This window comes from Carcharhinus amblyrhynchos, chromosome 15, assembly GCF_965287045.1.
Source record: "Carcharhinus amblyrhynchos chromosome 15, sCarAmb.v2.hapA, whole genome shotgun sequence".
Taxonomy (NCBI): Eukaryota; Metazoa; Chordata; class Chondrichthyes; order Carcharhiniformes; family Carcharhinidae; genus Carcharhinus; species Carcharhinus amblyrhynchos.
Window position 1 is genome coordinate 29,275,324 of NC_137338.1, and position 203,099 is coordinate 29,478,422.

Consider the following 203,099-nt stretch of genomic DNA (forward strand, 5'->3'; position numbering starts at 1 on the left):
GTAAGAGGAGTCACTGAAGTTTTCTATTCAATGTGAAGTCATTACATTCTCTCTTGCAAGAGAGAAGCAAGCAATTGAGTACATGGCTTCACGTGATTCCAGGCTTCCCCAAGGTTGAAGGATGTCATAAACTGCACCCGCTTCATTTCCTTAGGTACTGCAAGACAACTCTTCCCTATTCCAGAACTGAAAGTGATTCCACGCCCTCACTATCCAACTAGTCCAATAAAACCATAGAATTCTTACAATGTAGAAGGAAGCCATTCAGCCCATCAAGGCTGCACTAACTCTCTGGAAGATCATCCTACCCAGGCCTTACCCAGGTCCAGATTGGTGGTGGTCTCCATCAAGGACATCATCTGAGCTCTTTGCAGCAGAATTCACATGCAACATGGTCCTCCAGCAAGATGGTCATTCCACCATCTTTATCCCCACTTTGACTTCAGGATATTTGTGCACCGTATCTCAGTCCATGCAATTCTGATCAATTCTCTAAAACAAAATTTCTCAGTGGAGGTCACGAGAATGTAGAAATGTATTCACCAGAAATACCCACCAGTTTTTGTTTGCAAACCTGGGCCCAAGCTTTAGTTCAACCTGAACAGTGCCGCATTGAAATAGGTCTTCTGGAATTATCCTTTAAAGTTTATTTAGTCATGTCACAAGTAAGGCTTACATTAACATTCCAATGAAGTTACTGTGATAATCCCCTAGTTGCCACACTCTGGTGCCTATTCGGGGATACTGAGGGAGAATTTAGCATGGCCAATGCACCTAATCAGCACGTCTTTCAGACTGTAGGAGGAAACCGGAGCACTTGAAGGAAACCCATGCAGACATGGGGAAAATGTGCAGACTCCGCACAGACAGTGACCCAAGAATCAAACCTGGGTCCCTGGTGCTGTGAGGCAGCAGTGCTAACCATTGTGTCACCACCCTTATCACTGAGGAGCTAATCTTTCTTGGCTGACATTCCTTCTTTCCTTGACATTGACTGAGTGCCCTCAGATATCACTGACATCTGTGAGTATCTGAAAATTTAAGACTTGTGTGAGCTTCCTGGGTACCTGGATAGAGCGTGGATTAGCGTGGATAGAGGATTGGTTGTCTAATAGGAGGCAGAGAGTTGGTATCAATGGGTGCTATTCTGATTGGCGGTTGGTGACTAGTGGAGTGCTGCAGGGATCGGTGCTGGGGTCTCAGCTATTTACCATTTATATAGATGATCTGGAGGAGGGGGCTCTGTAGGGTAACGAAATTTGCTGGTGACACAAAGATGAGTGGAAAAGCAAATTGTGCGGAGGGTGTGGAAAGTCTGCAGAGGGATCTGGATAGGCTAAGCGAGTGGGCGAGGGCCTGGCAGATGGAGTACAATGTTAGCAAGTGTGAGGTTATCCACTTTGGCAGAAATAATAGTAGGAGGGATTACTATTTAAAGGGCGAAAAGCTGCAGCATGCTACGGTGCAGAGGGACCTGGGGGTCCTTGTGCATGAGTCGCAAAAACACACTCTGCAGGTGCAGCAGGTGATTAAGAAGGCGAATGGGATGTTGGCCTTTATAGCGAGGGGGATAGAATATAAAAACAGGGAGGTCTTGCTGCAACTGTACAGGGCATTGGTGAGGCTGCAGCTGGAGTACTGTGTGCAGTTTTGGTCGCCGCACTTGCGCAAGGATATTTTGGCCTTGGAGGGAGTGCAGAGGAGGTTCACTAGGCTGATACCGGAGATGAGGGGGTTGGACTATGAAGAGAGACTAAATAGACTGGGTCTGTACTCGTTGGAGTTTAGAAGGATGAGGGGGGATCTTATAGAGACGTATAAGATAATGAAAGGGATGGATAGGATAGAGGTAGAGAGGTTCTTCCGGCTCAGAAAGGATAGCAGGACTAGAGGGCACAGCCTCAAGATAAGGGGGGTGCGGTTTAGAACGGAGTTGAGGAGGAACTTCTTCACTCAAAAGGTGGTGAATCTCTGGAATTCTCTGCCCGTTGAAGTGGTGGAGGCTGCCTCACTAAACATATTTAAGTCACGGGTAGATAGGTTTTTGGTAGACAAGGGAATTAAGGGTTATGGGGAGAAAGTGGGAAAGTGGAACTGAGCCACTTCAGATCAGCCATGATCTTACTGAATGGCGGGGCAGGCTCGAAGGGCTAGGTGGCCTACCCCTGCTCCTATTTCTTATGTTCTTATGGTACAAACACACTGGATCTGCTGTCAGTGTTCATAGATTAACTGAGAATGAAATCCTTTTCTATTACTGAATCTCACAGGCTGCTGCCAAGGAGTTCTCAAGGCCACATGTGTCCAGTTGATGGTGCCCTGGACTTGCATAAGATCTGAAATCACAGCGAATCCCACAGCTCTGGCAGCCTGGCTTGCCTCATCCATACGGAACTGTGCATAATGACGGGTGTTACTGAAAAGGGCCTCCCTTATGCATTTCTGTATCACCAAATGTGAGATTCTGCAGAGGTCCCCGGTGGAAGCCTGGAAGTTCTAAGTGCTGAATTTGCTGGAAAACGGAAACAGCGGAGTAAGCCATCCACTCTGACGAGTGCTTGTAAATACACTGTTTGAAAAAGTAGACTGCATTGGGATATATTTGAACTTTAAAATGTTTGAAATGATACTTGAAACTTGTACATCTGATGTGCTAAATGCAATTATACAAGATGTAAATTTTAAATTTAAACATGTTTTTTTCAGTGGGAGTTCACACTCAACTCCCCCACATTCTGTGCAATGTACAGGTCACAATCGTGAATATCATTAAAAGCTTGGGGGGGGGCAGGGCCTATTTGCACCAGAATCTGACAATTCTGGAACTCTGCGCATGTGTAGTGTCCTGGACTGTCAGCCTCCCCGTCTGCCGGCCAGATTGATTGCTGGCCAGTCTGGGACCTTCGCAGTGCTGCTCCTCCCTAGACCCCCACCCCCCATGGCCTGATCACAGCCCCCCATCCATTCATGGGCCAGCCATGAACCCCACCCCCCCATCGCAGAGCACCCTGATCTCCAGCTCCCCTTACAGCAGTGATGATCCCCACCCGCAGAACCACCCAGCAGAGCCCCGCCCCCACACCCCCCAGAAGGCAGACTCCTCCCCTCATAGACAACCTCCACAGCCTGCCCTGATTGCTAGCCTCCCTCCACTCCACTCCACTGCAGAGTGGCAGTGGGATCCCCAAAAAATTAGCACGGGGGGATGGGAGAATTGCTCCCATTAAGTGCAATGGTAACCACCAGAGTGACTGACATTGGATGCAAGGTAACTAAATTTGTGGACGAAGGTAGAGCAGTTGATGTTGTATACATGGATTTTAGTAAGGTGTTTGATAAGGTTCCCCATGGTAGGCTCATGAAGAGGATAAGGAGGTGTGGGACAGAAGGAAATTTGGCCAATTGGATAAGTGACTGGCTGCATCATTGAAGACAGAGGGTGGTGGTGGAGGGAAAATTTTCAGACTGGAGGCCAGTTACCAGCAGTGTACCACAGGGGTCAGTGCTGGGTCCTCTGCTTTTTGTGATTTTTATCAATGACTTGGAAGAAGGGGCTGAAGGGTGGATTAGTAAATTTGCTGACGACACCAAGATTGGTGGAGTAGTGGATGAGGTAGAGGGCTCTTGCAGGCTGCAAAGAGACATTGATAGGATGCAGGGCTGGGCCAAAAAGTGGCAGATGGAGTTTAACCCTGATAAGTGTGAGGACAAACGAATGCAGATTACAGGGTCAATGGCAGGCTTCTAAGGAATGTGGAGGAACAGAGAGATCTTGGGGTTCATATCCATAGATCTCTGAAGGTTGCCACTCAAGTGGATAGAGCCATGAAGAAGGCTTATAGTGTGTTAGTGTTTATTAACAGGGGGTTTGAGTTTAAGAGCCATGGAGTTATGTTGCAACTATACCGGATGTTGGTGAGACCACATTTGGAATATTGTGTTCAGTTCTAGTCACGTCATTATAAGAAGGATGTGCAAGTATTGGAGAGAGTGCAGAGGAGATTTACCAGGATGCTGCCTGGTTTGGAGTGTAGGTCTTATGAGGAAAGGTTGACGGAGCTGGAGCTTTTCTCTTTGGAGCGGAGGAGGATGAGAGGTGACTTAATAGAGGTTTATAAGATGATGAGAGGGATAGATAGAGTGGATGTGCAGAGACTATTTCCTGGGGTGGATATAGCTGTTTCTAGAGGGCATAACTATAAGGTTCATGGTGGGAGATATAGGAGGGATGTCCAAGTGGTTGGGGTGTGAAATAGACTGCCTGCTGTGATAGTGGAGTCGGACACTTTAGGAAGTTTCAAGCAGTTATTGAATAGGCGCATGGAGCACTCCAGAATTACAGGGAGGGGATAGCTTGATCTTGGGATTGGACATAGCTCAGCACAACACTGAGGGCCGAAGGACCTGAACTGTGCTGTAATTTTTATGTTTCTATGCATTCCCAGTGCAAATCTGATATATCGAATGGCTTCCGTCTACACTGTAGGGATTCTATGGTCTTCCTCCATATACAATGCTGGAATCCGGTATCTAGCCCTGGACTTGCCCTCAGTCTGAACATTGTATGCTAAGGCCCTTTGATATCATCCTGGAGGGTGACAGGTGGATGGGCTTTCCCTCAGGCATGACTGCGCACTCACAACAAGAGTCTGAATTGGGTTCAAAATTCCCACATCCCATTATCACAGTCTGGCTTTGGTCGTAACCTTCCAGTGACCTTGGCAATAAATAGCAGAGCCAATCCTTGCACTGATGTGGGTCCATGCTGCCTCTGCACAACCGCCACAGTCCTTGACTGCTTGAAGCTACACCCATTCTGGAATGCCTCTGTGAAGCTCAGATGTCAGTTAAGACTATATGCACCGCAGCATCTGGACATACTGGCATCTCTCCTAAATGCACACCATTAGTGAAGGAGCCAAGCTCACTCATTGCACATGTGACCCTGGAGTCCAGCACTCAGCTGAGCCCTGCTCTCTGTGGTTTGAAAAATTGTAGGGTATTCCTTCAATCAGCCACACCCCTTCCATATGAGATCCATCCCCACTGGTGTTTGATACCCACCCCCCATCCTCACTCTAACACCTCTTCCTTTTTGTGTTACCCCCTCCACTAGTCCTGCCTCTGTTTCACCCCTCCTATGCCCCGTTTTGGTGTAGGTTGTGTTGTCGGAACCCCATATTTCGCAGTTGTGCACTTAAAGGAGGGTGAAAGCTTCAGTTACTGATCCCCAATTCCTGGATGAAGTGCAGTTCGCCAGGTACGTGCCACGTATATATACAACTGTGAAACAGACCATTCTAATTAGCTTTAGTTCAGGGAAATGTAATTCCAGAGAGCTGGCCTTTTAATGAGCATTCATGAGATGCGAAAGAATGCAGGTGTCGTTCCCAAAATAGATCGGCAGGAAATTCAACCCACATTTTAACTGCCGGCAAAGTCGGAGAATAAAGTTCTAAACTAATGTTCCGTCAACAGGAAATAGACTTTTCCAATCACGTCAAATTCCACCCAAATCCCAGTTCTTTCTTGGATAATCAGCGTATTAACAGACATGTTCCTTTGCCTTTGGTTCCAATTCTTGACTCATTCAATAATAGTTCCATATTTTTAAACGCCACATCTACTACAAAAAACCCGCTTAGAGGAGCTGCACTTCGGTCACTAATCGTTATCTTATCTTTGTTTGTCCTGATGGTTTGCAGAGTGATTAGTCGAAGCCCAAGTGAACTTACCAGGGATGCTGCCTTCTCACAGGTGTCTATAAATCACAGCACTTCCAATTCATCTTCCAAAGTGGCAGCTTTCCTCTTCATTTTGGAAGTAGAGGCCCCCTTTACCGGTTAATAGACATTCACTTGCCATCCTGCAAACTTTACTCATATTACGGGACTGAATAATGAAGTAAAGCAGCACCAGCTAAAGTCTCTTGGACACATTGACTCGTCAATCCAATGCCTTCACCAGCCATGTTGAATTTTATTAGTTGCATATGTGCAGAATGCTGTGTGTGCATTGAATAATGCCTTCCCAAAAGTTTTCAATAACATGTGCAGATACCGTACCTACCAGTTGTATCCCTTCTTGAGCTTTCCTGGAACAAGTGCAGCTAGTTGCTAGCTGCACAGATCGCCATGTGGCCCTGCACATACACACAGCTTCCCTGTTGTAGTTGGATCATTGCACAGATCATTTTTAGCGTGCTTGCAGACCTCCTGAAGCACTGGCCATTTGCTGAATGTTACATCTGTCTGGAGATATTTTTGGTAAGGTACATTACAACGGGATACGCAGTATGTAAAACTATTAAATGGGTATTAATTTTCAATACATTATAACATAACATTATTTGGGATTATTTAAAGTGGGAGACAGACAAACATAGATATAGATAGATCATAATAGAGAAATGTGACATTCAACAAATATGAAAATATCTTTTAAGCGGTTAAAATGCCAGTTCGACCTCATTCAGCTTGGTGTAGCTTTTTCAAGAGGGTGACTAAGGGGTGAACTTCATTTCCATCAGGAATGATTTTCTTTCCACTGAAGTTCACAGAACGATTGTTCGAGCTCTTTCTGGAGACGCATTTTCTCGACTCGCCCTCCCTTTGGCTTGGCTTGAAACTAAATCTTGGCAATATTTGGCAAGTCAACAGAAAGTGAAAACCGGCGCCGTGAAAAGTGTTGATTCGCTACGATCCCAATCGATACTGCTGCTGAAGACTAGCACCAGCCCTGAACAGCACGATGGTGGGAGCTTTCATCAGTTCAATTTATGTTCCGTGATTGCATCCCGTGGAGGAGTCAATCATTGACTACAACCTCCGACTTTCCAAGTGTAACTGTGCAGACTCCAGAAGTTGCTGTCAGTTTCAGTGGCATACTGAGAGTGAACACTGACAAAATCGGGGCATTGCCTGCTAACTGGGTTGAAAAGTTGCCCTAACTCTTTCTTTTGAAGCTTGTATAACATTCATGCGTATTTTGTTCTCCGTGAACCTGTCAAACGCCACATAATAAAAGAAATTAAATGACTGTTATTTAGTTGGCTCACAGCCCTCAAAATCCAAGTCTTTTTTTAAAAAAAATGTAACAGTGGCATGCAAGAAAAACGCCCTGAGATGAACGATCAGCTATCTTTCCTTTTGAAGGTACTGGATGATGATGACCAGGACACAAGGAGAATATTCCATTATTCCTAACGGACTGCATGGGATCCCTAACATCTGCCGCAACCCCCAAAACATGTTTACTTCATCAAAAAGATGCCATCTTCCTCAGTACTGCACTGGAATGTCCGGCTGGATTATAACCTCAAGTTGTGGACCCATCCCTACCTGATGTTATTTTATTCCCTTTCAGGCCCAACATCTGAAAGAACCCTGTCCTGTCAATACAGAAGTTGTTTTCAGAATTTTTAATAATATTACTTAATAAGTATTTGAGACATTATTGGATTGTGGGGGATTTGATTAATGAAGTTCAAATTTAAAAAACTTATTGCCAAATGTTTGTTTCACCGTTGGGTGGAATTTAATGCCCTCTCCAGAGGTGGGTTTGGTAATGGGTAGTAGGGGGCATTTCATTGAGCAGGAGAGTGGCTGTCTCCCCAACTCTGCTCCAACCAAGTCAGAGAAGGAATGCTCTTGAATGGGCAATTAATGCAGAGTTAAGGGCCTGATCCAACCTCCGCTGGTATTCACCCAGTAGCGGGCAGGATCTCATCATGTGAAAAGCCAAAAGACAAATTTGTTTGGGGGTTGCTTGCGGTCTCTTAAGGCACCATTGATTCCACTGAGCAATGCGGAGCTGCAAAATGGCCACTGGCAGGCTGAGAATGTGTGCCAGGCAGCATTTCCATCCCTCAGGTCCTTGGTGCCAGGCAGCCTTGCCATTGCCCAGTTAATAATGTGATTGGCACAATTCAACAGTCTTCCTGAAAAGAGACCCAGGGCTGTCACTGGCTTTCCAGTCAAAGGATGAGTCCCCCGACACATCCATTAAAAATCACCTGATGAATGGACTCAGCCCACTCAAATGCTAATCCATCATCAACATTCTTATTGAACAGAGGAGGATTCGGAAATAATTTGCTCTCTCTTTCTCTGCATAGCCGATGCTTAAAATTTTATAAACATGGCAAAATGAACTTTGTGGCTATGGGGCAGAGATTTGTGAATGAGTACAGATTTATGTCATATGTTGTTTAGGCTTCAGTTGAATGATTGTCTCATCAATTTGTTTACTCAAGAATCTGAGGTTTGAATTCCTTAATAGTAAAAAAAGGACCTTGTTGAGCAATCTCCTGGTGTTAGGAGCTCATAATTTAATCCATTAAGCTACATTATCACTGTACCTGGTGGCATTTGACACAGTGGTTAGCACTGCTTCCTCACAGTGCCAAAGACCTAGGTTCAATTCCCGGCGCAGGTCACTGTCTGTGTGGTGTCTTTACATTCTCCCTGTGTCTACATGGGTTTCCTCCAGGTGCTCCGTTTTCCTCCTACAGTTTGAAAGATGTGCAAGTTAGGTGAATTGGCCATGCTAAATTCTCCTTCAGTGTACCCAATCAGGCACCGGAGTGTGGTGACTAGGGGATTTTCACAGTAACTTCATTGCAGTGTTAATGTAAGCCTACTGGTGACAATAATACATAAGCTTTAAGTATAGATTTATGTTATAGTCTTTTTAGGTTTAAGTTGAATAATTGACTGATCAGTTTGTAAAATAAGGAATCTAAGGTTTGAATTCCTTAAAGGCCAAAAAAAGGTCTTTAGGAGAAATCTCCTTGCTTAAGGAACATATAATTTAATCATTAAGCTATTTTGACACTGTATCTCTGTAATGGATAACATATTCTTCTTGGGATGCAGGGCCCTTACCAAATACAGTGCTACATAAGGGGACTGATACAATGCTTTGTACAACTGAAGCAAAATTTCAGAGGAAAGGTGAAGAAGGGATAGAAAACATGGTTACAGGCCAAGAAGTAATGGAACAGAAGAGGCAATGAGGTACCATAAGAGGGTGCAGAGGAATTAAGAGTTCTGCTGGGAAGGTCGCCTGTCAGAAGTTGAGGAGTGAAGCTGGAGCCCATTGGAAGCATCAACACTCCTGAAAGCAATGGCTCCAATGGAGTAAACCCTGTTCATATCAGGAGAGAAAGGAAGAATGGAAACTCAAAGGTGATAGAGAGACACTGGGGTTGGAGGGGGGTGGTGGCAGGTGTAAGGATAAGAGGGTGAGGGGAAGAGTGCAAGGGAAAGGGGAGACCGAGGTGAATGGGAGAGAGATAGGAGGGTAAGAGAAAGATAGGGGCTGAGAGAAAAAGTGAGGATGTTAAATTTCATAAATAATTGCAAAAACTGTTTACCAGATTGACAGAAAATTAATATTGTAGACTTCTAAAAGCACCATGGTACTGTTATAGAATATACTTACCCTATTTGAGAAGCACTTGATTGGAAACATAAAATCAATATATAGGCAATTATGTATGTGCTGAACTTTGAAAGGAATACAAAAGGAGTTAGCTCATAGTCATATATCTAATGAACTCATGCGAGTTTACAGCAACCAATACCTTACGAAGGTTGCAGTTTTACACGAAGGAAATATAAATTTCTTATGAAAATTTAAATAAAATCACTTGGGCTGAGCTTTCCAAAGTTCTGAAGTATTGTTACAGTGAATGCCAGGTTACACTGAAATCCAAGGGTGGAATTTTATAGCCTCGCTTGTCCCAAAACCATAAAATCCCTTATCCCATTCGAGGTCAATGGACATTTCCTTGGTCTGCGGTCCTCCCTTGGTGACCCCCCAACCATCTCCCCGCCTCTGTCTGCTCTGAATTTTGTGGTGGGCAAGCCGGTAAAATTCCAGCCCATATCTAGAAGCAGTCACTGTCTACAGTCCAATCAAGTGAAAAAACCCAAACACCTACAACTATTTCAGTCAGTGAAATATAGACGCCAAAGCACAATCTTCTTTCCTACTGGAAAGTCATAAAGCTGCAGAATTGGGCTTCCATCCACAATGTTGGGATTCAAGAACTTGTATTTGCAGTAATAGTAAAGACAGGGAAGAGCAGACAGACTCTGTGGTCCTTATTTAAATCAAAGAATCTCTACAGTGCAGCAGGAGGCCATTTGACTCACTGTCTCTCGGACAACAATCCCACCCAGCCTTGTCCCTGCAACCCTTCATATTTATCCTGTTAATCCCCCTAACCTACACATGTTGGGACACTAAGGGGCATGGCCAATCCATCTAACTTGCACAGCTTTGGACTGTGGGAGGAAACCGGAGTACCTGGAACAAACCCACACAGACATGGGGAGAATGTGCAAACGCCACACAGACAGTTACTCAAGCCAGGAATTAAATCTGGGTCTCTGGTACTGTGAGGCAGCAGCACTAACCACTGTGTCACCTTTAATAATAAAAAAAAATTGCGGGAAAATTGAACTTGCAGATCAGCTGTGATTTTGATTACAGGTAGCACAGCGGCAGAGTGGTTGGCACTGCTCACAGAGCCAGGGACCCAGGTTCAATTCCGGCCTTGGGTCACTGTCTGTATGGAGTTTGCACATTCTCCATGTCTGCATAGATTTCTTCCAGGTGTTCCAGTTTCCTCCCACAGTCCAAAGATGTGCACGTTAGGTTGATTGACCATGCTCAATTGACCTATAGTGTCAAGAGGATAAGTAGGGTAAATATGAGGGTTTACAGGGATAAGGCCTGGGTAGGATTGTTGTAGACTCTATGGGCCTAATGGCCTCTTTCTGCACCATAGGGATTTTATGAGATTCGAATTAAATGGTGGAATAGACCCCAGAGTTTAGTGGCCTACTCCTATCCTGAGCATTAAGTCTACCTTCAGCCTTAGTTACTTTATCACCATTCCTGAAGCATTTATTTTGTCTTTTTTTCTTTACTACTGGCTCAGAGTAACTCACTGAGTCAGCATTTCTAATCTGAAGGCTGTTTCATATAGGGGCTTCAATGTACTCGCATTTCCAACTGAGAAACACATTGTGGTTTCCAGATCTCAACCAAAAGCTCTCTCTTCTCCCTCAAGTTTCCCAATCCAGTGATTATAGATAACTGACTAACAGACTAATATGAGGTGATAAATGACTGACAGTTATGCCAGATATTTTTCTTACAACGTGCAGCTGAGTACTTACATCTATCAATCTTTCATACAAGGTTTGAATTTTTGACTTATTTCCTCAATAAAGCTAACAATTCTTTTGTTTAACCCTAAGATGAGCTGGCAGTTTGAAACTTTTGCAAGTTACCTTAACTGCAAACAGCTGGGCTGGGTGATTCCAAGGTATTTTTCTTTAACGAAAGCAGATTTTAGATTTTCCCTCCCTCCGTATCAGCTAAAGCCACAGAAAAGCTGTTAATTGTGAAGTGTTGTTGTGAAGTGAAAGTTATTGTTCAGGATATTTCAAGTTTCCTGTTATGTTCTGCTCCATTCACACTGGTTTGCCCTGACATTAGGGTAAACAGAAACTTCTTATTGGTGACACAGTAGTTGAGTGAATTTGCTGGCTGTTAACCGCTCCAGAAACAACAGCCTCCATATATCACCCTGCGTCCCTACATAAGGTTGCAGCTAAACCCTTGGATAACTTGCTAACTATCTGAGGATATTTGGCAAATAGTAGAATAAATCAATTCTTCAGCTAATTCTTAAAGTCAGATCTGCAGATAGCGACTCTGGGGCAGCAAGGTGGCACAGTGGTTAGCGCTGCTGACTCACAGTGCCAGAAACCTGGGTTCGATTGCTGGCTTGGGCCACTGTCTGTGTGGAGTTTGCACATTCTCCCTGTATCTACGTGGTTTTCCTCCGGATGCTCCGGTTTCCACCTACAGTCCAAAGATGTGTGGGTTAGGTGGATTGACCATGCTAAATTGCCCCTTAGTGTCAGGGGGACTAGCTAGGGTGGATGCATGGGGTTATGGGAATAGGGACTGGGTGGGATTGTGGTCAGTGCAGACTTGATGGCTGAATGGCCTCCTTTTGCACTGTAGAGTTCTATGAGATTCTTTGACTGAAAACAGGCAAATTCTGTTCTATTACTAATACAAAGTTAAACAACTGCTTAAAAAGTTTTAATCACGATTAATGTTAGTGAGATTTAAACTGTTTTATGCTAAAATGTAGAAGCATTGACTCTGTCCACACTTCCCACTGCCTCAGAAAAGCAGCCAGCATATTCAAGTACCCCCATGTACCCAGGACATACTCACTTCCACATTGGGAAAAAGACACAAAAGTCTGAAGTCACATACCAACCGACCCAAGAACAACTTTTTCCCTGCGGCCATTAAACTTTTGAATGGATCTACCTTATATTAAGTTGACCTTTCTCTACACCCTAGCTATGACTGCAACAATATATTCTGAACCCTCTCCTTTACTTCTCTACATGTACTATATGAACGGTATCTTTTGTCTCCATAGCGAACAAGAAACGCTACTTTTCACAGTGTAACAATACATGTGATAATCAAATCAAATAAATCAAAATAGTAAGAGGTACTAATCTCTTACAGAGGAGACCAATGGAGGAATCTGAGCCATGTGTCGAGAATTAATGGCTAATAAAATACCCATTTAGAAATACATAGCAGTGACAGATGCCTGGCCTAAATGGAGTTAATTTTCAATGTCTCGTAATACAGATACATCTGTTTAATGCACGTTCTGATCATGCATTTTCATTTCAATGCAGATCGGAAAGGAGGGAACTTATTCTTATCGTGATGTTGGCATTTTATGTAGCGTGGACACTGCACATGGGAACATCATTATTGAATCTTCACCACAAATGCACCAGAATCACATTAGCATGCACAACATGTCAAGAAACACATCAACACTACCTGAACTGTATTTAACAATGATAATTCTGTTGAAAATCGTATAAGAGTGCATCAATAGTGTATTCAGTGAAGACACTGCTAGTTAGATATATCAGGGGCGATTCTCCCATTCTGACCTGCTAATTTTTTGGTGGGTGGCGTGTGCCAATTCATAGGATTTGCTCATGTGCTCCTGACGCATGTGCGTCTCCCACTGCTCGAAAGCAGGTGCGGTCGGGGCCACACTGGAAACTGGAAGGAAGACCGGGTAAGTCATTTTAATCTATTTTCAATGTTATTTAAATGTGATTATCGGACCCGGGACTGAATTCTCCAAGCCTGATTGCATCTCCCACTCTGCCAGTACAATTTCATTCTGGCAGGGTTCAAAGTAGATCCTCACTTGTGGGGAACTAGCAGGAGATCCCATTAGAGTGAGAAGGGGGCAATTGGAATCCCTCAGGGAGTTGGGCACTGGGAAGGTGATCCCTCGGCATGGGCACCCTGGAAGTGTCAGCTTGTGCCCCTTGGCACTGCCCATCAGGCATCAGGCAGTGCCAAAGAGGCAGGGCTTAAGATCGATTGGGTGGGGTGGAGTTCCTGCTGCCACTCTGCTTGGGGATTGGTCAAGGCTGGAGGGAGGCCAGCAATCAAGGCGGGCTGAGGAGTTGGTCTGCTGGGGGATCTGCCTCCTGGGGGGAGGGGTCTATCTTTGGAGGTGGGTCTGCCAAGGTGGGGGTGGGAATACTGGAGCTCCAGGACAGGTTGGGGGAGTCAGGGCTGGCCCTGGAATGGTCTTGGGGGCGTGATCAGACCATGGGGGGCTAGGGGGGCAGCACTTATGAGGGTCCTGGGCTGGCCAGCGATCGAGTTGGCCAGAAAACAGGAGGTTCAGGGCCACTACGCCTGTGCAGAGTTCCAGAACTGTCAGACTCCAGTGTGAATAGGCTTCCACCCCCGAGCTTTTAATGGTATTCACAACTGAGACCCCTGCAGTGCACAGAGTGTGGGGGAGTCAAATCTGACCTTCCAGTGAAAAAACATTCACGAATTACACCATTTTCCCTATCAATTCAGCCTTAGAAACTTTTTGAGAGAATCACTTTCATTGTTTTGTGGAGAATTGTGTCGCACTGCTGTGCAATTTTCATTGACTTCATACTTTATTTTTCATTGAAAATTGTTTAAGTTTATTTATTAGTATAAGTAGGCTTATACTGACAATGCAATGAAGTTACTGTGAAAATGCCCAAGTCCAGCACCTGTTTGGGTACACTGAGGGAAAATGTAGCATGGCTAATGCACTTAACCAGCACATCTTTCAGAATGTGGGAGAAAACCAGAACACCTGAAGGAAACTCACGCAGACACAGAAGGGAACATGCAAACTCCACACAGGGACCCAAACCGGAAATCGAGCCCAGGTCACCGGCACTGTGAGGCTAACCACTGTACCAGCGTGCCACTCCAATGACAGTAAATTTGGGGACCAGGAAGAGAATCACAGAGTGGAACAGTACAGGCCAGCGGAAGAATAGAATGACAGGTGAGAGGCTGCTGCTATAGCACTTATACTCTCAGAATGCATTCACTTCTTGCTGCTTGACAGGTGATTGTACTCCCTTGGAAGGCACTTCACCCATGAGTTTTTTTTCTTTCAAAAATATACTTTATTCATAAAAATCTCAAATTAAACCATTACAAACCTACATGTCTAAAAATTGCAAACAGTGCAGAATGAAAACATTTTTATAGTCCTATACAAATTACAGCCATTACATTTCAAAACTTAAAACTATATACATGCCTCAAAATTTACTGTGTGCTGTTATTTCTCAGATTGGCACACAGTTACGCAGGCCAAGGGTATTCTGCAGTTCACGGGCCCTCGGTCTGCCTCCATTAAAAGGCCTTATAGTGTGGCCTTTCCCCATTGTGCCTTTGCGGCGGCTACCCCAAGCTTCAGCGCGTCCCTCAGCACGTAGTCCTGCACTTCACCAATGAGTACTTCACTCACCTTCAGCTGCATTTCCCTGCTGCCAGCCTTTACTGTGGCATGGGAAGATTAAATTGCAACTCCACTTTATACTTCTGGTGAGAAGCAGCTCCACCAGAAATAGCTTCAGGGGCCATGCTAGCAGCAGTATCAGCAGCTGCCTTTTCCAGAGCAGAGGGGACAAAGCAAGATTCAGCTGGAAGGAGGTGAGATTCCCTGTCAGGGTTTAGAGACAGAAGGTGAATATTCATCAAAAAAAAAAGGCTAGTTTTAGATCTTAGGACACTCTGCCAAAAAAGGTCAAGGGGCGTGTACCACACCATCGTCCAAAGGGGTGGGGCCGCAACACCAACAAAACCCAGCGATCAGGACACCGTCTTTAAAGGGTGTCCGATTATAACAGGAATAACCCTCCTCCAACCCACCGCAGAGGCTCCCCTCAATTCCCCCACCCCTCCCAACCTGATTGGAGTCTGCACTCGATTCCCCCCTCCCACCTCCTGATCAAGCCTGTTGCAATATGACGTGGGCATGGTTTGAATATCCGTGGGGGTCTCAAAATCTGTTGAGGGGGTATTTAGCTTAAATCCACGTAAAACAAGTTCACGCCCATTATGGGCCCGAACCTGATGACATTGCAGCAAGGAGCAGTGAAGGTCCAAAATCATGATCTCCCCAGTAATATCTACAACATCCAGATCTTGAGCTCCCGCCCACACTCCATTTTTGAAAACCAGTAGTGATTCCCACCAACATGACACCATGCCAGTGGGTGGAGGGTAGGGGAGTAGGGGGCAGTGGTAAGTCATTTACAAATACTTCAAACAATTTAAGTTCATGGTCATTGAGTTCATACCCCCACTGGGCATGTACCTGATTATGTTGCCAACGGAGTGGGGAAGATCTCGGACTGAAATCTCGTCACTGCAAATGCCATTATGGTCCTCTCGCAAAAGAACAGGGCAGCATGGTGGCCAGTGGTTAGCACTGTTGCCTCACAGCACCAGGGACACAGGTTCGATTCCCAGCTTGGGTTACTGTTTGTGTGGAGTTTGTACATTCTCCATGTCTGCATGGCTTTCCTCTGGATGCTTCAGTTTCCCCCCTCAGTCCAAGAGACATGCAGGTTAGGTGCATCGGCTATGCTAAATTCTCCCTCGGTGTACTCGAACAGGTGCGGGAGTGGAGCGACTAGGGGATTTTCATAATTTAATTGCAGTGTTAATGTAAACCTTACTTGCGACTATTAACTAAACTTTAAAAAAAAGGATTTGCACCCATGGCAAATGGGCCCAGAGAATTGCAGCCAATATTTATTTTCTTTGTTGTCATGGCACTACAAATCTTTTGTTTCTCTATTCCTGTCTAATGTATTAATGCAAAGGCAGCAACTTGTTTCAAGTAACTGCAAATAAACTAACCCTTTGAGTTCATCCCATCTTGAGTTTGCTGTGGAGCTATTAATAAAAAATTGGATTGCACTAAAACCAAGGGATTGGGAAATACACTACCACTTATTAAGGGTGAAGCAAATAAAAAACCTGTGTGACAAGTGGCAAGAGGAAAAATTAGAGCTGTCTAAATTAACACCCACTCATACCTGTGAAAAAAAACCTATGAAGGGGTGAGAAAATGAAGAGGCTTTACTAGGCCAGTCAGCCACAGTTTGACAGCTAGCTAACAACAAAGTTGACAGAGGCGTGGTGCTGGACCACCTGTCCATTTAAATAAGGGCAGAAATAAGAAACTCATTGCAAAAAAGAAAGCACATTGTCGAAGGACAAATAATTATGATACCAGCAATGTCACCCAATTTCAAGCCAGTCATAAATATGATGATGATGATGATGACTGCAGTGGTTTGGGAGTTCTGGTTCTGAAATAAGCCTGTAATTTAGAGAACTCAATACTGTAATTAATATATTTATATACCTACACACAATATATAATCTTTATATCATTTTCTTTGATTCAGATCATTGGCATGAACAGGAAATTATGCATTGCTGTGGCTTGTGATGTAAAACGATATCTTTGTACACACAGGTTTGGCCACGCAGCAAGTAACTTCACATTTGACTGGGAATTCCAAAAGGAATTAAGTTCCAGCATAATATGGGAAAAGTAAGGCTGTACAATGTCATGGTTGTGTTCCAGTTACTCTCCCAAATTAGATTATTTGCTTCATCCCGCAGTGTTGAAAGCTCACCAATAAATACAAACAAGGAGAGTGGAGATTTTGTTTTGTGATGAGAATAACTGGAGCATGGAATGTAAAACTAGACCATGTGTTCCAAAGAGGAATGTTATTAAAAGACATGAATTATAATCTTTAAAGTTTTTTTAAAAACCCTTACTCATTTGGCATCTTGTCAGCAGTAAATAATTATTTCATCTTTGACAAAGAAGCAATTTCAGAAGTATATAAAAATGACTTTCTTGGAAACAAAACATTCATTTTATTTAATATTCAATCCAAGTAATTTACATTAAAATATAAAACAGATTTGCCAGCAAATTTCAAACCTTAAATGGAACTTAAAGATTGAACAATAAACAGTTACACCGTAATGACAGAATACTTGAAGTTTGATTATGATCACTTTTGCTTTGTTTTAAATTCTGCATGAAGCTTTCTCCTGCAGTGTCAGTTTAACAAAGCCATGCTCAGGAATCAAACAAGCTATTATAATCTTTAACACATTTCCGTATTTTTATTTTTTCAGTACTTTTTGTTGTTGGAACTTTTTATATCACTGAGGAGTGATATTAACGCCATAGAGAAAACTTTCAAAAAGAACTATCGAGATGACAAATTGCTGAAGCAGTAGGGTGGTTAATAGCAGTTTCTGCCTATATTGTTTCAACTCCTGTGCACTATTTGGAGTCAGTGACTCAAGAAAGGATATTTTAATGTTAATAGAGATAACCCCAAAATGGTGAGAAAACTAATTATAATTTTGTGTAAACTTTGCATTTTAAAAAACGATCAATTCAAAAAGTAAACTAATGATGGAACTCAATTTTGCATACAAGACTATATCTATACCACAGTCTTTAAAAAATTACATAAGCTGAAAAGCAAGTTATTCGTAATATCCCATTGTCCACTATTTGTAGTGACTGTGCAAGTCAAATCTGCTTATTACATTTTCATGTTCTGTGGGTCATAGAATCCCTACAGTGCAGGAGGCCATTTGGCCCAACGAGCCTGCATCAACAACAATCCTACCCAGACCTTTTCTCTGCAAACCCAGATATTTACCCTGCTAATCCCACTAACCTACATATGTTGGACACCAACGGGAAATTTGACATGGCCAATCAACCTAACCTTTGGATTGTGGGAAGAAACCAGAGCATCTGAAGGAAACCCACGCAGATATGGGGAGAATCTGCAGACTCCATACAGACAGTGACCTGGACCTGACATTGAACTCGGATCCCTGGCACTGTGAGGCAGCAGTCTTAATCATTGTGTCACAGTGCCGCCCAGATCATATTCCTCACTTCCATCCAGTTTCAAAGAAAATCAAAAACCAACAACCTTGCCAGTAAAATATAATGGTTCTGCTGTCTCATATAATTAATGTCATTATTTTGTTTCTTATTATGTGGAATTTTGAAGAAAATATTGCACATTTCTGTCCATAGATTTCAATGAAAACCAGTGGCCTTATCTGTATATTTTTTCAGCTTGAGGGTTATTAATAAGTTCTATGGTTTATCATATGGAATCAAAGTCAAATTATTTTCGTAGTGCATGACAGCCTTCAAAGCACTGTTTATACCTCGTGAAGCAACACCACATGTATTCACGTATTGACAAGGACAAGGATTTTGGTCTAATTTTCAGTCTTTGAAAAATTAGTATTTTAGAAGCATATCATAACGAAATGTGTTCTCTATGTTCTATACAGTGGGCTGTAAACATTTTGAACTGTAAACTATTCAATCAGAAAGAGGTTTAGAAGAGTATTTGTCCAGTGCAATGTAACAGTGGTGTAACACATTGAAACTTTTAAATCTTAAAAACATTGAAGGTGTATAGAATTTCAGATGAAAAACATGCCTCGTGGGTGAAGCTAGAAAAAACACAACCCTGGCATACATTCTTAGTTATTACCCCATCCTACAAAAAGCACATTCACTCCACCCTCAATATCTCCTCTCTATACTAACTAAACAGTGAACTATTTCAGGTCTGTTAAATAACACAACAGTAGCTTTTCTATGCTGGGTGGAAGGATTTGGTTGGATAGTGGGTAATGGAGCAAATACAGGTCAGTGACAAATGATGTGTTTCAATGTAAAACTCCTCGCTGTCAAGACAATGAGAGGTCATGCACACAGAAAAGAAGGAACCCATACAAAGAGGAAACAAAGTTATTCCCACAAGTTCCACCTGTGCACTGACTTGTCCACACTTCATTAGTTTCCATCTGTTAGAGATTCAGACAGGAAATGAAATAATAATGTATTTTCCATTGAAGAAAGCTGATATTAAATTACAACCTTATCAGCATTTGTTTTTCATCAAGAAATTGTCAAAATAAAGATCATAAGAGGCACATTTGCCTTTCCTAATTAGCTCATCTATTAGTACTACATTGCTTAAAATATTTCCAGTGTTACATGTGGCCAGAATAATTTGGGGTTGAAATAGCCAATCAGATGTTTCTGAGCCAAAGCCTGATATTTATCAGCAGTTTTTCAACAATTATCTGCAGCAGGGTGGCACAGTGGTTGGCACTGCTGCTCTCAACACCAGGAATCTGGGTTTGATACCCAGCATGGGTCACCGTCTGTGCGGAGTCTGCATGTTCTCCCTATGTCCATGTGGGTTTCCTCTGGTTTCCTCCCACAGTCCAAAAGACGTGCTGGTTAGGTGCACTGGCTATGCTAAATTTTCCTTCAGTGTACCCACACAGGCGCTGGAGTGTGGCAACTAGGGGATTTTAACAGTAACTTCATTGCAGTGTTAGTGTAAGCCTACTTATTACAATAATAGATAAACTTTTTAAACTTTAATGATTTACCTGCAGCTGTTAACTTAATTATTATATTGTGGCCTGAACAGCACACATCATATGAATTTGACAAAGCAGTGTGTGTTACAAGGTGCAACATTCTTGTCCTTGTAAAATGTTATCCTTTGACTTTGAACAGTGCCAGGGAGATCTGCATTTCATACTTAGAGACTTTTTTTTCTGGACAATTGTGCGTCATACTTACTATCCAAAGTATGCATCACACTTGCATATGATTATCTCAAATTTAACTACAACAAATCATGTTCAAACAGGAAAGAATCTATCAATCGATGAGTAAACAAGAATAAAATCCAACAACCATTTAGTTTGAAAAATTACAAACCAAAAATGGGCAGTCAACATTATGTACTAATTTAACAAAATAACTAACCAAACAGTTCAATGTTTTAAAATTATTTTACAGGGCATAGGCATCACTGGCAAGGCCCATCCCTAATTGTTCTCGTAGCAGGCAGTCTTTTAAAACTGCTGTAATTCATGTGACGTGGGAACACCCACACTGCTGTTAGAAAGGGAGTTCCAGGATTTTGATCCAGCAACAATGAAGGAACAGCGATGTAATTCAAAGTCAAGAAGACAGGATGGTGTGTGGCTTTGAAGGGAGCTTGCAGTGGTATTCCCATACATCTGCTGCCCTTGTCCTTCTAGATGGTAGAGGTCACGGGTTTGGAAGGTGCAGTCAAAGGAGCTGGTGAGTTGTTGCAGTGCATTTTGTATATGGTGCAAACTGCTGCCTGTGTGTGTTAGTGGTCGAGGAAGATTGGCGTGCTGAACAAGCAGACTGCTTTGTCTTGGATGGTGTTGAGCTCCTTGAATGTTATTGCCTGAACCAGGTGAAGAACATTACACCACACCCTTCATATATGCTTTGTAGATAACAGACAGGCTTTGGCATTCAGATGGCAAGCTATTTGCCACTGTCAAGAAATGGAGGGAGCTTTAAGTAATCTATTTTTGTATTGGGGGCATTAGCAATAAGGTACAAGTTTAAGCTTAATTTGTGTTTCTGTAGCTGTGTGCTGGGAAAGGGATAAAACTTCAGACAGTTCATATGAAACAAAAGCAGCGTGCCTATGGGTTTTGGTTTAATTTCAAACTGCGTCTGCATTGTAATTAAAGAGTTTACAATGTAAAAGTAAACAGGGTTAAAGAAAAACTAGGCTGTTGTTTAATAGCCAGGATCCAAGTTAGGTTAGAAAGAAACACCACAAACCACAAATTTAGGACAAAAAGAATGTCCCATGAAGACTGCTAAGGTAAAGGAACAAAGGACAAGTAGTTGAACTAGGTCCTGTCGGGTGAAATTAAATAAAAAGCAGAGGGTTCCCTGAGTTAAAAAGACAGCTGCATTGACTGGACTTAAAGGGGAATTTGGACAGAGGTAAATCAGAGATTTGTGACATCTTAATACAGCCTATGAAGCAGCAGTGTATCTTTTGGCATGGTTAGGTACCTGAGAGTTTGTGTGGAAATTTGAATGCATGTGGCAATCCAAGGCAGAGGAATACTGAAAGGTTAGATTTAAATCCTGGAAGTGGATCCTCGGTGAAAGCATCCAGGTAAAAATGCTGTTTGGAAAATGATTCTCCAACATGTCTTTTGAGGGTGGTGTTCAGGAACACTTGGGGGAGGCAGAGTTCCAGTGACACCAGTTGATAAATGTGACAAATATCTAGCAGGGATTTGATGAGATATTTACTTAAGTTACATCGGGTAGCATCTTCCACTTGGTTTCAGAATGTGATGTGTCTGAGCACAGTTGGCCTTTTACTTTATATGGACTGTGTGCTTACCTAAAACATTATAGTGCAAGATACATTTTGTAACTTGTGTTATCCTTTACATCTATGAAGATAATGCTGGGTGAAGGAGTGTTATATTATAGTCAATTTTTTCATGCCTAATAGATGTTTTATTCTTTTGTTAAAAGGCAGTCCTATAACTCTGTTCATCTATGTCTCGAAACAAAGAATTAAAAGTTACCATTTATTAAGCCAGCATTCCATTCTGGGACCTGACTGTCCAGTAGTAACATCAGCTGGGATCATAACACTATAGAATTCCCAGCCACTAACTGTCCTTGTAGTTATGTTATTATATAAAGGGCTAATCCATTTCATTTTATGGTCAATTGTAACCCCAGAATGTTGATAGTAGTGGATTTCGAGATGGTAATGTCATCCAATATTGATAGACGGTTCAATTCTCTCTTGTTGGAGATGGTCATTGCCTCACACTGAAATGGACACATATGGACAAACCTGAATGTTTTGCAATATATGGACATCAACTGCTTCGGCATCGGAGGAGTCAGGAATTGTTGGTCATTACAATACACCGAGAATCTATTATTAGAAATCAAATTTGTAACATAACAAAGACTTATAAAAACTAAAAGAGAATGTGCAGAAAAATTAGGCTTGCCTACTCAATGAATATTTTCTGCGCTGGAATCAACATTTTCTTTTGGAAGCCTATGCTTACATGAGAAGCTTGGCCTTAGGTAAGGAAATCCAATCTGACAAGCTGCTGTTTCCCAACATGAATCATAACGTGAAACTTTTAGAGATGTTTCGGACTGATAGCAAAACCAGCCATTTATCGAGTATGCTGAATTTTGCAGTTTGTTACATCCCCACCATGCAATTTACTGAAAATGGAAACCCGAGAGAAATGATTTTTCGTACAACTAAAGTCATTATATTTATTTTTGCATAAACATCAGAGACAAAGTAAACCATTAAGTTAACTCCTCCAGAGATATTTTTCCTAATAAAATCAAGCTTTATTCAAAGATTGCTTACAGCATGTTACATTAACAAATGAACCTCGATACAAAATGGAACCGTCTTGTAATATATTTGATTTTTTTCCTAGTAGCTGCCTTTTTTTTAATTAGTTTATACAAGCTCTAAAATAGTGTGCCTTTACAGACGTACAGGAGTATTTCTAGATCAGAAAACTCCAAATTAAAGCCCTAAACAGAGTTTTAATAAAGGTTTTTATGAAACCATGTATAGTTGTAAGTCATATGTAATAAATAAGGAAAGGTATCAATAAGACTGATGTTTTATTTATTTCTCGGCCTTTACTATAAAAAGTCAGTACTATAAACACATGGGCAGAAAATAGCTCCTTCCCTATAGAACAAGCAGAGATTTATTTATGAATGCACGGTATTCATCTACCTGCAGTAAGGCAAACACAACAGAGAAGAAATTGTGCAACACCTGACTACAGATGTTAAATGAGCAGTAGCCTGCAGAGGTTGGCTTGAGGAGTCTCAGAAATTTGTATTTGGGCCTCATTATGTTGAATTAACAAACTGTGGTTGATAGTTAGTATTCCAATCTGGCTCACTGGTCATGCCCAAGATGTACCAGCTTGCACACTGCAGCCTTCAGGAAGGTTTGGGGAGGTGAGTTAACTGGGAGGAGCACTAGCTCCATATCAAAGTTAAACAGGGAAAAATTCTTCACCTACACCGCTGGCAATTCCTTTGCTGAGTAGAAGTTAGATCACTGCACAGCCAGCGAAACTAGTCAGTTTATTGAGCACAACTTGCATTGAGATTTTGACCTATTTCAAAATTGAGGGCTCTGAAACCAGTATTAAGCCACCATTAGCACATGCAGGCATTTTAATGCCTGTTTAAAGTGGTCACCAACAATGCCTGAATAGCACCTGAATCAATGGGATTAGTATTGTCCTCATGTCTTTGGGACACTGCACATAGCCTGTGAAATTGAAATTCACCTCCAAGAAACAGGTGAAATGAGGCCAAATTTTGCCTCTGTTTATTTTTAACAACCAATCAGGAAAACATGTCTCTGGGAGGATTGCCTACAAATATCTTCATAAATTCTTTCCCTGAAGATGTGCATCATACACAAACATCAGCAATTCCATACCTTTCTTACAACAGAATAGCTGCTCACTTACCATGAATAATGCCATACAAGTCTGCTAATTACTTGACATTTTATCATTGTAGGGAGGGAATAATAAAGCTTTGCAGAACAACAGAAACAAAGAAAAGGGCAAAAGGAAATCTATTCATATATTTATACCTTGTGCTGGGAAAACAAAACTTCCCCAAAACTTCAGCATGTTTCTAATGTTGCTTAGTGACAATGAGGTTACGAAGCATGTCGAATGAATTTCCATCAGGTTGCACTGTAACAATGTCATCATCACCCTCCAGATGAACTTGAAGGAAGCCAGAATTATCCAAACCAACAACCCATGCTGCAGGACCGTCCTCTTTCCATAGTCGCACCTGTGTGCCACTATCACAACAAAAAGCAATACAGTCACAAAAAGATGCTTTATATAAATACAGAGTACAAGAGAGTTTATGGCTATTCATTAACCATTAACATTAGTTTAGCGCATTAGTTTTAACCATATTTTAAAGAATTGAATAGGCTGCAATAGAAGTCAGATTTCTTTCAACGTATGTAACCATTGGTATAAAAAAAAACAGCAATGGTACATTTATGATACAGGTTTAGTATTAGTGTAAGCTAGCTTCCATTTAAATGTAATGATAGCATAAATCCAGAATTTGATCCTTACCTGACTCAAGTGAACAGGAGTATCCCAAGTCATGCTACTTAGACTGCACACTCTAATTCTCTCTCTAAATATCTCTACCTCTACACCTTATCCCCTTCTTTAAAACCCACATCTTCAACAAGCTTGTCTTCATCCCTTCTACTCACTTTATTCTTTGGCTAGATGCTGGTTTTTGTCATGCTCTATGAAGCACCTTAAGATATTTCTCAAATGTTAGAAGGTCTTATATAGACACAATCAGCTTTGTTCATTTAATAAAAGTAAGGTTATATGATGTAATTGGATTTAGCCTTTCCTAAACTGCTCGATTTTAATTTGGAAACTTGGTAATAGACCAGTTAAAAACATATAGCTCCTGTAATTAAGAAAACACACTCACTGATCAATCACACTTAGACACCAGCAAGTTCAAATTGCAAAATGCCTTGAAGTGCCATCAGTAACAGCAATCAAAGCCCCCATTTTCAATTCAGGTAACTCCAATGAGTCCAGATCAGCAACATATGTTATGTTGCCCCTACTGTTATTAAGGGACACTCATAAACTATGTTCTGGAAGTATTGGTGAAATCCTAGAGGGCTTTTTTCTAAAACATAGAAAACTCTATTCTAATTTATTACTCACTAAGCTAGGTAACCATGACTGAAACAGAAAATGTTATTAAATGTTTTCTTTAGTGGCTAGCAATCAGGATATAAAATAAATGAATGTTATCCAAAATAATTTTGAACCTGGAATTGGATGCCATTTTATCCTTCACAGAAACATTCAAGATAGTTTTGCAATTAACTTTTTCTTGATTTGTAGAGATTAAATCCCTGATGTTTAACATTTCTGTGATGTTGATTTCATTGCCAATTGAAAGAGGATTGTAAATGCTGGTGTTTGACAGGCAGATAATAAACTATACGCATGCACAAGTTGATAAAAGAAATGTTCCCACGTGGCTCTGTTGGTACAGTTATTGCTTAATTTGGAACCAACCATAAGAATAGGGAGGTTCAGCTACCATCTATGTCAAATGAACTAATCCAAGTCGTGATAAAGATGAGATGCTAACATTTTCCTTAGCAGTAGGAGGAAGGGAGAAAAATAAACAGCCAATGTTCCTGCTCCTAATCTTTAAGCAATGATTTCAGCTTGAAGTTGTGCCATTATGAACACAGGGTGAGAACAAATTCAAACACAAGATTTGATATCTGCAGAGGTTAAAGTAAGCTAACAATAATATTCAATGCCCAGAGTTCAGAAACAAAGATTGAACAGGTGGATCAGGAGCCACAGAGCAGTAGCAGTTTCACTGTAACAGAGATGGGGAATATCTGGATGTTTTAAACAGACACAAAAGAAAGGGCAGGAAGTGAAAATAAAAAATGTGCAACATTCTTGGCTAGTATCTCCAATCTAACTTGCAGCAGTACAGCAGAGATTTAACAGGTCAGTCTTGATGTATATTGTTGGTTTATAAATACTAACTACAATTTCATTGACTGGATTAATTCAGTTTCAAAATAAGAAAGTTCAGAGAGCACAATAGAAAAAAGAATAAATCATTTGATGCTCATAGGTTCATTTATTCAGGCAGCTCATGACCCAAGCGATCATAAGAATTCATTTGGATGTAAATTTTTCAGCCTGTCTGCTAAATAGGCCAATCCACTAAACTGGTAACTCTGCTATACCAAATGCAAATCAGAAGAATGTTCAAATATGCGTGCATCATGTCTTCAAAAAATTCTAAATGACACAGTTGCTACATATTACATTCACAGAAGTCCCATTGTGCTCTGCACAGTACTTTGAAGACGGCATTGATTAAATCCTCCAGTTGAAGGAAAGCCCAACCAGCATACTGTGTTGCTTGGCCCGCAGATTTTCTGACAAGTCAGCTTATGCCATAAGATTGCATCTGAATTTACTTGAAACATTATAGATATTGGTAAATTTTCTTAAAATATGCAGTACATTTTTTAAAAAATGCACAAATTGAAACCAATGCTTTTTCTAAAACAAAACTTAAGAAACAAAAATGTTGCAAAGCTTTCTAAAATGCTAAGATAAGTAACCACCTCTCAATCTCTTCCTGGCATCTCGTGCCACTCAGTCTCAACCACTGGACTGAAATTCAATACAAGAAAAAAAACAGTATTTTCTTTTCAGCTCTAACATCTGAATCATTCTCTGTTAATCCAAGTATTTACTTTGTGTGTGTGCACAGCCCAATGCTGTGTCTCCAGCACTCCCTGCCCTTGGTTCCGAGTAAAACGCGCTGCCAAATCTTTCTTTGTTCAGGCAGCTTTTCAAAGTGGTCTTTGCAAATATTCTACTTGAACTGCAAAATCAGCCACCTTTTGTAGAGGACAAGAATTTACTTTTAATGATTTTGGAAGCACCTGCCTGCAGCGTGGTAGCACAATGCAAAGTCTCAATACACAGTTCCAAGAAGTTGAGGGTTTGTCCTCATCCAGTGTTCATAATGGCACAACTTCAGGCACATTGAGGGTTTGTGCTCGAGTCTCCCTCTGAATCTCTGCTGCTAGTCCCAAGTCATGCACAGAACTGACAAACAGAGAGTCAGACCAATGGGAGGAGGGGAAAATGAGAAGAGCTCAAGCCAGGAAGCTAATATTGCAACTTTACTGCAATTGGTTTTAGCGCAACATCGGTGAGAATAAAGGAAGCTGTACGGAAAAGGAAGAAAATCATTTCCCTGGAGTTTCCTCACTCAGATACATGCCTGCAGCATCAGTACACTCCGATTCCACTTGCCAGAAACTTGAGTTATGAACAAAGGTTAAAAAAGTTGACTTTGTTTTGGAAGAGACATCGAAACAACTGAAATCTTAAAGACTGTTTATGAAAATAATTCATACTGAAGATCCAAGCAAATTACTTATGGCAAAAGTTTTGAGTATGAGGGGAAACAAACTTCAAAAAACTAAAGAGCAATAAGCAGAAAGAATAAATAAGCTTGAGAGAGAATAATGGTGCAAGAATGTTGCCACTTTAAAGTTGAACCAGTGTGGTTGTGCTGGCACAGAAGTATAATGTGACAATCGGGATCCCAATCTGATTTTCTAATGCATTAAAGTCAAGCAGTTCTAAGACCAGCTGTAAGTACCAAGTTTTACAAACCAAATTTTTGAAAGCAGACTGTCTCTAGAACTGAGCCTATCATACATTTCCTGCAAAGGCATCAAGGCCTTCCTGATGGATTTTACAGTCAAAATAGATGTAATCTTCCTTTGATTCATGATAGTCAGCTGCTAAAGGTATATTCACTATTAATAATTTAATCTTCATGTTCTTCCAACTCAACAGATAGCAGCAAGTCTCAGCATAAATAAAGCTTTAAGGAAGAAGATTACCTCTAATTGTTCCAATTATATTATTTACGTTGCAAGATATATTGTAACTGGATCCATTCTATATTTTTTTTCTCCTGTGACTTCCATTTACTAACCTGTGCAGCCATCGTTTATAGTAGAGTGGCAAAACTCCATTTGGCCCTTTGTTCTGGAAAATGCTAATCAGATTTTCAAGAATGGTGACTGTCCTAGCCGTCAGTAGGTCTATCTGAAGTGGCTGCAGATCTGTTCCATGCTCTTTGTTATGTTGCTGGATGATATCGTTGATGCAGATAGTTGGGTTGCTGTTACTTACATTGAACCCACAGCCTTTTAAAGAAAAGTTAACAAGGGTCACAGCTTGTATGAGTGAGAGTGACAAACATACGCAACATACTTGATTCTTAAAAAGGATGAACATCATTCAGCAACAGTTTTGGCTGGTCCAGTACCTTAAGATGCATATACCCGTAATGTGTATGGGGAGGTGATGGCCTAGTGGTATTATCATTAGGCTATCAATCCCGAAACTCAGCTAATGTTCTGGGGACCTGGTTTCGAATCCTGCCACAACAAATAGTGGAATTTGAACTCAATAAAAAAAATCTGGAATTAAGATTCTACTGATAACCATGCAACCATTGTTAAACCCATCCGGTTCACTAATATCCTTTAGAGAACAAAATCTGCCATCCTTAGCCTGGTGTCCAGAGTCACATCAATGTGGTTGACTCTCAACTAGCATCAGGCAACTACGGATGGGCAATAAATGCTGGCAAGCCAGCAGCGCTCATGTCCCACGAATGAATTGAAAGAAATTTCAGTCAATGTTATTGTTTTAAAGATAAAAGAATTGTAAGGTTGTCCAAAGTAAATATCAATAATTTGTATCAATCTGAACAGTATATTTCAGGTCAATGAACATTGATGAAAGGTGCGCTGTACAGTCAAAACATACCATTCATAGAGAAGAAAACAAGAGTGTGCAGAATGTAGTGTTACAGTCATAGTTAGGGTGTAGAGAAAGATTAACATTGGAAAGGACTTTTTGGTCACATGCACCCCAAGACCAGAAATTCCTGCTCGAGGTCAATGAACTTCAAACAGTTCACCAAATTTTCTGTCCTGCCCACTATGATTCCCGCGGCAGGCAGGATGACAAAACTCCGCCCATTAACTCTGTTTCTCTTGTCACAGAAGCTGCCAGGCCTGCTAAGCATTCCCAGAATTGTCTGTTTTTATTTCAAATTTCCAGCATCTGCAGTACTTTGTATCAGTTTCCAGATCATCCAGTGACAATTTAAAAGCTTGATAAAAAATGCTCATCCAGTTTGGTCACTGGTTTTCTTGTTTCTATTACAAATACCCAGAGCATAAAATCCTTTCATCAATGTGTTACAGTGGTTGATGGTTTCAATAACAATTCTGTAACACATTTCTTTCATGCATTTATGGTCACAAAATCACATTTACACCATCAACTTTCTCTGCTTTCTCAGCAGAGTAAAGAATTTTGGCATGTCAGCCATGACTCTCACCAACTTTTATAAATGTACAATAGAAAGCATTCTTTCTGATTGAATCACAGCCTGATATGGCTCCTACTCTGCCCAAGACTGAAGAAACTACAAAGGATCATGAATGTAGCCCAATCCATCATGCAAACCAGCCTCCCATCCACTGACTGTCTACACTTCCTGCTGCCTTGGCAAAGCAACCAGCATAATTAAAGACACCACGCACTCTGGACATTCTCTGTTCCACTTCTGCCTTCGGGAAAAAAATTCAGAAGTCTGAGGTCACGTGCCAACCAACTCAAGAACAGCTTCTTCCCTGCTGCTGTCACACTTTTGAATGGATTTATCTTGCATTGAGTTGCTCTTTCTCTACACCCTAGCTATGAATGTAACATTACATTTTGCTCACTCTCCTTTTCTTCTCTATGAATGGTATGTTTTGCCTGTATAGCAGGCAAGAAACAAAACTTTTTATTGTAATTTAGTACATGTGACACTAATAAATCAAATCAAATTGTGCATTTATTGCATAAAACTGGCCAACCAGATTTACATTCACTATTATTTTATAGTAAAATAGCTTCAGTATTACTGTCATATTCATTTGTTTTGAAGAAAATAGGCAACAAGGTTGGAGCTGGCTAGCAAGTGCTAGTGATCTATGTCTAACCAGACACTGGCAACATGTGGTGTTCTCCCCTGATGATTCTTTTCAATTGTAAAAATTGGAAACTACATTAGTAACTCTCTTTTAATGAGCCCAGCATTTGAGAGATTCATTTAGGATCTTCTCTTTTTTATATTCTGTAGTGACAGCTACAAATCTTTGGCACATGTGCAAGGAGCAAAAGGTTGCACAGCCATCTCTCTGATCCCAATGCCATTCAACAATTCAGCAAACAAGAAGCTGATACAATCATAAAAAGGGCTGCTCTTTTGTTTGAAACCAGCATGGTCGAGATCTAACAGAAAATTTGTTACATGCCAAATATGTGTTTTTAATATTTGAATTCACTTATAAAACAAGCAGGTACCATCAAATTTCTTGTGCAATAAAATGAATGAATCAGTTTTAAATTATTCTAATCTAATTGTCCAAATTTCAGTGAGCTATGGTGAGTGAAGCCAAAATCAAATTGAAACAAACCAATACTACATGCACATCAACAGAAACAAATGTACACTTTAGAATTTGTCCCACTATTTAGAAAAAAGCAAAAATAACAATACAAACACGAGATAAATTTTTGCACTAAACAATTTTGGACAAGGAATATCATAAAATCATAGAACCCTACAGTGCAGAAAGAGGCCCTTTGGCCCATTGAGTCTGCACCGAACACAATCCCACTCAGCCCTACCCCCATATCCCTATATATTGTACCCACTAATCCTTCGAACCTACACATCCCTGGAGACACTAAGGGGCAATTTCTTAGCATGGCCAATCAACCTAACCCACACATCTTTGGACTATGGGAGGAAACCGGAGTACCCGGAGGAAACCCACGCAGACACGAGGAGAATGTGCAAGCTCCATACGAACAGTGACCCAAGCCAGGAATCAAACCCAGGACCCTGGAGCTGTGAAGCAGCAGTGCCAACCACTATGCTACCATGCCACCCCAAAATATTTTGCTGGTTGTTGAGTATAAAAGCAGTAGACACTTTTGAGGCTGAGTTAGTGGGTGTGGAATTTGGTGATGGGGTGGAAATGTAATTAGACAGCACAACAAAAAACCTGACAGGTTGAAGGTGCTAACTTGTTTCCATTTGAATGTAGGATTACTGGGCCTGATAACTCCAAGTTAACGGGCCCATCTCTTTTGAATTGCAAACTCTCAACTGACTTTGGTGGGATTCAATTTTTAAGTGGAGGAGTTCTTTTTTTCTCTTATGAGCTTCTTTTAGAATAAGTAAAGGGAAATACGACTGTTTGAAGAAAAGTCAAAAATATAATCAATCACTTGATCAGTAGAGAGTTATCAGTATGGCCCCTCTCCTTTGTGCATGGTCTTGCTCAAGATTAGATGATTCAGAGATTTGCAGAACTTTCCAAATTTGGGCGGGTTGGGGGGGGGCAGTAGTATTTATGGAATTGGTTCATAAATTCCAGGATATAATTGAGAAAATAAAGTGTTTTCTGCTATCTACATATACATTGCAACATGATCCAAAATAAAAATTGCTTGTCACATTTCCTCTACGAATCAAATGATGCACTGATTTTAATTTTCCAAAATTCCCTAGATTGTGGAAGGTTACATTAGATTGGAAGATAGTAAATGTAACTTCTTTATTCAAAAAGGAAGGGCGACCGAAAGCAGGAAACTACAGGTCAGTTTGCCCAACACCTATCATAGGAAAAATGTTAGAAGCCACTATGAAAATGTTATAATAGGGCACTTGGAAAAAATTGAGGCAATTAGACAGAGTCAACACGGTTTTGCAAAAGTGAAATCGTACTTGACCTATGGGAGTTCTTTGAAAGAATCACGTGTGCTGTAGATAAGGAGGAACCAATGGATGTTTAGGTTTCCAGAAAACACATTTGTTAAGTGCCACATCAGAAGTTATTGTGAAAAATAAAAGCTCATGGTGTAGGGGGTAATATACTGGCATAGATTGAAAAATGGCTAGCTAACAGGAAACAGAGTGGGCACAAATGGGTCATTTTCTGATTGACAGGAAGAGCAAGTGGTGTGCTATAGGCACAATGCGGGAACCTCAACTTTTTGGAACTTGTTTAAGCTGCCTTGGATGAAAGGACTGAGGTATGGTTGCTAAATTTTCTGATGACACAAAGATAGGTAGGAATGCAAGATAGGATGTAAGGAGGCTATAAAGGGTCTTAGGTCAAGTGAATGGACAGAACACTGGTAAATGGAGTACAGTGTGGGCAAATGTGAAAGTGTCTATTTTGGCAGGAAGAATAAAAAAAGCTTATTATCTAAATGATGAGAGATTTCAGAATTCTGAGGTGTAGTTAGTGAATCACGAAAGGCTAGTGTACAGGTAAAACAAATAATTAGGAAAGCGAATAGAATGTTATTGTTTAATGTGAGCGGAATTGAAAAGTAGGGAGGTTACGCTTCAGTTGTAGAGGGTATTGATAACACCACAAATGGAGTTTTGTGTGGAGTACAAGTCTCCTTATTTAAGGAAAAACATTATGAGAAATTTTACTCGACTAATACCAGAAAAGGGTAGGTTGTCTGATGATGAAAGATTGGGTAGGTTGGGTTTGTATCCACTGGAATTTAGCAAAGAGGCAGCTTTATTGAAACCTTTAAGAACCTGACATGGTGGATGTGGAGTGGATGTTTCCCCTAGTTGGAAAATCTAGAACTAGGGGTCACTGTTTAAACCTAAAGGGTTACTCATTTAATATGGAGATGAGGAGAAATTTCTCTCTCTCAGAGGATCGAGAGTCTCTGGAACTCTTCTTCAAGTATCAGTGGAAGCAGAACCTTTGAATAGTTTTAAGGCAGAGTTAGTTAGATTCTTGATTAACAAGAGAGTGAAAGGTTATCGGAGAGGGGCAGGAATGCGGGGTTGAAGTTACAATCAGATCAGCCATGATCTAATTGAATGGCAGAGTAGGCTTGAGGGGCCGAATGCATTTGTTCATATGTATATGCAGCACTCGGTGTTTTAGTTAGGGGAACAGATCTATGACACAAGCTACTGTGCTAGGTCACATTACAACACTCCTTCAGATGGAACAAACTCATTGTGATTCTGCAGCGTAATCTCATAATGAAGTGGATCAGGAATTAAACATTATAGCTCCTTAAAAAACCAGGAAAAATACTCCATTAACTCAAAACTATTAACCACATCCCCCTAAAAAAAGCAACCAAAAAATTACAAAATTTAACGCATTAAACTAACACATGGACTTGCACAACATAGAATTCACTTGAAATCACTTGACTTAAAAATAAAGAGAGATTGAAAATCAAACTAACAGTTGCTGATTATGTTATTTACTGGGGAGAGATGGTAGAGATCATGCATGAAGAATTCACAAATGATATACAATAACATTAATTTTTGGTTGCCATCAATGCACAATTATTTGTGTAAGAACAATCTGATTTCATGATGAGCAAGGATGGGAGGGAAACGATTTCCAGTTGTAACTAGCTAATTGTACAACTTGTGTTTCAATTGTTTTGCATGAATCCGAAAAAACATATATCATGTGTCCACATTTGTCCTGTACGAATATCCCACATTTGAATCATTTGTTCAATGATACAAATTCATTAAGAACCAAAAACATTTGAAACACCGTTAAAAGTTATAAAATACTTAATATTTTTAAGATAAAAGATTAACAATGAAAGTTCTTGGAAGCATGCACTTTTTACTTTCTATCCCCTTTTAGCTTTATTGGACATGAATTTCTGAAACATTTAATATCTAGGCATTTAATGCATACCAATAAGTATGTGAAAAGTTGCTCCCATCAAAGTAGAATTAACCAGGACACCACCCAGCTTCATGAGATCACTGTAGTAAATATCATTTGGCCACTTAAGCCTCAGATCAATGCCCTGAAGAGAAAAGCAAGTACATATTACATTACATTATTATTCTTTCATTACATAAATAAAGAAACTACTCAGAAAGAAAATGCAAAAAGAATTCAAGAAATTCCTAATCGCTTGCCCTTAGTGAATCATAAAGAATAATTTAATCTCAAGTTGCTGATGGAATCTTCAATCACAGGGTTCAGTTAGGCATCCAAATTCAGACGTCACTTGTCCATTTCACTCTAAATGAAATGACTAAGTTTTAGTTTGTAGCATTTCTTTAGTTTCATTGCAGTCACAGATTTTTCCAAGTACTTCACCCGATGTGAAGCACTCAGACCTTTCTGAAGGTTGCGATATGGTGCAACAGTTATAAATTCCTGTTGTTATGGAGGGCCACAGTATCCGAGGGATTATTAGTTTTGTAATGCAGGATCTAGGGCATTGACAGTGAAATAACAGGAGAAGTAAAAGGCAAAATAATATTTTTTAGAAAGGAACTAGGGCTTTCATTTCAGAGTAAAAAGAACATAGAACATAGAACATAACAGCACAAACAGGCCCTTTGGCCCACGAGTTGCGCTGATCACATCAACACCTACCAATCTATAGACCTATCTATAACCCCCAATCCCATTAAACCCCATATACTCATCCAGAAGTCTCTTAAAAGACCCCAGCGAGTTCGCCTCCACCACCACTGACGGCAGCCGATTCCATTCACTCACCACCCTCTGAGTGAAAAACTTATTCCTAACATCACTTCTGTACTTACCTCCCCACACCTTAAATCTGTGTCCTCTCGTAGCGACCATTTCAACCCGGGGAAATAGCCTCTGAGAATCCACCCTATCTATTCCTCTCAACATTTTATAAACTTCTATCAGGTCGCCTCTCAACCTTCGTCTCTCCAGGGAGAAGAGTCCCAGCTCCCTCAACCTAACTTCATAAGGCATGCCTCCCAGTCCAGGCAACATCCTTGCAAATCTCCTCTGTACCCTTTCAATAGCTTCTACGTCTTTCCTATAGTGAGGCGACCAGAACTGCGCATAGTACTCCAAATGAGGCCTGACAAGGGTCTTATAAAGTTGCAGCATTACCTCCCGATTCCTAAACTCAATCCCTCGATTAATGAAGGCCAGTACACCATACGCCTTCTTGACCACATCCTCCACCTGCAAGGCCGATTTAAGAGTCCTGTGGACCCGGACCCCAAGATCCTTCTGCTCTTCAACACAGCGAAGACTCCTGCCCTTGATAGTGTACTCGTTCATCCCGTTGGTTCTGCCAAAATGGACGACTACACATTTATCCGCGTTGAAGTCCATCTGCCACTTCTCCGCTCAGTCCTGCATCCTATTTATGTCCTGCTGCAACTTTTGACATCCTTCCAGACCATCCACAACACCACCGACCTTCGTGTCATCAGCGAACTTACTTACCCATCCCTCCACTTCCTCATCCAGGTCATTTATGAAAATGACAAACAGCAAGGGTCCTAGAACAGATCCCTGGGGCACTGCACTGGTGACTGACCTCCATGCCGAAAAAGACCCATCCACAACCACTCTCTGCCTTCTGCAGGCAAGCCAGTTCTGGATCCACAAGGCCAAAGGCCCTTGGATCCCATGCCCTCTCACCTTCTCAAGAAGTCTTGCATGGGGGACCTTATCAAACGCCTTGCTGAAGTCCATGTACACCACGTCCACTGCACTTCCTTCGTCAATGTGTTCAGTCACATTATCGAAGAACTCAACTAGGCTCGTAAGGCACGACCTGCCCTTGACAAATCCATGCTGACTATTTCTGATCATGTCAAACCTCTCCAAATGCTCGTAAATCTTGTCCCTCAGAAGCCTCTCCATCAGCTTACCAACCACTGGAGGTCAGACTCACCGGTCGGTAATTTCCCGGGCTATCTCTGTTCCCTTTCTTGAAAATAGGAACTACATCCGCAATCCTCCAATCTTCCAGAACCTCTCCCATCTCCATTGACGACGCAAAGATCATCGCCAGGGGCTCTGCAATCACTTCCCTCGCCTCCCACAGTATCCTGGGGTACACCCCATCTGGTCCCGGCACTTATCTATCTTGATAGAATTCAAAAGTTCTAACACATCCTCCTCCTTAATATCCACATAAGAGTTGAGTGGTGTTGAATTTTTCAGCACCACAATACATATTTAACTCAACTATTCCACCTCATGACATAACTTTACTTCTTTCCCCATCTTCCTCTATCCAGAGAACAGCTGCAGGAAATATAGGACTATGATAGATATCTGATCACCTTAAGCAGCATTATACTGTACTGTACCTTGCAGCGGCGAAGTGCTTCATGTACAGTTTTTTGTTAATCTTTTTCCACAGGGAGGAGGGAGAGACGTTTGGGGGAAAATTTTGTCTCTTTACTGACGGGCGAAGGTTCTGCCCGCAAAAGGTAAAAATGCTGTTGTTACAACTTGAGTGACTAATTTTCATCTATAGGCAAGCAGCAATTAGTTTCTAAATAGCAAAATATTTGCTACAACCTTCAATGTCTTTTTTTTTCTAGTTGTCTGTCACTTTTCTCTTTGGTAGGGTTCTTTTCTCATAGATTATTTGAATATTAGAACTGGAACATAGCATTAGCCATGAGTTTCATGGTGCCATGGTATGAACAGCAACTGTTGTTAAATCTAAATATGTTGGCACATTACCATTCTGATATAAATCAAAGTTTGCTTATGTACATTAAAACACAAAGAATGAAAAAAGGTCATCCAAGTCATCTATAAATGGCAAAATATCAAATTCCAACAATATTCTGGGCCAAAATATACCTGGACCAAAATATTCAAAACCTTTATAAAGGAAGTATGACCTTCTCTTTAAAAAAAAGGACTTCTGTAGAATTCAAAGAAATATGTTCATGGCTGATTAGATCCATCTCCTGCCAGTTTAATGGAATGAAGTTGCATTCACCTGCTGCATGATATAAGTAAATTATGTTTTGAAAGAAATGACTTGTCTAGAGAAATGTCAAGAAATTGGGTTTGAGTTGATTGCCATGGGTTTCTAACATTGTTCAGTGCCAATCAAAATCGTTAACTAAAACTGACAATGGAAACTGCTGTAGTCGATATGAGTTTAGCTATTTATCATTTATGCATTTGAGTCAAGTTATTGCCTACCAGCCTCTGCTATGCAAGAATTTGCAATGCAAGCTCTGTTAACCTCTTCAAGCATTATTGTAAAATAGCAATGCAGTTGATCAGAGAAGGCTGTCTGCATTCTTCAGTATAAACACCCTCACCTCAGAGCACCAACTTCCTGACATGTTCTCAAAAGGTAGATTCATGGAAATGCTAGAGAAATTGATCTTCTTTCAGTGGCGTTAATACAAGCAGCCAATTCTTCTAAATTTCTAGAAAGTGCAACTGGGGCTCCATGTTGCACTGTGGAAAAGTATCAACATACACCCATTTCAAAAGCACAGGTAGAGAAGTAACAGCAGAGAAACAAACATGAAAAATGCACCTGTTGGTGGGCAAAGTCACGTAGTGGAGGTTAAAAGGGTGGTTAAAATATATAAACCAGTTTTCAGTCTGAAAATGCATACAAGTTACACTAAAAAAAATTATTCTTCATTAAATCTCAAAATCAATGGACCAGGTCACAACATTTTAATGATACTGCAACCGTAGTTGGATTGTAAACATGAGTTACCAGATCCATTCTGTCAATTGGGAGCTCTCCTTAGCATCATGTGACATGCTGGTGTACTCTTCTAACCGCTTCAGGAGTCCAGAAATACCAGTCACCTCTTCACTTACAAGAAACTGTCTCCAAATTACCTCAGGTGGTGGTGGCACAGTGGTTAGCACTGCTGCCTCACAGCACCAGGGACCTGGTTTTGATTCCAGCCTTGTAAATTGTGTGGAGTCTGCATATTCTCCTTGAATGGCTTTCCTCTGGACGCTCCGGTTTCCTCCCAAAGTCAAAGATGTGCAGGTTAGGTGGGTAGCCATAGTAAATGGACAGGGTTAAGGGAGGGGGCTGGATAGATGCCCTTTCAGAAAGTGGGTGCAGAATCAATGGACCGAAAAGCCTCCTTCTTCATAGTAAGGATTGTAAGCTCTAGTATAAACATCAACTCCATCAAACTAGCAAGAATTGAATCTATGTTGTTCCCATGTTTTTGTTTCGAATCAGAAAAGGCAAGCATGAAGAGCTGTTCAAAAAATCAAATGGCTATTCTGCTGTGTGAATGGAAGCAGAAGTGGAGCATTGATTGAGTTCATGAATTTCAGTGTAAAAATCTCTTCAGCAATGGAACAGGTTCTGACACAAGTAATCTTTCCATACTAACTGGCACATTCGACATATTTCAGTTTCTTGCCTGACACTTTTTATGTGAACAGGTGACTTATAATCACCTAGCAATAGGACCAGCTGGTACAAGAAGGAATTGTCACTCTCATCATTGCAGCATTCAGAGGCTGGAATCCAATCTCCCACTCACCAGGCCGTAGGAGAGAGGATGGGGGGAGGTTGATTTACTTCTTCAGTTGCTCCTCTCCCATGCATTCTAGATTTCCATTTCCTCTCTCTTCCAATCTCCTCTTACTTTTCTCTATTTCCTACTCCTCACCTAATTCTTTTCCTCATCCCCATATCCTCTCCTCCCTCACCTGCCATTTCTCACACTCTCCCTTCCAACTTCCCCACCTCCCTGATGATCTTCTTTTGTTACATTCCTTACCTGCTTTCACACCCCCAATATTCTGCCTTTTCTCCTCCAGTTCCCATCCCCAAATCACTCCTTTCACCTTTCTCTCCCTTCTTCACTACCTCCTTCCTCTCTTCTCCTCCCCACCCAACAGCTACTCCTCCCACCCTATTCCCTTTTATCATCTCTCCTATGTCCTTCCTCATTCATCAGCCTCTTTACCTCCCTCCTTTTTCCCCAATTCTATCAGCCCCTTCCCTCTAGCCCTACTTGACCTCACCATTGCACCTGGTTTTGACACACAAGTAAAACAGCATTAGAGATCACCAAGTAAAATAACTAAACATGAAATCTCTATATTATGAAAAAGTACAATCAACGAACCTCATATCCTGGCATGGAAGCCACAGACTCCACTGCAGCCAAAGCCACTAGGTGCTGTACGAATGAAATGTTCTGTCCAAGCTGAGAGTGGATTGAAATCCTGATGTGTAAAGTGAACATAGCACAGCCTACAGGACTAAGCCATGTATTTCCCCCACGACCTGAAATTAAATAAAAATGGATTATCAAAAATAGTTAAAAGACAGACCTTGTTAATGGAAGCACAATAATAAAAATAGTACATTCACAATTGTCCTTTCGTTTCTGTGACCTGAGTTTACATCCATTCCAAAAACGACAGAATTAAACTCTTTTTTCTAGCTATAAGCATCCTGTACATCAGCATTGGCCTTTTTGGTAACACTCTTTACCACACAACCATACGAGAAGGTTGTATGTTCAAACCCAACTCCAAAGACTGAGCACAAAATCTGGGCTGATACTTCAGTGTGATACTAAGACAGTGCTGCACAGTTGAAGGAGCAGTTTTTCAGAAGATTTCTTGAACCAATTTAAACTTAAATCTGTCTGGTCTCCTCAACTGGGCGTAAAAATGCAAGCAGAAACTTTATGGACTTCATAGAAGCATACGCATTGAATCTGAAAATTATATCACATAGGTTAAAGTGTGTTATAGTTTATAGAACATAGAACATAGAACATAGAACACTACAGCACAAACAGGCCCTTCGGCCCACAAGTTGCGCCGACCACATCACCTACCAACCTACAGACCTATCTATAACCCTCAATCTCATTAAACCCCATATACTCATCCAGAAGTCTTTTAAAAGACCCCAGCGAGTTCGCCTCCACCACCACTGACGGCAGCCGATTCCATTCACTCACCACCCTCTGAGTGAAAAACTTACCCCTAACATCACTTCTGAACCTCCCTCCCCGCACCTTAAATCTGTGTCCTCTCGTAGCGACCATTTCAAACCGGGGAAATAGCCTCTGAGAGTCCACCCTATCTATTCCTCTCAACATTTTGTAAACTTCTATCAGGTCGCCTCTCAACCTTCGTCTCTCCAGGGAAAAGAGTCCCAGCTCCCTCAACCTAACTTCATAAGGCATGCCTCCCAGTCCAGGCAACATCCTTGTAAATCTCCTCTGCACCCTTTCAATAGCTTCTACATCTTTCCTATAGTGAGGCGACCAGAACTGCGCACAATACTCCAAATGAGGCCTGACAAGGGTCTTATAAAGTTCCAGCATTACCTCCCGACTCCTAAACTCAATCCCTCGATTAATGAAGGCCAGTACACCATACGCCTTCTTGACCACCTCCTCCACCTGCGAGACCGATTTAAGAGTCCTGTGGACCCGGACCCCAAGATCCTTGTCCAATTTAATTTCCATAATCATGTATGCATTTGTGATTGAAGTGTCACATACAGAACCCAAATGCTGCAACTGTGCCGCAAATAAATTAAGACCACGCAAAGATTTTACTATTACTAATCATACAGAAGTATTAGTCCCACTTCTCCACTCCTCTATTGCCCTCTGACTATATATCCAACTCCCTTTCGAAAGTTATCAATGAATCAGCATCACCACCATTTCACGAAGTGCACTCCGGATCAAAGCACTCACTTCATTTAAAAAAATCATTACTTTTAGGGTCCATTTACCAATTCCTTAAAATTGTGCCTTCTGGTTATTGGCTATCATCACAGTAGAAACAGCTTGTATTTACTTTCTCTATCAAAACACTGCTATTAACTCTTCGTTTAACTTTCTCTGCTCTAAGGAGAAATATCCTGGTTAAACTATACTGTGACTTCAGCTTGTGCATGACTTCAGGAAGAAGGATTATCCTGAAGGTGCGGAAAAAGGAGAAATGGAAAATTACTGACCTTTGCCTTGTGTTTGTCGAATTGCAATGGCAATTAGCCCTACTTCCTCTGGCAACTGAAGCATCAACCTGTGAATTATTGGAAAGGTGGTCAACTGAAACAGAGAACAGATAATTGGAAACTCACTGTAACTAGAAAAGTATCTAACAATTTTAACCTACAGTGGGTGAAAATTTTGGGGGATTATGGTTAACTTCTGCAAAGTCAACCCTCAACAAAATGACAATTAAATTTTAAGGGTCTCTTCAATTTCAAAACATTTACCAACTCAATTCTGATCAAAAACATTGCTTCATTTGTTAGTAGCATAGTACAGAATAATAAATATGGAATCACATCATAACAATAAACCTTTGTATTTAAAAGCTCATCACCTATCACAGGCATAGGGACTCATTGTTGGCAAAATACATCTATTAAAACAAAAAATTTTGCCACAATGTATCTACTGAAAAAACAGGGAAAAAATGCTGAATTTCAAGTCTCCAGTCAAATTTTACAGCTGGAGAGTCTAGTGAGCAAAGGAATGCTGTGTTGTCCAAAACGTCGCCTGTCTTCACCTCCAACCATAAATAGAAGGAGCCATAGATTTTTTTTGCCACTAAGATCTTGACCATTCAATCAGCTGCCTCTGCTACTTCCTTCCCTCCCACTAGCCCACTAGACTAAAACCTTTCTCTAACACTTCCCTCGCCCTACCCCTTAACTTGCATCTTTCTCTGATTTCTCTCCCCCCTTCAACCCTCTGATCTTATCTTGTCCATGAGACCCACCATCTACTCCCACTTCTCTATTCCCACTAACTGACCACTCAACCACCAATATTGTCACTGGTTCTCTCTCTTCAGGGCTTATCCCTTTCTCCTTTATATTTGATGTTAGCACTCTTCTTCCCAAAAGAACCAACTATTGACCCACTGTCCAAGATCCCTTTCCTCTGAGGTCCTAGAATGTGTTGTCATCTCCCATATGCACGCTCACCTTTCTCAGAACTCCATGTCTGAAGTACTCCAATCAGCTTCCGATCCTACCACAGTACTGAAGCAACTCAAGTCTAAGTCACTATGACATCCTGCGTAACTGACATGGGCAACCTTTCTCTCCTAGTCCTTTCGTACCTGTCTGCACTCTTTGACATGGTTGACAACACTATCCTCGTCCAGTACCTCTTAAATGTTGCCAGATAGGTGGGACTGTTCTCAGCTGGTTCCATTCTTGTCTATTTAATCATATCCAGAGAATAGATTAGATAGACAAGAATGGAACCAGTCTCACCTATCTCTCTGTTTCAGCAACAGAACCTCTGTTGTCCCCAGGGACCCGTTCTTACTCCGCACCTATTTTCTATCTACATGTTGTCCCTTGTTGACATCATCCAAAAATATAACGTTATATCTCATATATACACTGATAACACCAGCAAAACTTCATCACCATTTCTCTCCACTCCTCCACTATTGCTAAATCACAGACTAGTTTGCCAGTATCCATTACTGGCAAACCAGTATTTCTGCAGAAATTTCCTCCAATTAAACATTAGGAAGACTGACGCCATTGTTTGCAATCCCTGCTGCAAAACCTGTTCCCTAGCTATTGATTCCATCTCTTTTCCTAGCAACAAGGGCATCACGGTGGCACTGAGGTTAGCACGGCTGCCTCACAGCACCCAGGGACCTGGGTTCAACTCCAGTCTTAGGTCACTGTCTAAGTTTGCACTTTCCTCCCGTGTCTGCATGGGTTTCCTCCAGGTGCTTCAGTTTCCTCCCACAGTCCAAAGATGTGCAGTTTAGATAGAATGGTCATGCTAAATTGTCCCTCAGTGTCCAAAAGATATGCAAGTTAGATGGATTAGCCATGGTAAATGTGTGGGCTCATGGGAATAGGGTGGGGGAGAGATACTTTGTCAGAGTCGGTTCTGATTTGATGGGCCAAATGGCCTCCTTCTGCACTGCAGGGATTCTACGAACAGAACATTGTATAAATCAGAATGTGTGTGTCATATGAGCCACGACAGATCAACCATGATCTTATTGAATGGCGGGGCAGGCTCGAGGGGCTAGATGGCCTACTCCTGCTCCTATCTCATACGTTCTTATGTTCTTATATCTGACCCTGACATAAAATTCCTACCATGGGTTTCCTCCATCACTAAAACCACCTACTTGTACCTGCATATTGGCATCAGACTGCAACCTGTCTCAATTCTTGTTTATGCCTCTATTATCTCTATACATGATCATTCAAACAAAGCCCTAGTTGGTCTATCTTCTATAAATCTGAGGCCAGCCAAAACTCTGCTGCATGTGTCTTAACTCAGACCAAGTTGCATTCGGCTATCATCACTGTGCTCACTAACCTACAATGGCGAGTAAAACAACATCTTGGTTTTAAAATTCTGATCCCTCCTTTCATTTGGGTCTCTTGCACATCCTCAATTTTAATAGCTCCACTACTGCCAAATAATCACCTTACGCGGCTTGTGTCAAATTTTGTTTTTATAATCTACCTAATAAAGCTGCTATACAAGCTGTTGGCTGATGAGATATTAAATTCTGATATTGATATAGCACCTCATCACATTTAAAGATGCAAAAAAGCTTCACATGAATTAATTGGATCCTCTTGGAGAGAGTGATCATTGCATGGTGGAGTTTCTGTTGCAGATGGAGGAGGAGAAAGTGGGTTCCCGGACACGCGTCCTTTGTTTGAATAGAGGGGAGTATGGTAGGATGAGAGAAGAATTGGCGAATGTGGACTGGGGGAGCGCGTTGGAAGGTAGGTCTGCTGGGGAGCAGTGGAGGATCTTTAAGGAGATCTTTCTTGGTGCTCAGCAGAAATTTATTCCGATGGTCAAAAAGGACAGTAGGAGGAGAGGTAATAAGCCGTGGATAACAAAGGAGGTGAAGGAAAGTGTTAAATTAAAAGCGGAGGAATTTAGAGTAGCTAAGAGCAGTGGGCGAGAAGAGGATTGGGAAAGGTTTAAATGTCAACAAAGATTGACAAAGAAGTTGATAAAGGAGGGTAGGAGAAGCTATGAAGCTGGGCTAGCGCTTAATATAAAAAAGGATAGCAAGAGTTTTTATAAATATATAAAAAGGAAGAGGCTGGCTAGGGTGAACGTTGGTCCTTTAGAGGATGAGAAAGGGGAGCTAGTGGTAGGGGATGGGGATATGGCTAAGGTATTGAATAACTTTTTTGTTTCTGTCTTCACGGAGGAGGACGTGAATAATTTGCCGGGTGTTAGCGATGGAAAGGTGGTAGGACTGGAGGGTCTTAATGACATTACTGTTACTAGAGAGGTGGTGCTCGACAGACTGGAGGGGCTGATTGTGGACAAGTCCCCAGGACCGGATGGAATGCATCCGAGGGTTCTGAAAGAAATGGCGGAGGTGATAGTGGATGCCTTGGTGGTTATTTTCCAGACGTCGCTGGATTCCGGGGAAGTGCCGGAAGATTGGAAAACGGCTAATGTTACGCCGTTGTTTAAGAAGGGTGCCAGGCAAAAGGCAGGGAATTATAGGCCGGTTAGTTTAACGTCTGTGGTAGGTAAAATGTTGGAATCCGTCATTAAGGAGGAAATTGCGAGGCATCTTGAAGGGAATTGCTTGATAGGGCAGACGCAACACGGTTTCATTAAAGGGAAGTCGTGTCTGACAAATTTACTGGAGTTCTATGAGGATGTGTCTAGGGCAGTGGATAGAGGAGAGCCGGTGGATGTGGTCTTTCTGGATTTTCAGAAGGCGTTTGACAAGGTACCTCACAAGAGGTTATTGCAGAAGGTCAGGGGACATGGAGTTGGGGGTAGGGTGTTAGCGTGGATAGAGGATTGGTTGTCAAATAGGAGGCAGAGAGTGGGGGTCAATGGGTGCTATTCGGATTGGCGGTTGGTGACTAGTGGGGTGCCCCAGGGGTCGGTGCTGGGGCCTCAGCTATTTACCATTTATATAGATGATCTGGAGGAGGGAACCGAGTGCAGGGTGTCGAAATTTGCTGATGACACCAAGATTGGGGGAAAGGCAAATTGTGCGGAGGGTGTGGAGAGTCTGCAGAAGGATCTAGATAGGCTGGGCGAATGGGCCAGGAAATGGCAAATGGAATTTAATGTTGGCAAGTGTGAGGTGGTCCACTTTGGTAGGAAGAATGGTAGGAAGGACTATTACTTACGTGGCGAAAAACTGCAGCAGGCGACGGTGCAGAGGGACCTCGGGGTCCTTGTGCATGAGTCGCAAAAACCCAGCTTGCAGGTGCAGCAGGTGGTCAGGAAGGCGAATGGGATGCTGGCCTTCATAGCGAGGGGGATTGAATATAAAAGTAGGGAGGTCTTGCTGCAGCTGTATAGGGCATTGGTGAGGCCGCAGCTGGAGTACTGTGTGCAGTTTTGGGCGCCGCACCTGCGCAAGGATATTTTGGCCCTGGAGGGAGTGCAGAGGAGGTTTACTAGGCTGATACCGGAGTTGAGGGGATTGAGCTATGAGGAGAGGCTGAATAAACTAGGCTTGTACTCGTTAGAGTTTAGAAGAATGAGGGGAGATCTCATTGAGACGTATAAGATGATGAATGGGATGGATAGGATAGAGGTGGAGAGACTCTTCCCGCTCAAAAAAGACAGTAGGACTAGGGGGCACAGCCTCAAGATAAAGGGGAGGCGGTTTAGAACGGAGTTGAGGAGGAACTTCTTCACTCAAAGGGTGGTGAATCTCTGGAATTCTCTGCCCGTTGAAGTGGTGGAGGCTGCCTCGCTAAATATTTTTAAGAAGCAGGTTGATGGGTTCTTGATAAGAGAGGGGATTAAGGGTTATGGGGAGAGGGCGGGAAAGTGGAACTGAGCCACGACAGATCAGCCATGATCTTATTGAATGGCGGGGCAGGCTCGAAGGGCTAGATGGCCTACTCCTGCTCCTATTTCTTATGTTCTTATGTTCTTATGTAATTTGAATGCAGTGACTGTTGTTATGCATGCAAACGTAGGATTCTGTCCACCACATGCAAAGAAATGAATGACCACTCGATCATAATCCTAACAATTTTATTAGTTCGAGTTAAGTATTTGCTGTAACACTTAACATTAATCTTGATAGTGCTAAGAAGTTGTAATGATACAAAGCAGACACTCATGCCAATACTGCTGCACCATGCTTTTGCCATAAACGTGGGGAGTGATTTTTCAGGACCCATTATTATGACATCCTTTCTCCTCCACCCCCCTCCTATGGTTTAGGGCTGTATGTTCACTGTACTTCAATGTTCAAGGTTGTCAGTGATCAAAATAATTCCCTTTCCACACTTGTCAAGGTGCCAGACCAGAAACCCCAAGCAATCTTTAAAAGCCAGACAAAATGAACCATTAACTTCTAATTTATTACTACTAAATTCCAATTAAGCAATTTTCTCTTACAGATTTAAATGTCACTTTCAAAATAGTTGGCCAACATCTGGAGAGCGCGCGCGCGGGGGCGAAGAGGGGAGAGAGCACGCGGGCGGGGGAAGGGGGGGAGAGAGAGCGCGCGCGGGGGAAGGGGGGGAGAGCACGCGGGGGGGAAGGGGGGGAGAGAGCGCGCGGGGGGGAAGGGGGGAGAGAGCGCGCGGGGGGGAAGGGGGGGAGAGAGCGCGCGGGGGGGGGAAGGGGGGAGAGAGCGCGCAGGGGGGGGAAGGGGGGTAGAGAACGCGCGGGGGGGGGAAGAGGGGGAGAGACAGTGGGTGGAGAGGGGGGAGAGAATGGGGAGCAGAGGGTGGGGGGGGGAGAGAGTGGGTGAGAGGGTGTTTTTGTTTTAAAAGTCAGCTCCAGGCAGCAACTACTTTTCAAAAATGAAAAAGCAACTGCTTTTTTGCTACAAACCTAACTCCTCCATTTCTAGTATTATCCTTTGTCCCCGACTACCTAACTCACCTTATTACTTTTATTTAAAAAACACCCCATTAAGCCTTCAAATAAACATATGTACAGATAAAATGGGTAATCATTTGCTTTCTCAGTATCTGCTGCATTCACCCAATCTTACTGCTTGTAACAAAACACTGCCTCTTAAAGCCCCTTACACATAAAATACATTAAAAGCATAGTACCATTACACACTGCTTTTCTGGACATGGCATCACCATAAGGACTGGGAGCTGAATGTCCAGGGGTATCAAGTGTTTAGGAAGGATAGGTGGGAGGAAAAAGGGGGGGGCGTAGCTCTGCTGATTAAGGATAGCATCAAAGTGGTAGCAAGGGATGATATAGGAGCCAAAGAGCAGAACGTGGAATCGTTGTGGGGAGAGATAAGGAACAGCAAAGGGAGGAAGACGTTGGTGGGTGTCGTCTATAGGCCCCCGAATAATGATCTGGAGGTGGGGCGGGCTGTTAACGCGCAAATAAGTGCGGCGTGCAGGAATGGAACGGCCATAATTATGGGGGATTTCAATCTGCATATTGATTGGTAGACCCATGTTGGATGCGGTGGGCTCGAGGAGGAGTTCTTGGAATGCTGCCGGGATAGTTTCCTTGAACAGTGAGTGTTGGAGCCGACGAGGGAGCGAGCTATCTTGGATCTGGTGTTATGTAATGAGGCGGGTAGAATAGGGGACCTTGCGGTGAAGGATCCTCTTGGGGAGAGTGATCATTGTAGGGTGGAGTTTCTGGTGCAGATGGAGGAGGAGAAAGTGGGTTCCCGGACACGCGTCCTTTGTTTGAATAGAGGGGAGTATGGTAGGATGAGAGAAGAATTGGCGAATGTGGACTGGGGGAGCGCGTTGGAAGGTAGGTCTGCTGAGGAGCAGTGGAGGATCTTTAAGGAGATCTTTCTTGGTGCTCAGCAGAAATTTATTCCGCTGGTCAAAAAGGACCGTAGGAGGAGAGGTAATAAGCCATGGATAACGAAGGAGGTGAAGGAAAGTGTTAAATTAAAAGCGGAGGCATTTAGAGTAGCTAAGAGTAGTGGGTGAGAAGAGGATTGGGAGAGGTTTAAATGTCAACAAAGATTGACAAAGAAGTTGATAAAGAAGGATAGGATAAACTATGAAGCTGGGCTAGCGCTTAATATAAAAAAGGATAGCAAGAGTTTTTATAAATATATAAAAAGGAAGAGGCTGGCTAGGGTGAACGTTGGACCCTTAGAGGATGAGAAGGGGGACTTAGTGGTAGGGGATGGGGATATGGCTGAGGTCTTGAATAACTTTTTTGTTTCGGTCTTCGCGGAGGAGGACGTGAATAATTTGCTGGGTGTTAGAGATGGAAAGGTGGTAGGACTGGAGGGTCTCAATGACATTATTGTTACTAGAGAGGCGGTGCTCGACAGACTGGAGGGGGCTGATTGTGGACAAGTCCCCAGGACCGGATGGAATGCATCCAAGGGTTCTGAAAGAAATGGCGGAGGTGATAGTGGATGCCTTGGTGGTTATTTTCCAGATGTCGCTGGATTCCGGGGAAGTGCCGGAAGATTGGAAAACGGCTAATGTTACGCCGTTGTTTAAGAAGGGTGGCAGACAAAAGGCAAGGAATTATAGGCCGGTTAGTTTAACGTCTGTTGTAGGTAAAATGTTAGAATCCGTCATCAAGGAGGAAATAGCGAGGCATCTTGAGGGGAATTGCTTGATAGAGCAGACGCAGCACGGTTTCATTAAAGGGAAGTCGGATCTGACAAATTTATTGGAGTTCAATGAGGATGTGTCTAGGGCGGTGGATAGAGGAGAGCCGGTGGATGTGGTCTTTCTTGATTTTCAGAAGGCGTTTGACAAGGTACCTCACAAGAGGTTATTGCAGAAGGTCAGGGGACATGGAGGTCGGGGTAGGCTTTTAGCGTGGATAGAGGATTGGTTGTTAAATAGGAGGCAGAGAGTGGGGGTCACTGGGTGCTATTCGGATTGGCGGTTGGTGACTAGTGGAGTGCCCCAGGGGTCGGTGCTGGGGCCTCAGCTATTTACCATTTATATAGATGATCTGGAGGAGGGAACCAAGTGTACGGTGTCGAAATTTGCTGATGACACCAAGATTGGTGGAACGGCAAATTGCGCGGAGGGTGTGGAGAGTCTGCAGAAGGATCTAGATAGGCTGGGCGAATGGGCCAGGAAATGGCAAATGGAATTTAATGTTGGCAAGTGTGAGGTGGTCCACTTTGGTAGGAATTATGGTAGGAAGGATCATTACTTACGTGGCGAAAAACTGCAGCAGGCGACGGTGCAGAGGGACCTCGGGGTCCTTGTGCATGAGTCGCAAAAACCCAGCTTGCAGGTGCAGCAGGTGGTCAGGAAGGCAAATGGGATGCTGGCCTTCATAGCGAGGGGGACTGAATATAAAAGTAGGGAGGTCTTGCTGCGGCTGTATAGGGCATTGGTGAGGCTGCAGCTGGAGTACTGGGTGCAGTTTTGGGCGCCGTACTTACGCAAGGATATTTTGGCCTTGGAGGGAGTGCAGAGGAGGTTTACTAGGCTGATGCCGGAGTTGGGGGGGTTGAGCTATGAGGAGAGGCTGAATAAACTAGGCTTGTACTCGTTAGAGTTTAGAAGAATGAGGGGAGATCTCATTGAGACGTATAAGATGATGAATGGGATGGATAGGATAGAGGTGGAGAGACTCTTCCCGCTCAGAAAGGACAGTAGGACTAGGGGGCACAGCCTCAAGATAAAGGGGGAGCGCGGTTTAGAATGGAGTTGAGGAAGAATTTCTTTACTCAAAGGGTGGTGAATCTCTGGAATTCTCTGCCCGTTGAAGTGGTGGAGGCTACCTCGCTAAATATTTTTAAGAAGTGGGTTGATGGGTTTTTGATAAGAGAGGGGATTAAGGGTTATGGGGAGAGGGCGGGAATGTGCAACTGAGCCACGACAGATCAGCCATGATCTTATTGAATGGTGGGGCAGGCTCAAAGGGCTAGATGGCCTACTCTTGCTCCTATTTCTTATGTTCTTATTACCTCAAGATTTCGTTTATAAAGTCTATGCCACGTAACCTCTATATGATCACTCTGTTTCAAATTGGAGATTGTTCTTATAGTTTTCATTTATTACTACCCCTTTCAACGTTTCTCCCACCTTCTTGGATTTTCATCAAAGATTGAGAGCTATTTAGTTGTGCCTTTTATCTGGACTACAAAAAAACAAGCTCTTCTTTTGTGAATATGAAATGAGTTATTGCATCTTTTCACTGCCTGAAATATCAATGTTCTTGCAGAGCACAAAATGTCACGTAGTTCCTCATTTGTAATTGGCTTAACTCAGTAATCTTATAATTATTGATATTCTTTAATTGTCAATTAAAGCAAATCTCATTCACAGTCCATTTCATAAATCAGGCATGATAAGTTCAGATTAGACTGTTACAATTGTTCTCAAATAGACGTCAGTGAGTATAGCTTTTTTATACGGCTACAAAGTCAAATATTAATTCAGAGAATTCTGCTTCACTATAATTGCTTTGTTTCTATTTACTTAATTCCCTTGATAAATTTTTAAGGAATCACTAAGTTAGAAACTTAAGACAGCGAGGGTAACTTTCAACTGGTTGTGGGTAGAAAACTAGTAGCAGCAGATCAGCTACCTCTCATACACCATTTACAATATTTAATCCCATTTCCTTACTCCATGTGGAAACTTATCTTCAAAGTTCAAAGGTGCTTTTATTTATTAGCATTTTTATTTATTAGCATTTTTATTTATTACAGTGGGCTAATTTAGAAGTCCCAGTAAGAAATCTCACAACACCAGGTTAAAGTCCAACAGGTGAATGCATTCGTCTGATGAAGCAGCAGTGCTCCGAAAGCTCATGCTACCAAATAAACCTGTTGATCTTTCACCTAGTGTTGTGAGACTTCTTACTGTGTCTACCCCAGTCCAACACCGGCATCTCCACATCATAACTTAGAAATGAATGAGTCCTTTCAAACAATCATTTATCGTACTGTTATCTATGCAATTAAACTATAAAGCACCCCATTTGCTAAACTTTAATAAACCCAAGAGTCCCAACAATTAAGCATTTTGTACATCGAATAACACAAGTGTTAAAAAGCTACCCAAATAAAATTAGCTTATCTCCCATACTTTAGCACACAAATTCGCCAGCTGTATCTGCTAACCTAGCCCATGCCTTTAAACAAGGGAGCTCAAGTGCTCCCTGAGGCAATGTAAGCAAATTCAGGTAATTGCAGCATTTACAAATGTCTGGGGTCACTGTGAGGAATTTGTAACTATTGTAAATTTCAGGCTGCAGGTTGATTGGCTTTGCCCTTTATGAGAAAAACGTTTAAGATATAACACTGAATGCGACATCTGAATTGTGATGCATATGAGGTGCTCATTTTTATTAGCTCTAAACAAAGTTTTTAAGAGCAGAGGCAATGCCTATTTACATGTTCCCATTAATTTTGTAATCTTTTGTCCAACAGTTCATCTTCATGTGTGTTTGTTTTAGATGTTTGCGGGGTGGGGGAGGGGAGCTTACAGTTCAGCTTCTCCAACCATTCATAATAAGAACATAAGAAGTAGAAGAAGTAGGCCATCTAGCCCCTCAAGCCTGCCCCACCATTCAATAAGATCATGGCTGATCTGAAGTGGGTCAATTCCACTTACCCGCTTACTCCCCATAACCCTTAATTCCCTTACCTATCAGAAATCTATCTACCCGTGACTTAAACATATTCAACGAGGTAGCCTCCACCACTTCAATAGGCAGAGAATTCCAGAGATTCACTACTCTCTGAGAGAACAGTTCCTCCTCAACTCTGTTCTAAACTGACCCCCACTTATTTTGAGGCTGTGCCCTCTAGTTCTGGTTTCCTTTCTAAGTGGAAAGAATCTCTCTACCTCTATCCTATCTAGCCCCTTCATTATCTTATATGTCTCTATAAGATCACCCTCAGCCTTCTAAACTCCAACGAGTACAGGCCCAATCTACTCAATCTCTCCTCATAAGCTAACTCCCTCATCTCCAGTATCAACCTGGTGAACCTTCTCTGTACTCTCTCCACGGCCAATATATCATTTCACAAATAAGGGGACCAAAATTGCACACAGTACTCCAGTTGCAGTCTCACCAGTGCCTTGTCCAGTTGCAGCAAGATCTCCCTGCTTTTATATTCTACCCCTCTCGCGATAAAGGCCAACATTCCATTCGCCTTCTTGATCATCTGCTGCACCTGCAGACTGAGTTTTTGCGATTCATGCACAAGGGCCCCCAGATCCCTCTGCACAGTAGCATGTTGTAATTTTTCACCATTTAAATAATATTCCATTTTACTATTATTTCTTCCAAAGCGGATAACCTCACATTTGCCAACGTAATACTCCATCTACCAGATCCTCACCCACTCACTCAGCCTATCCAAATCTCTCTGCAGACTTTCTGCGTCCTCCACGCAATTCGTTTTCCCACTCATCTTCGTGTCATCAGCAAACTTTGTTACCCTACACTTAGTCCCCTCCTCCAGACTGTCTATATATGGTAAACAGTTAAGGCCCCAGCAGCACGGCACTGGTCACCAACTGCCAACCAGAAAAGCACCCATTTATTCCAACTCTCTGCTTCCCGTTGGATAGCCAATCCTCAATCCACACTAACATTATACCCTCAACTCCGTGTACCCTAATCTTCTGCAGCAACCTTTTATGAGGCACCTTATCGAACGCCTTTTGGAAATCTAAAAACACCACATCCACCGGTTCCCCTCTGTCAACTGCACTAGTCACATCTTCATAAAAATCCAGTAAATTCGTCAAACACGACTTCCCCTTCGTGAATCCATGCTGCGTCTGCTTGATCAAACCATTCCTTTCCAGGTGTCCTGCTATTTCTTTTTTAATGATGGATTCCAACATTTTCCCAACTACGGACGTTAAGCTAACTGGCCTGTAGTTACCCACCTTTTATCTACTTCCTTTTTTAAACAGCGGTGTAACAATAGCTGTTTTCCAATCAGCTGGCACGTCCCCAGAGTCCAGCAAATTTTGATAAATAACTACTAACGCATCTGCTGTTACTTCTGCCATTGCCTTCAGTACCCTGGGATGCATTCCATCCAGGTCCGGGGACTTGTCTACCTTCAGTCCCATTAGTCTACCAAGCACTACCTTTTTAGTAACAGTAATTGTATTAAGGACCTCAACTCCTACCAACCCTCGATTGTTAATATTCGGTAAGCTACTTGTGTCCTCCACCGTGAAGACCGACACAAAAAACTTATTTAAAGTCTCAGCCATTTCCTCATTTCCCAATATTAAATCCCCCCTCTCATCCTCCAGTGGTCCAACATTCACTCTAGCCACTCTCTTTTTTATATATTTGTAAAAGCTTTTACTATCATTTTTTATATTTTGAGCTACTTTAGTTTCATAATCTATCTTTCTTTTCTTTATCGCTTTCTTAGTCGTTCTTTGTTGTTTTTTAAAGCTTTCCCAGTCTTCTAATTCCCCACTATTTTTGGCCACTCTTGTACACATCGGTTTCTAATTTAATACTCTCTTTATTTCTTTTACTCTCCTTTATTCTTTTAGGTGAACCCTTAATCTTCATCTCCTAAAGAGTGGATTCACTTTGTAATATACTCCAGTCTCCCTGTTGTGTTGTGGTTTACTATGGCCTGGAGCTTTCACTCACTGGCTATTCAGCATAATTCACCTGAAATCTTAATTGGAGCAAAAGATCATGGAACTTTAAACGCAAATTACATATCAACAATTTGGCTTCATGATCCTTTGCACTGGTTTATAAAACATTGCTCTAGAAGAGGGCCTCACCATCCCCCAGGATGAATTAAACACTGCTGGGAATTTCCAACAACAGAACTCTTTTGTCAGCCTTCTTGATGGCTCTAAGCATCTAGTTTCTTCATGTGGGTATAAGGATGTTAATAGGAACATCTTGAATATAATTTTTGTCTTTGCGTATAAAGAAACTGATCATCATACGCTGATAAAAATAGTAAAAGGTCACGAATAGCTTTTAGAAGTCACTGTCAGTGATTTAACATCAAGCTGTTCACAGGTGCTACACTAGGAGTCTGTTAAAAATATATTTTTGTTGTTCAACCCATTTTCAGCTGTATTAATCAAACTGCATATATGTCAGTAAAATATTTAAAGTGAAAATACATTGTAAAATTAAATTTTAAACAATTGGTTACACTGGTCCATAGTAGATTTTGCACACAAAAATATGCAAATGAGTTTGAGCAGCAGCTCAGGAAGGAAAAAGACTGCTCAAGATGACTACCAGTAGATTTTGCACTCAGAAATATGCAAATGAGTTTGAGCAAAAACCCGAGAAGAGAAAAGGATCTCTCAAAATGAGTGCAAATTGTCAATTTTACCCTCTGTGGAAACTCCATCCCGCTGTAGTTAATATGTCCTCTCACATCATCACTCTTCTCATCCTGACAAGTAACTTTATTAAGCAATAAAAGTGAATAGCAGCACTGATAGGTTAAATATTTTTGTGACAATAATTAGACTTAACTGTCGTGTATAAGCAGAAAATAATAAATAGTCATGACTCCTGCAGTGAATTATAAAATATTCCTACATATCAATTTTCTCTTCACTGGCCAGCTATCTGATCTGACCATCTTCCAACATCTCAGACAGACTCTCCAATTTGAATCGGCCAGGTTGAGAAGTAATTTTTCAAGAAACTATCACAACAAACATGTTTGAATAATCATCCATTAAAATCACATACTTGAACAATTATGATTGTACTTATATTAATGGCTTCACCCCCTCCCTGTAATACTTGGCAACAATAAATCAAATAAAATCTCCAACCATTAAATCAAAATAAATTATTTTCAGTGCATGGGGGTACACGATTTTGCATACAATGAAGGGAAAAATTGTTACATGTCAAAATTGACTGACAAAGCACACTATGAAGTTGCATTATTAATTTAAAATTTTTGTTGTGAATGCACTGGCATCTCAGCAATACACTAATTGATTCCTTGCCTCAGCCAATATTTCAACTTTGTTCAGCTAGTAGAGATAACATACCATGCAATTTCCCAACGTTCCTGTCAAGTAGAAATACATGAACCAATATTGAGGAAATCTCTCCTGATTCTTCTAGTGCACTTCCTTTACCTTATGTGAAGGAAAGACCATACTGATTCTTGATCAGAAAGCAGTATTGTTGCATGAAAGCCAGAAATACATAAATAAAAATAAGCAAGAAATAAAGTGACAATTTAGCATCATTAAAAAGATATATGGGCACAGGCCTGTTATTTGTCATAAAACCTAAAAACCCAACACATTTTTGTGAAGTTGCAGAAAGATAATGGGGCTATTCTCCACTATTGGTATTCCATTCACACCTACAGAGAGAACCCATTGGCTGTGATGGATCAGATGTTTAACGTGCGTCACACAGAAAATCATTTAAAGAAGCATCTCCTCTTGACATACTTGGGTTGTTTCTCCAAAGCATCACAATACTTGCTGCTACAAAGGTACTTAAGCTCAGTAGCTTTATGACAAAAACAATTGTATAATAGGAATGCAAAATATAACTAACACAAAAGCCATTATTTTTATAAGCACGTATTAGCACAAATGATTAGTCAATGTCACCAGGTTATGCCAGCATCTTAATTCAAATTGACTTCAAATTAACAATGTACCAGATTTTTATATACTAATATAAAATGGCCTTTTATTTCTAGGTTAAATTCTAGCTCAGACTGATTGGATGCAAGTCTTTCTGGTTAATGAATTAAGTTACCTTTGTATCCTGACTGTAAGGGTCATATGTAAAATGAGCTTAAGTCCTCTCTATCTAGTGACCACAACACACAAGTATTCTTAATTCAGCGTTCATTAGCAATCTTACTCAAATTTAAAATTGGTGAGAGAAATGGGAAAAGAAAGTTAAATTGGAACACAACTTCACCTTGAGCCACATCTGTCATGGCAAGCGTTCTACTCCCAATACAAAATTAATTTAGAAAAATTAATTTAGTTGTGTTTTTAAGAAAATTAATTAATTTAAAAATGAACTGGATAAATATTCTGCTGCGAATGGGATATGTGGTTACTGGGATAGAAATGGATTGAGGTCATCAAGAGTTCCATGTAACTCTTAGTTTCTTTGCCAAAAGAAGTGTTATCTGGTGGACAGCATCGCAGTGCTGGATAAAAATAAAAAATGCTAGGTATACTCAGCAAGTCTGATAGCATCTGTGGAGAAAGAAGCAGAATTAATATTTTGAGTTGAATACGATTCCTTTGGAACATGAAGTCAAATTAATATTCTGTAGTTTTAGAGACTAGGGAGAGTTTATTTGATTTCTGTCTCGAGATTAAATGCATGCTTAAACGGTCTGTGAATGGACCAGATTTCACAGAATGAATAATCATCTTTTTCTTTCTCAAAAATGGCAACAAGTACAACAATGAATGCAGACTTAAGTGGTCAACAAATAAATAGTCGTAAAACAAAAGCCTCCAAACACATGGAGATTATCCAACATCTATTGGTCAGGTTAGTAGCCCTGATTGAGCTGTCTTGCATGTCTTCGATACACAGTCCACGTTTCACAGGCATACAGGAGGGTAGTGAGTACCACGGTGCTGTAGACCTTCAGTTTTGTTGCTGGGCTGATTCTTTGACATTTCCATACAGTGGATCGAAGACGTGTAAGGTAGCTCAATCATTTCCACGTGACTTGTCTTCGCAGAATATTATGCATCAGATGGCAAGACAAAGCATAGGACAGTGAAGTTCTTTCCAGAGCAAATCTACCATCAGCCCACACATCGCTGATGACAGCGCAGACCCAGTGGGCAGGTCATGTCATCCGTATGTCAGACAAGTGCATACCAAGCAGCTCCTTTATTGGGAACTCTCTGCTGGAAGATGCTCACACGGAGGGCAGAAGAAACGTTTCAAAGACACACTCAAGATCTCCCTGAACTCGCTTGACGTAGTCGCGACCACCTGGGAAACGCTGGCACAACACTGCCCTACCTGGCGCTGCCTCATCCACAAAGGCTGTCAAACTTACGAAGCAAGGTGTATTGCTGAAGCACAACTTAAGCGCAAGCTGCCTAAATCCAAAGCCACCAGCAACAACAACTACAGTGTCTACACAAGTCTGTCCAATATGTGCCAGGACAATCCATGCCCGAATTGGCCTGATCAGTCATCTTCGAACACACTGCAACTAGCCTCAAAATGACTAATGGTGTCGAGGTCCTTATCGATGACGACAGGCGAATAACAATATTAGCCCTAAGCTGTGATTAGCTGTAGCTAATGCAACTCGCTCTAGATCTTCCTCTTTCTTCTTACAAAGTCCATCAGAGTCAGCGATGATTTGATTTCATGCTGGAGTTCTCAGGTAATTGTGGAGTCCAAAGCCTGACCTGCAGTCTCTGTCATGGGTGGGGCAGCCTACGGTTGGAGGTGCCCAGGTTGCCACGTGCTCCTTTCATGATCAACACTTGGCTTCAGAAAGCTCTCACTGACAAAAATCAAATGTTCAGCTCCTTCCAGATGCTTCTTCTCCACTTAGAGATTCCCAGTTGTCAGTGGGAATGTTGTATTTCTCAATGGGGTTTTGAGGGTGTCTTTGAAGCATTCCCTTGCCCTACTGGGGCTCACTTGCCACGATGAAGCTTTGAGTAGAATGCTTATTTCGTGAGTCTCATATTAGGCATGCGGACAATGAGGCAACCCGGCAAAGCTGACTGAGCGTGGTCAATGCTTCGATCTTCCTTGTGCATTAATGAAATGGACAGATATGAGTGACACTTAAAAACTAATTACGTGCCATTTGCTGGCATTGTGAAGGATTGTATTACTTTTCAGTGCCACAGTTATTGCAGTGTGGGCACTTCTTGCTGGAGCTGCCTTAGACATGGGATTAACTTCTAGAGGAATGCATTAGTCATGCTAAGCAGAAGCAAGCTTTCACTGGCCTGATAGATTGCACCACACTTCAAATCAGAAAACCCTTTTATTGACAGCTTCTCATTGAACGCCTAAGAGCATTAGTGTATTTAGGAGGTGGATGTTTTGTATGGTCTAAAGCTGATCTCATATTCACATTCTAAAATTAATTCAATACTGCTTTACATGTTAATCCTTATAGGATTGATTTTGGGGTCACAACAGTGCAGCAGTGGAAGATGAGAAAAAGCACTTAAAGTGACTCATTTCAGATCCCATTCCACACACTGACTGAAATGCTGCTGTCCTTTCTTTCAGGTGTTTAGCTGTACAAGACAATCTCACTACCCTGTAGAGATCTGCTCAATAGCACAACAGTAAGTAAATGTAATCAGAACTTGCATCACAGACAAAAAAAAAACTGGGGTGGCACAATGGCAAGCACTACTGCCTCACAGTGCCAAGGACCCAGCTTCGATTCCCAGATTGGGTCACTGTGTGTGGAATCTGCACATTCTCCTCGTGTCTGCATGTGTTTCCTCCAGGTGCGCCGGTTTCCCCACACAGTCAGAAAGACGTGCTGGTTAGATGAATTGATTATGCTAAATTCTACTTCAGCATACCCAAGTAGGCACCAGAGTGTGGCGACTCAAGGATTTTCACAGTAACTTGATTGCAGTGTTAATGTTAACCTGCTTGTGACACTAATAAATAAACTTTAGAACTTTAAATTGCTTTTTTTTTGCATGTATTATAAAGGACAATACTCTGCAACCATTTCCAGCTCTACAAACTTTGGAAAATTCTACATTCCTGGGGCTTTGGCCTCTTGCGCATCTTCCACTTCATTCAGCACTTCACCAACGGGCATGTCTTCAGCTGTCCAGGCCCAGGAATTCCCTCCAAAACCTCTTTTAAGACATCGTTTAAAATCTAGCCAAGTTTTTGGTTACCTATTCTAATGCCTCCTTCTTCGGCTCCAAGTGAATATTTACCTGATTACTAACCCCTTTCCTCCTATGAAGTCCCTTAAATACTTTATGTTAAAGGTGCTATATAAATGCAAGTTACTTAATGTGATGGAGTGTTATGCATTACAGCTTGGTTGAATCTCCAATATGGAATTGCTGCAGCAGTGATAAGCCCAAACTTTAGACTAGTCCAGCACTTTCAGTCCAGTCTTTTACATTTCCCTTAAACACCAACGAGAATTAAATGGAACTAAACTTTAATAATTAATTTACTTTTTTTTGCATGTATTATAAGGACAATACTCTAACCTCCTCCAGCCCTACAAACTTTGGAAAACTCTGCATTCCTGTGACGTTGGCCTCTTGCACTTCCCTCATTTAATTCAGCACTTCACCGATGGGCATGTTTATTCTACCACTTTGCTGTGAGCATTGACAAGCATGCAAGAAAATATAAATCAAGCCCTAATTGTTGCTCAATGTTAATCAGATTTTTGCCTAAAATGCCCTAATGCTTTGCATTATTTTTCTCTGCTTTCCTCATGCAAGGAAGCCTCTCTCACTTTCAGACCTACAAGATTGCATTCCCTAGACCCCAAGTGTAACAGTGAGAAGTCTGACAACACCAGATTAAAGTCCAACAGGTTCATTTGGTAGCAAAAGCTACTAGTTTTCGAAGTGCTGCTTCTTCATCAGCTATTAGCATCAGTAGGCTGATCCACAGCAAGCAGTTGCAAAAATCAAGCAACAAGTATGTGGGAAATACGGAAAGACAGAAATGGTGGCCCTCAGTTTTGAATAACTTCACACAGCAAGTGCTCCCAACACTGCAAGAATTCCTGCATTTTAAGTGGGGATGGGGTGGAGATGCCGGCTTTGGACTGGGGTAAACATAGTAAGAAGTCTCACAACACCAGGTTAAAGTCCAACAGGTTTAACCTGATAAAGAAGCAGCGCTTTGAAAGCGAGTGGCTTTTGTTACCAAATAAACCTGTTGGACTTTAACCTGGTGTTGTGAGACTTCTTACTGTGTTTACTCCAGTCCAACACATACATCTCCACATTATCCCCACTTAAAATACAGGAATTCTTGCAGCATTGGGAGCACTTGCCATGTGAAGTGTGCTCAAAACTGAGGGCCACCATTTCTGTCTTTCCCTATTTCCCCACATACTTGTGATTTGATTTTTGCACCTGCTTGCTGTGGATCAGCCTGCTGATGCTAATTTGAGATGTTTGCCTACACATATATAAATATCAGTTATTGTATGCATGCACATGCAAGTAACCTAGCAGCAAGAATGGATGTTTGGAGAACAGTCAACAAGTAAGGAACTGTACCCCCATATGAATTAGCTTCACAGAGGGAGGACAGGAGAGAATTAGTCAGGAAAACCCAGTCAGCAATCATCCTCATGACATCAGCATAACTAGAGTCAATAATTCCTACAAATTATCAACAGTTTGAAGGCAGTTTTGTCATTCTCACCACTTAATTGCTTTTTCACTTCAGCCACTTAATGTTAGGGGCTCTTCTTTTGTTCATCCTGGACAGATCCCATTGACATTGTATTGCTGCCTGGTGTATTAATTTTATTCTTGTGCAGGAGACCTTTTCGTTTGTGCGGACGAGGTGGGCGATGGTGCTAGGAACTGGTTTTCTTATTAAACCTCATCTTTGTGGTAAGAGGAATCACAGAACCAGCTGGGCCTCCTGCCTGCATGCATCAAGAGTTAATTTTAAAGGACACGCAGTCATCATGAACAAGTGCAGAAGGTTTTCTGGTGGTCCTGCCAAACAGCAAGAGCTCTTAATTAGCAGCAGTGCTCAATCAGACTGCTTAACCTGGTGGAGCTCTGGGAGGTCATGCTCCTGCCTGCTGCACAGGCACAGCAGCAAGCTACAAGGAACTGACAGCAGGTTTTTTTTAATGCATCATTAAATGTGCCTTTTTCTACTTGTAACTCAATTTATCATCAGCTTTGAAAAGACCATTTCTATGCCATCCAGAAAAACAGTGAAATAATTTTTGAAACCAGTACTGGCAAAAAAAACTCTGCAGCTTGTGAATTTGTTTAGGTGGTCAGTGAATATTTGAGGATCAATTCAATATTCCATGCCTTTTCAACTACTTCAGAGCCCTGAATTTTCAAGTGGCATTTGTTGCACTGGTCACATTTACTCCAGAGTACAGGCAGTTGAAAAGTCTCTGTAAACTATCGGTCTTACATTTTAGGATCAATTGAGTGGACACTTATTTCACATTTTAAGGAGCTACTTGTTCAGTGTCATTCAAAGCACTCATCCTGAATGACAATGAAGCAACGTAATCATTAATGTACACTCAGAGATGTGTCTAGTACGGTTAAAAAAGTAAAATGATTTCCTGTATCTATGTACATATGAATTTTTTTTTCAAAGAACCTTTTTCAAAGCTGTAGGAGGTGAAAATAAATGATCCCCACTAAGCTGAGATGAGTCAGGCTATTTTGGGAGACGGAGCAGAAGAGAGCAATGTGTCCAAGATGGCACTGATACTTTTGTTTTTATATGTTATTACCGATATATAACTGATCTTACTACTAACAGGTTAACTTGAAAAGGACGTCCTCTTTAAAACATAAATGAGAGGAACAAGAGCAGAACATGAAATTATTTGGTGAAGACTTGCACACTTCCTAGTGGCAATACTAGATTTGTAAACTACAGGCTTCCTGAAGGATATTATATTAGGACGTTATTAGTGGAACCACACTAAACTTGCAGTAAAATCTTAAGTCAATCCTGACTGAAACAAAGCACTTTGAACCAATCTAGAATTAAAACGTTTAAATAGTATATACAATCCCTACCTATGGAGAAAGGAGCTCTTTTCTGGGTAGCAGAATTGCAGTTAAGCTATGTAATAACAGATGGTTTTCTACGTAAGGAATATTTCTTAAGAATCTCTTTTCAGATCACCAAGAACCCACAGAGCAAAGAAGTTTTGGAGGAAACTGTTGAAGAATATGCTTTTTTAGGCCTGTAGAGTGATAGTACATAAATGGAACTTTCAGCCACACTATTGTAAGACACTCTTCCTAGTCTGAATAATAAAAATCAAACAATGGATTGAATTTAAAAATGATCGAGAATCATAGTCAGTTCAGTGCCCTTGAGTAAAGCAGCTTGTGTAAGAACAGTACTTCTGTAAAGTCATACAAAGAACAACCCAGCACGGGAAACAGGCCCTTCGGCCCAACGAGCCGAAGATTCAGCTTGTTTAGCCATATTTAGGGCCAGACAACATTTTGATTAAAACCATTGCTAGGAATGGCTGGTTGGTGATTTGTTCAACAGCTGATTGCCACTTAAATTCCTGAGAACTTGGTGGCTAGTGCTTCAACCAATATGTCTCCTGAGAGCAACTGGTTGCTTGGGGATAAACACAGCAATGGTGACAATTTTAAGTGGTACTTCAAGGGACACTCCCTATTTCATAGTTAATGCTGCTACTGCCATGAATAGGACCTCAGAAACATACTGGGAAACTTTCTATATCACATTTTTCAAGACTGCAATATTCAAGCAACATGTATTCCAGAAATTATCTGAGTACTTCATTTGAAAACAGCGAGTGTTGTGTTACTCCACCTTACTGGACACCTTCTTGGACTGATCAGTAGAATGGAAATGCTTGTGGGCACCTTGATTGGGGACCACCTTGATAATGAGATCAGACAGAGAAGCACCAGTTGCTGCGGGTGAGAGTGACAGAAGGGTGAGGTAGCCTCCTTTCTTCCTGCAGGTACAAGGCATCCCTCCTTTCCTGGACCTCCTCCACCAGGATCTCCAGTGCTGCATCTGAGAACCAGTGTTATTAGTTCCTTCCGCTCTTGAGCATTTCTGCAAATCCACTGTGTACCAGCCTGAGCAGTCTACACCCTCAGAATAAATGAGTGAGAGGCGCCCACAATATACTTCTTCACAAGTTACGACTAAGTAGCATTCAAGTGCAAAACCTGCAAGTGTCTAGATTAAAACTTCAACGAAATCTTAAATTATGGCAATCAGCAACTGAGACTGAAATTGTGCACAAAATCCAGAATTTCAAGCTGGTCAGAATGGTATCACATTTAGTGCCTATTTTCACAAAATAATTCCCAAGTACCATAGCTGCACCCAACAAATGCTAATTTTTTAACAAGTATAAGGACTTAAAAGTTCAAGTATGGAAAAATATCTGTCTCCTGCATCAACTTATATTCAATGTATCAAGATGCAGCACGGGACTTATCATTTATGTACTGTATCATGTCATCATTTTATCAATTAACACAAACTAAACTGGTATGACTCTCAAGGACAGAATGAATCTTTGGGTAAATTTTATGGCCCCCCTACTGGTTAGTCTGCAAAATTACCTGGTGGCCTTCTTGCTGCCTTCCCACCTGCACAGATTTGTCCATGATGGATGAGGGCTGGCCCTCACCTCAACGAAGGCCCCTGGAGTAGCCAGTTATCAGCCGCATCCGGTGCATAAGGGCACTCACCTCCCACCCGCCGTGTTCGGCACGGTAGCACAGTGGTTAGCACTGCTGCTTCACATCTCCAGGGTCCTGGGTCCAATTCCCGGCTCGGATCACTGTCTGTGTGGAGTTTGCACATTCTCCTCATGTCTGCGTGGGTTTCCTCCGGGTGCTCTGGTTTCCTCCCACAGTCCAAAGATGTGCAGGTTAGGTTGATTGGCCATGCTAAGAAATTGCCCCTTAGTGTCCAGGAATGTGTAGGTTAGAGGGATTAGTGGGTATAATGTGTAGGGATATGGGGGTAGGGCTGGGTGGGATTGTGTTCGGTGCAGACTTGATGGGCCGAAGGGCCTCTTTCTGCACTGTAGGGTTCTATGATTCTAATTCCCCCACCCATCCACCAAACCTAGGTCTGCACGCTATGGGTGCTCCCTCCTACTCAGCCTCTTCATTGTGATTTCCACGCCCCTCTCCCCACAACCCGGATCTCGCATGCCCTTCTTGTCATGAGGCTTTCAGTACACACCTAGTCCAGGATTCTAAGTCTTCTAATCTGGGGCCTATTTGTAACCCTAGCCCTGGGCAGAAATCTTGTCTCCGGTCAATTAAGATTCCTTAAAGAGTGAAGTGGCTGTGGGGTTGCTGTGATCAGTGGGAATGTCTTCCCCGCCAACTCTGAGTGGTGGGGCAGGAAATACCACCAACTGAAAAATTCTGCCCTTCATTGCCTTGTCCTGTTAAAGAGTTAGGGCTGGTTATTTAATATCCCTTCTCTTTCAGGTAATAAGAAACCTGCCGTAATTTCCAGCATTTTCTACTTTTTTATTTCAAACTAGCAAATCTCCCTTGTAATTATTCATTCTGTTTCACAGTAATATCAGCATTATTGCCACATATTGCAAATTGTACTGTTACAGTACAAGTATGTTTAACAGGATTGTGCAAGCAGTTAATGAAGAAATGTGGCAGATTAACAGGTGTTTGGACATTTTAGACTCCATCTCAGAGAAAACCACAATGACATTAATGTCTTTTTTTTGTTCTTTAATACTTCTGACATGCAAGTGTGCAACATCTTAATTATGATACTTTTGTTTAATTTTGTTTTCTGAGCTTTTATAAACAATGCAATGAAAGTTACAGCTTTTCAAATACTGAAAGCGTTGTAGCACACTGATTTAAGACAGATTCACCGCAGAAGCTCCCAGATTGTAGTATTGCCATCAAGTGGAGGTTCAACCTAAAAGCTTTGCCACAGGGAAGGAAAAGATGATAGCAAATCCAAAAGAAAATGAATTCCTCGCCACCTCTCAATGATCTATGGATTAACTGGGCAATGTTTTGTGAATTATCTTTACAGTCTTCATTGCATATGGTTCTAAAAGCATAGCACTTTCACATAGATGTGTTAGTATACGTTACTGATGGAACAAATCCAAAAGATTTTCTATAATTTCTGTGTAAATTTTCAGAGATGTCAGCAATTTGCTTTTCAAATTTCATCTTTCAGTCAGTCTATAATTCAGTTGTATATATATGTTAGCGAACATATAATTCATCAAACAGAGTTGGCTTTGTTGGCTCAGGCATGTCCACAGGATGAAAGATGGTCACATAGCCAAGGATTTTGTGCTGCAACGTAGCCAGGGCCAGATGACCAGTGAGACATCCCAAACTCTGCTTCAGGAATGCTTTCAGTGGTGACATAAAGGCCCTAGACATCAACTATTGCACTTGGGAGTCACTAGCTGATAACAGAGAAAAATGGCGACACCGCATGTGGGCTCACTACTAGTATGACCAGTGGCTACAGCAGTTTGACAACAGAAGCCAATGCAAAATAAACCCACTACAACATTTGGCAGCTTCATTTGAGACACTTTTGTAAAAACGTACCCATCAGCTTTATCAATCAGCAAAGATTCACCATATTAAGGCACTAATATGAAATGGATTTCTTTGCTATGTATCGATCATCTTTCATAGATGGAAGGATGCTGGGACAATATAATAGATAGCCTATGGCACTAAAACACTGACATCAAATCAGAGGCAGAGAGTACAACAGCAAGGAGATTATGTTGAACTTATACAAAACACTAGTCAGACCTCAGCTAGAGTGTTGCATATAGCTCTGGGTATCACACTATAGAAAGGATGTGGACGCATTGGAGAGAGTGCAGAAGAGGTTTACAAGAATGGGTCCAGGCATGAGAAATTTCAGTTCAGTTATGAGGATAGATTGGAGAAATTGGGACTGTTCTCCTTGGACAGAAGGTAGCTAAGAGGAGATTTGATAGACATGTTCAAAATCGTGAGTGGGCTGGACAACACAGATAGAGAGAAACTCTTCCCACTCGTAAAAGGATGAAAAATGAGGGGGAATAGACATGAAGTGATTTGCAAAAGAAGCAAATGTGATGTGAGAACTTTTTTTTCCACACAGCGAGTGCTGAGGATCTGGAATGTTCTACTTGGAAGTCTTGTGGAGGCAGGTTAGTGGAAGTATTCAAGAGGGCATTAGATGATTACTTAAATAAAAACAACGTACGGAGATATGGGGAAAAGGCAGGAGAATAGCATCGTCCTGATATTCGTTTTGGAGAGCCGGTGCAGACACAATAGATTCCTCCCACGCCCTTAATAATTCTGTTATTCCCCTACTATCACAAATAATACAAAACTTTTTTTTAATGTATCACTCATATCGTAACCTCCACTGTAATAAGAATTTATGGTTTCCTCATTGACAGAGATGACATATAAAAAGTTCTCTTTTGAACACATTACATAGTAAAATATGTTACTGTTGGAAGAACAAAACATACAGGATATTTGCTAAATTAAATTTGGACAACATTGCACTGAATTTTAGATCTTATAAACTGATCACCTGAGCTATAAATCACAAGAACCTCACTATTTAAAATGAAGGTAGGTCTGTACGGTGTATTTTTAACAGTTTACAAAAATATCCTTGCACTCCTACTAAGCTGGGTATTTTGTTAAGAATGCAGTTTACTATCTTAATTTGATTATTTTAAAATCAATACAATATATGTCCAATAGCTTAACAACTGGAATTGTTAACAAGGACTTTCAGCTTGTTGCTTTAATTGTGACATTTTGCACTTTTATAAAACTCTTGCCTCCTCAGTTTTTCTACATAAGCAATAAAATCATAAAATATTTCTGGTTACCACATGCCAGTACACTATTAAAATACTTTCATCAAGAAGAATTTTTTTTAAAAAAACAAAAATCATCTTGATTGAGTTGTCAGCCTAGGGAGATTTTTGAACATCAAGGGAGACGGCTGCGTTCTCTTAACTCTCCATCCTGAGGACTAATGCAATAATGTTTAGTCTGTGCTATTGACACAGCCTTTTGCATTATAAAAGGTTTCATCAGCTTTTCTTAAGAGAGAAATAAATTGGAATTCTTTGTAAACTGTTAACTAAATTCAGAAATGTTAAACTAATCCCATGGGTACACATATATCGGCCTGAGAATACCACAGATTCCTGATGTTTTTCTGCACTTTAAGCAGATTTGAACATTGGTTTAAAATAGCCGAACAAACAAATTTCCCACCAGCTTATTAAGCTGCAGGTCCCAACTTTACTTCTAAAATCAGTAGCAAGACACGTTATGTAGATGCAGCTGCAAATGTAATTTATTCCACTATCCAGAATCAAAACGTGCCACACGAGGCTGTACTAATTTACAAACTTTAAAGTGAAATCATCCACTTTCTTGGTTTTCAGATTAAAATTGCTGTTAGAGAAAATTTAAATAAAACGAGTTAATAAATACCATGTGATTCTTGTTCTGCTCCAAAATATTAAAAAGATCTGAAGCATCAAAAACACTCAACGAGAAATAAGAGGAGAAAATGAAACAACTAAAGGAAATAAATTAGTGTTCATTATCAAATGCAAATTTCAGGATAAACTCTCAAAAGGTCTGTGACACGAGTAGCCTCTTGACTAATACAGTTAAAACTCTGTTCATTTGACGGAAATCATTATGTCTTTACACTGCAGTCCTTGAGCACTCTCCTTAAATTTCTGCTATGGTACTTCAACTTAAAATGATTATGAAGCATCACAGAGTTGTAACATAGACTCGCATTCTGCCCTGGGTAAAACAGAAGAAAAATTATGCAGGCTGTAGATACAAGGCTCATTGCTAACAATATTTTACAGGGTTGAGACAACTGAATTTCACAACAGACCATCAACACTGAGTATTTAATTGCTCTCACAAATTGGAGAATACACTGCAAAGTCAATGTACTCGTACCATCAGTTCAACCCTGTTGAACACTATGGAAATTGGCAGTGGCAAATCAACACGTTGGAAAATCAGTGCACTTTTTTAAAATCAGACCTCTAATAGCTACCGGATTCCAGTTATGCTGTAGCCCTCAGTACAATCACTGTCAATAAAACTTGAGGCGACAGCAAACAGGAGAAAACATCATAAAAAACATATAAAGATTGAGGGGAAAAAGGTAACCACAAGTTGCTCCCAACTTTGAAGTCAGTGACTCATCATAAGTACAGTTCCACAGGTGCTACCAATTCTGCAGCAAAATGGTCATTCCTCATGTGCGAGACTAGTTAATGAGTGTGCCATGCTATTTCGACTAAGGCGCATTAAAACAAGGCCCATTAAGTCCTTACTCTTCATAAACATATTTCCCTTGAAGCTTCACTGGCTGCGATCAGAAATGAGTACCTTGGCTGATATCTTGCTTCCTAGCCTGGAAACACTGAGGTCAATTACATTGCTTGAAAGCTACTCAGTCTGTGATGAATGAATCCTGCTGGAAAGTGCACATTTATAAACATCTGTTAAAAACAGAAGCAGACCGAGTTTTAACACCTTGGTCTCACAAATAAAGAATAACGACTTGGGTGAGGTACAGTGGGACTATAAGCGATCTTGGAAACACACTCCCGAGAGTCAGCACTTTTGGGAGATGAAAACAGAAAAGGAATTTGAACATTAAACAACTAACTAGAGGAAATCTAGGTTTATGGACATTAAACTAGAAATGCAAAATGAATTAAGCACTGAACAATTTCTTTACAAAGGTGTTATAAGAACGTATTGTATTATTTTCTCTTAACTATAACAGATCTCTGTTCTGCATTCTGAAACAAATATTCTATTTGTTGGTTCTTGTGGAATAACTACAATATGCTAATGTGTTAATGGTGGCAAGACTTACTTGCAAATGCTGCAGAGAATTCTGAGTTTTGAATGCTGCAGAATTATTTCCTACAGTATTCTGATTGACAATTTACAAAATTGAATGTTTGACAACCCACTCTTAAATACACATCAAAGGGTGGGCTTTACCAAGCAATTCCATGATTCTAACCCGCCATATGTTTTCTGGTGGTCGGGGGTGGCCTACCTTTGGCCAGCAGCGGGATCTTCGGGTCCCGCCATTTCCAACAGAGTTTCCTATTGAATGCCTCCCTTGTCACCGGGAAATCCACCACCGGCAGAACTGGAAAATCTCAACAGCGTGAACGGCTGGAAAGTTCTGGCCCAAATGTTACAAAAGAGCTTCAAAACACCAGTAGACAAAGCAAGATTTCTGTCAAAATTGACATTGAGGCCGCATTCTTTGAATGTGTTTTTATTCCAATTCAATCAAATCAAGTCCAATTCAGAATCGCAACAAGTTGAGACATTCCCGATCCAAGCTGACAAGACAGGGCTCTCACCTCCTGTCTTGGGCTTGATCTACATGATCCAAGCTGATTGGAGTAAGCATAGCTCCTCCTCCATAGCTTGATCTCATTTGCATCTTAGCCAAAATGCCAAGATGCCACTTTTAAAAATTGCTTCAAATGAAACTAAAATGTAACCTAATGACTTCAACCAAGTGCAGCATGTAAATACTACACTTGATCTTAGCCAAAAGGCCGAGAAGTGTGCGCATGACTATAGGTCATGTTGCTCCTGACCTACAGGTATAAAGTACATAATGTAAAATACTGAAAATAAAATTCATCCCAAAGCAGTGAATCAAACCACTCTCTTTGGACACATAAGAGTAACTAATTGTTATTAGTGAATTTTTAAAATATCATTTTGGATGAAACAAACATTGCATAGGAAAGGGGAAAAGAATTACAAGCAAACAAAAGTAGAAGTCCATCCCAGGGACAGGCGAATCACTCCCAAAAGTCAAACTGTATTTGGGTAGTAGAGCTATTCTTTGACACCTGATGGATCACAAAATTATCAGTTTACCCCCAGGTCAATGAGTGCAACTGTCCATGTGCAACTGTCCATCTCTAAAGATAAATGGAAAAAATGAAAATAGAAACAAGTAAACACTGACTGTTAACCCCCAAAGCACCAATTATAATGATTAAGCCTCCATTTGTTATGAAGCTCAGCTATCAATTTTAAAAACTGGATTAACAATTAAAATACATTAGTATAGATTAGGATCCAAGAAGTTAATATAAATACACCAATAAATCTAAAGTTAATTCATTGAAATGTTTTAACATTGTGCTTTAGAATTATTTTATATTTAGAGAATAAAAACCTCATGTATAATAAGCTTCAAGATTTGTAAAATTTAATAAGTCAGATAAATTCTACTGCAAAATTTGATATTCAGATATATGGCACTGGAGGCAGTAACAAATTTGTTCAAGTTGTTATCATCTGCAGTAGAAATTCCTTGCTAGGCTCTCCCCAAAATAGGTACAATGATTACATTTTAGTACCTGTTCTTTGAGGGGAAACAGCTATTCAACCATTCACTCTTTTTAAGAAAACAGCAATCATTTTGCCCTGAAGACTAAACATACAATTCAGGTAGTGAGAGTTACTAATTCTGATGAAACACATGCTCAATATCCTTTGAGAACAATTTTTGAATGGTTTAATAGGAAAAAAGTAATAACCGTGCAAGCTGGTCTCTGTTAGCTGTCAACATTCATTAAGTGCAGTGCTCATTCCCAATTCCAAACAAGCAACACTGTCAAAGTATATAGTGCAGCAGTGACACACACTGTATGCAGTCTACTATTTTCTTGTTCTAGGATTATGGCAATCATATCCATCTCAAAAGGTTGAAAGGCTAAATGAACTCTGCTAAGGCTTGAATGATTCCAAGGCTTTTGCCTCCCATGACCTACCTGGTATTGATTATTCCTTGAGAGAAGTGATTCCTTGAAACTCTTCTGACCTTGCCTTTACAATTTAAATCTTGCCTTGTAGTTGGCATTTCACTTGCAGTGCTCCAGATTTGTCTTATCCATTTAACTTCTGGATCTCAAGCCTAGTGCACAAAATAATTTATAGTGGAAAATCTGCCAAGCTCCAACAGCAATGCAAGCAGGGACCACTGAGACTAATCCCAATAAAGGACTGAATTATTATGATAAACAACAAAAACTTAGGGCCCTTCAGCCTTAAAAGCAGTTGGAGAGAATAGACTTTATGCAAACATGTAAGAGATATACAATAAAAGTGAAAGCAAAGTACTGTGAAAACTAGAAATCTGAATCAAAAACAGAAAATGCTGGAAAAACTCAGCAGGTCTGGCAGCATCTTTGGAGAGAGAAACAGAGTTAATTAACACTTTTGAGTCCACTATGACTCTTCTTCAGAACAGAAGTGAACCTGCTGTACTGTTATAGATTGTATGCCAATTGCAAGACATGGATCAAACTGGCAAAAGGCAAGTTCAGGGGAGTTCATATCAATTAGATTCTAGGAGACTAGTTAGATGGAGTGCAATACCCCATTCCTAGCAGGACCATTCCTGTGTTCACGTGGCCTCCTTCAACAGTACGCATCTTTGCAAAATTACCTTTCATTCAAAGTCATGGAAAAAATAATAAAGCAGATATGATTTTACAAGTGAATTATTTCTGTATAGAAGTACAAAGATTCTACATCTTTTGAATGAAAGTAATTTTTAAAATAAAGCCTCAATTACCAAGCTAATAGATGTCAAAATGGAGAATTCCAAAATAAGCAAGAAGCCTCTTAATGCCAAGTGAATTGTCCTTTGGAAAATATTCCATATGGCAATTTTAAAAAATCAATTTTTTGGAAACTTAGCAATATAAAACCATCCCTATCACCTATCTCCTCATAATTTGTTAGCATAAGAAACTAATTATTTGACACTCAATGCAAATATTATACAGTTTGCCACGTTTTTACAGGATTTTTGCATAAATTCATTACTATGATACTAATTTAGTGGAAGTGTAGTTATTTGCATGTACTGTTGTAGGAATGCTATTTATTTTTGAAAATCCTGAAAAAGTCATCACGTTTTAAAGGTTTTTTTGCTAACACATCATTTTCAAGTTAATCTTGCAATTATGTTTGAATGGAACAAGTGCTATAAAGCAGATATGTAACATCTGTTTACAATTTAATATAATTGCAATTACACTGCACAAGGTCAATTCGGTCAATTGAGTTTTACATCAAGATCTGTTGCAGTTGGGGGGGTTTTCAGAGCTTATTCCTTTCATAGTAACTACAATTCAAGCAGAAGTTGTTAAATGTCAGTTTTAATTGAGGCTGGCAAGTACAGTTAGGCTCATCCACGAAGATTTATGTAAAATATTGTTAATCTTCAAACAGAAGTTCAGAAAACTTTTCAAACATTTTTGGGAAGCAAGACATCAATTCATACACGATAAGACAGGAGTCCTATGATATCCACCTCAATGTGTGCATTAGCAAGAAATCCAAATAAGTCCATAAAGAACAAAAGTATAAACCACAATTCCCACTTCTTTTTATATACAATACTGAATTATTCCATTAGTTGTAGTTTGCCAAAAGTGACCCATTTAATCCAATTCTTTTTATTGTTCTTTAGCCAATCCTTTATTCGTGTGAATATATCATGACAGCATCAGTTCTTACCTCATGCAGTAACCTTTTATGTGGTACCTTATCATATGCTTTTAAGAAATCCAAATACACCACTGGTTCCTCTTTATCTACCTTGCTCATTGCGGATTTGTCAAACATGATTTCGCTTTCACACACCCATGTGAACACTGACTGATTGTATTAATATTTTCCAAATGTTCTGCTACCACTTCCTTAATAATGGATTCTAGCATTTTCTCCAATATTGGATGTTGTATTAACTGGCCAATAGTCCCCTGTTTTCTATCTCCCTCCTTTCTTGAATAATGGACGTTACATTTACAGTTTTCCAATAAGAACATAATGCATGAACATTCTAGGGATAGTTTGTGCCTGCTACTGTGAAGAAAGATGCCAACATGTTCAACGCTCTGCCATTTCCTTATTAACCCATCTTTATTCCCAAGTCTCACCCTCTCAAGGGCAAGTGCTTATTTCAGCTACTGTTCGTTTTTAGATGCTTTTACTTGGGTTTTTATACTTCTTGCTAGTTCTCATACTCCAATTTCTCCCACTATTTTTCTTAGTGATCCTTTCCTTGTTTCTGAAATGTTTCCAATCTTCTGGGCTACCACTAATCTTTGCAGAATTTCACACATTTTCTTTCAATTTGATACCATTCTCAACTTCCTTTGCTAGCCACAGAGGCTGCATTCTTCTTAGTCCTATTTTCTCAAGGATAGATATTTATTTATGAGGAGTTAAGAAGCATCTCCTTAAATGTCTATTGTTGCTTTTCTAGTATCATATTCAAATCTGTTTTTCCCATTACACATTAGCCAACTCAATCTTCATATCCAGAATCAAGAGAATAGTTTCAGACCTATGTATTTCACCTCAAAACTAAATGTGAAATTCTATCTTTTGTGATCACTCTTACCTACAGGATCTTTATTATAAGGTCATTATACCAGACCTAAAATAGCTTGTCCCTGGTTGGATTCAGACTTATTGTTCTAAAAAACTATTCTGACTACATTCTATGAACTTATCCTCCAGCATACATTTACTAATTTGCTTCATCCAATCTATAAGATTAAAATCCAGCACGATACTGCAACATTTTTCTTACAAGCCCCCCTTAGTTCTTCATTTATACTTTGTCCTACAGGTGTCAGAGGGCCAATAAACAACTTTTTCTCTGTTATTCCTTGTCTCCACTGACATAGACCACATTTTGATCCTTCACACCAAGATCATTTTCTCCATTGTACTGATCTCATCCTTTATCAAAAGATTTATCCCACCTCCTTTTTCATTTCACCCTGTTCACTGAAATGTCAAATAGCCATGAATATTCAGGCATTTTCAAAGTGGGGGCTGTGACCTGTGGCTGAATCATGGAATGTTGAAAATACAGTCATCAAAAACGATCCCCAAAGATCACCTGAACTTTTTTCCTCCCATTTTCTCTCTGGATAAATTTGCACTGCAGTACAGTGTGCGACCACATGAGGCAAGAATAAACAGGTCAGCAAGCTCTGTACATGTACTTGGCACCAAGCATCCTGTATTTATGTGCAGTGGACACCAAACAATCTGTTTGTACATGCACCTGCTGCCAAGCACCCTGTACAAACATGCGCCTGTCACCAATTTTCTTTGCCTTTCTAGTAAGCCAAATGTGGACGTGGATCATTTTGTTATGTGAAAGAGAGGGCCAAGGACATGAATAACTGGTAAAGCTATTATCCAGGATCTCACATCTGAATATGCTGGAGAGAGCACTACTTGTTCCACCAAGTCCACAAGATAGAGCAGTACTAATGTTAGCTATGAATAGACCGTCAGAGCCTTCGGCGTCAGCCAAAGAAAAAAACTAAAATCAGCAACAAAGCAGTATATTTTTTGAAGAATGGTTCTGTTAATTGTGCCAATGCAAATTAGGATGTAAAGCCCATGTGTTATGTGCAGGGAAATACTGATGAATGAGAGTTTAAAACTTTTGAAACTGCAAAGACATCTGAAGAAATCTGGAGAACAAATCTTTGGATTTTTATTCAAAAGGATGCAGCAAGAACTGAAATCATCAGCTCAAGCGTTTAACAGAAATTTAACATTAAATGACAAAGCATAATTAGCCTCTTGCACGGTACCTTATCACATAACTAAAGAGACAATGACCCAGCTGCAGAGAACTGAATTCTCCCTGCAACATTAGACATGGTTTGCACAGCTGAAAAACTGAAATGCATCAGGGTTAATGATAACAGTGTCTCATTGAATTTATGATATTGTTGAGAATTTAGAAGTACAATTTATTTTTCTTGATTAAAGTTGGCAGGGGATGGCAATATAGCCTTTCGGACTCATGTTCTCAGTAGTAGAGAATAGGATCTATCCCCCTACTGGTATCTATTGCCTACTAGATTTCTTTTTACTCCTACACATGAATGGCTCCCTGCACCACACTGTCACGGTCAGTTTGCTCATGCACCCTGCTGTCTAAGAATCTTAAATTGTTGGACAATTGCAAGGGTTGAGTGATCATCCAGTGCTACTTTCTGGATTCCCATGCGTGTCTCAGATAAAGTTACTCCCCCCTTGTCCCTGACTACAGACCAAATCTGAATTACCTACTCAAGGAGTGTGATTGCCTTGTGGAAAGAAAGTGTGCAAATAATTTCCCCCCACTTGATCCATCAGTGTCCAAAGCCCAGAGTCAAGCTCATTAACTGAAAGCTGATGTTTCTTACTGAAAGTGGAGTTGCAGCACTCACACATGCTTAAACCAAGTAGCTAACTAGTTATGCTATAAATTTAATGCAATATATTTATCTTCCCAGTACCAGTTCAAATTACTGTCTACATCTGGAGAAATAAAATCTTAAAAACTCAACAAATAATCACCGACCTGCTCACCTAAGTAAAGCTTTGAACAGTCATCAGCTTCAGAAGGCAGAGAGATTCCCACCTGTGCTAAATTCTCAAGTTAATGTTCATATCTCATTGCACTCTGGGCTTGTCACACACTGTGCTGCCATAATCTAACTAACCCCCAGTCCAGCAACACCTCAGTTTTAAAATACTTACCCTTGCCCCTCCCTATCTCTCTAACTTCCTTCAGCCCTGTAATCCTCTGGAATCCCGATGCTCCTCCAATTCTGGCCTCTTGCATGTGGCTAATTTTATTGCTCTAACACGGGCATTTGTGCTTTCAGCTTTTTAAGACTGATACGCTGGAATTTCCTTCCTAAACTTATTGGTCCCTTTCCATTAAGAAGATCCTTAAGATTCACCTCTTTCAACTGTCCTAATGCCACATGAGGCTCATTTCCAATTTTGTTTGATCATACTCCTTGTCCTTTAGGGAAGGATATCCGCCATTGCCCAGTCAAGCCTACGTGTGACTCCAGATCCACCACAATGGGCGGCATCGTAGCACAGTGATTAGCACTGCTGCTTCACAGCTCCAGGAGCCTGGGTTTGATTCCCAGCTTGGGTCACTGTCTGTGTGGAATTCTCCTTGTGTCTGCGTGGATTTCCTCTGGGTCCTCCGGTTTCCTCCCACAGTCCAAAGGTGTGCGGGTTAGATTGATTGGCCATGCTAAAATTGTCCCTTAGTGTTCTGAGATGCATAGATTAGAGGGATTAGCAGGTAAAATGTGTCAGGATATGGGGGTGGGGCCTGGGTGGGATTGTGGTCAGTGCAGACTCAATGGGCCAAATGGCCTCTTTCTGCGCTGAAGGGGTTCTATAATTCTATGAATGTGGTTACTCTTTATAAATAAATGCCCTCTGATATGGAAAGCAGTTAGGGATGGGCAATAAATGCTGGTCCAGCCACTTCCCATGAACGAATAAAAGGCTCCTGCAAAGCACCTTGTGTCATTTTACAATGTTAAAGGAGCTATATAAATTCAAGTCATCATTGATGATCTATGCACTAGGAAAAGAGCAGAGGAGGAAAAATAGAAAAAGATTTGAGTATTAATATGATTGGTGCAAAACACATTTTTATTGTTGGGACTGAAAAACATTAAAACACGTAATCTTTCAAAAAATTAAAAATTCCATCTAGGGTATACTTTAATGTTTAACTCTAAATTAATATTTATAAAAGTGAATAAAGATTGGTTACAGTTCTATCTTTCACCAACTGTTTTTTTGGAGTACACCGCCAATTCTGGAGTAATTAAAATCAGGAGGCTGGAGTTAGGAGAGCACAGATATCTCAAAAGATTGTTGGAGGAGATACAAAGCCAAAAGGTGGAAAGGACAAGAAGGGATTGAAAACAAAGATAATCAGGAAAACTCCTCTGGACTCTTTCAAAAGCCTTTATGTCTTTCCTAAGTGTGGTACTCAGGACTGTCCACAATACTCTAGCTCTGGTTTAACCAGTGCTTTACAAAGTTCAAGCATGATTTCTTTGCATTTTTATTTCATTCCACTGTTTATTAACCTAGATAAGCTATATTCTTTTATAAGGACCTTAATCAGCTTGCTATGCCACATTTAAAGATCGGTGCATAGACTGGATAGAGTGGACGTGGGGAAGATGTTTCCATCAGTAGGAGAAACTAGGATCTTGAGGGCACAGCCTCAGAGTAAAGGGACGACCCTTTGGAACTGAGATGAGGAAGAATTTCTTCAGCCAGAAGGTGGTGAATCAATGGAATTTATTGCCACGGATGGCAGTGGAGGCCAAGTCATTAAGTGTATTTAAGACAGAGACAGACAGGTTCTTTATTGGTATGAGGATAAAAGTTCGGGGGAAAAGGCAAGAGATGGGATTGAGAAATTTATCAGCCATGATTGAATGATGAAGCAGACTCAATGGGCCAAATGGCCTAATTCTGCTCCTATATCTTACAAGATATAGATAAGATATAAGAATCTGGATACCAAGATTCCTCTGCACATCTATGCTTTTCAAAATTAGTTATTATAATACACTGTATATTACTCCTTCTAAAGTGCGTAATTTCATAATCCCTATATCTGTCATGCTTCTTTCCAATTCATCATCCTGTCTATGTTATTCTGAAGTCTCTAAGTAACCTCTTTAGTATCAAGTTTTGTATCATTTACAAACTTTATACTGCTGCTCCCTTATACGAATCTAGGCAGTTAATAAAACACCATTGTAAGTCACTAAATAGTCTGAAAAAAAATCATTACCATTCTCCGAATTCTGTCAGTCAATTTTGTATTTACAGCACCAGTATCTCTTTAATTCCACGGGCTTCTATCTTTTTAATATGCTTCCTGGTTGGCAATTTGACAAAGTTCTTCTAAACATATGACGTCTACTATGTTACCTTCATCAACCATTTCTGTTATTTGCTCAAGGAATTTCATCAAGTTAGTCATTTAACAAATCCACGCTGGCTCTCCTCCATTAGACCACACCCAGCCAAATAAATAACATTTTGTCTCTTACAATGGTTTCTGATGACTTCCCCAAAATTGATGTTAAGCTAATTAACGTAGTGTTTCCAGATTTATTCCCCTCCCTTTCTCGAATAGGTTAAAAATAAATCAGACTTCTTAGGCAACAAATAACTTTGCTTTGTAAAATATCTGGAAATGTTAAGTTTGTCTAATGTAAGAGTAGTTTAAAATGAATGATAAGTATTGGGATTATTTTCAATGGCAAGTAGTGCTGCAATCAATAAAAAACAGGTAAAATTGTAATAGTTACACTGCAAAGTCTGTTTCATTTTATTCATGAATGTTGTAAATTTCTTCAAATCTATAGCTAAAAATGAGACAAGAGGAATGGAAACCTCTAGTTCACTGGAAAGATTCCATTTAATTTTCTCTATATTTGATTTTTTTCAGCAGTGATTTAATAAACATCACAAGCTGAGCATAAATATCACATTTTGCGTGTTTATTTATACCACATAAATCACCAAAATACATTGATACAGAATCTTTGGGAAAACATCAGCAAGTTTAATGCACGCAACATTTTTAATGGGGATATAACCCAGCAATTTGTAGTGGGAGATGCAAATTGCCATAAATTGCTGGACAATTTGTGCTGGTCACAGATGGCCTCGTAAAAATGAGAACTTGTCTTCAACTTACTGCTGAGTTTCATGATGTTTCTGTATTTCACTGTTAAAATGAATTGAATTTGACGCAGAAAATGTAGGCTAGCATTTAGCAACATAAGGATCCTTTTAACGATAAGCTTTATGTTCATGAAATGCTGAACAACATTCTCCAGTCTAAAAAGAAAACAACTGAAACACGCACCTGCGGGTAGTAAATTATTCTCAGAAGTTTTTAAGATTAAAAACTAAGATTAAAAGTTAATTTCTTTCCTATTTTTCCTTTCTATCTCATTATTCTTTCTTAATCTAATCCTTCTTTCTGTGCGTAACTTGACATTGATTTTTATCAATGACTTGGAAGAGGGGGCTGAAGGGTGGGTTAGTAAATTTGCTGATGACACCAAGATTGGTGGAGTAGTGGATGAGGTGGAGGGCTCTTGAAGGCTGCAAAGAGACATTGATAGGATGCAGAGTTGGGCAGAAAAGTGGCAGATGGAATTTAATCCTGTTAAGTGCGAAGTGATTCATTTTGGTATAACAAACTTGAATGCGGATTACAAGGTCAACGGCAGGGTTCTGGGGAATGTGGAGGAACAGAGAGATCTTGGGTTTCATATCCACAGATCTCTGAAGGTTGCCACTCAAGTGAATAGAGCCGTGAAGAAGGCTTATAGTTTATTAACAGGGGGTTTGAGTTTGAGAGCCGTGGGGTTATGCTGCAACTATACCAGACCTTGGTGAGACCACATTTGGAATAGTGCGTGTAGTCCTGGTCACCGCACTATAAGAAGGATGTGGAAGCATTGGAGAGAGTGCAGAGGAGATTTACCAGGATGCTGCCTGGTTTCAAGGGTAGGTCTTATGAGTAAAGGTTGAGGAAGCTGAGGCTTTTTTCTTTAGAGCGGAGGAGGATGAGAGGCAACTTAATACAGGTTTATAAGATGATGAGGGGGATAGATAGAGTGGATGTGCAGAGACTATTTCCTCGCGTGGATGTAGTTGTTACTAGGGGGCATAACTATAAGGTTCATGGTGGGAGGTATAGGAGGGATGTCCGAGGTAGATTTTTTGCTCAGAGTGGTTGGGGTGTGGAATGGACTGCCTGCTGTGATAGTGGAGTCGGACACTTTAGGAACTTTCAAGCAGTTATTGGATAGGCACATGGAACACACCATAATGACAGGGAGTGGGATAGCTTGATCTTGGGTTTGGACATAGCTCGGCACAACATTGAGGGCCGAAGGACCTGTACTGTGCTGTACTAGTCTATGTTCTATGACTATTTCCCTCTTTATTGTTCCTCTGTTTCTATTTCTTTTTGTATATCTCATTCACCCAACTCGTATTGACCTCATCAAAGCCTTATCAATTCGCACTTTACAGAGTGTGAGCAATTTACAGAGAAAAACTCTGTGAGCAGAACAGAACAAAATCTAACAAAGGAGGTATGCCACCAAGTGTGATGATCCAGCAAATTCTGGATCATAATGCTTTTCAATTTCTATTCTACAAAACATTTTTGTAGGCTTGGGAAAAATTGCTCACCCAAACTTCAACTTGGTCACTAAATCAGAAACTCTCCTGCTATTACAAAATGGCTGAGTTTTGCATCACTTACTTAAAAACACAAAGTTACAATGAGGAAACATGCCATTCAACCTGATTATCCCTCATGTGAGCAATCATATTGCCAGCCCTGCTTCAATATTCCTTTATTCCCAATTCTTCATCCATCTAATCAGAACTTCACAATTTACCTTGCACTTCTTTTATTCTTTTAAGCATTACCACTTCATTTTTGTTTTCAATTAAAAAAGAAAGGCCTTTGATACAAATTATATAGTGCTAACGTTTCTTGCCTATCCTATTAAAAAGTTACCATTGTCTAACTGTCAAAATAGGTTGCTCCCATATTCATAACCAATCCCCTACTTAATGCAAGAAATGGGCATTATGTAAGTACCTTAAAACTTCACTATTGGTATCACTGAGCTAATGCAAACAATTTAAATCTGAAATGATTACATCAAGTCTGAAATCCCACAGGAAGGAACTTGCTGTTCCTACCACTCAAGAGCGGGGAGTTTCATGCACCTCATTGTTTCTTAAAGCAATGAATTCAAAATTTCTTGAATTGACAGGGAATAAATATGAGCACTCAGTGATGTTGTTAAGTACAATGTGCGTATTGAGTGAATATACCTGCACAGCACACAAATAACCAGAGTTTTGGTCAGTAATTCAATCAACACACTTGTAAAATATTGCTGGTATTAAAATTATATAGAATAACTTTTAAATTAACGATACTGCATTTTTTAAATCAAATGTTAAAATGGTTAGCAGCTTTTCATTATAAGGGTCCCACTGTTTTACATCTTTTTTTATACTTGAAGCAATGACCATATTCTCATCACAGATTACAATTGCAGATTCTAAGCATTCCACCAGCAATGATCCTTAGTAACTGGTTCTGGTCTGGTAACTGAAAATTATTCACCATTACACCAACCATCTAGACAGACATTTCAGGTTCACACAGCAGATGGAGATGCTTGATCCTGTTTGGCCAACAATTTTTATATCTGCGCTGTACATATGGTAGTTCACACACGGAAGCCAGCTGTAGACCTCACAGTTCAATTAAACTCCGTGGAGAAAACAACCATTTTCTTGCATGCATATCTTTCTTCAACATTAAAGAGCCCTCCATGCACAAAGGTCGGCCAATAAAGCAGAAGTCCTGAAAATTCTTTCATCAAATTAATGTTGCATATTACAGATGTGTATGTTTTTAAACAACACACTGGATTGGTTAATTCAAGGCTTTTTCCTTCAATTTTGAATTCATTCTCATTATAGAATGAATGACGCATATCATCTTGCCTGACAATGCAGTTTAGGAGGAGTACTGGAAGGCGCAGTCTATCATTCCAAAACAAAGACCCGTCTCCCAGGTCAAGACTTAAAAGACCTAATGGCAAACTATTAGAAAAAGATCTGGGAGTTCCAAATTGTGCATTATATAAGTAACTTCCTTCAAACATTCAATGTGACATTAAAGCTTTGTGTAGCTAAGATGATTTAACCCAGCCTGCAGGTGCAGCAGGTGGTCAGGAAGGCTAATGGGATGCTGGCCTTCATAGCAAGGGGGATTGAATATAAAAGTAGGGAGGTCTTGCTGCAGCTGCATAGGGCACTGGTGAGGCCGCAGCTGAAGTACTGTGTGCAATTTTGGTCGCCGCACTTACGCAAGGATATTTTGGCCTTGGAGGGAGTGCAGAGGAGGTTTACTAGGCCGATGCCGGAGTTGAGGGGGTTGAGCTACGAGGAGAGGCTGAATAAACTAGGCTTGTACTTGTTAGAGTTTAGAAGAATGAGGGGAGATCTCATTGACACATATAAGATGATGAATGGGATGGATAGGATAGAGGCGGAGAGACTCTTCCCACTCAGAAAGGACAGTAGGACTAGGGGGCACAGCCTCAAGATAAAGGGGGGGGGGGGGCGGTTTAGAACGGAGTTGAGGAGGAACTTCTTCACTCAAAGGGTGGTGAATCTCTGGAATTCTCTGCCCGTTGAAGTGGTGGAGGCTGCCTCGCTAAATATTTTTAAGACGCGGGTTGATGGGTTTTTGATAAGCGAGGGGATTAAGGGTTATGGGGAGGGGGCGGGAAAGTGGAACTGAGCCATGACAGATCAGCCATGATCTTACTGAATGGCGGGGCAGGCTCGAAGGGCTAGATGGCCTACTCCTGCTCCTATTTCTTATGTTCTTATGTTTATGTTCTTAAAAAGGATCGAATTAACATTAATGATTTCAAGCACACGTGCAGCTGGAAATGAGAGAAAATGATATGGCATTTCCTTTATTGATTCAGTGATCTTAATACGAAGGATAGGATGCAATTTACCTGCCAAATGTTTCTCTCTATACAGTTACTTGAAAAATTTACTTTTCCAAGTGTGGAATTTAACTCCTACAGATTTTAGCAATTCTCAGAGATTTTAAATGAAGTAAAATTTTGAGTCTTTTATATCTCTCTCTTAAGCCCGTCTTTCTTTCCCTCCCTTTTTTCAATTCCATATAATATCATGTACAGAAAGTAAGCTTTCTAATTTATAGCTTCTGTGTTAAACTGTCTCAGTGAGGGGCTCTCCTATTTGATTGGCTGAAGTGTCAGGCTAAAATTGATAAATGGCTTCTGAAGGTTTCAGATGTTATAACTTGTCCATTCATCACTTCTGTAATTTTGGGCGGAGACTAAGGATATGGTCTTTCTTGCCTGCTGCATTAGTCATACCACCAAACACCATACCCTCAGCTCTGTTTTACCTGCGGAGCTAATTTAAAATATTAATGTCATGATTAACTTAACATTAACGGGGCTGTCATGGCCCTTTCCAGCCTCCCGGAATCCTACCCACAATCTTTTGGGGGGGATGGGGGGGAACAACCATAGACTACTGCAACCCCCAGGTAGTTGGGGATACTGCTGGGCAGTGCCCATTGAGCATTGCCAACCTGCCAGTGCCCACTGGGCACTATACCAGTTCCTGGAACATGGCCTCTTCTCGAAGCTGTGCTAGAGCAGCGGTATTGCAGGTAGACTCTGAATATTGCACTCATTTCGAAGTCACAAGTAAAGTGAGGTTGGTCAGCTTCATGCCACTTGTATCTGGTAATGATTTAGAACAGTTTAATTTTCCAGTAGCGTGGCACGTAAGTGGGAGGGCGAACTTGATTCTGGCAAGTTGTGTTTTTAAAAGGTATTCATCGCATGGCAATACCATTCTTGACATGAATCAGCAGGAAAGCCAATTTGCCATCTTGCCAATTTGAAAACAGTGAGGGAAAAATTCAGACTCATTTTCTGCCAACAGGAGTCTGAGTTTTAACTTCACTCCAAATGTTCTGCTCCTGCCTGCCACAAAACCTGCTGCGGGCCAGACCAGAAAATCCTTTGAGGAGATTGGTTTTGCTCAAAACCCTCAACTGTAATTAGTATGCACAGTATCGTGAAACACAAGAGGGATAGGAAGAAACAATTAAACAGAGAATATTAGCAAAAACTAAAAGAAGAAGTGCAAACTTTAAAAACAAGCATAAGAACTGGGTACATAAGGAACATATTGGTAAAGTAGGAAACTAAACAAGACAGAAGTCAGGAAAGAATCTAACTGCAACAAAAATGCAGATACCCTGTGAAGAACTATATTTTTAAAACATCAAATAACAAGGGAATATCTGCTGAATAAACCAAAATAATTCAATCACCAATCTGAGTTTCAACAGATAAAATTACCATTTTGGAATGAAATATAATTCTAAAGATTGCAACATAGCAATTGAAAAAAACTCCATTTTTCACACCAAGGACATCTGATCACAAGCAAATCTGTACAATCAAAATTTATTTTAACAGAAGCACTTTAATCTTCCTTTAATCTTGTTTATTTGATGTTTATATTTTTAAAATATGTTCATTAAATCACATTGAAATCCGAGCACCAACTGAAATTCAAAAAGTTTTCAAAATAGTTCACTATCAGCATGAACATATTCAAGTAGGACATCCTTACAATTGCAGCCTCAGGAAAATATACTGCTGTCTTAGAATGCAGTTTATTTTGATATTTAATAAATAGAAAATGGCAATCTCAAATGGTATAAATGGAAATTTTAACAGCTTTGTTACGAGTCTCCCAAATTCCAAAAGCCAAGAATAACTGTTCAAACTCCTGGTACTGGCAGTTTGTTGCTAAAGACATCTTTAGTGAGCATTCCTGGATGTGGAAACTTATTTATCTTGCAGCAGCATTTCCTTTTTTGAACGTGGAGTGGTGCCCCTCAAGATATATACACCAAATTATATCTCAAATGGACAGAGATGCCTATGGTTAGCCCTGGCACAAATCAATTCTGGTCTCCCAGATTGCCTTGATCCATCCAGTTTGCCTATCGCTGTGACAAGTCCACAGCAGACACCATCTCCTTGGCCCTACAGTCAACCCTAAAACACCTGGATGACAAAGGCTCTTATGTATTACTCCTATTTATTGACTACAACTCAGCCTTCAACACCATTATTCCTACAAAACTCATCTTCAAACTCCATGGCCTAGGGTTCAGCTCCTCCCTCTGCAACTGTATCTTAGACTTCCTAACCCACAGACCGCAATCAGTAAGGCTAGGCAACAACACCTCCTCCACGATCATCCTAAACACTGGTGTCCCAGAAGGCTGTTTCCTCAGCCCCTTATTATACTCCTTGTACACCTATAAACGTGTGGCCAGATTCCCCTCCAACTCAATTTTCAAGTTTGCTGATGATACCACCGTAATGGATCAGATCTCAGACAATGATGAGATGGCGTACAGGAAAAAAATAGAGAATCTGGTGAACTGGTGCGAAGACAATAATCTCTCCCCAAGGTCAGTAAAATGAAGATGGTCATGGACTTCAGGAATCGTAGTGCAGGACATGCCTCATCGATATCAACAGGAATGAAGTGGAAATAGTTCAGAGCTTCAAGTTTCAAAGTGTCCAGATCACCAACAATCTATCCTGGTCTCTCTACACTGACATTACAATTAAGAAAGTTCACAACGCCTCTATTTTCTCAGGAAGCTAAGGAAATTTGGCATGTTCACTACAACTCTCAGCAACCTTTACAGATGTACCATTGAAAGCGTTCTTGCTGATTGTGTGACAGCCTGGTATGGCTCCTGCTCTGTCCAAGACTACAAGAAAGTACAAAGGGTCGTGAACCAAGCCAAGTCCATCATACAAACCAGCCTCCCACCCCTTGGCTTGGTCGACACTTTTCGTTGCCTGGAAAAAGCAGCCAGCATAATCACAGCCCTCACCCACCCTGGACATACTTTCTTCCATCTTTTTCCTTCAGGGAAAAGATACAAAAGTCTGAGGTCATGTACCAATCGACTCAAGAACAGCTTCTTCCCTGCTGCCATCAAACTTTTGAATGGACATATCTCATATTAAGTTGATCTTTCTCTGCACCCTCGCCTTTCCTTTTTTAGGTACGATATGCTTTGTCTGTACAGCGTGCAAGAAATAACATTTTTCACTGTATACTAATGCATGTCACAATAATAAATCAAATCAAATGGTCTTTTATGGATTATAGCTAATTACTTACAAAATCCAGTTTTAAAACCTTACTGCAAAAGCCAGTCTTTATTTAGGGTACAGATTATTTTGTTGCATAATCTTCACTTTAGTACTAATAATGTGTCTCTAAAATGCAGTAATTTCAGTCATCCATAGAAGTATTTTGCACCTATTCAAACATTACGACAATATTCAGGTCAACTTGTACAGTGTACATTTATCAGGATGTATAAATTAGATGGTACTGTGGCAGTCAGTTTAAGTTACCATTGCTTATTGAGAAGTCTTATGGACCCAGGACAGGTTGTTTGGACGTATGAGTGCATTTTTTTTTTAAAAAAATGAGCCCTCTGAGGACTGCAGTTGTATCAGCTATTTGGGCAGGATATTGGAAGACTGTCAACATCCCAGGGAACCATACCCAACAAATGTAAGAAAGAAGGAAAAAAATATAGGGCAACTAACAAGACAAAACATGATTTGACCTTTAGAAATGGTTATAAATGCTTTATGTGCACTCATTTTCTAACCAATTTAGGCAAGCAAAACATTCTGATGTTGACGATTTCAAAGTTTCTAAAACAAAACTTAATATTTCTTAACCCTAGTAAAAATACTGGGTTAATTGTAGGCACTCTTTCAAGTTCAGTGCCTCAGACTTACTCGATCTTTAAGCAGCATTTCAGTTTTAGTGTCTCCTAACACCGGAGGACATAGCTTCAAGTGGCAGCAGGCATAAAGGAGGCATGAGGAAGAACCTTTTTAAGCAGAGAAAGAGTCTGGAATTCACTGCCCGAGTTGGTGGTGGAGACAAAGACCTTAAACTCTCTCAAAAAGTACGTGGATCTGCACATTAAGTGCTGCAAGCTACAAGGTCATAGGCTGTGTGCAGGAAGGTGGGATTAGAAAGGGCATCTGGATGTCCTCATGCTGGCATGGGCAAGATGGGATAATGGCCTCCTTCTGTGCTGTAACTTCTCTATGGTCCTATGGAAAGCTGCCAACATTCAAATTATTCAACACCTTGGAAGTTCTGCGCTATTCTGTAACTGCAGCAATGGTTTTCAACATGGTTATTATTGTCTTTATTTTCATTGTATACGGCATTCTATCACATCAAGACATTGCCAGGTCCATAATAAGTTGAAAAAACTTTGCATATAGCATGCATTCCCTGTTAAGTTTACTTCCTGCTGCACATTTCTTCTGATTTGCCATGAGCAATGCCATGGAGGTTTAGCAGTAGGAATATATTAAGAGTCTTGCAATTCATGCATCACATTTTCACCCAGAAACTTTGCTGACTGGAAAGGTTGTACAAATCAGAAGAGGAACGCAGCCCTGAAGAAGAAACAGTCATGAAAATAACTGAGTCTGAATGATATAGTTCAGATCATTTTTGAAAATAGCCAAAAAAATGGATCATTTTAAAAGCTTCCTGATGAAACAACGGCTATCATTTTTGTCCTTCAGAAACTACAATCTTATTGACAAAAATGAGGTTTTAAATGAAAAAAAACACACATTTCACAATCAAATGACTATGTTTATCTCTGAATTGTATTTTTACATTCATTAACATACTTATCAAAGTTGCACTATCGCAGATACTGCAGCACGTACAGTTACCCCAATATTTACCTTCAACTTTCCACAATACTTACTTGTTCATTTTTCAAAATTATTTGAATTTCTACGGTACAAGTCTCAAAAGCCCATTTCTGTTTCACTATAATGAAACGGTGAAAATAACAGGTAGGAACTTCAACTGCGGCAAACCGTACTGATTATACTTTTATTTATGTCTGAATCATAAGCAGTTCATTTATTTTCAACGGAGAAGTCAAACTGTGTGTGTGTAACAACTTCAGTTTGTGTATTTTTAAAAATTATTTGCATCCAAACTGCATGATGAATTTGAGTAGGAATTCAATCAAGTTTTAAATAAACACTATTATCTTTTTCTTCAGCAATCACTTCAAACAGTGCAAAAGAGACAGTCACGAAATGAGAGAAACAATGAGTTTTTAAACTTATGCAAACAAATCAAAAGATTCCACATTGACTATTACTTATTGGCAGTAATAAAATATAAAGATTGTAATTAGTAAGAATCTCTCACTTTCACATTCAATTCAGGAATCAGCACACAAAGTATTCAATGCCTGGAATTTCCACTCGATTGCGCAATTCCAACGTATTTTTCCCAAAATTAGCCAAATTAGTGTAGAAGATCAAGGGGCATTTCAAGTGCAAATAACATGATCTTTTGTTAGTTTAAACGGTTCTGTATATATTTTCAAAGTCACCTTCAGTTACTTTAGATTGGGTGACTCACAAGTGGTGGACTAGTTATTCCGATTCAAAGTGATAAATCTATTCTGAACCACATTAATGAAAGTGCACCAGGTTACTACTCTTAAATGTATCAAAGAATGTTTCTCAATACGTTTTTTTTTAAATTACCTTCTAAAACACAGCCAGTTTTCATGGAAAGATTTTACATATGGGCATATAGAATTGAAGCTGGGGTTTTCCGCTACTGATGGAGGTGGACATCATGGCGGACTCAAGGGCAAAAGGCCTAAAAGGGGATTTCAATAACTCAAAATGAATAAGCAATTGTGTTCCTCGTCAGTCAATGGAAGGCCACAATCATGCCGCCAAACATCGTGAATCCACTAGCATACTTTTGCATCTCATTAGGGTACGTACTCGCCAGAATAATCCCTCCAAGTTGCATTTAAATCCCACATCGGCATGCAATTAGAATGGTGTGTTTCACATATGATTTAAACGACATGAAGCTGGCAACCTGTGCTTCGCTTGGACTGAGGTTAGTTTGCACATCATTAGCACAGCACTTGTGAGGATCAGCGCAAGGTTTTGCTAGATGCGCCATCTTGGATTCAGAGGGGTTTCTTTCTCAGGCAATTCTCTCAGTGACCAGACTAGGATTAAGGTGGGACTCGCTTTTATTGTGCAGCAGGGCAAGTGATCCACTGGTGCAAGATAAGCCAGGTCTAAGTGAAGGAAAAGGGTTGCAGGACAACGGCTCACCGGAAAGAGACAAGTCAGGACTGAGTGAAGGGAAGAGACTGCAGGGCAAGGGACCAATGAGGATGGAAAGTTGCACTGAAACACATGATTTGAGGGTGGGGCACTAAACTTACACCCAACTGAAATAGGACTTCCAAAATGAGGACTGTTACGATCCCAGCTGGTGTTACTACTGGGCAGTCAGGTCCCAGAGCAGAACCCCAACTTGATAAATCATAACATTTTAAAACAAAAGATGTGAATGAGCAGTCACAAGGTTGCCAATTAACTTTTAACAACTGATGAAAACAGTTATTAAACAAGAAAATATTAACTATAATACACCAGTCATTCATCCCACCTATAATTTTATGTACATAGATTTCATTGAATCTTAGAATCATGAAAACCATACAACGCAGAAGGAGGCCATTCAGCCGATTGAGTTTGCATCAACAATAAGTTGTGTTCAAAGCCCACCACAGTATGGTCAAATTTGAATTCCATAAAAATCTGGGTCATCAAATGATGATTTATTGATTATTGTAAAAACCCTAGGAAGGAAAACTGCCATCCTCACCTAGCTGCTTTGGTCATGCTGGAACCTCTTTGACAAATCTCCCATTCATAAAAGTGCAAGTGCTCATACACATTGTTGGATGCTTTTGCAACTGGGATGGTAGGTGAAGTGTAGCACATTCTGACGCTTAATGTCAGGATAGCCTTCTTCTCATCTCAGGACTGGCACTTGCCTCGAGGCCTCATTCTTCAAACTATTAGGGTAATGTGAGTGAGCTGTGCAACAATGCTGTATGACTTGGAAACTCTTGGCTGAAATCAGAGGAGTAATAATAATCGTGTTCATGCTGGCCCATGATGGAGGAGATTTGATCATGAGGATCTTCAGTGCATCCTCCTCTTCCTGGAATCTGCTGGCATGCAGAGCCTCACACTGTGTGTGCATTATGTTGCCAGTGCAACGGCCTCTTCACCTCGGCATCCAGGACCTCATCACCATCATATCCTTTATTCTTTCTTCCTCACTGGCCAGGTCCTCTACTCTTTGCAGCACCAGGCTGTGTAGCCATGATGATCTGACACCCTCTGGAGGGTGTGCTGGAGTGCTTCACCTGATCTGTACAGGCATTGGAACCTCATTTTTAGAATCCCTACTGGGCCCAAAGTCTAGCTTGCACTATAAGCCTTGTCATGCCTTCTCTCAGCATGAGTCTGAGGCCATCATCCATGTCCCTATCCTTGCTGAGCCAACCCTGCATTCTGTATGGTCCTTGGAAGATGTCACACATGTGAGATCTACTGAGGATGTACAAAGGCAACATGATAGCTCAGTGGTTAGTATTGCTATCTCACAGCACCAGAGATTCAGGTTCAATTCCAGCTTGCACATTCTCCCCTTGTCTGCATGGATTTCCTCTAGGTGCTTCAGTTTCCTCCCACAGTCCAAAGATCTGCAGATTCGGTGGATTGGCCATGCTAAATTGCCCCTTTCTGACCCAAAAATGTGTAGGTTAGGGGATTAGCAGGAATGTGGTGAGCCTGGGAGGGAAGCTCTTTTGGAGAGTTGGTGCAGACTCAATGAGCCAAATGCCCTTTCTGCACCGTAGGCATAATAAGAACATAAGAACTAGGAGCAGGAGTAGGTCATCTAGCCCTTCGAGCCTGCCCCACCATTCAATAAAATCATGGCTGATCTGTCGTGGCTCAGTTCCACTTTCCCGCCCTCTCCCCATAACCTTTAATCCCCTTGCCTATCAAAAACCTATCAACCCGCACCTTAAATATATTTAGCGAGGCAGCCTCCACCACTTCAACGGGCAGAGAATTCCAGAGACTCACCACCCTTTGAGTGAAGAAGTTCCTCCTCAACTCCATTCTAAACTGCCCCCCCCTTTATCTTGAGGCTGTGCCCTCTAGTCCTACTGTCCTTTCTGAGCGGGAAGAGCCTCTCCACCTCTATCCTATCCATCCCATTCATCATCTTATATGTCTCAATGAGATCTCCCCTCATTCTTCTAAACTGTAACGAGTACAAGCCTAGTTTATTCAGCCTCTCCTCATAGTTCAACCCCCTCAACTCTGGTATCAGCCTAGTAAACCTCCTCTGCACTCCCTCCAAGGCCAAAATATCCTTGCGTAAGTACGGCGACCAAAACTGCACACAGTACTCCAACTGCAGCCTCACCAATGCCCTGTACAGTTGCAGCAAGACCTCCCTACTTTTATATTCAATCCCCCTCGCTATGAAGGCCAGCATCCCATTCGCCTTCCTGACAACCTGCTGCACCTGCAGGCTGGGTTTTTGCAACTCATGCACAAGGACCCTGAGGTCCCTCTGCACCGTCGCATGCTGCAGTTTTTCGCCATGTAAGTAATAGTCCTTCCTACCATTATTCCTACCAAAGTGGACAACTTCACACTTGCTAACATTAAATTCCATTTGCCAGTTCCTGGCCCATTCGCCCAGCCTATCTAGATCCTTCTGCAGACTTTCCACACCCTCCGCACAATTTGCCGTTCCACCAATCCTGGTGTCATCAGCAAATTTCGACACCATACACTTGGTTCCCTCCTCCAGATCATCTATATAAATGCTAAATAGCTGAGGCCCCAGCACCGATCCCTGAGGCACTCCACTAGTCACCAACCGCCACTCCAAACAGCACCCATTGACCCCCACTCTCTGCCTCCTATTTGACAGCCAATCCCCTATCCACGCTAACACCCTATCCCCAACTCCATGCCCCCTAACCTTCTGTAATAACCTCTTGTGTGGCACCTTATCAAACGCCTTCTGAAAATCAAGAAACACCACATCCGCCGGCTCTCCTCTATCCACCGCCCTAGACGCATCCTCACAGAACTCCAATAAATTCGTTAGACACGACTTCCCCTTAACGAAACTGTGCTGCGTCTGCTCTATCAAACAATTCTCCTCAAGATGCCTCGCTATTTTCTCCTTGATCACTTGATTCTATGAGTTATGGACACTTCCAAGGTATCTAGCGCAAATCCGCAATATACATTTGTTGTGGTCACACATCAGCTGAACACCAATTGAGTGCCTTTGTAGTTGACGTACTGGGCTGCTTGTCACCAGGAAGCTTTTAGAGCTATGTGACTGTAGTCAATAGCATCCTGTATCTGTGGCTTGCCTGATCTCTAACAGCATTGACAAAATTGAGTGTCTTGGCAAAAATGAATCTGTGACCACCTGGTTCCTGCAGAGATCCTCAGTGAAGCTCTGAAAGGAGATTTAAGCAGCAGTGACATTCGCTACCACTGGCAGTGAATGGCCTCCCAGTCTCTGTGGCATTAACACATGGAAAATGTAGTAGATGTGACCCACCAAATCCCTGGACATGTGAAGATGTTGACACTGATTTTCGCTGATCTAGAGGAATGAGATGTGTCTTCCCTGTCTCTCCTCCTGATTGCATGCAATGATGAAATGTACCATTCTTCTTCCTCATGTGCTCTTCTCTACAAGAACAATTAACAAAAAGTAATTGTCAGCCTCCAAAGCTCCTCTTTCCATTGGTGACCAGTGAGTGACTGCAATTTCAAGGGATTTGTTTCAATCAAGGCACTTCATCACCACAACATTTCTTGACAGGGCAATGACAATTTTCAGGAGCACAGTATGCATCTCAGCAATCCCTCTCCTCTCTATTAAAAGGCCAAATACTATAAGGGTACTTTAGACAGGCCTTTATCCTAGGCCTCATCCAGTGCATCCACTACTAAATCCTTTGGAATGCATGAGGGCAAATGTTCAGTGAGGGAATGAGATTAGTTGAGGCAGGGCTTGGGTGCCACATCACTGAATCTACCAGCTGCAAGATTCAGAGGTGCTTTTCCAATGGCTTCCTGCAGTTTATACTGTTGGAAGAGTCATATAGGCTCAAAGTGTTAACTCTGTTTCTCTCCACAGATGCTGTCAGACCTGAGTTTATCTAGCATTTTCTGTTTTTTTAGTGCAGTAGTTCACTTGGCTTTTGATTTATTTTTTCACTGGGGAACCCCTATACCTGGGACATGGTTTTATTGCAAGGAGGTCAATTATAGGCACAAATCAGAATTAATATCACATGGATGTGCTTTATGATTCAAGGTTCCTGGTTGCATCCATCATTATTAAAATATTCCCAACATGTTTCAGCTGTGAATTCTTCCTCATTCGGGAATTAAGATGTCAGTGGGTGCCCCTGATACCTCACCAGTGCAGTGATCCATTCCTCCTCAATGTATGACAGTGGAAATCTGGAGGAGCTGGATAAGTTTTCCTCCCTCCAGTAACTCTCAGTCCTCCCACTGTAATCTGACTGAGAGTGGTGGATACCCCTGTCTTACCTCAAATGATTTTAGGTGGACGTGCTTATAACTCATGTAGATCTTACCCATCCCCATCTTGAGGCCTATTGCATTTTGACATGTAAAGACATCCCCTGCCCTTCCATGAGATTATCAAGTGCCCACTACTGGGCCATCTGCGATCCAGTATTAGATCTGAATCCCATCCCAACCGACATGCGTGGGGTTGTGACGAGTCCCTGTGCATCTTGCTTGGCAGTGATAATGGACTGACATGCCCTCTCCTTCCTTGTCCTCAGGCAAAGACAGTTTTTTTTCAAATTCAACACTCTTAAACAGAAGTACTTCTTTACTTGACTCTGAGCCCACTTTGACCCCAACTTGTTTTTGGACTTTAGCCCTGGACTCACTTCCCACTGGCCCTAAGATTATTCCCACCTCCTCCAACGAATCATGGGTCTGAGTGCATCCTTCCACAGAATTTCCCTGCCCTCAAGTCAGGCGTTTTCCTTCCAACCCCCTCCCTTGCCTCTATCCTGTCTTCAACCCCCACCCGCAGTCAGCCCTTGGCCTCCAGTTCATTTCAACTTCCTTTACCTACTATTGCTCTAGTACATAGAGTCTTGGCTCTAAAACCAATGTGGAAATGTTATGCTGTTGCTTTCACACCCTGGCATATAGTCAGAGGAGCCACTAGCAATGATGTAACAGGGGCCAACATACCTCAAAACCATGAATGAAGTTTGCTGGGTGCACACCCCTTATATCAGTTGCGAATTATAGCGGTCTAATTAGACACCAATGCGGCCTGTTGATCCAGCGTGGGTGTGTGATTCCAATCATGTTTATGCCAACATTAACCTGACCTTTTTGCTCCTGGGGTATTGTCCCTTCCTGCCTGCCATTATACCAGCCGCTGATAGGAGTGGAAAATTCTGCCCTGAGTTTAGATTTCCCAATTTAAACAATCAGGTAGTACAAGGAGAGGTAGAAGTTAAAAAGTTGCCAAGTAAATTGAAAAATAGGACACAGGAACATGCTTGACTACAGTCAATAATGCTGCAATCGGCTGCAAAACCACAGAATGGCAATAGAGAGCTCCTGCCACAGAGCTGGCTCATTTCTCAGTGACAAGCAACCTAAAGTAAAGTTAATGTTTATTTATTAGTCACAAGTAGGCTTACATAAACACTGCAATGAAGTTACTGTGAAAATCCCCTATTGCTACATTCCGGTGCCTGTTCAGGTACCTCGAAGGAGAATTTAGCATGGCCAATCCACCTAACCAGCACGTCTTTCAAACTGTAGTAGGAAACCAGAGCACCCCACACAGACACTGGATGAACGTGCAGATTCCACACATTCAGTGACCCAAGCCAGAAATCGAACCCAGGTCTCTGGCACTATGAGGCAGCAGAGTTAATTACTATGCCACTGTGTCACCTTGCTTTGCCACGGAGCTCAAATTCAGCCCATTAGCTGTTTTTCTCTCTCTGTCTATCCAGATGCTGTCTTGTCTGTTGAATGTTTCCAGCATTTTCTGTTTATAATTCAGATTTTCAGCATCTGCAGTATTTTGTCCTTGTAACAGATTTGGAGTCAGCAAGTTGACTAGTTGGATCATAAATTGAAAGAAGCATCATACAGCTCCCCCCTTCCCCCCAGTGATCCAACAAATAATTAAATTATATCATAATGTATCATTGAATAATGACATTTTAATCATGCTATCAGTATAAAATGAGACTTTTTCACCCGTTTTGTTTCATGATTACCATGTTTTCTTATAATTAGATTGGGGACTAGATTCTATAAATCAACAATATACTGGCATGAGCGGGGTAGTCGGATTGTAATGTCCCACTGAACAATGGCTTGAAGTGAAAATAATGCGAAAAGTGTAAATAATTAACAGCTATGGTTAGTAATATAATGTTAAAGAAGAAAGCCATTTCAGTAATATTCCTTCCATGCTCAGCAAACAGTAACTTTTGGCATGAGTTTCTTTTTCAATGTATTTAGTTACAACAAATCAAGGAAATTAACTAAATACTACTAGGACTGTAAGGTGCTTTTCATTTTAAGACAGAGCTGAAGGCTGACATTAGGCTACATATCAACAAGTAAAATCTAATGAACTGAAACAACAGTTTCTAGAAAAGTCAGTAGTACAAAATACTAAATTATTGTAACCAGCTAATATTTGTCTACGGGTATATGCTCCAATTACAAAACAGATGCACTCCAAAGTAAAATGATTTTCACACAAAGTTACCGTTTTACCAGCACTGGCTTCACATCAAGTGTGCTCACAATTAAGCCAGTTTCCTATTAACTGAACATGCAGGAAGAGGCCATCAAGAAGTCTTACTTTAAACGACTGAATGGATATTCGAAGCACAAACTGCTTTCATTTTGGCTACTTAAAATTACTGAATGATGTTATAGAGTCATAGAGGTTTACAGCATGGAAATAGGCCCTTTGGCCCAACTTGCCCATGCCATCCCTTTTTCTTAAAAACCCCTAAGCTAACCCCAATTGCCCACATTTGGTCCATATCCTTCTATACCCATCTTCCCCATGTAACTATCTAAATGCTTTTTAAAAGACAAAATTGTACCCGCCTCTACTACTATCTCTGGCAGTTTATTCCAGACAATCACCACCCTCAGTGTAAAAAAATTGCCTCTCTGGACACTTTTGTATCTCTCCATTGTGTCAATGCTAAGGAGACAACGCTTTCATGGAAAATATGTTTGCCAAAATGTATTTGTGCATGCTGGAAGAAGATATAAATCATTCAATCATTAGTAACATTTTCCTACACATTTGTAATAAATGAAGGGATTAAAATTTAGGTTTTAAATGCAACCTTCTCATCTTGGAATCCTTACACTGAAGCTAGTAGGCTGTTTGAAGCATCACATCATAGCAAATCACAAGAATAGCCAGGGTTCTGTGTTATATGTATTCCAGTGGTCGTGGAAAAAACATTGACTTGAATAATATGAAAATCAGTCACCAACACTTGCTGTTCTGGGTTGGATCAAATCTTCAAGCTCCAAAAGATGCTCCCAATTTTGTGCTCCTCCCTTCCTCATAACTATTCCTCAGGCAAGCCTCCACAATTCTATAGACTTATCTTTTGCTGTCACTTGATACTTTGAGTTTCAGTGTTCAAGTGTTATGCATTTATAACAACAAAGTCAATGACCACCCCCCACCTCCGCCCCCACAACAACAATGTTTGTGACCTGTTTGTAAACTTATCAGGGGTGAAGTTTCTTTGTGACAAGGAGTCACACTATAGTGGAAAGCAGCACTGCCTAATGCGAAAATTATAGCACACTTCAGTAAATGTTTTAGGCCACTTGAATTGGGTAGAATTGCAAAAGTACTGTAAGATGAACAGTTACTAACACCTCACAAAAGATCCTTGTTTCAGCCACTGCCATTGGCTATGAGACAGGACAAACTACATGTTTGCTGAGACTGGCCAGAGTTATGATTGAAGGAGCAGTAGAGCAGGATAAGAGAGAGATAGAGAGTGAGAGCATGGGAGCAGCACAGCACACTGGCACATAGTCAAGTTTGATAACATGAGAAAAACAATCAAATTATGAACAGAGAATGAGTGTTGAATAAGTGAGTTGATTTGCCAGTGAGTATTGAAACTTTGATCCCCTTTATAGTATAGTATAACTAGTTAAACTCCATGACATAACTATGGATAATCGCTGACTAATATTTCTAAATTTGAAATTAGGTTTTCTAGTACATGAGGCACAAAATCCTAGTAAGCAGATAATTAAGCCCAATGGAATACTATCCTTTATTATGAGAGGATCTAAACATAGAAGAATGAACGTTATGTTTCAGCTATACAGGGCACTGGTGAGACCACATCCCGAATACAGTGTGCAGTTTTGGTCTCCTTATTTAAGGAAGGATGCAAATGTATTGAAGGTGGTTCAGAGGTGGTTTATTAGATCGTTACCTGGAATGAGCGGAATGTCTAATGAGGAAAGGCTGGGCCTGTTGCTATTGGAGTTTGGAAGAGTGAGGGTTGACTTGATTGTTTTATATAAGATCCTGAACAGTCTTGATATGATGTGCACGAGTCCAGAACTAAAGCTGAAACATAACATCCATACTTCTATGTTTAGTTCCTCTCATAATAAAGGATAGTATTCCATTGGGCTTAATTATCTGCTTATGACAGAAGGCACTAAAAGCATTTCAAATTTAATAGAAAATCAAGAAGCAAGAGGAAATTAAAACAATCATGATCACTAGATAAGTACTGGGAAAACTCATAGGAATAAAGGCTGATAAGATCCTGGGACCTGATGGCTTGCCTCCTATGGTTTTTAAAAGAACTGGCTGCAGGGATAATCGATGTATTTTTCTGTAATTCCCTGGATTTTGAAAAGGTCCCAGTGAATTAGAAACCAAAAGCATAACACGTCTGTTCAAGAAAGGAGGGAGACAGAAAGCAAGAAACTATTGGTTAGTTAGTCTAACATCTGTCATTGGAAAACCATTGCCATGAAGATTGTAGTGATATTCTGAATGCCCTGCAACAATCAAGTAGGTTGGTTTTATGAAAAGAAAATCAAATTTCACAAATTTATTAGAGTTCTTTGAGGATGTAATAAGCAAGATGGAGAAAGGGATACCAATAGTTATTGCGGATTTGGATTTCCAAAAAGCACTCAATGAAGCGTCGCATAAAAGATGATAGAACAAGCTGAGAACTCACTGTATCGGGTAGTATATTGCAGAGGATGTGCTAACTAACAAAGCACAGTTGAGAACGGATCATTTGCAGATTGGCAGACTAATGAATGGAATACCACAGGGTTCAATGCTGGTCTCTCAACCATTTGTGATCTATATTAATGATCTGGATGAAGGTACTGTTGGCAAATTTATAGACGATACAAAGACAGGTTGGAAAGCAAGTTCTGAGGAACTGCCATACATCAATTTTAACTGTCATTAAATGAGTAAAGAACTTACCAGGACAATTTGGCCAAGTGCTGCATTGGCATAGAGACATGCCATACTAGTTATCAGCTTTGCATGCCAGTCTTTTCCTGCACTTCGAGAGATCCAAGTGACCCCCTTGAACCCAGCTGACCCAAACCTGTGAGTCAATCTCACTTACTTTATTAATTTTTAATTTAAATTATATAATTTTTATTTTTTATTTAATTTTTTCAATGCTATTTCTTTGCTTTTATGTATTTTTTCCAAACTTTAATAAAAATGAACATATCCATTTGACTTCACTTGTCTCTTATTAATTGAATTAATGTTCTAATTTTTTTTCTCCAAAAACCAGCAAGCTCAGAAAACCAGCAAGGACAGTAACTTCATTGTGGCGTATTGTTGCTAGTCTAGTTGTTCAGAAACCAGTGATACTCTGGGGACCCGGGTTTAAATCCCACTATGGCAGATGGTGAAATCTGAATTGAATTGAAGTCTGGAATTAAAAGCCAAATGACGACCATTGTCGATTGTTGTAAAAATCCATCTGATTCACAAATGCCCTTTAGCAAATCTGCCATCCTTACCTGGTCTAGCCTACATAATATACACAACAATATGGTTAACAACCACACAATTCATGGGCAGTCAGGGATGGAGAATAAATGCTGGTGACACCCATATCTAATGAATTTTAAGAACTTTGAGACACTGCAACTGTATTTGAGACAATTTTGATCTCCTTTTCAAAGATGGCTATACTTGCATTGAAAGCAGTTCAGAGAAGGCTGATTTCTAAGATAACAGGATTGTCTTATGAAGAAAGGTTAAGCAGTTTGGGCCTATACAGCTATTGAAGTTTTTAAAAAATTAAAGGTAATCTTATTGAAATATGTAGGCCACAATTTTCCCATCCTGCTGTATTAATTTTTTAGCGCAGCGAGTTGGAAGAATCACACATGGGGCGGTGCGTAAGATTCGTTTAAAAATAAGGGATCTTCTACTTAAGATGGAGGCTTTTCTCCAGATGGTCATCAGTCTTCAGAATTCTCTTCCATAGACAGCAGTGGAGGTTAAGTTATTGAATATATTTAAGACTGAGTAACCCAAGTTTTTGATCAACAAAGTTTAGGGGGCGGATAGTCAGGAGAGTGGAGTTAAAGCCACAATCAGGTCAGCCATGATTTTATTGAATGGCAGAACAAACACGGTGGGCTGAACACCTACTCCTTCCTATTTCTCATCTTATTATGTTTTTATTCCAATTCAATCAAATCAAGTCCAATTCAGAGTCTCAACAAGTTGAGACATTGCCAATCCAAGCTGACAAGACAGGGCTCTCACCACCTGTCTTGGGCTTGATCTATACGATCCAAGCTGATTGGAGTAAGCATAGCTCTTCCTCCAAGGCTTGATCTCATTTGCTTCTTAGCCAAAAAGCCGAGATACCGCTTTTAAAAAATTGCTTCAAATGAAGCTATAATGTAACCTAATGACTTCAACCAAGCACAGCATGTTGATACTATGCTTGATCTTAGCCAAAAGGCCGGGTGGAGAAAATCAGCAGCACAAATGTAATGAATCAAAAGGTAATTTTCAACTTCATAAATATTCAACAATTGTCTATTTGAATACTAAGGGATGGAAATGATTTGGTTCAAAGCAGCGCTAACTGTTCAAGTGTCGAAGCGCCAGTTGAACAGCCACTAAAGGGGAGGGAGGCCAGGGAAACCCACGAGAACACAAGAAGCACCGGGGGAGAGCCACAAGTGACTTGTATTAAAATACTTGCCCAAAGGTGTTTCCATAAACGTGGAGAGTGTAAGGATGAAATCCACTTGAGTGAAAAAGAATTAAACAAGTAATAAGAGTAAAATTGGCCTTTGATCTGCAAATACCTGTTAAACAAGAACCATATAACAGTATAAGAGTTTTGCATTGCCCAAACTAGAGCCTGTCTCTGGTAAAACCATTGGAAATGTAACCTCTAGATGAGAACCATACTAGTTAAACACTGGGTCTGTATCCACGACCTCAGTTACTCAATATGTGCAACTCCGACAGCTAATGAGAGTTCAAACATTGCATTTAACATTTTAAATCAAACTGGCTAACGCAAGCAAAACCGTCATCTAATATTATTTCATAACTACTCATAAACTTCAGTTTTCACATTTTTGTCACAGGTTACTATCATTCAATTAGTCTGAATACAAGTTAAAGAAAGTCTACATCAAGAATAATAAAACATAACATGAAGCAAACTGTGGCAATAATTCATCTAATTTCATTGAGAATCAGGAAATTCTAATCAGCATTTTTTTTTAAATTTTGCCTACAAAAGCCTTGCAACCGAGCTATCACTTTCAATCCATTTTTAAACCATGGAGCAAAACTTCAGAAACAATTTTTCAAACCATTATGACAGATATAATAGCTCCCACCTGTTTTTGAACCCAAGTGCTGACTGGCATCTTACCAGTATAAGTGGAAGCGTAGACAAAGACCTCTATAGGCTAAGGCTGCTCCACTGCTGTGAGGCCACTGAGGCATTAAATTAGTTCCACCCCACTAACTACCCTCCCGTGCCTTGGCTCTTTCAGGCCAAAGGTTTGTCACTGTTGTTATTACAGCAGGGTTAAGAACACACACTTAAATCAGCCTGGCATTTCGGAATTTCAAGCTGCCCTCCCCAACTCTATCCTTCATCTACACTTTTTGTCTATTCAGAAACTTTTGATGTCACTCTCTCAAACTGCCTACTTTGAATTTAAACAATAAAATTGTATTCAAGACCAGCACTTAAGCCTTGGCTTATTTATACAAATAAATCCTCTTAATAAACTTAAAATACCACCATAGAATAAACAGATTTTTTTAAACAGAGGAACAGTGTAAGTAAATTAGCTGAAAAATGAAGTTTAACAAAGGTTTCATTTGTATTTTACTTTAACATATATAAACATTTCATATTATTCACATATGGAGCCAGGTAACTTGCTATTTGAACTGTTAACCTGGCCTTTCCAGGTCCTCGAAGCAGGTGCTACTCTAACAATCTTCTCCAAGGCCTTGGCTAGAATTCCTGACTTCTGCATTCACCTTTTGCACCAAATATGACGAGGTTGTGCTGAAACTTTATCCCCATGTGTGCGCTCAAGAAAGTCAGCCATAAGATGCCAACAAAAGAAGAATGGGTTGAATGTATTTTTCTGTTCTGTTTGACTTGGGGAGGGGCAGGGTTTGCCTATCTCAAAAATAATACATGTATTAATTTGTAAGGTACAAGATACATGCATATTCTACATCTGAGAATTTCTGAAATGAGTTCTACAGATGAAATATGCCATGGTTATTTTGCCGTTCTAGTATATAGATTTTTTTTAAACTGCCGTTACAAAAATAGCCCAGATTTGTTTTAGACAGTGTAGCTAATATAACTTCATTGAAAAATGCTTTCCTTCTCAAACAGATTTAACCCTCAGCTGCTGATTTCCCAGAGGATTTAAATGGCTATATATTTAACCCTTACGTTTCTGAGCAAATAAGCTCAGTTGCAATTAGTTTCTTTTAAGCAATTTAAGGCTCAACATTGCAGCATACAGACCCGACAGAATTTGTATCTCTGAGCCAGTTTTATTATTTTTCAATCATAGAGTGATACTGTAAATCCCACTGATACTCTTCTCAACAAAATACTGGAATATCTTCACGAAAATTCATGAAAACTCTTATATGGCCAGTGACAACGCAAGGCTTGAAAGCTGGACAATCAAGAGGATCGATGAGGCTCAAATAAGAGTTTTAGAAATGAAAGGACCATGCTAAATTCTCCCTCAGTGTACCTGAACAGGTGCCGGAGTGAGGTGACTCGGGGATTTTCATACTAACTTCATTGCAGTGTGAATGTAAGCCTACTTGTGACTAATAAATAAATTTTAACGTTTTTAATATTACATGTCAGCCAAGCAGACAAATGAGTGGGTGTGCAAGAAGGTTGGCATTGAGGAGAATTTGTCGGAGGCAGTACTGCTGAACTACAACAGTATAAATCTTTGATTTAGCGCCGGCTAGCTACACAGGCAACCTGCTAACCTAGAAGAATACTTGATAAGAATCCTCGATGAGTAAATGTATCAGCAAAATCCTAATAGCTAAACGTTATATTTATTTCTTCATCCTAAACTTATTTAAAAAACTGATAGAAAGTTTGCCCCATCCACTCTCATTTTTCCATTGTCCTGAAGGTTCCTGGCTTTTGTTGACAGAAGGTTCCAGAACTGAAAGCTGTCTGGTACCTCACTTGCAGCAAGTCGACAGGCATCCACCCAGAAATCTAATCATCTGAGGAATACATCACATCCAAACCTGTTCCTATCAAAAAATTGTCAGCAGCAGCTGCCTCTTGATTTGAGAATGACATCTCATCGGAGTTGCAAGCTTCTGCCTTTAAAAATATTATCAAATGTTTATACGATACTACAAAATAATTCTGCATAGAATCATTTCAGCGTAACATGAACGGGTAATAGATATTCCATATTTTACAAAGAAGCACAAGCTCAATCTATAACGGTGAATGTCTGCGACACTTCAGGCCCTACCTTTCCCTGGCCCAAACAGATAAACTTCCTCCAAAGTCCTCCTGTGCTCAAGCACCAAAATCAAATCTTTTTCTGCTCTCCTATCCCTACTCTTGTCCTCTGTGACCTCATCTTGTCCATGAATATGCATCTCCAACTCCCTTGACCCTTTTCCCACTAAACTGCTGGGCATCCAACTTCGCTTTCTGTTCATTTTAGTTCCCTCTCTTTGGATAACATCATCCTCTCCTTCAAATCTACAGTCATCACTCCTCTCCTTAAGAAACTAACTCTTTCCCAGCATTATATTTAGAATGTTGTCATTGTGCATGGCCAGTTTTTTCAGTACTTGGTCCCTTTTTTAAAATGCAGCCCCGGATTTGTATCAGCTTTCAAGGCTACACAGGAAAACTTAACTGAAGCACAGCTCTTAACCCCTCCGTCCTTATAAAGCACTGCCCCATCTCAATATCTGCTTTTTCTCTCCAGCTTTTCATTGCATTGCTTCTTCCAAATCCGTGTCCATATCTCTCAATTGAATTTGAATTTTTCTAAACAGGTTTCTGCTCCTGCCACAGCATTGAACTGGATCCTATCAGACTCACAATTTACATTCGATGTGATGGTGACAAAGATAAGCTGTCCTTCCTTGTCTTTTTTGACATGGTTGATCACACTATCCTCTTCCAACACCTGTCTGTTATCATCCAGCTAGGTGGCACTGCACTTGCCAGGTTCCGCTATTATTTATCTAGTTACAGCCAAAAATCAACTGCAATGGCTTCTCTGAGTGCTCCTGAAATGTTCAAAGGGCGTCCCCAAGAATCTATTCTTGGCATTCTATTTGTTGTCTAAATACTGTCCCTATACAACATTATTCAAAAACAGTGCTAGTTTCTACACGAGCTAGCTACACCCACTCTCTTTAAATTATCTGACTGCTTGCCCACCATCCAGCATTGAATGAGCAGAAATTTCTTCCAACTAAATAATGAGAAGCCTGAAACCATTGTCTTCAGTCCCTCCCAAAATCTCCATTCCCTAGCCACCAACTCCATCTCTTTCCTTAGCAATTGCCTGAAGCTAAACTAACTGCAATCTTGGGGACATATCTAACCCCGAAAAGAGTTTCGTTAAGACTACTTACTTCCATTTCTATAACATCAGCAAATTCCTCTTCTGCCTCAGTTGATCTGCTGCTGAAAGCCTCATCCATTCCTTAATTACCTCAAAATTTGGCTATTCTAATGCACTCCTGGCTGGTCTCCCATCTTCTATCCTCCATAAATGCAAGTTCATCTAAAATTCAGCTGCTCATGTCCTAATTCTCGCAATCTCATTTACTCTTCACCCTGTGCTTACTGACCTCTATTGGCTCTCCCGCTTGAGGGACACCTCTAATTTAAAATTCACATCCTTGTTTTCAAATTCCTCACTTCTTCCTGTCTCTGCAGCCTTTCCCCTCCAATCTTCCAAGAAAACTGTATTCCTCCAATTCTGGTGTCTTGCACATCTCTAATTTTAATCACTCTAACATTGGCAGTTGTATCTTTAGCTGCTGGAGCCCCAAGATCAGAGACTACCTTCTTAGCTTATATTTTCTCCTTTAAGGTGCACCCTACAGCCTCAATTTTCAATCAATATTTCATCTGCCTTAGTATCTCCTTCTTATTAGATTTTGTTTGATAATGCTGCTGTGAAGCGCCTTGGGATGCTTCCTACATTAAAGGTCCAAGATAAATACAAGGCATTGTTCAGGGGGGTTGTTCTTTTTTGTTTTAAACTCAAGAGTTTTAATTGTCAAAAGACAACTTCCAGCGTCCGCACATTAAATATACAAATCTAGAAGACTGACGTCCAACTAGCCCGGCCATTTAACACACATAAACGACATGAAGTTGCCATACTTGACACATAGACCAATGCAGCAACTTACCAAGCATCCTTCGACAGCACCTTTCAAACTTCTGATCTCTACCATCTAGATAGACAAAAGCAGCAGATCAAGGTGAACACCACCACCTGTAAAGCATGCACTATCCTGACTTGGAAATATACTGTCATTTTTTTGATGCTGCTGGGTCAAATTCAAGGAACTCACTTTCTAACATCACTGTGGGTGTAACTACACCACGTGAACTGCAGCGGTTCAGAAAGTGGCTATCACCTTCCCAACCAAAGGCAATTAGGGATGGGCAATAAATACTAGCCCACCCAGTGAAGCCCACATCCCGTGAATGAGTAAGTAACAAAAAAAAGTACCCCACTGACATATCAGAAAGAGTTACAGTTTTCCCATTCAAAGACAAGTGATTTTTAATGGTGTGAAGTTTTTTTTAGCATATCTTCACACTTTCTTTCCTTTTGAGGAATAAGTGGTGGAAAGATTCCCGAGCCGATTGTCAGCCTGTTGAACCACATAATGAATGTTCCTTCCAGGGCCAACAAGAGCAGTGTGGCAAGACTCAATTATTACCAAACAACAATTCTGGCATTCCACAAGTGTGGAGTCTCATTGCTTCAAATTTTATTGTTGGGCATTTTAGGAAAGAAAAAAATAATTTTAACTTTATCTCTTTCATCTCCCTTGATCTCACCACATCTTTCTTTCCCTCTTTATTTTGCTTACTGGATATGATTTTACACAATTAAATTTTCTAATTTACACCATCTCATTCAGATACTGCTTGTCTCAGTATGGGTTATTCAATCTGACAGGCTGTAGAGACACCTGCTGTTTGCCCTGTTCCCAAATTTTCTGTAGTGGCAGTCCTGGTGACACAGTAAAAAGTCTGACAACACCTGGTTTAAGTCCAACCGATTTATTTGATAGTAAACTCACAAGCTTTCGGGGTTTGTCCCTTCGTCAGGTGAATGGAGAGTTCTGGCCTCAGACAGAGCATATAAAGCACAGACAGTTTACAGATTACCGATTAGAATGCGAATCTTTACACCTAACCTGCTGTTCAAGTCCTAAAGTGGCCGACAATGTGAGTGGAAGGAGCACTGATCACAGGTTAAAGAGATGTGTATTGTCTCCAGACAGTACAGTAAGTGAGGTTTTGCAAACCCAGGCAAGTCACGGAGGTTACAGATAGTGTGACATGAACCCAAGATCCCTGCTGAGACCGTCCTCATGTGTGCAGAACTTGGCTATCAGTCTCTGCTCAGCGACTCTGTGCTGTCGTGTGTCATGTGTCATGAAGGCCGCCTTGAAGAATGCTTACCCGAAGGTCAGAGGCTGAATGCCCGTGACCACTGAAGTGTTCGCCAACAGGAAGGGAACAGTCTTGCCTGGAGATTGTCGAGCGATGTTCGTTCATCCGTTGTCGTAGCGTCTGCATGGTCTCCCCAATGTACCATGCTTCGGGACATCCTTTCTTGCGACGTATCAGGTAGACAACGTTAGCCGAGTTGCAAGAGTATTTACCGTGTACCTGGTGGATGGTATTCTCACATGTGATGATGGTACTCATGTCGATGATCCGGCATGTCTTGCAGAGGTTGCTGTGGCAAGGTTGTGTGGTATTGTGGTCACTGTTCTCCTGAAGGCTGGGTAGTTTGCTGCGAACAATGGTCTGTTTGAGGTTGCGTGGTTGTCTGAAGACAAGAAGTGGAGGTGTGGGGATGGCCCTGGCGAGATGTTTGTCTTCATCAATGATATACAAAGAACAAAGAACAACCCAGCACGGGAAAGAGGCCCTTCGGCCCAACGAGCCCACGCCGCCGCATCCTCCTACACCTACCCTGCCCTGCGTGTCTGCGAGTGGAACCCCTAACTTAGCCAGATTCAGGGGAGAATAGTGTCAATTTGGTATACCAATCAGCCTAAGAGCACATCTTTGGGGTGTGGGAGGAAACCGGAGCGCCCGGAGGAAACCCATGCAACCACAGGGAGAATGCGCAAACTCCCACAGACACAGGCCCAAATCCATGTATCTGCACAGCTAGCAGTGCTAGTCACTGAGCTGTTGCGGGCCCGTCTACCGGTCCAGGATCAAGCACACACACTGACACGAAGTACTAGGCCACTCCCGAAACCTCCAAGAGCAGCCCATGCACGACCCACCGTGTGCATGCCCCTTGTTTGACAACAAGGTGGACCGCCACCTGCGGCATAAAAAGACAAAACGTTAACATGTAAGTCTGCATTTCCGGTGTCTCCCGAGGCTCTGACCCTATTTAATACCCCCTGCTATAACCCTCCATCCTTGTTTCGCTCATGTGTCTATCTAAGTAAACATTAAACAAGTCCAACGTGCCTGCCTCCACCACCCTACTCGGTAGCGCGTTCCATACCCCCACGACCCTCTGCGTGAAGAACCTTCCTCTCATATCCAAATTATACCTCTCCCCCCTCACCCTTAAATCATGACCTCTCGTAATTGTACCCAATCTAGGGAGCAGCCTATCACTATTGACTCTATCTATTCCCTTCAGTATCTTATATACCTCTATCATGTCTCCCCTTAATCTCCGTCTTTTCCAAGGAGAAAAGTCCCAGTTTCTCCAACCTTTCCTCGTAACTCAGTCCTTCCATGCCAGGCAACATCCTGGTAAACCTCCTCTGCACCCTCTCCAGAGTCTCCACGTCCTTCCGGTAGTAAGGTGACCAGAACTGGACGCAGTACTCCAAATGCGGTCTAACCAACGTTCTGCACAACTGAAGCATTAAACGGCAGCTCCTATACCCCTTCCTATAAAGGCTAGCGTTCCATAAGCTTTCCTCACAACCTTCTCTACTTGTGTCGCAACCTTCATAGACTTGTGAACCTGCACTCCCAGGTTCCTCTGTATTTCTATACTCCTAATCGGTCTACCTTTTATCACGTAGCTCCTCTCTGCATTATTCCTTCCAAAATGCATCACCTCGCATTTGTCAGGATTAAATTCCATCTGCCACCTATCTGCCCAATGCACCAACCTATCTATATCCTGTTGTATCACCTGACATTCCACTTCAGTATCCGCCAATCCTGCCATCTTGGTGTCATCCGCAAACTTGCTGATCACACCACGTATGCTCTCTTCCAAGTCGTTTATGTATACTACAAAGAGGAGAGGTCCCAGTACTGAGCCCTGCGGCACACCACTGGTCACTGGCCTCCAGCCCGAAAAGGTCCCCTCAACAACTACCCTCTGTCTCCTATTGCCCAGCCAGTTCTCAATCCACCTAGCTACCTGCCCTTGTATCCCATGTGCCTTAACCTTTTCTACCAGCCTACCATGAGGGACTTTGTCAAATGCCTTACTGAAATCCATATAGATGACATCAACGGCTCGCCCATCGTCAACCGTTTTTGTCACCTCCTCAAAGAATTCTACCAGATTCGTAAGACAAGACCTCCCCCTAACAAAGCCATGTTGCGTATCCCTAATCAGATCACAATGCTCCAAATGCTCATACATCCTACCCCTAAGTATTTTTTCCCATTAATTTTCCTACCACCGATGTCAAACTCACTGGTCTATAATTTCCAGGGTTGTCCTTACTACCTTTTTTAAACAGCGGTACAACATTAGCTACCCTCTAGTCTTCTGGGACCTCACCTGTGTCCAAAGAAGAGACAAAGATTTGCGCCAGAGGCCCAGCAATTTCATCTTTCACCTCCCTAAGCAGCCTGGGATAAATACCATCAGGCCCCGGAGCTTTATCCGTCTTTACGCTACCTAAAAGCCTTAGCACTTCCTCCCTCGTAATGGATATTTCCTGCCACTGATCTACAGCTCCCTCCAAGACACTGCACGACACCGAACCCCCTCTCCTTCGTGAATACCGATGCAAAGTATTCATTCAGGATCTCCCCCATTCCCTCCGACTCAATACATAACTCCCCTCCTTTGTCCCTAAGAGGACCAATTTTCCCTCTAACCACTCTCTTGCTCCTAATATAGGAGTAAAATGCCTTTGGATTTTCCTTAATCCTATCAGCCAAAGCCATTTCATGCTCTCTCTTCGCCCTTCTAACTCCCCTTTTTAGCTCCCTCCTACTCTCTCTATATTCCTCCAGCGCACTCTCCATACCCAGTTGTTTTGACCTAACATACGCCTTCCTCTTCTTCCTGACCAAGTCTTCGATACCCCCTGTAATCCACAGCTCTCTAATCCTACCTTTCCCATCCTTCCGCTTAACCGGAACATGCCTTTCCTGCAACATTTTCAGTTTGCCCTTAAAAGCCTCCCACTTGCCAGCTAACAGTCCCTCCCAATCAGTGTCCTTCAGCTCCCTCCTAATCCGGCTATAGCGCGCCTTCCCCCAGTTCAGCACCCTCCCCTTCGGATGGCACTCATCCCTTTCCATTTTTATCCTAAAGTAGACGCACTTGTGGTCACTGTTAGCCACATGTTCGCCTACCTCAACCTCAACCACCTGCCCCGGCTCAATACCCAACACTAAATCCAGTATAGCCCCTTCCCTAGTCGGGCTAGTTACGTACTACTCTAGAGACCCTTCCAAAACACATTTTACAAACTCCTCTCCCTCCGTACCCCCAGCTCTAGGCCCCCTCCAATCCACTCCAGGAAGATTAAAGTCACCCACTACAACCACCTTATTCTTTCTGTACCTATCCAAAATGCCCCTGCAAATGCCTTCCTCCACTGACCTCGGGCTGTTGGGTGGCCTATAGTATACCCCTAGCATCGTAATCTCTCCCTTCTTATTCCTCAACTCCACCCACAGTGACCCAATCCCTAACTCCTCCATATTGTCCTCCCTCTGCACTGCTGTGATGTTTTCCTTTACTAACAGTGCCACCCCTCCACCTCTCTTTAACCCTCCTCTGTCACACCTAAAACACTTATACCCAGGAACATTCAGCTGCCAGTCCTGCCCTTCACGTAACCACGTCCCTGTTACTGCCACAACATCTAACTTCCTCACAAACATCAAGGCCCTAAGCTCATCCGTTTTTCCTGTCACACTCCTTGCATTGAAACAGACACAGTCCAACCCACCAGTGTCCCTCGGAACCTCCTTCTCCCTGATAATTTTCCTTTCACCCAACTCTCTCCCGGCCCCAGTGTCTAATGAGCTATCAGCCACATCCCCACCCCCCCTCCCTATTAGTTTAAACCATTCCTAAACACACCAGCTAACCGCCCTGCTAAGACACTAGTGCCCCTCCCATTCAAATTCTCCCCACCCCTCCTATACAGTTGCCCTTCTCTCATAAATACCTCCCAGTGGTCTACAAAAGTAAAACCCTCTACCCTACACCAATCCCTCAACTATGCATTCAGCTGCATGATCTTGTTATTCCTAGCCCTGCTGGTACTAGGCAGCAACCCAGAGAATGCCACCCTGGAGGTCCTGCTCCTCAGTTTGGACCCCAACTCCCTAAATTGCCTACGTACATCTACCCTATTCCTCCTTCCTACGTCCCTCTCCCCTACGTGTATTATTACCTCTGCCTGGGTCCCCTCCCCTTTCAAAATTCCCCCTACCCTTTCCGTTACGTCCTGTACCCCTGCTCCAGGGAGGCAGACCACCATCCTGGAGTCACGCCTCTGCCCACAGAACCTCCTGTCAATGCCTTGGACCGTCCCATCCCCTACCACTATCACCTTGCCAGCCCCCTTCTGTCCCTCTAAGTCATTCTGTCCCTCCTGCCTATCCTTTTGTGCCCCCAACGATGAATCTTGGGGGGCCACTGGGGAGGCCGGGGGACCATGACTATTCTTCTTCTTCCTCTTTTTCCGCCTAACAGTCGTCCACCCATTCTGCTCTTCAGCCCTTGGGACCTCTTCCTGCTCATGGTTCCTAGACATTATCTCTTCGTTTTCCCTGACCAGAAACGCATCATCTAAACGCCCCTCAAGTTGCCTGACCCGGGCCCTCAAGCACTGCAACTCTAAACATTTAACACAGATGTGGACCTTCGGGAGACGTGACACCACCAAGAACTCCCACATGTGGCACCTAACACAGCTTATGTTCCTCCCCATAGCCCCTGCCATGTCCCAACCTCCTGTATGTGTCAAAAGTTAGAAAACTTCAACTCACTTTCTCTAAGCCTGCACTCGCCTAAGCCCAGCGAGCCAAAGCCCTTCTCACTCAGCTACCACTCACTCCGCTGCCCGCTCTCAACGCTGCCCGCTGTATGCCGCTACCTCCTTTTTATACCCCCCGCTCCCCCTTCCCGACAATCCCCTCGCCTAACTTCCGGTACGGAAGCAAACTACACTCTCACAAACCCCGCGAACCGGAAGTGCAGTCAGAAAGCGATTCCAAGTAAACCCAGTACTCACCAAAGCCACAGCCACCAAGTACACTGCTCCGGAGAACAATGAGGTGGATCCACGGGTGAGTATCAGATTTATACCCCCCCGCTCCCCCTTCCCGACTATCCCCTCACCTAACTTCCGGTACGGAAGTAAACTACACTCTCACAAACCCCGCGAACCAGAAGTGATATGTTGAAGACTCCAGAGAAGATGTCGTAGCTTCTCCGCTCCGGGGAAGTACTGGACGACGAAGGGTACTCTGTCCACCATGTTCCGTGTTTGTCTTCTGAGGAGATCGGTGCAGTTTTTTGCTGTGGCGCATAGGAATTGTCGATCTATGAGTCGAGCGCCATATCCTGTTCTTATGAGGGCATCTTTCAGCGTCTGGAGGTGTCTGTCACGATCCTCCTCATCTGAGCAAATCCTGTGTATACGGAGGGCTTGTCCATAGGGGATGGCTTCTTTAACATGTTTAGGGTGGAAGCTGGAGAAGTGGAGCATTGTGAGATTGTCTGTGGGCTTGCAGTACAATGAGGTGCTGAGGTGACCGTCCTTGATGGAGATGCGTGTATCCAAGAATGCAACTGATTCTGGGGAATAGTCCATGGTGAGTCTGATGGTGGGGTGGAATTTGTTGATACCATCATATAGTTGTTTCAGTGATTGTTCACCATGAGGCCAAAGGAAGAAAATGTCATCGATGTACCTCGTGTATAGCATTGGCTGAAGATCCTGTGCAGTGAAGAAGTCTTGTTCAAACCTGTTGGCCGAGTTGCAAGAGTATTTACCGTGTATCTGGTGGATGGTATTCTCACGTGTGATGATGGTATCAGTCCTGGTGACCTCAGATGGCCATGCAAGGGCCCAGCAAAATAAATAAACGTAAGTGAACTCCATGTGCCATTCACATGTCACTGATCACAAAGTCTAGGCCGACGCCGAGTTCCATAATTTTTAAGTACCCAAGTTTGAAGTGATAGGATTCCTGGTAACTTCAACAACCTCAAAATAAAAGATTTAAATCTGAAAATATATCGCTGATCATTTTTATGTTAAAATAAGTCTTACTTACACAACATTTTGCTGATGCTTAAATATAGAAAGTTGAATCTGATTTTTCTTTCCTGATTAGTATTTTCAGGATAGCATTACAGTCACCAAGAATTAAAAGTAAGGTATGTTTCGTCATAGAACATAGAACATAGAACATTACAGCGCAGAACAGGCCCTTCGGCCCACGATGTTGCGCCGACCAGTTAAAAAAAAACAATGACCCTCTAACCTAAACCAATCCCTTTTCGTCCATGCCTTGTCATTTAGCTCTATTTAATTTCATTGCTTCTCTCTGCTATGTTATCAAGCACATCTTTCATGTTAGATCATGCTTTTGCTCTTTTAAATTCTTCAATCAAGCCAATGTACATAAGATCATAGAAATAGGAATAGACCATTTTGCTCCTCAAACCTGACCCACCGCTATTCAATAAGATCTCAGCTGATTTGCGAACAAACTCCGTATACCTACCTCAGTCCCATAGCTCGAATATCTTTACGAAACAAAAATCTATCAGCCTCTGTCAGTTTCCAACTGACTGAACATCAACTGCTATTTGCAGAACACACCACCCTATGTTAAAGTGTTTCCTAATTTCACTCTTGAAAGATCTGACACTAATTTTCAGGCTCTTTCCCACATCCTAGATTTCCAACCAATGGAAATAGTTTTTCCCTACCTATTCTATCTGTTCCCCTTAACATCTTGAAAATGTCATTCAGATTACCACTTAGAAACATAGAGTCATAAAGATTTACAGTATGGAAACAGGCCCTTCAGCTCAACTTGTCCATGCCACCACTTAACCGAAATTCTAAGGAATACAGCTTCAGTTTGCTTAATTCCTCCTTATAACTTAACCATGGGATTTGTTTTAAAAACAGACGCTGCACTCCTTCCGAGGCTAATATATCCCCCCAAGGTGTGGTGCCCAGAACTGCTCACAGAATTAGGTCTATTACGTAAACTCTCAGTATTGTGTAAGCATGCTTCTCCTTATGCTGTAGTATCCCCAAGCTTTTCATATGTTGTTGGCGCTGCAGAAAATAATCTTTTCCATATCACCATAGCACAATTTGAAGAAGATACTTTTTCGCCACCCCTCTGTCAGGCATTATTTTCCCCAACACGAATTTTATCTCCTTTCATCCTTTTTTGGTCAAAACCCAGAAATTTTCAATGCCCTTTCTTGGGAAGGTATCTCTGTGGATATTTGTTAATCTTAGTGACCAAACATGAAGAGTAATTTGTAGACTTGTCACTGTTTGGAAACACCTTGACTTCCCTGAAATTTCAAGGAGTCCACTCATGTGAATCCCATGTCAACTTAATTTGACAGGCTTGTATACATATTTAACTCCAATTTTAATCTAACCTGTCAAACGGACAGGAATTCACAGCTACACCCTGACCAGTTAGCACAATAAAAAGTCTGACAACACCAGGTTTTAGTCCAACCTATTTATTTGATAATATACTCGCTTTTTTTTAGTCCAACCTAAATCAGGTAGCATCTGCGCTAAGCTAGTAAAAGTGCTACTCCTCTTCTAATTAAACATTTTGTAATTAAGGATAAATATATTTAATACATGGTTTCAATATTTTTAAAAAATCTCTGGTATGGTGTTAAAAGGAAACAGCTATTTAGTATTAAAACTTCCACTATTTAATTGCATTTCCCTAAACTTCTCAATGTTAAGCATCCCTCTTGTGCACCCTACATAATTTTAGGGGTCTACAGTTAAGTTAAAAAATTAACCGCAAACTCTAACAAAATGTAGCTTCTTCAGTCATGACTCACGCAGTAAAGGAGAAATTTTGTAGCTGAACACAACACAAACCAACTGCAACACAATAACCTAATGTATGTTTTGTTAATTGAATCCACCTAGTTAATGCTTGGACTAAATATTAATCTCTAAGTGAAAAATCAGATTTCTGGGTAACATTACTGAGCATTGTATTATGCCTTCACTCGTCACTCCACGACCTAAAGTCAATACCACTGAGAAAATATTGCAGGAAAATGTCATCCCAAAACAACAATAAAAGTAGAGTCCAATGTAATAAAAAGGAATTTGGCTTCTTCAGTCACCATGGAGCAATAATTTGATATTAGGGATTAGCAGCCCACTGTATACTATAGGCACAGGTCACTGATTTTCCTTTTACATGGAAAACCAGATTCCTGGAATGTAATCCCCAAAATACCAACAAATATCTTGGAATATCATGTAAAAATGGAATTTGGCTCATTCCAACACCATGTACCAGTAGTTCTGCCTATAGTAAAACCAAATGCATGTTTCAAGATATCCATTACAGTGACTAGTGACATTTTAGTGCACAGAGGCATTACCTATACTATTCATATGTGAGTACTATGCCTTGGGATTGAAGTGAAGCAAAACGAAGAGACGATGGAATCCACTGCATCTTCACAACAAGTACTGACTTTCACTAAAGCAACATCTTAATTTTAAGACTCATACCTGTGGCAACCTTACCCATCAAAAAGATCCATTGTGGTTGGGATCACTTCACTGAAGAAGATTAGTTGACCTAACACCCGTGTTTGCAGATTTTCGCAGTAGGTTTTCAGGTTAAAATATTCTGATGAAAACATTTGCGTTTCTATGATGACAGGCAAGGAGCTAGATGTGATCTCCACTCCAGATTGCTGCATTCTTACAACTTTTAAAGATACTTTCTGTGCCCTGAATACACCTTCTACGTCCAGTCTGGGCCATAGCCATCTAAGGAAAGAGCGTCGAATTTTCTGAAAAAGTACAAATTGGAAGTTTCAATAAAAATGATGATTTAATGAACTGTTCAGATCATTTGATGGGATCAAGTAATTCCCAAAGCAACTAAACACAATCAGAAATTAAGAACACGGTATACAGCTTTGCAGATGGAGAAGAAAGTAAACCACAATCTGCTAGACATGCGAAATCTCTCCACTGAGGGCAGATTCTCATCTTGTGGATTGTGGATAATCTTTCCTGGATACCTACTACATGATGGACATACTTTTAGCCCTGGATTACAATTCTGGAAATTACTAGCAGAATATTTACTTCTGTCGTTCTGACTGTACTAAGTAAAGAACAGTTTCATCTAAACCAAACTAAGATTTTGAATTTTGTATTCAAGGTATGCAAGTGCTAAAAAAAAAGTCTATTTCAGGATCCTGCTGTCAGCATCAAGTACTCCCAGATCAGCTACAGCAAAGCTAGATGCACAGTTTAAAAAAAAGCTCTACTTGCATCCAAAAAAATACAGAAGAGTACTCCCCAATCTATGAGTGTGAAATTTTCAAATCTCCCACGTTATCCTGCGGCATCTTTATGATTACAGACGACACTAAGATTGGTGGCATAGTGAACAGTGAAGAAAGTTATCTCCAACTGCAACAGGATCTTGATCAATTGGGCTAGTGGGCTGACAAATGGCAGATGGAGTTTAATTTAGACAAATGCGAGGTCATGCATTTTGGTAGTTAATGGTAGGGCGTTGTAGAGAGTTGCTCAGTTAATGGTAGGCTGTTGTGGAAAGTTACAGAACAAAGAGATCTAGGGGTACATGTTCATAGCTCCTCGAAATTGGAGTCACAGGTGGACAGAGTGGTGAAGAAGGTATTTGGCAGGCTTGGTTTCATTGGACAGAACACTGAATACAGGAGTTGGAATGTCTTGTTGAAGTTGTACAAGACATTGGTAAGGCCACACTTGGAATACTGTGTGCAATTCTAGTCACCCTATTATAGAAAGGATATTATTAAACTAGAAAGAGTGCAGAAAAGATTTACTAGGATTCTACCGGGATTGATGGTTTGAGTTATAAGGAGAGGCTGGATAGGCTGGGACTTTTTTCTCTGGAGCGTAGGAGATTGAGGGGTGATCTTATAAAGGTCTATGAAATAATGAGGAGTACAGATCAGCTAGATAGTCAATATTTTTTCTCAAAGGTAGAGGAGTCTAAAGCTAAAGGACATAGGTTTAAGGTGAGAGGGGAGAGATACAAAAGCGTCCAGAAGGGCAATTTTTTCCACATAGAGGGTGGTGAGTGTCTGGAACAAGCTGCCAGAGGTAGCAGTAGAGGCGGGTACAACTATGTCTTTTAAAAAGCATTTAGACAGTTACATGGGTACGATGGGTATGGAGGGATATGGGCCAAGTACAGGCAATTGGGATCAGCTTGCGGGTTTTTAAAAAAACAGCGGCATGGACATATTGGGCCAAAGGGCCTGTTTCTATGCTGTAAACCTCTATGACTATGACTCTATTAAGTGATAAGTTATCACTTTAGAAGCAACTTTCTTGTGTCAATCTCATACCCTGTGGGCACAGGTCTGAAACTATGCCAAATAGTTTTGTCAGCAGACAAAATAGTTTGAAAGTCGGCAAACAGATGAGATTTTAATCACATTTTAGTTAAATTGGGATCCAGTCCAATCCGTGTGTACATATGCGCATGTGTGTGCACGAGTGCTCATGTGAGCCAATATCTAATCCATTGTGGTGTTCTGTCTTCTCCTCCTCGCGCACTTTATCAAACGTGTTGTGCAATCGCCAGTTCAGATACTGCCATGTAAAAAAATTCTCAGTGCTAAGCTACATGTAAATTGTATCCAAACTTTAGGAATAATGGCCAAGAGAAATGACAGAGCGAATCCTCTACAATACTAGGGGGAAAATAAACGCATGTCTCTCTGGTACATGGTACCATGACTTAAGAGGGGATTTTAAAAAAACATGTAACAGCAATTTAACTTGTCTGTAATTTATTGTAAGGAAAACCTGCACTATATGTTAGAGTACGTCTGGTTCCAAAACAAGTTCACACTACAGATATACCAAATTTCCGAAGCAAGAAGAACATTAAGCAGACTATTTTTACAGCTACTGCAGTTACAATGAATGATCTGGAAGCAATCTTACAAGCAGCCTGCACTCATCAGCAAAGTGTTTATTGTGACAAAGTGGCCAAGGTCGAAGGTTAAATGTCACCTTCAAACTCCTGACATACCTAAAAAGGAATGAATACAAGTTTTTACATTTGAGAACAGTACGTTTTTGTGTTGTGGAGATCCATATAAAATGTTATAAATACTATCACATTTGATTAAAATATCCATTGATTGTGTGTATTTAATTTTTCAATTTCTTCCAAAAAAATTCCAATTTAACAGAACATTCAACTGAACTATCGAAATAGCATATGAACCAAAGATTTTCAACAATACTTTCTCTCCTCGAATTGTTACAATTCTGGCACTACCCAAACTTGAACAGAATCCATTCTTATATAAATAATTTCTGTTATGAATAGCTTAAAATGAGACTAGCTGTAAAAGAAAACTTTCTTCCTCTTTACCAATTACTGCAATTATTAACATAATTAAACACACTTACAGAACAAAGTAAGGTTCCAATTCAAGTGTCCCACAAACATTACAAATATCTTATACAAATGTTAAAATGTTTGCTTTGACCAGACCCCTTTCAAGCATATACACAAACTAAAAGAAAGGAATTGTCAAAATTGTTCCAGGTAATTTACTCACTATAATGATGTATTTGAATACTAAGAGGCATAAGCTACCAATTAGGAAAACAGGAGGGGAAAAAAAAACTCAGGCAAAAGACTTTCACTCGAAAGATGACAGAGTTTTGCAATAAATTATCAGGTTAGGCCAGAGTGAAATAATAGCACAAATATCCTAAGTGATTGGATGGAGGGGCATAGTAAGAAGGCAGGTGAGTGGAGCTGACCAAACAAGAATGTTGAAGCCAATGGCTGTTCCCTGTCCAATCTGCATATATCTGACAATGTCATATGGTAAAATGCTAAACAACTGACTGCTTAAGGTACCTGTTAAAATTCTAAAAATGAGGTTACCCAAACAAATAACTGATAATCCCACAAAGCATCAGGTTAAAAACTCTGGCAAGATAACGGTGGTGGACAACTTTGGCAAAAATCTCACAAACTCTATATCCGCACCCTATTATGCTTCTCCTGAACAGCTATAAATTCATTAGTTATATGTACAAATTGCAATTTTAAAATCAGCGGGAATCTACTTTTCCCTTATTTCATACCCATAATTACACTGTACTTTTTGATCAGTAAATTGGGGCTGCCCAGCATAGAGATCATAGAACATAGAAATCTACAGCACAAACAGGCCCTTCAGCCCACAAGTTGCACTGATCATATCCCTACCTACTAGGCCTCTATAACCCTCAATCCCATTAAATCCCATGTTCTCATCCAGAAGTCTCTTAAAAGACCCCAACGAGTCTGCCTCCACCACACCAACGGCAGCCAATTTCACTCACCCTCAGTGAAAAACTTACCCCTGACATCTCCTCTGTACCTACTCCCCAGCACCTTAAACCTGTGTCCTCTCGTAGCGACAATTTCAGCCCTGGGAAATAGCCTCTGAGAATCCACCCAATCTATACCTCTTTATCAGGTCACCTCTCATCCTTTGTCTCTCCAGGGAGAAAAGACCCAGCTCCCTCAACCTATCCTCATAAGTCATGCCACCCAAAACAGGCAACATCCTTGTAAATCTCCTCTGCACCCTTTCAATAGTTTCCACATCTTTCTTGTAATGAGGCGACCAAAACTGCGCACAGGACTCCGAGTGGCATCTGACTAAGGTCTTATAAAGCTGCGGCATTATCTCCCGACTCCTAAACTCAATCCCTCAATTGTTGAAGGCCAATACACCATACTCCTTCTTAACCACATCCTCCACCTGCGAGGCCGATTTAAAAGAGTCCTATGGACCCGGTCCTTCTGACCTTCTACACTGCTCAAGGTCTTACCCTTGATATTATTATACTCCTTCATCCCATTTGACCTGCCAAAATAGACCACTACACATTTATCTGGGTTGAAGTCCATCTGCCACTTCTCCGCCCAGTCTTGCATCCTATCTATGTCACACTGCAACTTCTGACATCTCTCCAGACTATTCACAACACCACCAACCTTCGTGTCGTCGGCAAACTTACCAACCCATCCCTCCACTTCCTCATCCAGGTCATTTATGGAAATTACAAACAGCATTAAGAATTCTGTTAAATGGGTGCACTAGGAATACAGCAGAACACAAAGTAGGTGCTCCTGGCCTGCCAACACATCAGTCGCTCGGGTCTAGCGGCACCTGCGGAAAAGATATTTGGTTTCAGCAGTTGAGAAACGTAATCTTTTTTCCCTCCACAGATGCCTCCAAACATGCTGAATGTTTCCACATTTTCTATTTTTGTTGCAGATTTCCAGTCACAGAGGTTTATAGCATGGAAAAAGGCCCTTCGGCCTGACTTGTCCATGCTGCCTTTTTTTTTAAACGCCTCAGATAATCCCAATTGCCCACATTTGGCCCACATCCCTCAATACCCATCTTATCCATGTTATCTAAATGCTTTTTAAAAGACAAAATTGTACCCGCCTCTACTATTACCTCTGGCAGCTTGTTCCAGACACTCACCACCTTCTGTGTGAAAAAACTGCCCTTCTGGACACTTTTGTATCTCTCCCCTCTCATCTGAAATCTATGCCCTCTAGCTTTAGACTCCCTTACCTTTGGGAAAAGATATTAACTATCTACCTGTTCTATGCCCCTCATTATTTTAGAGACTTCAATAAGGTCACCCTTCAGCCTCCTACGCTCCAGAGAAAAACATCCCAGTCTATCCAGCCTCTCCTTATAACTCAAACAATCAAGTCCCGGTAGCATCCCAGTAAATCACTTCTGCACTCTTTCTACTTTAATAGTATCTTTTCTATAATAGGGTGACCAGAACGGCACACAGTATTCCAAGTGTGGCCTTACCAATATCTTGTACAACTTCAACAAGACATCCCAATTTCTGTATTTAATATTCTGACCGATGAAACCAAGCATGCCGAATGCCTTCTTCACCACTCTGTCCACCTGTGACTCCACTTTCAAGGATCTACGAACATGCATCCCTAGATCTCTTTGTTCTATAACTCTCTCCAACACCCTACCATTAACTGAGTAAGTCCTGCCCTGGTTCAATCTACCAAAATGCATCACCTTGCATTTAAACTCCATCTGCTATTCATCAGCCCACTGGCCCAATTGATCAAGATCCCATTGCAATTGGAGATAACTTTCCTCACTGTCCACTATGCCACCAATCTTGGTGTCATCTGCAAACCTACTAACCATGCCTCCTATATTCTCATCCAAATCATTGATATAAATGACAAATAACAGTAGACCCAGCACTGATCCCTGAGGCACACTGCTGGTCACAGGCTTCCAGTTTGAAAAACAACCCTCTACAACCACCCTCTGGCTTCTTCACGAAGCCAATTCTGTATCCATTTAGATACCTCACCCTGGATCCCATGAGATTTAACCTTATGCAATAACCTACCATGCAGTTACCTTGTCAAAGTATCTGAAGTGTTTTGTTTTATTACTTGAATGGGTGTAAACTGAGGAAAGTGGATACTCAACGAGATCTTGGAGTTCCCATGAAGCAGTTGCTAAAAGCGACCAGATACAGCAAGTGGTAAAGAAGGCAAATGGTATGTTGGCCATCATAGTGAGAAGATTTGAGTATAGGGATAGGAATGTTTTGTTGCAATTGTGTAGGGCATTGGTGAAGCCACACGTAGAGTATTGTGTGCAGTTTTGGTGTCCTTATGTAAGGAATGATGTCCTTGCGACACAGGGAGTACAGCAAAGGCTTTACCAGGTTGATTCCTGGGATGGCAAGTCTGTCATATGAGGAGAGATTAAGTCAGTTAGGATTATATTCACTGGAGTTTAGAAGATTGAGAGAGGATCTCATAGAAACTTACTAAATTCTAACAGGGTTAGACAGGGTGGGTTCAGAAAGAGTGCTCTCAATGAGCATCTCAATGGTGGGGGAATACAGGCCTGGAGGTCAATAGTTTGAGGACTGAGGTGAGGAGAAATTTCTTCACCCAGAAGGTGGCGAGCGTGTGGAATTCACTACCAGAGAAAGTAATTGAGGACAGAATGTAGTCTAATTTCAAGAACAGATTAGATGTAGTTCTTGGGGCTAAAGAGATCATAGCACCACAGAATCAAAGAATCCCTCCAATGCGGAAGGAGGTCATTTGGCCCATTGCTTCTGCACTGATCACAATCCCACCCAGCCCTATTCCCGTAACCTCACATATTTACCCTAACCCCCTGACAGTAGGGTTAATTTCGCATGGCCAATCAACCTAACTCTCACATTTTTGGACTGAAAGGAAACCAGAGCACCCAGAGGAAACCCACACAGGCTGTGACCCGAGGCCAGAACTGAGCCCAGGTCCCTGGAAGCAGCAGTGCTAAAAACTTGCCACCGTGCCGCCCCACCTGATATGGTAGGGAATCAGGACATTGAATTCAATGATCAACCATGGACAAAATGAATGGCAGAGCAGGCTCTAAGGGCTGAATGACTTACTCCTGCTTCTAATTTCTATGTTTCATTCTTTCGAAATTGGCCCTTTTTAATCAAAGTCCAAAGTTCTAGTCACTCTATTGTAAGTGCCTCACGGTGGAGCAATGGTTCAAAATAGTTGTTGGAAGGGTTGCAAAAAATCAACAAATAAGAAACTATATTAGGGACTTAGACAGGAAAAACAATGCCCAAACAGCACCTTCTAGATCCTAACACTGGACGTACCCACGCCACATGAACAGCAAAAGTTCAAACAGGAAGCTCACCACCACTTGCTCAAGGGCAGTTAGAGATGGGCAACAAGTGCTGACCTTGCTGATGACGCTCACATCTCAAGTACAAATATTTTTAAAAAAATTAACACCTACACCATTTCAATCATATTTGCACATACGTGGGTCTTTCAAACCAGGTTGATACAGAAGATGAAGTCATATGGGATCCAAGGTGGGCTGGTAAGATGGATACAAAAGTGGTTTGGGCATAGAAAGCATAGAGTAGCAGTGGAAGGGTATTTTTCTAACTGGAAGTCTGTGACAAGGAGTGAACCACAAACGTAGATGACCTGATTCATAAATTTGCAGATGATAGAAAAATTGGGGGAGTAGCAGATGGTGAGGAAGATTGTCAGAGGATACTGCAGGATATAAATTGGCTGGAAACCTGGGACAAAAGATGGCAAATGAAATTTAACCTGGGCAAATGTGAGGTGATGCAATTTAGAAGGTCTACTGCAGAACGAAAGTATACAGTAAATGATAGAACCCTTAGAAATATTAGCATACAAGGGATCTGGATGTGCAGATCCAAAGTTCCCTGAAGGTAGCAACTCAGGTGGACGTGCTGGCCTTCATCGGACAGGGCATTGAGTGTAGCAATTAGAAAATCATGTTGCAGCTGTATAAGATTTTGGTTATGCCCCATTTTGAATATGGTGTACAATTTTGGTTGCCACACTACCAAAAGGATGTTGATGCACTGGAAAGGGTGAAGAAGAGATTTACCAGGATGTTGCCTGGTTTGGAGGACATGAACAAGAAGAAAGGTCGGACAAAATTGGATTGTTTTCATTGGAGCATTGGAGGATGAGAGGGACCTGACAGAAGTTTACAGGATTATGACAGAGAATGGATAATCAGAGTCTTTTTCCTAGGGTCGATGGGCCAATTATTCAGTGGCATTGGTGGAGAGTGGGCAAGTTTAAAAGAGATATAAAGGGCAAGTTTTTCACACAGAGGTGGTAAATGCCTAGAATGTGCTGCCAGAGGAGGTGGTGGAAGCAGATTCTATAACAACGATGAAGAGGCATCCTGAATAGGCAGGGAATAGAGGGATATGGACCGTGTAGAGACAAGAAAATTAGAATAGCGAAGTATCGGCACAGAATTCTCCAGGCCCGCTAGCATCTCCCACCCCACCAGGAGTATTTCACTCCAGCAGAGTTCAAACTAGCTCCCCACTTTTGGGGAGCTAGTGGGATGACTCCGCTGGAATGAAGGGGGGGCAAGCGGGAAACCCCCAGGGGGCCAGGCAGCATGGTGGTGCCTCTGGCATAGGCACCCTGGTAGTGCCAGTCTGTGCCCCAGCACTGCTGAAAGAGCAAAGCTCTCACACCCAAGGGGCACCTTGGTGCTGTTCATTAGGCATGGGGAAGTGCCAAGTGCTGGGGTCATTGGTGGGGGTAGGGACGTGGGGTCCTGCTGCCACTCTGCCTTGGGATCCAATCGGGGCAGGACAGGGTCCACGATTCAGCCTTGGGAGGGTTGGGGGATACAGCATTGCAGGGCTTCCAGGCTGGCCAGCAAATGGGAAGGCTGACAGGTCGGAACCACTGCGCATGCACAAGAGGTTCTGAACTGTCAGTCTCCCAGGTGGGAATAGGCCCCGCCCCCTGAAATGTAATGATGTTCATGCTGCTGGTCTTTGCATTGCACAAAAACGTGGGAGATTCTAGTGTGAAAAAACCAGCATGATTTACACCAGTTTTCCTGTGAATTCAGCGCTTTAAACTTTTTTGGGAGAATCCTGGTCCATCTTTCAACTACTGTTGGTTCAGTGGTAACTTTCTCATCGGAGTATAATGTGGATAAATGTGAGATTATCCATTTTGGTTGCAAAAATTGGAAGGCAGATTATTATTTGAATGGTGTAAACTGAGAGAGGTGGATGCTCAGTGAGACCTTGGTGTCCTCGTGCATCAATCATTGAAAGTAAGCACGCAGGTATAGTAGGCAATAGAAAAGGAAAATGTTGGCCTTCGTAGCAAGAGGATTTCAGTATAAGAATAGGGATGCTTTATTACAATTACATAGGGTGTTGGTGAGGTCACACCTGGAGTTTTGGTGTCTTTATCTGAGGAAGATGTCCTTGTTATAGAGCGAGGATAAAGAAGGTTTACTGGGCTGACTCCCGGGATGGCAGGTCTGTCATATGAGGAGAGACCAAGTTGATTAGGATTGTATTCATTGGAGTTTAGAAGAGGGAATGGGTATCTCATAGCAAAATTAGACAAGGTGGATTCAGAAAGAATATTTTCAATGGTGGGGGAGTCCAGAACTTGGGATCATAGTTTGAGGATAAGGGGTAAACCTTTTAGGGCTGAGGTGAGGAGAAATTTCTTCACTCAGAGTGGTGAATGTTTGAAATTCATTACCATGAAAAGTAGTTGAGGCCAAAACGTTGTATCTAATTTGTTCTTGAAATCACACAACTCTTGGGATGAATGGGATCAAGGGAAATGAGAGGAAAAGGGGATCAGAATACGTCGCTGTTAGGGAGGAGTTGTTAAACCAAAGCCCTGACTGACATCTTGGGTGACTATAAAAGAGGATCAAGGGAGCTCTTCCCATTGACTAAATGTTCTGATGAAAGGTTACGACCTGAAAGATTAACTTTGTTTCCCTCTCCACAGAAGCCGCTAGATGTATTTCCAGCATTTTCTGTTTTTATTTCAGATTTGCAGAATTTGCAGTGTTTTGCATTTAGAGTTCTTCCCGGTGTTTATTTCTCAACCATCGTCATTAAAACAGATTCTCAGGTCATTACATCGTTGCTGTTTGTGGATCTTGTTGTGCATAAATTGGCTGCCACATTTCCCATATTACAACTGTGACTTCAAAATTGCTCACTGGATAGGAAGCTTTGGATCCTTGATGTTACAAAGAGCACCATAGAAATAAAACTTGTAATATGGGGCACAATATTTCCCCTCCAAAAAATTAAGTTACATGACCAGCGAAGCAGGACAGGAAAATCATTCTCCTCCCCCTCCCAGTCATCTCCATTTCTATTCACCACTTGCACAATACACTTCTACCAACCTTCATGCTATCCTTTCTTTAATGAAATACATAATAATGCCTCATCAGATCAATCTTATTAGTTGCCCTAAATAGCAAAAGGTAATGGTTTAAAAGCATCAAGATGGTGTTGCAAAAGAAAGTGTCAGCACTTTCTCAATCAGGTAGGTCTTTAGATCAAGAAAAATGACACCACTCTGGTGCTTGATGCCCAAGCAGGAACTTGTGTTACTGTGTCTATCTTGTCAGTATGGAGATATACAATACAGCACTGGTCAATTGATATCTTGTTGTATGTAAGCAGTGGTGCAGTTGATCACACTCTTGCCCTTGAATCAGAAGAATTAGGACTTGAGCATAAAAATTTAGGTTGATGCTCAGTGCAGTACCGAGTGCTGCACTGCTAGAGATGAGAGAGTGAACTTCAGACTCCCTCCTTGGTCAAAACATTAGTCACCTGCAAGTGAGTGGAACACCTAGCACGGTCTGTTTATGTGTACAGATTAGGTCTCAATAATGTAATCAGTACCATACAGGCAACTTCAACGATTTGATTTGGGGAGCAGTATCAGGATTTGGATTGTTGGCCAACAGGTCTTTTTAGGTTTCCTTGTTGGTCCTATAGGTTTCCTTTCCTGAGGAGCAGGAATTCTGCTCCAATTGGGCCTCACATTAGGGCCAGTATCACCCCAGCCTCAGAGGCAATTGATAAGGTGCCACATCAAAGACTACCACACCGATATGCCAATCTATTACCCCTTACTCATCATGTAGGGATAACATGGATAGAAAGTTGATTAGCCAACAGAAAACAGAGTTGGGATAAATGGGTCTTTTTTAGTTTGGAAGCTGTAACAACTGGTGTACCAGAGGAATCAGTACTGGGCTTCAACTTTTTACAATTTATATCAACAACTTGAATGAAAGGACCAAATGTATGGTTACTCAGGTTCGAATCCTGGGTTGGGTCCCCTGTCTGCGCGGAGTCTGCATGTTCTCCCCGTGTCTGTGTGGTTGTCTCCAGTTTCCTCCAGTCTGAAGGATGTGCTGGTTAGGTGTATTGGCCATGTTAAATTCTCCCTCAGTGTACCCGAACAGGCACCAGGGTGCAGGGACTAGGGGATTTTCACAGCAACTTCATTGCAGTGTTAATGTGACACTGATAAATAAATATAAATTTAATCTTAATGAGATAGGTAGGAAAGTTGGTTGTGAAGAGGACATAACTCATCTATGTCACTTTGTAGACTCTTTTAATTGAGTGGGCAAAAATTTGACAGATGGAATACAAGGTGGAAAAATGTGAACTTTCCACTTTGGCAGAACAGAAAGGTGGAAAGCTACTTAAATAGAGAGAAATTGTGAACTTTTGAGGTATAGAAGGAGCTGGGTGTCATGGTACAAGAATCAAGAAAAGTTAGTACACAGACTGCAAGTAATCAGGAAAGGAAATGGAATGTTGTTGTTTATTGCAAGGGAAATTGAATTTAAAAGTATGGATGTTTTGCTACAATTGTACAAGGCATTGTTGAAACCACTTCTGGAGTTTTGTGTACTGTTTCGCTCTCCTTATTTAATTTTAAAAAGACCTGAAAAACCCAGCTTGCAGGTGCAGCAGGTGGTCAGGAAGGCGAATGGGATGCTGGCCTTCATAGCGAGGGGGATTGAATATAAAAGTAGGGAGGTCTTGCTGCAGCTGTATAGGGCATTGGTGAGGCCGCAGCTGGAGTACTGTGTGCAGTTTTGGGCGCCGCACCTGCGCAAGGATATTTTGGCCCTGGAGGGAGTGCAGAGGAGGTTTACTAGGCTGATACCGGAGTTGAGGGGATTGAGCTATGAGGAGAGGCTGAATAAACTAGGTTTGTACTCGTTAGAGTTTAGAAGAATGAGGGGAGATCTCATTGAGACGTATAAGATGATGAATGGGTTGGATAGGATAGAGGTGGAGAGACTCTTCCCGCTCAAAAAAGACAGTAGGACTAGGGGGCACAGCCTCAAGATAAAGGGGAGGCGGTTTAGAACGGAGTTGAGGAGGAACTTCTTCACTCAAAGGGTGGTGAATCTCTGGAATTCTCTGCCCGTTGAAGTGGTGGAGGCTGCCTCGCTAAATATTTTTAAGAAGCGGGTTGATGGGTTCTTGATAAGAGAGGGGATTAAGGGTTATGGGGAGAGGGCGGGAAAGTGGAACTGAGCCACAACAGATCAGCCATAATCTTATTGAATGGCGGGGCAGGCTCGAAGGGCTAGATGGCCTACTCCTGCTCCTATTTCTTATGTTCTTATGTTCTTATGAATGCTTTAGAAGCAGTTCAGAGAAGGTTTCTTTAACTAATACCTGGGATGGTAGGGGTTGTCTTACAAGCAAAGATTGAACAGGATGGGCCCTCATCTGTTGGAGTCTAAAAGATTGAGAGGTGATCTTACTGAAATATATAAGATCCTGAGGGATCTTATATATTAGGTAGATATTGAAAGGGTGGTTCCCCTTTTGTGAGACTAGAATGAGGAGATAGAGATTAAAAATAAAGGGTTTCCTATTTAAGACAGAGATGAAAAGAATTTTTTTTCTCTCAGGGGATCATGAATAAATTTCAACTCTCTTCCCAGGGAGCAGTGGCAGCAGGGTCAATTAATATTTTTAAGGCAAAGATAGATAGATTCTTGACTAACAAGGGAGTCAAAGATTATTGGGGGCAGGTGGAATGTGGAGTTGAGACAACAATCCCATCAGCCATGATATTATTGAATGACAGAGCAGGTTTGAGGGGGCCAAGTGGCCTACTTCTGCTCTGAATTAGCGTATTTGAGCTCCCATCACATCCACCACCCTGAAAATAGTTGTCTGCCAAAAAAGGACAATAAAACCATTCAACATCAATGTCTAATCTTAACATTTAATCTCATCTTCATTGTGCTTTTATCCAACAGGATTTTGTTGGTAACCTGCAAATTACATTTGGAATATCTGTATAAATAAGCTCCTAGATGAAAGAATAGATTAAACTGATTTGCTGGAACAATGCGTTAACCTCAAAAGATTGACAGGTTTTGTTCAGATAATGATCCTACACACTGCCTACAGGATGAGAAAATTCCAGTTTTTAGCAGTCGCAAATTTTCAGGTCACTGACATGATATTTCTAGCCAAGCAGTGCCTCCTTGTGGAGTAGAAAATATTAAGTACTCTGAATGGATAAATGGTAAAACCAGGTGGAAGTGTTTTCTTTTAAATAAACAGACTAATGTATATTAGACATCTAATAGTGAAGTTAAAAATGAACTTCTATCTGTTATCTCCACAGCTATGTTATGTATATTTGTTTTAATCTTATTGGCTTATTGTGTTCATGTCAGAAATGACGTCACAAGTCACAGGAAACAGGCAGAGAAGAAGCAGCTTATAAAAAAAACACATCTGTAAATAAAATTGTCTTGTTTTAAACCCTACATGTTTCCTAGCATGAATATAAAAGTTGACGATAAGGATGAGGAATGGCACTTGCCAGTCACCCAGGAAGATGAATTTACCAAGGAAAATCATGCCATCGAGTGAAGAAAGGCCAATGCTTTTGCGTCCAGAACCTGGTAACTATGCAGATTGAAAGGAAAGCATTAGGGATCATCTTAGGAGTAAAGAAGTTCTATCAGTTCCTGCACAAGAGAGAATTTATATTGTTAACAGACCATCATCCACTCACTGTCATTTTTGAACCACATACAGGAATTCCACCACTAACAGCAAGTAAAAAGCAAAGATGGGCATTGCTTTTGTCTGCACGTACTTATACAGCCGAGTATCGGACGGGTAGGTGAACGTGAATAATGGAACTTTGCAACAGTTATAGAGCTGGTGTGTTAAGTAAGAGGCTGAAGCTTGGGTTGTTGTCTTATATATATATAAAAAAAAATCAAGGTAGCTGCTGGAAACACATTGCAGTGTGTATACCAGAAACCTCCATTAGTAGAAAAATGACACAAGTTTTCAGCATCATGGCACCCTTTGATGAAAATGTGAAGCAATGGAGCCTGAACATGGAAGTGGTCAGATCAATGCAATATCATCATGCAAGCCAAAGAAGGATAACCAAAGTCTGAAACTCTTACACACTTTAATCCTACTTTACACAGCTGGTTAGCTTGTGATGCGTCCCATTATGGTGTCAAAGCAATGGTCTCCCACATCATGTTATCGAGTGAAGAAAGACCAATTGCTTTTGTTTCTAGAATCTTGAGTAAGGCTGAAAGTAACTATGCACAGATTGAAAGGAAAGAGTTAGGGATCATCTGAGGAGTAAAGAAATTCTATCAGTTCCTGCGCAAGAGAGAATTTGCATTGTTAATGGACCATCATCCACTCACTGTCATTTTTGGACCACACACCATCACTAGCAGCAAGCAGAATGCAAAGATGGGCATTGCTTTTGTCTGCATGTACTTATACAGCCGAGTATCGACACCAAGCCAATATGGCCTCTGCCTCTACACGCAGGAATAGTAAGGGGAGGAAGACGCTGGTGGGTGTGGTCTATAGGCCCCCAAATAATAACTTAGAGGTGGGCGGGCTATAAACAAGCAAATAAATGATGCGTGCAGATATGGAACGGTGATAATTATGGGGGATTTTAATCTGCATATTGATTGGTTGATCCAAGTCGGATGTGGTAGGCTTGGGGAAGGGTTCTTGGAATGCTGTCGGGATAGTTTCCTTGAACAGTGTGTGACGGAACCTACGAAGGAGCGAGCTATCTTAGATCTGGTGTTGTGTAACGAGGCAGGAAGAATTAGGGATCCTCTTGGGACGAGCAATCATTGTATGGTTGAGTTTTTGATGCAGATGGACGATGAGAAAGTAGGGTCCCGAACCCGTGTCCTCTGTTTGAACAGAGGGGAGTACGATAGGATGAGAGAGGAATTGGCAAATGTAGATTGGGGGCGCAGATTAGTTGGTAGGACGGCTGAGGAACAGTGGAGGATTTTTAAGGAGATCTTTTTCGGTGCTCAGCAGAAACATATTCCGACGGTAAAGAAGGAATGTAGGAGAAGGGATAACCAGCCGTGGTTATCTAAGTAAATAAAGGAGAGTATTAAATTAAAAGCTGATGCGTTCAGAGTGGCTAAAAGTAGTGGGCGATTAGAAGATTGGGAAAGGTTTAAAAATCAACAAAGAATGACTCAGAAGTTGATAAAGAAAGGAAGGATAGACCATGAAGCTAAACTAGCACTAAATATAAAAAAGGACAGTAAGAGTTTTTACAAATATATAAAGAGGAGGCTGGCTAGAGTGAATGTTGGACCCTTAGAGGATGAGAGGGGGGGATATAGTGGGGGGAGATGAGGAAATGGCTGAGGACTTAAATAAGTTTTTTGCCTCGGTCTTCATGGAGGAGGACACGAATAGTTTGCCGGATATTAAAGATAGAAGGATGGTAGGAGTTGAGGGCCTGAATGCGATTACTGTCACTAGAGAGGTAGTGCTTGATAGACTAATGGGACTGAAGGTGGACAAGTCCCCAGGACCGGATGAAATGCATCCCAGGATTCTGAAGGAAATGGCAGAGGTGATAGTGGATGCCTTAGTGATTATTTACCAAAATTCACTGGATTCCGCGGTAGTGCCGGAAGATTGGAAAACGGCTAATGTTACGCTGCCATTTAAAAAAGGTAGCAGACAAAAGGCAGGGAATTATAGGCCGGTTAGTTTAACATCTGTAGTTGGAAAAATGCTTGAATCTGTCATCAAAGAAGAAATAGCGAAACACCTAGAAAAGAATGGTTTGCTCGATCAGACACAGCACAGATTCGTTAAGGGGAAGTTGTGTTTGACAAATTTATTGGATTTCTATGAGGATGTGACTAGTGTGGTAGACAGAGAGGAACCGGTGGATGTGGTGTTTCTAGATTTTCAAAAGGCGTTTGATAAGGTGCCTCATAAAAGGTTGCTACAGAAGGTTAGGGTGCACGGAGTTGGGGATAAGGTGTTAGCATGGATAGAGGATTCGTTGTCTAATAGGAAGCACAGAGTTGGTATCAATGGGTGCTATTCTGATTGGCAGTTAGTGACTAGTGAAGTGCCCCAGGGATCGGTGCTGGGGTCTCAACTATTTACCATTTATATAGATGATCTGGAGGAGGGGGCTGAGTGTAGGGTGACAAAATTTGCTGATGACACAAAGATGAGTGGAAAAGCAAATTGCATGGAGGGTGTGGAAAGTCTGCAGAGCGATCTAAATAGGCGAGTGGGCGAGGACCTGGCAGATGGAGTACAATGTTAGCAAGTGTGAGGTTATTCACTTTGGCAGAAATAATAGTAGGAGGGATTACTATTTAAAGGGTGAAAAGCTGCAGCATGCTACGGTGCAGAGGGACCTGGGGCTCCTTGTGCATGAGTCGCAAAAACCCAGTCTGCAGGTGCAGCAGGTGATCAAGAAGGCGAATGGAATGCTGGCCTTTATAGCGAGGGGGATAGAATATAAAAGCAGGGGGGGGTCTTGCTGCAACTGTACAGGGCACTGGTGAGGCTGCAGCTGGAGTACTGTGTGCAGTTTTGGTTGCCACACTTGCAGAAGGATATCTTGGCCTTGGAGGGAGTGCAGAGGAGGTTCACTAGGCTGATATCGGAGATGAGGGGGTTGGACTATGAAGAGAGACTAAATAGACTGGGTCTGTACTCATTGGAGTTTAGAAGGATGAGGGGGGGATCTTATTGAGATGTATAAGATAATGAAAGGGATGGATAGGGTAGAGGTAGAGAGATTCTTCCCGCTTAGAAAGGATAGCAGGACTAGAGGGCACAGCCTCAAGATAAAAGGGTGGGGGGGGGGGGGGGGGGGGGGGGGGGCAGTTTAGATCAGAGTTGAGGAGGAACTTCTTCACTCAAAGGGTGGTGAATCTCTGGAATTCTCTGCCAGTTGAAGTGGTGGAGGCTACCTTGCTAAATATATTGAAGTCACGGGTAGATAGGTTTTTGACAGACAAGGGAATTAAAGGTTATGGGGAGAAAGCAGGAAAGTGGAACTGATCCACTTCAGATCAGCCGTGATCTTATTGAATGGCGGGGCAGGCTCGAAAGGCTAGATGGCCTACTCCTGCTCCTATTTCTTACGTTCGTATGTTCTTATGGCGAGACTTTCAAGATTGCCAGATAGTTAATCAGACTACTAAGCAGGAATATCTTCTACTTTGAACAAGTAGACAACACACCTGTCACTTCTAGGCAAGTGGGAAAACACACTTAGAGCAATTATGTATTCTCAGGAGTGATTAATCTGGTTTTTACAAGGAAAGACTTTGGAACCAACAACTAACCTGAAATCCTATTACTCCAGGAGAATGGAGCTGTCGGTACAGTCAAGAGGTCTTCTCAGAGTGATCATTCTGTCATTGCTGAGAAAGCAGGTGTTAGAGAAGCTACATGAGAGCCATTGCGGAAATGTACGTGTGGCGGAAATAGAGAGAAATTATTTCTGGTGGCCTGGATTGGATGCAGAAATTGAAGGGAAAGTTAAAATATGTTCTTTCTGTACCAAAGTAAGAAACCTGCCACACTAACACCGCTGCATCTATGGGAATGGCCTGAAGAGGCTTGGCATGAAATGCATGTGGATCTTCCAGGACTTTGAGAAGGATATATGTTCTTGGTAACAGTTGACGCTCACACTAAGTGGACAGGGGTTCACTATGATGTAATTTACTTCATCGGAGAAGACTATCGAGAAACTAGAAGTATTTAGTCATTGTAAGCAGCAACAGACCTTAATTTGTTTCATAAGAATTCGAAAGTTTCATATGAGAAAATTGTATTCAACACATTAGGTCCGCACCATATCATCCTGCTACTAATGGACTAGAAGAACACTTTTTCCGAGCCATGAAACATACCTTGAGAGCATCCGGGGAACAGAATTTGCTGATCAAACATCTTAATAAATTCCTAACAGTGCATAGGATCATTGCACATCCCACGGCCGAGACCTCTCCTACAGTACTAATGAAGAAGCGACAACTATGATCAGCATTCGATTTGATGAAACCTCTGAAAACTGAAGAGATCGTACAACAGCAACAACAGGAACAACTGGAAGAGCAGGCAAGCAATGCATGGAGTTTTCTAACAAAGACAAGGACTTTTGGCTAGAAATTATTCCACAGAAGAGGAATGAGTTTCTACCACAATCTTTGCACAGACTGGACCTGCCTCTTTTACTGTCCAGACCAGAATCAACATCACTTGACAGAGACATGCAGACTAGCTATTGGCTTGGAGGACAGATCTGCTGAAATTGGAACCTGCTGAAAATCCAGATTCAACTATACAACGTCCTGACCTGAACCTTCCTACAACTTCGACACCAACACACTATGAGGAAAGGAACACCTCATCTAATGATCAGACACAAGGACAACCTATAGTTTTCACATAAACACCACTTAAATCTACCACCGATGATGTTCATGCAAAGACAAAACACCAGCAGTTATCACCACTGTAACGAAGAACACACCAGAGTTTCGCCATCAACTGTTTCAAGACTGATGACCTCCAGACCATCTGACTTGTTGATTATTTTTCACCTCGAACTTGTTGGAGATGTTCAATTTAACGGGGAAGAAATTATAAAATCATTGAAAGAAGCCATTTGACCTATCAAGTCTGCACTGATAACAATCCCCATCTCCATGGCCCCACATACTTACCCTTCTAACCCCCTGACACCAAGGGGAAATTCAGCATGGCCAATCAATCTGACCCGCACATCTTTGGAGTGTGGGAGGAAACCGACGCAGGCACGAGGAGAATGTGCAAACTCCACACAGTCACCCAAGCCAGGAATCGAACCCAGGTCCCTGGCACTATGAGGCAGCAGGGCTAACCACTGTGCCATCATGCTGCGCATAAATACATAAACATATTTGTATTCATTCTTATTGGCTTACTGAACTCTGCTGCATTAATGCATTCACCAGGGGTGATATCGTAAGTTTCTGCAGCAGGAAACAGGCACAGAAGAAGCGGAAGTGTAACAGAATGTACACCTGTAAATATATAGCCCTCTGTGCTCCCTAGCATCATTCTTCAACATTATAACACCTTACATTTTTCTCCCTCATTGGAATATGCATTGGATTCAGGTGTCAAATGTATTTTGATGACATTTTAATTCACATTAATCTTCAACATTAATAAACACAATTCCACTGGGAGTGAAGCGTGAATTGAATAAAATTTGCCAGTACTTTAATATTAAATACATTTAAAAATCCATTATAATTAGGAGGAAACTTAAATTTACCAGGAAAAACAAAATTTGCCTATCCTACAATTGTCTCAAACTTCCCCAAAAAGAAATGTCATTGTAGTGTGAATTCTGGAGTGTGTGATTAAACTAGGTGGTTCAGTGGAGAGAAAACTCACAAAATGGCCAGTTTTTGTGCCAATTTATAATTCTATAATTCTACCTGAATAATAATGTAGAAAGCATTGTAATCTGCTATCACAGGTCACTTCCTTAACTCGAAGTTGCTTATTTCAAATTATCTAATAATTCCATTTTAACTACTAAATTTGCCAATGTGGATCATTTAAATTTTAGTGTATAATTGGCCTGCAAACATGATTGTTACAATATATCACCACTAGGTGGTGACCTTTCATAATCCCCAGTGCTGACTGAAGTTGTACAAGACAAATAATAATGCAAAAGTATTTAATAATACAATCACACCATTTCCATAATGCTACAGGGAAGCATCTTGGAGCATCAAAGACAAGTAATACCTTAGTGCTACTTTAGCAAGCAGACAGGGGGCATTAAAGAGGTCAATACCCTCCAACAATCTTTTGATTTCATTATTATTGTCACATGTCAGATAGATACAGGTGTTAGAAACTTACAACAGAAAAAATAAGAACATAAGAAATAGGAGCAGGAGTAGGCCATCTAGCCCCTCAAGCCTGCCCTGCCATTCAATAAGATCATGGCTGATCTGAAGTGGATCAGTTCCACTTTCCCGCTTTCTCCCCATAACCCTTAATTCCCTTGCCTACCAAAAACCTATCTACCCGTGACTTAAATATATTTAGCAAGGTAGCCTCCACCACATCAACAGGCAGAGAATTCCAGAGATTCACCACCCTTTGAGTGAAGAAGTTCCTCCTCAACTCCATTCTAAACTGCACCCCCCCCCCCAACTTATCTTGAGGCTGTGCCCTCTAGTCCTGCTATCCTTTCTGAGCAGGAAGAATCTCTCTACCTCTACCCTATCCATCCCCTTCATTATCTTATACGTCTCTATAAGATCCCCCCTCATCCTTCTAAACTCCAATGAGTACAAACCCAGTCTATTCAGCCTCTCTTCATAGTTCAACCCCCTCATCTCCAGTATCAGCCTAGTGAACCTCCTCTGCACTCCCTCCAAGGCCAAAATATCCTTGCGCAAGTGCGGCGACCAAAACTGCACACAGTACTCCAGCTGCGGCCTCACCAGTGCCCTGTACAGTTGCAGCAAGACCTCCCTACTTTTATATTCAATCCCTCTCGCTATAAAGGCCAGCATCCCATTTGCCTTCCTGATCACCTGCTGCACCTGCAGGCTGGGTTTTTGCGACTCATGCACAAGGAGCCCCAGGTCCCTCTGCACCGTAGCATGCTGCAGCTTTTCGCCCTTTAAATAGTAATCCCTCCTACTATTATTCCTGCCAAAGTGGATAACCTCACACTTGCTAACATTGTACTCCATCTGCCAGGTCCTCGCCCACTCGCTTAGCCTATCTAGATCCCTCTGCAGACTTTCCACACCCTCCGCACAATTTGCTTTTCCACTTATCTTCGTGTCATCAGCAAATTTCGACACCCTACACTCAGCCCCCTCCTCCAGATCATCTATATAAATGGTAAATAGTTGAGGACCCAGCACTGATCCCTGGGGCACTCCACTACTCACCAACCGCCAATCAGAATAGCACCCATTGATACCAACTCTCTGCTTCCTATTAGACAACCAATCCTTTATCCACGCTAACACCTTACCGCCAACTCCATGACCCCTAACCTTCTGAAGCAACCTTTTGTGCGGCACCTTATCAAACGCCTTCTGAAAATTGAGAAACACCACATCCATCTGTTCCCCTCTGCCTACCGCACTAGTCACATCCTCATAGAACTCCAATAAATTCGTCAAAATAAAGGAAAACAAGCAGGTAATGCAATGTATTCCTGTTCTTCAGCTTGACAGAGATAATTATCTGTAAAATGAAAGGCTGTTTTTAGATACAAAACACAAAATAAGTAAATTATTTCAATATTTTTCCTAATTAGAAAAAAATGGTTTGATTGTGAAAGGTTCTATTAAACTTCTGAAATTATGCTTTGCTTTTAAAACATATTACAGTGCATTAACTAATTTGCCTTACAGTATGGCTGGGCTCAAGACTGATTCAAGGACTCGTTCTAGTGAGGACAATGTTGAGAAAGAATTTGCGATAAGCTAGTGAGCTCAGTTTTTCACCGTGGTCCAAACTGAAAAATTATCTGTCTCTAGTAAACTGGTTACTTTAATATCCTAGGACTAACATCTCTAAAGAACTAAATTCGTAACTCTCAATAGAAGATGCCCACAACTTGTTCTTACACAAATGTGTAATCCAATCAAAACATCTCAAAACAATGACTGAAAATGCTAGAAATTCTCAGCAGATCTGACAGCATCTGTGGAGAGAGGATAGTGCCAACATTTCGAGATCGGGTGACCCTTCATCAAAGCTCCCATTCAAAAAAAAGCCTATCTTGCCCTAATGAAACAAAAATCCTTACCTCTTCCGTGGTCAACAGGTAGACTGGTGTCAGAGGTGGCATTTCGTTAAATTCACAGCCGAGTTGTAAACAGGTCAGAATTTCTGTCAGTACTTCATATCGCAAAGCATTGCTCAATTTAAGTGTTCTGAAATCCTGCTGCGCAGAAGCCTCTTTTGAATTGGGAGGAATTTCAAGGTGAACCTGTATATACATGTACAACCAAAAAAATTATGTAAGTTGGTCAATCAATAAGAACAAAACTTCTGAAATAATACCTAGAAGAATATGCAGGGCCACAGGAAGAAAGTGGGAGAAAAGCACGAGTTGAAATGCTCAGAGACCTGGCACAGACATGATGGGCCAAATAGCCTCCTTCTGTGCTATAACCATTCTGTTATTCTGTCTTATTCACAACTTCCGTGGTTTTGTTCAGAGAGGGCATTTCTCCTCCCCCCAACTCCATTTTTTTCTTTTACCCACACCAATTCTAATTTTCTTTTATTCTAAACCCCTTAGCCAAAATATGACTAGGAATTACAGGAAAAATAAAAGCAATTTAGGATGAATCATCTCTCCAACTTTTCTAATCATCGACTACTTTTCTGATCAGATTAAATAGGAAAAGAAATGAGTTTGGGGTGAACTAAGTGAAAGGAACTAAGAAAAAGAACTCAGACAACTGGAGGGGCAAAACGGAAAATTAGAAGCCTAGGAGTAAGCGAAGTCACAGAATTTTTTTGAAATACAAACAGTTGCAGAATAAATTAAGAGTGAAGACTGACAAATTGAGCAGAAAAAGATGTCAATTACAAAAGATTTTTTGCTAAGTGGCTACATTCTATACCTTCTCCTTTCCTTCTCCCCTACGCACTCTATGAATGGTATGTTTTGTCTGTTTAGCGCGCAAGAAACAATACATTTCACTGTATTCCAATACGTGACAATAATTAACCAAATAAAATCATTGCAGGAACAAGGAGAGGGAAGATAATATAACGTTAATCTAAGCAAAAAGGAGAATGCAATTTCTTACAGATAAAATCTAAATTTTAATCACTGTACCTGGCAGAGAACAGCTTCTCCTCCATTTTCTCCATGTGGTAAACGTACAATTACTATGTCCTTTCCAGGATTAGCCAACCTCCCCCACAGCTCAAGATCTTCTGCGGCTTCCTCTGTGCTATTAATCTCTCTTAAAAAAGTTTTGCCACTGGTTAAAGCATGGAGGGATATGTCCTTGCCATCAGATTTAGTAAAGCAGAATTTGTGAATTTTTTCCTTTAGTTCTTTTTTGAGAGATATTTTGACCTCACCAAAAGAAAACGACGTGCAGAGTCCCAAGATCTTCCCACCTCTGGATAGGTAAAGCATAAATTTTGCATGAATCTGCTCAGGCACTGGACCATCACATGCCACAACCAGCAACAAAGTATTATCAACCCAAGGAACTTTCAGAACCTGCTCTTCTAGAAGAGGATAGACCACATAGCTGTCATTGTCAAGACAATCCAACAGGACAGACTTTATCTGTTGAAACTTTATCAAGTACTGACTGTAATCAGATCCAACATATATCAACACATTGGGAGGTTTCCCACTTTTGTTGCTTTGCCTTGTGTTTGCTGGTAAATTGTCCTCCTCAACCACTGTTTCATCGGAGCTATCACAATAATCATCAGGGAGGTCCTGTAGGTTTTCTGCCGAGGCATATTTGACTGATTCAATGGTGCTGTTTTCCAACTCCAAACACTCAGAGCAACTGGCAAGATGAAGGCAATAGCCTTCGTGTTTCTCAAGTTCCTTTTCTTCCTGGGCTGCGTGAAACTCTCCATTGTGAACTCCTATAATTTCATCCATTGCGGGTTGTTGAAGTTTTTTAGCAGAACCAACTGTACAAATGACATCACCACATGAACCTACGTTTGGTTCAGACACTAATTTGATTAAAGTGCCTTTAGGACAGGTCTCCTTTGCAAAGTCCAGATCCTGGAAACCCCCTACCTCCTTCCTCTCTTCTTCAAAGACTGCACCTGATTTGAGTAATTCCATTTGAACTGATTCATTGAACTGTAGAGCTGAAAGAAATACTTGAAATCAATAAAACTGAGCAGGTACAGTATTAAGCATTCCTAAATATAAACAATGACAGGTTAAAAAAAACAAGATAGGAATCCTCCCAAACATTCCCCAAGTGGCGTAGTGGTTCATACGGCTGTCTCACACCGTCAGGGACCTGGGTTTGATTCCCAGCTTGAGTGACTGTCTGTGCGGAGTCTGCACATTCCCCCTCGTGTCTGCGTGGGTTTCCTCCGGGTGCTCCAGTTTCCTCCCAGATGCATTGGCCATGTTAAATTCTCCCTCAAATGTTCCCAAATAGGCACCCGAGTTTGGCAACTAGAGGATTTTCACAGTAACTTAATTGCGGTGTTAATGTAAGCCTACTTGTGACAATAAGAAATAAACTTTTAAACTTTAAAAAGTTTAACTTAAAAAGTGTAGTGCCAAAGAATAAATATAAATTAAGAGATTTGAACCAAATTGACATAATTATCTCTTGAAGAGAAAAGCATCCCCAGTTTTGGTTTACCCTAACTCTTAAGAACCAAGGTAAGAGCAGCAGGTGCCAATATCTCAATAATAGACAGGACCAGACAATGTGGATGCTGGAAGAATGTTCCCAATGGTGGGGGAGTCCAGAATCAGGGGTCACAGTCTGAAGATGTGGTGTAGGTTATTTAGGACTGAAATGACAAAAAAGATTTTTTGTTCAGAGTGATGAGCCTGAGGAATTCTCCACCATAGAAAACAGTTGAGGCCAAAACATTATGTTGTCAAGGAGGAGTTAGGTATAACTGTTGGGGTTAAAGGAATCAAAGGATATGAGGGGAAAGCAGGGACAGATTACTGAGTTGGATAATCATAATGTATGATGGGGCAGCCTCTAAGCGCCGAATGGCTTACTCCTGCTCCTATTTTTGTTTCCATAGATAAATTGGTGAGGTCAAAATGGGTTTGCCCTTATGATAGTTCCAGTGTTTGTAAGGAAACGAGTTTCCCAATCACACAAATTGACCATTATGTCAAAGTGCAATGCAAGATATATTTCATGCTTTATACCTTCCTCAAGCGACTTCACATGAAAATCATCTTACTTGTTACTTATTCCATGGACAGAATTTGTACCCTTCAAAAATAACACATTAATACCATCAGTAGCTCGAAGAAAACAAAACTATTGTCTGCATTCCAGTGAGGGGACCTCAGCCACGATGAAATTGGAGAAACTGGTCACGATGCCTCCCTCAGGGAAAAATTCTGAGTGTGTGCTCATACATTTTCCAGTGTCATTCATCATTTCAGGAAAGCACTGGCATAAAACTGGGTAAAGTCACCTCAAAGTTTTAACCCAGAAGGACTAGAGGGTGGGGTTGGCAAGAGAAAGAGTGAGGGTAATGTGGAACGCATGAGAGTGGGTGCTCTCATTCAAAATAACAAAATGGTAAGACTTAGAAATATCATTGAATAACAAAACCTTTTCATTATAATAAATGTATACATATAAGACATGGAAAATTTAAGTTTGTTTTGTATGTTTGTGCCTATTGCATAATAATCATTATTTGTGGTTCAATTCTTCAGCAAGAACTTTTTTTTAGGGGTATCTTCAGTACCCTTGGGTGGTCAAAGGGGCTCTAAGGCTGGAAAAATTTGGGAAACCCTCGACTATATTGTGGCAAACTCACTTCAGGCTCTTGACTAAATTAGATAGAGGTATAAATTTTTCCAACTGCCATGTAACATTGCAAAGATGTTATGTGTCAAATTCGGGGACAAGGGTGGGGGGCATGCTTACAAATTTATTAGAAAAACTAAACAGAGGAAGTTTTCACACGGATGTTGATAATATCTCTACAAATGGTGGTCACAGATATAAATGTATTTAATGCAACCAAAACATTGAAAGTTGAAGCTAAGCAAAATGAAGGCAAAAAGGTACTCACAAACTATTTTTTGAAGCACCATTCCATTATCCATTTGTAGTCTGTTCTCCATGAAGGCTATTCCAAGCCTACTAAAATCATCCACATTCGCTTCAGCAATTAATTTGTAGGGATTGCCAAGTAAATAAGCCAACGGTATACATAGATCAGAATATTTTAAAACCTACAGAAAAAAACTTGTCCTATGATATAATGCAACTTTAAACAAAACTCAATTAATGTAACCAATTACTAATGCAAATTATAGCAAAGATCTATCCAAATCTCACAGATATTCAGTGTTGTCTCAATGATTTCAATTCAATGCAATAGTGGGCATTTGAAAGTGTCGTACCGTGGCCAGGAATTTTAGGATGGCTGTGTTCCCTGTCCATCAATTGGGATGGCAGGGAAGATATCCTACCAACACTGCCTGCCCTGTTGCTATTTCACACTGTGATGAGCATTAGTTGTCTGCAGATGGGACTTCCACTTCCCAACCTGACTCGCCAGCAGCTCTCTCGTCCCTGCAGCACCAGAGGTTGCAGTGGATAGGACTGGAATTGCATGCTTGTCCTAGTCCTGAGACTCCAGGAAAAAATAAGTTTTGGCATGGGGAAGTAAAGACGGTGGAAAATTGGGGTGTTGGGGAAAAGCAGAGGGGGCAGAGCAGTGCAGCAGTTTCCACAGGTTAAAAGCACAGAATTAAAAGAGCCTCCTTACCTCCTTCCCACCGAAGGCCCTAACCCAGTTATTTTCAAACTTCCCTCATACTTGGAACTCCTCCCGTTAGCCTAAAAATTAAGGCTGGGTGGGAAATGACCCTTAAGCTGTCAGTAATTGGCCATTTGAAGTCCTCAATTGTGATAAGGGTGGGTGGACCATCCAAGGCTTCACCCACCATATCATAAAATTGCTGAGAGGTCAGAGCGGGCAAGAACCAGCAGGAAGCCTAACCGTGCTGTTGTAAGTTCACTATACCAGCATATGCCCATTTGAACTGTGAACAGTTTCAGCAATACAGGCCATGGTAGTAAGTGACAAGAGGAATTTGGGAAGATAAACTAACGGCATTGTACAAGAAATGTACTAGCAAAACATTACACACTGTGCTCCAAGTCTTTTTTTTAAATACAAGGCCCCAAACATCTAACATGCATTCCCTGCAAGAATCACCCCGAGTTGGGAGGAAAGCAATAGGGTAAGTTAATCTGGTAACAGCACTGAATGTACAAGAAAAGGTGCATTAACAATCTGAGGGGGTGGGGGACAATGGAATATATATATATATATATCGGTGCCTGTAAAGAATCATTTTCCAGAAGCTTGACTGTCACTTATTCAAGTATGTCATTCACAAAATGCACGTGCAAAACAATAGGGTGACCATGGAGATATCCCAAGGCAACAGCAACTTGCATTTATATAACACCTTTAACATAGTAAAGCATTTCAGGACACCTCACAGGACAGTAATAAAAACAATACTTGACATCAAGCCACATAAGGAGATATTACAATAGCTGACCATAAAACTAGTCAGGGATGGATTTCAGGATTTAAAGGAGGGAAGAGAGAGATACACAGGTGTAGAGGTTTAAGTAAGGAATTTCAGAGCTCAGGGCCTAGGCAATTGAAGGTCTATTTGCCAACAGTGGAGCACTGAAAATCAAGGACATGCAAGATGGCAGATTTAATAAAACAAGGAAACCTTGCTATTTATAGGGCTGGAGTAGGTTCATCTATAGGCTGAGATGTTACCAAACCAGGAGCTAATTAGGAACAGAAACACTGGGGTAATGGGTAAGTGGGACTTGATGCACATTAGGATGATAGCAGCAGAGGTTTGGATGAACTCAAGTTTGTTCTTTAAAAAGGGATGATGTTTGAACTACTCTACCAAGCAAAATAATGGTGTCATAAACACTAAAGCTATTCAAAATGTAATTTCTTGCTATGATGAAATGGCTAATGTACTAAAGGGATGGATTTGACATTGAGAAGGGTTATACATTCCAGGCTCACTAGACTTGATCAGAATCTCAGCTTGAATTTCAGTGCCATACGAGGGAGTATTGCACTATTAGAAATAACATCTTTCAGATGAGGTGGTTAAACCGATGTTCTGTCTTTCAACTTCAGGCAGACATGCATGGCACGAAATGTAGAGAAATTCTCCAGGCCAATATTTATCCCTCAACCAATGCTTAAAACAAATGATTTAGTCACTTACTTCATTGCTGTTTGGGGTCCTTCCTATACAAATTGGTTGCTGTACTTTTCAACAAGAGCTTCAAAAGTTCTCAAAGTGAGATGCAAAGACATATAATGCATCACAAATACTTTGAAAGACTCTCAGCCACTGATCCACTGAGTCATTTGTCTGCCAAATGTAATTCTCACTTACATGTTGCTATTTTTAAAACACAAGAGACCTTCCAGGTTTCGAAGCTGCAAAATAGCTTGACAGCTATCAGTTACAGCAAATCAACAACACTTAACTCCAACTGGTTAACCTTGAAAGCTTTAACGCTGTTTTAATGATATACTGCACAACAAAACTAACAAAGTACTGTGAACGCCTTTTAAAGCATCTTGGGAAAATTTACATTAACAAACCATATTTTTTAAAGAAAGCCATTTCCCTGTAATAATTTACATTTATTTAGCACCTTCAGTGTAGTAAATGCCCCAAGGTACTGAATAGTGGTATGAAAAGTATTTCACATTAGCATCTGGTTGCAGCCTTGTCACAATTTTATTGTGGATGGTATAATTTATGAAAGCACAAATCCACTGATCTATGTCCAATATAGCAACTGATTCTGGAAGAAAATGAAATAAACCCACCCAACGAACTCCAATTTGTTAAAGTTTACTTAGAAAAAGATAATTGATTGTCATATTAAAACTAAGTCCATCAGGGAGTTCAAAACACCACTATGCACTGAAGATTCTCCATGAGGCACTTGACAGTCAACTTTTGAATGGACCTACCTTATATCAAGTTGATCTTTTTCCTCACCTTAGCTATGACTGCAACACTACATTCTGAACCTTCTTTCCTATGTAGTCTACGAATGGCATGCTTTGTCTATACAGCGCGCAAGATGGTGTTGGTGGGAGTGGGGATAAGTAAAGGGAGATAGATGCACATACAGAAAGAGAGGAACAAGTGCTGGACAAACCAGGCAGTCAAATGTTGGAACGAAGAGACAAAAATGGAGAGAGAAATAGAAATGGATGGGGAGAGACAGAAGAAAGAGAAGCAGAAGTAGTGAAACAGAGTGAGAAGGCAAGAGTAGGAATGAAGATAAAAATAAAACTAGGGAAAGGAAAAGAGACTCAGTCCGATTTGATATAACAAACAAGGATTGGGAGGAAAAAGAGAGAAACAGAAGTGGAAACATAAGAAATACGATTAGGCCTCCCCCCTAGTCATATTCAGTGGTCACACATATCGATAACAACGACCCCTTAACCACACCTTCTCCAAAGAGAGACAAAACAACAAATGGGCACTTCAGAAATTCTGCCGAATTGCTCCAATACCAACAAATAGGCAAGGCTCCAGTTGAGCAGTTTTCCACAGAACTAACTTATCTACTACAACAGGGAGCATTCTCTTCAGAAAGGAGCTTGTCAATTTACTTTATGCATCATATTTTGATAGTTCCACAGGGCAACAACATCTAAAAGTGAATGTTTCCTGACATTTAATCCAACACTCTGCCTTAGGATTTCGCCACATGGCTTTCAGAAGGGAGAGTGAAGCCCAGTGGTACTTAGGATGGTTCAGACTGATGGATAGCTAAACCAGCTGAAGGCCAGAAAACTGCACTTCTTGGGCTTGCAAATAAGCAGCTGCACAAGCATTGTGGGAAGTGGAATGACAAAAGGCTTTAGGATCCTGTTCTAACTGATGAACTTCAGTGAAAGCTGTTTCAAGAAATAGATGAGAAATACTGGCACTGGAGGTGATGCACAGGAGATTCACTAGGTTGATTTCGGAGTTGAGAGGGTTGGCTTATGAGGGGAGACTGAGTAGACGAGGTCTATACTTATTTAAGTTTAGAAGAATTGTTGGGCGAGGGGGAGAATCTTATAGAAAAATATAAAATTATGAAGGGAATAGATAAGATAGAAGCAGGGAGGTTGTTTCCACTAGCAAGTGAAACTTCAACTTAGTTGAAGTTTATTTAGGCTTACATTAAAAGTGCAATTAAGTCACTGTGATAATCCTCTAGTCACCACACTGCGGCGCCTGTTTAGGTACACAGAGGGAGAAATTAGCATGTCCAATGCACCTAATCAACACATCTTTTGGAGTAGGGGGCAAAGCCTCAAAATAAGGGGAGCAGATTTAGGACTGAGTTGAGGAGAAATTCTTCGTCCAAAGGGTTGTGAATCTGTGGAATTCCCTGCCCAGTGAAGCAGCTGAGGCTACCTCTTTGAATATTTTTAAGACAATGATAGCTAGATTTTTGAACAGTAAAGGAATTAAGGGTTATGGTGAGCGGCAGGTAAGTGGAGCTGAGTCCACAAAAAGATCAGCCATGATATTATTGAATGGCAGAGCAGGCTCAAGGGGCTAGATGGCCTATTCCTGTTCCTAGTTCTTATGAGAAAGAAATGGTGATGGAAAGAGAGAGGGGGAGATGAGAGTCGTGGGATACAAAGAATTGGATGGATTGATGATGTGAGAACCACATTTTCCAAGGCAATGTTTTATTTAATAATATGGATGGAAACTTTTAAAAAAAGGGTCATAAACTCACCTTTGGAATGGGTGCAAGCATGCCTTTTCCAAGGAATCAACTGACTGATGGTATACGAGGTGAAGAACTGTTTGCTTATTTGCACTGCAATTATTTTAATTGAAAAAACTGGTTTAAAGGCAAAAGGTTAATTATATACTGAAAATTGCCTGTCAGAGATGCGCTTTAGGTTTTGAACTTGTGTTTGAATTTAGCTGTGATTGAACTCAGAAGGGGAAGAACTGCACATCTCATGTTCGTTGCCTTGCCTTAAATAATGTGGCTGCCAGTATCTAGCTAAGAATTCACTTCTCAGAGGAAAACTTGTCTACCTTTGGAAATCCAAGAGACAGAGATTAGCTGGATTGATGGGGGGGGGGGGTCACATTATGTAATCTCTGGATTGGCTACATTGTTGCAATATCAGTCCCTACTCATCTTTGAATCTGCTTTTTATCCTGATGCACAACCCATAATTATCTAGTCATGATTTGCATAATCTGTGCTATGATCCTGGAAAGTCCTGGATAAATTCAGACAATGGAGAGTCAAATTAAGTCAAGAAAATCCTTGCTTGATGAAGGCAGTCAGAGACTGCCAGGATGGGGCTCAGTTCACTGTGGTAGTTTCACTGGTGAGCAGGCCTATGCTTCGATAATGCTACTGGCATCAAGATGATTATCACCATTGAGTGAAGTTGTGAACAACAGTTTCAGTTCCCCAGCACAGATTTTTGGTGCTCATGTTGGTGAGCTGCGAGATACCCTAAAGAGAATGAATGAAACAGAGGGGGAATCCTGTCAATGGAAAGGGCAGTTTCCTCTATAGGGGCTCATCTTCAGTTCTTGGAAATCCTGTTGCATAACATCGTACAGGCTGCCTGGCTTGCAGAGATAGGGCTGGAGAAGGAGTATCCATGCACCCAGTCTCCCAAAGGATGCTGGGAATGAACTCCCAGCCAAATTTGTATTTGACTGCCAAGCTTTCACAATCTCTATTTGCGTGCTGGACACCTCTAGTTTGATGAAGCATCTGTCTTCAAAGTTTGGGGTCAAAGACTTTGACCACTGGTCTTATGTTATCTTGTCCTCGTTGAGAAGAATTGGAAGTGGCTGGACATGTTGGGCCTTGTGATAAAATCAACTCCATATACTCCCCAATGGGAAGGAGGAGACTCGCAAATGATTAAACTATGGCCTCCCTTGTTCTACCGTCAGAGCATACAGGTGGACTAATACCATCAAGAAAAATAAAACCACCCGCAATGGCCTAAGCTTTTCTTTTCCATGGCTTCGGGATGACAACATGGAAGAGCTGCAAAGGCTTCATTGAAGCTCTGGCTGTTGCTTGATGATCCTATCATGGCTTTGGCCTCTTCCAGTCCATGGATGTTGCCTTTTATTCTGACAAGGGTGTATGATGTATGAGCACATAGACATTTGTTGCTCGTTATCCTGTTACATTGCGAAAATCTGGACTGTCTATTTTATTTTTCTTGATGGTATTGGTCCACCTGTATGCTCTGACGGTAGAAAGAGGGAGGCCATAGTTTAATCATTTGCAAGTCTCCTCCTTTCCATTGGGGAGCATATGGAGTTGGTTTTTATCACATGAGGGTTGTGCAATATTTACCTGGTTTGTTTTTTTTCTTTTATATGCTGCAGTTCTTGCATTTAGACTGAGGGAATACAACTTTCAGTATCCTTCACTTTATTTTTTTAGATGAATAGCTCCACAGCAGGGTGGCGGATGAGTGGTTTGGTATTGGTACGGCCTTATAAGTCCTCATTGTGGGTGAAGAAAATCCCCTGTTAGAACTATTAGGGTTACTTTTACTTCTGCATTTTCATTATCTTGGTATTAGGAAATCCTTGCTTGTTTCCTGAGAAATCACAGACAGATCCTGTTTCCTGGAAAAGACTGTTTTTTTTTGGCATGGCGTCTTTGGTACTGTTGAAGTGGGAGAATGTACTGGTACAGCCCTAGTTGACTTATCCTTGGATATCAGACCTTGTTGGATTGATCCTTTATTTTGATTTGGTGCACAGGTAATGGTTATTTCATTATTGAGCTCATGGAATGGATGATGGGCATCTTGTCCAATTGTTAACGTTTCTCTGAAGATAGGAAATGGGGAGAATCTTATTGAAAGCAGGCCTAAATAGCACTTTTGGGGTACCTACAGAAAGGGCTAGTTTGCTTTATTCAATGTATAGGAGCGTTGAGAGTATCCTTGGTTTGGACGGCCTTATTTTAGAGCGTCATTGAACAAGCTATGTAGTAGTGCCTATGTATATTTGAGTCAGGCGAAGGATATGTTGGATGGAGGAGTAGGTTTCCCTACCCCAAGATGTCCCCTAAGGGGTCTGGATTGCTCTCACTTCTGTGATTTGGTTTCCTTGGCGATGTAGTGACCTGTTAGTTGCAGGCCTGAGCACAAGTCTGGGGGCTTTGGTTCAGTGTTGTCGGAGCCTTTTTTCAATTGGAGATTGGGTTTATTGGAGAAGTAGATTGTTTCGTCCAAGTGGTCTTATATGCAGAATCCTAATCTGTCAACTTCTAGGTCTGTGCTCCGTTGGAAGTGTCCTGTTCCTTGTGAGGATATGTTATTCTGTTCCAGGTATCCTTCCTGTGAACATGATCATGTACGTAGAAAAACTACATCTGGCATGCATTGGACAATCCTAACATTCCTTGCTATCAGGGGCTTCCTTTCTTTATCCAGGTAGCTGGGGTGTTGATGTAGGCTTTGATCTATTATAGTTAATCCTAGAGGATTCCCTTATCTCGTTGGGAGGAAGTGTGTTATATCTCTCCTCAAGATACCTTGTTGATTGTGACTTAACAACTGTTCTTCTCCTTGTTAATAGAGTTTCCTTGGTGGAAAATGGTTTAAATTTTCTGTTGATGGAGAACTCAATCAGTGCCTCTGATATCGCTGGAGAGGAGGGAAGTTTGTAGCATCACGAGCCAAGGCGAGGTGTACAAGTCCTTGACTCACTGGTGCATGAAAGCACACACTGACATGCTACATCCTGTACCGATGGTGGTATGTTGAGGTTCCTTTTTTCAAGGTTAACCTTTTGCTTGTTGGAAGTACTGGGATGCTGAGTTAAGGTCCATTTGGTTGTATATTACCCCACAAGGGATTCCATATGTTGTGTAATTCTGTCTCTGTTATCCTTTGGAGGAGGATGTGCACAACGGCTGTGTCCTGTTATCCTGAGACTCACCCCACCCACCCACCCCCCCAACTCTTCTTTGTATCCTTTCTTTATTCATACAATACCACATGCTGACTACAACAACTATAATGATTAATAATTGGACTCATTTGTATGAATTTTCTGTATGTTTGTGAGGAATAATGGTCTCTGTACTGTACTAGATTTTGGGAATTAGTGTTTTGTGACAAAATGTGAAATTAAAACTTCTAATACAAAGAATCTTTAAAAAAAGATTAAACTGACTCTATTCTCTTCCACGGCAAAACTCCGTTAGTGAAAATCTCTAGATATCTGGTAGCGTGCTAAGGCACTGGATTTAGGCTTCAGTGTCTATGGAGGCATGGGTTCAAATCCCACTGCTGCCAAAATTTCTAGGGGTGGCATAGTGGCACAGTGGTTAGCACTGCAGTCTCACAGGTCCAGGGATCTGGGTTCGATTCCCAGCTATGGTCACTGTCTTTGTGGAGTTTGCACATTCTCCCCGTATCTGCGTGGGTTGCCTCCAGGTGCTCCAGTTTCCTCGCACAGTCCAAAGATGTGCGGGTTAGGTGCATTGGCCATGTTAAATTGCCCCTTAATGTCAGGGGGAATAGCAGGGTAAATGAGGGGTTACAGTGATAAAGTCTAGGTGGGATTGTTGTTGATGAAGACCTGATGGGCCAAATGGCCTCCTTCTGCACTGAATGGTTTCTATGATAGACTGGGACTAATATGTCTTCACATGAGATCAACAGTGTTGAAAATCTGAACGTTATCCTATTTCAATAACACGTACTCTTCAATTGCCTATCTCTGCAGAGGCCCTATCTGTTTGGAGTATGTGTGAACGCTGAGGAATTTTTAAAAGGGATAGATAGTTTTACTTCCATATGTTACAATTGTGTGTTAACTAGTTGTTGCAACTTTTGTTTTACAATAAATTAATCATTCTGTGTTTGTTGAAAGAAGCCAGGTTAAAGTCCTTTTAACTGCCTTTAGAGCCAGAATAAATGTAAATAATTTTGACTGAGTGAATGAAACTCTTAAACTCAGGAGTAGTAGGACTAGATCATATCTGCAACAGACTGTTTTTCCCACAACTGATCTTGGTTGAGCTGCATTTCGTCCAGCTGAACACTGATATGACCAAATTTACCAACTGCAGCCACTGCCACAAAATCCATACCCTGGTCAATTATTCCATTGCTAATCCTAGCTATTATTCCAAGTTATTCGAGACTCTTCACATTCTACTCAAACCAGAGTTGAGCCGTTGATACTCACACCCACATCAGAAAGACCACTTACCTCCACAACACAGTTAATATCTACCCCTACATATTCCCAACACTTCACAGTTAAAATTCTCAACATCGTATTTAAATCTCACCATTATCTCATCCCTCCCTACTCCTGCAACCTCCTCCAGCAAGACAAGGCATCCTCCCTTCCCTCCCCCATTCTTCACTGCTTGTCTCCAGCCACTTGTGCATTTCCCAATAGAGATGAGGTAACATTCCAACAAGAGGGAAACGCAGAGCAGAAAGTAGGGGAACCAAAGCCAGGATTCCTTCGTTGATAAGGCAAATAAAGAATATGATGAAATAAAAGAAAATGTTTGATACATTTGAGGCGAGTTCATCAAACAAGAATCAGCCCAAATACAATGGCCGCAATGTTACTCTTTTTCACGCTGGTGGGATTTTCCCATGCTGCTGCAGTGAACAGAGCTGGCCACCAAATTCTCTGACTTCCCTGTAGTGGGAGAGCGGTGTGAACGGCAGGTAAGACTGCACCCAATAGGTTTGGAAGGGAGGTGAAGAGAAAAATAAAAACTGCCAGAGAATATGAGAATAGGATAACATAATAAGAACATAAGAAATAGGAGCAGGAGTAGGCCATCTAACCCTTCGAGCCTGCCCCGCCATTCAATAAGATCATGGCTGATCTGTCGTGGCTCAGTTCCACATTCCCGCCCTCTCCCCATAACCCTTAATCCCCTCGCTTATCAAAAACCCATCAACCCGCGTCTTAAAAATATTTAGCGAGGCAGCCTCCACCACTTCAACGGGCAGAGAATTCCAGAGATTCACCACCCTTTCAGTGAAGAAGTTTCTCCTCAACTCCGTTCTAAACCGCCCCCCCTTTATCTTGAGGCTGTGCCTCCTAGTCCTACTGTCCTTTCTGAGCGGGAAGAGTCTCTCCACCTCTATCCTATCCATCCCATTCATCATCTTATATGTCTCAATGAGATCTCCCCTCATTCTTCTAAACTCTAACGAGTACAAGCCTAGTTTATTCAGCCTCTCTTCATAGCTCAACCCCCTCAACTCCGGTATCAGCCTAGTAAACCTCCTCTGCGCTCCCTCCAAGGCCAAAATATCCTTGCGTAAGTGCGGCGACCAAAACTGCACACAGTACTCCAGCTGCGGCCTCACCAATGCCCTATACAGCTGCAGCAAGACCTCCCTACTTTTATATTCAATCCCCCTCGCTATGAAGGCCAGCATCCCATTCGCCTTCCTGACCACCTGCTGCACCTGCAGGCTGGGTTTTTGCAACTCATGCACAAGGACCCCAAGGTCCCTCTGCACCGTCGCCTGCTGCAGTTTTTCGCCATGTAAGTAATAGTCCTTCCTACCATTACTCCTACCAAAGTGGACCACCTCGCACTTGCCAACATTAAATTCCATTTGCCAGTTCCTGGCCCATTCGCCCAGCCTATCTAGATCCTTCTGCAGACTCTCCACACCCTCCGCGCAATTTGCTGTTCCACCAATCTTGGTGTCATCAGCAAATTTCGACACCATACACTCGGTTCCCTCCTCCAGATCATCTATATAAATGCTAAATAGCTGAGGCCCCAGCGCCGACCCCTGGGGCACTCCACTAGTCACCAACCGCCAATCCGAATAGCACCCATTAACCCCCACTCTCTGCTTCCTATTTGACAACCAATCCTCCATCCACGCTAACACCCTACCCCCAACTCCATGCCCCCTTACCTTCTGCAATAGCCTCTTGTGAGGTACCTTGTCAAACGCCTTCTGAAAATCAAGAAAGACCACATCCACCAGCTCTCCTCTATCCACCGCCCTAGACACATCCTCATAGAACTCCAATAAATTTGCCAGATACGACTTCCCCTTAACGAAACCGTGCTGCGTCTGCTCTATCAAGCAATTCCCCTCAAGATGCCTCGCTATTTCCTCCTTGATGACGGATTCTAACATTTTACCTACAACAGACGTTAAACTAACCGGCCTATAATTCCCTGCCTTTTGCCTGCCACCCTTCTTAAACAACAGTAGCAGTAGTAACAGAAATGAGAACAGAAAAAATCTTTTACTGGCATGTAAACAGTAAGCAGATAGTAAGAGACAGGATGGGTATATTTGGAATAAAGCAAGTGGTATACATTTGGAGCACAGAGTACTGTAATGCATACTTTGAAATAAAAACAGAAAAACTCAGAGAAAGAAACAGATTTAACATTTCAGGTCCAAATGGCTCTTCAAAATACTTTGCACAAGGAAGAGGATGCTGACAAAATATTGGTCGAAGCAAAGCTGTTAGAGGTAATGGATAGAGAAAAGCTTGATATGCAAGATATACAGGCTACAGCCATGTATCGAGTAACTAAATTGCTTGGTCTAGATGAATTGCATTCTAGGTTGCCAAGGGAAATGGGGGTGAGAATAGCGGACAAACTGGCCATGGTCTTCCAATCTTCTCTAGATAGGGGAAAAGTGGCAGATACGTCCCTTGATCAACAAAAGATGCAAGGATGTTCTTATAAACTATATGCCTATCAGTTAGCATCAGTTCTGGTTATGGTTTTGGAAACAATAACATGAAACCATATGAACAGAAACTTGGAAAGATTTAAATTGAGAACCAACACAGATTTGTAACCTCAAATCATGCTTGATTAATTAATTGAATTTTTTGATGGAGTGACAGAGAAAGTTGATTAAGGGAATTTAACGGATGTTGTCAATATGATTTTAAGAAAGTGTTTGACAAAGTACCACATAAAAGGCTAGTTAACAAAATTGAAGCTCAGGGAATAGGAGAATTAGCGTCAATCTGAATGACAAAATTGGCTCAGAGGCAGAAAACAATGAGTCATGCTAAATGGGTATTTTCAGTCAGGAAAATGATAGGCAGTGATGTACCCCATGGATCAGAGTTAGCATCACCGCGTTGATTAAAATTTCAACATTTGCCAACAATACCAAACCTGGAGGTGTGTCAAACAGTGACGATGACACGAACCAGCTTCAACAAGACACAGATAGGTGATGGGCAAATAAATGGCAGATGAGATTTAATGCAGAGAATTGTGAGGTGATGCATTTTGATGGAAGGGATAATGAGAGGCAATACATACTTTAAAAGTGCAGGTCAAAGGAGTGTGCAATCATGTACATATTGAGAGAATAGTAAGCAAAGCACAGGGGATTCAAAAATAGAGGTGTTGAGTTCAAAAACAGGGAATTCTGAATCCTTACAAAGCTCTGGTTAGGCCACAATTAGAGTATTGCATCCTGTTCATACTTTTAGAAGGATGTGAAGGTCCTTGACATGGTGCAAAGGGGATTAACCAGAATGGTTTCAGGGATGAAGGGTAGATTGAATAAGCTGGGGAACTGTCTTCCTCAAAAGACAGAGCCAGATAAGATTATCGATAAGCAAGGCTATCGGGGTAGATGGGAACGTGGAGTTGAGGTTAAAACCAGATTAGCCATGATTTTATTGAATGGTGAAGCAGGCTCAAGGGACCAAGTAGTCTACTCCTGCTCTTACTTCATATGTTCATATGACCTAGAACTCATTGCTTATGGGAGTAGTGACTGATGATTTCAAAAGGAAATTGAATGGATACTTAAGGAAAATAAACTTGCAGGGCTACAGGGATAGAATAGAAGAAATGGAATGATTGAATTACTCTACTGAGAGCCACATAAACTCAACAGCCCAAATGGCTTCTTTCTGTGTCGCAATGACTTTTTCATTCATCTCGTCACCATTAGCAGCCATACCATAGGCTATCTAGACCTTGACCAATGAAATTCCCTCCTGCTCCCCATCTCTTGCTTCTGCTTTATGACCCTCCTTGAAAATCAACTCTGGTTAAGGTTTTGGTCATGCTAACTCTTTAGAAGCTTTTCTACATTAGAAAATAATTAGAAGTTAATGGAAGTCACTTTGCTGCTTAAAAGCCAAGTAAGCATTGTAGTTTATTCAACTATGAGTAGCTCAGAAAACCACTGCTATGAAGCAATTGTCAGAAATCCTGGATACCAGCAATCTTAGGAACTCTTAGTCAACTTGAGTACAAACAGAGCTACACACCATGCATAATCCAATACGAGGCCTTTAATGACTTGTGCACCAGGAAATCCACCTTGCAGCTGTCCTGCAGTGTTTATGAAGTTACAAAAAAATAACTGAGCAATTGTAGTCAATTACAGCAAATCAGAAACAAGCAATTTTTCTAATCCTTCATTTGCATACATTTTTACCAATTAATTCCTGGCTTTTTACCCTTTCTCATTGGATGCAAAATTGATTTTTGCTAATCCTTCATTTGCATAGCATATCCCCATATCTTGCCTTTGGTATTTGTTATGGAAAAATCTGGTCTTGCTCACCGTCTGGTGAAGGCCGAAAAGCAGAATGTTATAGGACCTACACAGGTGAAGATATTCTGAAACAGCAGACACTGATTCATTTGAAGGTCTGCAAGATAATAAACATTTTCCACTAGTTTTTCCAGAGAAGGTGTAAAACTTTACACTGGACTGTTAAGCTTCTGCACAATTTAGTTCCCAAGGCATGAAACTTCAATCTGAGCATTTTAACTTCCACACAATCACTCCAAAATCCTCAGGGCAGAATTTTCTAGCTTGACAACAGTGGACATCATTGCAGACGTTAACTTTTATAGCTTGCCAAAAATGTTCCCAAACCACCTGTAACAATGCCTGCCATGTCAGGTTCGGGAAATCCCGTCCTCAGGCTATTTCCTGATCACACCTGGCTATCCACAATTTCCAGTAGTACCATTTTGCATGCATTTAGATAGCATTGTAACGATTAAAGTAACAATTACAACTAAAACAAAAGCCCAACTTCAAAATGTCCAACAGGAGTAGATCTTGCAATTTAAAATCACCCTTATAGCTAATAACTGTTTTTTTCCTAAAATAAAGCCACTTACCTCATCAGAGATTGGATCAAAACTAGCATTTTCCAAGATAGCCTCCATCAGAAAGGTTATTTGCTGCGCACGTTGTTTGTGTTCAGTGTTAGCTATCACAGATTCAAGGAGTAGTGACCATTTACTCAAGTCATCACAAAGCTGAAATATTAATGTAAAAAAAAAGTAAATAAATTGTAGATCACTACTAGTGATGCAACTTGATGGTGGATCTAACCAATCGATCCAAGTTGACATCCTAATTAGAATTTTTTTTAAAAGCTGAAGCTACACTTCTTTAAGTTGTTTCTTGGGATGTGAATATCTAGCAAAATTAGCAATTATTGCTCTTCTCCAATTGTCCTTAAGAAGATCATGGTGAGCCACCTTCTTGAACTGCTGCAATCCATCTAAATGGACAGCTTAACAAAAAAACTAAATGGAAACATTCAGTGAAAAACAAAGCCTTTACTTCCATCTTTCAAACCAGTTTCCACATTTTCCACAGCACTAAAATAACCCTAATCAAAGTCACAAATGGCATCTGCAGTTACCCTGACCTCAGCACATTACTCCTCCTTGTTCTCCTCAAGCAATCTATTACCTTTAGCATGGTCAGTGCCATCCTGCTCCAAAAGTCCTTCTTTCTAGTTCAGTTCTATCAAGACTTTTACTTGCTTGGATTCAGTCTTTTAAATCCATTCAGTACTGTCTCTTCCTTATCTATGTCCCGCTCCTTACCAACATTATCCAAAGGCATGAAATTATCTACTAAGGGCAGTTAACACTACCTCACTAGCATCTCTCTATACACCTCTGCTTGCCCAACAGCTTCCTCCATCTAAGCACTGAGGTTACATAAGCCACTCATTTTGCTGCTTCATCACACTCCAGCCTCTCTCTCAGGCTATATCAAACTATTCACAATTAGTGTACTATCAATTCCTAATCTGAGTTTCCAGCCTCAATTTCCCACTAGCACAAAGATGGCCTACTACTTTCACAAATATCCACTTTAACCCATTCACTCAGAAAACTCTCAACTCTGGACTGTTACTCCTGTGACCTTTTCGCTGGCATCTCATCTTCCACCCATCTTACTCTAGAGCTCATCCATGACTTTGCTGACTGTGTTATCCACTAAACTCTACTCACATTTCCTATTTTCACTGGCCTACTGGGAGTCAAGTAGGCCAATGTCTCTAACTTCATCCATAGCCTTGACAATCCCAACTTATCACTCGCATTCCCCAAACCCCCACAATTCAGCCCTTCACCCCCAATATCATTATAACATCTTCCCATCCTATAACCCTTCCCATACTCACTTTTCGCTTAACTCTGACTTCTTGTGCATCTTCCATTTCTCAACTTTGGCATCCATGCTTCATTCACTACTGTTTGGAATTAATTGCCTAAAGCTTCTCGTCTCTCCACTTCCCTCTCTAAGATCCCCCTTAAAACCCATCTCTTCAACTGACAATATATTCATCCCTCCTAAACTGTGTTTCACCGACTTTACATCTGATGTAAGAATTATGCTATGTTAAAATAACTCTACAAATTATTGCTATTAAGTGGATTGTTCCCCCAGGGTTAAGCCATAGCACAGGCCCACTAACATGCACCAGCTCTAGCAAAATGATTCATTTGATTTATAATCACTTATTAAACAAATTTATAATTTTAACAATTTCACTGGTACAGAAGTATGAATAGAATCTCAAATTTTCAGAAAACTAATGCAGTATAAACTGTCATTCCTGAAAGATATCAAAACAGAACCATTTCACGAGGCTGCCATTGCCCTAGAATAAACACGCCGTACGTTGGTTCGAAACAGTGAATTCATCAATTGTCTTTTGTACGGCTTCAGGAAAAATATCTAGACCTAAAAAGGGCCAAACTCGTTGAAGTGGACGATTTCACAAAGACAGCTGTAATTATATTAGGAACTCATAAGCTTCCTTTAGGACTCAAAAGAGAAAACGCTGGAAAATCTCAGCAGGTCTGGCGGCATCTGTAAGGAGAGAAAAGAACTGACGATGAGTCCCGATGACCCTTTGCCAGACCTGCTAAGATTTTCCAGCATTTTCTCTTTTGGTTTCAGATTCCAGCATCCGCAGTAATTTGCTTTTATCCAGAATCCTTTAGGAATTTTATTAATATTTTTGAGCAAATATATGAAATTGCAGGAATCCTATCTTGTCAACATATCTGTTATGATTATGTTAGACATTCACCTGACATCAGAAGCTGCTTCAGAACACTAGTGGCACACAGTTGAGGCAGCACAGTGGTTAGCAATGCTGCTTCACAGCTCCAGGGACCTAGGTTTGATTCCTGGCTTGGGTCACTGTCTGTGTGGAATTTGCACATTCTCCTCGTGTCTGCGTGGGTTTCCTCCAGATGCTCTGGTTTCCTCCCACACTCCAAAGATGGATGGGTTAGGTTGATTGGTCATGCTAAATTGCCCCTTAGTTCCTGAGAGGTGTAGGTTAGAGGGATTAGTGGGTAAATATGTAGGGATAGGGGGGTAGGCCTGGGTGGGATTGTGGTCGGTGCAGACTCGATGGGCCGAATGGCCTCCTTCTGCACTATAGAGTTTCAATGATTCTATAATTGCTATGTTAGGACAGAGTACTCTACACCCTGATTAAGACAGCTGAGCCCATCAGGATTGGAATTCAACCAACACCATACTTGTAGAAAGCTACAGCCTTATTTGCTCTCTGCTAGCATTAATATAAAGAGAATCAAACAACTTAAAAGGTTACTACACAAGATAAGGGCACAGGGGATAACATATTAGCATTGATAGAGGATCGGTTAGCTATCAGGAAGAGTCTGGATAAATGACAGTAACCAATGGAGTGTCACAGAGATCAGATCTGGGGCCTCAACTACTTAAAATTCATATTAATAACTTGGATAGAAACATAGAAAATAAAGCAGGAATAGGCCACTCAGCCCTTCATGCCTGCTCTGCCATTCATTTTGATCAACGCTGTTTCTTATTCTTTCATTGGCAACTGCTGGTGTTCATGCTTTTCTCATCTACGTAGAAAATAGACGGAGTAGACCATTCAGCCTTTCAAGCCTGTTCCGCCATTTGTCATGATCATAGTTGATCATCAAATTCAACATCCTGATCCCACCTTTCCCCCACATCGCTTGATCCCAAGAGCTATAGCTGATTCCTTCTTGAAATCACACAATGATTTGGATGATAGGACTGAGTTTAATGATAACTAAATCAGCTGCTTTTCTACCTACCTTTGCGTCATCAAATTGTGAAGAGCACACAGAGAGTCTGCAAAAGGATGTGGAAAGATTAAGCAAGTGGACAAAAATTTGGCAGATGGAGTATAATGTGAGAAAATGAGAGCTTACCCACTTTAAAGGGAAGAATGGAAAAGCAGAATACTATTTAGGGAGAAACCTTTCAGTCATAGTGGAATGAGGGGAAAAGAATTGTATATAATCACACTAGGCTGTATGATCCATATTGAATGTATATAGTGAATATGACATGCATCATTATGTGTATTGAGGCACTTCAGAATGCAGCTTAATCTGTATAGACAACTTAAATATCTTTGCACCATTTGTGAAGAGAATTTTGAAACGCTTGTAACATTTCTTTGACTGTATTGAAGCACCTCAGAATACGACATGATTTTCAAAGTAACTTCATTGCACTGTTAATGCAAGCCAGACAATTTTTGCCCACAGTCTAAAGATGTGCAAGTTAGGTGGATTGGCCATGCTAAATTACCTTTTACTGTCCCAAAATGTGTAGATGGGTTAGCCTTGGTAAATGTGTGGGGTTGCAGGGATAGGGCAAGTGAGAGGGTCTGGGTAAGATACGCTGTCAGAAAGTCAATGTAGACTTGATGGGCCAAATGGCCTCCTGCACTCCAGGGATTGTATGATGAAAAGGTGAGCAGATTAGGTCTATACTCAGTAAAGTTTAGAAGAATCAGAAGATCATGCTGAAACGTAAGATTCTGAGGGGTGCGAGGAGGATGTTTGCTTGTGGGGAAGACTAGAGCTAGGAGGCATAATTTAAAGATTAGAGGTCTCCCGTTTAACATAGGAATGACAGCGACATCTTTCCTCTCAAAAGATCATTAGAATTCTCTAGGGAACAGTTTATTTAAGATTTTGATCGGCAAGAGAATCATGGGTTATCAGGGACAGAAAGATAGAATTAGGCCACAAACACATTGTCCATGATCTTATTGGATCGCAAAATAGGCTTGAGGGGCCAGCTGGCCTACTCCTGCTCCTATTTCCTATAATCTTATGTTTCCCTCTATTCTTTTTAAGAATAGCATTACAATCTCTCACAAGCAAAGTTGTTGTATTTAAGCTTTACAGAAAAAAAAGTCAATTTACTGATGACACCAAGATTGGTGGAAAGGCAAATTGTGCGGAGGGTGTGGAGAGTCTGCAGAAGGATCTAGATAGGCTGGGCGAATGGGCCAGGAACTGGCAAATGGAATTTAATGTTGGCAAGTGCGAGGTGGTCCACTTTGGTACGAAGGATTATTACTTACGTGGAGAAAAACTGCAGCAGGCAATGGTGCAGAGGGACCTCGGGGTCCTTGTGCATGAGTCGCAAAAACCCAGCTTGCAGGTGCAGCAGGTGGTCAGGAAGGCGAATGGGATGCTGGCCTTCATAGCGAGGGGGATTGAATATAAAAGTAGGGAGGTCTTGCTGCGGCTGTATAGGGCATTGGTGAGGCCGCAGCTGGAGTACTGTGTGCAGTTTTGGGCGCCGCACTTACGCAAGGATATTTTGGCCTTGGGGGGAGTGCAGAGGAGGTTTACGAGGCTGATGCCGGAGTTGAGGGGGTTGAGCTATGAGGAGGGGCTGAATAAACTAGGCTTGTACTCGTTAGAGTTTAGAAGAATGAGGGGAGATCTCATTGAGACGTATAAGATGATGAATGGGATGGATAGGATAGAGGTGGAGAGACTCTTCCCGCTCAGAAAGGACAGTAGGACTAGGGGGCACAGCCTCAAGATAAAGGGGGGGCGGTTTAGAACGGAGTTGAGGAAGAACTTCTTCACTGAAAGGGTGGTGAATCTCTGGAATTCTCTGCCCGTTGAAGTGGTGGAGGCTACCTCGCTAAATATTTTTAAGAAGCGGGTTGATGGGTTTTTGATAAGAGAGGGGGTTAAGGGTTATGGGGAGAGGGCGGGAATGTGGAACTGAGCCACGACAGATCAGCCATGATCTTATTGAACGGCGGGGCAAGCTCGAAGGGCCAGATGGCCTACTCTTATTTCTTATGTTCTTATTTTCATGGTCCATTCTGATTTAGCTAAACTCAATGTAGTATGGTAGAGACACAGCAATTGGCCACAGTCACAGTGGTCTAGTGAAAAAAAGTTATCTAGGATTTCTGCTCCTATTAGCATTCACATGCACACAGTTCCGAGTGAGGACAGAATTGGATCTGCCACCGTTCATAGTGGGGCAGGCTTCCACAACATTCACATGATAACGGTAAAAGTGAAATATGAAAGGCCTGTGGAACTCCATCTCCGGCCTAATGACAGTGTCTTCAAGAGAAGGCGAAATAAAATCAAACATTTCCAAATTAAAGTTTAAAAATATGGCTTCGCACTGCTTCAGTTATATTGCAGTTAAAGTTCAATTAAGTTTCAAACCACCTCAATATTGTCTCACATCAGTTTCCAAAATTTGAATTCCAATTCAGAAACCACATCTGTTGATCCATGTTGTTAATCTAAAATGGTAGCAATCCTAGCAAAGCCCATTACAGAGTCAATTATAAAATCAAAACCAGTTTTTCTTGGCAAGCAAAACAACTGTAAATTACTTTATCGAAGTGAAACTTCCTTCAATATTGACCAAGTGGCAGCTTGGTTCAGTTAGTAGCCAGTGTCAGACAATTAAAACTCAAGCCCCAATCCAAACTTCTGCACATAAACTGACAGTCTACTGTGACACTATGCACCCTTCAGGGCAACATGAAATGATCATCCCAATTATCTGTTGCATAACTCAAGTGGACATTGAAAGATCCCAAGACTTTTTGAAGATGAGGACAGTGAGTGCTAACTCCTTAGATAAACTCAGGTTAGAGTCAGAGGTTCACAACATTGAAACAGGCCCTTTGGCCCAACTTGTCCATGCCGCCCTTCTTTTAAATCCCTAAACTAATCCCAATTGCCCACATTTGGCCCATATCCCTCTATACCCATCTTATCCATGTAACTGTCTAAATCCTTTTTAAAAGACAAAATTGTACCCGCCTCTACTACTACCACTGGCAGCTTGTTCCACTCACCACCCTCTGTGTGAAACAACTGCCCCTCTGGACACTATTGTATCTCTCCCCTCTCACCTTAAACCAATGTCTTCTAGTTTTAGACTCCTCTACCTTTGGGCAAAGATATTGACTATCTAGCTGATCTGTGCCCCTCATTATTTTGTAGACCTCTATAAGATCAGCCCTCAGCCTTCCACGCTCCAGAGAAAAAAGTCCCAGTCTATCCAGTCTCTCCTTATAACTCAAACCATCAAGTCCTGGTAGCATCCTAGTAAATCTTTCCTGTGCTCTCTTTAGTTTAATAATATCCTTTTTATAATAGGGTGACCAGAACTGTACACAGTGTTCCAAGTGTGGCCTCACCAATGTCTTGTACAACTTCGACAAGATGTCCCAACTCCTGGTTCCCCATGAAACCAAGCAAGCGAATGTCTTCTTCACCATTCTGTCCACTTGTGACTCCACTTTCAAGGAGCTATGAACGTGTATCCCTAGATCTTTTTATTCTGTAATTCTCCCAATGCCCTACCATTAACTGAGTAAGGTTCAATCTACCAAAATGCACCACCTCTATCTAAATTAAACTCCATCTGCCATTCATCAGCCCACTGGCCCAAATGAGCAAGATCCTATTGCAATTGGAGATAACTTTCTTCACTGTCCATTATGCCAACAATCTTGGTGTCATCTGCAAACTTACTAACCGTGCCTCCTATATTCTCATCCAAATCATTAATACAAATGACAAATAACAGTGGAGCCAGCACTTATCCCTGAGGCACACCACTGGTCACAGGCCTCCAGTTTGAAAAACAACTCTCAACAACCATCCTTTGTTTCTGTCAAGAAGCCAATTTTGTATCCATTTAAATACCTCACCCTAGATCCTGTGAAATTTAACCTTATGCAACAACCTACCGTGCAGTACCTTGTCAAAGGCCTTGCTAAAGTCCATGTAGACAACATCAATTGCCCTGCCCTCATCTATCTTCCTGGTTACCCGTTCAAAAAATTCAATCAAATTTGTGAGACATGATTTTCCACTCACAAAGCTCTACTGACTGTCCATAATCAGTCCTTGCATCTCTAGATGCCTGTAGATCCAGTCTCTCAAAATACCTTTCAACAATTTACCCACCACAGATGTGAGGCTCACTGGCCTGTAGTTCCCAGGCTTTCCCAGGTTGAATTATGGTAACAGAACAGATTAACTATTCATTCACCTCAACTTTGGAAACTTGTGTGTGCAAAGTGGCTGCTGGATTTGCCTTAATAACAGCAACAATGCTTTGCATTCATTGTGGGAAGTACTTTTCAATTCACTATTTCTTTAAAAATAGCAGTGTGAATCTCTGGAATATGCTGCCCAAGGTGAGGCCTGAAACTATCCTTACCTTGTCCCCAGAGGAGAAATTCAGCTCAAAGTTGTTTTAAAAATCAGTTTCTTCAAGTGTTACAATTTGTGGTTTCTCCAATCTTATTCACACCACCAGAAAGGAACAGTTTGCACATAAAGACTCGCCTCCGACAATCCAAAGCTATTTGGCGGCAAGGCGATTAAATGAGTTAAGGCATTGCAAGTGCAACAAGTTCATCATATGTCCTGTTCCCCCAAGATGGAAAAACACCACATTATCAAACTGTTTTGTTCACAATAAACAATTCTGATTTGTTTACAGGATTATACAGAATGGATTTTGACAGAATTCCTTTTAAAAGAAAGACTCCCAATTACATAGCACCTTTCACAAGCACAGGATGTTCCAAATCACTTTATAGTTAATGAAGTCACTGTTATAATGCAGGAAACATGGCAGCCAATTTTTCAGAAGAACTCTTGTAATGCCAATCTTAACTTAGTTCTCTCAATTCAATTGTATCTCTAACATTCCACAACTGTTCAGATATTCCCTTCAGTTGCTCAGAAATAAAATACAGCTTCGCTGATGAACATATACAATTTTTTGCTACTGGGCCAATAATTACTAATTGATTTTTATCACCAAGTGACATCAACGTGAAATGTAATTCCATTGATATTTACCAGTTCTCTGAAACAAACTTTTCAATTTCCAACTGGTTTGCCTGGTCCACCCTAATAATTTTGGCAATCACAGAAAGCACAGGTTGCTACTCCATCAGTCTACTTCCCACACTTACCATAATTACTGTGCTTTTTTTTGCCAGCACATGCATTGCCAGAGAGGCTTTCTGAAGCAGCATGACAAGCAGGCAACCAGTTTTTAAAAAGAATGTTGACAGGGTCATCCCTGAGACAGTGGTCAGTCGGAAATACCAAAGGACAATTAGAAGATATATTTAAGTCAAGATGCCCTACTGATCCATGTTATGTATGACAGTTTATTTAATTTAATTTGCAACAATAAGTTGAATTGTTTAAGTTGTTTTTCTGTGCATTTACCTTACTGTGAAATAAAACAGCCTTATTTTACCAGGTATTTACTCAGTCCATCTTCAGAGAGATTGAAGCACACGTTGAAGGCATGTTTATCTAATCCAGATGACAAAGGGATGCTATTGTTATATTCTTAGGTTACAATATTGCAAGTATATATAGGGCAGTAGGAATCATGATTCATTAAAGTAAAAACTGAAAGTCAGAAACAAAAACAAAATGCCGCAAGCCCTCAATAAGCCAGGCAATGTATGTAAAGTAAGAATCATCGACATTTCAGGCACAACCATTCATCAGAACTCAAAGGGATTTGCCAGAATTGAACATTTTTCTTTCTGTAGAAAGCTGCCCAATTTAATGAGTATTTACCTAATTTTCTGCTTTTGTCCTAATAAAAGCAAGATTCTTTGTTTAAAGGAGCAAAGGGGACAAGTGAATCAGTGAAGATATCTATAACAGATACTGCTCGTTAACATGTGGATATTTGGCTGCACCATAACCAAAGGCAAAGGTGTCAACCTTTTGAAGCAAGGCTTATACCCACAGGCTACAACCAGTAAGCAAACCACAGAGGATTAGACTGCGAGGTTAGTCAGAATTACAATTAAGCACAAAGTCCAACATAATTGCTTTATTTGCTAATACTTAGGCAACAAACATTCACACGTTTTGTATATTAATTTTGTAGGCAGGACATATGCTTTGCGCTTTAATTTACAAAATATCAACATTTATCATGCACTGTCAGTTTATTAATTCAAGATCCAAGCTTTGTTCTTTATCACTGGAGATTTTATTTACAATGCCAAATTTGTCAACAATCAGAGATTGACCTGAAGGTGCTTAGGACATTCATATAGTTCCTCAGTGGAGCTGCTATGGATTCATTTGTAAAAGTAAGACCACAAGACATAGGAGCAGAGGTTGGCCATTCAGTCCAGGGAGTCTGCTCCTCCATTCAATGAGATCACAACTTGTATGATAATCCTAAACTCCACTTTCCCGCTTTATCCCCATAACCTTTGATTCCCTTACTGAGTAAAAATCTGTCTATCTCAGTCCTGAACATACTTAATGACCCAGCCTCTACAGTGCTCTATGGTAAAGAATTCTACAGATTCACAGCCTCTCAGAGAAGAAATTCCTCCTCTGCCTTAAACGGGTGACCCCTTACTCTGAGATTATGCCATCTGGTCCTTGACTCTCTAACAAAGGGAAACAACCTCCAGCATCTAACCTGTAAAGTCCCTTAAGAACCTTATATGTCTTAATAAGTTTGCCTCTCATTCTTCTAAATTCCTGTACAGACAGAACCTACTTAACCTGTAAAGAAAATCCCTAGGATCAACCTGGTGAACCTTCTCTGGAGTACCACCAATGCCAGTAAATCTTTCTTTTGCTAAGGAAACGAAAATTGTTCACAGTATTCCAGGTGTGGCTGGACTTGTGCCTTGCGCAGGTTTAGCAAGACTTCCCTGTTTTTACACTCCTTTCACTTTGAAACAACGGCCAACATTCCATGTGCCTTCCCTATTACCTAAACAAGCATGCTTGCTTTTTGTGATTTACGGCACCAGGACCCCCAAATCCCTCCATGCTGCAGTTTTTTTCTATTTAAATAATATTCTTCTCCTTTATTCTTTCAACTAAAGTGCATAACTTCACATTTTCCCACATTATATTCTATCTGCCAAGTTTTTGCCCACTCACTTAACCTCTCTATATTCCTCTGTAGACTTCTGGTACCATCTTCACCTCTTGCCTCCCCATCTATTTTTGTGTAATGTGCAAACTTGGCAATAGTACATTCACTTCCTCAGCCTTTTTTTATTTCTTTTCCTAACATTATGTGCTGCTAAATAATGAAGGCTCATACTAGCAAGGCTCTACAATCTCCAAACTCCTCCATGAGGCATGATACATGCACATTAAACCTGCTCTTTATTGTGCTGAAGCTTGAGCAATTTCAATGACTCTTGAGTCAATATTGTTTCCAAAAAGCCATGTTTCCAAATAGTACTGCTGTCACTAATTATTGGAAATCCCTGAATTGTAATGGCCACAAATAAAAGGCTGCTCCAACTTCTTTTCAAAGGCAGCACAAGGGAAAGTTTGCCAATTCAACAAGAGCCAAGTTACATTCAAACAGCTCGAGTTTGTCACAAAAACATGAGCAAAACTAAGTAACTTTTTTTTGTGATGCATCAATCTCTTACAACTTCTTGATGAGAATATTCCAGTGTTCTGAACACAATATATAAAATATAAAGATCCATCAGTCACATTGCACTGAAAAGCGCTGATACTGATTATTCCTTCTGCTCCTAGATGAGGTGTATTTTGTGACACAACTCAAAAGTGCAGTTTCGAGCATGATGCCATTATGAGCTAGTATACATCATCTTGGTACAAAATCCTTATAGCTTGCATTGAACTCCTCCAGCAGATCCTGAAACTGGTGGTGGTTCAGGGCTCATGTTTCCACACAGTTCACCACTACAGGCTATGGGTTGGCTGTTGCATCCATTGGAGATTCTTGTTGCACAATGCGCTAGGTTATTGGTTGGTTCACCTACAATACAAAACAGTGACACCATAGTCAACTGTTTACACTTCTACTGAAAATGGAACCACAGGAAATTGCAAAAAAACATACACTTCATCCGTCATAATCATCTTGGTGACTGCCTTAACTCCACATCTCTCCATAAATCAGGCTGCAGCATATCAGTGGTCAGCTTCATGCATGCAATTACCTCTTCCCAGTGCAAAAATTCGGACCCTGTTAACCAAGCAATTTCATTACTACAAATACAATTGATTAGTTTTCAATGTGAAACGTCTAAAAATGTTTAAATTAATTTTTACCTGTTATGGTTCCCTGGATCCTCTCCAAAACTGCAAAGTTCTTCTAACAATAATGAGGAGCTTGACAGTATTCACATTGCTGCCCTGTTTGTCCATTATAAAGTTGTACCAAGCAAGATTCTGGACCTTCTCAAGCATTTCTCCTGTGACATCCTTGGAAAATTATCCCACCGTTCAGCGGATTATGTCGATTGGTTGGTGATGATACTTTGCATCCGGCCAAACCTGCTATTGTTCCCATGTACTATAACTTCACTAGAAAAATGTTTTTGTGCCTTTGCAATCATGCCTGACACAGTCATTGAGCTAGGCCGTTATGTTCTGTACTAATCCTGGCAAGCTTGAAAAGTTAAGATTTGATTTTTTTTAAGTTCGCTAACTTCATTACCTTACAAAATATCACTAAATCCAAAATTTGCTTTGTATTTATCCCTTATCTCATGTTGTACTAATTGGTACAGCATATTTCATCTCCCCATTACAACTAGCTGTAAAATGATTTTATCACAGTAACTGCAGAAAAGACCATCAAAAAGCAAAGGGCATTCTGGATGTTATACTTAAGCTCATTAAATATAACAAGGAAGCAATTTGAACTACTGCAAGATACCGGACTATGTCTGTCCAAGGAAGGCAATCAACATCAGATTGACACTCCATACCGATTTGCACGTGCTAAAATTTTTAAGTGCCTGTCTTACCTAATCTTCCTGAATCAGGCCGGGTAATGATCAGACAGCAGCAGGTCCCTGGCCCCAGCACTGGAGCATAAAAGAAGCACAACTGAGGACACATTCCCTTTTTTTAAAAAACAGTACTAGCTGCCATAAAGCAGCTGAGTTTAAATGTCCTGTTGAAAATAACAGGTTAGGGAGATGCTAAATGTCTAAAGTAAGTGGATGGGATCTGGGGTATTGGACTTCAGTGGGGAATCCTATACGAGTGGACCAGGGGGTGCTTAGTTGAGGGGGCCTAGTGTGAGGGAAATCCCCTGAGGATTCAAAAATGTGGTGGATGGCCCCTGTGGGCTCGGTCCAGATGTTTAATATAGTTACACTGAAGCCGTAAGTGCTTTATTTCTTCTCTTTCAGATTAACTATTAGTGAAACACTGGCCAAACCATCTGAAGTTAATGATTCAATTTGTTTTGACAGATAGTGCCAAGTGCAGCAAAATTGTCATGGGAAAGTTAATGTTTTTGGACAATTGCTACCTAACTCTTACCTGGGAGCTTCTGAGAGGGACGTCCCACCACCTCTTCTGGGCTATCCCCAAATCTGACCTTGGAGAACCAGGAAGTTATGGGGAACAGTTCTGACCACAGTTATGGTACTGCATGTGGGCCTGGTTGCCCCATTAGTTATTATAGCAATGAGAAATGTCAGATGGAAATCAAAAATCCTTTCTTCAGATTTTGAGTTTGTGCAAATAAACTAACCCATCTTGAGTTTGCTGTGGGATTAATAGAAAACTGGATCGCACCAAAACTGAGGGTTTCAGAAATATAAAATATTTCAAAGTTAGTTACTGTACCTAAGACTATTGCTTAAAAGAATTCTGATAAAACATTGACCTGACCCAAAACAAACTCCAAAAATGTTATCCTATTCACTCAGCATTCTCAATATTGTCTGATTTAATTTAAAAATGGCGATTAGTTAAATATTCAAAACTAAATGCAAATTGACAAGAGCAGAAATGCTGAATCCTGATAGTAGGTCATCAATCTGAAACTCTTAACTTTATTTCTTTCCACAGAACTTTCCTAACATGCTGGGATTTTCCAGCGTTTTCTGTTTGTATTAACAATGATAATGAAGCATTTCACCTCTGCTGCAACCCAACTCAGATTCCCATAATATTTTGCTGTTGTATCTGAGAAAAGCTGACAAGTGAACTCAGAGCAGACAACTCATTAAAGACAAAACACCACAAACACAATTGGGTTATAGACTCCTCTACTGTTGTAACTTCTATAGGGTTAGTAGTTGTCATGGTGCTAACTACAGTTAGGCCCTCCATTATATTATTTATATTATGTAACACAAAATCAAATGACTTAAAAGCCAGCAGTACATGGCATTAATAGAAAATATTTTCTCAATACCTTTTGAAATTCAGACTGTATTCACAGTTAAGTTTCACCAAGAGCTAATTTACCCATGATCACACATTTCTGTTTTAATAGCAAATTTGAATAGCTGGTATAAAAACCAGGCAGGCTAAAGCTTCTGTTAAAGTTTTAACATTTATTTATTAGTGTCACAAGTAGGCTTAAATTAACACTGCAGTGAAGTTACAGTGAAAATCCCATAACTGCCACACTCTGGTACCTGTTCTGGACACTGAGGCAGAATTTAGCATAGCCAATGCACGCAACCAGCACCTCTTTCAGACTGTGGGCGGAAATCGGAGCACCCGAAGAAAACTCACACAGACACAGGACAAGGCAGGAATCCAACCTGGGTCTCTGGTGCACGATGCAGTACTAACCACTGTGCCACCGTGCCAACCCAAGATAAAATACACAGATTCCCCATCGTATGGATACAGCACGCTTACACAAATCCGCAGAAAAGTTACTAGCAACTATGGTTAAAGATGACAAGTTCCCTGGACAAGCCCTGTAGGATACTGTCACAAATACTGAGCATGTTGACAGCAATTGTACTACAGGGCAGTCAATGAAATTCTTAATGTTATGCAATTAGTTTACTGTATGATACCCTTGGTTACGTAAATAACGATATAATTTATTACCGAGCCCAATCACTACATAAAACAGTCCAAAAGGGCATAGTGTAAAACCACCATCAGATTTCATGTCTCCATCATCCTGGGGGAGGCAGGGTAGTTACCCTAACCCTAAATCGGGGCCAGTTTGTTTTTAATCACAATGACAAATGAAAATAAGGAGATGAGTAGTCCTGAGACAGAAGTGTGTTAAAGCAAGAATCAGAATATAAGATTAATGCGGGGTTCACCTTTTGAGGCTCAGCCAGGAGGAAAGCCCTGTCATCCAACCGGATACAGATTTTTTCTTCGGTAGCCGCGGGGCAGTGAGGCCGGGCCTCGCCGTCCGGCGGCAGAGTGGCGAAGATGAGGCTGGCGCTGCGGTGAAAGCGCCGCACGGCCCGGCAGATGATCATGGCGTAACATTTCTGCATTCGGATCCACAGATAGACATAACACAGAGTTATCAACATGGCGGCCAGCCCGTCAACTCAACATAACGGCCATCTCCGGCAGTGCAGCTGACCAGTGGCTCGCGATCAGTGCCAAACCCCGGTTCCCCATTGGCCGCTTCACCCGCCCCAAGCACCGCCCCTCAGCCACCCCGGTTCTCCATTGGCCGCTTCCCCACCCGACCCCGCCCCTCCGCCACCCCGGGTCTCCATTGGCCGCTTCACTTAGGCCGCGCCAAAATCCCAACTCTTCATTGGTAGTTTTACCCATAAAGATCACGCCCTCCCCGTCACTGTAATTCCATTGGCTGCTTCACTAGCCCCACCCCCCGGCTCCCCAAAGGCTGCTTCGCCCCCATCACGGGATTGCCCGTTGGTTGTTCCACACACAGTGAAACGTCTGACAGCGCCAGGTTTTAGTTCAACCTATTTATTTGATAATATACTCACAAGCTTTTGGGGTTAGCCCCTTCGTCAGGTGAATGGAGAGTTCTGGCCTCAGACAGAGCATATAAAGCACAGACAGTACTGTAGCTGACGACTACACCTGACGAAGGGGGCTAACCCCGAAAGCTTGTGAGTATATTATCAAATAAATAGGTTGGACTAAAACCTGGTGTTGTCAGACTTTTCACTGTGTTTACGCCAGTCCAACGCTGGCATACCCACATCATGTTCCACACACGCCAGCGCTGCCCCCAAGCCCAGGAACACCGAAATGTCTGACTCCGTCCCTCCCCACCTGCCACTTCCCAATGTAGCGACTGACCCTGCCCCATCCAGGTGCTAGCCGTGTTCCTACACCGGGGCGGCCAGTAGGAGGCGATACTACTAGGTCCCAGGAGACAGTAGATGAGTTGCTGTATAAAGGCCAACGAACACAGGAGTGGCTTGGTGACATAAAGTTAGCATTGCTGCCCCAGAGCGCCAGGAACCTGAATTCGATTGCTGGTTCAGGTCACTGTCTGTGTGGAGTCTGCATGTTTTCCCTGTATCTGTGTGGGTTTCCTCCAGGTGCTGCGGTTTCCTACCACAGGGTGAAAGAGGTGCTGGTTAGGTGCACTGGCCATACTAAATTCTCCCTTAGTGTACTAAAATAGGCGCCAGAATGTGGCAACTGGGGATTTTCACAGTAATTTCACTTCAGTGTTAATGTAAGCCTACTAAGACCTGGGTTTGATTCCCAGCTTAGGTGACTGTGTGAAGTCTACACATTTTCCTCATGTGTGTATAGGTTTCCTCCAGGTGCTCCAGTTTCCTCGCACGGTCCAAAGATATTCAAGTTAGGTTGATTGGCCATGCTAAATTTTCCCTGTGTACCCAGAATTCATATGTTAGAGGGATTAGCGGGGTAAATATATGGGGTATCAGGGATAGACCCTGAGTACAATTGTTGTTGATGCAGACTTGATGAGCCAAATGGTCTTCTTCCACACTGTACAGTTTCTATGTTTCTACTTGTGACACTAATAAATAAACCATGTGACTTTTCTATCGTGATCATTGTTAGAGATAGATTGGAAATGCGTTCTGGAGGATAGTGACCTCAGGGACTGTTCAAGGCAATGGAACCTGATCTTCAGTATTCCTATTGCCCTCTCGACCACTGTCCTTATTGAGGTATGACCCTGATTATATCACTCTTCCTGGGGCAGAGGGTTTTTTTTCAAATTTATTTATTAGTCGTAAACAAGGTTTACATTAACACTGCAATGAAGTTACTGTGAAATTCCCCTAGTCACCACATTCCAGCACCTGGTTGGGTCAATGCACCTAAACAATACATCTTTCAGAATGTGGAAGGAAGCTGAGGCACTGTTTCAATAGATTCTTTGTCACCCAGCAACCAACCACCTAACTGAGCCAGAGCCATAAACAACTTGGCACTTGGGCATGTTACTGTATGCATGCATCTTGGAAACTGCCAGGGTACCTTACACTAAATTGTTGAATCTGAGTCCTGTGAATATAAGAGCATAAGAAATAGGAGCAGGAGTAGGCCATCTAGCCCTTTGAGCCTGCCCCGCCATTCAATAAGATCATGGCTGATCTGTCGTGGCTCAGTTCCACATTCCCGCCCTCTCCCCATAACCCTTAATCCCCTCGCTTATCAAAAACCCATCAACCCGCGTCTTAAAAATATTTAGCGAGGCAGCCTCCACCACTTCAACGGGCAGAGAATTCCAGAGATTCACCAGCCTTTGAGTGAAGAAGTTCCTCCTCAACTCTGTTCTAAACCGCCCCCCCTTTATCTTGAGGCTGTGTCCCCTAGTCCTACTGTCCTTTCTGAGCGGGAAGAGTATCTCCACCTCTATCCTATCCATCCCATTCATCATCTTATATGTCTCAATGAGATCTCCCCTCATTCTTCTAAACTCTAACGAGTACAAGCCTAGTTTATTCAGCCTCTCCTCATAGCTCAACCCCCTCAACTCCGGTATCAGCCTAGTAAACCTCCTCTGCACTCCCTCCAAGGCCAAAATATCCTTGCGTAAGTGTGGCGACCAAAACTGCACACTGTACTCCAGATATTGGGTGCAATCTTCCCAAAAAAATTCTGAGTTCTGAATTATGAAAAATCCAAAATTCTGGGCAGCACAGTGGTTAGCATTGCTGCCTCACAGCACCAGGGACCCAGATTCAATTCCAGCCTTAGGTAATGTCTGTGTGGAGTTTGCATGTTCTGCCTGTGCCTGCATGGGTTTCCTCCAGGTGCTCCAGTTTCCTCCCACGCTCCAATGATGTGCATGTGTAGGGGATTGGCCAAGCCAAAATTGACCGTTAGTGTCAAGGCATTAGCAGGGGAAATAGGTGGGGTTGAGGGGATAGGGTCTGGGTGGGATTGTTGTCGGTGTGGGCTCGATAGGTCACTTGGCCTCATTCTGTACTGTAGGGATTCTATGATAATCTATGATGTGTTATAAAAGTCTGAAAACTAGCAAAACAGAGCTAAGAAAATGGCTTTCAGCATGAGATCAGTTAGTGCTTGATGCAAAAGCCTCGCACACTATCTTTTCAGCTTACTCCGCCGATCAATAGGTACAGCGGGCCAGAAAGATCGTGCTTATACTCATGATAACCTGCTCTATTCACAAAGGTGCTCAACTGACCCACTGTAGCTTTGATGGTCACATGGGGTGCAGTCTATAACACCCTAATTGCAGGCAATCCCTGCAATACTTGCAGAGCCCCTGGCTCGTTCAGCGTGGCCGGCTTGATCCATCCAGTAATGGATGAATGTGTGGACCTATCTGAACAGAGTATCAGTTGCGCGCTTGATGCAGTTATGGACAGCTGATTGATCCTCTTCACTCAGATCCCCTACTGATCCCTAGAATTATCCGGCTGCATAAAAATTGACATCGACTGTGACCTTCTGAGCCACTGATATTGGGTGTCCACCCACACACACACACAGTTGGTGGCGATCTCTGTCTGGCTCCATCATGTGACACAATGATGTCACTGTTTTTCCCTGGAAGGTGGAGCCTCTTGCAGTACTGGAGCTTGGACATGTTGAGGGAGTTGGATTACTGCCTGTACAAACTGGCAGCAGGATAGTGACGTCATCTGCAGCCTTGGACTCTTTATTCTCCCTGCTAGTCCTGCAATCCTGTTCCTGCGTCTCTCCCCACAAAGATCTATCCCCGTGACACCTGGCCTCTTCCTTCAGCTCCTCTCTTCCCCAGAGGAGGTGCCCCCTCTGGAGTACACAATCCCTATCTGCTGAGATGCAGATGGCACTGTCCCGTGCACTGAAGGCTGTGATGAGCAGGAATGCTCCAACAGAATTACTGAAGCCCTCAGAACAAAGTAACCAATGCAAATGCCTCTCATGAAAACAGAGAAAGTAGTCTGAAATGTGAAGACTAAAGCTATAGCAAACCCACATTTGAACTGCTAACAGCTCACCCAACCAGTACTTCTGGTCCGTTTTATCCTGCCTTTGGGCGAAGAAAACAGGATGGCCGCCTGCCCATGTTGCCTGGGTGCTGACCTAACAGTTGCACGGGCAATGTAAGATTCCAGTAAATTGGACTTTCAGTCCCCTTCACTGGCTGATTAATTGTTGGCGGGCACACAGCCGACTCCTGCTCGCGGCTGCCATCCAAAATATCGTGCAATGAGGCCAGAACGTAAACCTATACCTAGCATCTTCTCATGCAGTTTTATGCACTTCAGGGTCGAGCATGTGCCCACCTGAAAGTTAAATTCTGGCCAGGTTTTCTATTGCAAAATCTGCTGAAAGCACTTCTACAATAGAGATGAAACAAGTTTTAAACCTGGCCTCTACAAATCAATCTGGAGAGGGGAGGCAGGGAAGAATTATTTTGAACTCGTGAAATAAAGGTCAACTAAACACCCCAGGTAAGTGCTAATTTAAATACCCATGTCAAAACACAATTATTTAGCACTGACAGGTCCAATCATCTCTGCTCAGTAAACATGTCCAGAAGTGTCCTATTACACAATAACTCGCAACCAGAAGGTCTGGGGCTTGTAAGCAGGGGCCGATAAATATCCTAAAGCTGACAGGGAGTCTGTGAAAGAGAAATTCCTGTATTAGTGAGAGGCCACCTTGGGGCGACAATGGGGATTTAAAACAGAGTTGCATTCACCATAATTATATTTCTGAAGAGTTTGAAAGACAACTCAACCGTGACACATTAAGAATTAAAATTGAAATGTCCTGGGGACCATAGCTTTGGCTAATTCAACCAAGACTACCATTTTTTATTGAAGGTTATTTATCTCAATTCCTTTTTTGGAGGCTTTGAATTATGTTGTGGTACAATTTTTGGCACCCTGCCCTTACTTCAACAATCATTCAAGAGTGAGCCTACACATTGATACTGCTCTGATACAATGTCCAAATATGTATGCTTTCCAGTAGGAGCAATTGGGTAGTGATCAAAGTAGAAACCCTGTTTGAGGTTCCCCTCCCTAGTCCAGTGGGGCCTTAACTGTTATCGTTATCTAATTCTGCACAGACCATAAATTAGAGGTTGACTCATCCAGACATTCTGCCTCAGCAAACTGAGCAACGCAACACTTTTAAAAGTGATTACCTACCAGACCCACATCTTTGTGCACCCCCTACCCACCTCCCCCCCCACCCCACCACCACCCTCCAATCCACCTAACCTAATACCTGCAGCAGGCACTCTCTCAGAAATGGTCAAGATCTGTTAGAAAGTGACCTTGTCCCAAATTATTCTGTAAAAACATTCTTGGCTTCCATTTTGTATTTTCTCCCTGCTAACAGTTACGTACTTGATATGGATCATCCACTTTGTAGAGAATCCAGGTGAAAGGTTGCAACATCTCCATTTTTAAGACAACCAATGGTGCTGCCACAGATTTTGCTTTTAAACCTGACTTCATTTAATCAAATGCAGAAAAAGCATAAAATATTCAATGGGTCAGATAGCATCTGGGAAGAAACAGAAGTCAGTCAACTGATAGTTCAAGATTAAACACCCAACGGGGGCAGATTTTCATAATCGAGATGGGTAACAATTTCACAACATGGCAGAACCACCTTGATTGGAAGTGTTTTGCTCCTGGAAATAGGCAGTTGCATGACCCTCAGGGCTTCTGCCCTGGAAAGCAGATCAGTGGTAGACACAAGGGTGGCCAAGTGCCAAGGCAGGCTGTTTAAAAGGGACTTTCTCAGTTTTTCCGAATTCATCCCAGTTGTTTGTTTATATTTTATGTGTTCTGGCCCTCACCTGTCATGCACCCTCCCCTTCCCCCTACTCCTCCTGTTGCTTCCATGCCAACACATGCTGTCACCCACTTCCAATTGCCTTTCATAGCCACCACACCAACACATCCAGAATACACTCTGTACAGAACCAATACGCCCCATGTTAGCAATGACATGTCTGGAACTGCTTAAAAAATGCCCATTGTTAATCTTCTTTAAAAGAAAACACTGCTGCTACAAGTCTATTAAAAAGTCAATCAATCAGACCTTTAAAGTATCAATAATCGAAGCTAAGCATTTTATACCTCATTACTTTGTGCAGTTAAACATTGAGCCATTGACAAAAGAGATTACACAGAAGATAAGCTTATTATAACTTTTCAAATATGACAATCTTCTCTGCACCTATGTCAACAAACTCACTCACATAATGTAGTCTGAGCTCTCATATGGTTTGGCTGAGTTGGAGGATATGAGGGGCCTTTAGATGAGTGAAGATGCATGAGTTGACGTGGAGAGGGCAAGGTGGGGGAAAGGTGTGGACATGGAGAGGAGTACGGGTAAGGCATTTTCAACATAGCTTTCAAAAGATTCCCAAATCCAGACTATGATGATACTCCTTTGAGATCCATGGAGCATGAATCATGCAGAAGCTGGCCCAACTTTGTGATAATTGTGGAGGGACCAGGATATGCCTACACCTGCAATGAAGCTATCCAAGTCGAGGCCTCTGGATGTGGGGTCTGCATCTGTACCCTGTGGCAGCAAACATTTGAGGCGCTGGGAATTGGGGCAGGAATGGAAGAATCATGTCATATCTGCCATTTTAAAATCCCCCACCCCTGCTCTGACATAGTCAGAGGCATGGAAATCCAACTTCCTGCCTCAGACCTGCTGAGTAACCTAACGTTTTCTGTTTTTATTTTCAGATTTCCAGTATCTACTCTATTTTGAACAAACAAAGAACAAAGAACAACACAGCACAGGAAACAGGCCCTTCGGCCCTACAAGCCCACGCCACCCATTTTAACACTCAGTGAGTGCCTCATTCCAATCCTTCTTCTACCTACGACTTTTGTCTACATCTAGTGGACTCCACAATAATGGGGTGCAAATTTAGGGCTCAGCACTGGGACCTCTTCTCTTTGTAATATATATTAATGACTTGGAAGAGGGCATACGTGGTGTGATCAGCAAGTTTGCAGATGACACCAAGATGGCAGGATTGGCAGATAGCGAGGAGGATTGTCAGGCGACACAGCAGGATATAGATAGGCTGGTATATTGGGCAGATAGATGGCAGATGGAATTTAATCCTGACAAATGCGAGGTGATGCATTTTGGAAGGAATAATGCAGGGAGGAGTTACATGATAAAAGGTAGACCAATTAAGAGTATAGAAATGCAGAGGGACCTGGGAGTGCAAGTGCACAAGTCTCTGAAGGTGGCAACCCAGGTGGAGAAGGTTGCGAAGAAAGCTTATGGAATGCTAGCCTTTACAGGAAGGGGTATAGAGTATAAGAGCTGGAGTCTAATGCTACAGTTGTACAGAACGTTGGTTAGACCGCATTTGAAGTACTGCGTCCAATTCTGGTCACCTTACTACCGGAAGGACGTGGAGACTCTGGAGAGAGTGCAGAGGAGGTTTACCAGGATGCTGCCTGGTATGGAAGGACTGGGTTATGAGGAAAGATTGGGTAAACTGGGGCTCTTTTCCTTAGAAAGAGGGAGATTAAGGGGGATCTGATAGAGGTGTATAAAATAATGAAGGGTATAGATAGAGTCAACAGTGGTAGGCTTTTTCCTAGATTGGAGTCAAATATCACAAGGGATCATGAGCTAAGGGTGAGGGGGGAGAAGTATAATTTGGATACTAGAGGGAGGTTTTTGACACAGAGGGTTGTGGGGGTATGGAATGCACTACCAAGCAAGGTGGTGGAGGCAGGCACGCTGGGCTTATTTAAGGTTTACTTAGATAGGCACATGAGTGAAACAGGGATGGAGGGTTATAGGAGACGGTTTTAAAAAGGGTCAGAGCCTCGGGACGATACTGGAAATATAATGCTGCATGTTGATGTTTTGTCTCTTTTACTCCGCAGGTGTGTCGGTCCACCTTGTTGTCTAACAAGGGGCATACACACGGTGGGTCGTGCGTGGGCTGCTCTTGGATGTTTCGAGAGTGGCCTAGTACTTTGTGTCGTTGTGTGTGCTTAAAACTGGACCAGCAGACGGGCACCACAACAGCTCAGTGACTATCACTGCTAGTTGTGCAGATACATGGATTTGGGGGGGTGTCTGTGGGAGTTTGCGCATTCTCCCTGTGATTGCGTGGTTTTCCTCCGGGTGGTCCGGTTTCCTCCCACACCCCAAGGATGTGCTCTTAGGCTGATTGGTGTAACAAATTGTCCCTAAACTATTCTCCCCTGAGTCTGGTTTCCAATGGGGGTACCATACGCATACACACAGGTCAAGGTGGGGGCAGGAAAATGCTTTTAAGATGGCAGCGTGGGCTCGTTGGGCCGAAGGGCCTGTTTCCCGTGCTATGTTGTTCTTTGTTCTTTGTTGTTCTTATATGTGTGCCAGATTAAGAGAGGTCCAATTTAGGGACAATTTATTAACACCAATCAGCCTAAAAGCACGTTTTTGGGGTGTGGGAGGAAACTAGAATACCCGGAGAAAACCCACGCATGCACGGGGAGAATGTGCAAACTCCCACAGACACCGACCCAAGCCGGAGATCTGACCCGGGTCCCTGTAACTGCACAGCAAACAGTGATAGTCACTGAGCTGTCGTGTTGCTAGTCAATTGGTCCAGTTTAAGTGTACACTAATGACATGAAGCACTAGGCAACTCTCAAAGCAACATCCAAGAGCAGCCCTTGCACGACCCACCACGTGTATGCCCCTTGTTGGCCAACAAGGCAGACTGAATCGCCTGTGGATGTAAAAAAGAGACATCAATAAACATACAACAGCCTATACAGACATTAATGGAAGATCCCCAATAGCTCCAACGTAAAGAACAGGTGAGCCATAAAATTTGTTGGACGGCCGATAGGAATCTATTAATTCCCAGGAATGTCCTGAGGCCCTAATCCTCAATTAGAACATTCTTTTGTATCCCTCCATCTCTAGTCTGCTCATGTGCCTATCTAGGTAAGTCTTAAACAACCCTAGCGTGTCTGCCTCCACCACCCTACTTGGCAGTGCATTCCAGGCCCCCACAACCCTCTGTGTGAAAAACATCCCTCTAACATCTGAATTATACCTCGCCCCTCTCACCTTGAGCCCGTGACTCCTCGTGATTTTCACCTCCAACCTGGGAAAAAGTTTCCCACTGTTCACTCTATCTATACCCTTCATAATCTTATGTTATCTTATACACCTCTATTAGGTCTCCCCTCATTCTCTGTCTTTCCAGGGAGAACATACTTTGCTTTATGTTGGCAGACTGGTACAAAAACTAAAATCACATGGGATTTGGAGTGGGCAGGCTGTATGGATACAGAACTGGCTTGGTCATAGAAGACAGAGAATAGCGATGGAAGGGTTTTTTTCAGAATGGAGATCTGTAGCTAGTTGTGTTCCGCAGGGATCAGCGCTGGAATCTCTGTTGTTTGTAGCATATATAAATAATCTGGAGGAAAATGTGGGTGGTCTGATTAGTGAGTTTGTGGATGACATGAAGATTGGTGGAGTTGCTGATAGTGCCAGGGATACAACAAGATATAAATAGATTGGAGACTTGGGCACAGAAATGGCAGATGGAGCTTAATGTGGACAAATGCGAGATGATTATTTTGAAAGATCAAATTTAGGTGTGAATTATACTGTAAATGGCAGATCCCTTTGGAACATTAACATACAGAGGGATCTGGACATGCAGATGCACAGTTCCCTAAAACTGGCAATGCAGATGGCCAAGGTATCCTCTCAATATGCAAGGCAGTGAGCCCTGCTCTTCTTTGATTTGATTTGATTTATTATTGTCACATGTATTAACATACAGTGAAAAGTATTGTTTCTTGATCACTATACAGACAAAACATACAGTTCATAGGAAAGGAAACGAAAGAGTGCAGAATGTAGTGTTATAGTCATAGCTGGGTATAAAAAAGATTAACTTAATGCAAGACAAGTCCATTCAAATGTCTGACAGCAGCAGGGGAGAAACTGTTCTTGAGTGAACTATATTGCAGGGACTTCGAGGTTTTCTTCAATGCAAAGGAAGATAATGGAGTTTATGCATTTCTTGGTCTGGCACCACCTCCTGGTTCAAAGGTATGCCCTTCGTTTCACCTGTGTACAATTTGGGACTTATAAATCAAGGTTCTATTGTCCATCTGATAACACCATAAATTTGCTTTATCTTAAGATGAGTATATAACCTTTTAGTGAAAAATATTTTTTACTGAAATATTAAAACTACCTTTCCTGAGTAGTTTAGGAGAATATTAGTTCATCTTGCACCCATGAGGCTTGAAGTTAAAACAGAACAGACTGATGGGAGGAAATTTTAATCTCTGCCAGCTCCAAATGTTCTACTGTGAATTTAGTTCAAGTATTCCTCTAAGTTCTTAGTGTGCTCAAGTCTGCAACATCTCTGGGGATTATCCGGTGGTCTCATTCCAGGCAGGCAGCTGGCATTTTTTGCTTGCTTTCTTGATATGAAAAATGCTAGAAAATCTACCCTTATTAATGGTTAGTTGGTGGTGTTGGGCCTTTTTAGAGTTACTGTGTGATGCACAGTTACTCCCCCAATTGTGTTAAGTAGGAATTTCTAAGATCTTGATGTAACTAAAGGTGCAATTGATGTACAGGTTAGGTTGGTGTGGTTACCTGGAAGGGAGCCTGGATGTGATGGTGTTCTCAGAACTCATGTTCTTATGATAAAAGTGGGCTTTATAAACTGCTGTGTTGTCTCCTGTTAAGTTGCAGCTGCAGTATGCTGATGGTAGAGGGAGAGGTGGATATTGAATATGATGGTAGGGACACCAATCAAATTAGCTTTTCTACCCTGCGTTGTGCTAAATGCTGAGAGTGTTATTGAATCATCATCCAGTCGGGCGAATGGTGAGCATTCCATCACAGTTGTGACTTAGGCCTTGTAAACTGTGGTTAAACCTTGCAGGGTCAGGAAGCAAAGTAGCCAATTTCTGCCTTGTCCTTGTAGCTATTGTTGATGTGACTGGTCCAATTCACTTCTAGTTATTAATGGTGTTTACTCAGCAATGTTGATACCATTAATAGTCAAATGGGTGCGATCATTTTTGGTGATCATTGTCTGGCACTTACTGTGGAGCAAGAGAGGTCAAGTTGAGACATGTTAAGGGTGTGGTGAGATGAGGGTTGAGGTGGGAAGCTATGCAATTGAACAATAAGTGGGCGGCATGGTATCATAATAGTTGGCACTGCTGCTTCACAGCTCCAGGACCCAGGTTCGATTCCTGGCTTCTGTCACTGTCTGTGTGGAGTTTGCATATTCTCCTTGTGTTTGTGTGAGTTTCCTCCGGGTGCTCTGGTTTCCTCCCACAGTCGAAAGATATGCGGGTTAGGTCTGGAATGCACTGCCAAGTAGGGTGGTGGAGGCAGGCACGCTACTGGAATGCACTGCCAAGTAGGCTGGTGGAGGCAGGCACGTTAGAGTTGTTTAAGGCTTACCTGGATAGGCACGTGAGCAGACTAGAGATGGAGGGATACAAAAGAATGTTCTAGTTAAGGATCAAGAGCCTCAAGACGTTCCTGGGAATCAATAGGTTTCTATGGGCCGTCCAACATATTTTATGGCTCACCTGTCTCTTACATTTGAGCTTCTGGGGATCTTCTGTGAATGTCTGTATAGGTTGTATATGTTTATTGATGTCTCTTTTTTTACATCCACAGGTGATTTGGTCCACCTTGTTGCCCGACAAGGAGCATACACGCAGTGGGTCGTCCGAGGGCTGCTCTTGGATATTGCTTCGAGAGTTGCCTAGTGCTTCACGACATTAGTGTACGCTTAAACTGGACCAACTGACGGGCAACACGAAAGATCAGTGACTGTCACTGTTTGCTGTGCAGATACAGGGACCTGGGTCGGATCTCCGACTTGGGTTGGTGTCTGTGGGAGTTTGCACATTCTCCCCGTGCTTGCATGGGTTTTCTCCGGGTGCTCCGGTTTCCTCCCACACCCCAAAAACATGCTTTTTGGCTGATTGGTGTTAATAAATTGTCCCTAAATTAGACCTCCCTTAACCTGGCACACGTATAATTCTCCAGGTTTGCACCCCTTTATTGTAGAGTCCAAGAGGCGTAGACAAAAGTCGTAGGTAGAAGAAGGATTGGAATGAGGCACTCACTGAGTGTTAAAATGGGCTGCGTGGCCTTGTAGGGCCAAAGGGCCTGTTTCCTGTGCTGTGTTGTTCTTCTTTTGTCCTTAGGTCGATTGGCCATGCTAAAAATTGCCCATAAGTGTCCTGAGATTCGTAGGTTAGAGGGATTAGTGGGTAAATATTTAGGGATATGGCCTTGTGGCCTTGTTGTCAGTGCAGACTTGATGGGCCAAGTGGCTTCTTTCTGCACTGTAGGGTTTCTATGATTCTATGAGTCAGTTAGTCCATGACCTCAAACTTTTGTATGTTTTTCCTGAAGGAAGAAGGTGGAAAAGAGAATGTCCAGGGTGCTTGGGGCCCTTAATTATGCTGGTTGCTTTACCAAGGCAGTGGAAAGTGTAGACAAAGTCAATGGATGGGAGGCTGGTTTGTGTGATGGATTGAGCTACATTCACAATCTTTTGTAGTTCCTTGCGGTCTTGGGCAGAGCAGGAGCCATACCAAGCTGTGACACAACCAGAAAGAATGCTTTCTATGGTGCATCAGTAAAGTTGGTGAGAGTCATAGCTGACATGCCAAATTTCCTTAGTCTTCTGAGAAAGTAGAGGCATTGGTGGGCTTTCTTAACTATAGTGTTGGCATGGGGGGACCAGGACAGCTTGTTGGTGATCTGGACACCGAAAAACTTGAAGCTCTCAACCCTTTCTATTGCGCCCCCACTGATTAGACAGGGGCATGTTCTCCTTTACACTTCCTGAAGTTGATGATAATCTCCTTCATTTTGCTGACATTGAGGGAGAGATTATTTTAGCCTCACCAGTTCACCTAATTCTCTATCTCATTCCCATACTCTGTCTCATCATTGTTTGAAATCAGCAAACTTGAAAATCGAATTGGAGGGGAATTTGATCACATATGCAAAGGTGTATAACGAGTATAGTAGGGGGCTGAGAACACAGCCTTATGGAGCACCAGTGTGGAGGAGGTGTTGTTGCCTTTCCTTACTGATTGTGTTCTGTAATACTACAGGATTTTACCCTCCTGAGATTGAAGTCATGTGGCTGAAAAATGAAGTGATTAAGTTAATTAAGAAGGCATATGGCAAGCTTGTCTTCATTGGCCATGGCATTGAGTACAATAGTTGGGAAATCGTATTGCAGCTATATAAAGCCTTGGTTAGGCCACATTTGGAGTATTTTGTGCAGTTCTGGTTGCCATATTACCAGAAAGATGTGGAAGCTTTGTAGAGAGTGCAAAGAACATTCACCAGGATGTTGCCTGATCTCGAGGGTGTTGACTATGAGAGGTTGAATAAACTAGGATTGTCTTCACTGGGAAAATGGAGACCTGATAGAGGTCTACAAATTTTTGAGAGGCATCGACAGGATGGATGGTCAAAGGCTTTTTCCCAGGGTGGAAGTGCCAATTACAAGGGAGCACAGCTTCAAGGTAGAGGGGGAAAGTTTAAGGGAGATGTGCAGAGGGAGTTTTTCACGCAGCTTTTGGAATGTACTGTCAGAGGAGGTGATGGAAGCAGGTGCATTAGCAACATTTAAGAGCCATCTGGATAGATACATGAATAGGGAGGGAATAGAGGGATGTGGACTGAGTAAGGACAGAAGGTTTTTTATAGTTTAGTTGGGGCATCGTGATCGGCACAGGTTTGGAGGGCAGAAGGGCCTGTCCTTGTGCTGTAGTTTTCTTTGTTCTGTTCTTTGTCTGTATATATTTCCCCTTAAGCTGAGAGTAGCAGGTGTGAGTCTAGACATGAAATTATAATGGATTTGTATCTACAAATAAACACTTCAATCCTATTAAATAAGATTAAGCAGTTACTGGATAAGTAGATCCTTACTGGTATTATACATCTGAATTGGGTATTTAGTATTTAAACCGCTCTTATAATGGTGAAATGCAGACCTTCTGTTTCAAAAGGAAATGGGTCATTTTATGCTCATCACACGAAGGAATGTTTGCACATGGAAACGGGATACTTTCCCACTTTAAGCATCCAGTGTTGGCATCACGCACTTTCACGTCAGGCTCCAGTGCAGCAGCCAGCTACAGAGTAAAAATATATTTACTCTGTCCTAACGAAATATATAGCTCCAAATTAGATCTAATCTCAGAAACACATTATCTATTGCATCAATATGATATTCCCACTAGTCCATAGTCTTTCTAAGCGACACCGACTTTGTGCTGGGGACGGCTGGTCGCAATAAATGAGATTTTGATTCAAAAACACAAAGTGCCAGAAATATTCTGCTCTGATGAAAGGTCACCAGCCTGAAGTGTTACCCCCAATTTTTCTCTCCACAGATGCTCTCTGACCTGGTGAGCATTTCCAGCATTTTCTATTTTAATTTTGATTCCCAGCAGCGTTGTTTTTGCATTTAGTTTTGATTGTTCAAATGAATTTCACAAAGGATAAAAACTTAACAGGCAATTCAGAGGGGACTTTCATCCCATCATTCAGAGCTGTGTTTGTACTCTCGGGTCAGTGGGAGCACCTGAGGCTCTGGGCGGTTAGCAGACCCGCTGAGAGAGGAGGAGGACGACGACCTTAAGATGAGATGCCCTCTGTTGACTTGTCAAAGGTACAATATATCTTGTGGCCCCCAGCTGCCAGGTCGTTATTGCACAATGGGGACCTGTAACTATGACTGTGACCCTTACAGACTGGACTGCTCTGCGCCCCCCCCCCCCCCCCTCACTCAACCGTCTGGAATTATAGAATACACTCTCGAGTTCTCCCGAAAGGGCACTGGTTACCCCGAAATCCCTAGCACCTCCTTAAACTCTCTGCTCCCCCAACCCCTGATACTCCCCAATCACCCCAACCCCCACTACCCTCTAAATCCTGCTCTTCCTGCGACCCCATAACCTCTACTAACCCCTAAACCCCCACAATCTCCGATCCCACCCCCCCCCCCCCCCCCACCCCGACCCCCGACACGCACATGCGGGATGCCGCTTCCTGGCCGGACATAGAGGCAATGGGGAAGTTGCTGACATTCCCTCCCCCAAAGCCGCTCCGACTCAGGATACGGGTGCAAGCTGTGGTTTAACTGAACGATAAAATCCGTGTTTTTCTAAGTCGTACTCCCTGAAACGTATGGCTTTCCACTGAGAGCGCAGGAGCCTGGAAATGTCCCGAGTACACACACAGTTCCAGCAGAGCGTGGCTCCTCATTCTACATAATCACAACTAACTACTCATTTGTGGATTGTCCACATATTGTATGAGTCACGGAGCATGTGCATCAACTGGCTAATCCCGTGTACAACACACAGCAGGCCTGTGTCACTGTTTTTTTTAAAATCCTATGCGTAACTCATTACATATGGATATGCCGGCGTTGGACTGGGGTAAACACAGTAAAAAGTCTGACAACACCAGGTTTAAGTCCAACCGATTTATTTGATAGTAAACTCACAAGCCTTCGGGGTTTGTCCCTTCGTCAGGTGAATGGAGAGTTCTGGCCTCAGACAGAGCATATAAAGCACAGAGAGTTTACAGATGACTGATTAGAATGCGAATCTTTACACCTAACCTGCTGTTCAAGTCCTAAAGTGGCCAACAATGTGTGTGGAAGGAGCACTGATCACAGGTTAAAGAGGTGTGTATTGTCTCCAGACAGTACAGTAAGTGAGGTTTTGCAAACCCAGGCAAGTCACGGGGGTTACAGATAGTGCGACATGAACCCAAGATCCCTGCTGAGACCGTCATGTGTGCGGAACTCGGCTATCAGTCTCTGCTCAGCGACTCTGCGCTGTTGTGTGTCGTGAAGGCCGCTTTGGAGAGTGCTTACCCGAAGGTCAGAGGCTGAATGCCCGTGACCACTGAAGTGTTCGCCAACAGGAAGGGAACAGTCTTGCCTGGTGATTGTCGAGCGATGTTCATTCATCCGTTGTCGTAGCGTCTGCATCGTCTCCCCAATGTACCATGCTTCGGGACATCCTTTCTTGCAACGTATCAGGTAGACAACGTTGGCCGAGTTGCAAGAGTATTTCCCGTGTACCTGGTGGATGGTATTCTCACGTGTGATGATGTCATCCGTGTCGATGATCCGGCATGTCTTGCAGAGGTTGCTGTGGCAGGGTTGTGTGGTATTGTGGTCACTGTTCTCCTGAAGGCTGGGTGGTTTGCTGCGAACAATAGTCTGTTTGAGGTTGCGTGGTTGTCTGAAAGCAAGAAGTCGGGGTGTGGGGATGGCCCTGGTGAGATGTTCGTCTTCATAAGAACAGGATATGGCGCTCGACTCATAGATCGACAGTTCCGATGCGCCACAGCAAAAAAACTGCACCGATCTCCTCAGAAGACAAACACGGGACATGGTGGACAGAGTACCCTTCATCGTCCAGTACTTCCCCGGAGCGGAGAAGCTACGACATCTTCTCCGGAGTTTTCAACATATCATTGATGAAGACGAACATCTCGCCAGGGCCATCCCCACACCCTCACTTCTTGCTTTCAGACAACCACGCAACCTCAAACAGACTATTGTTCTCAGCAAACTACCCAGCCTTCAGGAGAACAGTGACCACAATACCACACAACCCTGCCACAGCAACCTCTGCAAGACATGCCGGATCATCGACATGGATGACATCATCACACGTGAGAATACCATCCACCAGGTACACGGGAAATACTCTTGCAACTCGGCCAACGTTGTCTACCTGATACGTTGCAAGAAAGGATGTCCCGAAGCATGGTACATTGGGGAGACCATGCAGATGCTACGACAACGGATGAATGAACATCGCTCGACAATCACCAGGCAAGACTGTTCCCTTCCTGTTGGTGAACACTTCAGTGGTCACAGGCATTCAGCCTCTGACCTTCGGGTAAGCATTCTCCAAAGCGGCCTTCATGACACACGACAGCGCAGAGTCGCTGAGCAGAGACTGATAGCCAAGTTCCGCACACATGAGGACGATCTCAACAGGGATCTTGGGTTCATGTCGCACTATCTGTAACCCCCGTGACTTGCCTGGGTTTGCAAAACCTCACTTGCTGTACTGTCTGGAGACAATACACATCTCTTTAACCTGTGATCAGTGCTCCTTCCACTCACATTGTTGGCCACTTTAGGACTTGAACAGCAGGTTAGGTGTAAAGATTCGCATTCTAATCAGTAATCTGTAAACTGTCTGTGCTTTATATGCTCTGTCTGAGAACTCTCCATTCTCCTGACGAAGGGACAAACCCCGAAAGCTTGTGAGTTTACTATCAAATAAATCGGTTGGACTTAAACCTGGTGTTGTCAGACTTTTTACTGTGTTAACTCATTACAGACATGTTTAACTTAACTTTAATTGTGAACTGAATGTGAGGCGTGAGAAAACGCTTCAGGCTTCCCCATCTCCGCCTGTTAACCAAGGAAGATCCAAGTCTGCTGGGAATCCCAGAAAATGTGAGGTTTTGATAAGCTGTGTGTATTGCTTACCCCGTCCAGCTTCAAGTGAACATCACATCAAATCTCATTCAGTTAGTGTGAGACTCTAATTTTGCTGTAAAATGCCGGCTACTTTTATCTACCCAGTGTTCTGAGTTTGAGTTGGCTGGGTATCTCATCATGAATCCGTCATTACCTTGCTGACAGTTCTACTCAAAATTTGGAGAACTATGTCTTGCATACGAACTTAGGAGCAGGAGTAGGACACTCGGCCCTTTGAGCCTGTTCCGCTATTCAATAAGATTAGAACTGACCCCACTACAACCTCCGATAATCTTTCAGCCTCTTGTTAATCAAGAATCTATCCAGCACCGCCTAAAAAATATTCAAAGATTCTGTTTCCACTGCCTTTTAAGGAAGGAATTTCCAAACAGTAATCACCCTCTGGGGAGAAAATACATTCTCACTTCTTATTTAAGTGGGCGGCCCCTTATTTTGAACCGTGACCCTAGTTCTAGATTCTGTCTCATCCCCTTCACATCCACCCTGTCAGCATTTTAAGTGTCCTGTGAAAAATTCCGCTCAAAAATGAAAACAGGTACTTTTCTTAGAATGCCACCCATATTCTGTTATCAAAAGTCCTCCTTAATAGTGATTTGACATGACAGGGTAAGTTATATTCAGTGTAGAGAAGATTGTTGATGCGAACACGCTCAGACCTGATTCATGGGGCTAGTCACTGGGGGCGGGGGGAAGGGGGGAACGGGAAGAAATATGTTTGGTGAAATCTTCAAATGCACGATAGATAGTGGGAGGGCTCCCAAAGTAAACTGGTAATTGTTTTAAGCAGAAGCCGATAGCTTTAGAACATTAATTCGTTAGAAAAGTGCGTTTCCCGATGGGTTGTAACTGTTAGGTCTAAGGCTGTAGGGAGGGAGTTTCAGGGATAGCATCTGCAGCTGAGGAGACTGGCGTGAGCACTTACCATCAAAATAAAGGAATCCTTCAGAGATGCTGCAGCGGAGGCTAACGAAAGCACACGCCTCCCCTCACCCCTCCTCCCTCACCCTCGGGTGGGTTTATTTGTCCTGTCTAAGGAGACTCAGATAAGACCTGCAGGGTGTGGGTGATGAGATGTCATTTGTCGACTGGGCTCTGTAGCTGGCTCGCTGGAGCAGTGGTATAATGGCCCTTTACTGTGTCCGGCCCAAAGTGAGTCCAGCCTGCCAGTGCTGCAGGGGCGGCCAGGCAGCAGCACGGAACCCCGGGCAGCCTCATAAGTAAGCTTTAACTCTTCCATTCATTCATAAAGCAGGCGAAGTGTAACTAAGAGAGAAAATTCCCGTTTGAAGCCAGACTTTAACTCATTGGATTAAAGCGAAGTATTTATATGTCAGTAATGTCAGATAACATGAACAATTACAAATGTTAAAAGATCTATTTAGTTCCTGAAAACTAAAACAAATTAAAGATCAGCTAAGAAACGTTTAATGGTCTTTAACTTCCAATAATGTGCGGATTGAGTTTTACTATAATGAGTTCTCTGGCACCCCTGGATTGCCCTTGAATCGGTAGTTGCTTAATGTTGTCATTTAAAAATTGCAGCAAAGGGAATTTAGTTCCCGGATTTATTTTTGATCAGTTAACGTCGCCTTGCCTTGTTGTCCTTTTGCTTCTTCGTGTACAGCTCCTCCGCTTTGTGGAGACCCTGGATAACGACAGCCAGAGACACCGAAAAGCAGAGGCAGATTTCGGTAAGAAAAGCATTCGGTGTCGTCGCCTGGTCGTTCTTCGTTATCTGAACTCGCTAGTGAAGCCACTAAAGCGTTTTAGATTGAGCTGCACCACCTATTATTGGGATTTGATTTGATTTATTATTGTCACATGTGTTAACATACAGTGAAAAGTATTGTTTCTTGCGCGCTATACAGACAACGCATACCGTACATAGAGAAGGAAAGGAGAGGGTGCAGAATGCAGTGTTACAGTCATAGCTAGGGTATAAAGATCAACTTAATGCAAGATCAAAAGTCTGATGACAACAGGGAAGAAGCTGTTCTTGAGTCTGTTGGTACCTGACCTCAGATTTTTGTACCTTTTTCCCTACTGAAGAAGGTGGAAGAGAGAATGTCGGGGTGCATAAGAACATAAGAAATAGGAACAGGGATAGGCCATCTAGCCCATCGAGCCTGCCCCGCCATTCAATAAGACCATGGCTGATCTGTCGTGGCTCAGTTCTACATTCCCGCCCTCTCCCCATAACCCTTAATCCCCTCGCTTATCAAAAACCCATTAACCCGCGTCTTAAAAATATTTAGCAAGGCAGCCTCCACCACTTCAACGGGCAGAGAATTCCAGAGATTCCCTCAATTATGCTGGCTGCTTTGCCGAGGCAGCGGGAAGTGTAGACAGAGTCAATGGACCAGATTGCGTGATGGATTGGGCTTTGTAGTTTCTTGTACAATTTCAGGCAAGAGGAGATTGCACATGAGATTCACGTCTCATGCAAAGATAATAACTGGAGCCAGTACAAAAGCCAATCAAAAACAGGGGATGCTGAAAAGAAATCAATGTCGTTTCATCATAACTGAAAATCTATCTTTTCACTTACAAACACCCCTTAATCTGTCTTGTATATCCAGCATTTCCTGTCATTTCTGCCTAACATGTCAAACTCTAGTTTTAGTTTTTTGTTGTCTTCATATATACCCAGCATTTTCTGTTTGCCTTTCCAAAATGTATAAGCAGCAATTTATATTTACAGTATATGTTCAGCCTTCTTCTTTAGTATCTGTCCACATCCAGAGTTCCCTCCAGTGTCCTTATCAATCATTCGTTGTTTGTATGTCTATATATACCCAGCATTTTCCACCTGGGGTCTCTGTCTCACCAGTGACTAAATGTTTTAAGAAGGTGATGAAGTTGGTGGCTGATAGAAGCCCTGTAGATATTGTTTTAAGTTTATCTATTAGTGTCAACAGTAGGCTTACATTAACACTGCAATAAAGTTACTGTGAAATTCCCCTAGTCACCAAACTCCAGAGCCTGTTTGGGTACACTGAGGAAGAATTTAGCATGGCCAATGCACCTAACCAGCACATCTTTCAGACCATGTGAAGAAACTGGAGCACCCAGAGGAAACCCTTGCAGACACGGGGAGAATATGTAGAATCCACACAGACAGTGATCCGACTAGAATCGAATCCAAGTCTTTGGTGCTGTAAGGCAGCATTGTTAACCACTGTGCTACCGTGCCAGCCTTGCCAAATAATCTCTGATAAAGTGTTACACCCCAGGGTACTAGGTAAGGTCGCATCTTGTAATATTTGACCACTGAGATTAGGTTAAATAAAGAATTGATTGCATTCACAAATACAAAGAGCAGTTCGCTAAGAGGTAGCAGTATTGGAAGCCAAAGTCAGCATTTTTTGTGGAACCCTTTACCTTTATTACCGGCCTGAATAAAGGCACTGGGGCAATGATTCACAAGTTTGGGATGATACAAATACATAGGGAGGAGTGAGGACCTAGGGTCTGGGGAATGGACCTGTGCAAATGTCTTTCCATATAAACAAATGACGTATGTTGCCCTTGAGCAAGGACAATTTCAAATATCAAAAATTACACATTGGAACAACTTAAGAACCCGAAGTTGTACTTCATGGATGATTGAAGATCCCTGATCACGATAGAAAGACTGTTGAAAAAGCAAATATGATGTGTTGCCAGGACAATTCGATTATAAAACCGAACATTAAACCTTTTCTGCTATGAACTTGGTCGATCTGTATCGTGTCCAGTTTGACCGTCACATATAATGGATGATATCGGAAACTAGGGGAAAGGGTCAATGTGTTTGACTAATGCCTCTTTCAAGAGATTTTATTTCTAAATACAAAAGAAATAGGATCGGGAATTGACCATCCTGACCCCAGTACGATTATGGCGTTCCCGTTCACAAACTTGACTCCTTTACAGATCCAAAAAGCTAACGGTGTCAGTCTTAAATAATCCAACAATAGAACACCCACGACTCTCTGAGGTAGAACACTGGGTGCAGATGTTTTTATAAGCCTACGGGCTAACGTGTGTCCGCAGAAGGCTTGTTTTTTTAGGTGCTTATGATAATATGTTCTCAGTTGTTCGTATCCAACGGTGTGTTCCAATGTTCATAACTAAACAGATATTTTTCAACTAAATAGTATATATTTTTTACTCCATCCAGTTTGGTTCTGGGAGCCCCCCTGAGACCAGAAAACCCTTAGGATTTCAACACCCAGTCAGGTGAGTAACAGGCCATTCTTGCTCTTACTGTCTGCCTGTAGTCTTCATTGCAAATACTCTTTTACAACAATTCATAGCCACCAAGATATATATATGTATGTATATTGCTGCATTTATCAATCCAATGTAAAACAATCAAACATGTTAAATGCGGGACTAGCAAATGTCGGCTTTATAAACCACTGTACTATTGGATAGGTATCAGCAAAACAAAATCAAGATAGATTGTTTTAAATGAATCTCATGGGAAAATCCCGTTAATCATCGTGTTTGGCATTGCAGGCTGTATCTACCCAGATCCAAAGCCGAGCATTATCTGCTTCACATGGGAGAAAAGGTTCTAGCCAGCTTCCCTGTTCAGGCAACAATTCATTTCTACAATGATGATTCAGAGACCGAGGAGGAGGAGGAGTTCATGTCCTGTGGCTTCGAGTCAGAAAATGACCCGGAAACAAGAGGAATGTTTTGGAAACAGTGAGGAAAGTCAGAGGAGGAGACGGATCAGCTTCAGAGCGGAAAAACCTTGTCTTCCCGAAGTGATACCACAACAAAACTACAGGCCAACTCAGTCCTCTGCTCTCCCTTCTTAATTGTAGCTGTAACTTAGACAGGGGCAATTAGAGATATTATCGCCACAAGGAAATGACAATTTTGCACTGTTGTGGATGTATATATGAATATATTTTGTACAATTTATTTTATTACTGTGAGAATTTTAAAGAAATAAATCTTTCACATGGGGGTCAAATTTAACAAAGCGGGTTCTACGAATCACAGCGACTTTCTAAATCAGTCTATTGTCTAATTAATACAATATAAATAACTTTTTAATCGGTATGAAACAACGTTATGTGTGTAGATCAGTGCCTGTAGGTGGTGCAGTGGACTCAAAATTCGTCCATTTACAATTAGAGTTGAATTATAGAATCGCTACAGTGCAAAAGGAGGTCATTCGACCCATCGGATCTGCAATGACTACAATCTCAGCCAGGCCCTAACCTCCTAACCCCATGTTTTTACCCTACAAGTCCCCCCGACGCTAAGGAGCAATTTACCACGGCCAATCAACCTAACCCGCACATCTTCAGACTGCGGGAGAAAACCGGAGCACCCAGAGGAAACACACACAGACACGTGCGAACTCCATTCGGTCACCCGAGGGAATTGAACCCAAATCCCTGGCGCTGTGAGGCAGCAGTGAGTTAGAGTGAAAAATAGAGTATCTGGGCATCTACACAAAAACTGTAGAATTGATACGAAGTACTTTCACCTCACACAAGTGTTGCATTAATAATGTAAATACACCCTGAATTAATTAGAGAGGACCTCACACTAGACCTTCCTACCTCTGCATTACTGATACAATGGAATGTCAGAAAGGAAGGGAAAATTTTTTTAGAAACAGTTGAAAACAATATAAGGTGGAATCCAGTCTACATAATGCTTTTTTGCAGTCTGCTAATGTTGAAAATCTGCATCCATTATGCATCACAAGTCGCAGTGTCGGGTGTGATGGTGCCTTTGGTTCACTGACCGAGTTTGAATTACTGTGGCATCATGCAGCTTTTGCATGCATGTTGTTGTGCAGAAGGAGGCCATTGGGTCCATTGTGTCTCCACCAGCTGTCCAGATAAGCATTGTGCCATTTTCTTGCCCTTTCCCCATATCTGCACATTCTTTCTATTCAAATAATAATCTAATGCCCTCTTGAATGCTTTGAGTAAACCTGCCTTCACCATACTTCCAGACCCAAAGTACTCACTGTTTGAGGAAGTTTTATCGCACACTGCATATGCTTCTTTTGCAAATCACTTTAAATCTGTGCCCTCACATTCTCCATCTGCTTTTACGAATAGGAAGAGGTTCTCCATATCTATCCAGCTGCCATGATTTTGACACCTCTATCAAATCTCCCATTAAACTTCCCTCCAGGGAGAACAATCCCAACTTCTCCAATTTATTCGCATAACTGAAGTTTCTCATCCCTGAAACCAATACAAGTGTACTTAATATACCCAGAGTTTAATTTATGGAAGTGTCACAGCAATTTCATTGGTTTTTCAATAACTAATTTTAAAGCCAGGCAAAATTTAAAGTAAAGTAAAAATTTATTTATTAGTTACAAGTAAGACTTACATTAACACTGCAATGAAGTCACTGTGAAATACTCATAGTCGCCACCGTCCGGTACCTGTTCAGGTCAATGCATCTAACCATGTCTCTCAGAATGTGAGAGGAAACTGGAGCACCCAGAGAAACCCACACAAACATAGGGAGAATGTGCAAACTCCGCATAGAGAGTGACCCAAGCCAGGAATTGAATCAAGGTCCCTGGTGCTGTGAAGCAGTAATGCTAACCACTGTGCTACATTGTGCAGGCCTATTTAATCAAGTTTTTAATCAATTTGAGCAAAATACAGTGGATGCTGGAATCTGAAACAAGAACAGAAGATGTTGGAAAATTTCAACAGGTCTAGCAGCATCTTTAAGGAGAGAAAGCAGAGCTTAATGTCTCTGATGAAGAGCCAGGTTTGCACTAACTCTCTGATAGAGCATCCCATCAGGTTCTATCCTTGAAACCCCACTTATTTACCCTGCTAATCCTACATGACAGCGGGGGGGGGGGCGGGGGTGGGGGGCGGGGAATGCTCCCATCCTGCCCACCATGGGAATCGTAGTAGGCAGGGGTCAGACTACACAATGGTCCATTGACCTCAGGCAGGATTCTCCGGTTTTGGGGCAAGTGTGGTCGTAGAATCCAACCCCACGTCTTTGGACAATAAGAGGCAATTTAACATGGCCAATCCACCTAACCTGCACATCTTTGGACTGTAGGATGAAATCGTAGCATCTGGAGGAAACACACAGTCACGACGAGAACGTGCAAACTCCACACAGACAAGGCCAGAATCTAACCTGAGTCCCTGGTGCCATGACGCAGCAATGTTAACTACTGTGCCACTACTGGATAGTAGGAATTCAGAATTTAAAAACACAATGCTTGAAACCTTCTCAGATGTTGAATGATTTTTAATTGGATTTTCTATTGGGGTGTAGGAATGAAGGTGACTTTCTCTGGAATAATGTACCATTTGGAAGTACTATGAATTTTGAGCATGATAGTGACAGAATTCAAGAAGACATAGACAGATTGATAGAATGGACAAATACATGGAAGATGGAATTTGACACAGAAAAATATGAAGTCATTCACTTTTATAAGAACAACAAGGAGACACAATATAAACTAACTGGAAGGAACAGGGGGAGAGGAACCTGGGTATGGGTGCACAAATCATTAAAGGCAGGGCTGGTTGAAAAACCATTTGGGATCCTAGGATTTATAAATCAAAGTGTTCAAAATCATAAGGAGTCTAGGCAGAGTAGATAGGGAGAAATCCTTTCCATTGGTGGAGGGGTTGAGAAGCAGAAGGTACCAATTTAAGATGATCGACCAAAAAGCAAAGGGAACGTGAGAAAACTTCTTTTCCACAGTAGGCCTGAATCTAGAATACAGTCTCTGAAAGGAGGCAATGGCCTAATGGTATTATTGCTGAACAACTAACTCAGAAACTTAGCTAATGTTCTGGGGACCTGGGTTCAAATCCTGCCATGCTAGATGGTGGAATTTAAATTCAATAAAAAAGTTATCTGGAATTAAGAATCTACTGATGAGCATTAAATGATTGTTGACAATCATAAAGATTCTGATGCAGATTACAAGAAAATAATTTTCTCTCCACTTCCGTAAATGAAAAGAAATGCTCCAACTCATATAATATGTAACATTGAAAAGCAGATACAACATTATGGATCCAGGATCACTGCTAAATTACATTCCTTGGTATTTGCATTTTGAGATTTATTCCTATGCCTGCTCTCATATTTGAGTATTACTTGTAAAGGCTACATTTTTCAAATGCAATTTCATAATTTCGTTATGTTTTTACATTTTGATCCCACAATTGTTTGACTCAGTTGATTCTCCACTCTCATTTCAGAATATTTGTATTTACTTTCAGTAACCTATGCTTATCAATCTTCCTGGACTCTCACTGTTATTAATACAGAATTTGACCCAGGGCTTGTGGACACTCCTTAGCTACAGTTGTGAAAGCATCAAAGAGGATGCAGTTGGTGTGGATTCTCTTCCTGTCCTCAAGTTACTGACATGAGGAAGTATTGGCCATTCTGCTGCAGTGGGTGTAGCTGTTTTTTCTGAAAATGATAGATGATTCCAAGGGTCATTAAATGCCCCTGAAGTTTAACTATTGACATTTGCCAAAGGAACTTGGCCATAGGTCTAGGTCTCATTATCAGTGGGCAGTCACAACCCTTTTGTGTGAGTAAACAAAGCTATTCACTGGAATTCTCTACTTTACTAATATAGAGGTCAGTACATTGCAGCTAGTAGCTTCCTATCATGTTCTACGGAATCTACGGAAATGCCATAACTACATCTGTCTATAAAATCTTCATCTTGATGCCATGAAAAAATCTATAAAAGTTAACAACATTGTAATAATGCAAATAAAACTTGTGGGGAAAATAGTTTTTTGCGGCTTGTACAGCCTTTAAGTGGCATTGTGATGTATTCTTCCCAAATATCAACAACATAGAACAACATCTTGAGGCACTTCACAGAAATGTAATCAGATACAAATAGACCAGGAGTCAAAGAAGGGATATTAGAAGGGATGACTGAAAGCTTGGACAGGTGACAGCCTTGCTAAGTGCCAGTCTTGGTTCAGTGGTAGCACTTCTGCCTCTGAATTAGAAGTTGTGGGTTCAAGTTTCACTCCAAAAACTTGAATTGATTCAGGCTGGTGCTTCAGTGCATTACTGAGGAAATTCTGCACTGTTGGAAGAGACATTAAATCATAATTCCTATCTGTCCATGTGGACACATGTTGAAGAACCGGTGGCAGTATGAAGTAGACGTTTTCTCTGGTGACCTGTTTAATATTTATCCCTCAATTCATATCACTAAAAACAGATAATCTGGTTATCTCTTATTTATGGGACCTTGCTATGTACAGATAGCCACTGTGTTTACCTACATTACAGCAGCAACGTACCTTATAAGATGTCCTGAGGTTGCAAAAGATTTTCGCCAGAATTTTACCACCTCACCCGCCATGGCAATTGGAGCAGATGAGGGGTGGACAATAGGAAGGTCTGTTGATCTTGGGCGAGATTTTATGGTTTCGGGACAAGCGAGGCCATAAAACCCTGCCCATTTTCATGTAAATCATTTTTCCCTTTATTTTGGTGGAGAGATAAATTTTAAAGATGGTCTTAAAGATGAAGAGAGAGAGAGATAGTGCAATGGATAGACAGAGAGACGTGAGGAGGGAAATCCAGAGCATCCTAGATGGATGAAGGCACAACCACCAATGGAGGTTGAGGGCTGAAAGCATAAAGGAACAGAATTAGAGGACCACAGAGTTTTTAGAGCATTGTAAGCTTGGAGGAGTTTACAGAGACAGAGAGCAGTGATGCACAAAGGAATTTAAACAAGAGGATGACTATTTTAAACTTGACGCATGGTAGCACCAGGAATCACTGTGGATCAGCAAATACAATTGGTGATGGATGTCTAAGACAAGGCATGAGATTGCATCCAGGCAGCAGAGTTTCAGATTTGCTGAATTATGGAGGGTGGAGGATGAGAGCCTGGCCACTGGCTAACTCAAGAAATTGCTGTTTCTGAGATAGTAACAATCAAAGGCACTTTGCAGTCCAGGCCGCCGGTGGCATTTTCTGCTGCTGCCAAAGACAATGGACATTTGGCTGATTCACTGCAGGGGTTGGGAAATCCCACCCCATTTATTTCCATTAATTTTACCACAGAGGTGGTAAAGGCCAACACGAGTTAGCTTTGTTCTAGGCCTACAACCCCTGCAATTGTAGGATTGGTGCAGCTGGAAGTGCTTTTGTTTATTCTTATTTTATTGCGACAATGGCCCATTCCCTGAGAGTTTTGTGCTTTAAAGGCAGCTTAAATGATGCTGAGCAGTAGGCAATTTCCAATTATTAATGAATTTCTTTTTTTCTGGTGACAAAGTGCTTAGTTTTTAGCAGGAGCTGTTGAGGTGTTTTCTTGCTTAATTTTCTTGCTTTTCTTGCTACTGGCCACAGACTGTCATTTGATTTTATTTCTTTGATTTTATTTTACAGGATGCAAATCAAGTTATCTACTTTCCTTTCTGGGCGCCTGGACGAGTGTAACTCCAACCACACTCAAGAAATATAGCACTCAACGGGATAAAGTAGCCCACTTGATCAGTACCCCATTCACCACTTTAAATGTTCACTCCCTCCACCTCAGCACACAGTGACAGCAGTATGTGTCAAATACAAGTGCATTTCAGAAACTCACCAAACCTTCTTTGACAGCACCTTTCAAACACATATTCTATACTGCCTAGAAGAAGAAGGGCAGCACATCCATGGGGACATCACCACCTGTAAACTCCCCACTAAGCCACACAATATATTGACATTGAAGTATTCATATTAATTCCTTCACTGCTGCTGGAAATCCCTCCCCAACATCATTGTGGATGTACATACACAGTAAGAAGTCTCACAACACCAGGTTAAAGTCCAACAGATTTATTTGGTAGCAAAAGCCACTAGCTTTCGGAGCACTGGTAAGGTAAGTGGGAGTTCTGTTCACAAACAGGGCATATAAAGACACAAACTCAATTTACAAAATAATGGTTGGAAAACAAGCCTTTACAGGTAATCAAGTCTTAAAGATACAGATAATGTGAGTGGAGAAAGGGTTAAGCTCAGGTTAAAGAGATGTGTATTGTCTCCAGCCAGGACAGTTAGTGAGATTTTGCAAGCCTGGGCAAGTCACGGGGATTACAAATAGTGTGACATAAGCCCAAGATCTTGGTTGAGGCCGTCCTCATGTGTTCGGAACTTGGCTATCAGTCTCTGCTCAGCGACTCTGCGTTGTTGTGTGTCATGAAGGTTGCCTTGGAGAACACTTACTTGAAGATCAGAGGCTGAATGCCTGAGACCGCTGAAGTGTTCCCCAACAGGAAGAGAACACTCTTGCCTGGTGATTGTCGAGCGGTGTTCATTCATCCATTGTCGTAGCATCTGCATGGTCTCTCCAATGTATCATGCCTTGGACCATCCTTTCCTGCAGCATATCATAGAACATAGAACATTCCAGCGCAGAACAGGCCCTTCGGCCCACGATGTTGCGCCGACCAGTTAAAAAACAATGACCCTCTAACCTAAACCAAACCCTTTCCATCCATAAACCTATCCACGGATCTCTTAAACGCCCCCAAACTAGGCACATCCACAACTGCAGCAGGCAGGGCATTCCAATCCCTCACCACCCCCTGGGTAAAGAACCTACCCCTGACATCCAGGTAGACAACGTTGGCCAAGTTGCAAAACTATATACCGTGTACCTGGTGATGGTGTTCTCATGTGAGACGATGGCATCAGTATCAATGATCCAGCATGTCTTGCAGAGGTTGCTGTGGCAGGGTTGTGATGTGTTGTGGTCACTGTTCTCCTGAAAGCTGGGTAGTTTGCTGCAGACAATGGTCTGTTTGAAGTTGTGTGATTGTTTGAAGGCAAGAAGTGGGGGTGTGGGGATGATCGTGGCGAGATGTTCGTCTTCATCGATGACATGTTGAAGGCTCCGGAGAAGATGTTGTAACTTCTCCGCTCCGGGGAAGTACTGGAAGCAATACATACATGGACCGCAGCATTTTAAGACAGAAGCTTTCCATCAGTTTCTCAAGGGCAGTTAGAAATGGGGAGAAAATTCTGACCTTGCTAGCAAGCTCACATTCCATGAATGAAAAAAAAATCCATCCCCACATCCTAAAAACTGGAAGTTATAGAAAGGATTTTATTCAATAAAATGAGTAAGATTCAGTAAATTGGAGATATTAGGAGCAGATAATTTATTACATCATGTGGAGTCAACTGATTTGGCATTTATGATGGTGGAGACTTCTGGAGGAAACTGAAATGGATCATCCATTTGGCACTTCTGGCTGAAGTAGTCACAAATGTTCCATCCTTGTCTGATGTGTTAGGTTCTCCCACCATAGGTGATGGGGCTGCTGATGCAGACTCCCCCTCCAGTTACTTGCTTAATTATCCACTGCCAGTCATCTGCTCCATGGGCTCAATTTGCTTTATCTATCACATGGTGCTTTTTGTCAAATGCCACTTCTTTATGCTCTGGGGATGGATGGATTTGGACTTGCCTCTCTTCCTTATCTCTGGAAGGAAGGACAAATCCTCACCACATTGGAAAATTATGCAGCATGCAACTGCAATGTTGGGTTTTACTGCAGGACTTCCTTAGGGTGGATGAAGTAGGATTTTGCATCTTGCAACTAAAATTATGCCATGCTCTTTCTTTATTGGACAGTTTATGCAACTTACTCCCAAGATTTCTGATGCTACCAAAGTCCATACTCGGAAAATCATCACCATCTTCCTGTTTCTCCTGAAACTCAGTGATAATCTTCTCAGCAAAGCTGTAGAAAAATAACAAGAATATACAACTTTGTAACTTCAGACAGTACATTCCCTAAGAAACCGTCTTTAAAATGAAATAATGGATGAATTTAGGCATTGAACTATCTTTGAATGATCAAGCTTCTATAATGCAGATAGAAGTCAACAATCAACATTGTTTACTCTGAGTTGTGGGCTGCACAACATCATATTAGCATCACATGATAGTGACGTGTAGTTGTTAGCTTTAGTTGTTAACTTCATACAGTAAATGTGATTAAAAATATAATACAACTTGGATGGAGAAGAAGCCAAGTGGCTTATTAGCCTGTTCCTTGTGCAGCCCATGCATGATCACCTCAAGAATCAAACCCCTGGCACTTACCACCCAGCCCCTGGAGTGGATCATATTTTCTTCCACAAAATCAAATGATCTAAGATTTAAAAGCAGCATCCAAGCACTCAGTGTGGATTCTCTTCCCTAATTACTGGAAAAGTGAGTCAGCTCTTCCTGTTGACAATGGCCAGCTTATGTAAGTAAGGCACATAAAAATGAAAGATTTGCATTTATGTGGAACCTTCCAGGGTTCAAGGTGCTCCAGAGCCAATGCAGTGTATTCGAAGTGCAGTCACTGTTATAACATATCTTAGACTCTTTCCTGTTTTGCATATTTATTATGAGCTGCTGTTAAACATGTCTCTTTCCTAGGCAATTTGCGCCCTTTCTCATGATCCTTTTTAATACTAGAAGCTTCGTTTCCCAATTGCGGTTATGTTAACCCTGACATTTCATCATCCTTGGCCTGCAGATGCAGATAGTTTATGTTTGGAAGCAATCATTTCCTGATTTAATAAATTGGCCAACTGCAAGCTGAAGCTCCTTCTGTCCAATGGTGTTATGTTATGTTTTGGCCTCATGTATAATTTTCCAATATTTACTGAGAGCAGAAGTTAATTTACACCAATTAATGAATGTGAAAAGAATGGATTTCCTATTAAATTTCCACTGGTTGGCTTCACTTACCATAGATAGCAAATTAAATAAGAAGAAAAACACATACTCATCATAGAATCATATAGTGCAGAAGAGGCCCTTCAGCCCACTGAATCTGCATTGACACATTAGAAACACCTGAACTCCCACCCAATCCCATCTGCCAGCACTTGGCCCATAGCCCAGAATGTTATGATGTGCCAAGTGCTCATCTAGGTACTTTTTAAAGGTTTAAGGCAACCCACCTCTACCACCCTCCCAGGCAGCGTATTCCAGACCATCACCACCCTCTGGATAAAGGTTTTTCCTCACATGTCCCCTAAACCTCCTGCCCCTGACCTTGAACCTATGTCCCTTCAACTAAGGAGAACAGCTGTTCCTTATCCACTCTGTCCATTTTCCTTATAAGCTTGTACACCTTGATCTGGTCACCCCTCAGTCTTCTCTGCTCCGACAAAAACAACCTACCCAAACTTTCTTCATAACTTAAATGTTCCATCCCAGGCAGCATCCTGATGAATCTCCTCTGCACCCCCTCCAGTACAATCACATCCTTCCTATGGTATGGTGACCAGAACTGCACACAATCCTCTAGCTGCGGCCTCACCAAAGTTCTGTCAAACTCCAGCATGACTTCCCTACTTTTGTAATTTATGCCGTGATTGATAAAGGCAAGTGTCCCATATGCCTTTTTCACCACCCGACTAACATGTCCTTCCACCTTCAGAGATCTGTGGACAAACACGCCAAGGTCCCTTTGTTCCACACAACTTCCTAGTATCCTACCAGTAACTGAATAATTTCTTGTCAAATTACTCCTTCCAAAGTGCATCATCTCACACCTTTCAGGATTAAATTCCATCTGCCCATTTGACTATTCTGTCAATTTTTTTTGTAGCCCAAGACACTCAGCCTCAATATTGACTAGTAACAAATATTCAGACAAAATCACCTCGACATAGTACCAAGGTTAAATTATATTTTCACCATTATTTCTATCTAACATTACCACATGCTATTAGACTGCTGATTTAACTGCCTGATTAACGCTGAAATGGAATCTGTAACTAGTGCAGCACTCAGCTAATCAAAAAGGAGCAGATTAAATACTATGCGAGTGACACATACCGAAGCATATTAAAATATATTTGAGTATTATTTTTCATCATTTTGTCAATGAGACCAATTTAAACTGTTAAGAATTAAGTCAGCCAGAAATCTAGTTAAAACTGAAGGCAGCTCAGACAAACTCTATGCTATGTCTTGAGACAAGGTTCCATGAAAAAATAAACAACAAGATGAGCAAGCTTATGGATCCATGAGCTTTAGAACTGATAGTTTGTTACTAAAAATTCCACAGCTCACTTTTTAAATCCTGTGCTGTAGGATAGTTCTTCCTCTTTTTATGCACCACTTTTATCTTCTTCTGATGACACTGACTTAATACTAAGTATCATTCCATAGATAAGTGACTTTTTTAAAATTCATTTGTGGGTATCGCGGGCTGACCAGTATTTATCCATGCCTGAGGGCAGCTGAGAGTCAACCACATTGCTGTGGCTCTAGAGTCACATGTAGGCCAGATCAGGTAAGGAAGACAGATTTCCTTCTCTAAAGGACATTAGTGAACCAGATAGATTTTTCCAACAATCAACAATGGTTTCACGGCCATCAGTAGATTCTTAATTCCAGATTTTTTTATTGAATTCAAATTCCACCATCTGCCTTGATGGGATTCGAACCCAGGTTCCCAGAACATTAGCTGAGTTTCTGGATTAATAGTGTAGCGATAATACAACTAGACTATCACCTCCCAAATGTTCCTAAATAAATCATGAACTCAATCAATCTTTATTATATTGTGCTTATTTAAAAATAATCTTTGCTGAACCAAAAGATGGTCACAACAAGTCACCTGATGGTAGGACTGGAGGGTTGCAATGACATTATTGTTACTAGAGAGGCGGTGCTCGACAGACTGGAGGGACTGATTGTGGACAAGTCCCCAGGACCGGATGGAATGCATCCAAGAGTTCTGAAAGAAATGGCGGAGGTGATAGTGGATGCCTTGGTGGCTATTTTCTAAACGTCGCTGGATTCCGGGGAAGTGCCGGAAGATTGGAAAATGGCTAATGTTACGCCGTTGTTTAAGAAGGGTGCCAGGCAAAAGGCAGGGAATTATAGGCTGGTTAGTTTAACGTCTGTTGTAGGTAAAATGTTAGAATCCGTCATCAAGGAGGAAATAGCAAGGCATCTTGAGGGGAATTGCTTGATAGAGCAGACGCAGCACGGTTTCGTTAAGGGGAAGTCGTGTCTGACAAATTTATTGGAGTTCTATGAGGATGTGTCTAGGGCGGTGGATAGAGGAGAGCCGGTGGATGTGGTCTTTCTTGATTTTCAGAAGGCGTTTGACAAGGTACCTCACAAGAGGTTATTGCAGAAGGTAAGGGGGCATGGAGTTGGGTGTAGGGTGTTAGCGTGGATAGAGGATTGGTTGTCAAATAGGAGGCAGAGAGTGGGGGTTAATGGGTGCTATTCGGATTAGCGGTTGGTGACTAGTGGAGTGCCCCAGGGGTCGGTGCTGGGGCCTCAGCTATTTACCATTTATATAGATGATCTGGAGGAGGGAACCGAGTGTATGGTGTCGAAATTTGCTGATGACACCAAGATTGGTGGAACAGCAAATTGCGCGGAGGGTGTGGAGAGTCTGCAGAAGGATCTAGATAGGCTGGGCAAATGGGCCAGGAAATGGCAAATGGAATTTAATGTTGGCAAGTGCAAGGTGGTCCACTTTGGTAGGAATAATGGTAGGAAGGACTATTACTTATGTGGCAAAAAACTGCAGCAGGCGACGGTGCAGAGGGACCTCGGGGTCCTT

The 203,099-nt window shown here is 41.7% G+C and overlaps 2 protein-coding genes and 1 non-coding gene across 4 annotated transcripts; 1 reads left to right on the forward strand and 2 right to left on the reverse strand.

Moving 5' to 3' along the window:
- Positions 1–22,155: 22,155 nt before the first annotated feature.
- Positions 22,156–169,113, reverse strand: hlcs (holocarboxylase synthetase (biotin-(proprionyl-CoA-carboxylase (ATP-hydrolysing)) ligase)). Of its 2 annotated transcripts, XM_080203687.1 has the most exons (11): positions 168,809–169,113; positions 154,254–154,394; positions 140,086–140,248; positions 137,147–138,159; positions 136,103–136,285; positions 114,028–114,299; positions 40,873–40,940; positions 39,011–39,171; positions 33,822–33,936; positions 27,974–28,187; positions 22,157–24,221 (listed from the first exon to the last, which is right to left on the reverse strand). In XM_080203687.1, the coding sequence occupies exons 1-11, from the start codon at positions 169,028–169,030 to the stop codon at positions 24,047–24,049; spliced, it is 2,727 nt and encodes a 908-aa protein (XP_080059813.1). In that variant the 5' UTR covers positions 169,031–169,113; the 3' UTR covers positions 22,157–24,046. The 2 variants fall into 2 exon arrangements, with proteins under 2 accessions (XP_080059814.1, XP_080059813.1); XM_080203688.1 differs by lacking the exon at positions 114,028–114,299 and having other exon boundaries at positions 22,156–24,221; positions 40,873–40,966.
- On the reverse strand, positions 68,966–69,164 carry LOC145353542 (U2 spliceosomal RNA). Its single transcript, XR_013888717.1, has one exon. It is a non-coding gene; the product is annotated as a U2 spliceosomal RNA (small nuclear RNA).
- An 18,457-nt stretch (positions 169,114–187,570) lies between the features above and the next one.
- ripply3 (ripply transcriptional repressor 3) lies at positions 187,571–191,454 on the forward strand. The gene is made up of 4 exons (XM_080203252.1): positions 187,571–187,715; positions 188,123–188,189; positions 190,661–190,719; positions 191,002–191,454. Exons 1-4 carry the CDS (start codon positions 187,621–187,623, stop codon positions 191,195–191,197), a joined length of 417 nt encoding a protein of 138 aa, XP_080059378.1. The 5' UTR covers positions 187,571–187,620; the 3' UTR covers positions 191,198–191,454.
- Positions 191,455–203,099: the final 11,645 nt, after the last annotated feature.

Coding starts and splice junctions, on each gene's coding strand:
- hlcs (XM_080203687.1), bottom strand. CDS start 169,030: ATGTTGATAACTCTGTGTTATGTCTATCTGTGGATCCGAATGCAGAAA. Junction 39,172..40,872: donor TCGACAAACACAAGGCAAAG/GTCAGTAATTTT, acceptor ATTTAATTTCAG/GTCGTGGGGGAAATACATGG. Junction 24,222..27,973: donor TATAAACGATGGCTGCACAG/GTTAGTAAATGG, acceptor TTGTTGTGATAG/TGGCACACAGGTGCGACTAT.
- ripply3 (XM_080203252.1), top strand. CDS start 187,621: ATGGCCCTTTACTGTGTCCGGCCCAAAGTGAGTCCAGCCTGCCAGTGC. Junction 187,716..188,122: donor AACCCCGGGCAGCCTCATAA/GTAAGCTTTAAC, acceptor CTTCGTGTACAG/CTCCTCCGCTTTGTGGAGAC. Junction 188,190..190,660: donor AAAAGCAGAGGCAGATTTCG/GTAAGAAAAGCA, acceptor TACTCCATCCAG/TTTGGTTCTGGGAGCCCCCC.